The sequence below is a fragment of the Amblyraja radiata genome, chromosome 34 (assembly GCF_010909765.2).
Source record: "Amblyraja radiata isolate CabotCenter1 chromosome 34, sAmbRad1.1.pri, whole genome shotgun sequence".
Taxonomy (NCBI): domain Eukaryota; kingdom Metazoa; phylum Chordata; class Chondrichthyes; order Rajiformes; family Rajidae; genus Amblyraja; species Amblyraja radiata.
Window position 1 is genome coordinate 17,001,656 of NC_045989.1, and position 240,285 is coordinate 17,241,940.

At 43.4% G+C, this 240,285-nt stretch overlaps 3 protein-coding genes and 1 long non-coding RNA gene across 4 annotated transcripts; 3 read left to right on the forward strand and 1 right to left on the reverse strand.

Moving 5' to 3' along the window:
* The first annotated feature begins 7,360 nt into the window (after positions 1-7,360).
* On the forward strand, positions 7,361-51,213 carry aqp9 (aquaporin 9). The gene is made up of 6 exons (XM_033050248.1): positions 7,361-7,781; positions 10,138-10,264; positions 39,315-39,452; positions 39,526-39,644; positions 45,549-45,766; positions 50,427-51,213. Exons 1-6 carry the CDS (start codon positions 7,677-7,679, stop codon positions 50,617-50,619), a joined length of 900 nt encoding a protein of 299 aa, XP_032906139.1. The 5' UTR covers positions 7,361-7,676; the 3' UTR covers positions 50,620-51,213.
* A 2,442-nt stretch (positions 51,214-53,655) lies between these two features.
* Positions 53,656-55,504, forward strand: LOC116991610. The gene is made up of 2 exons (XR_004416839.1): positions 53,656-53,942; positions 54,982-55,504. It is a non-coding gene; the product is annotated as an uncharacterized LOC116991610 (long non-coding RNA).
* A 35,661-nt stretch (positions 55,505-91,165) lies between these two features.
* On the forward strand, positions 91,166-142,272 carry lipc (lipase C, hepatic type). Its single transcript, XM_033050639.1, has 9 exons — positions 91,166-91,533; positions 114,060-114,238; positions 118,744-118,923; positions 129,243-129,360; positions 134,935-135,168; positions 135,530-135,772; positions 136,460-136,580; positions 139,480-139,698; positions 140,890-142,272. The coding sequence occupies exons 1-9, from the start codon at positions 91,452-91,454 to the stop codon at positions 140,999-141,001; spliced, it is 1,488 nt and encodes a 495-aa protein (XP_032906530.1). The 5' UTR covers positions 91,166-91,451; the 3' UTR covers positions 141,002-142,272.
* A 1,968-nt stretch (positions 142,273-144,240) lies between these two features.
* adam10 (ADAM metallopeptidase domain 10) lies at positions 144,241-239,477 on the reverse strand. Its single transcript, XM_033050636.1, has 16 exons — positions 239,233-239,477; positions 224,252-224,402; positions 197,704-197,822; positions 190,997-191,155; positions 170,730-170,833; positions 166,798-166,959; positions 165,468-165,560; positions 164,183-164,366; positions 158,493-158,656; positions 154,567-154,750; positions 154,084-154,234; positions 152,946-153,129; positions 152,212-152,314; positions 150,975-151,195; positions 148,914-149,040; positions 144,241-146,158 (listed from the first exon to the last, which is right to left on the reverse strand). Exons 1-16 carry the CDS (start codon positions 239,297-239,299, stop codon positions 146,055-146,057), a joined length of 2,277 nt encoding a protein of 758 aa, XP_032906527.1. The 5' UTR covers positions 239,300-239,477; the 3' UTR covers positions 144,241-146,054.
* Positions 239,478-240,285: the final 808 nt, after the last annotated feature.

Here is a 240,285-nt window from a genome sequence, read left to right on the forward strand (position 1 = left end):
GATAAAACAAATGTTGATCCTTTTACATCCCAAACACAGTGCCAAATTTTGTCAGATAGGGGTATGGACCCGTTAACTAAAACTATTGATAACATTAATGCTGGCAACTCCCAGATGTACACTGGCACAGTAACATTTCCGAATGTCACATAATGGTTTATACACTCAACAAAACAGATTGTGTCTCTGGTCAATCTGGTCAATACATTAGTGCAAAAATCAACAACCCTTCTCCAACCAGTTGAGAATATTGTCATTCGGAACTCTCTTGAGTCCTGTTAACGCTTTTCCACACAATGCTAAGGATAGAATCTATTTCTACTGTAGAAGTTTTCTATTGGCTCAAAAACACCAAAATCCTCACGCGAATACCTCAATATTTTTTCAACTTCTGTAAATAGAAGATTGTCATTTAATTTCAGAGATCAGACTAGTTAACGGGCGCACACTCCTCAACTGATGTTTCTTCTGCAGTGTCTGTGGCCCATTTTCTTGTGCACTTAAAAAAAAAGAATTGCCATGGTAATGCATCATTCCACAGACATACTTGCAATTTATTTTAAGGTGCTGCATTCAGTTACACTTTCCACCTAAACATGCAATAGTTAGACTTCAAAATATAGAATTATATTCAACCTAACAGTAATATTTTTATTCGTGAAGTGAATGCATATGAGGGTGATCTTGTAGAGGTGTACAAAATCATGAGAGGAATAGATTTGGGTAAATGCGCAGTTGCCCAGTGTAGGGGAATTGAGAACCAGAGGACATAGGTTTAAGGTGAGGGGGGAAAGATTTAATGGGGAACAGAGGGGTAACTTTTTTTTACACAAAGGGTGGTGGGTGCATGGAACAAGCTGCCTGTGGAGATAGTTGAGGTAGGTACAATCACAATGTTTAAGAAACATTTAGACAGGTACATGGGTAGTGTAACCTTGTAATCTTAAGGCTTTGTGATCTTTCTGGAAACTTATCTTTCGGATGTAAAGTTAGTCTGATATAGAGAAAACTGTGGACAAAGATCAACCAAACTATGGCTCAGAGGCAAAGGTCTCCACTGAGAATCTTCCTGGGCATTGTGTAGTGCTCCACCTTCTCCCACCTTTGTGGAGAACAGGGAGTGAGATGGGAGAGGATTGCACCGTGAGGAGAGGTTTACTCAGAATGACCATCCCTTGGGGAGAAAGCATGGGATGCAGGGGTGGGTCAGAGAGCGATTCACAGGAGTGAGAAGGAGTCAGGTTTAGGCAGATGAAATACACATAGTTCCCCTTATACCTCTCCTTGCCCTTCACCTCTATTCCCGCAAGTGAACAGGCTCACTATTCCTGCTTGAGCAACAGTCAGCAGATCCAAACTAACAGGTTTTGACTTCCACACCCACACCCCATCGAAACCTGCCAACGTTTACAGGGAATAACGATCAACAATTCATCATGGAGCCGACAGCATTTCCACGCAACTTCTGGGCCAATGCTTTGTTTGTTCCTCATCATGCATCTTCAGTGTATTGACGATTCCAAGTCTTAGTCCTGGCAGAATATCACAGAACTGGGTTTATTTTAACAGAGTTTAAAGTAACGACAGAGCTTGAAAATGTGCACATAACCAGAAACATTTGCTACCATCATCTGTCAGAAGTGTGGAGAAGGTTATCCATCTTGGCCTCCTCCTGGAGCTCTGCTGCCACAGAAGCCTGCCTGCAGCCAACTCCGCTCACTCTGCAGGATGTTATGACATGACTGGGAGCATGAAACTGGAAAGGCTTGGAAATATTTCCAGTTGGGGCACTGAGGATAAGCTGTGACTCTAGCCAAATTGTATTAGTGCAACTTAAACAGTGACATCTTCCTAAACATTGGAAAATTATCCAGCTATCTCCTTGAGTTTGAGTTTAGTTTATTGTCACAAGTACAGTACAGTGAAAAGCTTTTGTTGCGTGCTAAACCAGTCAGCAGAAAGACAATTCATGATTACAATCAAGCCATCCACAGTGTATATTCTAGATACATGATAGATGCACAGAGTCTCTTGCCCAGAGTAGGTGAATCGAGGGCCAGAGGACATAGGTTTAAGGTGAAGGGGAAAAGATTTAATAGGAATCTGAGGGGTAACTTTTGGTGGGTGGGTGTGTGGAACAAGTTGCCAGAGGAGGCAGTTGAGGCAGGGACTATCCCAACATTTAAGAAACAGTTGGACAGGTACATGGATAGGACAGGTTTGGAGGGATATGGACCAAACACGGCAGGTGGTACTAATGTAGCTGGGATATGTTGGCCGGTGTGGGCAAGATGGGCTGAAGGGCCTGTTCCCACATTGTATCACTCTATGAATAATGTGAATAACTTTTAGTGCAAGATAAAGCCAGTGAAAAGCCAGGTGGGATGGTGATGATGAAATAGTGTTGTACTCCATGCACTAAAAGCAGGGCAAACCAAATCTGTCAGTGTGTAGGAAGGAACTACAAATGCTAGTTTATACCAAAGATAGACACAAAATGACAATAGACAATAGACATAGGTGCAGGAGTAGGACATTCGGCCCTTTGAGCCAGCACCGCCATTCAATGTGATCATGGCTGATCATCCCCAATCAGTATCCCGTTCCTTCCTTCTCCCCATATCCCCTGACTCCGATATTTTTAAGAGCCCTATCTAGCTCTCTCTTGAAAGCATCCAGAGAACCTGCCTCCACTGCTCTCTGAGGCAGAGAATTCCACAGATAAAATGCTGGAGTAACTCAACGGATCAGGCAGCATCTATGGACGAAAGGAATAGGTGACTCCTCTGGAGTCTGAAGAAGAGTTCCTACCCGAAACATTACCAATTCCTCATCGCCAGAGATGCTGCCTGATCCGCTGAGTTACTCCAGTACTTTGTGTCTATCTTCAGTATAAATCAGCATCTACAGTTCCTTTCTACACAATATGCTTAAGGAATCTGGCCCACTCCAAGTTGGAAGCCAGTGCTCCATTGCTTGGAATATTAAATCTATGCATTTGGATCCAAATGCCTCAGGCACAAATAATATGACAGAAGTGATTTTGGAACACATGCTGAAAGGAAGCCACCTTGAAGATGTGAAAAGCTGCAGACTTGTCCTCCTAGTTGTTCTTGCCTTGAAGTGGCCCATACCAGGGGTCCCCATGTTCCTCTAGTTTGTGTCGATCTTCTGCCTAATTACCGCCCCCAATCAACCTACCCTCAGTTATCAGCCAAGTGCTGGAATGTGTTGTCAACAAAGGCTATTCATGTCTTTTATAACAATAACCTGCTCACCAACGCTTGCTTGGATTCCACAAGCATCATGGTTTCTGATTGCAATACAGCCCGTTCCAAACAGGGACAAGCATCTAAGTCCCAGTGGAAAGCTGGGAATGGCTGCCTTTGAGACCCTTGTGAAATTGATTTCAACAAGAATTAGGGGGAATTTACCACTGACTGGAATAATCTCAGCCTCAGGATATCTCTGCAGGTGGCCTTGGTCGCAGGCCCAAGCCTCTCCAGCAATTCTCACAACTTCCTAGTGTGTGTATATTTGCTGATATCTGTTCATTGTTAGTTCTATTCACAACTCTTCAGGCGAATAAGCAATCTGTGCGTGTACGGAGCAAAACTTAGTAAATACACTTGCCTGGTGTGAGGTGAAAGAAATGCTTTAATGGTGATATGTATGTGTTGGACAATGACCATTTTCAGCAGCAGAGAGTCTAACCGTCATTCCATTGTCTATTGTCAGACAACCTGCATTAACATTCTGGAGCTGACCGATTACATTTACCATTGGGTCTTTATGTTGATCTATGTCCCTAAATCTAAATGTTGTTTAATCAAGATATGTACAGTACGTGTAGGTCATTCAGACGATCATTATTGCATTGTTTGCATCTAAATGCAGTTAAAACAAATTCTTGCTAATTTTGCTCAAAAATAACAACATTAGTATTGTTCATTTTAAGTGTTTTATGCAATAACATGTTCACATAATGTCTGTATTTACAGCAGTACACAACTCCCTCGGTTATGAATAACCTGATTTACAAAAAACAACTTACACAATTGCACAAATTCTTCCAGACATTTTTTAAAGTATTTCTCAAACTAGTAATAATAATAAAATGTTTCATGTTATTGATGAATTAGATACAGGCTATATGTTCCATGAGTTTAATTATGTTAGGGTGATTGTTCCTTGAAATTAAATAATTATAGCAAGTGTATCTAGGTCATGGTTTCATGGTCAGTGTATTGTCACATGTACCAATTAAGGTACGGTGAAATTCCACAGTAACCCATATCTAGAGCAATAAGAAAATGGATGTTTCTGACTTAAGGAGAAACCAGCCTGTGTGCAGTTGGCAAGAATGGAACCCAGACATAACCTGGAGTTACTCGTGCCTTGTTTCATATATTATAGACCCAACGCAGTAATTAACATAACAGTGGTTGCAATCTTCTAATTAAACTCGGGTTGAAATGTAGGATTTACAGTATGTCTGACCGATTTTACTTTGAGAAACGTACTGGTACATTAGTGACAATGTTAGGAGGTCTACACATGCAGAGCCATGTTCAATGAGTTTGAAGCTTTGCCGCTGAACATGGAGCATATGACAACTTCATGAATATCAGCAACGTGGAGCTGAGATCCTGATTGCTGCCAGAATGTCCCAAGGAACCAGATTGGAGATGGTTTCCTCATGTAACCAGGATGGGAGTGGAACTGGGTATCTTACAAGTCTCACTGATATCTGTGAATCAATGGTAGATAAAAATGCTGGTGAAACTCAGCGGGTGAGGCAGCATCTATGGAGCGAAGGAATAGGTGATGTTTTGGGTCTGTTTCCATGCAGGATTATGTACATCCTGAGGCATTGGAGTGTGCATGGCGATATGCGCCCCTTATACAGAGAGGAAGATAAATCAGGCTGCCCACACTAAAAGGGTGCTGTTCCCATGACATGGGACTTATTTCACACCTTGAAGCCTCTAGTAAGCGTCAGCTATCTCAGACTTCCAAGCTCAGAGGTTGCCCCCAAAAACAGTACCAGGTGAGGTGCCCTTGGATCCATCCTGCACTGGCACCAAGACTACATTGGCTACAAGAACCACACACATTTGTCTCAGCAGTTTTCCTCACAGTTATGGTGACACGAAAGTTGTTGAGAGCACAGACATTATTCTTGGCAAGATTTGGAAGATTCTCTCAACATTTGCCGAATGGGGTGTATTCGTCGCTGTCTGAAGATGCGAGTGTGCAGCTACGGAGGGGTAGTCATTTCATTATCAGTCTGATTTTTCCTGATCCGTTTCTTGCTCATCTATATATTTTCCAACAGAGGGTTTGCCAAGGAATATCCAATGGTGCAACAGCAAGAATGGCACCAGACTTGAAGAGAACTTAAATATGCCTCAACTACAAAAATCTAACTTGTAGAATTGAATTAGTTTAGGACTATGGATTAGGTTAACATTTTGATGAATGTTTCATCACATCGGGCCCTTTGCTCACTGGGGTTTAGAAGGATGTGGGGGGAACTCGTTGAAACTTAAAGAATAGTGAAAGGCTGGATAGAGTGGATGTGGAGAGGATGTTTCTACTAGTCGGAGACTCTTGGAGCAGAGGCCATAGCCTCAGAATAAAATGACATACCTTTAGAAAGGAGATAAAGAGGAATTTCTTTAGCCAGAGGGTAATGAATCTATTGAATTTATTGTCACAGAAGGCTGTGGTGGCCACGTCAATGGATATTTTTTAGGCAGAGATTAACATATTCTTGATTGGTAAGGGTGTCAGCAGTTATGGGGAGAAGACAGGAGAATGGGGTTGAGAGAAAAGATAGATCAGCTATGATTGAATGACGGAGTAGACTTGATGGGCCGAATGGGCTAAATCGGATCCTATATCTTATGGACATGATTAACATCTCTGAAAGCGAAAAGCTCAAGGGAACCAAGAAGAACGTATTTGATACTTTTCGATAAGATGAGTGATCAATACAATGAATGATACGTTGGGACTGTCCCGATTGAAATACCTATGTTTATGATACAGACCAAACCATGGCATGTCCTATAGAAGTGTGACCCCGCCAACCAACACAGCGCCAGGCTGCAGCCGCAACAAGTAACCCAGTCTGAAGAAGAGTCTCGACCCGAAACGCCACCTATTCCTTTTCTCCAGAGATGCTGTCTGACCCGCTGAGTTACTCCAGCTTTTTATTTTTGTCTATCTTCACCATAAGGACTCATCTTTGAATGGATGCAGACCGTAGATAAATAGACGTGTAGGAAGGAACTGCAGATATCGGTTTACACCGAAGATAGACACACAATGCTGGAGTAACTCAGCGGGTCAGTCAGCATCTCTGGAGAGAAGGAATAGGTGGCGTTTCCGGGCGAGACCCTTCCTCAGACTGAGGTTCAGGGTAAAGGGGAAACTAGATGTATCTAGTCTCTAAGTAAATTGGTATTTCTTCCTGTAGAAGGCATTATTTATTTTCTGACAGTTAATGAAGAGGAGTTCAGCATGACTACAGATCCCACCCGGCCACCCCCGGCCCTGGTTTCCATGGGAGCAACTGTCTGAGTGTGGAAAGTCCACGCTCACATCAGCCGCCAACTTTCCAAAGGCTCCAAGCCATCCATGTTACATTGGAATGGGATTGCACGCCTGGTTTCCCTGCTGTGTCACGGTTTGTACACGCAGTCTGAAACATTATATAAAATTATTATTATTTGGAATGAAACTTGGGAAATGTCAAGGTGGTCAGTGGGAGTCTTCCCCTCACCTAGACTTTCCTCGCAGTGGCTCCTTCTGACCAGGGCGGGCGACTGGTTTGCACAGAGGAGATCTACCTCACGGTTCACCCCTAGTTACAGCCCCTTACACAGTCTCTATGACAGGCAGCGGGGCGACCTGAGCTACTTTGGGGACAGATTGAGAATCAGCTGGTTGCAATGTAACGTTGAAATCCGTGGCTTCCAACCAGCCAGCTGAATAATTTTGTCAGCCAACCACACCAACTGCTGCAGTTGTGATCAAAACTTACTTTGGATAAAGTCGCCGTCTGTTTTGTGTCAAGGATAACTGTCTTCCACAACCCCCCAACACGATTACTTTCCCCACTCGCCAGAACTTCTTTCCCCATTCAAATCCACCCCCCACCCACTCCTCCCCAAATAAATATAGTGTCTTTGTAACATGTTCTCAACCTAGCGAGGTACATACTCTGAAAACCGTGCCGAATCTCTATTCTACCACTGGGACTCTGACTAACCTGGCGGGCTGGTTCATAATGGTTGCACTATGTGCCTTGCTAATCATTAACAGAGAGAGCTCTGATTTCAGGAATCGTGCAACCGTTTCTTTCCCTCCAATGTCATGACGTTTCTGAGTTATTGGGGAACGGGTTAGACGTTTTTTTTTTTGTGGAAATGCGGGGAGAAAAAGATCGAAGGGGGAGGGGGGCGAGGATTGCGGCCAAGCTGAGAGCGGGCCGAATGGTCCCCGCGTTGATCTGATCGCCATTCGCGGCGGGGCACCGTTATCAGTCGGCGGACAGCCAGACAGACAGACAGACCGACCGACCTGCACAGTCCGCAGTGACGAAGTTCAGAGCCTTGTGTTGAGAAACCAAACAGATCGCGGCTCCAGCACCAACTCGCCCACTAGCCATGGAAGCTCAGATCCAGAGGAAGACTTTGGTGGATAAATGCAAACTGAAGAACAGCTGGATCAAAGAAGGGCTCGCCGAATTTCTGGGGACATTTATTCTAATCGTGAGTTTTTGTTTTACACAACAGAACTCCTTCATTGTCACAATCCAGGAGGTTCAACTCCAATTTAATTGTCAGAATTACTAACATCAGCAGTCAAACCCCAATTGTGCCCAAAATGCTGGAGAAACTCAGCGGGTGCAGCAGCATCTATGGAGCGAAGGAAATAGGCAACGTTTCGGCCCGAAACGTTGCCTATTTCCTTCGTTCCATAGATGCTGCTGCACCCGCTGAGTTTCTCCAGCATTTTTGTGTACCTTCGATTTTCCAGCATCTGCAGTTCCTTCTTAAACACATCCAATTGTGCCCAAACGTTTTGTCCGAATGTAAACCCGTTAGTGTGATAGTTGCTCAGATAATCGAGTGAATCCCTTCCCAAACACTAGTGTGAATGGCCATAATGGTGAGTATTGGCGAGGATGCGTTTCCATGTAATGTCAGAAGTAATTGCGTCCGTTATCCGTTACCTCTCGACCTGGATTCCTTGCCCTGGTCCATTCCAGTATCTGTGGAGGGAATTGAGATGCGATGGTTCGAGACGGGACCCTTCTGTAGAAACACCCTCTGCCCATCTCCCTCCACGGGCGTTGCCTGACCCGCTGAGTTCCTCCAGCACTTTTGTGTTTTGCTCAAGATTCCAGCATCTGTTTTCCGGGCCGTTCTAAACAAACCATGTCTCCGTTTGCCTTTAAATGATCACACGGGCCCTACTCACTGGCAAATGCCGATGAATTTAAAATTGAAATGTCAAATTACGGCTCTTTTTTTGGGGGGGGGGGGGGGGGGGGGAGAGAGAATCGAAAAGGCAAAAGCAAAACAAAGGCAATCGGCAAACAAACTCTGTAAATATCACATCGTGTGTCCGGATGCTATAACATGAATTTCATCCATTCCATGTTATTCCCGAGTAAATGCATAGTAGTAATTATCCGTGGTAAAACTTCCCATGCGTTGGATCAACGGTACATTGATAGATTGTGAAATAAACTTTAAATGTATTGTAACCTGTCACAAGTAGTCCGAGACAGGGGACAACTTTCGGCTTGGTTCAGTTGGAGAGATAATTCTTCCTTATGTCTCTCATCTCCCATGGACGTCCTGGCCACCTCAGAGCTTCAGAAGTACCCCCTGAACCCTAGGGGAGTATTACTTACAGCTTAGTTAGACATCATTGGGCCCATTCCCCCAATGCTCGCTCTTTGAAAGAGCTAAAAAACACACAAAGTGTTGGAGTAACTAACGGGTCTGGCAGCATCTCTGGAGAACATGATTTTGGGTGGGGACCCTTCTGAAAGAGTTAAATCCTCACGTTCATAAGTTCATAAGTCATAGGAGCAGAATTAGGCCACTCGGCCCATCGAGTCTACTCTGCCATTCAATCATGGCTGATCCATCTCTCCCTCCCAACCCTATTCTCTTGCCTTCTCCCCATAACCCTTGACACCCTTACTAATCAAGAATCTGTCACTCTCCGCCATAAATACCCAATGACTTGGCCTCCCCAGCCGTCTGTGGCAATGAATCCCAACAAACCCTGTTCTCTTCACTCCATGCATTTTTCCACTTTTCAACAATAATCAACAATAACCATCTTCACACGGCCTTGAATAAAACAAACATGCATCTCCTCACTGCTGCATTTGTAGCCACATTTGGGGTCAGCAAGTTCCCACCAACATCCAAAGGTGGGAGGTCCCTGGAATGCATTGGTACATGTACATCAGCCCATCGGTACACGCGTGGTCAAAACTCCAATTAACCCTGAAGTTTCTGGTAAACCTGCTCTAGTTATAGCCACAGAAAGCCAGAAGTCCCAACAGAATGCCATTAGAGAGGTATATGAATATGACAGGTTTGGAGGGATATGAACCAAACGTAGGCAGGTGAGACTAGTGTAGCTGCGACATGTTGGCCGGTGTGGGCAAGTTGGGCCGAAGGGCCTGTTTCCACACTGTATCACCCAATGACTCTGTGAGAGCTGGTAGTGATGATTGTTGGGATAGAACATACCAACATGCAGGAGCACTGCAACAATCCTTCGGGATAAACACTTGGATTATCCTATTAACCACTGCATTTCCACAATGCAGCACTCCCTTCAGTAACTAACAAGCTTAAAATTTACAAGATTGAAACATATCCTGAGATCGGCATTATACCTAAGTAGGGTCTTTCTTTCTTGCACAATTGAGATGTGAACTCATTGACCAGAGGCATTAAAATTTGTAGCAAAGGCATATTCACATTAACATGTCCCGGTGATTATTGTTAAGCATTTCAAATTAAAGACGTGATGTTGAATGTGTTATATGTCTTTTGAAAGCACTGTACATATTGTTGAATTGTTTGTATTTTGCAGTTGTTTGGTTGCGGATCTATAGCTCAGTCAGTGCTGAGCAGAGGAACGAGTGGCAATATGTTGACCTCTTCTATTGGTTTTCCATTTGGAGTTACCATCGGTGCTTATGCGACAATAGGGGTGTCAGGTACGTGGAGATATGATTCTGAAAGTGGAAGATTTAAGAGATTTTAAATGTTGAACCAGAAAGTGAGTACCTGGTTTTAACTAACCCAAGTTTTCTATTACCTTATGGCTCTAATGCTTCTTGGACTGTTAACTTTAATAAAGGTAGCAGGGATGTTTCTTCACTATTTGGACCCAGCCTTGAGAACACAGAACTGCATAATCCTTCAACCGCAAGTAGATCCAGGAAACATATTGTCCCTGGCCAGTCATAGAAAATAGAAAATAGAAAATATAGAAACATAGAAAATAGGTGCAGGAGGAGGCCATTCGGCCCTTCGAGCCAGCCCCAGTGAGCCAGTCGACTCTTCATAGTTTTCAATGAATAAACAATGAGACTCAAACAATCTTTAATATTTTAATCATAAAATAAGATGTAAATCTCGATTAACTCTTTGGAATCTTTAAGTAATTCCAAATTGAATCTGCATTTGTAATATTAATTTTTAAACGTTTTATGCAATTTGAATGAAAAGTTGGAAAAAATTACAGATGTTCAAAGTCCAAAATCAGAAGAGAAAATGCAGGAAACAATTGGAAGTAGAGGCAGCGTCTGTGGAATGTTAACTGTTTCAGGTCAAAGATCTGATGCAGCAATTTGTAATTCATTTTCTGATCTAAGCGCCATTTTCATCATCATAGTTGCCCATGTGCTGCCCTGAAGAGTACTCTTATACTTTTTCGTGTGAGAGTTTGTTAAGTTGCAGTTATCAGGAGAGCGACACTATATTGTACTCTCTTCAAGACATCTTGTACCTCTGTACACTTGGTGTGTAATATTCGCTTCAAAGCAAAATGTAGCATGATAGTTTAATATTCATTCCATTCTCAACATATTCTAACAAGATAGACACAAAAAGCTGGAGTAACTCAGCGGGACAGGCAGCATCTCTGGAGAGAAGGAATGGAAGGCGTTTCGGGTTCCGACCCTTCTTCAGAAGAAGAGTCTCGACCCGAGATATCACCCATTCCTTCTTTCCAGAGACGCTGCCTAAGTTAGTCTAGCTTTTTGTGTCTATCTTTGGTTTAAACCAGCATCTGCAGTTCCTTCCTACACATATTCCATCCTAAACCTAATCCAACAAGCTGAGAGGTCTTGTTCTTTGCAACTATGTCCCTATCCATACAAACAAAATTCATAAAATAATTTATCATCTAAAATATACTTCATGGGCTGAGTACTGTGCTATATCAATTGTTTATTGCTTGAAGCATGGAGTAGCAATGATGTCTCCTATCTATTATAGTGTCCAGCAGTAAAGTCAAGAGAATGGCAGAGCAGGGAGTTAAGGGGTTTGGAGGGTGGGCTGGGAGCAGGTAGGGCGATGTTGGGGACATTGTTTTAATATTAGAGAAGGGGAGCCCAAGAATGGACACAAGTAGATCGACTCTCATTGCAGGACTTCAAAGTTGGTGCAATGGGATCAGATCATGTTGCCCTGGGAGTGCCCAACAGTGGATGAGCCCTGGGACAACATGGACCACGTTCCCCTGTAATGGAACAAATGGAGAATGATCCTGTGTGGCGTCAGCCTCGTTATGGTTACTCATGACAAAATATATTTGAACATATTTTCAGAGTGGTGTAAAACAACTCAGAAATATTCCATTCTGTATTTCACTCTTGAAGAAACCGATTTCCTAATTGTTAAACACTGAAGTAGATAGCTATATGCAATCAAATTACCAGAGAGTAATATTTCCTATCACAAACGCATCAGTTATAAATCTCAACACCTCCACACCCATCAGATAAGTTATACAACGTAAAACCCACTAAAATTATCACGAATGAGCCACCTATCATGTATATAAATACTCTTGCAGAGGCTGGATGCTGTAATAGCTTGGTTCTATGTTCAGTTACCTCTGGAATTTATATTCTACCTTTGAAGGTGGGATGAAAGTCTCTTCAGTCTATTGGTTGGCAGGTTCTTAAATGTTTACTGATCTTTATATATCCAAGTCGAAATAAGCAACAGATATCATCAGTCACCTGAGTCAAAAGTACATTTTATTGCCTAATAATTTAAAATAACAAACGCTCTGTGTTACCAGACTTTAGTTGATGCCTTTTCTATGTAAAATAATTTTTTCATAGCTTTTGTGTTACATGAATGTAGATCTTTGTTCTCTTGCTTTCCTTCAGCAGAGCAAGTTTACCATCGGTTTCTGACTTCGTCCCCTTGCCTGGGAATTAACTAGCCAAAAGATTAACTTATCTACCCGACTTGATCCCTTTAGAAATATTTTCAAACATTCCTCTTTCAGGAATCTTCAGTCTTTGCAGGATGAATGTTTAATGGGAGCTCCTGGGATGAGCGAACAATTCTGCTGTTGTTTCTGTCTATCCTGAGCAACAGCATTAAGGTACAGCCGCAATCTTATACATTCTGCAACTGCCTGGGGTTATGGACTTTTTTTAAAACCCGTGTAAGCTCTCTTTGTTCATGAAACCTAAAAATAAACGGTATTTCTCTTCCCAAATCCATTTGGTGTAAACATTTCCCTCTAGTTCCATGGGCTCTGAGGTGACTGTTGACAGCAATGCATGAACTGTAGTCTCGGGTAAGGTACGGTGCTTCAATGAGAGGGGGGTAGATCATTTGTGAGATTTTGTGTCTCTTCCACTATGTACACAGGACATCCCGGTGCTTCTAATGCATGGCTTCAAGGTTCTCAATAAGACCTTGGAAGCTCCTTTGCCATTTTTAAGCAGTCATGGACCAGGGAATGCCAGCAGTTAGCAGGGATGTCTTCAAGATGTCAAAGACACCATTCCTTCAGGGTGTCTTTGGGCACAACCTTGAGAAAAATCATATTGACAGCAACTTCAACATTGTTGTGCAGAAAATTAGAGATGAAGTTGCATGCATCAAAATATGGATCTCAATAGACGAGACAAACAATGCTATGGGGGATATATTGCCAATGTGGTCATTGGTACACTGGAGGCAGGCCAACTATCAAAGGAGTATTTGTTGACATCGGAGGTATTGGAGAAGTCAAACAGCTCAACTATTGCTCAGTTGTTAACATCTTCACTTGCTGTACTTTGACCAGAAGGTCTAAAACACGAGAATGTTCTTCTGTTTGTGACTGATGCAGATCCCTACATGAAAAAAGCTGTTCGTGCCCTTAAAGTTTTATTCTCCAAAATGTTGCATTTGACAAGCTTAGCTCAAGGACTTCATAGAATTGCCAAGCACATACATAGCTTGTTTCCAAATGTCAATCGCCTAGTTTTCAATGTCAAGAAAAGCTTCCTCAAAGCACCGTCACGTGTGCAGTTGTTCAAGGATGATGGAAGTCCGACGTCGGGACTGGAGGACATCCTCAGTGGCTTGGACATCCGAATTGGCCACCTCCTGCCGGAGTCCGCGGCTCCCGAAGTCCACAAGCTGGGCGGAGACTCAACGCTGGTGGCCCTCGGCAAAAGGCCCCAGGACTCCGCGATGTTGGTCCGTGCCGCACTGGGAGCTCTAAGAACCACAGCTCCATGATGTTGAAGCAACAGGCCCAGCACTCCGGAGCTTCAACGGCGATGTAGGGAAGGCATCGCCCGCTCTGAATGTATCCAGCGCTGCGTCAGAAGTTTCTCACAACTGAAGCATATTCTGTCTGACAGACGGCATAGTTTAACACCAGATAATTTGAAAATAATGCTCATAATTATGTGTGACCAGGCAACTTTGGTCATTTAATGTAGTATACCTTTATATTATCATTTTTAACCATATTTTGGTGGTGAAAATATGCCTTTTCTTGTCAATAAATGCCTTTTTCATGCCTTTTTTGTAATTTTATTATGCCTTTTTGCCTGCCTATTCCAAAGTTTCTTAGTGCCTAAATATCCTGGCTCAACTGATAAATGTCCTCTATAAAAAAGCACCTTCAGTGCATCATCCACTCTTGAGTGCAATGCAGCATAAACGGATGAACATATTAAGTAGAAATTATGGCAATGTATGGTCCTTAATCAGATTGATAATGATTCTGCAACATTACACTAGATATACACCTCCATTTAGCGGCTCAGTTCTGCACTTGGTGCGATGCATTCTAATTGTGTTGCATATAAACCTGAGTATTGCTTCTCCAAGAAAGAAAATGGATACCAGCCCAAAATTTACCAATGCAGCACCTGTTGTTTTGGCACTTTGGGTGTTGAATTAGTTCCAATACGATGGACAATGTCCATGGGCTTATTTGTACCATAAACACACCAGCTGCACAGGGAAGTAAGTGAGTGCATTCAGTGTTACTACCCGTCTCAGAAGCCTGGTGCAGACTGGACCTGTTTTCACTCAACGTGCAACTTTAAAGTGAAGCTGCACACTCAGTTTGAGTTCAATACTATGGCTAGATCATATGTTAGGGATGATCAAACATCAACCTCGGGAGATCAAATGTGAAACAAGGAGGTAGTTACTCCCTCAGTCCTGTTTAAATGGGTCACCATCACCTGCAAGTATGTTGCTGACTGCTATCTGTTGGCTGTTGCTTTGATTGATGGATGGTTTCCAGACTTGTCCAAAACTGCTGAAGTCTAAGGTTACCATTCATGGCTTTGACTTTCCAATAATTGGTTGGAAATAGGTGTATTATTAGGGAGGAGGGTGTGGCAGAGAGAACGATCAGATAATTCACCCGTGCAAGATAAGCAGCCAGATGAGACAGGGGAGAAAGCAGGGACAGGGTGCTCGGCACAACCCATGCCTCAACGTGAAACTCAAACCTTGAGGAGGAACATGAGTCAGTCACCTGTGCTTTGGGAAGGACATTCCACATGAAACATACTACAAGGGGCACACACCAGTGGTTGGCGTGGTTACTCTCCAAGCTGGGGGATTAGAGGTATCTGTAATATAGAACAAACCAGAGTATAGAAACAAGCCTTTTGGCCCACAATGTTCCTGCTGAACACAATGCCAAATTACATGAATCTCCTCTGCCTGCATGTGATCCATATCTCTCCATTCCTTGTGTATCCATGCGTATATCCAAAAGCTTCTTAAATGCCAGATCACAAAGAACACATCGCAGGCTATATTGCAGTGATCAGCAATGATCTCTATTCCCAGAGAACTGTATGCATTCCATCCAATTCTGTCTTGCCAATGTAGCAGGCAGAGCAAGCACACAAATTTGCAAAGAGTGTAGGCGTGACCATAATACAGGCATTTCTGACTGCACATCACTTGGTGGGCATCGTATGCCAACACCATGATGTATCGAAACTGGAAGGGGTTCCATCCCCTTGGTGCCCCCTCTTGTGAGAGCACAATTAGTGCCACATGCAGATCAGTGCTCAGTAACTGAACTTTGAAAACTACAGATTCTGAAAATCTGAAATAAAAAGACAAAAGCATTTGGAAGCACTCTGCACCTGATACGTGTTTCCAGCATTGTCTGTGTTTAGATCAGTCCCAGTGGCAGGGCAGCAGTCAAAGTGCTTCAGTTCTGCACTAATCAGCATTCCATACAAAACGTGCCTGCAATGGTCTTCACAGCAATGACCTGGCCCTCTCTCTAGTGTGTATCTTGCACACACATATGGGCAACCTACATACAAGGAGTGCCACCATGCCACCTGGAATTTGGTGCAACCCATTGTATTGTACATACGAATGTTCTGCTCAGATTACTCTGGAGCTGACCTCAGTATGCAAAAAAAACCTTGGTTTCAAGATGTTCTGACTATGTTGCCCAGCATTGCTTTGCTGGTTGGACACAGTGAGCAGCTCCAGAGACAGTGAGCAGCTCCAGAGACAGTGAGCAGCTCCAGAGGAGAAATTCAAGGCCTGGAGGCAACTTCGACAGTCTCTTGGAGACACAAGAGACTGCATGTGCTGGATTCTGGAGCAAAAGACTCAACGGGTCAGGCAGCATCTGTAGGGGGAAATAGATCAGTTGACCTTCCAGTTCGGGACCCTTCAACTGGACTGAAACATTCAAATGTCAAACATTAACCAGTTCATTCCTGACGCTGAGATGCCGGGTCTCAAGCCGAATCGTCGTCCCAACCCTTTAGCCACCACAGATGCTGCTCGGCCTACTGAATTCTCCCAAGAGTTTTTTTTACCAATGCATTCGCATAGATATTGTCATCTGGCTGCTTTGGCCTTTTTTGAGTGGAAAACAAAGTGCTGGAAGATTAGGCAGCATCTCCAGTGGGAAATATGCATTTGATGTTTCGGGTTGGGAACTTTTTGCAGAATGATGGAGAGGAGGGGTGGGGGGGAGGGGGGGGGGGGGTGGAGAGAGATGGTCAAACCCTTCTCCACCATGTCTTCCGAATGCCAATTAAAAAAAAAAAATGAAAAGCAAGTACATAAAAGCAGGAATGGAGAAATTGGCTTTGCACTGTTATTCTCTAACAACCAGAACACAACATTATGTCCCTCTCCTAAATTCTGTATGAGACCTTGTAATATTATATCAATTACAAAATCGCCAACAAATGATGAACTCTGAGCTTTTTAAAATGATTGCATATAATTCACAAGAGCATAAAGACTTTGCTTTATGGAGATCATCAGAGATTATCAAGTTGTACACCAATAAGCATTTGTTCTTCTAAAAAACATTTCTAAAAATAAAATCCATTTAATTCCAAGGTACATTAGTCCATGCCTCTGACTCTTTGTCATAGATCACATGGAGCCATCAATTGGCCATGAAACCAAGTGCCAGATTACTGAAATCCAGTTTATATTGTATTGAATAATGACTGAAGTATTCCCAATATGCTTAACTGTTGATCAATGTCTCTGGGATATTACCCTTCAACATCTGGAGTTGTATATTATGGGCAAGGGAGTTTCAGCAGGTGGTGGTCTTTAACCTGTGTGTGCGTGTGTCCGTGTGCGTGTGTCCGTGTGCGTGTGTCCGTGTGCGTGTGTCCGTGTGCGTGTGTGGTGATTTCCTGTAAGGGCTTTCATTATCCATTAGCAGGTGGTGGGACTAAATCAGATGTCCCATAACAACAGAAAATGGCAGGTGACGCACAATTAATTGGTGTCATTTAAACCACATGTAATCAGCACTCCAGTGCCATGTTGCCTACACCTTGCTGGTCCAGTGTCCTCAGAGCACCCACTACACCTGAGAGTGAGCATTTCATGTGTAGTCAGAAACGGTTCAAGTCAGAAGGTTTGCTGGTCGTACACCGTGGTTGAGCCAGCCAGCCCGCATGGCTTAATTTGACTTAAAGAGAAAGGATTTGGTTGCCTCCGCAGATAATGGAAGTTAGGGAGGACTGCAACGTGCAACGTGCCACCACCGGCCACTTACACTGCACCACACTGCCATTCTTCATCAACTAGCAGAAGGGTTGTTTCTAAGCCTTGATTCATTGCTTTTACCAAAATTCAGTACAATCCATTACTGTAAAGGTTTCTTACCTTCAAATTTATATACAAATTCACACGGGAGGGCTGGTCCCCCAACGCAATATTCCACCTCTCCACCAATTCCAATATTGCCGGCCAGTGGGGGGCCTTTCTGGAGCACTAGTATGGGTGTTGTAGGCCGAGGGGACTGGTTTCCAGACCACATAAGAGCACATAAAGCACATAAAGGGCACTCACAGTTCAGTAGACACTCAGTATTGTGTAGATTCTCAGCTCAGACTTAGAGTCGTGGCTTCTACCTCACCATCTTGCAGCAACTGAGCCATGTCCAGACTTCCAGGTTTTATAGTCCCTCCCCCCAGAAGGGGCGTGGCCTTCTTTGTGGTGATTGACAGGAGAACGAATCTTAATTTTTTTAAAAACACTAATAACTCTTTTATTTTTCATCGATGGGAAAAATCCTCGGGGCCTGATTATCGGAGGAGGACTCTGAGTAAGATGGCCAAAAAAATCACAGCCATATTTGGTAGCATTTTTTCTAAAATCAAACAACAACGCTAACAGGAAGTGGTCAAGATGAGACTTTTAATTATATAGATGTGGCAAATAAGCAAGTTCTGTGATATTTATCTCCTGATGACAGTCGATGTGTGGTTGTTTTTAACTATGACAAGTCTCATGAGGTTAAGATTTAACCCTGTATGTCACAGGTACATAAGTTCATAAGTTTTAAGAGCATAATTAGGCATTCAGCCCATCAAGCCTACTCTGCCATTCAATCATGGCTGTTCTATCTTTCCTTCTCAACATTCTCCTGCCTTCCCATAACCCCTGACACCCTTGCTAATCAAGGACCTGTCAATCTCTGCCTTAAAAATATTCACTGACTTGTCCTCCACAGCCGTCTGTAACTCCTTAGATTTCTGTTTATTTGATATGAGGTCAGCCACGTGCAAAGGCATACATGCTCTGGTTCATGTTACCCTGCATGTCCCCTTAGTCCATATGCTGCAATTTATAATTGCTCTACTATATTTAGGAGAAGGGCAAAAGAAGCCGCAGGGAACCGAGAGAAGAAACTGTGTGACTATCAACAGCCAAGGGGAGAAAGCCAATGACTTATATGTAGAAGTGTTTCACTGGATGTTCCCAGTGCCCATCCATGCACCTCAACATGCTTCTTCATTTAAGATTTTTGACTAGCTTTCTGCAAACAACAAACCTTAATCCTTTCATTTGAGATTATCGGTGACTGGGCAGAATATGTTTCTTAAATCCCAAGAAATTAAATTAATGTTCATTTATAAAATATTAAAATCCAAACTGATGTGTTCATCCAGATGGTCTCTAACATGAACAGAAGTCTAACGCCATAGACAGGTGGGCAGTAGGACATCAAAAACCATAGCCGTAAGCACTGGCTCGCCCCAAGGCTGTGTCCTAAGCCCCCTGCTGTTTAGTCTGCTTACACATGACTGTACTGCTAGACTCAACAACAACTTCATCAACAAGTTCGCTGATGACACAACAGTGGTGGGTCTCATCAGTGACAATGATGAGTCGGCGTACAGGATGGAGGTGGAGCTGCTCACAGGATGGTGCAAATCCCACAACCTCATTCTCAACGTGGGAAAAACTAAGGAGATGGTGGTTGACTTCAGGAGGGCGGGAAAACAACACCATACACCTCTGCACATCGATGGAGCTGATGTGGAAAGGGTCAGCAGCGTGAAGTTCCTAGGACTCCACCTGTCAGATGACCTGACGTCCACGACCAACACCACAGCACTGGCCAAGAGAGCCCAGCAGCGACTACACCCTCTCCGAAGACTGCGGAAAGCAGGTCTCCCCACTACACACCTACGAACTTTTTATAGGGGGACAATCGAGAGCACATTAACCTACGGCATCACTTCCTGGTTCGGGAGCTGCAAGGCGTACGAACGGCACCAACTAGACAGGATTGTGAAGACCGCCAGCAGGATTATTGGTGCTCCACTCCCTTTCCTGCTGGACATATACAGGAAGAGATGTATCAGCAGAGCCATCTCCATCATCAAAGACCCCTACCACCCATCGCATCACATATTCTCCATCCTGCCATCTGGGAAGAGGTACAGGAGCATTAGCTGCAAAACCAGCAGGATGCTCCTCAGCTTCTTCCCGCAGGCTATAAGACTGATAAACGGATTTTGCCCCCTGCCAAAGTATCGCGCACCAACCAGCAACCTGGACACACTGCAGCAGAGCCACTGTCGTGCCGCTGCCGATCGGAACGCCTGTTGATGTTTAGTAGAGAGTAGAGTGTTTAATTTGTTCATGATATATGTATTTTTATTTCTATTTCTTTTTTACTGCACACTGAATGGACACTGGTTGAGCAACGTTTTTTTGTTTCCTCTGGGTATGCGAGTACTCAGGAAAATGACAATAAAGATATATTATAACGCTATAACATAGATGATACTCACTTATCCTCTTCGCTGCAGTTATTTTGTACATTAGTAATTGGGTCTGATGTTTAGAAAATGTATTATGTGCTTTTGTAAGAATTCCTCAGTGAAGCAGCATCCATATGAGAGGAATCCATTACTAGCTACTATGCCCAGATGTTCAGTGATGTTCAGATCACTACCATATATCTATATGGCCTTCCAGACAGCGTGTATAACTCAGAGTACCCAGGCATGGAACTACTGAGATGCTGACTAGGACTTAGTTCAAATGTTATGGCCTTTCACAACTTGCTTTAATCTTTATTTTTGTTGTTGTAAAGTAATCTGTTTTGTTTTAAAGATTAAGTGCCATATTTTAGATTTTCTGGTGTGAGCCATTTGGATTTGGAGGACACTTAGTTGTGGCCATTGTCCTGCATGGCCACCCAGTCCATTAGCAGCATAAGATGGGACAATGGGAGAGGAGAGAATGGGCAATTTGGCAGTAGTCCTATTGCTGGAAACACGGCCACTCTTTGGCCTCCTCTGCCTGTATGCAAGACCATCTGCCTTCCAGACTTGTTACAGAAATTTACTAACGTCCTTTAATAAAGAAGCTTCGTTCGTGCCTTTCTTTTCCCCAACCCTTCTTTTCACTTACGTCCACATTCTGGGAATGCTTTTTCAAATTGATGTAAGACCATTATATATTTCCTGGGATCAACAATTCCATGTGGTTTTATTTACACCATATTGTAAAGGCATATAGTGGATTTGTCAAAACCATACACTTTGGCAAGGGGCTTTTTTCCATTTAATATGATTTTCAACAACGGGACAAGACTTATTTAATAAATTGTGCTCACTCACTACAGCATGTGGAGATTATTGTCTTGTTTCCACATATATAATGAAAATATTGGAATTGGTAACATTGTATTAGAAGATCTACATGATTTCCTCTGCCTGTATAAGATCATGTTAATCTGAATCCTGGTTTTAACCAGTATCAATTCTGTCCCTCAGAGAAATTTACCTTGTGATTGATGACCCTATGAATCCCAAGTCAGATTTCCAATTCAGATGTTGGCACTATAGAAAACATCTGATCATAACACAATTTACATCAATTGAAAATGAGCAAAACCCAATTTCCGATTCAATTTCTAATTTATCACTTGGTGGAGATAGAGCAAAGGTTTTCTAAAGACCAGGATTAAATCTTTTAACAATAATAGAAAATTGCACAGACGGTCGTCAGCAATCTAAAGTTCCACTATTCCACTAGATTTACATTGAGAGCATTGCTCATCTATTTCTCAGATATTTCCTTGGAGACTGTTTGGCCCATAAAGTCGATGCCAGGTCTCAAAACACACGCATCAGACCCATCCCCCACACGCATCAGACCCATCCCCCACACGCATCAGACCCATCCCCCATTCATTCCCTTGCAATCTTCTCTATCTCACCCATCCATCAGATTTGTGTATGAATGATACTATGTGCAATAGGCCTGCAGGTTTGATTCAAAGAACCACATAATGCAATGGTTGCATGTGCATGTACTGCAGCAATTGGCAGCTAATGGGAAGGGCTGCGATACTTATCCCAATACCAAATCTCACAATGCAAAGAATTCTGTAACTCCACCACCAGGAGACAAATTTAAATTGCCTCCAAAATGCATAATTCCCAGACAGACTGGCGAGATCTACCTGAATCTGTTTCTTCTGCCGAATGTGTCCCTCAGCGGAGGTATTTGCAGTTTGATTGCGTCTGATGCAGTATTATCAAAGTATCAGAAGCCATTTTACATCATTATCTGGATAAACTGGACAATGTTTGTAATATGTGCTTTTCTGACTGAATTAATTTTTAACAGAATGAAATGATTATGAAAAATGTAAAAACAAATGCAATGGTCTTTGGATTAGAACAAATTGTATTGTTCTTATTAGAGATCAACCATTCTGATGTTGCAACAGAAAAGTGACCTTTGCTGTATTTCAGAATGTTTGTTGATGAGGAGTTTTGTTTGTGGTTTGATCAAACTATCACTTGCATTGATCTGTTGACAATTGGTTGAGAGGACATGTTGCTGAAGGCCACTGTCCCTGTGGTTATTGACATTGAAACTCAGTAAAGAGGGGCTTCAGAGCAAAATAGGAAAGCTCAGTTGTCAGGTTGTAAAATATACCTCTCTGAAAAACACAAGGAGTGAACACTGCCATGCCAAGTACCTGATGTTTAGTTTAGTTTAGTTTAGAGAAACAGCGCGGAAACAGGACCTGTAGCCCACCGAGTCTGTGCCGGCCAGCGTTCTCCATACACTAGCACTGTCCTACACACACTAGGGACAATTTACATTTATACCAAGCCAATTAGCCTACAGACCTGTACATCTTTGGAGTGTAGGTGGAAACCGGAGCTACTGGAGAAAACCCACACGGTCACATGGAGAACGTACAAACTCTGTACAGACAGCACCTGTAGTCAGGATCAAACCCAGGTCTCTGGCGCTGTAAGGCAGCAACTTTACCGCTGTGCCACTGTGTCACCCATGATGTGGTCGCTGGAAAGCTGCAGTGGAGGCATCAGGTTGATAATATGCTTAAGGTGATATTTTGGGTCGGGACGTCGAGTCTGAAGAAGGGTCCTGACCCGAAACGTCACCCATCCTTTTTCGCCAGAGATGTTGACTGACCCGCTGAGTTACTCAAGCACTTTGTGTCTATCTTCAGTATAAACCAGCATCTGCAGTTCCTTTCTACACAGTATGCTTAAGGAATCTGGCATACTCCAAGTTGGAAGCCAGTGCTCCATTGCTTGGATTATTAAATCTATGCAATTGGATCCAAAGGCCATAGGCAAAATAAAATATGACAGAAGTGATTTTGGAACACATGCTGAAAGGAAGCCACCTTGAAGATGTGAAAAGCTGCAGACTTGTCCTCCTAGTTGTTCTCAACTTAATGTGGCCCATACAAGGGGTCCCCATGTATCTCTGCTCCAGCCCTAAGCCCAAACCAAAGAGTTGTGGGCAGTACGATGGTGCAGCGGTAGAGTTGCTATCTTACAGCGCCAGAGAGCCAGGGTTCGATGCTGACTATGGGTACTGTCTGTAGGGAGTTTAAGTACATGACCTGCGTGGGTTTTATCCGAGATCTTCAGTTTTCTCCCACACTCGATAGACGTGCAGGTTTGTAGGTTAATTTGGTTTGGATAAAAATTGCAAATTGTCCCTAATGGGTAGGATAATGCTAAAGTGCGGGGATCACCGGCCAGCATGGACTAGGTGGGCCAAAGGGCCTGTTTCTGCGCTGTATCTCTAAACTAAACTAAACGATCCCGGGTGCAGCAGACAGCCAGTAACTCCTCACTGCATGCTTTCACACAAATCACATGCTAGCTCGGGAGATGTTTATTCAGCAAAGCTCGAGATGAAAAACAGACATTGCCCCATTCTGTGGAAACCACAGTTGAAGTTGAGAGGCTAGTGCAAAGCATGACTTTTCATTAAATGCAAACCTTCATATCAGATACAGCATGGATTGTGATCTAACCAACAATCATTTCGTAGTGGAAGCTCGTGGCTTCATGAACTTTCCAAAGAGTTCAAGTAAAAACAAAGTCCGCACCTTGACCACTGAAACTCTTGAAAAGTACACAGCAGCTTACAGAATTGATTGAAATAAATTGTAAATGCAGAGGTGCTTATTTTAAAGGTGTCGTTTACAATGGTTTAAAAATAGTTTTCCATTCCTAGCAGCTTTAAATAAAAACTTTGTGTGAGCTATATATGTACTGGCTTATTGCCTTGATTAAGCATGATCCAAGCAACTAACATACTATTCACAAGGTGAAACTTAGCTAAAGGTGAGGGTCCATTCCGTAGCTCATACATTCATTCGTTGTTATCTTCTGGGTTTTTCTCCTAAACACTGATATATTTCCCTCGGGAATGTGCGCTGTATGTACTTCATTCATTGTACAAGCTTCCTGATTTCTCATTCCTGAACCCCTGATGCTACTAGAATAAAAATGACTCTTTGTTCTGCTTTAGTCTACAATTTCGCATGGCCAGAAGACTCCATTTCTCCTTTGATACTTTTAAAAAGGACGATCCCCTGTCGCATGGTTTTCACAATGCGTTAGTTATCTTCACCTCTTTTGCTGCATACTTTCAGGGATGATCTCTTTCCTGTCCACATCAGACCCAATCTGTTTGTCTACAAATGGCCATGGCTACTTGGCCATCCAGGAAATCTATGTGCTCTGCATTGTCTGCGCTGCACATCTTTAAACAACTTTATGGAATGTGGACATCACTGGCAAAGCCAGTATTTACTGCCCATCCCTAACGTCCCTTGAAAAACTGGTGGTGGCCATCATCTTGAACCAAGGCAGTTCTTCTGGTGAAGATGTTCCCAGCACACTGCTGAGTAGGAAGTCTCATGAATTAGACCCCGTGGAGATGAAGTGCTGTCACAAAAAAATGTTGTATTTGTTCTCTGTTGTGATGTTGTTAGTAATACTTTCTTCCAAAACAAAAGACGACACTTTTAGTTTAATTTAGTTTAATTTAGTTTAGAGATACAGCGTGGAAACAGGCCCACATCCCACCAAGCCCGCAACAACCAGCGATCCCCGTACATTAACGTTTTCCTACACGCACTAGGGACAATTTACACTTATTGTATACCAAGCCAATTAACTTACAAACCTGTACGTCTTTGGAGAGTGGGATGAAACCGAGGATCCCGGAGGAAACCCACGCGGTCACGGGGAGATTGTGCAAACTCTGTACAGACAGCACCCTTGCTCGGGATCGAACCCGGGTCTCGGGCCCTGCAACCGCTGTAAGGCAGCAACTCTACCCATGCGCCACTCTGCCGCCCTTCCTTGAAATGAAGTATTTACAAATTCTGCGGTAGAATTTCTACTTTGGCCCTCATCATAAAATATGCTGTTCTCTAATGTGAAGTTGCCGTTCAAGTTTCTTTTTAAGGTTATTGCATATCAACAGAGAATTGCTTCTGAAAATCAAAAAGAAAATTGCAGGTGCTGAAAATCCGAAATAAAATCAGAAAATTACAGCATCTGTAGAAAACAGAATAATATTTTAAGTTGAAGACCATTCATAGAAACAAGAGAAACCAGTCAGTTTTCAGTCACAGAGATTGTGGATGGATGGAACAAAGATAATATCTCTAATACAGTGATGCCAGGTTTATCTGGAGATGAAGTCATCTGGATCATTGGTTAATGAGGGAGGTAGAGATAGAGAACATGAATAAAGGAACAAATTAAAAAAAAACCCCATAAAGGAGCACACAAAAAAACGTAATATCTGTGAGAATGGAGAGCTATAGATAACCAGCAGGTTAGGTCATGCTAATGGAGAGAAAAATACTGAGCTAATATCACAAATGAATGAATAGGAAGGAAGTGCAGATACTGGTTTATACCGAAAAAAGACACAAATTGCTGGAGTAACTCAGCAGGTCAGGCAGCATCTCTGGAGAGAAGGAATTGGTGACGTTTCCAGTTGAGGCCCTTCTTCAGATGAATGATCTGTGGACAAACTCTGATGCATGTTGAGAAGGTGACATTGACAAGAAAGACAACCTGATCTCACAGAGCTCAGCACTGGTTCCAGAAGGTGCAGCAGCCCAAAAGAAAGATGAGGTAGACAAAAATGCTGGAGGAACTCAGCGGGTGCAGCAGCATCTATGGAGCGAAGGAAATAGGCAACGTTTCGGGCCGAAACCCCGAAGGAAATCGAAGGTACACAAAAATGCTGGAGAAACTCAGCGGGTGCAGCAGCATCTATGGAGCGAAGGAAATAGGCAACGTTTCAGGCCGAAACCCTTCGGCCTTCGATTTTCCAGCATCTGCAGTTCCTTCTTAAACAGAAAGATGAGGTGTTGTCCCTGAAGCTTACGTTGAACCTTGGTATAACAGTGCAGAAGGCCAACCATGGATAGGACAGAGGGAAGGCAGGATGGACAATTGAAGAATCTTTCCTGAACCAGTACAACCATTATAGATTGAATCATTCTATTGTATAACCATAATATAATGAGCACCTCTGCATTCGAAAATACTTGTCCCTAAAAATGGAACTAGCAGTCATATTAATGAAGTGAAAATGTATTTAGCACAAAATATGAACATACCGTTATGTTCGATGGTTGTTAGTGACTTTAAAAACGGAGTTGTTTGTCAGACCACACTAGGCAGTATTTCTCAGTATTTGATACATTTGTTAATATATATGAATATATATATATATGAATATATATATATATATGAATATATATATATATAAAGGAAATGGGTGGTGAATCTATGGAATTCATTGCCACAGAAGGCTGTGGAAGCCAAATCAATTAATATTTTTATGGCAGAGATAGATAGATTCTTGATTAGTATAGGTGTCAGGGGTTATGGGGTGAAGGCAGGAGAATGGGGTTAGGAGGGAGAGATAGATCAGCCATGATCGAATGACGGGGTAGACTTGATGGGCCGAATGGCCTAATTCTGCTCCTATCACTTATGAACTCCATTTTACAAATGTGCTAAGTAATATCCCATTGTCTACTATTTAGTATAATATTAATCCCCACTAATATCACAGCAAATGGGCAAACTCAGCAGTAGCTGTCCACACTCACCATTCTGTGCTGAGGTCAGTTTGTTGACACAGGTAGATTAAACCAGCGTTAAAGATTGTGTAAGATTGGTGTCATTTTGTTTACATTTCTGTGAATTTTGTGTAATTTTGTCTTGCTTTTGTGAAACCAGCATAAACTAGTGAAAACGTTTCATCGATGTGTTTGAGTTCAGCCTTCTGGTGATTGTAAATCCTAGAACATGTTAAACATCATCATTCAGTGCTAAAGTTCAATTCTCTTCACATAATGTGGGTTCTTTAGTTTAGTTTAGAGATATAGAGCGGAAACAGGCCCTTTGGCCCATCGAGTCCGCACCGACCAACGATCCCTGCACATTAACCTATCCTACGCACACTAGGGACAATTCATATTTACACCAAGCCAATCTGCCTACAAACCAGTACGTCTTTGGAGAGTGGGAGGAAACTGAAGATCTCGGAGAAAACCCACGCGGTCATGGGGAGAACGTACAAACTCCGTACACACAGCGCCCGTAGTCGGGATTGAACCCGGGTCTCTGACGTTATAAGCGCTGTAAGGCAGCAACTTTACCACTGTGCCACCATGTTGCCCACTGCTATCTGATCCAGATGTGAGTTCATTTCACAGCAGGTCACCGGACAATGTATTTACCATCTGCAACACATAGAAACATAGAAAATAGGTGCAGGAGTAGGCCATTCGGCCCTTCGAGCCTGCACCGTCATTCAATATGATCATGGCTGATCATCCAACTCAGTATCCTGTACCTGCCTTCTCTCCATACCCCCTGATCCCTTTAGCCACAAGGGCCACATCTAACTCCCTCTTAAATATAGCCAATGAACTGGCCTCAACTACCTTCTGTGGCAGAGAGTTCCAGAGATTCACCACATGCAAACTGTTTTCCTCATCTCGGTCCTAAAAGATTTCCCCCTTATCCTTAAACTGTGACCCCTTGTTCTGGACTTCCCAACATCGGGAACAATCTTCCTGCATCTTGCCTGTCCAACCCCTTAAGAATTTTGTAAGTTTCTATAAGATCCCCCCTCAATCTTCTAAATTCTAGCGAGTACAAACCGAGTCTATCCAGTCTTTCTTCATATGAAAGTCCTGACATCCCAGGAATCAGTCTGCTATCCAAGAACACTGAGCTTCTTGGATAGTCCCAGTTTAATTTGGTTGATTGAAGGAGAAACTAGCAATGAAATGGTACTTCTTAATGTGTTTCATGACCCTAGTTCCAGAACAATTCCCCCAGCTTGCTCAATGTGATCGCTCTTTGCAGTTTGCAGTAACCAATCATTCATTTCACATAAAAACATTGGGTGCAATGTTATTTGTTCACATCACTTAAAGTTAACCTGCACTGTTTAAAGTTCCCTTTCACCGCATTAAGCTACCGTGCACCTACTAAGTCAGAGGAAGGGTCTCGATCTGAAATGTCACCCATTCCCTCTGTCCGGAGATGCTGCCTGTTCCGCTGAGTTACTTCAGCATTTTGTGTCTAACTTAGTTTAGTTTAGTTTAGATTAGAGAGATACACTGTGGAAACAGGTTCTTTGGCCCACAATGTCCGTGGCGACCACGATCACCTGTACCTGTACACTAGTCCTATCTTACACACCAGGGCCAATTTACGCAAGACAATTAATCTTTGGCTTTGAGGAAGACCAAGAGGACAGTGCAGGTCGAAACGTATAATTACTTGACTTTGCTTCACAGCTATGAGCTCCGATACTGACGAGGCACAAACATAGTAAATACCGTAGAGGCACGATCCACACACAGTAAGAGACGCCGGAGCTGGAGTGGGGGAGCGTTGACTTTTGTTGCCCCTTATCAGAGGGTAAGGTTTGTGGTGCCACGCTGGACTTTGATGGGAAAGTCAGCGAGCCAGCTGACAGTGGCAAGTTGGCAGCTGAACACAACATAATGTAGACATCGAGGCTGCTGCTGCCAGAAACCTCACGCTCGCTGTCAAGCAGTACAGAGGAGGTCACTGCCAACTTGGCCCAGGGCTTTGCACAATGCTTGGAGCCCATCCTTTCCAGCCCGGCAGAGGTAGCCAACTCCATCAGCAACCCCCTCAATGGCCTGGTGTGAGAGCCAGTGCCTCAGCTTTCACCTCGGCAAAAGCAGGCACCGCTGAAAGACTGAGCGCTGGGCCGCAGGCTCAGACCCAGCCCTCTCTGGTCAAGGAAGGTCAGGTCAGAAGTGCGGACATTCAATAAATTATTGCACAGTTTTTGCATTTCCACAGCAATAACGCAGTGATGCATACCTGCGTGCTGCAACCCTGGACAATATCTAGGCATGAACCAATAAGTAGCAAGAATATTAGTGTAACAAGCCTGTCAGACAATGATCGTTTCCATCAAGCGAGAGTCGAACCATCAGCTTCCGACAATCATTGGCATTACCACCACCACCACCGATTCCTCCAGCATCAAGGTTCTGGTGGTCACCAAGGACCAGAGCCTCATTGGCATCAGCCACATAATCATTGTAGGCGCAAGGAAGGTGAGAGACTGGGTTTGTTGTGGTAAGTGACACACCTTCTAAACCCAATTCCTTGCCACCAATCTACAAGATATAACTCAGCAATATGACTGGTCTGAATGACAGCAGCACAGAAAACTCACGAGAAGGTCATCATCATCCAAGTTAAAAGAGCCTGCTGGTTGCCATCCCCTGCACTACCCTAAACGCTCATTCCCTCTGCTACCACTATGTTTGTAGAGGCCGCAGCCTGTCCTATCTACTAAATACACTGCAATTCCTTACCTGGGCTACTCTCAGCAATTGTTAAAGTTTTGATTTCTATTGGCAAGCATGCCAAGCAAGGGAACACAGCTCCTGCTGGATTCCCTCTAAGTCACGTGGCAGCCTGACTTGGAAGTATATCGTCCTTCAACTAAGGGTCTAAATCCTGGGACTTCCCACCCAACAGCACTGTGAAGCACCCTCAGCTGAAGGACCACTGTAGTTCAAGGAGGCATTCGCCACCACTCACCACCACTCACCACCACTCACCACCACCCTCACCACCACCACCACTCACCGCCACTCACCACCACTCACCACCACCCTCATCACCACTCACCACCACCCTCACCACCACTCACCACCACCCTCACCACCACTCACCACCACCTTCATCACTACTCACCACCACTCACCACCACCCTCACCACCACTCACCATCACCCTCACCACCACTCACCACCACTCACCACCACCCTCACCATCACTCACCACCACTCACCACCACTCACCACCACCCTCACCACCACTCACCACCACTCACCACCACCCTCACCACCACTCACCACCACCCTCACCACCACTCACCACCACTCACCACCACCCTCACCACCACTCACCACCACCCTCACCACCACTCACCACCACCCTCACCAAAAGCCAGCTGGGGAACAGATGATAAATAGCCTCAGATTAAATGAACATACCTCCAGAAAGGAGATGTGGAGGAATTTATTTAGTCAGAGGGTGGTGAATCTGTAGAATTCATTGCCATAGATGGTTGTGGAGGTCAATGGATATTTTTAAGGCAGAGATTCTTGATTAGTACGAGTGTCAGGGGTTATGGGGAGAAAGAAGGCAGGAGAATGGGATTGAGAGGGAAAGGTAGAGTGAACTTCATTGGCCCCAATGACCTAATTCTGCTCGTGGAATTTAAGAACCTATGAAATGCTGGAAATGCAAGCATCACCCAGATCCCAAAAGTGAATTTGAAAAGTTGCTAATAACTATGTTTAACCCTAACACAAGGGTTGAAATTACTTGTCAGCATTCATTCCCTTGATGATTTGGAAGCGATATTGGAGGATTGTTAGCGTCTACTGATGTGAAGAAAGAAATAAGCGTATGCATTAATATAAATATTTAGTGTGGAGTAACAGTGTGGCACTCCAGGGAACCTATCATTCAGTTGAGGTCTGGAGAGCAAATGTGAATAACCCTTACTATAGCTGAACCCATTTCACAAACCATGCTGCAACTTTGCTAAATTCAACATTCAATCTTTGTATCCACAAAGAGAATTGATCTACACTAGTGGCCAAGACCTACTGGGTCTCCCGGCTGCTAACCATTTAAACTCCCATTACCATTCCCATACTGACCTCTCTGTCCATGCCACCTCCATTGCCAGACTGAGGCCACACCCAAACTGGAGGAACAGCACCTCATATTCCACTTGGGTCATTTACAACCTAGCGATATAAACATTGAATTCTCCAATTTTAGGTAACCCCTACAAATTGCACCCCCCCTCTCCCCTCCCCCCCCTCCCTCCCTCCCTCCATCTCCCTCCCCTATGCCACACTTGGACTTGCACCTATTTCTCCATTCCCCCTCCCCCCACATTCCTTCCTCTGGCTTCACAATTCGCAATGCCTCAATCCTTTTGTCTCACACCTTCGGTTTTAATATCTGGCCTTTGTTTCAACCATATGCTTAACTAATCCCCCACCCCCTCCATCACCTGCGTCTACTTGCCATGCTTTGTCCTGTCTCTCCTCTCTCCCAGCTTTCCTTCCCCCACCCCCACCACAAACAAGCTTCACTTACCCAAGTTCTACAGAGATGGTGCCTGTGTTATTGCAGCACTTTGTGTCCTTTTTGTTGTAAACTGGCATCTGCAGTTCCTTGTTTCTACATAGATACATAGATACATAGAAAATAGGTGCAGGAGTAGGCCATTCGGCCCTTCGAGCCTGCACCGCCATTCAATATGATCATGGCTGATCATCCAACTCAGTATCCCGTACCTGCCTTCTCTCCATACCACCTGATCCCTTTAGCCACAAGGGCCACATCTAACTCCCTCTTAAATATAGCCAATGAACTGGCCTCAACTACCTTCTGTGGCAGAGAGTTCCAGAGATTCACCACTCTCTGTGTGAAAAATGTTTTTCTCATCTCGGTCTTAAAGGATTTCCCCTCTATCCTTAAGCTGTGACCCCTTGTCCTGGACTTCCCCAACATCGGGAACAATCTTCCTGCATCTAGCCTATCCAACCCCTTAAGAATTTTGTAAGTTTAATGTAAGTTGTGGGTCTACAACCCTGGCTTAACTGCTTGTGTTTGAAATGTGGTGCAGTTGTATTTGATCTGAATATCTCTATCTTCCAAAGAAATATTGATTTAAAATGCTGCGCTGGATGCACTGGGATGGGCTTATCCCTTGCTACATCTGGGCTCAAAGGGCAGCACACGGAAGAAGGTCAATTGGACTCAGGAACTCGGCTTCACTTGAAGCAAGAGCAAATCCTTTTACTTCTGCTTTCAACTTGAAAACAGATACGTTCAAGTGTAATGGCTTTCAGGGCACCAGCTACAGACTGCGACAGAAAGGTTTCAGCTGTGCATTAACTAGAGTTGCACATTAAGCATATATTTTACGAGCGGTTGATGGCCCAATAACATCCATTCACCTAAGTCCTCTATCAGAAGATCAGGCTGATAAGAGCATTTACAAGGCCATTTAAAAGGATTGATGTCAAGCCTTTGCTGAAGAATGTTTTTATAGTTCATTGTGAGATTTAAGATCAGTTGATCTTAGCTAATAATGCATAAAGAAGAAAATGTATTTATATTGTACGAAAGCAGTAAAAACAAAAGATCTGTAAACAGAATAGATCCTTCCAGCCAAAGCAGTAGCGTTTAGCTTTTAAGGGATGCCTTTAGTCTGATAACATGGCCAAAGACACTTCACAGGCGTACTACCATGCACACAGGCTTGAGGCTGGGCTAAAGGGGCAAGCATCAGGAGAGGTGAATTTGGTTTAAAAAATACAGTTTTAAACATCAACTTAAAAGAGTAAGAACAATGAAACTTGGAATGAGAATTCCAGAGATTGGTCCTCAATGTTAGGGGATGGAAGAGAGGTTAGAGATGGAGGAATTCAGAGGTCTAGGGGAGAATACATGGGGTTGTTGAGACCATCAAGGGATTCCAAAGTAAACATAAGAACTGAATATGGTGATATCGGTGAACAGAGACCCGAAGAAGCACAGATGTATGAGGTGAATGAGATAGTACACATTAGGACAGACAGCAGATGACTGGTTTGTGAACATTGGAAATGAAAGGCCAGTTTATTGCAAAGTTGCAACTTGAGGTTTCAGAAGCATGGATACACGACTCCACAGCTGATTTGAATGAGGTGGAGGGGGCGATAGAAACAGATATGAAAGCAGACAGTTTTTGCAAAGGAGAGCATTGCAATGAGGAGGCTATTGGGAACCAAAGCTGTGATCAGGCAACTGAACCATCTGACCAAAACTAGAGAACAGGCCTGAACTACTATCTACCCCAGTGGGAGACCCTTGGACTATCTTTGATCGGACTTTACTGGCTTTATCTTGCACTAAACATTATCCACATTATTCCCTTTATCATGTATCTGTACACAATCATGTATTTGTCTTTCCGCTGACTGGTTAGCACAGGACTAAAGCTTTTCACTGTACCTGAAAATTGTAAATGTAGACCTCCCAATTCAGGGACAGTGTCTTTTCAGCTATTGTTAGGCAACTGAACAGTCCTTTCACCAGCAAGAGTGTGATCCTGAGCTGCCATCTACCTCATTGGAGACCTACAAACTATCTTTAATCGGTAGTTAAAGAACTGGACTTTATCTTGCACTAAACATTAAACCCTTTATCCTGTATCCGTACACTGTGGACAGCTTGTTTGCAATCATGTATAGTCTTTCCACTGACTGGATAGCACGCAAAAAAAAAAGCTTTTCACTGTTCCTCAGCACTCATGACAATAATAAATTAAACTATGCTAAAATGTTTAATGCCAGAATGAGAACTGTGAGGAAGGGAAAGGGTCGAGCTAAAATTGACAAGGACATCTGTAAAAACAGAACCTGTTTATTACAAAGGAACAGGATTTGTGTAAAAAGTGTTGGAGGAACTCAGCGAGTCAGGCAGCATCTGCGGAAGGATGTCACACAGATGCGCGTCACCGACTCTGTCAAATGTGTGTGATGCAGCTCACTATAAATTGAGCACAACATGATACCTAGTCTTCCATGATTCAAAGTCTAGGCTGTATTTGTCTCTCAAGAAAAAAATTGACAGAATTCATCAGCGCCCTCAGCACTACTTTTGCTGGAATGACTGCAGCAAAAATCACATTTTGGGAATTTAGAATATCTTGTCCACACACCCTATGCATAAATAATAAAATAAACGGCTGAAGGGAGTTAACCTGGCATGCATCTCGAAAGATAAGGAATTGGAAGCATGTTGGACTAAAAATAGTAAGGACGATTGCACAACAAAGATGATATTACAAAGGAAGAAATGTGGGTGACTTTAAAAAGGCATCACCGAACTACATGGCAGCTTCGATAAAGTTACAGGTGTGGGTTTTCCAAAAGGTTGGCAAATCAGACCAGTTAGCTTGGCATCCGTAGTAGGGAAACACTGAAATCTGCTCCGAAAATAAGGATCGGTCAGACTCAACATGGATTTATGAGAGAGAAATTAGTTACGCAAATCTGATTGAGTTTTAATGATTTTGTAAGTATCTAAAGAGATAAGGTAAGTTGTAAAGCAAAATCAGAATGTACAGGATTGGGGGTGTAATTACTGATCGCAACTTATCTAAAAGATTCTTCTTCCACTGATTAAATTAAGTTCGCGCATAGTTTTCTCCTTTGCCAACTTGGTTTATAATCTGTCCCTTTTTAGGGCATTGAGTTTGTTTTCTCCTGTGACCACTTTCATCGCTGCGGCACTCTGAGATCCCCCATTCATGCTCTCTTATCTGTCTTTGATTTTCACGATGCCTTCATTGGTGGCTGAATTATTGCTTGCTGAGATCTAAGGCTTTGGACATTAACCTTTCACCGGCTTCTCCAGTTTCCCCAGTTCGAGAGTCAAGTCAAGAGTGAAAACTGCTTCATTGTCATACATACTGATAACGGAATAATGAATTTCTTACTTGCAGCAGCACAACAGGCCTGTAAACAAAATATTGCGTGCTAACATAAAATAATGCTTTAAAAATTAAATCAATTAATAGCCCCAATACTACTGCAAAAAGCCCCAAATCCTTAGACCAAAGTCCTTAGATCTGAAGAAGAGTTCTGACCCAAAACATCACCTATTCTTTCTCTCCAGAGGTAGCCTGGCCCCGCTGAGTTACTCCAGCATTTTGTGTCTATCACCTAAGTTCAAAGTTTAGTTAGTGTTGTGCAGTGTTGTTATGGTTGGGAAGAAGCCATTCTTAAAGCAGTTTGCAGACCCCTACACTTTCTTCCCAATGGTAGGAGTGAAATGAGAGCTTGGCCAGGGTAGTGTGGGTCTCTGATGATGCTGGCTACCTCGTTCGGGCAGCGCCACCTGTAGATCCGTTTGATGGCAGAAAGATCAGTACCTGTGATGGACCAGGTTGCGAACACCACTTTCTCATTCTTCCACTCCCGGGGGTTCAAGCTGTCAAAAACAGTTCCTTCTCCTTCCTTAAGCCCTTCGGAAGATCTACCTTTTAAAATTGTTCCATTGCTTGCACCCAAATCTTAGTCAGAATTGTGGAATCAAGGTTTGATCACTGGGTGACCATAGCAATATTGTCAAAGCAGGTTTTGGATGATATGATAAACAACCTCTCACATGCAGTCAACCCAAATAGTTTCCCCTAAATCTAGGTCATATTGATGCTTCTGGAAACGTGCAGCATGCAAATTGATGCTGTTTTTCCCACATTACAAGTATAATTATGCCCCTGTCCCACTTAAGAAACCTGAACGGAAACCTCTGGAGACTTTGCACCCCGCCCAAGGTTTCCGTGCGGTTCCCGGAGGTTTTTGTCAGTCTCCCTACCTGCTTCCACTACCTGCAACCTCCGGCAACCACCTGCAACCTCCGGGAACCGCACGGAAACCTTGGGTGGGGCGCAAAGTCTCCAGAGGTTTCCGTTTAGGTTTCCTAAGTGGGACAGGGGCATAACACTTCAAACTTCTCACCCGAGTTGCATAGCACTTTGAAACGATCTGAAGGGACATGATACATACATTTTTTTATTGGCTATGCTACAATCTCAGTTTCTGTTTTGGATTGGCTAACAGCGGGCAAAATCTCCCGAGTCTTGAGTGCCGGGGAATATGCCAGATCGGAAGGAATTCAGTTGTCACAGCAGAGTCAAGCAGGAGAGGCCGGGATCACACCAGCGACTGCCAGAGAGAGAGGGAATACGTGAAAGAGATTAAAGTGGAAACCTAAAGAGAATAAAGAAAAGAACTGATGGGTGTGGAGAGAAGAGATGGGTGGCCAAAAGAGAAAATATATTTCTCTCCTTGTAATTAATACCCCAGGAGGGCTGCTTCAGGCTTGTATGAACCTCTCTGAAAAGCCAGTAATGGATTCCATTGAATCTGAAGCACTAAATGATTTTGTTTCTATGGTTAAAATTCAGTCCTGGATTCCTTCAGACAACAGCATGCTGTTTAATTGCAGTATGACTACATTCAGTTCAACACCCCAACTCTTGTCTCTTTCAATAAGCAGCTTTCGCCATCATTCAGGTGCAGGCATTATTGGGGCTGTCAGAGCGGGGAACAGATGAGCAGAACCCAGTCGGAGGAGAGTCACTATCCTTGTTCCCACGATTCAAACCGTTTCAGTTAAGCATTTACCACCGCTCCACAGTCCCGTGGGTTCATTAACTTGACTTGCCAGAGATGCCGTATTCATCTTGTGTACGAGGCACTGTTTTCCAATCAAGACACTCAGTAAAATTTATAACCTGTGTGTTGCTACATCAGAAACAGGCATCGTGAACAATGAGCTGGATCCTCAGTGTTATGTGAAATGGCCCACATTGTTTTTATTTCCATCAATTATTTTTTTTTTGTTTCTTAAAGCCTTTGTTACTTCTTGCTTACAATGAAAATAAGTTAGATGGATCTAGTTAAATAAGTTAAAAGAGCGTTATTTAACATGGTCATTTAAAATCATTTACAACATAAATGTTTTACTATGAGGTCAGATCCTCAGACATTTAGTGTGGGTCTATGACAATATGTGGAAATATTGGCATTATATTCCTTGGTAAAAAATTAAAGTACGCTGTTCTCTCGGTGGAGCAACTCTGCGGGTCAGGCAGCATCTTGTTATTCAGAAGAAGGGTCTGAAGAAGGGTCTTGACCCGAAACGTCATCTATTCCTTTTCTCCAGAGATGCTGTCTGACCCGCTGAGTTACTCCAGCTTTTTGTGTCTATCTTCGGTTTAAACCAGCATCTGCAGTTCCTTCCCACGCATCTTGCTATCCATGTTCTCCGGAGCTTCGGTACTACAGTACTTTGTGTTCTTTCGCCAGAATGTTGCCTGGGATGGAGCAGTTCCGCTGTGAGGAGAGGCTGGACAAGCTGGGTCTGTTCTCCCTGGAGCGGAGGATGTTAAGAGGGGACATGATTGAGATATATACAATTACGATGGGTTTAGATAGGATATACCACGAGCAATGTTTCCCATTAACAGTAGATAAAACAAGAGGACGTAGATGTAGCAGAGATTAGGTCAAGAGATTCAGAAGGGATTTGAGGGGGGGTTTCCGCATCCAGAGAGTGGCGAGTACCCGGGATGCACTGCCGGCCGGAAACTGGTTGGAGTTGGGTCACTACAGCCTTTAAGAAGTGTTAAGACAAGCACTCAAATCACTGATGCACATAGGGATATGGAGCAAGTGCTGGGAGCAGGGAATGTGCCCTCTGGTTAATGTGGATGAGTTGGGAGGAATGGCCTGTTTCCCTGCTGTACCGAGTTTGGTTACCGCATGGGTTGTCTCAGATGGTCCGGTTTCCTCCCACATTCTAAAGGTGTGGATGTTTGTAGGTTAAATGGCTTCTGTAAATTGTCTCTAGTGCGTAGAATGAGAAAGTAGGATAACATAAAGGCAGTGTGAATGAGTGATTGTTGGTGGGCATGGACTCGGTGGGCCGAAGGGCCTGCTTTCCACGCTGTGTCTCTAAACCATACTAAACTAAACTAAGCTGGGCAGCACGGTGCATTAGAGTTGCTGCCTTAGAGCGCCAGAGAGACCCGTGTTCGATCCTGAGTACGGGTGCTGTCTGTACGGAGTTTGTACGTCCTCCTCGTGACCTGCATGGGTTTCCTCCGGTTTCCTCCCACAACGCAAAGGGGCGAGAGGGAAAACGGGGAATTATAGACCAGTTAGCCTGACATGGGTGGTGGGGAAGATGCTGGAGTCAATTAGTAAAGAAGTAATAACAGCGCATTTGGATAGCAGTAAAAGGATTGGTCCAAGTCAGCATGGATTTATGAAGGGGAAATCCTGCTTGACCAATCTTCTGGAATTTTTTGAGGATGTGACAAGTAAAATGGATGAAGGAGAGCCAGTGGATGTAGTGTATCTGGACTTTCAGAAAGCATTAGATAAGGTCCCACACAGGAGATTAATGGGCAAAATCAGAGCACATGGTATTGGGGGTAGGGTATTGACATGAATAGAGAATTGGTTGGCAGACAGGAAACAAAAAGTAGGAATAAAAGTCAGAATGGCAGGCAGTGACGAGTGCAGTGCCGCAAGGCTCGGTGCTGGGGCCGCAACTATTTACAATATATATTAATGATTTAGATGATGGAATTAAAAGTAACACTAGCAAATTTGCAGATGACACAAAGCTGGGTGGCAGTGTGAACTGCGAAGAGGATGCTAGGAGGTTGCAGGGTGTCTTGGATAGGTTGGGTGAGTGGGTAGATGCATGGCAGATGCAGTATAATGTAGGTAAATGTGAGGTTATCCACTTTGGCGACAAGAACAAGGAGGCAGATTATTATCTCAATTGTGTCAGATTAGGAAAAAGAGAAATGCAACGGACCTGGGTATCCTTGTACACCAGTCACTGAAAGTAAACTGCAGCTACAGCAGGGCTTGTATTCACTGGAATTTAGAAGGATGAGAGGGCTTCTTATAGAAACATATAAAATTATAAAAGGACTAGGCAAGCTAGTTGCAGGAAAAATGTTCCCAATAAGTCCACAACCAGGGGCCACAGTCTAAGAATAAAGGGGCCATTTAAAACTGAGATGAGAAAAAACCTTTTCACCCAGAGAGCTGTGAATTTGTGGAATTCTCTGCCACAGAAGGCAGTAGAGGCCAATTCATTGGATGTATTTCAAAGAGAGTTAGCTAGAGCTCTTAGGGCTAGCGGAATCAAGAGATATGTGGAGAAGGCAGGAACGGGGTAATGATTGTGGATGTTCAGCCATGATCACATTAAATGGCGGTGTTGGCTCGAAGGGCCAAATGGCCTCCTCCTGCACCTGTTTTCTATGTTTCTATGAACAGGTTTGTAGGTTAATTGGATTCGGTAAAATTGTAAATTGTCCCTAGCGTGTAGGATAGTGCTAGTGTCCAGGGATCGCCGGTCTAAACTAAACTAAACTAAACATGGCTAATTCATTAAGTGTAATAATGATCGCAGGAAAATGTTGCAGAGAATATTTCATTTTTTTCTCTCGCAATCTGACAGAATGTTTCTAACTGTTTCAGGGGCGCACCTGAATCCTGCAATTTCGCTGTCAATGTGTGTACTGGGCCGGCTTCAGTGGTTGAAACTTCCCATCTACTGCACTGCTCAGCTCATAGGAGCTTTTATTGGTTCCGCAGCAGTATTTGGCCTTTATTATGGTAAGGCTGTTGTTTTTATATTTGCATTGAAGTAATGAAAACTGCCGCTACTAAATTTCTGTATACTTTATAGATGCCTTCATGAGTTATGATGGCGGAAACTTGACAATCACCGGTCAAAATGCAACTGCACACATCTTCTCCTCTTATCCTGCTCCACATCTATCCTTTGCAAATGGATTTGCGGACCAGGTAAACATAAATGCTTCCAAACTCATTTTACAGCATGATTTTTCTCAACTGGTTTTGATATCTTGTGCCTGGAACACATTTTAATTATTGGCAACAAATCTGTTAAACCTCCTGAAATTGTTGTGGGATTTCATTTTTTCCCCTTGCGGTTAATGGTTTGCTCACAGTCTTCCTGTACTCTTGTGATCAGTCTTCAGAAGTTGCAGGTTCAGAAATTGCTACTTCCCCACAGCCATCAGGCTTTTGAACTCAACTCAAACAAAACTCTGAACATTAATAGCCCATTTTCAGTTTATTTGCACTTCATCTGTTTTATTTATTCATGTGTGTATATATTTATACAATGGTATATGGACACACACTGATATTCATGTTCTGTATTCATTCCTTTTAAATTCTGTTGTGCTGAAGCAAAGCAAGAATTTCATTGTCCTATCTGGGACACATGACAATAAACTCTCTTGAATCTTGAATCTAGCTCCCTAGGTGGATGCACCCTTCTCCAGGGAAACACTTCACCTTCATTGCCTTCTCTACAATGGCAAAGAGATGTGGAATTACTGCTGATTTGTGACTCGGTTCATTGAGACACCATCGCAGTGCACCCGCCTGTAATCTTTCCACTTGATCAATATTCTGCATTACAGATCTTCATCCTATCATTTTTTTAAAACCCAGGCTTTTGTTGCCATTTTGGTTTGAAATTAATCATCAAGTGTAGACTCGGCGACTGTTTCTCTGAACCCTTGTGCTCGGTCCACCAGGGCCTGCTACATCTCCTGTTTTAACTCCCCATCCCATTCACACACTGACCTCTCGGTCCTAGGCCTCCTCCATTGCCAGAGTAAGGCCACACGCAAACTGGAAGAACAGTACTTCATCTGCTGCTTGGGTAGCGTACAACCTACCGGTTTGAACATTGAATTCTCTAATTTTAGGTGACGAACCTACAAACACCCCCCCTTTCTTTTATCTTTTCATCTTCCCCCCTCTTCCCTGTGCCACACCTGTACATGTCCATTTTCCCCCCTGCCCCTCTCCTTCCACCTATATTCCTTCCTCTGGCTGTAAATTCACACCTCATGTATCCTTATCTCCCACTTTTTGTCTTATCATAATGTACGGCCTTTATCCATCCGTCTGCCTATCCAAAATCCCCCTCACCTGTATCCACCTATCACTCACCAAGCTATGTCCTGCCCAACCCTCTACTCGGTCGCTGGGTTGAATCCAATTCAGGGACTTGACACACTTCAGCATGGACTGAAGAGCCAGAGTCTCATCGGATGTCCTTTAAACTTTCCATCAATTGAATTAAAAAAAAGACGAGTTTGTAATCTGTTCCTGCCTGACAGTGAAGATAAAAAATTGCCCCATAATTATAAAGGTCTATCTGCCTGTTAAATAGAGTAAGAAAAATGATAACCTTGGCACCATTTGCAAGGTACCAAAAGATTCTCCCAAAAGGCTGACCAATGCTAATGTACATACAATGGATTAACTTATCATTTCTCTTGTGAGATCCCCGTAAATATAAATTAGCTGTCATATTTCCCACTCAGCAGTGACTCAACTCGAGTGCAACTCGTTATGAAATACTTTAGCACAGTCAGGACTGAGACACCGATATCTTCATCAGTGACAATGAACTGTAAAGGTTAACACCCCTGGCTGATTGAAAATTCCACTTGTGTAAAGGAACAGTCATCGAACGAGGAACCGTGCCAAGGAACAATGCATGGCAATTTTACTTAGAAAACATTAGTCTTTTAGTTTAGAAACACTTGCATGAAAGAAAGATCAAATTAAAATTAAATAATGATATTAGTAGATTGTCACATGGTGTGCATGGAGAAATGCTTGGACTGGTACGTGGATAGGAAAGATTTAGAGGAGCCAAATGAGAGCAAATGGGATATGTTTAAATGGAGCATCTTGGTCAACAAAGAAAAAAGGAAGCAGGCCATGGAAGTACGTTAGTTCTTCCCTCAACAATTCATCCTGATGTAAACAGCAACTCACATAGACTTGGAAGATCAGATGTTCCCTTATCTGTACTTCAAGATGGAAAGGATTGAATCATGGAAAGGACTCAAAGAGATGGAGTAACTCAGCAAGTCAGGAAGCATCTCTGGAGGACATGGATAGTTGAAGCATGGATGGATCATTGGAGAACCCGTCCATGTTCTCCAGAGATGCGGACCTGACCTGCTGAAAGGGAAACAAGAGATACAGACGGTGATGTAGAGAGATATAGAACAAAGAAAGGAGCAGAGGGGGAGCAGCAGGAGAGGATTTTGCAGAACTTTCGTCGGGGAGACGAGGAGAACTTCTTCAAACGAGACATACCTTGAGGAGATTACGCAGTGGAGCAAACAAAATGTACAGGCAGGAACTGCAGATGCTGGTTTAGACCAAAGATAGACACAAAAAAATGTTTGTGCATTCTGTGCATTGATTTATTCTATATCTCTCTATATCACCATCTATCTCTCGATTCCTTTTCCACTGACTCTCAGTCTCGACCCAAAACGTCACCCATTCCTTCTCTCCAGAGATGCTGCCTGTCCAGCTGAGTTACTCCAGCATTTTGTGTCTATCTTCTGATTTGTTTCTTAATTGGCATAAAACATTGTAATGTTCTCTTGAATCAAATACTCGGTCTGAAGAAGGGTTTCGTCCCGAAACGTTGCCTATTTCCTTCGCTCCATAGATGCTGCTGCACCCGCTGAGTTTCTCCTGCTTTTTTGTGTACACTCGGTTTTATTAGGTACACAGAAATGCTGGAGAAACTCAGCGGGTGCAGCAGCATCTATGGAGCGAAGGAAATAGGCAACGTTTCGGGACGAAACGTTGCCTATTTCCTTCGCTCCATAGATGCTGCTGCACCCGCTGAGTTTCTCCAGCATTTTTGTGTACCTTCGATTTTCCAGCATCTGCAGTTCCTTCTTAAACACTCAGTTTTATTACTTCATTATCATTTTGAATTGTAATTAGAGCGTTTTCATTCACAGTCTATAACATTTCTAGATGCATCACAATTCGGCACGGAGTAATTGACGAAATGGTTGGAATCAACGGTCCCATATGTTCTTACTTTTACTCAAGGTCCTGCTTTCACTTAGTAATGCGATATGTGGTTTGGATTGTATCATTTCACAAATACTTGTGTGCCATATCTATAAATTTTCACTGCAGTTTTCAATGACGCTTGTTCCTCTTTTCCTACATGCGGTCTCTTGGGTGGATTTTCTTCTGCAGGGGTAGAATGCAAAGCGATCGTTAGGACAGAAACACTTATCACAAAAATCAAACGCAAGCTGCTCCCAATTTGAGAGGGTGGAACATTTGGCCAATTTTGCACAGAGGGTTCCACCCCATCATGCCTTTGCATGGGTTCATTTAGTTCACCAGGGATCAGGCTGGGGACCAATCCCATCAGCTTGGCTCAGACACAGTTGTGGAGATGCACTCACCAACTGAATTTCCTTATTGGGGAAACATGGGAATGGGGAAATTTCTCCACATGTCTTGCACTGATGTTTGACCAAGACATAAAATGCATTTTGCCAACCGTGGATAATTAGATTTCAGGCTAAACGCATGAGTTGCCGTTGGTTGTCCGTACTTTAGTTTAGTTTAGTTTAGTTTAGTTTAGTTTAGAGATACAGCGCAGAAACAGGCCCTTCGGCCCTCTGCACAAACCAGCAATCCCCTTTTATTAACACTATCCTATCCACACTAGGGACAATTTACAATGATGCCAAGCCAATTAGCCTACAATCCTGTGTGTCTTTGGAGTGTGGAATGTAACCGGAGCTCCCCAGAGAATAGAAACATAGAAACATAGAAAATAGGTGCAAGAGTAGGCCATTCGGCCCTTCGAGCCTGCACCGCCATTCAATGTGATCATGGCTGATCATCCAACTCAGTATCCTGTACCTGCCTTCTCTCCATACCCCCTGATCCCTTTAGCCACAAGGGCCACATCTAACTCCCTCTTAAATATAGCCAATGAACTGGTCTCAACTACCTTCTGCGGGAGAGAATTCCACAGATTCACCACTCTCTGTGTGAAAAAAGTTTTCCTCATCTCGGTCCTAAAAGATTTCCCCTTTATCCTTAAACTGTGACCCTTTGTTCTGGACTTCCCCAACATCGGGAACAATCTTCCTGCATCTAGCCTGTCCAACCCCTTAAGAATTTTGTACGTTTCTATAAGATCCCCCCTCAATCTTCTAAATTCTAGCGAGTACAAACCGAGTCTATCCAGTCTTTCTTCATATGAAAGTCCTGACATCCCAGGAATCAGCCAGAATAAACCCACACAGGTCACGGAGAGAACGTACAAACTCCATACAGACAAACACCCATAGCCAGGATCGAACCCGGGTCTCTGGTTCTCCTAGTGAGACACGGAGCTTGCTTGTCCTCCTTAACTATTGTAACGGCTACATCTTTCAGCATTCTATTCATTATACCTCTACCAAGCAGATGGAGGCAAGCAGCCAACTCAGAATTCTGTAAGCCTACATTGAAGACAGTGAAATTGAGCTGAATGGCCATCAGGGAGAGATGCCAGCAAGTTTACTGGGGATTTCATTCAGTCCTCCTCAGAAGAAGTGGTGTGGACCCTGGGTTTCTGCTGCCTTGCTTCAGCTCTGTAAACCTTTCCAGGATCTCATCACTGCTACTGCAGCTCCTCCTGGTGTAGCCTTTGTACATGAGAGCCAAGTGCTGCCATTTCATATCTAGGAACTATCTACTAATGTGTGCTTCGCCCCAGTGAGGATCAGTGAAGGCTGGCTTACAGAGGGTAACAATATCCCAAGAGCTTTCACAGATTGACACAGGCTATCACACGCACGTTGTCACACTCAACTCTACACGAGCAAGCGGAAGCATTTCCTGTTGAGCTCTCCCCTGCGAGCTCAAAAAACAACAGGTAAACTGTTGGAGGAACACAGCGGGCCGGGCAGAAACTGTGGAGGAAAAGTAATAGACAACACTTTGGGTTGATACCCTGCTTCAAGAATGAGAGGTGAGGAGGGAAGCTAGCCAGTGTATAGAGGAAACATAGAAACATAGAGACATAGAAAATAGGTGCCGCTCGTAGGCCATTCGGCCCTTCGAGCCTGCACCGCCATTCAATATGATCATGGCTGATCATCCAACTCAGTATCCTGTACCTGCCTTCTCTCCATACCGCCTGATACCTTTAGCCACAAAGGCCACATCTAACTCCCTCTTAAATATAACCAATGAACTGGCCTCAACTACCTTCTGTGGCAGAGAATTCCAGAGATTCACCACTCTCTGTGTGAAAAAGGTTTTTCTCATCTCGGTCCTAAAGTGGGGTAGAAAGATACCTCTGGCCAACTCTGCTAAACTTGAGTTATATTTCCATTTTACGCCCTTCCTCCTTCAATTTTCAACAAATTTCTGTCCATTTAATGGGTGGCACATTGGCACAGCGATAGAGTCGGTGCCTTACAATGACAGAGACCAGGGTTCGATCCCGACTACAGGCGCTTGTCTGTATGGAGGTTGTACGTTTGTCCCTGGGACTGTGTGGGTTTCCTCTGGGTGCTCCGGTTTTCTCCCACATTCCAAAGGCATGCAGGTTTGTAAGTTATTTGGCTTCTGTAAATTGCCGCTAGTGTGCAGCATAAAACTGGTGTATGGGGATCACTGGCCGGCATGGACTCAATGGGCCGAAGGGCCTGTTCTACACTGTATTGTAATTCTGGGCCGAAGGGCCTGTATTCTGCACTGCATTGTAAATCACTTATTTTCGCACTGTAAACCACTCCCTCTCCCCCACCTATCTCCCATCTCCACCCCCCGCTGACTGGTGACGATGGACAACGGTAACAGTGAAACCGCTGTGCGCTTTGTACACAGATTGTGGGCACGGCCGCTCTACTTTTCTCCATTTTGGCCATTTTGGACTCCAAGAACGATCGTGTGCCCAAGGGTCTGGAGCCGGTGGTGATCGGTCTGATCCTCATGGTGATCGGACTATCGATGGGCTACAACTGCGGTGGTCCCATCAACCCAGCACGTGACCTGGGTCCTCGGCTCTTCACTGCTGTGGCCGGATGGGGATTTGAGGTTTTCAGGTATGTGACAGTGAACAATTTCAGCCCAATACCAGTATTATGCCTAAAATAACACATTTATTTTGATTGGCCTCCTCAATCGTGATTATATAGAGTAAAATGTACCAAAAACTCTTCATGGTTCTCATTATAATAGTTGGCACAATTGTTGCATTTAGCATGTGTATTATTTTAATTACAAATAACCTATTGAGAGAGGACTATGTAAGTGAATAGTGTACGAAACAAACGCTTTGGTTTTTTTTCTTTGAGCTTCCTAATTTTTTCTGTATTAAACCATGCATTCAGTCAATACGTCCCGTGACCTTGGTTTTGATGTGATGTTGTTGTCAAGTTTGTAGAAGGGGACAGTTTGAACTAAAATCGCTAAACTACTGAAGGGTGATATGTCAGGGTGCTTGACACAAGCCTATTCCTGAAAAGGTTCATAATCCAACTGGGTGAGTCTCCCCAACAAAACGGTTCCATCTGGCCCGCTTGGTGGTGTATCAACCCTGTAGCTGATGATGTTTTTCATTTAGAAGCAAATCACAATCACTGCATAGTTCATTTGAACCCTGGCAAATGATAAAGGCGTTCAGAGATTGCCCTAGCTATTGTCTAGGGAGCTTCCCACTTTGATTCTAGACTGCAAGACCAGATCTGATAAGCCACTGGCGCACATTGTGCTCTGAACCTGAAGAATTTAGCTACGTTTTCCACAATAATCCCCGTGGGATATATTTTCCACTGCTTTGCATGTTAATTCTAATTTTAAATGCTATTTAAACCTAGCAACTCTGACTTAATAAAAACGGTTGTTTTTTCCCTTTAGGTAGACAACTGAGCTAAATGACTGTGATATAACCCGCTCCACATAGAGTGATTAGAGTGATACAGCACAGAAACAGGCCACAGACCGCACTGACCTTCTGCCACCATTTACACTAATCCTACGTATATCATATGTTGTATTCTCCCCACTTCCTCCTCAACCCTCCCCCCCCCGGATGCTACCATTCACACAACGCCCAATTAACCTACCAATCAGCACATCTTTGGGATGTGGGAGGAATCCGGGGTACACGGGGGAAACCCACACGGTCACAGGGGAACGTGCAAACCCCACGCGAACAGCACCCGAGGTCAGGATCCAACCCGGGTCACTGGCACTGTGAGGCAGTAGCTCCATGGGCTCTGTCACTGTACCGCCCCTGAAGTATAAACTGCAGAACCAAACTTTGTCAGGTGCCCACACTAACCCGCCGGTCACCAGCCTTGACACTCCAAATCCTGATCTCAGAAACTGACTTTTGACTCAAAATATGAGATTCCACCAGTAAAACTGGAAAACAGATAAATTCCTGATTTTTTGTGATCCTCATCAAAGAAGGGATGAGAGCGAGTCATTAATTATACATTTAGTACAGAGTATGTTATTGACTGAAGGATACCAGATGGTGCCATCTGACTTGCGTTGGCACCAGCCTCCAGCGATAGCCTCGCCCGCCAGAGCCGAATGAGTGATGGGTATCAAAAACTGCTCTGTAGCCATAACTGACAGAAGCCCAGTTCTTTGGGTTGTTTGACCTGGCAGCACAAGCTCTGATTATGTCTATTCTTCGGTACTTGATGTGCTGCTAGATTAAAGAGAAAGCGTTCGTGGCAGCCTGTACTGAGTGCAGATTAGAATGATGCAGAATGTACTGTGACAAGTCTGCTGACTCTCAGGGGAAGCCAGGACACTCACTTGTGTCCTAAACCACATTGTCTAGCAGTACAGATGATGTGCTCTCATTGATACATCTCTATGTATGGCCATTCTACAGATTACTATCATAAAGATGTTATTATGGTGAACTGCAAACATGGTGCATGCACTGTACAATTTGTATTTTCACCGCAAAATGTTGTTTCTATAAAAAGAATAATAAATCTGGTCACTAATGTTATTGTGGAATGAAACACAAATGCACTGTAGATGCACCACTCTCAGAGAGTCATGTTTTGAATGAGACCATGAGCAAAGACTCCCTGTGTTCTTTTTTGGCGAACATGAAAATGGCAGGACATGACTAAAGGAAGCACAGTGCTTCAGGGACGGCACAGTGGCAGAGCTAATGGTGCTACTACCTCACAGCGCCAGAGACCCAGGTTCGATCCTGACCTTGGGTGCTGCTTATTTTGCAATAAAGGTCAAAGCAACTTTAAACTGTTACACCCTTAATACATAGTCATCCGAGCAGACTTTGAAACACTCCTGGAAGGACCAAGGAATTTGGGTGTTTGCACAGAGAGTTTATGGTCGTGAAGGTTCCTCCTGCAAAAAGTTATTGATAGAACTCACATACATAACCTAAAACATATGAGCAATAAAGTTACTGATGGGCTGTGACATTGTGTACCTTACTTCCTGTTTATGTCACATTTCTAGCTAAATTAGTGAGCTATTTTAATGTTGAGAAACTTTTTCTGATGTTGAGCAGAAAGCTTGGTGACAATGCTGAGACTATGGAAATCTAACGTGTGTAGAAGATAACAGACTCTGACCTCAAAGAATTTAACGCTGTTGTTGCTGAGTTTATGTTCTTCTCTCTAAATACTAAAGGGCGTTGCTTTGAGTCAAAGACTAGAGGGTATAGCCTTAAGGTGAAAGGGGCAAAGTGTAAAAGAGATGTGCGGGGCAGGTTTTTACACAGAGGGTGGTGGATGCCTGGAACACGTTGCCAGGGTTGGTGGTGGAAGCAGATGCGATAGTGGCATTTAAGAGGGTTATGGTTAGCCATATGGACATGCAGGGCATGGAGGTCCTGTGTGGGTTCTGTGTAGGCTGAAGAAATGAGTTGGGTTTGGCATCACATTAGGCGCAGACATTGTGGGGCAAAGGGACTGTTCCTTTTCTAAGTTCTATCTTAAATGAGCAAAAAGAAGAAATTGCAGCCTGTAACGAAAATAAGTTTATAAACAAGTTCGAGAAGCTACAGCAGGGGGATTAATCCAGGTCAGGAATATTAGTTGTCCAGATGTATCGTCTTTTAGTATAAGCAAGGTCTGGGCACTGGGAAGAAAGGTTTTACTGGGCTGGAGACGGAGACTCATGGACAGCAGAAATGAAAGAAACACTTTTAGATTTAATCTTTCAAATTTAACACAATATTTGCGGTGGGCTTGGAACTTATAAAGAGGTTGTTATGTGTTAGATTCTTCCAACACTTTCTAAAATTTTATATTTTTACTTATAAGCAATTTTATGAGAATACTTATGACATGATTTAATTTGTACTAGTGTTGAAGAAGAACAAGTGTGTTCTTTAATAAGTTTGCATCCAATACAGGTTCACAGATTAGTTTAGAGATACAGTGTGGAAAGAGGCCCTTGGGTCCACTGAGTCATCACCCGTACACTAGATCTATCCTACACACCAGGGATCATTTACTAAGTCCCATTAACCTACATTCTCTTGGAATGTGGGAGGAAACTGGAGCATCCAGAGGAAACCCACACGCTCACAGGAAGAACAAATTTACAAACTACATATAGACATCAACCAGAGTCAGGATGGAACCGTGAGGCAGCAACACTACCTCTGCACCTCTCTGCTGCCACAACGATGAGAGAGAATAAATTACCTTAATATTATTGCATAATATTTATCAAGAATATCCTTCTGGAATAATAATTGAAATTCTGGAAATTATTCAGCAGGTTAGGCATCTTATGAGAGTAATAGAGTTGACATGTCTATCAATGAGGAACATCCCTGAACCCAATACGTGTTGAAGTGAATTGTGAATAGAGTCGGTTGGATTCTAGTAGGCTGGGACATTGGGCGATATTAGCATTGCACTGAGTTAGTAACTCGTTAACTCTTCGCAGGGTGTGGATTTGCTAAGAGGGTCTGGAGAAAGATGCAGGGGGTCCTTGTCACTGTTCATCCCGAGCAGCAGTGTAACAAAAACTCTGATTTACGGGCTATTCCCAGGGACACATTCGGGGATGTCCCTAAGCAAATGTTGCCATTCCAGACTGCTGAGGGGCGCACTGAAGCTTGGTGCAGCCTACGTGATGGCTCTGTGGTGGAGGACCACAATCTAGGGGCCTACTGCTGTTGAACATTGAGAGGCAGAGTCCACTGGGGACACTCATCAAACTAGGGAAGGGATATCACCTCAAGGGACCACATGAGTGGTAGTGGTTTTTTAAGTGTAACGGAAGGGGGAGGTGCTAATACTATAGAAACATAGACATAGAAAATAGGTGCAGGTGTAGGCCATTCGGCCTTTCGAGCCTGCACCGCCATTCAATATGATCATGGCTGATCATCTAACTCAGTATCCTGTACCTGCCTTCCCTCCATACCCCCTGATCCCTTTAGCCACAAGGGCCACATCTAACTCCCTCTTAAATATAGCCAAACAACTGGCCTCAACTACCTTCTGTGGCAGAGAATTCCAGAGAATCACCACTCTATGTGTGAAAAATGTTTTCCTCATCTCGGTCCTAAAAGATTTCCCCCTTATCCTTAAACGGTGACCCCTTGTTCTGGACTTCTATTATTGAGTATACACATGAGCAACATTGAATGTAGAATGTATTAAGAGTTTTGCACATTTTTAACATATTTTTTATTGTGGATGAAATTTAGTTTTGATACTTAACAAAAACATTGCCTTTTCACAGAGCTGGTAATGGCTGGTGGTGGGTCCCTGTCATTGCGCCTTTCATCGGGGGAGTCCTGGGCACTGCCATTTACGTTCTGTTCATTGAACTACATCACAAAGAGACGGTCTTGGAGGAGGCCCGGTGCGTTAAAGAACAGCAGGCGGAGGGGAAAACAAAATATGAAATGATTGATATACAGTGTAACAAATAACGCAGAATATCAAATGAAGAGCCAAATACCAGAGTTGAATTCTGGGCCTGTGAAGAAAATGTAAATTAATTACAAAGGGTTTTTTTAAATTATTATTCTCCTGACAAATGACCTATAGGATGACGGTTATAATTTTATTGGTAGGGGATTGTTAACAATTATGCAAATAATTTTATATTGTGCAATTGAGAGGTTGTTTAATGTCTATATATAGAATTATGTGCAATATCTAATTTATTTTACAAGTGGGTAACTCATGATTAACAAAAGTCCTGAATAAGGTAGGAGCATACTTGCTGTGCGCAGGACTTTAGAACTCATTGATCTTAACAAGCTTAATTAGCTGCTTTGGAAGGGGAGATGGTCCATTACGTGACCTTGGTCTGTGTACTCTACTAATGTCACCCATACACATTTACTTATATATTTCAGTATACAGCTTGCACTTAGCCTGATGTCACAGGGATGATTAACATTATTCGGGAAGTCACACCACCGCACAAAGAGGTGGCGTGTCAATTGCGTTACTAATGAGTGTGTAACACGAAGGTACTTAAGGAAATACCATGTATTATAAAGATGAATTTACATTTGTCTTGCGTGTTAATGGACTCTTTTAATTGATTTTTCAAATTTCACTTAAACATTTCACTGGCCATTTTTTATGTCCACAAGCCAATGCCAAAATGTTTCTCCACACTTACTCCAAAGAATAACCAAAATATTCAGTGCAATGTGTTTTATATCAAAAAATAAACTTGAAATCATTGCAGGTTTCCACATAGGCATGCTTTTTGTTGCATTAACATATGAGAAATCAATTGTAATTGTTATCGGCTGTTGTACAAATTAGCAGGGAGATGTGGAAGATCATAGATGCATTACTGCCCAGGCTCTGTAACCTGCAAATTTACCCATGCAGCAGATGCCATAACTGGGCAATGCATGAGTGTAACACATGCAGCTGTGGGTGACTGCAGTTCTGAACAATCCAACATCACCAAACATACAGAAGATAGACACAAAGTGCTGGAGTAACTCAGCGGGTTAGGCAGCATCTCTAGAGAAAAAATCCAATCTGAAAAAGGGTCCCAACCTGAAACATCACCCAGAGTTGCTGCCTGCCCCACTGAGTTACAGGTGACACGCCACCTGTGTCTACCTTTGGTACAAACCAGCATCGGCAGTTCTTTCTTTCTCCCACCAAACATGTATTGTTTGTAGAACTTCCCATGCACAAAATGGTAGCATGTTTACCTGCTGCGAGCCTCAGTTGTTATTTCTGTTTAGGTTTTACTGACTAGGTGAAGGGGAGAGTGTGGGAGGGAGGGGAGAACACTGTTGCATGGAACAGGGAAGAGCTTTACCACCAATGCCAAGAGCAACATGTGGGCTTCTCGCTCACTGTCCCAAATCCCCCACAACGAGCAGTCTTGCATCTCAGCCCATCCTTGGACCCGCCCCACATCCCCATCACCGGATCCCCCTCTGCACCCTCTGACCCTCGCCCCACCTCTGCCTACATCTGACTTCCTGCAGTCATCAGCCTAGAGCCCGCTGCCCCCACTCCCTTCCCCAACACAATCTCTCCTCCATCAGCAACTGTTCCAGCCGGGGCAGAATGTTAAAGCCAAATTATCAAACAGATTGGATCTCAGGGTGGGGGGGCCTCTTTTGAAAATATTGCAGCACACACTATGTCAGAAATCCACAAGGAAACGCACACCTCCAGGTTACCTCTTCAGAACAGTCATGAAAATCGAGCCCCAGAATCTTCAGTCATACTGCATTCATTCAGCACTGGCTAACGCTGCATTTATTCAACACTGGCTCAGTATAGCCTAGCCCAGTGTGACCTATTCCAGTGTGACTCTGTGTGATCCAGTGTGGCCCAATCCAGTGTGAGCAGCTCAGTGTGACCCAGTGTTGACTCACAGCACTGGAGTAACTCAATGGGTCAGGCAGCGGCTCTGGAGAACATGGATAGGTGACGTTTCAGGTCAGGACCCTTCCTCAGACTGACTGTGGGGGGCGGGTGAGCAAGTTTGCAGCTAGGAGGGGCAGGACAAAGTGTGGCAGGTACCAGGTGGGCACAGGCGAGGTGGGTTCTTTGATAGGCAGATGTTGGAACTGCTCAAACTGCTCCACATCATGACCCAGTGAGGCCCAGTGTAACACAGTGTGGCCCAGGTCAGTGTGACCCAGATCGGTGTGGCCTTGTGTGAACCAGTGTGGCCCAGTTCAGTGTGACCCAGTGTAACACAGTGTGGCCCAGGTTAGTGTGGCCCAGATCAGTGTGGCCTTGTGTGAGCCAGTGTGGCCCAGGTCAGTGTGATCCAGTGTAACACAGTATGGCCCAGGTCAGTGTGATCCAGCTCCCCAAACCGAGCCCAGTTGAGCTCAACCATACCCAACAGATTCAGGTCAGGTAACAAATGATGTTGCCTCAGGTTCGAGCTGGAGTTCCTAGTTTGTACGTGGCCAGCTGGTTTGAATCAGGCCAAGTTTGGTGATTTGGTGATTTAATTTTAAACTCGCAATGCTCATCCAGAGTGGCAAACGCTGCCCCACAAACCGTCTCTGACGGAGGAGAGAAAGCTACTCATGAGGCCAGCTGTTCTTCCACATCTGGCTTTGGGGACATTTAAAAAAAAATTCAAAATATACTTTATTCAAGTAAATAAAATGTTACAAAACAGGAATCGTGAAAAAAAACTTCCTCCGACATTCTCGGGGGCTGTACAAACATTCAATATGTTTTACACAAATGACATGGGCTAGAGTTGAAGTGAGTGGGTCACGCAGACTTGTGAGCATCGCTGGGTGTTTGCTGCCCTTTATTGAAACAGTCTGGGATATCGCCAGCACTGCGAGCGAGCGTATCCCCGAGACTCTCCCCTTGGCAAGTTCCACTGCTGCTTTGTTTACTATCTCGCTGCCCTGGTAACATGGCATAAGCTGAGCTCCACCTACGAAGAAGACTGCAGCCAGCAGATACATGTTTACCACTCCGGACAATCGCATTAACCGCAGCCTAGCAACCAGCCAAATCGCTTTGACTTGGTTACAATTGTTCAACACACACTTACCTTTCATCTCACTGTGTTAGTCCCATGTTTTTTTTTGTCTTGAGCCTGTTCTGCTTGCGGCTCTGGGTGTTGCCGTGAGAACGCTGTGGGATAAATCAGTCACCGGGACCCAGCAAGTAACTTGGTCTGCTGGACCCTTTAACTAGGAATTAAAGTCAGGAGATTGCACCAGACCCAACGGTAGCTCTTGGATCTGACCTAAAGCAGCTCCAATCAATTTAAAAGGCTGAGCAGGTAAGAGAAAGTTTATTTGCTTGTTATTCTATCATCAATGCTCATCAAAAACTGGCATAGCTCTAAACACATGAAAATCCCTTCATTCATTCCTACCCACCCGATTCACCCCCTCCCCAGGTACTTTCCCTTGCAACCTCAGGAGATGCAACACCTGTCCCTATACCTCCTCCCTCGCCTTCATCCAGGGACCCCGACAGTCCCTCCATGCTGAGCCAGATTCACGTGACCCTCCTCTGAGCTCAGCTTTTGCACCCATGTTCTCAATGTGGCCTCCTGTGCATCAGTGAGACCAAGCATATACTCAGCGACCATTTCACCAAACACTTGTGCTCCGTCTGCCAAGGCCTACTGGATGTCCTAGTTGCTAACCATTTTAACCCCCCTTCTCATTCCCATCCTGACCTTTCTGTCCTGGGTCTACTCCATTGTCAGAGTGAGGCAACATGCGAACTGGAGGAACAGCACTTCATATTCCACTCGGGTTGCTTATAATCTAATGGTATAAACATTGAAAACTCCAATTTTAGATAACCTCCAACATCCCCCCTTCCCCCACCCCTTTCTGCTCCCACCCCTCTGCTTTTTCTCCCCCACCCCCCACCCCCCACCCCCAACTCCGACATTCCTTCCTCTGGCTTCACAATTTGCAACTCATAGTCATAGAGTGATACAAGTGTGGAAACAGACCCTTCGGCCCAACTTGCCCACACCGGCCAACATGTCCCAGCTGCACAACTCCTCCACATGTCTGGCTCACACCTTCTACTCTAATCTCTGTCCTCTCTTCCAGCTCTCTCCCCCACTCACCCCTCCACCATAATAACCTGAAAAGTCACCCTTCCACATTCTCCAGAGATGCTGCCTGACCTGCTGTTACTCCAGCACCTTGTGTCCTTTTGTGTATTAACCAATATCTGCAGTTATTTGTTTATTTATTACAGAGAGCCTTTCCAGGAAGACCCACACTGCTCCCAAAAAAAAGATAAAGACTTGAAATGAATTTAACAGTAGCTTGATTTTACATTTTATCTGTGAGAATGTCAAAACAAGCCTGGGGTACAATTACTCCTGCTCCCTTCCCCCTTGGGTACCAGAGGATACCAGTCCTGCAGATGCAACAGGCAGTGGAGCGACTGCACAGCGGCAGAGGGCCGAGAGCGCCACGCAGTGGCTACCCGCAGCATATCAGGCAGGTTGAAGCAGAGTTCGCCCGAAGACACAAGTCCCTGGGGCCAGACGGCCTGAAGCAGCTTTTAGAGCGGCTGACCGACAAAGCGGCAGAGAAAGCCAGCGATCAATGTCGAGTGCAACAGGGGAAGCTCGGAGATATCGGCATCCTCAATTCATATGCATGGAAAGGATGGAACTAAGATATGGTTTGCAGAAGGATTTATTACTTAAAAATCACAATCTATGAATTGCTTGAATCTATGAATTAAACGGCACATATCCCTACAGAGTGAAATAGGGAAATGTATAATTGCAATAAATTAGTCGAGCTATCAATATTCTGCACATTTTAAAGAAATGTGAAATGAATAAATGTAGGATTAACATTTGGATTTTGTCTTGACAACATCTGGCGATATTGGCGTTTGCCAAAATTACTGGGCAAATATAAAATTACTTCTGACATGTACATGTACACAGATAAAGATGAAATGTGTAATGGAGGTAGTTGCTATTCCACAGAGTGCTGCTGCTTTCATTTGCAAGAGGTGCTGTACAGAGTCACAACAAAAACATGAACATACCTGCAGAACATACTGTACCCACATTCGGGTATATTGAACATTTAGTGGGACCATCATTCCTATTGAACAACCTCTTTGAACAGTTCATAAGTAATTGAGTAGAATTAGGCCATTCGGCCCAACAAGTCTACTCCGCCATTCAATCATGGCTGATCTATCTCTCCCTCCTAAACCCATTCTCCTGCCTTTTTCCCCATAACCCCTGACACCCGTACTAACCAAGAATCTATCTATCTCTGCCATAAAAATATCCATTGGCTTGGTCTCCACAGCCACCTGTGGCATGAATTCCAAAGATTCACCACCTGTCAGTAACGTTTCCCCTCAACTCAAAATTAGTGATGCAGATTTTTTTTAAAGTTTGTATCATTTTTAATTTTTACTTTTGCTCTGTTTTATATCCATTTCTTAATCCTTAATATTACTTTGATATATTTATTTTACTGAAGATAGTCTGAAGGATCTCAGACCAAAACCACCTATCCAATTCCTCCAGAGATGCTGCCTTATGTTTAGAAGGATGAGGGGTCACCTCATTGAAACAGAATAGTGAAAGGCCCGGATAGAGTGGATGTGGAGAGGATGTTTTCACTATTAGGGGGTCACTTTGCAGGACACTTGCACTTTGTTCACTGGCTATCAGGAGCTCCCGGGTGACAGCCTTCCCTTTGCCACTTCCACATTGACCTATCTGGCCTCAGCCTCCTCCACTGCTGGGGTGAGGCCAAACATCTGAAAAAAGGTCCCCACCCGATACATCACCCATCCTTTTTCTCCAGAGATGCTGCCTGACCCACTAAGTTATTCCAGCACTTAGTGTCTATCTTTGGTATCAACCAGCATCTGCAGTTCCTTCTTTCTACTTCATATTCCACCTGCATTGACTACAACCTAATGGCATAGACATTGACTTCACCAATTTCAGGTAACCCGCATCCGCTCTGTCTCATTCTGTTCCTGACCTTGCCCCTGTCACCATGGTAACCATGAGCATGAAGCTTGTGGGTTCAATTCCCACCACAGACTGAGGGAGTGTAACACTATTGGAGGTGAGGAGCCATTAAGCTGCTGTCCCAGATTGACGATAGATATTTCATGGCACTTCTGCATGGAGCATGAAGGCTATTCCACAGCAACCTAGTCAGTATCCATCCCTCATTATAAGCAGAGAAGACCACTTTAACTTGGCACAATGTTCGGGACAGTCATTGTGGGCCAGAAGGAGTCTTCCTGTGTTGTTCTGTTCTATAAGTTCATAAGTTATAGGAGCAGAATTAGGCCATTTGGTCCATGAAGTCTACTCCGCCCATTCAATCATGGCTGAATTATCTTTCCCTCTCAACCCCGTTCTCCTGCCTTCTCCCCATAACCCCTGACACCTGTACGAATCAATAACCTATCTATCTCTGCCTTAAAAATATCCATTGGCTTGGCCTCCACAGCCTTTTGTCAATAATGTTTTCCCTCACCTCAAAATTAGTGATGCAGGTATTTTTTTTAAATTTGTATAATTTTTAACCTTTACTTTTGGTCTGTTTTTTTTTCCATTTCTTAATCCCATATTATTTCAATGTCTTTGTTTTACTTAAGACAGTCTGAAGGATCTCAGCCTGAAATATCGTCTGTCCAATTCCTCCAGAGATGCTGCCTTGTGTTTAGAAGGATGAGGGGGGGACCTCATTGAAATTCACCAAATAGGGAAAATAATTCAAGACATCCATTGACGTGGCCTCCACGGCTATCTGTGGCACTATGTTCACTTAATATCACTGTGAAAAAGATTATCTGGTCATTTTAACATAATTATTGGTGGGACTTTGCTTACCCTGTTTCCTATAATACTGCACTCCAAAACATCTCACCAGCCACAGAGCACTTGAAACCTTGAAAAATGCTCTGTAAATGCAAGTGCCTTGTTTTCCCACATTTTGTTTAAAGTGCCTGGCGCTACCTATCAGCCTGTGTTGGAACTGCTTAGTTAATTGTGGCCTGTGAACCCCCAAACTTAATTGCATTTCCCATTTAAAAAGTAGCTTTGGAAATGAATTTGAAGAGGCAGTGTAGCATGTTGCCTGGAACCGTGTGCAGTGCAACATGTGGTGTGAGGGAGGGTGATGCAGGGCAGTCAAGGGCAAGTAAGTGTCTGAATAAGGGATCACTTGCAAATGGGAGTCTAATTTATGACACGTAATTATACCATGGAAAATGTTTCCTGCCATGAATAATATTGTAAGGATAGAAATTACATTCCTACAGCCCTGTTATACGGTCAGTGATTGGTGGTGCTGGTGATTTTGCTTTGAATGATCATCTTCAGCAGAAGCGTTGTCAACTTTCTGCAGCCGTTACTAGAGGTGTGGTTCACAATGATCGTGCAGGGCTCATTGTAACCTCTGCAGACTAGGAAATTAAACAAAGGCAATGCCATTGGTGACGAAACATGGCTAAACACAACATGCAAAACTACCTATAATCTCGCAACTCCATGAGGAGGAAAAGTCAAATCCCAACCAGTGGCTGCCCCCAGAAATAAGCAGGGAAAGATAAATCAGGATTGAGACTAAGGGGCCTGTTCCACTTGGGCGTCATTTGCGCATCATTTACGCGACATAATTTACACGTCATGACGCACGAAGCGTGTGTTGTGACGCGCACGTGATGCGCGCAGGGTGCACATTACGCGCGCATTGTACGTGGTGACGTAGGCAGTGACGTGTGGTCGCGCGTGCCGCCCCAGGATCTTGGGATGTACAAAATCTTCGCACGCCACCTACATGACGAGCAAATGACGCCCAAATGGGACAGGCCCTTTAGTCTTCATTAGCTGAACGCATGAATAGAATGATGCTCTCTCTATCAGTATTCACTCAGCTTTCAATGATTAGACCACAAGACTGGAAGAGTTCCTTCTGCCAACAGCAGCATTTGCAAATGATTAACGTCAGGAAGAGATCTTTTGGATTTTTCCAAGTGAATGCGCAAGGAGCCTCCTACCTTCCAATACTCCGCTTCCAAAGCAGACAGTTACTCCTGATCCTAAAGTTAGATATGTCCCACACATGGACGGTGATTGGGAATGCCCCAAAATAAGGAGCCCCAATTGTTACCTTTCCTTACATTACCTGCTCTGATGGTAACTTCAGCCAGGTCCTTCCTGAACAGCCCCTCTACCCATTATCTTATTATCCATCCTGTTGGTCATGGAGTGAAACCGCTCTCGACCTGCATCCCCCACGCCTGTACCTGAAGAGGCACAGTTTAACCAAGGGCAATCAGTGCACATCTGTAAGACCCAGTTATCAGAATGGTTTGAGGAGATTTAGTTTAGTTTAGACATAGGCCCTATGGCCCACTGAGTCTGTGCTGACCAGCGATCACCCCCATATACGAAGACTGCCCAACACACTGGTGACAATTTACAATTTTTACCAAATTCAATAAACCTACACACCTGCATGTCTTTGGAATGTGGGAGGAAACCGGAGCATGCGGAGAAAACCCATACGGTCACAAGGAGAACGTACAAACACCGTACAGACAGCACCCACAGTTAAGATCGAACCCTGGTCTCTGTCGCTGTAAGGCAGCAACTCTACCGCTGCGCCACTCTGCCTCTCTATTTAGATCACAAGGTAGGATATATTTGAAATAGTCACTGTGGATTTTAGCAAAGGGTCCGAAAAAGTTCCACACTAGTAGATGGATGAGGAATGTAAACAGGCGGTGGGCTCCAAGGTAAACCAGCACATGGGGGTAAAAGTCCAGCTGAGATACTCCAGCGCACTGTGTACAATCAGTCTGAAGAAGGGTCCCAATTGGAAACGTCGCCTATCCATGTTCTCCATAGATGCTTCCTGATCCGCTGAGCTACTCTGTGTCTTCTTTCACGTTGGGTTAAAAGTTGGCGATAGACGGAGGTAAATTGACCACGAGTGCCGGTGAATGAAAGGCTGCAGGCAGTGGCATTCAACACTTGCAGAGTGCTTTGGATTTAATCTCATTGGTAGGGATCATGCTTCTGAAGTTTGTGGAATGGTGCCAAGGGTGATGGTGAAGAAGACAGTGGCAACAGTGCTGAACATTAACACGGGACAAGTCAGGGGAAGTCACAAAATGCTGGAGTAACTCAGCAGGTCGGGCAGTATCCCTGGAGAACATGAATAGGTGACATTTTGGGTCGGAACCCTTCTTCAGGGTCCACTTCAGGGATGTTTCCTGACCCACCAAGTTACTCCAGCAATTTGTGTCTTTCCCTGGTAAACGAGCATCCACAGTTCCTTGTTTCTACAAGTTAGGAGAAGTATGAGGGCAGGTGAGGCAGGGGTACATGTGATAGATAGGATACAATACAAGGAAGAGAGGGATTCCTGAGGTAAACATAGAAAATAGGTGCAGGAGTAGGCCATTCGACCCTTCGTGCCTGCACCTACATTAGGTACATGTACACTAATCCTTGAGCATAGTATGAGTGGACATGTTGGTTCAGAGAATATTTTATTGGCTGGGCCGTGGAACATAAGAGAAGAAAGATGAGGAGAATAGAGATCAGTAACAGGTAGGGGGGAGCTCAGGCTTCAGCTTCCTGAAGTCCAAGGATGTAATGAGGAGGTAGATCTAATGCACCCAGCTATGCATCAAATCATCTTCCTTGTTCAATAGTTAGATAATATATATCACTTCTGCAGTTGTCCAGTCTGGCGTTGCGCTGGTTTGATTTAGTTTAGTTTAGTTTACTGTCACGTGTACCGAGATCCAGTCAATATCTTTTTGTTGCGTGCTATCCAGTCAGCGGAAAGGCTATACATGATTACAATCGAGTCTTCCACAGGATAACGGGAATAACGTATAGTGCAAGATAAAGTATAATTAAAGATAGATTGAGGGTCTCCAATGAGGTAGATGGTAGCTCAGGACTGGTTTCCAGTTGTTGATAGGATGGTTCAGTTGCCTGATGACATCCGGGAAGAAACTGTCTGTGAATCTACAGCTCCGCATTTTCACACTTCTGATCCTCTTTTGCCTGATAAGAGGGGGGGGGAGATGAGGGAGTGACCGGGGTGAGACTTGCCCTTGTTTATGCAGGTGGCCTTGCCGAGGCATTGTAAAATGTAGATGGAGTCAATGGAAGGAAGGTTGGTATTTGCAAATGTCTGGGCTGTGTTTACAATTCCCCCGTCTCCCAGGAATAGCCAGCTACATGTATTTCCAGTGCTACTGAAGACCTGCACAGTGAACATGTTGTACATGAGGACAGCCCAGTTTCCAAATCCACCCCTTGGTTGTGAGGGTGACGCATGCAAGAAGTGCCTGTGCGAATGGACCAGGTGGAGCACAATGACCTTAGAATGGTAATCATTGTTGGGAACGTTTAATTCCAAACGCAGAGAGCTGGGAGGAACAGTTTTGTGTAAATTACATTTCCAGGCGATGGCGTTGGGCCAAGGACCAATTGTGTCTCTGTTGGTACTGACACCTTTCTCCAGAACCCAAGGAGAGAGTAGCAGTGTCAACGTTACTGGGGAAAGGCTGTGAATTGAGTCCATCTTACACCACAGGCGCTGCCTGGCCAGCTGGGTAACACTTGCAGTCTCTGATTTTATTTCATCCATCCGGCATCTGCACTTCTTTTATTTTTTGGACCACAACCCTGTTGAGCAAAGAGCAATTAGAACAGCCTCCTCATTACTAAGGGTCAGAGAGATAGCTGGCAAGTAGCACTGTGGGTGTGTATTTCCTCAGACCCGTAGCACCCTCTCCCCTCATCCTGCCCCTGAACTGAAGTCAGATCATTAATACCTGCCGTGCAGTTATCACTTTGTGCATTGACAACTTCTAGTTTTCATTAATATTCTGCAGCTTTAAGGTTTATTGTACTCATAAGACCACTGCTTTGTTACCTCTCTGGTTGCTAAGTAACAGGAGCTCGCTGGAGGCAGGGTTTTTGTCAGCTATTGTTTGCCACTATGGCACTAACTACATATTTTCTTTCAAAATCAATCCTTCAGGACCTCCCCACAGCAGTTGTTGTACTTTATTCCAGCACATGCTGATGAACAGAGGCATTGGACACATCCCTCCATACTCTACTCTATATTAACCAACAAATCACATCGTGGAGAACAATTGTTTTAAATAATGGAACAGTGGAATCACGTGCAGATGTTCCAGGGGTTTCCTGTCTCACAAAACTTACAGATGATTTTAAAATGGTTTTAAAACATGCAACAACATTTAAACACTTATCAGCTTGTATTTAATGGCACACAAAAATGCTGCAGAAACTCAGCGGGTGCAGCAGCATCTATGGAGCGAAGGAAATTTCCTTCGCTCCATAGATGCTGCTGCACCCGCTGAGTTTCTCCAGCATTTTTGTGTACCTTCGATTTTCCAGCATCTGCAGTTCCTTCTTAAACAGCTTATATTTAAAGTTTTTTTGCTGCATCCTATTGTCCCAAATGGCAACAAATGTTTATTTAATCAAGTTGGTTCAGGGAGCAAGGCAACATCTTTCCATTTCCAGAGTGGTTACACTAGTAGGTTGCATTAAGGCTAGAGGCATAATCCACTTACTCTACTTGTTTTGCATTAGATTGAGGTTATAGACCAGTCTGAAGAAGGGTCCCTGACCCAAAACATCGCCTGTCCATTCCCTCCACAGATGCTGCCTGACCTGTTGAGTTCCTCCAGTGCGTTGTGCGTTACATTAGTTTAAAGCTGCTGGGTTCTGAATAGAGACAACCAAACATTAGAAGCAGTCAAGTACACAAAGTGCTGGAGTAACTCAGTAGGTCAGGCTGCATGCCTGGAGAACATGGACAGGTGAGGTTTTGGGACCCTTCTTCAGGCTGATTATCAATTCAGATTTTCTTCCAATGTCCCTTGATGAGAACTCCACAGTCAGGCCATATGGATCACTCCATGGCTTTGTTAGTCAGTATCTATCACAATGGACACAGCAGCCAAAGGGTATAAAGGTAGGGCCTTTCCATGGACTTTGACTCCTTTTGGGTAAGCAGTTGCTTCTTTTGCCTACTTCATTTCAGTAGGAGGTGGGGTCTTTCCTTCCCTGGAAACCTCACACTAGACCTTGCAGATAGTCTAAAGAAAGGTCCCAATCCAAAACATAACCTGTCCATGTTCTCCAGAGATGCTGCCTGACCCACTGCGTTACTCCAGCACTTCGTGCCTTATCTTGTACGATGGGTCAAACTAAACTGTGAGGAAAAGATGTTCTGTCCCTCCGTCAGTGGACTGGCGTCGCACCAATGGGGCCTGGTCTTCAGACACTGGTTGGAATTAAGACTTTTGTGCTATGAACAATTGCCAAAGAGTGCAGAAGATTGTAAAGCACACGTTGTTCTTTGCAGATAAGTCTGGACTTACCACCCGTGGATCTCACAGAATCTCATTATGATAGAAATCAAGTTCAAGAGAGTTTATTGTCATGTGTCCCTGATAAGACAATGAAATTCTTGCTTTGCTTCAGCACACAGAACATAGTAGGTATTTACTACAAAACAGATCAATGTGTCCATATAGAAACATAGAAATTAGGTGCAGGAGTAGGCCATTCGGCCCTTCGAGCCTGCACCGCCATTCAATATGATCATGGCTGATCATCCAACTCAGTATCCCGTACCTGCCTTCTCTCCATACCCTCTGATCCCCTTAGCCACAAGGGCCACATCTAACTCCCTCTTAAATATAGCCAATGAACTGGCCTCGACTACCCTCTGTGGCAGAGAGTTCCAGAGATTCACCACTCTCTGTGTGAAAAAAGTTCTTCTCATCTCGGTTTTAAAGGATTTCCCCCTTATCCTTAAGCTGTGACCCCTTGTCCTGGACTTCCCCAACATCGGGAGCAATCTTCCTGCATCTAGCCTGTCCAACCCCTTAAGAATTTTGTACGTTTCTATAAGATCCCCTCTCAATCTCCTAAATTCTAGAGAGTATAAACCAAGTCTATCCAGTCTTTCTTCATAAGACAGTCCTGACATCCCAGGAATCAGTCTGGTGAACCTTCTCTGCACTCCCTCTATGGCAATAATGTCCTTCCTCAGATTTGGAGACCAAAACTGTACGCAATACTCCAGGTGTGGTCTCACCAAGACCCTGTACAACTGCAGTAGAACCTCCCTGCTCCTATACGCAAATCCTTTTGCTATGAAAGCTAACATACCATTCGCTTTCTTCACTGCCTGCTGCACCTGCATGCCTACTTTCAATGACTGGTGTACCATGACACCCAGGTCTCGCTGCATCTCCCCTTTTCCTAGTCGGCCACCATTTAGATAATAGTCTGCTTTCCTGTTTTTGCCACCAAAATGGATAACCTCACATTTATCCACATTATACTGCATCTGCCAAACATTTGCCCACTCACCCAGCCTATCCAAGTCACCTTGCAGTCTCCTAGCATCCTCCTCACAGCTAACACTGCCCCCCAGCTTAGTGTCATCCGCAAACTTGGAGATATTGCCTTCAATTCCCTCATCCAGATCATTAATATATATTGTAAATAGCTGGGGTCCCAGCACTGAGCCTAGCGGTACCCCACTAGTCACTGCCTGCCATTGTGAAAAGGACCCGTTTACTCCTACTCTTTGCTTCCTGTTTGCCAGCCAGTTCTCTATCCACATCAATACTGAACCCCCAATGCTGTGTGCTTTAAGTTTGTATACTAATCTCTTATACACACATGAATAAATAAAATGATGAAGTGCAAATAACAGATGATTGGTTATTAATAATCAAAGTTTTGTCCGAGCCAGGTTTAATAGCCTGATGGCTGTGGGAAGTAGCTATTCCTGAACCTGGTTGTTGCAGTCTTCAGGCTCCTGTACCTTCTACCTGAAGGTAGCAGGGAGATGAGTGTGTGGCCAGGATGGTGTGGGTCTTTGATGATACTGCCAGCCTTTTTGAGGCAGCGACTGCGATAAATCCCCTCGATGGAAGGGAGGTCAGAGCCGATGATGGACTGGGCAGTGTTTACTACTTTTTTGTAGTCTTTTCCTCTCCAGGGCACTCAAGTTGCCATACCAAGCCACGATGCCCAACTGGTCAGCATGCTCTCTACTGTGCACCTGTAGAAGTTAGAGAGAATCGTCCTTGACAAACCGACTCTCCGTAGTCTTCTCAGGAAGTAGAGGCGCTGAATGAATGGAAAGGAAAATGAATGGAAAGGAAGATTTACATTTCTATGGGACGAGCTTAAATGGGGCATCTTGGTCATTATGGACGTGTTGGGCCAAAGGGCCTGTTTGCGTGCCCTATGACTCAATGACTCAGGCAAAATTCGCCTGCACCTCTCCAGTATTAGCACAATGTTGTTCGTCTGAAAAGAGATGTGGAGCCATGCTCCTTCAGCACTAAACCCAAGTTCTTGAAGTGGGGTACACAAAAAAACTGGAGAAACTCAGCGGCTGCAGCAGCATCTATGGAGCGAAGGAAATAGGCAATGTTTCGGGCCGAAACCCTTCAGGGTTGCCTATTTCCTTCGCTCCATAGATGCTGCTGCACCTGCTGAGTTTCTCCAGCTTTTTTGTGTATCTTCGATTTTCCAGCATCTGCACAGTTCCTTCTTAAACATTCTTGAAGTGTGGACTCGGACCCCACAACCTGTTAGCTCAGAGGGAAGAAGGGTGCCACCAACTGTGCCAACACCAACACACACTAGACCAGGGACCGGTACCACTTGGCTGGTGCCTCTCTCTCCCAAAGTCCGAAGTTTGTGATTTCAGGTCACATTCCGGAGTTGTGACCTTACAATCCAGCCTGACACTTCAGTACAGCTCCGAGCAAGTGCCGCATATTGTCACTGGATCTTTTATCATCCGATGAAAATCTTTCAACAATAAATCCCTCCGTACTGCAATAGAATTTCTCAATTTAAATGGATTCAAACCAAGGATCAATAGAAGTACGTTTTAGAAAATGAAGTAATTTACAATGTTGTGTTGCAGATGATAGACTCTGGGTGAAGTCTCCAATTCTGTGTAATAGGAGTTTCTCACCATGATAGAGTCTGCCTGTAAGGGTTCAATTTTAAAGCAGGGCATCTTGTAATGTCCTATCACATGCACATTCTCAGCTAAAGTTTATGATTAATGTTTCTTTTATGTTTTCTTGGCAACCTCATGATGATTCATCTCTGTAAGGAAACACATTCTGAAAAGGAATTATAATACTAAGCATGAAAGGCAGCATCTGTGGAGAAAGATTTTTATACCAATACTTTTCATCGTCCAGCTAAACAATAAATCTGCTTCTATATCCATAAGCACTTAGTTTTTCTAGGATTTTCAATTCTGAAGGCATTGAATCTTAAAAGATATGGAACAGAACAGGCCCTTCAGCCCACCAAATCTGTGTCCACCAAACATAATCTCCACTCCTAAACTGGGTTGGCTACATTTTTGCGCCACGCTCCTGATATTATGGCACCCGGTACAGAGGGGGGGAGGTAGACAAAAATGCTGGAGAATCTCAGCAGGGTGAGGCAGCATCTACGGAGTGAAGGAAATAGGCAACGTTTCGAGCCGAAACCCTTCTTCAGCGTTTCGGCCCAAAACATTGCCTATTTCCTTCGCTCCATAGATGCTGCCTCACCCGTTGAGTTTCTCCAGCATTTTTGTCTACCTTCCAGCATCTTAAACAGAGGGGGGAGAGGGGAGTCTCCCTATCGGCCTGCTCCTGGGCCTGGCCAAGATGGCGGGTCCAGGCAGCTGGTAGTTGATGGCCACACCAGGGTCGACTGCCTGCCCCTTTACCGGGCCTATGTCCGTGTCCTGGAGAGGGAACACGCCGTATCCACGGGGACTTTGCAGGTCGCCACGGGAGGTCGAGTGTATTGTTGATAAAGTTGGCGATATATTAATGTGATGACCCTTTGTAAACTGTCAACATAGGCAGCCTCTGATTGTGTCAATAGTCTGTATGTTCATTTTTATTTTTTGAATAAAAGTATTTGTATAATAAAAAATAAAAATAAATTTAAACTAGGCTGAAGCTCCTGTGCCACACTGAGGGAGCGCAGTATCGTCAACCCCAACGTCATATTGTTTTAAACACAAGAGGATCCACTGCATTACTTGTGGAAGAACGAGGAGATTATCTTTGTGTTTTGTTAACCCCCCCCCCCCCCCCCTCCCATCCCACATAACATCAACCAAACAATATAAAAGGTTATTTTTTTCATTACTGTTTGCGAGAATTTGCAGCACCCAATCTGGTTGCCATCTTTGTCTACATTACTACAGGGTCGTCTGTTTATGAGTCAGCTCTCTGTTGTGAAGCTCTTTGGGATATCCAGAGGGTGTAAGGGCTCCAGATTAATCTTTCCTTCCTCTGTTGCTGCTTCCTGTAAGTGTCATGGAAGGTCCAGTCAGGGAATTAACTCAATTAGGCCGTCCAGATATAACTCCAAATAATCTGTCTGATCCCATGGTGAGGTGGCATTTTAGTAGGAGTGAATGAGAGTTGGTCCAGTTCTAATCATGGGCCACAGACCCCATTAAAGTGCTGCCCAAGATGGTGAATGACAGTAGCTCAGTCGGAACAAGAGGCTCCTTCTCTCCTCCACAGCACAGCTTCAGAAAGTTTACTGATAGTCGGCACGCTTGAATGAATTGATCACATCGCTGCAAGCGCTGGTACTGTGAGAGAATTCGTAGTGAGCATTCGCAGGTTATGTATTCCTTACACCCCTGTTCACTGTTCAGCAGAAGACCTCTTTGAACTTGGATTTGCCTCCTTGTGCAAGAGCCGACTGCACAGAGAATTGTAAGGCAGAGATTGCAGGGGGGGGGGGGAGCTGCACTGAGGTTTGCAGTGATTGAACCTCCGACACTCGAGAGCAAACTAGCAATACTTGTACATTCTGAATCTGATCAGGAGCTTGTCTTTGCTTTGATTTCTTTGCCAAGGGGCATAGATCCCAATCCTCTGATCCCTGACCCAGAAACTGTTTCTTCTTATTTGCTGTTTCTTTTTTCTACTTCTTGCTGTCAAGAGGCTTTTAGACATGCGGGGAATGGAGGGGTACGGATCACATGCTGACAGGGGCATCATGTTCGGCACAGACCTTGTGGGCAGTAGGGGATTGTTTTTGTGTTGTACTGTTCTATGTTCTATGTTTCATAATTTTGAATGCAGATTATTTTTATTCCCATAAAGATCTTTGGTCCAAGCAGAACGATTCTGACTTCAGATTTTTGACGTTAGACTTTAGAAATACAGCGTGGAAACAGGCCCTTCGGCCCACCAAGGCCACACCGATCAGCAATCACCCCGTACACTAGCACTATCCTACGCACTAGGGACAATTTACACCTTGCAGAAGCCTTTTAAGCTACAAACCTGTACATCTTTGGAGCATCTGGAGAAAAACCCACGCAGGTCCCAGGGACAACATACAAATTCCATACAGACAGTACCCATAGTCAGAATCAAACCAGAGTCTCTGGCGCTGTAAGGCAGCAACTCTACCGCTGCACCACTGTGCTAACTTCTCTATTCTCGCCATGTAACTGATGTCATTCATTTCTGATAAAATGCTGTCAATATCGTATCTGCACATCCTTCAGTGAAATTATGGGCTGCCATTGAGTCACGGAAACAGGCCCTTTGACCCAGTCACCCATGGCGACCAACATGCCCCATCCAAACCAGTCCACTTTGTCCACGTTTGGCCTTTGTCCCTCTCCTATCCATGTACCTATCCGAGACTCTTTTAAATGTTGCTATGGTACTTTGCCACAGCAACCTCCTCTGACAGCTCATTCTATATACCACCACCATCTGAGTGAAAACGTTGCCCCTCAGATTCATATTAATTCTTGCCTCTCTCACCTTAAACTTATGAGATCTGGTTTTTGATTGTGCTTTTCACACAGAGAGTGGTGAATCTCTGGAATTCTCGGCCACAGAAGGTAGTTGAGGCCAGTTCTTTGGCTATATTTTAGAGGGAGTTAGATGTGGCCCTTGTGGCTAAAGGGATCAGGGGGTATGGAGAGAAGGCAGGTACAGGATACTGAGTTGGATGATCAGCCATGATCATATTGAATGGCGGTGCAGGCTCGAAGGGCCGAATGGTCTACTCCTGCACCTAATTTCTATGTTTCTATGTTTCTATGTTTCACCCTATCCCCTCATAATTTTACACACCTTTTTATATCTTGATTGGAGTTAAAATCTAGTAATAAAATCTGTGAAGGTGAGAGTTCTCCTGGCAGGCAGCCCACCCAGTGTGGAAATCTACACACATTGAGCTGGCTTCCTTCCACACATAGACTTTGGTTTGCAAGCCCATTATTTCGCCGAAGCTGCTGTACTTTGAATAACCACAAGATGTCACTTCATCTTCAGGAGCAGGTCTTGAGGGACTGAGGAGTTAAGTCTCCCACCCTGTGTTTCTGCCACTAGGAGCAGGCAGTTCGATTAGAACGCGTCATTATTGTTATGAACTCTTGCTCTCCTACATCAGTGTTTCCTTTGATTCTAAACTACAGGGCGTTGACAAGTCCTGCCCTTTTTATTTTCCTATTTCCTATCTCGGAACAGTTCATCAATAACATTTCCATCAGATCTTTTTTTTTTTTTGCAGCTTCCTAATCAAATGACAGCACTTAGGTTAAACCTAATGATCTATTGAGCTCAGCTGAGAATCCATTGTCACAGACATCATTTATTTATTTTTTTAGTCGAAAGGCCACAAATGCCACAAATCCTTCCAAATTTAATGGAGAATGGGTGTGGGGAATAGTAAGCAGGGGGAGGGGGAGAAATGAAAAGCGAGCATCTAAACATCTTTCAGTGCCTCAGGAGATCCAAAGCACTCTAGCAGAAAAGCTAATTTACAGTTCTGTGCAAGAATGCAACCAAACCCCGCAGCGCTGTGTGCAGATGAGGATAGGAGATGAGAAGCATGGAATTAGCAGGTTTGTTCCCTGGGGAATGCTCTCGACTATAATCACACAAGTACTCAGTCACAGTGGCCCGTGCCCATGTCAGCTCAGTGTCACTGTGTGCAGGTCGTCATCCCTGGAATACAATGGATATGAAGGACCAGGAGTCGATGATGGCACAACCCCCTAATGCCGTCCATCTGCCAGGTTAAATGGGCTTTCACGGGCAGTCGGGACTTCCAGGCAGATATTAATCCATGTTCTCCAGGGATCCTGCCTGGTCCACTGAGTTACTCCAGTACTTTGTGTTCCATGTTTGTAAACCACATCTGCAGTTTCTTGTTTCTAGATAATACTCTTTGTTTCCTGTCTGACAACCAATTTTCTATCCATGTCAGTACCCTACCCCCAATACCATGTGTTCTAATTTTGCCCATTAATTTCCTATGAGGGACCTTATCAAAGGCTTTCTGAAAACCAAATCAGATAATACAATACTTCAATGCAATCAAGCCAATCTCAAGTACAATAGGTACTGCAAAAGGAAAGATACAGTGTCCAGAATATAGATCTCTCCATTGTAGCTCTCCAGCATGGAGCTAGATGCAGCGTGAGTTATAGTATATACATCCTTGAACATTTTATCTTTAGCTTGCAGTTTTGGTGTCTTTTTAGATCATGCCTCATTCATTAGATTTGTGCCTGGACTGGTGGATGCAGGACTGTGGTCAGAACAGTTGAGGGTGGAAGGATGGGCTGAGACAAATCAAGCTGGATTGGAAGATTATTTTCAGCATTGACTACTTAAAGTTATGCTTTGGCGCATCGTTGGGTAGACATGACCATATGTTCAACGATGGCCACACTGGCAGAGATGGGTGAAAACCTGCTGAACCAGAAATAAAGGAGTCAATTGAAAGCCCAACCCTGTCCTGCAGGGTCACGGTAAGAAAGAACTACATTTACTGCCGCAGAGAGGGGTGAGGGTGAGAATCAAACAAAGTGGGGCGGTGGTTCCTATGTGGGGTCATTTATCAGTACTGAACATACAAGAGGCGAGTTGAGAACTGTTTGTGCATTTCAACTGTACTATAAGCTTTTGTAGATATTAGTGTAGATCAAGTGATCCTTGCTGGAGATGAACCAAGTCTGGATGTTGAGCTGCTTAAGCACACACTGATCTGTTTTGTAGTAAATGCCTACTATGTTCTGTGTGCTGAAGCAAAGCAAGAATTTCATTGTCCTATCAGGGACACATGACAATAAACTCACTTGAACTTGAACTTGAACTAACACAAAGTGCTGGAGAAACTTAGCGGGTCAGGCAGCATCTGTTGGGGAAATAGACTACATTTCAGGACTTGAGACTGGTGGAATAGAGGGGGGGGGGGGGGGGGAGGGTGTAAAGAAAAATGGAAAAGAGAGCTGGAGGAAGGGCATTGTTTCTGCATGGTGGGTGCCCAGCATTAGGGAGGGGATGACCATTTTACAGCCCTTCCAGTACGATGAACAATGAAAACATCACAAAATATCATTTCCACTAGTGGGAGAGTCTAGGACCGGAGGCCATAGCCTCAGAATAATAGGACATAACCTTAGAAAAGAGATGAGGAGGAATAGTCAGAGGGTGGTGAATCTGTGGAATTCATGGCTACAGAAGGTTGTTGAGGCCAAATCAATGGATATTTTTAAGGTGGAGAATGACAAATTCTTGATCAGTACGGGTGTCAGGGGTTTTGGGGAGAAGGCAGGAGAATGGGGTTGAGATGGAAAGATAGATCAGCCATGATTGATTGGCGGAGTAGACTTGATGCTGGGCCGAATGGCATAAATTTTGTTCCTATAACTTATGAACTTATGAACAGGTGAAGAGCCAGAGCCCACTGCTAAATATGTGGAACTAGCCATTCTTACAACAGACTCCACGTTCGCATCAAGTTTCACAAAACAATGCTGCACCAATGTAAGGGGGAGGTGCCATTTTACAGGCAGAACCACACACGACTGCAGGTGATCTGCACCTTCCTTCCACAGGTAGGAGCCCTCTGATGACTGCAGGGTTCACTATCCAGGGTCCATGCAGTAGGGCTGCTGCAATTTGCCCTGTGCAGTGCATCAACAGAGTGCGGAGGGAACTGTAAACGTCACGCACCCTCCAGACACACACTGTTTCACTTCTGAAATACCTGCTGGATACAGACCATCAAACCCTTCACACAAGTTCACTGAGTTTTACTGAGCAAAATTCCATCATTTTGAACAAAAATAACATCTCACAAAGAAGGGTCTGGAGAAGGGCACCCGACCCAAAATATCACCTATCCATGTTCTCCAGAGATAGACACAAAGTGACACAAAGAGTAACACAATGGGTCAGGCAGCATCTCTGGAGAAAAAGGTGGCGTGATATTTTGGGTCAGGCTGGATGCTGCCTGACCTCCTGAGATACTCCAGCACTCTGTTGGGGGGTTTTTTTAAACCAGCATCTGCAGTTCCTTGCAGTTACAGTCCATCTCAATTGAATTGCAGATTTCTGGGGAAATCCTGAGATCCCGGAGCCTTTAGATCACAAGTATTTGACTACATTGGTCGCTGATATAAACCACACATTTGCCCTCTGGTTCCTGGCAGTCATTGATTGAGTGATTGTGAGTCACCAGAATCCCCCCCCCCCCCCCCCCCCCCCCCTCACCAGAGTTACACCCACTTTGTCACAGTGCAATCCCAATGGATGGGGTCGATCACAACTTCACATTCACGTTTTGAACGATTTCATGATCAATGTTGCCCTCTGGCTCGTGACTGTTAGTGTGTATTAACCTCATACATCTTCATGGGCAGAGACATTCACTTTATTGGACTTGTTCTGTCCAAGTTCCACGCACTCCCACTGATGCACGGAGATGACTTTAGCTTACAGGATTAGAGACTTCATTTTTGGATGCACGTACAAAATAAATATTTAATGATGGGCACTGCAACCACATTGGTATAAAGATATAGCTGAATATATTGAGATTATATTGGGACTACAATGTACAGTATACTGAGAATACATTTCCAGTCAGGAAAACTATAACGACACAGACAAGAAACTCTAATAGATGACAAAGTATTCATCAGGATTCTTAATCGCTGGCCTTTATCCATTAATCCTCTGCTTAAAGAGGATCCTGCAGCACATACGGGCCTGTTTAAGTGTTGCAGAAAGCTGCCAGCGTTTGGCCACTTATAATTCCTTCTCAAAGTCTGGCAGTTCAGTGAGATGTCCTCACCTTCCACTCATGGGCCAGTTGAGAGTAGAATACGCGATCGAGCTTTGAGGGCATTTCCGTCGCTCGACCACTCGGAAATGCTGAGCAACCCTGGAAATAAAACACTTGGCTCCGCTCACACTCTGCTGCTGGCTGTGACTCATTATGTAAATGTACCGCCAGAAGATGAAGGGAGAAATTGCTGCCCTCATCCGCTCTTTACTTTGCATTCAACTCAACAACTGTCCATACATATTTAAATTAGATTATAACCGCGATTGCTTTCAGCATTGCTCCCAATGCTATAAATTTCATGTAAATGTGTAAACCTTGTGAAACTGCGTCGCATCTTTCACTGGAAGCAGACTGTCTTGAACGTGATGTTTCCACTGTGTATGGGAAGCGGAATTCAAAGCAGGCCTGCACAAACCTGGAGACTCTTTGGGCTACTGACATCACACACTCGCAGTCTGTTACCAGGAAGAGTACACACAGCATGATGGCTACAACTTTGCCAAAGCTGACGTGGAAATCACACGGTCTACAAGATGCTTTCATTTCTACGCCATAAAAAGCAGAACTGTTGCAGAATTCAATCCCCTGAAATGGTTGCATTTTATTAACAGGGGCGCAGCGGTAGAGTTGCTGCCTCACAGCATCAGAGACCCGGGTTCGATCCTGACTACGTTCTCCCTGCGACCGTGTGGGTTTTCTCCAGGTGCTCTGGTTTCCTCCCACATCCCGAAGATGTGCGGGATTGCAGGTTAATTGGCTTCTGCAAATTGTGAATTGTCCCTAGTGTGAAGTATTATGTTAGTGTATGGGGTGACTGCAGGTTGGCATGGACTCGGTGGCCTGAAGGGTCTGCATCCACACTGTATATCTGAAGTTTAAATTTATATTAAGGCTATATTTAAGAGGGAGTTAGATGTGGCCCTTGTGGCTAAAGGGATCAGGAGGTATGGAGAGAACGCAGGTACAGGATACTGAGTTGGATGATCAGCCATGATCATATTGAATGGCGGTGCAGGCTCGAAGGGCCGAATGGCCTACTCCTGCACCTATTTTCTATATTTCTATGTTAAGCCTAAACAAGGAGAGGTTGGCTTCTGTCAGATCTTTGCCTCAATCTAATGACAATGAATGCACAATTTTAACACCACTGATTGCAAATGCGCTGTACTTTGTCGGCCATTTTGTCACCTCCCTGAACATGTGCTGCTTGACCTACTTTTATGTGACCTGTGTAACTAAGTGTAGCATGCGATACATTGCAACACACTATCAGTTACCATGACATCCCTCCCTTATCAAACAAACAAAAAGTGGACATGCTTCCAGGAGAAATCTCCCGATTGGTAAGATCAAGCAGGGAAGGGTGGCGCCTTGAAGTTCGAAAGCACATGTTCCAAAAACGTAATGACTGTGAAGAGAGGAATAATGTTTAACTTTGAACAAATATGACACTGTATTGATTGTCACGGAGCCCAAGGTTGCTTTACCACAGCCTTTATGTTTATAGAATTGATCCATGCTCCATTTCTGTCAGGTGACTATTAATTTATGCTGTAGATTCACATGTGTTGACTTTGTAAATCAACACTCTGATGATCATTTGCCTGTATTTGTCTATGACTACAGTAAACTCCATGTTATATAATTGTCATAGTCATGCAGCACCAAAACAGGCCCTTCAGCCCAACACTTCCATGCCAACCAAGATGCCCTATCCCAGCTAGTTCTCATTTGACAGCACCTGCCGATATATCTCTTTAAAGGCTGCACAATGGCGGAAAAGCAGATTTGCTGCCTCACACCCCAGAGAGCCGCATTCAAACCTGATCTCCAGTGTTGTCTGTGTGGAGTTTGCACGTTCTCCCAGTGACGGCATGGGTTTCCTCTGGGTGCTCCGGTGTCACAGTCTGCCCTCTCCTCATTCTCATCCACTTCACCTCCCAGTACTTTTCCACCGGTCCCTCCTTCTCCTCGCCTGCCACTCCCCTCTCATCAGTCCAACTCTCCTCACCTGTTGCACTCAGTTGCCTCTGATCACCAATTAACCCGGTATATAGACTCTCCTCACCATTCACACAGTGCCAGATTGTTCTCAGCATTCATGCAAGACTCTCCAGCAACTTCTCGACTTCCTGCCTGGCTTCGACTCTCCTTTCGTCTGTCCCTCGTTGGTTTGTTTGCATCGTGTGTTGGATCTCCTGGTTACCGGACTTTCCGCTACCCCGACTACGTCTCCTGCCTGCCCCTCTTCGGAACCCTCGCTCAATCCTGAGCCTCTGTGTGAGTACGGTGTACCCATTCCTGTGTTACTACTCTGTGTTACAGTTTCGTAATAAAGTTCATTACCAACTATACCTGCCTGATTCTGTGCTGCTATTGGGTCCAAGCTATACCCGTTACAGTACAATCTGGCCAACAATGGACTCAGCGCACACAACGTCTCTGTCAAACTGCTTCGAGAGGATTGAGCACACGCTCCTGCAGCACGAAGCTATGCTCACTGCCTCCAACTCCGAGGTTCGACAGGCTGTGTCAAACCAAGAGCAAGCATTGGTTGCACTAGCCACCCAGGTCCAACAGCTGACGACCACCCTCGCCCAGGCTACACCCCATGCTTCGCCTCCGGCTCCAACAGCACCAGCTCCCGGTCCGCCAGGACCATCACCTGAGCCCCGGGTGGGAACCCCGGAGCGCTATGCTGGAGACCCGGAGGGCTGCAACCCATTCATCACGAACTGTTCCATTCTCTTTGCCCTACAGCCCTACACCTTCGCCCAGGAAGCGGCGAGAGTGGCATTTACCATTAATCACCTGACTGGCAGAGCTCGGCTGTGGGGAACGGCTGAATGGGAGCAACGCACGCCGGCTTGCTCCTCTTTCCAGGCCTTCGCCGCAGAGCTTCGCAAGGTGTTCGGTGAGGTTTCAATGGGTCCGGACGCTGCGGGAGGTCTGCTGGGGTTGAGCCAGGGGAACCAGAGTGTCGCTGACTTCACCATCGACTTTCGCACCAGGGCTCGTCAGAGTGATTGGAACGCCCCGGCCCAGTGTGACGCTTTCTTGCTGGGCTTGAATGACTATATCAAGGATGAGTTGGTGTCCCACGACCTTCCTTCTTCTCTGGATGGGCTTATCGAGCTAACGACCCGTCTGGACCGACGCATCCTGGCGAGACGTCGGGGAGAGGCGACAGGGTCATTACATCTCCAAGTGTCCAGTAAAAGGCCAGACTCGCCAGTAGCGGAGGAATTACTGGTGAGTCGAACCTCTGAACTTTCCTCTGCCCGACGCCCTCTTTGTCATGCCCGTCTGCTGTTGTCTGATGGTTCTCACACCCTCGCCACCTTCATAGACTCTGGTTGTGACATTAATCTTATGGACAAGGAACTAGCCCGCCAGCTAGCCATCAGTTGTGTTCCCCTGCCTGAACCTGTTCCCGCCAACGCCCTCGACGGCCATCTCCTGGGGACTGTTTCTCACCAGACGGTCCCAGTGCGCATGCTCCTGTCTGGTAATCACCATGAGACCATCCAGTTCCACATCCTGCAGTCTCCCCGTCTTCCCCTCATCCTGGGTTACCCTGGCTTCGGCGACACAACCCCAACATCGACTGGAGGACGGGGGCCATCTTGGGTTGGAGCCCTTCCTGCCACCAAGTGTGCCTGAAGCAAGCCTCAGCTCCTCAACCGGCCACCTGCTCCAGATCTGACGGGGGTCCCAGCCGAGTACCATGACTTTGGGGAGGTTTTTAGCAAGTCTAGGGCCACCTCCCTTCCTCCTCATCGGCCCTATGACTGCGCCATAGACCTCCTGCCTGGTTCCGCTCCTCCTAGGGGTCGCCTTTACTCCCTGTCCGCCCCTGAGAGAGGCGCCATGGAGAAATACATAAACGACTCCTTGGCTGCTGGTCTCATCCGTCCCTCCTCGTCTCCTGCTGGGGCTGGGTTCTTCTTCGTGGAGAAGAAGGACAAATCTCTGCGTCCCTGCATAGATTACCGGGGGCTCAACGGCATCACGGTGAAGAATCGCTACCCTCTCCCACTCATCTCCTCTGCTTTCGAGCTCCTGGAGGGGGCCACCATCTTTTCGAAGTTGGATCTACGCAACGCCTACCACTTGGTCCGCATCAAAGAGGGAGATGAGTGGAAGACCGCCTTCAACATTCCCACGGGACATTATGAATACCTGGTGATGCCCTTTGGCCTCACCAACGCCCCGGCCGTCTTCCAGGCTTTGGTCAATGACGTTCTCAGGGACATGTTGAACAAGTACGTGTTCGTCTATCTTGATGACATCCTCATCTTTTCACGGACCAAGGAGGAACACGTACACCACGTCCAGGCAGTTCTACATCGGCTCCTGGAGAATTCGCTCTTCGTTAAAACTGAGAAGTGCGAGTTTCACTCCCCGTCAGTCTCCTTCCTAGGATACATCGTTGGCCAAGGGAACATCAAGATGGACCCCGCCAAGGTCTCTGCTGTCACCACCTGGCCTGTTCCTGACTCCCGCAAGCAGCTCCAAAGGTTCCTGGGGTTCGCCAATTTTTACCGACGGTTCATCCGTGGCTACAGTACTGTGGCCGCACCCCTCACGGCACTCACCTCCTCCAAGGCTCTGCCGCGGCCGACGAAGCTTTGCAGACACTCAAGACACGGTTTACATCGGCCCCCATCCTCCAAGTTCCGGACTCAGAGAGACAGTTCGTGGTGGAGGTGGATGCCTCCGACGTGGGGGTGGGAGCTGTTCTGTCCCAGCGGGATGCCGGGGACCAGAAGCTCCATCCATGCGCCTTCTTCTCCCGACGCCTAACCCCTGCTGAGAGGAATTATGACATTGGCAACCGAGAACTGTTGGCGGTTAAGTTGGCGTTGGAGGAATGGCGTCACTGGCTGGAGGGAACCGAGCAGCCTTTCTTGGTTTGGACTGACCACAAGAACCTTGAATACCTCCAGTCAGCCAAGAGGCTCAACTCTCGTCAGGCCCGCTGGTCTCTCTTCCTCACCCGCTTCAACTTCTCCCTCTCCTACCGACCTGGGTCCCGCAACGTGAAGCCCGATGCCCTCTCGACAGTTCTTGGCGAAGGAGGAGCCTGCCTCTGGCCCCAATACTATCCTCCCGTCCTCGCACAGGGTTGCCTCCCTCACCTGGGAAGTGGAGGAGAAGGTCAAGGCGGCCTTGGAGAACCAGCCGGGACCCAGCGCATGCCCTCCTGATCGCCTGTTTGTGGTTTCTGCCCTGTGGTCCGACGTCCTTCAGTGGGCCCACAGCTCTCGACTCGTCTGTCATCCCGGCATTCAGCGGACCAAGGAAATGGTGCTACGGAGGTTCTGGTGGGCATCGCTGGAGGAGGACACTCGGGAGTTTGCCAACGCCTGTCTCGTTTGCAACCAGCACAAGGTCTCACACCAAGCTCCTGCGGGTCATCTGCTTCCACTGCCTGTCCCCCATCGACCATGGTCCCACATCTCCCTGGACTTCGTTACCGGCCTGCCCCCATCCAGTGGTCACACCACCATCCCTTTGAGATCCAGAAGGTCATCAACCCATCGCGGGTCCATCCTACGTTCCACGTGTCCAGAGTAAAGCCAGTCCGGGAGAGCTCCCTGATCCCCGCAGTCCCTCCTCCTCGTCTCATCGGTGGAGGCCCCGCCTTTACGGTGCACCGCCTCCTGCGCTCCCGCCGTCGCGGGAGGGGTCTCCAATACCTGGTCGATTGGGAGGGTTACGGTCCTGGGTTCCTGCTCGACACATCCTGGACGCCTCCCTCATCAGGGAGTTTCACCGGCGTCATCCCGACCAGCCGTCCAAGTCCGCCACTCCTAGAGGGGTCGCCGCCCCTGAGACTCTGTCCCCTCTTCCGTCTGAGGCGCCCAGTGACGACGAGACGGAGCTTTCCTCTGATGCCATGGAGGAGGATGCGGACATGGATGTCTCGGACGAATATTAGCCCTCCTCCGGTCCCCCTCCTCCCACCCAACTCTGCGTGGGATTGGGTTTATTTTCTTTATTGTGTTTTTTGTTTTGTTTTTGGGACGTCAGGAGCCGTCCCTTGAGGGGGGGGGGGGGGTTCTGTCACAGTCTGCCCTCTCCTCATTCTCATCCACTTCACCTCTCAGTACTTTTCCACCGGTCCCTCGTTCTCCTCACCTGCCTACCTGCCACTCCCCTCTAATCAGCCCAGCTCTCCTCACCTGTTGCACTCAGTTGCCTCTGATCACCAATTAACCTGGTATATAGACTCTCCTCACCGTTCACACAGTGTCAGATTGTTCTCAGCATTCATGCAAGACTCTCCAGCGATTTCCCGACTTCCTGCCTGGCTTCGAATCTCCTTTCGTCTGTCCCTCGTTGGTTTGTTTGCATCGTGTGTTGGATTTCCTGGTTACCGGACCTTCCGCTACCCCGACTACGTCTCCTGCCTGCCCCTCTTCGGAACCCTTGCTCAATCCTGAGCCTCTGTGTGAGTACGGTGTACCCATTCCTGTGTTACTACTCTGTGTTACAGTATCGTAATAAAGTTCATTACCAACTATACCTGCCTGATTCTGTGCTGCTATTGGGTCCAAGCTATATCCGTTACATCCGGCTTCCTCCCACATCGCAAAGACCTGCAGATTTGTACAATAATTGGCCTCGGTGAAATTACCCCTAGTGTGTAGGTAGTCCATGAGAAAGTGGGATAACATCGAACTATTGTGAACAGGTGATCAATGGTCGGCATAGACTTAGTGGGCCAAAGGGCCTGTTTCCTTGCTGTATTTCTAAACTCTAAAACCTACAACTCAGTTTCCATGCTGTATGAAGCGATGACAATTTCTATAATGTGTAGTACTGTAGTCATGGACAAATATCTTTTCAAAATGTTGTTAAATTTGTTTGCCTATTTCAGAAAAAGCTGCCATCCCAAAGTTTGATTATGCCTTTACACTGCATACAGTGATGGTGAATTGGAGATCACGGTTCAACAGAGATATCTTCAGGAAGTTCATGTGTGGTGTAGAATGAAGCCATTTGGCCCATCAAGTCCACTCCGCCTTTCAATCATGGCTGATCAATCGTTCGCTCCTAACCCCATTCTCCTGCCTTCTCCCCATAACCCTTGACACCCGTAGGTACTAATCAAGAAGTTATCTAGGTTTCACACATCACAAGAGTACTCCAGCCAGCAGAAGCCAATGAAGAGGTTAATGTCAACACCAACAGCTCGTGCCCGAGGGAGGTCATGGATGCAAAGGGTTTCCTGGTTTTACAGCATTACAGAGCCATACTCAGCAACAGGGAGGGCACCAGTTACAGTAAGAAAGCAGGCCTTCCCAAGGCATCTTGCGAGAGAGGGGGGAAGAACATCTATGTGAGCGTGGCTGTACCTGGACGGATGCCAGGAAAGCTAATGGAGGGAAACTTTGTTTCATCCTGAGGATGCGGTCCTTGAGAAAAGCAGAAACCACATGGGCGAGGGAGCAGATCTGTGGGACACCTCACCAGAAGTGACTGCAATCATCTCACATTGCATGATTCACACAAAACGGGTCATACTCCAGCGCCCTCACAGACCATCCACCATCACTAAAATGGGTGAACTCAAGGGTGGAAAAGCTCAGAGACACAACTGCCAACAGCTTCACACCTGGACGTCAACAACCCCATCCACCACACTATTTTAGTTTAGTTTAGTTTAGAGATACAGCGCAGTAACAGCACGCCCACCGAGTCCGCACCGACCAGCGATCCCCGCACATTAACACTATCCTACACACACTCGGGACAATTTACATTTATACCAAAGCCAATTAACCTACAAACCTGTACGTCTTTGGAGTGTCGGAGAAAACCCACAGGGTCACGGGGAGAACGTACAAACTCCACACAGACAGCACCCAACGTCGAGATCGAACCTGGGTTTCTACCGCTGTAAGCACTGTGCGGCAACAACTCTACCGCTGCGCCACGGTGCCGCACTACTTAAGTTTAGTTAGTTATTGTCATGTGTACCGAGGTACAGTGAAAAGCTTTTGTTGCCGCTGTACTGTCAGTGAATAGATTGCAAATCCACATCTGAGACCAGCATGCAAAGAGTCGCCTGGCTTTGCCGCCATCTTGGCTCCATACTAGTGGAGACCTCCTGCAGTTTTGAGCGACTTTTTAAGGAAGAAAGACTGAGAAAAAGAACACGGTTCTTTTAATTAACGTGAGGGGGATGTAATGCTGTCATGCTACGTTGGGACATTACCTTTTTGCAGACAAGGTATATATTTTCTATTGAAGGTTGTGTATAGTTCAGGGCATGGCCAATTTCCTGGGTGGGCTAATAAAACCAGTAGCCATGCTTTGTGCGTTGTGCAGTGGTGAGTCTGTAGAAAGCTTACTGGGGACTGTTCAAAGTTCTCTAATAAGGGGGTCTGACAGCATCTACTCTGTTCTGTCTCAGGCACGTTAGTTAGAAGCTACCAGTTTTAAAGGCTGCATTGAAGACACCCCTATACAGTTTCAGTTTCTCACAGAGCCTCATTGAGTTTCTTACGACCACATCGTCAGTTAGCTCCAAAGTTTTACAACTTAAAGAAAGGATAATTTTAAAACATTACAATCTTTTAACAAAGTTCTTCTTCACTGGGCCATGTTGACATGGAAACAAATCACTCATAATCAGTGTGTGTTTGTCAGTGATTGGCACTGGATGTGAAATCTTACTGTGAGAATCTCAATGGCCAGATAGGTTAGCTCTTCGGCAAAATAAACCAGTGGTGCAGCGCTAGAGTTACTGCCTTACAGCACCAGAGATCCAGGTTCGATCCTGACTACGGGTGCTGCCTGTACAGAGTTTGTACATTCTTCCAGTGACCGCGTGGGTTTTCTCCAGGTGCTCAGGTTTCCTTCCACATTCAAAAGAAGTGCAGGCTTGTAGGTTAATTGTCTCCAGTAAATTGTCCCTGGTGTGTAGGATAGAATTAGTGTATGGGTGATCGTTGATCGGCTCGGAATCGGTGGGTTGAAGGGCCTGTTTCCACACTATCTCCAAACTGAACTAAACAAAAAGAGGATGTTAGCAAGCTCAACATCAATGCAAGGAGGCATGGCTTCTGATTTAACGATGCAATGAGTATGAGGTGAAGTTTCATTTATGTGAGTGTTATTACAATATTATAGTTCACCTTTACAAATTGAAATACAGTATTGTAAGTCCAAGTCTACTTTATGATACCAAAATGATTTGTTGAAATAATTAAAGCTTGGCCTCTCTTAGTGCAGAGAACAGAATGTTCTGTGACACAGCCATCCCATTGCCTGTAGCAGGTAGACGTTAATGGCTCTTCTCAAAGCTGCAGACTGCAGACATCGAGACCACACCGGGCTGCACGGTGGCGCAGCGGTAGAGTTTCTGCCAGCGCCAGAGGCCCGGGTTCGATCCTGACTACGGGTGGTGACTGCACAGAGTTTGTACGTTCTCCCCGTGACCTGTGTGGGTTTTCTCCAGGATCTCCGGTTTCCTACCACACTCCAAAGATGTACAGATTTGTAGGCTAATTGTAAATTGTCCCTAGTGTGTTTGGAATAGTGTTAGTGTGTAGGGGATCGCTGGTTGGAGTGGACTTGTTCTGTTTCTGTGCTGAATCTCTAAACTAAACTGAAAACCACCAGGTAGCTGAAGAAAGTTCAAAGCTCAATTCTGCCCTGTCCATGACCACATCAAGAACCCATCTACACTCCTCCTATGCTAACTCTGTCTTTATTTTATTTTATCTTGTTTCTTATTTTATTTTATAAAACTAAATGAAATAAAACAGGGTTAGTGTAGGATTAGTGTGGCTGAGTGCTTAATGGTCGGCACAGACTTGATGGGCCAAAGGGCATGTTTGCATGGTGGGTGATTCTAGGATGAAGTGCATAGTTGAAGCTGGTTGGGTCAGAGGAACTCGTGCGGTGATGTTACAGGGACTGTGAAGTTGCAATCAAAACCTCAACGTATGAAAAGAAAACCCTTTAATTCGTGATCTCCTGGGGAGTTGTACTCGGTTAGTTTTAGTTTTAGAGATACAGCACAGAAACAGGCACTTCGGCCCACCGAGTCTGCACTGACCACCAATCCCCGCACACTAACACTATCTTACTCACTCGGGACAATTTACAATATCACCAAAGTCAATTAACCTCCAAACCTGCAAGTCTTTAGAGTGTGGGATGAAACCGGAGCGCCCGGAGAAAAACCACGCAGGTCACGAGGAGAACATACAAACTCCGTACAGACAGCACCCATGGTCAGGATCGGGTCACTGGCGCTGTAAGGCAGCAACTCCACCACTGCGCCACTGTGCCGCCCATGCATTCAGTGCATTGTTCTCCTTGTTTATTTTGTGTACATCATATCACAGTCATTCCTCAACATGGGGGATGCAGCATCTGCATGACGAAGGGTTCCGACCCGAAACGTCACCTATTAATTTTCTCCAGGATGCTGCCTGACCCGCTGAGTTACTCCAGTGTCAGTGTTACTCCTAGATGCAGTGTCAGTCAGGTCAGAGGTGCCAACAGCGCGCTGCCCTCCCACACTCCCTGATGCTGCAAAGCTAGACGCACAAGAGCGTGTCCTCACCAGCTGTGTCTGCTTCCATATGCTAGGCGGCAATTTTACCCAGAAATGAATGCTAACATGATTCACCCTTGGCAAAATCGATTATGGACCACAGCGCTATAAAAAACAAGCAATGTGCAATCCAATTTCCATAATTGTTAACAAAATTAGCGCGAAGATCAATATCAAAATAGCTGGTTGGGAAGAAAGTCCATCTTGCGTGCTATAATACAGGTGGATGTCTTATATCATCATTGAAGGATTAAATGAACAATAACAATAAAACCTAACTACCTAAATAATGATCTAGCTCACTGCTGTCACAATCTCCACTATTAGTCTTCATTATACTCCACCGCCAATGTAATAATATGTAAATGACAAAGATTGCACTCAATAGGATAATGGATTCATGTTTAAAGATAAGCTGATGGTGGTGTACGTAATGTAATTTATTTTGATTTACTGCTGGAGATGTATATAGATGGCGAAAATGGGCTATGCAATGAATAAATGAAAGAATACATTCTAATCATCTTGTTGTCGAAATGGGAGTCGTTATTGCACTCCCTGAGAAGACAGTGCGTTCTGCATGAACAGACTTCCCCCATCCAGTAAGGCAGCCAGGCGTAATAACCACAAGTTTCTGAGCACCTGTTTACAGTCTCCAATTGATTTTCACACATTGACTGAGAATCACCAGGTGATTCAGTAACGGAAGGGTTATACCATGACGATGGGAAAGTGATTTCCTGTGCGCTCTAAATGCAAAAGAGATCCCGAGAGCCAATTCTAATTATTCCACAGGCTCCCACCTTCTTTTACGATGACCAGTTATTAACGCTGGGCGCGTGGCTCAGCATTTAAAGGACATCAGTCTCAAGTTCACTCAGAAGACAAACTGATCGTCAAATTGCAGCGCATAAGGCCATTTGTTCCATCAGTTCTGTCCTGGCCCTTTGAAAGAGTTACCGAACTAACCCTGCTCTTTCACAGTGCCTTGCATAATACTTGTTCACAAATAAATCTATGGAATAGAGACTGTTCTTTTGTCTGTTTAAAAGGAAGCAGAGCAACCTGAGAGAAGTTTATAAAATTATGAGAGGCATGGATAAGGTAGAGAGGGTCTTTTATTCTTAGGATGGAATTGTCACATCCTAGAAGATGTAGACTTTAAATGAAAAAGGAAAAGTTGAACGAGATTTGTGAGGCAAGTCTTCTTTTCCCACAGAACAATATATGTGACTGGAACGTGTGGCCAGGAGAGGTGATGGATGCAGATAGGTGGTAGAAGCAGGTGGAAGCAGCATTTAAGAAGCATTTGGACAATGAAATGAACAGGCAGGGAATGGAGGGATATGTACCACGTGCAGGCAGATGGGATTAGTTTAAATGGCATCATGGTCGAACAGGCATGGTGGGCTGAAGGGTGGGTTTCTATGCACTACTATACCATGTTCTAGACCTTGATAGTGACCATTAGGAACAACGTCTGTGCTTCCAGCGTGTTCATGTCTGAAACATACAACCCTCATTTGCAACACCGATGTTTAGTAAAATAGATATGATTCATATAATAATTTGCCAACCTTCTAATAAAAATATTTAAAAAAAAAAAAAAATTCTCAGGCCAAAAAAATAAATAATAATTTGCCAACCTGGGTGGGCTTGGCTAAGACTGAACAAAACTCCGATCAAAATGTTTAGATAAATTGGTAAATAGAAACTATTGGATAATCCCACCAGGTTTTCTAATTGGCTATTTACAGTTAAAAATTCTCCTATTATTTTTTTTGATACTGACTACACTTCTGTTCAGCTCTGCGTGTGCCATCTGGTCTGCAAGCCGTCCAGCCAGCACTGATGCCGTGGTTCGGAGTGGATTTCAGGAGAGTTCAATGAGGCCTTGCATCTCGTTGACATGCTCCCCCTGCCCACCACCAGCACCCACCTGCATCCGCACACTTGGGACTAAAGATTCCTTCACTACATACGTGAGGCACAGACTGGGAGTCCCGGAGTGGGTGGTTCTGACAGTTGAAGTGAAGACACAGGATGCTGTCAGGCACAGGGTGGTGTGCCAGGTCTGACTGATTCCTGGCGACCCTGCATAGCAACCGGAGAGAAGCATATGGCGTAACTTAGCAACAGAGCACCGAGGGTGCTGGGAATCTCAGGTAGAAACCTGAAGCGTTGGAAACACTCAGCAGGTCAGTCAGCATGTGTGGACAACGGAACATTCGGCCCATCTATTGCACCGTTATGGACTTCTTTCTTTTATTTATTTATGGAAAAGAGCGAAAAGTAGATATTGCTTCCTATGTGAAACATTCAAGTAGTTATTGGGTGCAGTTCATCAGTCTGAAAATCCACCCGTCCATTTTCCCACCACAGAAGCTGCCTGGCCCACTGAGTTCCTCCAGCAGTTAGCTTTCCGCACAAGGTTCGAGTGTCTGCAATCTCTTGTGACTACATCCTCCATGCTGTTCTTCATAGTTACATAGCTGTATAAAGGAAGAAAGTTTATAAAATTGAGAGACAGAATATGCTATCTCAATGCCAGACAGTACTTGTATGTGGTGTGGTCTATTCCTAAACAGTCACAAAGCCTTGCATCTATAAATAAGGACATCCTGAGATATGTTAGGCTCATACGACTCTTGCGCACATCCTGTGGCACATTAATGTGTATTTTCTGCAACTACAGAAATACCTCGGAAACCACGAGGAAATGATTATCATTCCCGGGAGAGTTTATGCCTAAACTAGAGGTGAGGAAACAGCTGGATGAACTTTATACTGTGTGTGTTTGCACTTTGTGTTAGTGTTTCTGATTTGATATGTTTGTGTGTGCAGGGAGGGTGTGGTGTGTATGCGTATATATGTGCGCTCATATATGCATATTCATGTTTGTATGTGTTCTGTGTATGTATGTGAGCATGTATGTGTGCATGTGTGTTTGTGGCAGTGTGTTCATGCTAATGTTTGAGTGGGTTAATGTTTGTGTATTCGTGTGTGTGTGTGTGTGTGTGTGTGTGTGTGCGTTTGTATATATGTGTGTATGTTCATGTGTGTGTTTGTATATATGTGTTCGTGTGTGTGTGTTCATGTGTGTTTGTGTGTATGTTCGTGTGTGTGTGTGTGTGTGTGCGTTTGTATATATGTGTTCGTGTGTGTGTGTGTGTAAGTTCGTGTGTGTGTGTGTGTGTGTGTGTGTGTGTGTGCAAACAATTCAGAAGTATTTCAAAGTGAGCTCGGACAGTGTGATTTAAAATACACAGTTAGCAAGTGCAGTGTAAATTTAAATGTTATATATTTCAAGAAATTATGATAACTGTACTCAGCACAACAAAAGTAAAGCAACAGTAACTTTGAAAAACTGAAGAAAGAAACATGAACAACAAAAACTCTACACTGAAGTTATCGTTAATTTGCAGTTTTGGGTTTCAAACCCATCGTTAGAGATGAAATGTGTTAAACCTTTTCTTTTCACAGACACTGAATGTCCACCTGAGCGTTAAGCAGGAATTCTCCACTGTTGTCGGATGTTTTGATGAAACAATACATCACTGACAGGTGGGTTTCAATGGGATATTTCATCATTCCTAACCTCTTTATCATCTCGTCATTCAAAAAAAAAAATTTGGATATGAAGAAAATATTCAGCTCCAATCACAACTTCATTCTGTCTTTCGATTCCAGGCTGTGAACTAAACGAACTTTGTGAATTGCAATTCTGGCAGTATTTTCTCATGGGTAATTAATCAATTAGGTAATGACCCTGCTCTTTTCCGATGAGATCAGTAAAATACTTTGCTTTGACAGGAACTTGAAACTGCAAAGTGTCTTTGAGAATTGTATTGTAGATGTGAGCAAGATTGAGGGGTGGGGGGGTGGGAGGCCAGTGGAGGGATGGGGTGAGGCAACTCAATAAGCCATCCACTGTCACTCCCAGAATGTGCAACAAAGGACATTCTAGTGCCCATGAGGCATGCAATCAGCAAAATTAATCAGGAGGACAAGTGTACCTCCATTCAGTCCACGTAGGCCTACGCGATCTCCTGATTGCTAAACACTTTAACTCCCCCTCCCATTCCCATACTGACCTTTCTGCCCTCGGCCTCCTCCACTGTCAGAGTGAGGCCAAATGCAAATTGGAGGAACAGCACCTCATATTTCACTTGGACAGCGATATGAATATTGAAGGTACACAAAAAAATGCTGGAGAAACTCAGCGGGTGCAGCAGCATCTATGGAGCAAAGGAAATTGGCAACGTTTCGGGCCGAAACCCTTCTTCAGATATGAATATTGATTTCTCTAACGTCAAGTAACCCTTGTTTTCCCTCTCTTTCGCCGTCCCTTCCCAGTTCTCCGTCTAGTTTCAATGTCCTGATTCATTTTGCTGATTGTTTGCCTCGTTGTCACCTTCCCCTCATCCAACAATGAACCATTCCACATTTCATTTGATCATCGTCTCCTTTGATCTGTCGTTTTCACACCTTACCCTTCCACATATCGCTAGCCTCCCTCTCCCACGACTCTCAGTCTGAAGAAGGGTCTCAACATCACCCATTCCTTCTTCGAGGTCGGACTTCCAAGCCCCGACGTCGGACTTACAACACCCCGGCGAGCGGTCCTGGACATCGGGCCGCCCGTAGCTGCAACTGCGGAGGGCTTGGGGAGGCCTTGACCACGAGGAACAATGGAGGAAGAGACTGACTTTGGTGCCTTCCCACACAGTGGGAAACTTTGATTCTGCTGTGTGGGGATGTTTTATGTTAAATTCTATAGTGTGTTGTGTTCTTTATTTTTATTGTATGGCTGTATGGGAATTTCATTTCACTGTCCCATCTGGCTCATGTGACAATTAAATGTATCTTGAATCTCCGGAGATGCTGCCTGTCCCATTACTCCAGCATTTTGTGTCTATCTCCGGTGTAAACCAGCATCTGCAGTTCCTTCCAACACATTTTAGTGCCCAATGGTCTTCAGAGTTCTCCAATTATAGACATAAACGCAAAAATGCCAGGAATTTCAATTGCAGCAGCAGGGACGAGAATCTGTAACAGGACCTAGCCACTGCAAAAAAATGTTTGCAAAATAAACCTGGATACACTGAGAAGGAAATCAAAGCACTATCTGCCTGTGGCAAGCCGGAAGCAATGAAAATCTAAAGTAACTTAGGAGGCTGCATACATAGATCATTAAAATGTTACAGACAAGCAGCAAATGAAACAGAATAATAGTCACAGCGTGGAAACAGACCCTTCGGTTCAACTTGCCCAATACTGACAAATATGCCCTAGCTACACGACCCAACTGCTCGTGTTTTGCCCATATCCCTCTAAACCTTTCCTATCCATGTACCTGTCCGAATGTCTTTTAAATGTTTTGTTATAGTACCTCCCTCAACCACCTTTTCTGGCGGTTCGTTCTATATACCCACCACTCTCTGTGTAAAATGTTGGAACAAAGACTGAAATGGTGGAAGAACTCAGGCAGTCAGGCAGCACCTGTGGAGAGAAAACAACTGGCATTTCAAGCCCCTTCATCAGAACTGAGAAAGAGAGAAAGCGAGTTAGTCTAGGAAGCAGAGAAGACGAGAGAGGGCAGTGGGTGGAAATGGGATATGTCAGTCATAGGATGAAATAATGAAGTGGCATTAGAGTCATACAGCACAGAAACAGGCCCTTCAGCCCAACTTGCCCCAAACTGGCCATGGTGCCCAATCTACACGAGTCCCACCTGCCTATATTTGACCCATATCCTATCCATGTACCTATCTGAATATCTTTTCAATATTGTTATTATAATAAAGGGCGGCACGGTGGCACAGCGGTAGAGTTGCTACCTCACAGCACCTACAGTGCCAGAGACCCAGGTTCGATCCTGACTACGGGTGCTGTCTGTACAGTTTGTACCTTCCCTCTGTGACCTACATGGGTTTTTTCCAAAATCTTCGGTTTCCTCCCACACTCCAAAGATGTACTTGTTTGGAGGTTAATTGGCTTGGTATAAAATGTAAAATTGTCCCTACTGTGTGTAAGGTTGTGTTAATGTGCGGGGACTGCTGGTTGGTGCCAACTCGGTGGGATAGAGAGCCTGTTTTTCCGCACTGTACCTCTACATTAAACTAAACTAATATTGAATAAAGTAGTTTAGCTGGACAGACAAAGGTGCCTAATTGTCCATTCAATGGGTCTACCCTCATGGCGGCCTGTTACCAACATTCCCTTTGCTCCACCCATGGCTCTCCACATCTTTTCTGCTACCTAGACTAACTTGCTTTCTCAAGTCCATTGGGTCTTTGACCTCAATTGTTAATTGGTTTCTCTTTCCAAAGATGCAGTTTGATTGACATTATATAAAACTGAGTTTCGTTTGGGTGCTGCATCCCTGAAACTCTCTGAGCCTGAGCCAAAAACCTTCTCACCCAGTTGTGAATTTGGGGAATTCGCTGCCTCAGAAGTCAGTGGAGGCCAATTCTCTGGATGCTTTCAAGAGAGAGTTAGATAGAGCTCTTAAACAGAGCGGATTCATGGGATATGGGGTGAAGGCAGGAATGGGGTACTGAATGTGAATGATCAGCCAATATCACAGTGAATGGCAGTGCTGGCTCGAAGGTCCGAATGGCCTACTCCTGCACCTATTGTCATTGGAGTGAGTTAAAGAGGAGGTAGATACTTTTTTGAGAGCTCGGGGAGTTGCGGGTAACAGGGTGGATCAGCCATGATGGTATTGATCGTAGAGCAGGCTTGAAGGCCAGTTGGCCTATCTCTCCTCCAGATTTCTCGTGTTTCTCGTGCTCTCGATGCTTCTGATCTGCAGGGGGTGAAGGTGGAAACATTTCTCCATGGTGATGTTCCTGGTGGATGTTTGAAGCTCTCCTCCGCATGCGACCATTGGTGCAATGACAATTGGCCAGTTTGAATGTGAGGGTGAAAGGCTCTGGTTTATTGCAAGCATTAATGGAGGAAAGGCCTGTGTGTGGAGTTAGGTCACTGATCAGGTGTGGCCCCGTTCAATGTTGGGCCAGGCTCGAAGGGTTAAACAACATTGTGCTATGCTGGTGTTGTGGTGTGGTGTGGGGCAGCTGACATGCAGCAAAATGGGAGGGGGGGGGGGGGTGGGGGGAGAAGACACCTAGTGCAATGGTATAGTCCAAGGTATAGTCGTGAGGCAAAGAAAGGCAAGTCATTTCTTCTAGAGACTTTTAGATTGCTGGGAGTTGGGTGCTATGCACCTTGAGACAGAGAAAGCCAAGTGGGTGTTGGGGATGGGGGCACTGGCATTGGGTTTTGGGAACGGGGTGAATGGGATGGGGGGTGGTAAAGGGTCAGGTGGGTGTGGGCATCAAAGAGGTCAGGTGCATTGGTGTGGGGTTTGGAGGATCTGTCGCGGGGGGAAGGTGAGAATTTGTTTGTGATTTAAGCTTTTCCTCCTACAATGGCCCACAGTTCAGTCCAAAGTCTCCGGCGCACCGAGTGATTTTTATGAACTGCCAAAGGACTCAGCTGGAATCTGGAGATTTTCTCAGTTATACAATGAGGATACACAAAGTCCGGCGTTGTACCACCCAAATTATATCATTTACATTTTCCAGCGATTCTCCCCGCTGTGAGCTTTGAAACCCTTTCAGATCAACTCTTTTACGCAACAACAAACACGATTTTCATTGACTTTCTTTGCTGAGAGCTGGTCAGTCTGTGGTCTGGCTCCCGTAATAGATAACTTTTGCAAACCTTTCACAATATGTTCCAGGTCTAACCGGAGCCAATCAGAGATTTCCGAGCAGTTTGTTCACGACCTTCATGGACAAGTATAAAACTCTCCGCCAGTATCACTGCCATCTTTTAAGGCCAGGGACAGGGATTGTGCAAACTATCGTAAGAGCTGCTTTCAAAACAGTGGGATTCATCAGGAAATTAAAGTTTAGTTTGTGTTTATTTTATTTTGTAGCCAGTGAAGGGGTGAGAAAGTCTGTAAAAGAGAAAAAAGCCAAGGGCTGAAAATGAACAAGTTGGCTAAAGTATCTCTCCTCCTCTTGATATGTGCCACCATTCATGTCCACGAGGCCCGGATCCAGAGAAAAGGTAAGAGCATGGAGCCAAGCAACCTCTCACAGTAATTAGTCCACAGCTGGATTACAAGAATGAGCACTGCAAGGATGGTTCTTGTTGGTGGAAGTTCTGTCAAGAAAGTAGAAATGTGCCTTTGTAATTTCTGAACACATTTTCTGATTGTAATATGTGAATTCCACCAAGAGTGGGTTGTGGCTGTGTGATTGGCGAAGCATTCTTTGCATTCTTTAACCCCACTGATTCTGATAAAGGGTTTTGCCTTAAGGTTTCCAAAGTATTTCAACACAATATAACGAGGCAGTTAAATCTAACTGTCTTCATAAATGTACAGTTTGCATTATTTAGTGACGTAACTTGATAACTGGGTGATATATACAGTCTAAAGCGAGATTTTGTGATATCGTCTATCTTTTGAAGTATGTTACTTGCTCTGTTTTATCTCCATCATTGTAATCCAAGAATTCTCAGTCTGTGACACTAATCCAAACTTTCTCTCTGTATCTGTGTATAAATGCACTCTTTCATTATTTTGTGAACTGAACGGACTCAGTTTTCACCTTCGACACTGATAATAACATCGTAGCTGGATTTTCTGCAGCTCAATATCTAGTAATTTATTGCCTATGTTAGAATAATGTGGTAAGACTTTAATAATTGAGTAATTGGAATAATTCCTCTTGAAATGATTACCGGGTCACAGTTATGTGGAAAGTCTTATACCCCAGGGAGATTCTTGTTGCTTACTCACTAAGTTGAAAGCCTCATAAAACTACCTGCAATTTATGCTTCAAATGCCATTGACATCTTTTGTAACAAAATTATGCATTTTGCTGTTGATATGAAATATTCAGGCAAGGCCGCAAAATAAGACAAAAAATGTTGGAGTAATTCAGCAGTCAGGCAGCATCTCCAGAAGACATGGATGGGCCACATTTCGGGCCGAGACCCTTCTTCAGACTGAGGGCCCAAACCTGCTCAGATTTAATCCGGAAGTGAACTTTGAATCCAGCCATTTTGAAACCCGTGCAACTAATTGTGTGACTAATTTTGGATGCACACTGTTGGGAAATGGGGAGGTTCGTTTGAGATGATGGCCAGCAGTCAACTAATGAGCAAGCAACAGCACATTTTCTACAGCTGACCAGGCACATCAATAGGATGCTGTTCGTCATGTGACACTCCATCACCCAACACCCAGCTGCAGTGCAAACAGGTCCAAGGTGGTACTTCACTTAAGTCCTGAGTAGGGTTTATGCCCAGAAGCATCTGTATCTGTTTAAGAGTCCTACCATTGAAACCACGGCAGAGATTGCAATGTCTGTGGCAACACTTGGCAAAACTCACCTGACTTCACCTACCTGGCTAAACCCTTCTGGTATCAGTCTGAAGAAGGGTTTCGGCCCGAAACGTTGCCTATTTCCTTCGCTCCATAGATGCTGCTGCACCCGCTGAGTTTCTCCAGCATTTTTGTGTACCTCCTGGTATCAATGCAGAAACGGAGAACTGCAGATGCTGGGTAATACACAAAATGACGCAAAGTGCTGGAGTAACTCAGCAGGTCAGGCAGCATCCCTGGAGAACATGGACAGGTGATGTTTCGGGTTGAGACAGAATCAGACAGAATCTGTCTGAAGAAGGGTCTCGACCCAAAATGTCCTGGTGAGTTACTCATGCACTAAGTGTCCCTTTGGCATCAATACAGAGCTTATATACAAATTGAATATAATTTAATGCTGCTATTGTTTGAGATGCAGAAAGAATAAAGCTAAGGTCCATGGCTCTGAGTCTAGATACATAATTGTTAGTTTCAAAAATAGGATCTCCTGCACTATTTTTATACAAAAGAGGAAGTCTTTGGAGGAACATCAAACATAAACACATTGTTTGTTCTTTCCTCTCTGATACCCACTGTTACTAAATGTTAGCTTCTACGATTAGCATTGAAATAGCTTTTCCATCTTGTTCATTAACTCAGTCAGCATTGGCAAGTATCACAGACATACTCAGAAGGCTAATTCTGTTGGCTCTCCCATGAAGTGATAATCAGCATGCGATGCTGTGTAGTCCACATTTAGTGCACAGTTAATATTTCCGATACCAAAGGAGTGAAGGTTTATGCAGCCAACAGGAGGCTTCATGGGCCTGTAATGTGAGGAGGACCTGGGTTTTCCCTGGGTGCTCCAATTTCCTCCCACACTCCAAAGACGTACAAGTTTGTAGATTAATTGGCTTCGGTAAAATTGTAAATTGTCCCGAATGTGTACGATAGTGCAAGTGTACGAGGTGATCGCTGGTCTGCGTGGTCTCGGTGGGCCGAAGGGCCTGTAAGTGGTTTAAATATCCGCACTGTATCTACATCTCTAATGTCTAATGGACAAGAACTGGGATTGTGTTGTTCATGTCTATCAACGACTCAACGCACATTAGTGTCCCAGGCTGAATAGGTATCCCTCTCGCCTTTGACTAAAAAGGCTGCATGCTCAAAGATTGGAGCACTTCAATCCAGATGGCAGGACTGAGGGGTTACTGCAGTATTATGGATGGAGCATTACACTAAGGGTTTGACGGCTCTGTCAGATGGACATCAAAGAACACATTGTGTCATCTCAAAAACAAACCTGAGGAGTTACTTGGCTGTTGCACTCAATAATATTATCAACATTATTAACCTGGAACCTCATACTCTGATGTCCATTGGACTTAGCTATGGATAAATTGGCTGCTGTTTCTACAATAGTGACTGTAAAGTGCGATGGGATATAAAGCTAAGCCTTTCCTTTTGAATATGACCAGTAAACGTTGTTAATTGCCTGTGTGATAAAATTGGAGGAGTTGGGATGTGTTCAATATGAAATGGCCACTGAGACAGGAGTATATAAAAAATAAAAAAATAAAAAAAATAAAAATAGCGAGAGTACAGAGGAGATTTACTAGAATGTTGCCTGGGTTTCAGCAACTAAGTTACAGAGAAAGTTTGAACAAGTTAGGTCTTTATTCTTTGGAGCGCAGAAGGTTAAGGGGGGACTTGATAGAGGTCTTTAAAATGATGAGAGGGATAGACAGAGTTGACGTGGATAAGCTTTTCCCATTGAGAGTAGGGAAGATTCAAACAAGAGGACATGACTTGAGAATTAAGGGACAGAAGTTTAGGGGTAACATGAGGGGTAACTTGTTTACTCAGAGAGTGGTAGCTGTGTGGAATGAGCTTCCAGTGGAAGTGGTGGAGGCAGGTTCGATGTTATCATTTAAAAATAAACTGGATAGGTATATGGACGGGAAAGGAATGGAGTGTTATGGTCTGAGTGCAGGTAGATGGGACTAGGGGAGGATAAGTGTCGGCACGGACTTGAAGGACCGAGATGGCCTGTTTTCCGTGCTGTAATTGTTATATGGTTATATGGTTATAAATGTTCGCAAGATGAGAGTGCACCATCATTCCCAACATAACAACATCATGAGGCTTATTGGTTTTCAGTCATGCTGAAATATTATTGGAAATCCACTTTAAAACTTTGTTTCCAATGCCTGCCAATCATCAGGATACTCTTCAACCAGTGATCCTGATACCCACAAGAAGAAGTGGTTTAAATATGTGTGATGGCTGGTATGTGAGCAGAACTATTTGTAAAGTGTGAGCTAATGTGCCCATCAATCCGATTCTTTATTGAACTAAACATTCATGTCAACTTGTCATGCTAACTTATCCCGCGGGGATTTAACTGTGTCTAGGTAAAATGAAGCATTAATCACAGTTGCAAAATCTTTTTTGCACATAATTACTTAACGGCCAACCATGACGTTGGTTTGCTGTTACTGGTCATTTTTCATTTAAAAAGCTTCAATTTTTTCATTAAGGAGATAAGAGTTCCTCATGAGTTAAAGCCTTTTCTCCTTCTTCTTCTTCTTCTGTTCTTTCTGCCTTCTGAGAGTGCAACTACATTCAACAAACTAAGAGGCAGTGTATGACCCCCTTCCCAGTTGTCAGGCCTGCAACAAAGCTGATGCCTTCTCTGGCCCTGATTAAAGTAAAAACAAAAGCTTGTGAAGAGAAAGGACTCTAAAGACGTCAGTGATTTGATCGGCGCATGGCGGTAGAGCTGTTGCCTTACAGCGTCAGAGACCCGGAATCGATCCTGACTATGGGTGCTGTCTGTACGGAGTTTGTACGTTCTTCCCGTGACATGCGTGGGTTTTCTCCGAGATCTTCGGTTTCCTCCCACACTCCAAAGACGGACATGCTTGTAGGTTAATTGGCTTGATTACAAATGTAAAATTGTCCCTAGTGTGTGTAGGGTAGTGTTAATGTGCGAGGATCGCTGGTCGGTGCTGGCCCGGTGGACCGAAGGGCCTGTTTCTGCGCTGTATCTCTAAACTAAACTAAACTAAATTTGTGTAAATCCAAATGGAACCGTGGCTAGGTGATATTGAGGAGTCTTGTGCCAACATTTTTTCCGATGCAGTTGAACCATCGCACATGTATCTTACATTTCACAACTGTACTGTGAGCATGAAGCCAAAACTATTTCATGCTGACGCACATCTAGTTGTTGGAATGCATGCAAGAAGGAAGAATGGGATGCCAAAGAGGGCCCATCAAAAGACTACAAGTGTACGTGAGCCTGCGAGTTTGCACATTAGACCTACCCTCAGCAGATCCTCATGTCTAACGATAATTAGTCTTGATAGAAGGCTCCACTGTGAAGTAATAGCATCCATCTCTGTGCAATTAGGCCTCCAGAAATTCTTGAGGGGAATGATTCATCTTCATTGATGTCTGCTGAGACCTCAGAGAAAGGACCATTGAGCTACTTTTTTCAGCAGGTTCTCAATAACACCCCAGGATTTTATCTAAAATGATGGGTGCTGGGAGTCTACATGTAATTTATTTAAACTAATAACGAGCATGTGAGTCTGGCTAATGTGATATATAGCGGATGAATTGAATAAAAATGTCTACCGGTTAATTTATGTTGGAGTGGGAAGATTTCTGCCTTTGTGTTTTCTAATAATATTTTAGCATCTGCTAAAAGAGAGTGCACAGCGAGAGAAAATCCATTGACTCTTCCTGTCTCCACTGCATGGAGATACCCGATCATTAGACAAGGTTTGATATATCAAGATCAAGTATGCCATCTACCCTTGTAATGAGACAGTTAAGATAATGTACAAGATTTCTCTCCCGCCACTATATTAATTTCCACTTTGTCAGCGTCTTGTATGTGGCGACTATTGCACGCCTTTTTAAAAAAAATCAAAAATATTTGTTCAAATATTCAAATAATATATGCAGTGCAGTAAAAAACAAAACCAAGCCCACCACCATAATACACGACAAAAATGATGAATTATTTTACAACTATCTTACACTCCTTGTCAAGGATGCATTCAACCCCCCGCGGTGCCCAGCGGTCCCGGAAATCCCCCAGGGCGCCCGTCAATAGCGCATAGTCCCTCTCTAACACCACCCGGGCACGGTTTGGGCCGTGTCAGTGGGAAGAGAAGCAGAGTTAACATTTCAGGCACAAGACCTCTCCACATAGACATTTGGACAGATATATGGACAGGAAAGGTTGAGAGGGATATGGGCCAAATGCGAGTAGGTGGGTCTAGTTTAATCTGGCATCTTGGTCGGCTTGGGTAAGTTGGGCTGAAGGGTCTGTTTCTGTGCTGTATGTGTCTATAAAACACCTCATTTTCTGACTAGACATGTCGCGGGGTGACGCTTGTTTGGTGGTGAGTAGTCACCCAAAGAGTCGTACCTTTTTCTGGTCGCCGCTGGATTTTCAACATGTTGAAAATGTTCGTCAACCTGCTGCGACTATGTCGTGTACCGTCAAGTCGCCGAAAAAAAATCGCATAAGTGGGACAGGCCCTTTAAGGAGAGTGAAACTCAAATGAAAATGCATGAAATAGTAATTGTCATACAGCACAGGAACAGGTCCTTCTGTCCACCAAGTCTGTGCTAACCACCAAGCACCCGTGTCTGAACATACTACTGAAGTTTCTTCAAACTGATCAGTCAATGAGCCCGACTATTTCTTAAATTGTTCCTCGGCCATGGAGCCTCTGCACAGGATCAGGCAGCTGGCAACAGTGAGAGGCAGCACAAAATCCAGTCAGATCGATGAGGCACTTGTCAACAAGATGAGCGTTTGGGCCTCCCGTTGCTTTGCATCATAGGCCTGGCCATGCCGCTGCGTTACGCTGCACTACCTCCGAAGCACGTGATCTGCTTTTTACACCTCATTCTGGTCTGATAGCTGTTTGAGGCATTTAATATTCATGCACTTGCAAAACCATGAAGGCTTTACTTTTTATTTCAAAATTTTATTCTCAGCAGATGGCACCATCAGGAAGTCTTTGGCATGGTGAGAAATGCCAAACTTCGCTGTCAGTGAAGCTGGCAATAATTCTTTGTGGATTTTATTACTTGCAAAGCCTCACTTGCAGAGTTATTTATCGTATCTCAAGTCTGTTCTTCCGTTTAGCACATTTTTCTCATTAGGGCATTTGGGAAGGTATGTGTGGGAACCCACGAGTCCTCCGGGTGATGGAATCCAATAAGTTTTGATTTATAAAAGCTATTACCAGTTCACATTAGCATCCGGTGAGACTAGCTGTTTGTAAGATATTGTAATGATTGTGCATGAGTACTAGATATTGCACTTTGGGGCTCAGATATCAATGGGGAGCGGCCTTTCATAGCTCCGACCTCAATGCTGTCACCACATCGCATCGGGGGGCTCACCCCCGAATCTACCCCTTCACCAAACCCCCTCCTGGTACTCATTCACACCTTAGATACACTGCACTATCTTCTAGCAGCCTACTGCAGGTATGCCAAGTGTATGTCTTTACTCTGCGATGTTCCCCTTTCTAAACGTCTGAGTAATGTATGCTGTAGAGAAGGCTTCTCCAGCACACATCCCTTTCAGAATACTGTTCCACCACTTCTTCTCTCTTGTCCACCCCCAATTTTGTTTGGCTTGAGCTCCTCAGGCCTAAATCTCTGGTATTCCTTCACGGCCCTTCTCCCTTTAAACCAACCTTCTTGACCATACATTGCTCACTCATCTAACACATCCTCACATTGGTCACTGTCAAAGCGTTTCTGATAAAGCTGCCAGACTAAACCTTGGCATATCTTACTATATTGTTCTAATTACCCTGTCACGAGGAGTGGATGCTGCTCGTCAGTATTCTGGCCTCTGTTGCTGATCTTTCATCAGCCAGCATGGCAGTCGTTGCGTGTTCAGGTTTGTGATGAATGGATACTGCCATACTAAGTGCACGGAAGACCATTTGATGGTTGGCAATGTCCTGCTGGCAGTTCCACCTTCTGCATCTTTGGACGCAGATTTACAACACCAATGAAAGAAGACAAGACGGAGAGTTGAGAGTCGGCGATAAGTATTGCAGCTCATTTACACACAGTCGGCACATGAGCGGTGTGAAGTTTACAACTTGCTCCTCTTGTGTTGACAGACCTTGCAGGCAATTTACAGTCGAGTTCTAACTGAGCATGAATTGTACAAAATTGGATTTTTGTTAATACCACGGTGGTGTTCAGTAAATCTTTCAGCTGTGTAAGAACGAATTGTAATCTAGTGACTAGGTGATAATGATACAACAAGCCAACACAATCAACTCCTCCCATGACAAAGTTTAGTTTAAAGATACAGCATGGAAGCAGGCCCTTCGGCACACCGAGTCCTTGCTGAACAATGATAACCCCTACACTAGTTCTATGTTATCCCCGTTTCACATCCTACACACTAGGGGCAATTTATAAAGCCATTAAACTACAAACCTGTACCTGTTTGGAATACAAGAGAAAACCGGAGCACCTGGAGAAAGCCCATTTGGTCCACAGGGAGAACATAGAAACTCCGTACAGACTGCACCCGTGGTTAGGATCGAACCTGCGTCCCTGGCGCTGTAAAGGGGCTGTCCCTCTTGGGCGACCTAATCCGCGAGTTAAGAAGAGTGTCTTCGACCTTCAAGCTCGAGGGTACTTGCCTGGAAAGCCTCGAGCTACAATCACCCACACCCACACCCACACCCACACCCACACCCCCACACCCACACCCACCCACACCCACACACACCCACACACACACACCCACCCACACCCACACCCACCCACACCCACACCCACACCCACACCCACACCCACACCCACACCCACACCCACACCCACACCCACACCCACACCCACACCCACCCACACCCACACCCACACCCACACACCCACACACCCACACACACACACACACACACACACACAGCAAAGGAGGGGGCCAGGGAAAGCAGGGGAGCGCTGTCTGAAATTCACACCCGCGATGAAGAGGAAGGTAAAAGGGCTGCACAGTAACGGTAACTCCTTTAGAGAGTGCGGGGGGGGGGGGGGCAGTTTAGTGGGCATTTTACCTACCGGTCGGATTTCCTTGGTCCAGAAAACTCCAATAAGCCAATTAAAATGCTCGGTCAATGAAGGAGATTGCCTATGGCTGCCCTGGACTGCCTGTAACTAAATAGCGACCCCACTCCTCTGCACTAGATTAGATTCCTTTATTTGTCATTCAGACCTTTCAAACGAGTCAAAAAGAACTATGACGACCAAATGTTACTCGCGGAAAATCTTTCAACACGCTGAAAAAATGTCCGCGACCTAGCTGAGGCCACGAGTATTCGCAAACTTCCCTCGAGCATGAAGGAGAGTTCCAGCGACCTCATAGGACCTCCTACGACCACGTGTCGACCATGCTGCGAGTTTGAAGGTCGAAGACACTCTTCTAAACTCGCAGATTAGGTCTCCCAAGTGGGACAGCCCCTTAAGTCGGCAACTATACCGCTGCACCACAGTGCCGCCCTAACTTGTTTAAGATCTAGGCTATGGACAAAAAATAGGTAGTCCTTCTCTTTAATTTAAACTGATTGCAAGTGACTTTCGTTGCAGATTTTTCATGTATAAAAACGTAATTGCAACAGGGGATGGGGAAAGTTACCAGCATCAAACAAGCAGTAGTTAAGTGAAGGAGGTCAGGCTACAATCGGTTTGATTTTGACTTTTTTTTTGTATTGAGTTTGGAGCACTTTGCATAAAAATCAGCCACTGGTCTTGGTGGCCTCCACTCAAGCACCAAGGTTAATGACCCGTCAAACAGCAAACATCAGTCACGCCACTTGGTTGCTACCCCCCGATCAATACATGTCCTTCACTTAGTTGTACTAAATTCCAGTTTGAATTCCACGGTAAATTAGGGATAATACATTCAGGGATCTGATTATTGACCCAGCAGATACATTTGAATGAAACATTTTAAAGCCACTACCTCACACAAACATCCTTGTAATCAAGTGATATTAACATGGCTTCTCATAATTTCAAATGGATTAACGCAGCAGGTAGAACTGCTACCTCACCACGCCAGAGACCCAGGTTCAATCCTGACCTCAGTGCCATCTGTGTGGAGATGTACTGGCTCCCTGGGACCGCGTGGATTTCCTCCAAGTTCTCTGGTTTCCTCCCACATCCCAAGGACACATGGAGTTGTAGATTAAATTGTCTTTTTTAATTACCCCTAGTGTGCAGGGAGTAGTTACTGTGTTAACATAAAACTAGTGAGAATGGGTGATCGATGGTCGGCGTGGCCTCGGTGGGCATAAGAGCTGTATTGGCAAAAAGATTTTAATGTGCTGCATTGGCAAAAAGAATTTCACTACATCTAGGTGTATGTGACAATAAATCAACCTTTGAACCTTTGAACCTTTGAGCTTGTTTCTATGCTGTACCTCTAAGCAAAACTAAATTATATTAAGCAAACTTCTACAGAAGAGGAAAAAATTCTCCAGCAAAACGTAACATGACTATTTATGATTATATCATAATATATGGATATAGACAGATTAGCACCTCCAGTCTTTGAACAATAACCTTCATGTAAAATAGCTTGGTAATCGATGTTCTATTTTTCCTCAGTATTATAAAGTATTTAATCTATTCAAAAGTATCCAAATTTAAATTGACTTTGAATTTCTAGAAATTGCTAAATGTTTTGCCCTCGTGAGAAGATTGCAGTGATAAACAATATCCAGATGGAACAAGATGGAACAATATCCTAGGGCTTGAATACCATTGGGCGACTTCAGTCTGAGTCAACCCAGTGTGACATATTCCTTTACCAAGAAGGCAGCTTCACTTCTCGTTGTGTCACATTTAGGCATCGGGTGGTGCAGGTGCGTCTGTGCACCTCATGCAATTCAATTTCAATTTTAGAAAATCAGCTGGAAAGGGACTAATTTCACTAAATAAATTCACTAAATCCATGGTGTTGAATCAGACGGATTGATAATAATAATAATAATAATAATAATAATATCTTTTATTGTCATTGCACATAAGCGCAACGAGATTTGGTATGCAGCTTCCAACCGATGTCATAACATAAATAACTAATAATATTTGGATTTAGATATTTAGATACCCCGAGAACATGGATTGTAAAAAGAACAGTAAAACAGTCAAAACAGTTCAACAGACTAAAGTGCAGATGTGTCTGCGCGACGTGACCATCCGAGGGAGACAGTCCATGGGGGGTGGGGGGCACTCAGCAGGGCCGGTATTATAACAAGGACTTTGTAGCGCCCCTTGGGCCTGCATTGTCTTTACTCTTTGTCCATACAAGCTCCTCTCATGTCTGAGCAGGTCCCGGTGCTGGAAGGCACCTTTGCACCTTTAACCAAAATGCTTCATTCTTTCAGTGGCTTTCCTGTGCGATTCTAATCCTCGCACGGGGACTTCACTGAAACCTACTGAATAATGAAAGGCCTGGTTAGAGTGGAAGTGGGGAGCATGTTTCCAGTCGTAGGAGAGTCTAGGACTAGAGGGCACAGCCTCAGAATAAAAGGACTTACCTTTACAATGGAGATGAGGAGCATGATTTTTTCAGCAAGAGGGTGGTGAATCTGTGGAATTTATTGCCACAGCAGCTGTGGTGGCCAAGTGGCCAAGTCATTGGGTATTTTTAAATCGGCGGTTCATCGGTCTTTGATCAGTAAGGGCGTCAAGGTTACAGGGGGAAGGCAGGAGAATGGGGTTGAGAGGGAACGATAGATCAGCCATGATGGAATGGCGGAGCAGACTTGATGGGCCAAACTGCTGCCAACATGCTTGTCCAACTCAAACATTTATCCCCTAGTGTTCCCACCAACTCTCGCCTGACCCTCACCAAACCAGCCCTGATGAAGAGTCTCAACCTGAAATGTTAACTGTTCATTTCCCTCCATAGATGTTGCCCGACCCGCAGAGTGCCTCCTATTGCCCGCAATAAACTGCCTGACCCAATCACCAGACCCATCTAAATCTTGATTGCAAGCCCCACTTCATCACATGTCCAGCAGTCGATCACAACTCTCTTCCGATGAACCACCTTGAACCTCACGATCCAAATCACACCTAACTGGTGGACCAGTCAACTCCCCTCTCCAACCTCTTTCCCCTTGACTTCACTTTCATTGTTTTCCATTCCCAGTGTCCTGACCTCTCTGCTTCCCTTGCACACTTTGCAACGGCACACAAAATGTGCAAGACCTGTTCTGTAGCCCACAACATGTAGAGCCTCATGGACTGCACAGTTTCTCACCCCTCATTTACTCTCTCACGCACCACACCATGTTTAGCTTAGTTTAGAGATACAGCGTAGAAACAGGCCCTTCAGCCCACCAAGTCTGTGCCGACCATCGATTTGTGTACATTAACACCATCCTATACTCTATGGACAAATTATAATTTTTACCAAAACCATTTAACCTACAAACCTGTACTTCTTTGGAATGTGGGAGGAAACTGGAACATAGAAACATAGAAACATAGACAATAGGTGCAGGGGTAGAGGCCATTCGGCCCTTCGAGCCTGCACCGCTATTCCTGGCCGCCAGGAAGCGGCCGTTCCAGTTGGCCCAGCCGCCGAAAGGACTCTCCCGACGCCGGGGCAAGACCACCCGGTGAGAACGGCCAGGGACATCGGGCCTCCGTAGAGGCAATTGCGGTGGCCTCAATAGGCCTGACTTTGGGGTGAACATGGGGTGGGGACTGGACATTGTGCCTTCCCCCACAGTGCTACCCACTGTGGGGGGATGATTTTTTTGTCTAATTGTAGTCCTGTAGGTCTGTGTCCAAGATGGCTGCCGTGAAGGGAGAGTGGACGCTGGCGCGCTTTGGCTGCCACTGCTCTCTTCACACTGTTTTTGATTTTCTGTTTTTGGATTGAATTCTGTTTTTAATTTGTGTCTCTGTGATGTCTTTATTACTTGTTATATTCCGATTATATGTTATTCCGATTACTATGTAAGGTGTCCTTGAGATGTCTGAAAGGCGCCCATTAAATAAAATTTATTATTATTATTATTATTCAATATGATCATGGCAGATCATCCAACTCAGTATCCTGTACCTGCTTTCTTTCCATACCCCCTGATCCCTTTAGCCACAAGGGCCACATCTAACTCCCTCTTAAATATAGCCAATGAACTGGCCTCATCTACCTTCTGTGGCAGAGAGTTCCAGAGAACACCTGTGGAAAACCCAAGTGGCCGTGGGGAGAACGTACAAATTCTGTACAGACAGCACCCTTTGTCAGGATTGAACCTGGATCTCTGGTGCTGCAAGGTAGAAAGTCTATCACCGCGCCTCTATGCCCCTTTTTAAACAATTTCATTGGGTTACCCCATAATTACAGATCAGAAAATGCAAAGACAAAGGTCCCAATCTTATTGCAGATCAGGTGATCAATGGTACTTGTATTCAGGAGATAACGCTAAATAAACACATTTCTATGTGAAGAACACATAAAACCAATTGCAGGTCAGTTGAGCCTGATCACCATTTACCCGGCAGCCTGCTGGCAGTTCCCCGAATCAGACACAAACAGCTGTTGGACCATGTCTGGACAGATAAATAAAGCACATCAAGTGCATAATCTGTGGACTTTGGGCAAAAAAACCCAACAAAATATTGCAAAATAAACGATGTTCTTTTCAAAAGCCGCTAAAGGTCAGAAATGAATTTTGAGACTTAATTGTGTAATTTTGTCGCTGAGGCAATCTGCACTTTGAAACAGCCGGTGAACAGAAAGGCTGAGATATGGCCCAACGCACACAGTGGTGCACTCAGAGGGGTTGCCCACACTCATACATCCACAGCAACCCCTTAGAGACAGCACTGTTTTATCTGGAGCAACAATTTGCTGGAGAAACACAACAAGTCAAGAAACACAACAAGTCAAGGGGGGGGGGGTGAAGGAATGGTCGATGTCTTGTGTCTCCATTATGCCTCTTGTGTCTCCATTATACCAGTCAACTGCAGAGTCCCTTAAAGACATACCTACTTTGATGAAGTTTTCTTCCTGTATTCTGTGAAGCCCTCTTTCACCGCTCCTCTCTCTGTGGTTAATTCCTCTCCCCCCCACAGATGCCATTTGACCGCTCCAGTTCCTCTGGCAGTTTGTTTATTTGCTCCACATTCCAGCATCTGCTATCTTTTGTGTCTGCACTGATATATCTGGACTGGGAGCTTGGAGTTAAATGAGCAGGCCTTCGTTTATTTCTCCATCGGGGTAAAGACAGTAGTTCTCAGTATAATGCTGACCATCTGCTTTGGATTTTTTTCACCCCACCTTATTTTGGTTTCTCTCCATTGCAGCTGTTAGGATTTTAGTTCAGCGATGAATGATCTTGTATAAGCATCCAGGACAACCAGTAACTGAGTTCTCTCAAAGTCTTTCAGAATTCAGTCACCTCTCTATCTGTTTCCTATCCTCTTACACCCTGGTCTATGTCACAGAGGGTGGTGGGTGTCTGGAACACATGGCCAGAAGTGGAATGGAATGCAATGGGATACTTTATTGTGGCGTGTGACAAGGCCCAGTGAAGTTCTTTGTTTGCATATACCCAAGACATGCAAATAGTCGCCACATAGTTACTCCCGCACTGACAAAGTTACTCCCCTTCCCTCCCCTCCCCCTCCCCCACTCCGGGTCCTCCATTGTTCACCCCCCCCCCCCCCCCCCCCTCTCCTGGTGGTCTCTCCATGTCAGATCCTCCGTTGTTCATTGTTCTTCCCCCTCCCTCATAGCGGTCCCCCTTTGTTCTCAGGCAGATACGATAGTGGTGCTAAAGAGGCTTTCGGATAGACAATAGACAATAGGTGCAGGAGTAGGCCATTCGGGGCCACAGGGATATGCAGGCAGTGGAGGGATATGGATCATGTGGAGGCAGAGATTAGTTAAATTTGGCACGGACATTGTGGGCTGAAGAGCCTGTTCCTATGTTCTATGTTCTATGTTTCATGTTTCCCTCCAGTCCAGCCCTCTTTATAACTTCTTCCTCTTAGTCTACTTCTGTTCCCTGTTGCAACATGATCCACTCAGTCATGCCCATTCTATTTGATTCAATCTATTTCTTATATTATATATCTTCTGGCTACTTTCCTCCCAGTTGTGTTTTCTCTCCCAGTCTGACCATCTCCAGCCACCACTGTCACTCTGACCCAATCTGCCTCCCACCTCTCCCTCAGCGTTTTTTTCAATGTCTGCCCGCTGTTTCAGCAAATGGTCAGGTTTTGATACACACCACGCTCTAATGATCCTCCAGTGTAATGAGGCTCGTCACAGATATTAACCTGCACCTGCACACGTTTTAAAAACAGAAGTGAGAAATGCTGTGGTAACCAACAAAGATATCTGTTGATACCAAAGCTGCCTACGTGGGCCCATAGAGTGATACAGTGTGGAAACAGGCCCTTCAGCCCAACTCGCCCACACCAGCCAACAATGTCCCAGCTACACTAGTTCCACTTGCTTGCACTTGGTCCATATCCCTCCAAACCTGTCCTATCCATGTACCTGTCTAATTGTTTCTTAAACGATGGGATAGTCCCAGCCTCAACTACCCCCTCTGGCAGCTTGTTCCATACACCCACCACTCTTTATGTGAAAAAGTGACCCCTCAGATTCCTATTAAATCTTTTCACCTTCACCTTAAACCTGTATCCTCTGATCCTCGATTCACCTACTCCCCCCCCCCTCCATAATCAGTCTGAAAAAGGACTCTGACCCAAAGTGTCACCTATCCCAGTTCTCCAGGGATGCTGTCTAACCCTCAGAGTCATTCCAGCACTTAATAACATAGTGGACCATCTAATCTTGTGGCATTACACCATTGTGGTTATAGTTATTCTTCATTATTTTTGGAAAACGTGGTGGTATTTGGTCCCATAAAAGATTTTGTTTACGTGCGTGAGTCTCAGGCTGTGTAATCCACCACAAGTGGTCATTAAAGTAAATGAGTCATGATGTCCCTTAGACCAAGATCATGTCCCGAGCATAATTCAAAAGGATGAGTTTTCATTTTACATCGGAGCGTCAGTCAACAAGCAATGTTGCCCTCATTGGGGAGAGTCACATCTGTTTGTGGGATACTGACAGCACGCATAGGTTCCTGGGTCATTGCGCTGACACCAGCTACCACAGCAGCGGCAGATCATTGAGACGAGGAGCAGGAAGATCACAGAGGAAGACAGAGAGGTCCCAGCAAGGCCCAAAGCAGCAACTAGCTGCCCAAGAGCAGCAGCTGCCCAAGAGAAAAACATTTTTCACACAGGGAGTGGTGAATCTCTGGAATTCTCTGCCACATAAGGTAGTTGAGGCCAGTTCATTGGCTATATTTAAGAGGGAGTTAGATGTGGCCCTTGTGGCTAAAGGGATCAGAGGGTATGGAGAGAAGGCAGGTACAGGATACTGAGTTGGATGATCAGCCATGATCATATTGAATGGCGGTGCAGGCTCGAAGGGCCGAATGGCATACTCCTGCACCTATTTTCTGTTTCTATGTCAGCTGGATGGAGCTGAGCCCAGAGCAGATCACTAATGTGTTGCTTGCACCATGGTTGTGGATGTAGCCCAATCCATCGCACAGACCAACCTCCCCACCATCATCACACGGCCTCGGGAAAGTAACCAAGGACTTTTCCCACTCCAATCATTCCATCTTCTCCTCGCATTCGTCGGGCAGAAAGCGGGTCTCGAAGAAGAAAAGTCTCAACCCGAAACGTCACCTATTCCTTCTCTCCAGAGATGCTGCCTGTCCAGCTGAGTTACTCCAACATTTTGTGTGTATCTTCAATGAGAACATCAATACAGTTCCAAGTCAGGATTGTGTGCGACCAGAAGGATGGCGAGAGATATTGGTATTTCCAAGTATCTGTTCCCTTGTGTTTGCTGGCAAAACTGGCGGGATTTAGTGGGCACTGTCAGAGTCATTTTGTTGAGTAAATACAACGCATTTTACTGGTGGTAGACCTTGTAACTCAGTAGCTGAAAAAGTGTCTCAACCCGAACCGTCACCCGTTCCTTCTCTCCAGAGATGCTGCCTGTCCCGCTGAGTTACTCCAGCATTTTGTGTCTATCTTCGGTTTAAACCAGCATCTGCAGTTCCTTCCTACACACATGATGTTCTCATTCACTGCTGTTGGAGTAAATCCTGCACTCCCTACCCAAGAATACTGTGCAGGTACTGTGCTGAGGTGATCTGCAGCATTTCAAGAAGCTTTACATGGGGAACCACAGGCGGGCGATCATTCATCACAATTTGTGTTCAGACATTTATGAGAATGGCATAGCACTCTGCAGAGGGGTCATATCCAGTTCCAATCTCGTTCAGATCATTTTGTATCATTGCATCCCCAGTATGCTGGTCAATTCAGCAACATCCTCACCTCAGAACAGATTATCCTGAAACGTGCTTGCATGAAATGTCCTTTGCTTTGCTGATGAGTAAGATGGTGAATAATTTATCAACGGCAGTTCACCAAATGGAAACAGAACGATGAAACTCCTTAGGTAGATAGAAAATGCTGGAGTAAATCAGCGGGACAAGCAGCATCTCTGGAGAGAAGGAATGGGTGGCGTTTTGGGTCGAGACCCTTCTTCAGACTGATAACAGGGGAATGGGCGGGATAGAGATAGAATGTAGTCGGAGACAGTGAGACTGGTGGGAGAACTGGGGAGGGGGAAGGGATGGAGAGAGAGGGAAAGCAAGGGCTATTTGAAGTTAGAGAAGTCAATATTCATACCGCTGGGGCTGAGGTCAATGGCCTTATTTAGCTTCACATCATCGAGAGAAAAAAATATTTTGATTTTGACTTAAAAATAACAATTGCTGGAGGAACTCAACGGGTGAGGCGGCATCTGACTGAAGAAGGGTCCCGACCAGAAACTTTGCCCGTCAATTTCTCTTCCGTGGATGCTGCCTGACCCGCTGAGTTCCTCCAGCACTTTGTTTCGTGTTCAAGATTCCAGCATCTGCAGTTTATCGTATTTGCATAATCTTGACGTTCTCCACCGTGTGCTATTTGCACATTGCTCGGTTATGCAATTTAGGTTTATTATTGTCATGTGTACCGAGGTACAGTGAAAAGCTTTGCTTTGTATACTATGCAATCAGATCAGATAACACTATATATAAAAATAATCCGCTCAAAGTCAAGTACAAAGGGGCAGATACAGAGTACAGAATATGTTCTGCCGAACTATCCGATCTTGCGGAGTCCAATATTGAATGACCAGATTAGTACATGTAGGCTCAAAGCTACATATGCGGCTAAAGAATATTTATGGTTTGTCAGGTACACAAAAATGCTGGAGAAACTCAGCGGGTGCAGCAGCATCTATGGAGCGAATGAAATAGGCAATGTTTTGGGCCAAAACCCTAGTACACAAAAATGCTGGAGAAACTCAGCGGGTGCAGCAGCATCTATGGAGCGAAGGAAATAGGCAAGGAAGGGTTTGGGCCCGAAACGTTGCCAATTTCCTTTGCTCCATAGATGCTGCTGCACCCGCTGAGTTTCTCCAGCATTTTTGTCTACCTTCGATTTTCCAGCATCTGCAGTTCCTTCTTAAACACTTTATGGTTTGTCACTTGCATCTCACTCACTCAACCAACAGAATTAAGAATATTTTATGCTTAAACCTTCTCCACTGCCTGGTTCTTCACAATGTGATGAAATTGCTGGTGATCAAAGTGTGATGTAAAGCTACTGGACATTATTTGGATATTTAAGTGCTGTTATCCCTGCCCTTAGCAGATTGTTCATATGTTACTAGTGTCATTGGTTTATAACTCTAACACCTTTATGCATCAAAGGCAGTACTTAGTGTTAGAGCAGTGGGAAGTCCAGAGATGTGTTCAGTGACATGAACTGAATTATAGATGATGGAACTGTGGAAAACACATCCTCTCTCACAGTTAACAGCTCTGATTTAATACAATTGATTTGCATAACCTGGGAATGGAGATTACCATTTACATATGGAGAGGCCTATTTTGTGCGGTTATACTGTAACAATGGACTCAGCAAGCTCCCTTCCACCGCCTCTGCTCAGTAATATTAGCTTAACTCTGATTGAAATGGTTAAGCAAGTTCAGTCAGTGCATCAACACGCGATGGACTCAAAACACCGGATCTTGGCAAACAGAATAGAAACGTAAATTAAAAAAGTACAAGTGATGTTTGAATTTCGAGATGCAGCAGCCGAGTTTGATTGCAATATGTCCAAGGTTATCTTGCTGAGTTAGTGTCCTGGATTACTTGACATCTGGGTTAAGGACAGAGTGTGACAATAACATGAGCTGCAGATGCTTTCCATTAGTTATAGAGCCATAGAGAGATACAGCATGGAAACAGGCCCTTCGGCCCAACTTGCCCACACTGACCAACATGTCCCAACCACACTAGTCCCACCTGCCCACGTTTGATCCATATCCCTCCAAACCTGTCCTGTTCATGTACTTGTCTAACTGTTTCTTAAATGTTGGGATGCTCCCTGCCTCAACTACCTCCTGTGGCAGCTTGTTCCATACACCCACCACTCTTTATGCAAAAAAGTTACCCCTCAGATTCCTATTAAATCTTTTCACCTTAGATTAGATTAGATTAGATTAGATTCCTTTATTTGTCATTCAGACCTTTCGGTCTGAACGAAATTTCGTTGCCTGCAGTCATACATATAATAATAAATAACAAAACACAAATTAACATCCACCACAATGAGTTCAACAGGCACCTCCTCACTGTGATGGAGGCAAAAGTCTTAAAGTCTCTGTCTCTTCCCTCCTTATTCTTCCTCTGCGCTGAGGTGATCCAGGCCTCCGATGTTGTTACCCCACCGGGCGATGGTAATTCAGTCCCGCGGCTCAACCGAGCTCCGCGATCGGGCCGGTTCAAGCTCCGTGGCCCGGGGTGGTCGAAGCTGCCGAAGATGCCGCCCTCCAGTCCAGCGGACGCAGCTGTTGCCGCGGGAGCTCCGTAAAAACAGGTCACCAACCTATGACCTGTGAGCTCCCGACGATGTCACCCACTGGCCCGCGTCCGAGCCCCAGATTCTGGTCGCCGCCGCCGGAACGCCGCCTCAGCCACCGGAACGCTGCCTCAGCCCCGAATCGGGCTGCCGCCACCGGAACGCCGGAGCACCGCCTCAGCCCCGAGTCGGGCCGCAGCCACCGAAACGCCAGAACGCCACCGCAGCCCGAAGACAGCCAGCCTCGAGGTCGGTCGCAGTTGGAGGCCGCCAGCTCCGCCATTAGGCCTCAGCGCAGACGGAGGCAGAGAAGGGGGATACGGCAAGAAAAGGTCGCATCCCCCCGAAGGAAGAGACAAAAATCATGTTTCACCCCTCCCCCCCCCACACATTCACAACCTAATAAACTAAAATTTAACTAAAACAGGACAAAAGAAAACAAAAAAAGTAAAAACAGACGGACTGCAGGCGAGCCGCAGCTGTCAACAGCGCTGCCACGATCTAATCTAATCTAATCTATCTAAAATAAACTACAGCAAGTTTTTCAATGGAATCATAAGTACAGCAAGATTGAAGCACACAGCATTAAAAGGAAGTTGATGTCACAGATATGAAGTTTACTAAGTAACAAGCAACAGATGGTTGTTTCTCAGAAATTTCACCTTAAACCTATGTCCTCTGATCCTCGATTCACCTACTCTGGGCAAGAGACTCTATGCATCTACCCGATCTATTCCTCTCATGATTTTACACACCTCAATAAGATCACCCCACATCCCCCTGCACTCCAAGGAATAGAGTCCCAGCCTGCTCAACCTCTTCCTATAGCTCAGTCACTCTAGCCCTGGCAACATCCTTGTAAATTTTCTCTGTACCCTTTCCAGCTTGATAACATCTTTCCTATAACATGGCGCTCAGAACTGAACACAATACTCTAAATGCAGCCTCACCAACACCTTATACAACTGCAACATGACCTCCAAACCTCTATACTCACTACTCTGACTGACGAAGGCCAATGTGCCAAATGCCTTTTTGCACACCCTATCTACCTGTGACTCCACCTTCAAGGAACCATGCACCTGCATCCCTAGATCCCTCTGCTCTACAACACTCCCCAGAGCCCCAACATTCACTGTGTAGGTTCTGCCCATGTTAGACTTCCCAAAATGCAACACCTCACATTTCTCTGTATTAAATTCCATCAACCATTCCTCAGCCCACCTGGCCAATCGATCAAGATCCTGCTGCAATTTTTCACAACCATCTTCATTATCTGCAAAGCCACCCGCTTGTGTCTCATGCCCAGAATGTGCAGTTCCCTTCACATTTGCTTGTAATTTTACAATCATCCATCTCATAAGTATCTCTGAATATTACTTGTATTTGCCGGCAACATTCGAAGTGGTTGTGTTGGTTTATCAGTGATGTTCAATGATCAGAGCATGCCTACAGCAGGTAGGCTCAGTGGCGTAGCGATAGAGTTGATGCCTACAACGCCAGAGACCTGGGTTTGATCCTGACTATGGGTGCTGTCTGTACGGTCTATGTACGTTTTCCCTATGACCGCGTGGGGATTTTCTGGGTGCTCTGGTTTCCTCCTATATTCCAAAGACGTGCACGTTTGTAGGTTAATTGGCCTCTGTAAATCACCCCTAGTGTGCAGGGAGCGGATGAGAAAATGGGATAACATAGAGCTAGAGTACGGGTGATCGATGGTCACTGTGGACTTGAGTGGGCCGAAGGGCCTGTTTCCATGCTGTAGTTCTCCAGAGTTTGCCCTGATTCGAACTCGGAGATTTACGGTAATGGCCGCTCACCGGTACTGGGGGCTCTCGTGGACATTTTTCAACATGTTGAAACATCTTCACGAGCCTTCCCGAGCTTACCTGCCGTTAGCGAGTCTTCCCGAGTACCTGCCGTTAGCGTTACGAGCCGCTAAGAGACGCTCCCGAGCTCCGGCGTACCCGCTACGTTCATTCTCCGTGCTTACCACGAGTTTGATTATTTTTTAAACTCGGGAGAGCTCTCGAATGAACTCGCATCGTGGGACAGGGCCATTAGACGGTTGCCTTGAGCTAATTTTCTAAACTTTGAAAAAGTTTACCTTTGTAGGTAGCAACTTAACAACAATTTATAATAAGCAACTTAATCAGTCTGAAAGGGCACAAAGAGCTGGAATAACTCAGCTGGTCAGACGGCATCCCTGGAGAACAGGGATAGGTGATGTTTCGGGTCGAGACACTTCATCAGACCTGACTCAACCAGTCTCCGCCTAAAACATCATCTATCCATGTGTTTAAGAAGGAACTGCAGATGCTGGAAAATCGAAGGTACACAAAAATGCTGGAGAAACTCAGCGGGTGCAGCAGCATCTATGGAGCGAAGGAAATAGGCAACTGCTGCACCCGCTGAGTTTCTCCAGCATTTTTGAGTAGCATCACCTATCCATGTTCTCCAGAGTGCTGCCTGGCCACCTGAGATTCACAAACGAACACAAAGTACTGGAGTATCAACCAGCACCTGCAGTTCTTTGTTTCTACACACAATCAGATTTATGAATGGTCGTAACCTGCAAAGTTAGATATCCATATTTTCCAGAGATACTGCCTGAACCCGTTGTGTTACTCCAGTGCTTTGTGACCTTTTATTGTAAACATGCATCTACAATGTCTTGTTTCTACAACTTAATAACCCAGCAGGCAGTCGGCGTTAGGTGTTCCATTACCTTCCCGAGTGTTCATCGCCAAAAGTGAAGGCAGATAATCCCCACTGACGGCTTGTGACAGAAGACTTCTCCACACGTCATTGTCAATTACTGAGCCATACACGTACATCCCAGAGTCAGCAGCAACACTTTCAACAGCTTAGCTCCTCAGTATTTTAATAAATTTAATCATTCCCCAGCAACTTAATTAAACTTGCATGAGCATACTTTGTGTTTAAAACATAATACTTGTAATTTTTTTACTTCCGCAAATGTATGAAGGAATAATAAGCAGAGAACTCATTCATCTTATGAAAGCCTTACGCTCAACTCTCTAGTTAAAGTACCAAACAAAATCTGCCTAGAAATGAAAATATTCAATCTTCTCTTTGAGATACATTTTTACCTGATGGGTTAAGATTCCCCACATTATTTTGAGATAATCCTGCAATAATCTTGGTGTGTTTTATCTGCAGCAGGAGGAACCCCTGTTGATAGAAGAAGAGCAGATATGATAATCACCAAATTTGGCCTTTACAAGGGACAGTCGTCGAACACCGAGACTTGCTTTATCACCCCTCACCGGGCAGAGACCCTGGACAACTGCGCCTTCAACTCTTCCCATTCTTTGGTGATGATCATTCACGGATGGACGGTAACACTGCTTCTTTCCTTTGGGGTAGAGGGAAGCATTTTGTTAAAGTGCGGGACTAATCTTTCCCATGGACTTTACAATGGAATGAGATTGTTTAGACACTTGGAATATTGGTTAATGCATCTGGAGTGGGAGAGTGGGCACAATGAGCAGGAACATAGGCTGTGTGTGTGTGTGTGTGTGTGTGTGTGTGTGTGTGTGTGTGTGTGTGTGTGTGTGTGTGTGTGTGTGTGTGTGTGTGTGTGTGTGTGTGTGTGTGTGTGATGAGATTTTGTGTATGTGTGTATGAATGAGAGATTATATATGTGTGTATATTATGAGTTTATATGTAGGAGAGTATGTGTGTCTGCATGTGAATATATACAGTAAATGTGCATTTATGTGTGTGACTATGTGTATATCAGTGTAAGTGTGTGTGTATACATGTGTGTGTGGGCATGTATATGTGTATGCGTGTTATAAGTATCTGTATGTGTACGTGTCACAGTTTGTGTACATTTGTTTATGCATATTTGTATTTAGGTGAGCATGCCTGTATATTGTGTGCAATTAGTATGTCTTCATGCGCAAGTATGCATGTTTATAAGTGAGTGCAATGTGTACGTGCATGCATATGTAGACATATTTGTGTATGTGTGTGTGGTGTATATCTGTTTGTGTGTGTACATAACATTCAAATTTAAATTCCTGTGAACAGCAGCATGAAGATATAATGTGATGCGCAGATGGGGGAGAGCTGGTGGATGGGTTTCCAGAGGGATTACACCGAGTTCCCACACGTGTTGCCGAGCAAGGTTGAGCACATGGAATTGGGTGTAACATACTAGCATGGACTGAGAGTTGGTTAACAGATAGTAAACAATGAATAGACACAGCAGCCCATTCACAGTTCATTCATCGTCCAACATGTTGACAGAATCGGTCGCCCGACGCGTCACATTGGTCGCCCCATCGTGTCGCCGTTTCCGGGGATCGCCACGAGGATGCTTCTGTCATGATCCCCATTCACAGAATGCCAGGCTATGCCAAGTGGTCGACACGGGGTGCAGTGCCCGCACCCCAGCCATGCATAATCTGTCCCAACAATGCGGCCGAGGGCACTAAATGTAACATTTCCAAGTCTGCAGAAGCTAAGTGGGACGATGCAGAGTCAAGAGAATATCCTCAAACCAAATGAGGCGGCAACAGCACAGTGGAATAACACAGACAAACGGATTATTTGGCAACAGCAAGTGGTTAAGAAATGTTGCTCAGTGGGTGAAGCAGTATCTATGGAGAGAAGGAATAGGCAACGTTTCAGATCGAGATCCTTCTTCAGACTGATGTCGGGGGGGGGGGGGGGAAGATGCGGAGACAGTGGGCTTGTGGGAGAGCTGGGAAGCGGAGGGAAAGGAAGGAGGACTTCGAAGAAGACCCATCAATGAAGGGTCCCAACTCAAAATGGCACATCCATAATCTCCAGAGATGCTGCCTGTCCTGTTAAATGACTCCAGCACTTTCTTTGGTTGGTCGATGTGTGGTGGAATCTAGGGGATGTTGATTCAATGTGGGGAGAATAAAAATTGTGGTTAGTTAGGATTAGTGTTAATGAAGGTCGGTGCGGACTCGGTGGGGCAAAGAGCCTGCTTCCCAGCTGTATCTTTAGATTATATGATGCAACAAGTCTTTTCTTATGTACACAAGATGCTCAAAAAGTCTAAAAATATTCAAACGGAAAATGCAATGCTAACCTCATTAAATGATCACTTAATATAAGATTAGTCAGTATATGAGAAGATACTAATAACGTTACGCCAAAAATTGACTTTGACAATTAAATTATTTCAATTTTACGTAAGATAAAACTCAAAGCTTGCTGTGACTTCCATTTCAGTTTGGTTCTTGTATCATTTCATGATTATTTTTAGCCATGTAAGTAACCTGATTAAATGCAGCTCATCATTCACGTTTGGCTCTATTGTTAATAATGAAGCATGCAGGCAATTGATGATAACATGAGAAAGGAAAGAATGGAAAGAGGGCTGTGAAGGGGCTGTCCCACTGCGGCAACCTAATTGGCGAGTTTAGAAGACTTTGAAAAAATGTCATGTTGAAGACCTCCTTCGACTATGTTGAAGTCTAGCTTTGACTAGCTTCGGGAAAATTGGACACTAAATAGTGGAGAGTGAAGACGACCTCCTTCGATCTCCTTCGACCACGTTGAAGATTATCTACAACTACCTTCAACTACCCTTGATTACTTACGACTAACATGCCGACCTACTACAACCTACTTCGACTAAACCTACGAGTAAAAAAAGTATCGATTTTTTCCATGGCTTTTTTTACTCGCGGGCATTTTTCAACATGTTGAAAAATACGGCGCGACCTAGCTGAGGCCTCGAGTACGCGGGGATTACTCTCGAGGATGAAGGAGAGTTACAAAGACCTCCTAGGACTTCGTGACAACCATGCTGCGAGTATGAGTCGAGGGCAAACTCGTCTGAACTCGCGGATTAGGTCGCCTCAGTGGGACAGCCCCTTGAGCGTTAGGAAAGATATGAAGGGGGTATCTCATGATTTTATATACTTCATTCAAGTCTCCCCGCAATCTCTGGCGTTCCAGAGAATACAATCCAAGTCTGACCCTGTAGTAATACCCCCCCTAACCAAGCAACATTGTGACAAAATCTCCCCCGCTCCCTTTCCAAAGCCTCGACATGCTTTAATGGGCCGACCAGAACTGCACACAAAACTGCAAATGCAGCCTAACCCAAGTCCTATAAAGACACATCATGACTTCCTGACTGTTATACGCAACATCCTGACCTATGAAAGCAAACATACCATGTGCCCTCGACCTAGCTGTGTTGCCACTTTCAGGGAGTTATGAAGTTGGACGTAAAGCCCTCTGTACGTCAATGTGGTTAAGGGTCTTGCCATCAATTGTATATTTTCCTCTTTCTTTCAACCTCCCAAAGTGCAACACTTCACGCTTGCTCAGATTATACTCCATCTGCCATTTCTCCACTCACTTCTGCAGCTATATCCCACTGCAGACTTTGACAGGCTTCCTCACAGCCCTTGCCTCTAGCAATCTTACTAACCAACCCGTATATGTTTATGTCCAAGTAATTTATGTATGTCACAAACAGCAGAGGTGCCAGCGCAGACCCATTCGGAACTCAACTGGTCGCAGATGTACAGCCAGATCAATGCCACAACCCTCTGTCGTCTATCCATAAACCAGTTCTGAACCATAGGACCAAGTGATTGTTAATCCCGTGGATTGTAATCTTCTTTATCAGCCTACAAAGGGGACTTTATCAATGCCTCAGTAAAATCCATATTGATACCATCCACCGCCCTACATTCACCTTGGTCACCGCCTCAAGAAACTCGATCAAGTTAGCAGGACACGACATACAAAGCCATGCTGACTACCCCTAATTAGCCCATTGGCTTCCAAATGGGAGTAAATCCTATCTCAAAATATCCTCTCCAATGGCTTCTCTACCACTGACGTGAGGCTCACCGGCATATACGTCCCTGGATTCCCTTCTTAAATAAAGGAACAACATTAGCTACTCCCCAGCCCTCTGGGACCCCAGCTGTGGCCTGAGAAGACACAAAGATCTTCACCAAGGCTTGCACAATCTCGGCCATTGCCTCTCTCAAGTAACATGGGATAAATCCCATAAGGCCCTGGGGATTTATCCACCTTATTGCTCTTTACTGCCCTTGTATATTAGTATTCTCCACATTAACCTCACTGTCCTCGATGTCCTTCTCCTTGGTGAAAACAGTTACTAATTATGCATTTACTACCTTGCCCATATCCCCAGACTCCACTCACACAATCCTTCATTTATCCTTGAGCGATTCTACCCTTTCTCTTGTTTTTAATGTAGGTCTAAAAAGCTTTGAGATATTCGTTAAAAAGCCATGTTGTGGCTCCTTTTAGCCCTTCATATGGCCCACGAGTTCTTTCTACCTTTCTTTCTATCCTTTAAAGTTCCAGACTGAATACTGACCGTCAGATTGTGGCTTATTTCTGCGCTGTAGATTCTGGGTAATTTCACCGCCTCGCTTGTCCTGCCCTTCCTTTCAACCATGTCTCAGTGGCAACTTTTTCTCACAGAGAGTGGTGAGTCTGTGGAATTCCCTGCCTCAGAGGGCGGTGGAGGCCGGTTCTCTGGATGCTTTCAAGAGAGAGCCAGATAGGGCTGTTAAAGTTAGCGGAGTCAGGGGATATGGGGAGAAGGCAGGAACGGGGTACTGATTGGGGATGATCAGCCATGATCACATTGAATGGCGGTGCTGGCTCGAAGGGCCGAATGGCCTACTCCTGCACCTATTGTCTATTGTCTATTATTGTCTATCATATTCCCAAGTGCTATTCCATGCTCTCAGTTCATCTGCTGATGACTGAAGACTTCTTCCTCCAGGTACAACTAACAGGTATATGATAAAAGCGACACTGAGTAGTGGATTTCCGCTCACCCTCACACCCTTGGTTTCTCCAGGTCGACGGAGTCCATGAAAACTGGATCTGGAAAATGGCGGCCGCACTGAAATTAAAGCTGAAAGACGTCAATGTGATTATAGTTGATTGGCTGATTCTGGCTCATCAACATTATCCAACAGCGGTAAAGAACACTCGGGTAGTGGGGCAGGACATAGCGGATCTATTAGACTGGCTAGAGGTAAGTTTATGAAACTCAGATCTTCAAATGGTTTCATTTCCCCCCAGTTATTGCTTGCTTTGGATGTGATGTTCTTCACGCTGCAGTTAAATCAATACACAAGGTCCTCACTGAGTGATTCGAAAACTCAGCAGTGGGAAGTAGAACCAATACATATTGTCCAATTAAAGACTAGAAAGTAGCGGCCCCAAAGTCCCTGAACAATTTATATGTTCAGAGGTTGGGGAAGCACAAAAAAAGAAATAGGCCCAACCATGGTCAAGTCAATGAATTCAATTACTGGTTATTCAGGAGCTTTTCAATTTGATGCTCACCACCATTTCAAAGCAGTGGAATCAGCCAGGCCACTGCTCAGATGAGGAAATCTGTCAGGCAATCAATAAAGACTTAAGGAAGGAGTTGACTTTATAGTGTCAATGGATCTTCAGTCCTGTGGGTTTCTGGTGGGATTCAAGCCTCCAGCTCATACAAATCATGGAGAGCTCTATTCACTGTGGGGCAGAGAGGAATACATTGATAACACAGGCCCCTAAGGAAAGTGAAGGATCACACACAAATTTTAAAAAGTGTACTGAAGATAGACACAAAAAGCTGGTGTAACTCAAAACAGTTCCAATTAAATGTTAATTGAAGCAGAAGATGCTTGAAGCTCTCAGTTGCTCAACTGATAGCTTTACAGAGAGACACAGAGTTAATGTTTCAGATTAATGAGCCTGCTGCCTGTTCCCTCTCCTCCCACCCTGCTTGAACCGCAGCACATTCACATCCCCATGATCTTCAAGTCTTACTGCACAGACTCTGGCCAACACACACTGGGCTAAATCAGCAGCAACGACAGGGTGGCACGGTGGCGCAGTGGTAGAGCTGCTGCCTTACAGTGCCGGGGAGACTCGGGTTCGATCCTGACTATGGGTGCTTGTCTGCACGGAGATTGTACGTTTCCCCCGTGATCTTGCGTGGGTTTTCTCCGAGATATTACGGCTTCCTCCCACACTCCAAAGACGTACACGTTTATGGGTAAATTGGCTTGGTATAAATGTAAAATTGTCCCAAGTATGTACAGGATAGCGTTAGGGTGTGGGGGGTCGCTGGTTGGTGTGGACTCAGTGGGCCGAAGGGCCTGTTTCCACACTGTATCTCTAAACTAGACTAAACTGATGGCTTCGTGCTGGTTCTTCCCTTGAACCCAATGGACAGAGGTTGCATGACTGGCAGGTGGAATGGAGAGCTGCGGGGGTGGGCAAGCGCCACTGATGGACCGAGGGTGTACTGCATCCTAACCAGCAACAGTGCTACCTCATTCACCTTGCAGCATTGCTAGTGAGGTTGGATGGTGACACACTGCTGGTGACTCCTTTACGAAGTGGGTGGCTGCTCATGCAACAGATTCTGATCTAGATTTTCCCATTGCCTCATATTGAACTCCTGAACCTACTGACCATGTACCTACACCTCTCTGTACATGTGCATGTGACAATAAACTCCATGTACCCCAGCAGTGTGGGATCCAGTTAAAAACCATTTGGGTGATACTGGTTAAAATCTGGAAAAACAAAGTCAAATCTGGTTAAAGTGCAGAACTAAATATATATTTTTTAAACTGAGAGAGGGAATCTGTAAATAGTCTAAATGCTAAACAAAATGACTCGACCAAAAAATGAATTTCCTGCCTGCAGCCAGGATTGTGCAGGGTCAAATCAGGATCGTCAGAGAGGATGTAGAGGGGATAGAACAGATCCTGCACCCTGGAGTGTAGGTTAATGGGTACCTTCCAGCCAAACACAGGTTCTTAACATAAAGCCTGCAGGGAATAGATAACTGGAGAGGCCAAGCCCTGTATCTTCTACTAATTTATTTAAAGTTCATTCTGCAGGCATGCTGATTTCAGATCTTTACAGAAATATTTAAAGCTTTTTTCCAGATTACTTTTACCTTATTTCTGGAAGCAGACCATCTGTGGCTCTGAAGGAAGGATTCACATTCTCACGTGCCTGTTTCACACACTCATAGTGGGAGCTGCAAAGGGGGGCAGCAGCATAGGTCCTTGTTCTTGGGTTCCTACCCTCCCACAGCCGACCCTGCAGCCTCTCACACATTGCCCATTGCATTAGCAATGATGAGCATTATAGGCAGAGTCCAGTCACCCTGGATCATTGATCTTACAACCTGCGGTCAAATTCCATCATTGCCACTGCGGCTTTAGACTTCAGACTTTGAAGATACAGTGTGCAAACAGGCACTTCGGCCGATCGAGTCCGTGCCGACCAGCGATCACCCCGTACACGAACACTATCCTACACACTAGGGACAATTTGCAGAAGCCAATTAACCTACAAGCCTGCACATCGTTGGAGTGTGGGAGGAAACCAGAGCAACCGGATAAAACCCACATGGTCACAGGGAGAACATGCAAACTCCCGACAGACAGAGCCCGTGGTCAGGATCGAACCTGGGTCCCTAACGCTGCAAGGCAGCAACTCTACCAGTGCATCTCTGGCTCTGTAGTTCGATCCTGACTACGGGTGCTGTCCGCATGGGTTTTCTCCGGGTGCTCTGGTTTCCTCCCAATTCCAAAGGTTTGTTGGTCAGTAGGCTTTGAGTAGATTGTCCCCCGTGTGTAGGATTGAACAAGTGTACGGGTGACTGCTGGGTGTGGACTCGATGGTCCACAGGATCTGTTTCCACGCTGTATCTCTAAACAAAACTAAAGAATATGGATCGATGAATGAGCAGAAGGTTAGAGATAACCAGGCTTTGAGCAAGTTGGGAGGTGAGGAAAGGGGAAAGGGTGGTGTGTGATGTCACAGAAAGCAGGAGATATTAGCTGCCTGAAGGGATGATGAAGGGACAAGTATGGGAGAAAAATAATGGGGAGAGAGGAGGTCAAATGGCAGGAGCTCAATCATTTTATGAAGTTACTAACTCAAGTGTTGAGTCTGGAATGTGCCTCCAGAAAAGGATAATTTCCCTGAGTTTACGAACCTACTTGAGAAGGTTAGAGTTGAAGTGGGTTTGAAAATTCAAGTGACAATTGACAGGCTTGGAGTCAGATTGAATGTAGTCAATGGTATCGTGGTGCAGAACAAGAGGAGACCACGTTGCCCTGGGTGACGCCATCTCCTTGTCAAATGCTCGCCGAAAATCTAAATATACTGTAGCACATTGATTGGTTTCCCCTTATATTCCACACATGTGTGTACTGACACAAAGTGATCTATTGTCTTACACTCTAGTACTAAGTAGGGTTGCGTCAAATGTGTACTAGGATTGTCACTCAACTGTACACAAAGAAAATGTCATTGTACATATATACACATGACAATAAAGTACCATCCTTCAAAGAACAACCACCTTGTCAAACAGGATTTCTCTTTCACTATTTGAGAATGACAGGAACTGCAGATGCTGGAAGCTTGAAATAAAACTGGAGTCACTCAGTGGGTCAGACAGCAGGTGAAGAGAGAGAAATAGAGTTAACCTTTCAGGTCCGACACCCTTCATGACCTGCTGATTTTTCAATACTTTCTGTTTAATTGCTTCTCACCGACTACACTCTAGAATTTAGAAGATTGAGGGGGGATCTTATAGAAACTTACAAAATTCTTAAGGGGTTGGACAGGCTAGATGCAGGAAGATTATTCCTGATGTTGGGGAAGTCCAGAACAAGGGGCCACAGTTTAAGGATAAGGGGGAAGTCTTTTAGGACCGAGATGAGAAAATCATTTTTTACACAGAGAGTGGTGAATCTGTGGAATTCTCTGCCACAGAAGGTAGTTGAGGCCAGTTCATTGGCTATATTTAAGAGGGAGTTAGATGTGGCCCTTGTGGCTAAAGGGATCAGGGGGTATGGAGAAGAGGCAGGGATGGGATACTGAGTTGGATGATCAGCCATAATCATATTGAATGGCGGTGCACCTATTTTCTGGTTCTATGTTTCTATGAACCACTCCATGCCACAGAGATGGATCAATTGGAAGAACTGGAAGCAGAGTGGGGGATGGGCTAGGGGGATGGGGAGCGGGGGGGGGGGTGGATATGTTGTCATAGTAGCTGTGACATGTAGCATGGTAGGTTCAAGGTTCAAGGTCTTTTATTGTGATGTGTACCAATTAAGGTTCAGTGATCTTATAGAAGGAAATAGGCAACGTTTCGGGCCGAAACCCTTCTTCAGACTCAAACCCGAAATGTTGCCTATTTCCTTCGCTCCATAGATGCTGCTGCACCCGCTGAGTTTCTCCAGCACTTTTGTCTACCTTCGATTTTCCAGCATCTGCAGTTCCTTCTCAAACACAAATGCAGAAAGTTCTTTCTTTCAGCCTGACTCAGACTCTCCCATGCCTCTCGTTCTACAATCCTGATGACATGTTGTCACATTTCTCGCTCACAACGGAATTGGAAATGCCATCAGTTTAGCTCACTCTTCCCCTCTCATGGTCTATCTCTGATCCTGTCCTTCTGCAACTTCCTTATCTCCACGTCCAGAGATTGGCCATAGAACAACATTCACTCACTGTCATACAAACATAGAAAATAGGTGCAGGAGTAGGCCATTCGGCCCTTCGGCCATTCAATATAACCATGGCTTATCATCCAAAATCAGTACCCCGTTCCTGCTTTCTCCCCATAATCCCTTGATTCCGTTAGCCCTAAGAGCCATATCTAATTATCTTGAAAACATCCAGTGAATTGGTCTCCACTGCCTTCTGTGGCAGAGAATTCCACAAATTCACAACTCTCTGGGTGAAAATGTTTTCCCTCATCTCAGTCCTAAATGGCCTATCCCTTATTCTTAAACTGTGAACCCTGGTTCAGGATTCCCCCAAACATCGGAAACATTTTTCCTACATCTTGCCTGTCCATTCCCTTAAGAATGTTACATGTTTCTATAAGATCACTGAACCTTAATTGGTACACATGACAATAAAAGACCTTGAACCTTGAACTTACCATGCTACATGTCACAGCTACTATGACAACATCTCCACCCCCCCCCACCCCCCCCCCCCCCCCCCCCACCCCCTCCCCGCTCCCCATCCCCCTAGCCCATCCCCCACTCTGCCTCCAGTTCTTCCAATTGATCCATCTCTGTGGCATGGAGTGGTTCATAGAAACATAGAAACAGAAAATAGGTGCACCGCCATTCAATATGATTATGGCTGATCATCCAACTCAGTATCCCATCCCTGCCTCTTCTCCATACCCCCTGATCCCTTTAGCCACAAGGGCCACATCTAACTCCCTCTTAAATATAGCCAATGAACTGGCCTCAACTACCTTCTGTGGCAGAGAATTCCACAGATTCACCACTCTCTGTGTAAAAAATGATTTTCTCATCTCGGTCCTAAAAGACTTCCCCCTTATCCTTAAACTGTGACCCCTAGTTCTGGACTTCCCCAACATCAGGAATAATCTTCCTGCATCTAGCCTGTCCAACCCCTTAAGAATTTTGTAAGCTTCTATAAGATTCCCCCTCAATCTTCTAAATTCTAGCGTGTAGTCGGTGAGAAGCAATTAAACAGAAAGTATTGAAAAATCAGCAGGTCATGAAGGGTGTCGGACCTGAAAGGTTAACTCTATTTCTCTCTCTTCACCTGCTGTCTGACCCACTGAGTGACTCCAGTTTTATTTCAAGCTTCCAGCATCTGCAGTTCCTGTCATTCTCAAATAGTGAAAGAGAAATCCTGTTTGACAAGGTGGTTGTTCTTTGAAGGATGGTACTTTATTGTCATGTGTATATATGTACAATGACATTTTCTTTGTGTACAGTTGAGTGACAATCCTAGTACACATTTGACACAACCCTACTTAGTACTAGAGTGTAAGACAATAGATCACTTTGTGTCAGTACACACACGTGTGGAATATAAGGGGAAACCAATCAATGTGCTACAGTATATTTAGATTTTCGGCGAGCATTTGACAAGGAGATGGCGTCACCCAGGGCAACGTGGTCTCCTCTTGTTCTGCACCACGATACCATTGACTACATTCAATCTGACTCCAAGCCTGTCAATTGTCACTTGAATTTTCAAACCCACTTCAACTCTAACCTTCTCAAGTAGGTTCGTAAACTCAGGGAAATTATCCTTTTCTGGAGGCACATTCCAGACTCAACACTTGAGTTAGTAACTTCATAAAATGATTGAGCTCCTGCCATTTGACCTCCTCTCTCCCCATTATTTTTCTCCCATACTTGTCCCTTCATCATCCCTTCAGGCAGCTAATATCTCCTGCTTTCTGTGACATCACACACCACCCTTTCCCCTTTCCTCACCTCCCAACTTGCTCAAAGCCTGGTTATCTCTAACCTTCTGCTCATTCATCGATCCATATTCTTTAGTTTTGTTTAGAGATACAGCGTGGAAACAGATCCTGTGGACCATCGAGTCCACACCCAGCAGTTACCCGTACACTTGTTCAACCCTACACACGGGGGACAATCTACTCAAAGCCAACTGACCAACAAACCTTTGGAATTGGGAGGAAACCAGAGCACCCGGAGAAAACCCATGCGGACAGCACCCATAGTCAGGATCGAACTACAGAGCCAGGGATGCACTGGTAGAGTTGCTGCCTTGCAGCGTTAGGGACCCAGGTTCGATCCTGACCACGGGCTCTGTCTGTCGGGAGTTTGCATGTTCTCCCTGTGACCATGTGGGTTTTATCCGGTTGCTCTGGTTTCCTCCCACACTCCAACGATGTGCAGGCTTGTAGGTTAATTGGCTTCTGCAAATTGTCCCTAGTGTGTAGGATAGTGTTCGTGTACGGGGTGATCGCTGGTCGGCACGGACTCGATCGGCCGAAGTGCCTGTTTGCACACTGTATCTTCAAAGTCTGAAGTCTAAAGCCGCAGTGGCAATGATGGAATTTGACCGCAGGGTGTAAGATCAATGATCCAGGGTGACTGGACTCTGCCTATAATGCTCATCATTGCTAATGCAATGGGCAATGTGTGAGAGGCTGCAGGGTCGGCTGTGGGAGGGTAGGAACCCAAGAACAAGGAACTGTCTGCATTTATTTCATGGACAGAGGCAAAACCAGGACCATCTGGTCCACTTTTGGGATTCATTCACAACATATTTGTTTCCTTAAATACCCATTGAATGCACAGAGTTGGGCAAAAACTTTCGGGGGAGTTTTCGGCATCCGATGGAGCAAACTGGGGTAACTAGCTTTGCCAACCTACTGGTATATGTTGGAACTACAGTCATCCTCAGATACCAGAATAATTCTCAACCTGTTCTTAGTCATAGAGTTGTACAGCATGGAAACAAGCCATTTGTCCCAACTCATACAATGGGCATCTTCCCATAATAGTCCCATCCCATCAGTGACTCTCAGGGAGCACATTCCAGATACTTACCCCACTCTCAGTGAAGAATAGTCCCTTTCCGAGCCCATCTAATTCTCTTTCCCTAAATCCACGCCCTCTGCTTTCATCTGGCTCCAGAACAGAGAACAGAACAGCACAGGAACAGGCCCTTCGGCCCACAATGTATGTGTCGAAAATGGCACACCAACTCTTACCTGCCTGGACATATTACACATCCCTCCATTCCCTGCATATCCATCTCCTTATCCAAAAGTCTCTTAAAAGCCACTAACATATCTGTCTCAACCATCACCACCGATAGCGCATTCCAGGCACTCGCCATCCTCTGTGTAAAAAAAAACATCACCTTTAAACTTTGCCCTCTCTCCTTAACGCTATGCACCCTAATAAATAATATTTCCATCCTGGGAAAAGCTGACTGTCTACCCCATCTACACCTCTCAACATTTTAATACCTCCATCATGTCCCATCTTAACCTCATCCATCCCAGCGAGAACAGACCTGGCTTCTCCAGAGTCTCCGAATAACTGATGTGCTCATTTCGACAACATCCTAGTCAATCTCCTCTGCATCCTTTCCAGAATGATCACCTCCTCCCACATCATGGTGTCCAGAACTGCACATGGTTATAAAGTCTTATTTCTGTACGATGTATTAACTAATGAAGGCCAGTATTATGTATGCTTCCCAAACACATTATCGACCTGCATTGCCATTTTCCAGATTCTATTGACTTGTATTCCAAGGCCCCTCTGCTACTCAATGCCTCCCAAGGCCCTATCATTCATGTCCTAGCATGACACATCACATTTGTCTGGATTAAATTCCATCCACCATTTTTCAGCCCGTTTCACCATCAATATAAGGTTGTAAGGTGATAAGTGATAGGAGTTGAATTAGGCCATTCGGCCCATCAAGTCTACTCCGCCATTCAATCATGGCTGATTTATCTCCCTCTCTCGCCTAACCCCATTCTCCTCCCTCTCCCCACAAACTCTGACACCTGTACTAATCAAAAATGTATCTATCTCTGCCTTAAAGATATCCACTGACTTGGCCTCCACAGCCTTCTGTGGCATAGAATTCCACAGATTCACCACCCTCTGACTAAAGACATTTCTCCTCATCTCCTTCCTAAAAGAACACCCTTTAATTCTGAGGCTATTACCTCTAGTCCGAGACTCTCCTACTAGTGGAAACATCCTCTCCACATCCACTCTATCCAAGCCTTTCACTATTCTGTATGTTTCAATGAGGTCCCCCCCCCCTCATTCTTCTAAACTCCAGCGAGTACAGGCCCAGTGCAGACTCATTCCTGGGATCAGGAATATCTCCCTGCAGCCTAAGGCTTCTCTCCACACTATCAACAACTCTGCCAATCTTCGCATCTTCTGCAAACTTTCTGATCTCATCTCCCACATCCACAACCAAGTCATTCATATATATATCACAGACAGCGAGTGGCCCAGCATCAATCCTTGTTGGAAAAGGAGTTTTAATGTGGGACATAGCATTCAATTCAGATAAACGTGAGGTGTTCAGTTTTGGTAGGACAAACCAGGGCAGGACTTACACAATAAATGGCAGGGCATTGGGAGTGTTGTAGAACAGAGAGTCCATGGGATGCTGGTACCCAGTTGCATGAAATTGACAATACGGGTAAACAGGGTGGCGAGGAAGGTGTTTGGCATGCTTGCTTCATTGGTCAAGGTATTGAGCACATGAGGTACAACTGTAGAAGACATTGATAAGACCACTATGTACACTTATGGTCACTCTGATAAATTTGAGTCCATGGAGGAATTTGCAAAAGAGAACTTGCAATGGAAAATGAGGGTCAGTGGAAGCAGAGGGAGAGGAGGGGGGGGGGGGGGGGGGGTGGAGAAAACCTGGCCTGGCAATGGAGTTTTGAGGAAAGTGTGCAGGGTGGGAACCACAAAGTGTTGGATGTGGAGTTGAACTGTAGATAATAGACCCTGCAGCTTGGAAGGGAGAAGCAAGACACAGGATAAGTAACTGAGCCCAAAACAGAAGTCAAAGAGGATAAATATCATGCAGGACAAAAGCCGGATTGTTGGCACAAGTTGAATGGCCCATTATCAGACTAGTGCACGATCCAAATTTACACTTTCTAGCAACTGGGCGTTATAGTCTTCAGGGTTGCATTGCATATTTTTACCAAAGCTGGGTCACTGAATTCGTAAGCTTTTTCGAACTTCAGTTGGAATTTGGTCAAGTAGATGATATAAATTTCGCAAAGCAAAATGGAGCAGGTCAGTGTAACAATGAGGGCAGGCTGTTGTTTCACCCAAGCACCACTTCAATTTAAATAGAAAAAATGTACACTACACTGTTCCAACACTTTCCTGATGTCTGGCACGTCTCGGCTCAGGAATATTAAGGCAGCAATCTATTGGAAAACTTTAGCAAGGGAAAATTCTCTGTACTGCTACCAAACTGAGCCAAAGATGTCTTGCATACTGCACCTGAGTCAATCAGCAACAGTGTTCACCCACAATAAATGATAAATCATTTTGCTTTGCAGATTTAATCATGTAAATAAATTGTTTTAGTCTGATCTAAAATGCATTCCAAAGATTAATTCAATTGGCACAATTAAAAAAAATTACATTTTTATTCCACTTTACGCAACCACAGGCCATCCTGAGGCAGTTTGTCTTTAAATTGCCCTGGGAGTGCAATTAACAGTTGTGATGTAGGAGACACCAGACATTTCATCCACAGCAGGTAATGATGAGATGTGTGTGGAACATCTGCTTAAATGATCATCGTGTTAATTTACAAATAGAGTATTTCATCTTTTGATCAAGGGCAACTAATCTGAGCTGAGACACATCTGCCTACTCACATTCCCCGAGTCGTTATTTACTGATGATTAGTGACAGTACAGAGCAGCGTTTGCGTGAGATGTTTGAAGATTGCAAGGATGCCTCTGCTCATGGCCCGAATCTTCCCCTTTCTCAGGAGTTTTTTCAGGTGCCAAAAGGAAAGGTTCATCTCATTGGATACAGTCTCGGAGCTCATGTTTCGGGATTTGCTGGAAGCTATATCACCGGGCCAACCAAAATTGGGAGAATAACAGGTAAGGTGGAAAATGCAAAGAATGGAAGAGGATTCATGAGATCTTCTTACGAGGGAAATACACATATTCAAAGTCAACACTCTTCAGATTGTTCATATACTAAACTCTGTTGATCAGACTTGCTAATGCTTTTAAAAGATTTTTAGATCAATGTATCTGAAATAAAGTAAATTCAACTGATGACCAAGACAAATCAGGTCAGTCCATTGTTAATTGTGTTTTTCCTGTGTACTTAATGGCTAAAATTCAGCTTATAGGATGATTTACCTGAAATGCTTAATGATAATGTACATGAGGTTGTCTTAGTTATTTCTAAGTCATATCTAAATGCATTCAGTGTTTAAGTTTGTCTTGTCACCATTTCTTCACCTATATATTGGGAGAAAATCTGCGCAATATGAATGTACAAGTAGTCCTTGGGTTATAAAGGTTCAGATCCTGAGTATGTTCCATAAACTGATTTTTCCCATGTCATGCAGGTCAGCAAATAGGGTGATTGGCGAGAGGGACTTTGGTGCATGTTGTGATGTGGACAGCAGTGTTTTGGTTTATCTTTGATCATAGAACAAAGCTATGTTTTATACTATATTTAATGATATAAAAAGTCCCTGGGTGTAGACAGCTACTGTCATTCTGTTCTTTATGCATTAACAAAAATACTTGTTACTAAAATTTTTATTTAAGGAAGAACTACAGATGCTGGATAAATCAAAGGTAGACAAAAATGCTGGAGAAACTCAGCGGGTGAGGCAGCATCTATGGAGTGAAGGAATAGGTGACGTTCTGGGCCGAGACCCTTCTTCAGACTGATGTGGGGGTGGGGGTGGGGGGGAAGAAGAAAGGGAAAGGCGGAGACTGGGCTGTGGGAGAGCTGGGAAGGGGAGGGGAAGGAGGGAGAAAGCAAGGACTACCTGAAATTGGAGAAGTCAATGATCATACCGCTGTGGTGTAAACTACCCAAGCAAAATATGAGATGCTGCTCCTCCAATTTGTGGTGGGACTCAATCTGGCCATGGAGGAGACCCAGGACCTGAACCTTTACATAACCCCCCACCCCCACTTCAGTCCGAAGAAGGGTCCCAACCTGAAACGTCACCTATTCCTTCGCTCCATAGATGCTGCCTCACCTGCTGAATTTCTCCAGCATTTTTGTCTACTGAAATTAATATTGTAGATTTCTACAAGCCCACCTAATGATTCACTAACCAAACCAGTTTCCATGAAAATTTCGCCAGATTAAATAGTATTGAGAAATGGAAACGATCAGAATAAAACTGCCCCATATTGCTGAATAATATTCATTTGTTAACTATATAGCTACCCATAACATATCACTCTGCATACGCTTCCTATAATTCCACTATTTAATCGAATGAAAGAATGAAGAAGGGTCTCGACCTGAAACATCATCCATTCCTTCTCTCCAGAGATGGTGCCTGTCCCGCTGAGTTGTTCCAGCTCTTTGTGTCTATCTTCGGTTTAAACCAGCATCTGCAGTTCCTTCTTACACATTTCATCGAATATCTCTTCTGCCGAGCATGACCAGATTCAGGCTCAGATCAGTTTACAGATGTGTAATGAAATTCCTTGATTGCATGAAGCTCATATAGTAAATAGTACACAGGAATTATAGATACAACAATAGATGCAAAGACAAATGCAAAACAGCAATGGAAACAATGTCAGCGTACAATGATGGAATAACCGATTGGGGTAGAGTAAAGAGTAAAAGTTGCTGGTCAAGAGGGTCAGAAGCCAGTTGCAGATGGAGGCCCTAAGTTGCAGAGTTTACTTGGAATTATGATGTTGAAGGGGGTGCTGTAGTCGATGAATCACATCCTGAATATGCCCTCTTGATGTCTTAACACATGTGAAGGTGAAGATGTCAGAATGTAAATGAGCAGAAATGTTTAGGTTTCATCTTTAACCAAATCTGACAGAAATGGCACAAGAGTTGCCCCATCCAGTCAGTGTTAGCCATTGTGGCCAATCAGACCACCTGGCAGAAAAAGAGCAAATCTGAAAGGAAAACTGAAAATGTTGACAGTGGTCAGAATGCTAATCAGATCTTTAATAAATAAAGTTAGTTCCACTTCATATGCGGAATCTGCATTAGACTCAAAAGAAAAAGGGGCGATCCACTCTACATTGTTAGGTCATTCATTCTGGGAAATATAAGGTTACAAGGAAAAGGCAGGAGAATGGGGTTGAGAATGGAAAATAGATTAGCCATGTTCGAATGGCGGAGCAGACGATGGGCCGAATGGCTTAATTCTTCAATTTCTTATGGTCTTACAAAGGGAGCAGGGTAATTTCTCCAGAATAAACAAAGAGTGAACGAAAGTAACGTGCACAAAATGAGTCTCAGGCAGTTACAGCAGAGAGATCCCCACGCTTGACTTACAGGGAAATTACCTGATCACCACCATTCTGCCTGACAACAGCACTTACTAAATCCTTCCCCTAAATCTGGTGCCTTTAATTCATTACTAAAGGCATTAGTACAATCACACCACCTCTATGCACAGAATGCACATTAAGGGCAAATGGTAGTTCACTTAAAGAATCCTAGGACACAGAGAAAGGCCATTCAGACATTACACCTATACTAGCTCTTTGAAAGTTCTAACCAATTAGTCCCAGTTGCATTCCTTCATGGTGGGTTTGCTATGTTGTTTTTCTCCTTCACTTATTTATCTTTGAAAGATATCATTGAATTGGCTTCTAACTTTGATTTCCTGAAATTCAGAAAACGATAGCCTTTCATTCAAAAATAAATTTCACCTCTGGAGTGATATGCAGAAGCGTAGATTGGAATCATGTAAAGAGCCATCTGTGGACAACCAGCAAATCTCGCTGCTTTATCACACACTGCTGCTGTTTTATGCATAACTGAACCCTTATATGCTGCATATTACATCAATCACGTCGCACTACATGTTGTGACTGAAAACAATCGCAATGAAAAATGTTCCCATAGTAACAGCAGTGTGACCTACGAAAAGAAACCTTAAACTAATTAAAATTCATACCCACGACAACAGTGACAGAAGCAATGATTTTGTTTGCTGCTGGTATCACCTGTTGTCGTTTTGTGTGCACATTCATTACACTTTCTGACCTGTTCAAGGCTTTCTTACATTTATTTTCTATAAACAGAAAACAGATGGGGAACCAACGGGATGGGTGCATATCCAATTACTAGATTTTGTATCCAAAGGCAGCCCTCGTTCGGTTTGTCAATGTTCATTCATATTTTAAGTGTCAAATCAAATAGCCCCACAATATGCACACTTTGTGCAGTTAAATCCGTTTTGTTAAACAGGAAATGCATCTTAATTCCTTTGGCTCTTCACCTCTTAACTCTTATCCATTTTTCTCTGCTTCACAAAAGGCTGCAAGGTAAAAGTGATGCAGGGTGGCGCAGCAGTAGATTTGCTGCCTTACAGCTGCCTCAGAGACCCGGGTTTGATTCTGACTACGGGTGCTATCTGTACAGCGTTCTCCCCGTGATTGTTAAGGGCTTGGACACGCTAGAGGCAGGAAACATGTTCCCAATGTTGGGGGAGTCCAGAACCAGGGGCCATAGTTTAAGAGTAAGGGGTATGCCATTTAGAACGAAGACGAGGAAACACTTTTTCTCACAGAGTGGTGAGTCTATGGAATTCTCTGCCTCAGAGGGCGGTGGAGGCAGGTTCTCTGGATGCTTTCAAGAGAGAGCTAGATAGGGCTCTGTAAAATAGCAGAGTCAGGAGATATGGGGAGAAGGCAGGAACGGGGTACTGATTGGGGATGATCAGCCATGATCACATTGAATGGCGGTGCTGGCTCGAAGGGCCAAATGGCCTATTCCTGCACCTATTGTCTATTGACTGCATGGGTTTTGTCCGGGAGCTCTGGGTTCCTCCCACATTCCAAAGAAATACAGGTTTGTAGGTTGATTGGCTTCAGTGAGAATTGTAAATTGTCCCTGGTGTGAAGGATAGTGTTAGTGTATGGGGGTCGCTGGCTGGCGTGGACGTCGAGCGCTGAAATGGCCTTATTCCATGCTGTATCTATAAACTAAACTATAAAAAGGAATGAAGACAGCATAAAGCACAAGAATTTTCCCTTCCCCCACCACCCCCAGCCACAACTAGATGAACAAGCCTTGATGTCAAAGATTCCAAATCCTTCAATTGCTCGGCTGCTTTTGCCCTGAATTGGAAAAGCAGACATTCGAAAAGAAGTGAGATTAAAAGGTAGATCTTTATTTGACCATCCAACACTCCAACCTCTAGGCTCTTGAGAAATTCCAAAGATGTCCAGTGTAGCAGTCTGGCCAACTAATGACAGTATTGTTACCTCAGCACCTCTAACCCGTCACACCAGTGCTACCATCTGATTCACAATAAGAACTGGTCTTCAGACTGTCTGAAGAAATGTTTCAACCTGAAACATCATCTGTTCCTTTTCTCCATAGATGCTGCCTGACCCATTGAGTTGCTCCAGCACTTTGTGTCTATCTAATGTACTACCAACCTGGCTCCATATCGTAGAGTCATTCAGCAGGGATACAGATGGATCAGCGCAACTTGTCCATGCTTGTCCAAGGTGTCCCATCCAAGTTAATCCCATTTGTTTACATTTGGCCCATATCCATCTAAACATTTCCTATCCATGTACCAGTCTTTTAAATGGTGGTCATAGTCCCCGCATCAACTAATTCCTCTGGCAGTTCATTCCATATATCCACCATCCTCTAAGTGAAGGAGTTGTCTTTCCAACTGGGAATTCCACAGAGTAGAAAATGCTGTGCATCCTACCACAGCCCATCTCAACCTTGTGCAAAGTATTAATACATTGTAACTAAACAATTAACAGTTACTAATGTGGATTTAGATATATTATGGCAAGCATTCTGAATTAGGATCATTAATCAAATGTATGCCTTTAAAGCTTTTTATTATAAAGTCTGAAGGAGGGTCTCGACCCGAAATGTCACCCATTCCTTCTCTCCAGAGATGTTGCCTGTCCCGCTGAGTTACTCCAGCTTTCTGTGCCTACCTTTTTTATTATAAAGTGTATAAATACAGTTTGGCTTCAATTTATTTAACAGTAAAAATAGTGAAAGCTATCTTAGGAAAACAATATCAAAATGTTTGGCTGATGCTTCAAAGTTTTAATGTGGGACACTTGTGACCAAGTACAAAGTCAAAACCATATTTAATTGTCCACGTACATACAATTACTGTACTGTTTTTTTTTGGCTCAAATCCCACACTGGAAATCGAGGCACAGAATTTACAGATACCTGTGTGCGGCATCAAGTGAAAGCTGCACTCTTATACCAAATATTTATTCTCAAATCAATACTTTGAATCTTATGATCATATCATCTACTTCGTGGCTGTATGAGACATCTTGATCTGAGATATTGTCTATTTCACAGTTGACGATGAATCTTGCTGTGGCCCATATCAACATGATCACATGGGGCCCATTAAGTGTTTTGGCCCATCTTGACGTCATGAAATTAGAGCATTACATTGTTTTTTGACTAAGAATATATTCCATTCATTGCTTACTCCACAGGCCTTGACCCTGCTGGACCCCTGTTTGAAGGCATGTCATCAACAGAACGTCTATCTCCTGACGATGCAAGCTTCGTTGATGCTCTCCACACCTTCACACAGGAGCACATGGGCCTGAGTGTTGGAATCAACCAACCTGTGGCCCACTATGACTTCTATCCGAACGGTGGCACCTTCCAACCTGGCTGCCACATCAAGCACGTGTACAGTCACATCGCAATGTACGGGATTCTAGGTAGGATTTACTCTGACCAAAGCTATATTCTTTCACAATGACAGCAAAATATTTATATTTACAGTCATCCTATTAATTTCAGGATTAAAGCCAACAGGCAGGAAAACTTTAATCAGATGCAATAGCAAGCACGTATTTCTTTATAATTACTCTGCATTCCTGCTAATTATGGGGGCCATTAGCTGCTTAAATAGCGTCTCGAGTTGGTCGATGATTGCTTCTGTTCCTGCATTGTCTGACTTCTCAGCTATTGTGGCATCATACATCATCTCCGCAGAAAAGATGACAATTACAATTGTACTAACTTCACAGTGTTCTGGAGATTATTATATCAATTGTTCATTCTTTCATGATCTCTTAGGTATCACTGAAACAGTGAAGTGTGCACATGAGCGATCAGTACACTTGTTCATTGATTCTTTGCTGAATGAAGACAAGCAAAGTATTGCATATTGGTGCAATGACCTGAGCACATTTAACAAAGGAATCTGTCTAAGCTGCAGGAAGAATCGATGCAACACAATGGGCTATAATATTAAAAAGGTCCGGACACAAAGAAGCAAAAAAATGTTTCTGAATACTCGTGCTAACATGCCATATAAAGGTGAGCTTTCTAATTGCTCCCATCGTTTATCTATTGGAAAAATATAAAATATTAAAATGGATACCGTTCAGAGTTAGTGACTATAATCTTATCTGGCGAGTAGTGAGGCTCTGCAATTACTCTCAGTTCATAAATTTAGTTTGGTTTAGAGATACAGTGTGGAACCAGGCCATTCAGCCCACAGGGTCCATGCCGACCCATGCACTGGTTCTATCCTATACACTACGGACAATTTACAGAAGCCAATTAACCTACAAACTTGCACATCTCTCGAACGTGGGAGGAAACCAGAGCACCTGGAGGAAACGCATGCAGTCACAGGTAAAACGTACAAACTCCATACAGATGGCACCCGTCGCGAGAATCGAACGCAGGTCTCTGGCTCTGCCATAGTAAAATGGGGCTGGGTTTCCCAATTATAACAGATCCCCTGTTATATCTGATAATAAGTTAAGTTTGGTGAAAACTTGTCCAACTTCCACTCAAGAACCGAGTGGAAGTGGGACAAGTCTGGCTTTATCTTGTGCTCTGTTGACAAGTCGTCCATTTAAATGAACCTTTGCAATAATTGACATCCTCAGGAAAGTGGAGAAGAAATTTGGAGATTAAAGAAATCACTGAGGTTATTAGCTTATTGAATTGTGTAACTTTATAATAAAATTATCAACTGACTATTTCATTCTGCAGTCTATCATTACCAATTCAAGATTCACTTCATCAACCAGATGGAACACCCTAACTTGGAACCATTTCTCAAGGTATCCTTATATGGAACAGAAGGTGACACTGAAAATTTACCTATCAAATTGTGAGTACTGTACATTTGTGACATAGAAGCAATGGAATACAATGTTTTCATTTTAATTAATTCTGCAAGGCACAATAGCATGGATCAAACTGGCAGCTGTATGGTTTCTAAAGGAGAAAGTCTCAAAACGTTACATATCGCAGCAGTTGGGATAAGGGTGGACAGGATCAAATAGGGTCATGTGTAGGAAGGAACTGCAGATGCTGGTTCAAACCGAAATGCTGGAGTAACTCAGCGGGACAGGCAACATCTCTGGAGAGAAGGAATCTGTGACGTTTCGGGTCTCTCCAGAGATACTGCCTGCGCCACTGAGTTACAGCAACATTTTGTGTCTATCTTCAAATTGGGTCTTGTAATTTTCTAAAAATAGAAAAGTATAAATAAGGTTTTGGGTGTGGACATTTATCTTGCACCGTTAAGTCACGCACTGCTCCCTTTCAATATCCGGAACATTTAGCAGTGTTCACCAAGAATACTGGCACGGTGGTAAGGGGAGAGATTAGGTCAACCAGTGATTAGGAGAAAGAACATCTCGTTGTGTGCACCTCTAATGTGTTGCTAATTTGTGCACAATCCCCTTTTAACTTTCTGAACACTGGAATCTGTTGACTTTTAAAGAGATGGTGGAAATACAATAGGATCCATTTGTCCGTTGACAGAAATGGGTGGAACAAAGGCAAGAATACATTTGGAATAAAATGCTACTTGTATTCTAGTAATATCTGCATTTTATTTCTGTTCCACTTACACTGTGGAATTGAATTTCTGGATCATCTGATGATTGAAATAAAAATAAATGCATTTTCAGTATTCCCCGTTGACAGAGGAATTGAGAGCTTCATTAAGAGCTGCACAAATATGATTGAAAGAGCAAAACATTCCTTAAATATATCTATCATATTCAATCTCATGACGAAGACCATGAAGAAGGGTCTCGACCCGAAATGTCACCCATTCCTTCGCTCCAGAGATGCCGCCTGTCCCACTGTGTTACTCCAGCATTTTGTGTCTACCTTTGATTTAAACCAGCATCTGCAGTTTTCTCTCACATGCTAAGAATATATGCCCGATCTTCCAGTCTACCTTGTTGCGGCCCATGCACAATTTCTTCAGCTGCACTTACTCTGCTGCTGTAACATTGTATTCTGCAGTTTCCTTTCTCCTTTTTGCACCACCTGTTTTGCTCATGCATAGTATGACCAGTCTGCATAGCACACAAAACAACGGTCTTCATTGTATCTTGGTACACAAGATAAGTGGAACCTAGATATATCACTGCTTTCCCCAACTGTATCACTACGTTCAGTCATTAGTACAATACAACCAAATGAGGTTCCAATAACAAACAAAAAAGTGCTTAGAAATTGTTTTAGTGATACTGGGTTGCATGTATACCACTGTGCCTGCCAAAACACCAAGCATTCTTGCATGTTTCTAGAAAAAAAAAAATTCATCTGAATGCCCATGGTTTAATGCCTCACATGTAATTACAGCTACTGCCTCCATCTGTAGTACAGTGTTGACCTTCCCAGATTACTTGCTCATTCCTCTGGACAATGGCTCACTGTGCCCAGCTTCCTGCATGATGTACATACAGAAACTAAGCTTTGAACTGTTGAAAAGAATTAAACCTGCCAGGGCTCACAAGTACACATGCTTAAAGGTTCAGGGTAGACACAAAATGCTGGAGTAACTCCGCGGGACAGGCAGCAGCATCTCTGGAGAGAAGGAATGGGCGATGTTTCAGGGCGAGACCCTTCTTCAGACTGAACTAAGTAATTGAACTGAACTTCATCCATTCTTTCTCTTTCTCTCCAGAGATGCTGCCTGACCCGCTGAGTTACTCCAGCATTTTGTGTTTACCTTCGATTTAAACCAGCATCTGCAGGTCTTTCCGACACTTAAAGGTTCAGGAATTGTTCACTGTCTTTAACTTGCAAGAAAAGGTTACTGAAGGTCTGTTCTTTTGCTGATAAATCCACCGCTCAAGGCATTCCCTTTAATGGTGGGAACCCACAAATTTAGGAACATTGTGGTATTCAAAGAGCCACTCAGACATACCCACTGTTACTGCAGTGAGGATGTCACACCTCAATACGGAGGTTTCCTCATGAGCGATTATCACAGGGCAACAGGCAAGAATCTTATCCAACTCAGAACACTCTCCAATTCTAGTTAACCTCTGACTCTCCCGCACCCCAACCTGGACTCGCACTATTTCTCTCCTTCCTCTGGCTTCACAATTCACAACTCTTCAATCATTTTGCCCCACATCTTCAGTTTCTGTTTCTCTGGCATTTTTTGTCCATCCATTTGCACATCATAAACCCCCTTGCCTGCACTCACTTATTATGTGTCATGCTTTGTCCTGCCCTCCTCTCTTCCAGCTTTCTTCCCATCCCCTACAATCAGTTTGAAGAGCCTCAACCCAAAATTTCACCTATCCATGTTCTCCAGTGATACTGCCTGACCCGCTGAGTTATTCAAGCACTGTGTGTGTTTTTTGTAAAACAGCATCTACAGTTCCTTGTTTCGACATCAGAACTTATCTTTGCTGGCCTATTGTATTGTGACAGAAGATGATCAAAGTACACTGCCGTGGCTTTAGGCATTTAGACAACCTGTAACTTTACCCTTGGGACTTACTGTATTTAAAAAAAAGGAGATCTATATTCTACATCCATTTAACCAATCCTCTTGCTTGCGAATCTTATAACCATGGCATACATTTCTCTATGTCCAGACAATAGTGGAAGTAAATGTAATAATCAACTGGATTACAAAAAATGAGTTACTTGTTCCTCGTTTTACAACAGATGGGGTAATAATTGCTTTATTAATTGAAGCTGCCCTAACCAGAAACTAAGACTACAATGTGGAAACTTTGGTTTTATTTCAGGTTTGAAAGCATCAAAACCAACAAAACCTACTCTTTCCTGATTCATACTGATGTTAACATTGGTGATTTAATGATGCTGAAGTTTAAGTGGGAAAACTCTGTTGCCTGGGCAAACCTGTTGAGGACTGTTCAAACATACTTCCCGTGGGGCCAGAATAATATCAATCCGGAGCTTATTGTCAGAAAAATACGAGTAAAATCTGGAGAAACACAACATAAGTAAGTTATGAAAAATAGCTTGCGTCCATTTGTCAGATTAATTTGATGTAATTTAATGAGTTTGAGTACAGTGAAATGCTTTTGTTGCATGCTAACCAGTTAGCGGAAAGATAATACACAATTACAATCAAGCCATCCGTCGTGCACAGATATATGTTGCTGTAGGAGTAGAGATTTAAAAGAGTGGAGCGATTGTAATGTGTGATTGCAGATCCATTTCTGTGACTAGTACATAAAGAGTGGCCTGGGTGAGGCGCCATCATGGATCTAATATGTAACCACATCATTCACTCAAATTCTTGAAATGACACAAATCCAAATTAGATCCAGCTATTTAAGTATAGTACCAAGAATAAAACGTGCTTCTTAGGACCAGTGGAAAACCTAACCATTTTTATTTGACAGAAGTAGACATTAATAAATGATTAGACTTTTCATTAATGTCCATTCGTATTTACATTCTATCTATGCATTTGGACATGGCCTGTACTCTACACTGGTTCATTGACAAAGGGATTTTTTTTTATTGACACAACTCATTATTCATAGACCTATTTCAACTTTAAAAGCTTAAGACAAAAGGGCCAATCAATTTTCTAAATATTTACGTTAAACATCATGAATAATTAACCGCAAATCAGAGCAAACCTGAACTGAATTTATATTGGTGTCTACATCGCCGTTTAAAATGTCATATTGCTAACCAGTGGTTTGGCATTTTTTGACACCTAACGAGATACAAACACTAAAAACGAGCCTACTGTTACTTGCTGAAAGCTTGTGAAAAATGGTGCCTGTAAGGCTTTGCGAAGTATGATTTAAGAATCTATTTCGAGGGAGTGAACGTGCAGATTAGCATCTTACTAATAAATGAATCATCTTGACACATTTAAATATTCTGCATGTAGGGTTAAACAATTTGTTTTTATCAGACTTTACTACTCTAATTTGCCGAACAGCTGTATCTTAACTATAAGTCAATTTTCCTGTAGGCTATATTTTTTTGATTAACAATGCAAGATTATTAGCACAATGGAGGGGGGCCTGGTCAGTTAGCCAATCGCATCAACCAAGTAGCTCGCATACTATTCAAAGTCAGGTTAAGATCACAACAACAAATCTCATTGTTTCATTGCCAGTGGGTGAGTGAAGATGAATACAATTAACTTCATTTTTAAAAATTATTTCCAGAGTAACATTCTGTTCCTTAAACACCATCAACATGCATTTTCAACCAGCCCAAGAGAAAACGTTTGTTAGATGTATAGGCAACACAAGACGGCGCCACAGAAGACTGAAATGAAAAACTCGCTAAGCCAAAATCAAACCAGGATCCACAGAATTCATTCAAAATGCAGAAACGTTCTGGCTGACACATACACTTTATCACCAAAAAAAGTGTAAATATATGAACTATCACTGCAATAAAGGAATTTAACACACGGATTAAAACTAATTATTTGGATCAGTAACTACAACGTGGAAATAGCTTGATGTGACGTTTATAGAAGGTGTACCAAGAAATAACATGAGTCTCATTGTCTGGAAGAGGTTTTATTATGAACAAATATACATCAACTATATTTCAATTAATGTGATATTTTGAAAGATTTTATTTCCAAAGAATGTGGAAGGGACAAATGTATTTCTAACTATTATGCAAGATTGTAAGTCCGGCTTATGAATGGTGAAACAAATTTAGTTTTGTTTTAAAGAACTGACACCAAGAACATGAAATGGTGACTGTGGTGCTCTTAGGCTCTTTGGTACTGTTGCTGCTTGAAGTAAATGAAAGATAGTGCTACCAACAGGTAGTGGTCATTAATGGCAGTAAATTCTCAACTCAGTAAGAGTCATGCCACAAAACAAAAAAAGATTGACATTATAAACTGTGGCAAAAATAAATATTTCTGGAATCAAGCATTTAAATGATTTTAATTAATTTTTAAAGTATTTTCAAATGCTTCACTTTGGGGAAAAAACAAAAGGAAAATGTGAACACCATCCCCCTCATTTCCACAATGAGTTATAAATCGCATGCCTTTAATTTCTAAATGGTTGAAAAGACATTTAGATGGGTACAAGGATAGGAAAGATTTAGAGCAAGAGGTCAAACGTGAGCAGGTGGGACTGGTGTAGTTGGGGCACCTTGGTCGGCATGGGAAAGTTGGGCCGAAGGGCCTGTTGCTGTATGACTGTGATTACATGTTACTGTTCACAACTGCTCCAGATTTATGGCGCAAAATAAAAATTTAAGTTTTCTATTTGGTATGCTCAAAGACTGGTACAGACTGGTAGTAATTGTTTTCTAAACTGTTACAAAGTAGATACAATAGAACTCAGCAGAATGAAACTCAGTGATAAATTCACTTTCATTGCCAATTGCTATGGATGAATCAAAAATTTGGTTAAAAGAACTCTTGTAAGATGTTCACACTTTTAAATCTTAGACAATTTATTGCATTACTCCAAAACGTCATATCCCGGACACCTACAGAATTAGAATCTGTTTCGGCTGAATGCTTAACTTTAACAGCTACCAATAAAGAGAACACCAGACTTAATGGAAAATTTGATTGCGTTTAATGTACATCCAAAATCATTTTTGCTCCAGGCAACACACTGGACGTTATCCTTTGTCTTGTTGTGACAGTAAGATTGATGGGATCACATTTCAACCACAGTAATAGCTTTTAAGTCTCTCACTGATGTCCCGTGACCCAGAACCACTCCAATGGCATCAATAACTAATATAGGACAGGATTAAAATGCAGCCAGTACTTCTCACTGAATTCCTTAATTAAAATCTGCTAAATGATAAGCCATTGCCTCTTGCTGATCCATTTTTCCTCTCCACGTATTTTCAGCAGATACATTTGTCCCAAGTTTCCATATTAATTTTCAGGGTGAAATGGCCATAGATTTGTCTTGGATAAATGTCAGCAGCTCTCTTTACAGTCTGAAAAAATTAAATGTGCCCATCAGAGTCCTGGTACAGACAGTTATTATCATTTAAAGCAGGTGAAGGAAATGCTAAAATTAAATGTTTCACATCCCACACGCTGGGTTTCAGTTCCCTGCATCTGTAAAGATAGAAACCACCGCCAATCTGGAGCAATGCAGGTTTCTTGCTTTTGTAGCACTTGAAGAGTCTGCAGTAACAGATGTCTCATTGCATTGATAATAGTCCAAGTGCTTTGTTCACACTGAAAATAATAGGTCAAAGGCAGACATCTGCCCAATTCCAATTTCCAGCAAATGATACAAATCCCATACTCCAAATCTAACCCAGTTGAGCACAACTCTGTTCCTAAGACAGGCTTCACGCAGAGAGAAAATCACATAGGAGTAAAATAGAAACTGCGATTATGTATATATTGCAACATAACGCGAGTGAAACACAGCAAAAGGGAATTTGAACACTTTACCGGAGGTTCACTCATCCTTCTGCTGTGGTGTAATGTAGATTGCAAGGACGTCTATCCACATCAGAAACACATATTGGTTGCAACAATTTCTACCTTAGGCTAAGTACCAATCTTAAGAAATTTATAATTGCAGTTACTGGTATTTCCAAACAGTTTAAGGGTAGAATTTAATCTCGTGCCCACAACAGTGTTGTTCCCCTCTATAATTGGGTCTTGTGTGATCCCGAATCAGCTGACATTGCCAGGTTAAAAACACTACAGCGATTTTCATGAAGGATCTACAAGAAAGTGTGGAAGCACACAGCGCAAAACTTGCTGATAATAAACAGACATTCACAATTCCCCAAAGATACACATTATGCTGGAGTAACTCAGCGGGTCAGGCAGCAATCTCTCGAGAAAAGGGGTAGGTGATATTTCGGGTCGAGACCCTTCTTCAGGCTGACATTCAGAGAGAGGGAAACTCTTAGTTTTTGTGTCTATCTTCGTTGTAAAACAGCACCTGCAGTTCCTTCCTATACAATTCCATCCCTCTAATGGTGTATACATCCCTCTAATGGTGGCGAGGGAGGAAGAAAAACCAAAAAGGATCCTGGTTTTGGTCACATGTCATTTAGTTGGCAATTTTCCAAGTCATTCAAATACACCTTTCATGCAAATCTACTGGAAGTTACAGCAGGAGAAAACATCAAATAATTAACTCCAATATTGTCTTTAGAGCCAGATTTTGTGAATATTAGAATGTTATCTGCTACTTCATTCAAAGGGAATGTTTTTGCACCATGAAATGTAGGTTGTCCACAGGATTATATTCAGGATAAAAGGAGCGCATTGAGTTAAATACTGTAATCAAAATGCCAAAGTGTACTAACAAGTAGCTCATGGTCATACTTTGTGACATCCAAGGCATTGCCATTTTTTATAATATTCTATTACCATTAACTGAAACATCAACTTAGTCAGAGATGAATAAGGAACTACTTCCTTCGCAGTATTTAAACACTAATAAAATCTTCATTAACACATTTTTTCAACACGTTAATGCTGTATTATATATCATGGGAAGACACTTACTTGGATTTTGCAATTAAGATTAACTTCAATAAGACATTCATTTGGTTGCTCGAGTCTATTCTTTATTAATGCATTTCAAGTACTTGAAAAACTTACATGTCTTTGCACAATACTTTCAGCAACTTTTAGTAAAAATTTGCTCAGTGAACAAAAAGATACTGTATAAAACACAGTGGGCAATAAAATATGACAGTAGTATTATTTATCGTTCAGGATTTGGAATTCCCATCAGGACCAATTTTGAAATGTATGCTCAGTGCTCATCTCCTGAAGGCTTTAAACCAAAGTAAAAAGGACTCGGCAGTTAACTCCTGCATATGTCCTACCACAGGGTAATAAACAAAAATTAATTACAATGAAATGTCTAATACTCTAGATTTTATTTAAATGTGCTTTTCGTAAGCCTCATCATTGTCTGAAACAACCCCACCTCCAGCCCACACAATGTAAAATGATGATTCCAAAGTAAAAAGAAACATTTCCAACTGTTAAGATCATTCAGGATTCAGCAGAATCGCACATTAATTGTTGGGTTTCCAATACAAAATTCTTTTCTAAATCATGTACAAAAAGTTGTATTTGAAAAATGTTCTTGACTACTGTACAAGTTTTTACTATTTAAAAGAAAATAGATCATGCTATTTTAGAGTTTGGCCTGCCTGCCAGACATCCAATTATTTTTGAATATGTCCAAGTAAACACTTTTTTTGAATTTATAATTTGCAGTTCAGCAGTTTCAATTCTTCGTAAATAGAAATATTTAAACTCCCTGTGAAGAGCTACTGCTCTTTGTAAAAGAGGAGCACCTGCTATTCAGTGGTTGCCCTTGTAATTATCAGAATTCACAGAAGTATGCATTTAAAAAAAATATAATCCCAAGTTTTAACACAAATTCCAAAATATAAAAATGATTTGTCACAATTCTTTCCACACTTCAATAAAGCAAAAGCTGAAAATGTTATTCAGGCAAATATGCACCAATTTTCAGCAAAATTCAGAACACTCTAGCTGATTTAGTCCCTAAAATTAAATCAAATATTGTCAAACATTTACACTAACTTAACCATAATTTATTAAACACACGAATTACGACTATTATATCCCCAATCCAGAGCATTCATTCTATACCTGGACATCAAGAGTTGTCCTTCCCTGGTATCAGATGACATAATGGAGGCAATATAGATTGTAAATTTAAAGCCAGATTTCATTATTTTTTACTGTCTCACAGCTGCTATCAAGAGAGTGGTCTTTTAGATTATTCATGTCCTACATTATCCTGAGTATGGCAATTAAACAGCAATTATTTGTTATTTTAAATAGCAGAAATGTATGCATTACAGCTAAGCTTATAACAAGTTTCTGGCATACATCTTCAGGAAGATGTATGTGTATGAGTAAGTAGTACAGGCCAATGTTTGGAAAAACGATCTGTTAATTTATCAAATAAGTTTTTTAAATTGCTGAGTTATTATACATAAAAGCTTGAAATTGGCCGCAATAATAGCAATTACCTATAACCGCAGGACTGTGCAATGAGAAAGATCACAAATGGCCAAGTGCAGAATAATCTTTTGCAACTTTGATGCCTCATCAACAAAATCTCTTTCCAAGCATGATTTAATAAAATCCAAAACATGATCTGATCATTAAGACTGGATTAGAAGGGACACTGAGGATTTAATTTTCTCCATTTTAAATTGGAGGCTGCATCCATCATAAGTAATCCAATTCCCTCTAATATTAGAACCTAAAAACTTTCTATCAGGTTTGAGACAATGACAGGAACAGGTTTTCTTTGGAGCGAAATTTCCTGCTGTAGGCACTAGGAAGATCCAAGGCAAATGCTTCAGTTTAGCGTCTCATTTGGCCCATCTGATAGTTCTCTCTGGGTCTCTGGCGTGACTGTTGCATTGCCTGCTGTTGTTGTTGCTGCTGCCGTCTTCGCTTTAATGTGCCTGCAGGAGACAAACATATTTCAGACATGCTACAGCATTGATAGCACTACTCAAGTACATTCAAGAGCTACAATAGAGAGTCTGAATCATACAGCACAGAAACGGCTCCTTCAGTACAAATCGTCCATGTTGACCAAGATGCTCCATCCAAGCTAGTTCTATTTGCCTGCATTTGGCCCATATCCCTCTCAATGATTCCTATCCATGTAGAAATATGGAACTGCAGATGCGGATTTTGCGTCCCAAAAGATACAATGTGCTGGGTCAGGCAGCGTCTCTGGAGAAAATGGATAAGTCAGTCTGAAGAAGGATCCTCACCCATTTTCACCTATCCACATTCTCCAGAGATGCTGTCCGACCTGCTGAGATACTCCAACACTCTGTGCCCTTTCATATCCATGCACCTGTCCAAGTGGCTTTTGAATACTTTTATAGATGCTGCCTCTACTACTTCCTCTGGCACTGCGTTCCATATTAAATCTTGCCTCTCTTACATACACTATTTGGAATATCTGGCTCTAAAAATGCCACAAGGCACATGGGCGCATGTTCCCAGAAGTGGAAACAAATAATTACAAACTTAATCATCCACACAATAATCATATAAATTAAATCAGGGAGTTAGATTAGAATATTTACAACAGTTGCACTCAGATATTTACAACATCAATGGGTTATGAACATTGAAACCTAGCCATCAAAAACAAAAACAAAAATCACACTTGGGTCTTCATATTATCCCTGCTCTAATTCCATAATGAAATACTAATGCATTGGATTCTCAACTACTTAAATTCTGAACACTAATTTTAATTTACACTTACTTTATCATTAATTAAGAATTTATTAATACTTGATGACTATCTTGTACTATATGGAATGCAAATAAAATGCTCCGTCTGGTGAAGGGATAGAGATAACAAACGAACACAATTTATGAGGAGGTATTACTAGTATCAATTTATTAATACTGTGCTGGTATAGAATTTATAAAATTAAGACAATTAATTTTATACCTTCAAATTACCAGCCCAACTTGAATCAATAGAATCTCCATCATGTGAGCACGATATAAATCTTTCCCGAATTTACACTTATGACAACACTGAAATTTTCAGATTTATGAAAAAATATATATTCTTTATAGCAAAGATGCCAAACATATTAGAAAGGGAAATTTAGCAATTAATTAAAATTAGAATTCAAGAACAATACCAATAGGAAACTTTCAATAACATGGTGTAGCACAATTTAGTTGGTCTTTGGCTTTGGGTGGCAAGGAGCACCACAGTGCCATGCTACCCAAAATGAAGCAGAAAAGGGTTTTTTATATATATATCACCATGAGACAGTAAGAGATGAAACCGGTGAAATAATCTAGAGAATTTTAAGAATCAGAAACTGAAGCTCACATCATTTATACTTCTCGTCATGGTTCCTAAGATTATGTAAGTCTCTTAAAATAATATTTGCAAAGCATTTATAGCAAAGGAAATACTTGCATAAAACTTTAGATTAAAAATATATTATATGCTAGCAAATTTTCTTTCGTTTTTAGTTCTTAAAGATACAGTGTGGAAACAGCCCCATCGGCCAACTGACGATTACCCCTACACTAGCTCTATATAATCTCAGTTTTGCATCCTACACACCAGGGGCATATTACAGAAGCCAATTAACCTACAAACCTGCACATCTTTGGAATGTGGGAGGAAATCGGAGCACAGAGAAAACCAATGCGGTTACAGGGGGGAACCCAAATCAGGATCGAACCTGGGTCTCTTGTGCTGCAAGGCAGCTACTCTACCTCTGTGTCACCATATAAATATAACATTTAAGTCGGTCAGAATTCACATCCTCATTTTGATGGATGTTTCAGGCCATTTTGTTCTCATGAAGAGATTTAAGCTTGCTCTCGAGAGAGTGAGATTTAGCTCTTAGGGCTAAAGGAATCAAGGGATATGGGGGAAAAAACAGGAACGGGTACCGATTTTAGATGATCAGCCATGATCATATTGAATGGCGGTGCTGGCTCGGAGGGCCGAATGGCCTAATCCTGCACCTATTTTTCTATGCTTCTATGTTTCTCAAGCCAGCCCTAGAATGAGCACTTAGGAGTAGCAGTTTGTTCCATCTTTGTTCTGATGGAAGACCCAGCAGGATCAATCCCGCCTTTACACAGAGGCTCAGCTTCTGTAGGCCATTTACATACCAGTGCGGAAAGCAGTCACGGAGAAGCTGGTGGGGATCTCATTGAGAAGCAGAATGAAAAGCATTGAACAAAAATAATAAAAATTAACAACAAATTCAACTCTAATTGCTCTAATTAGTGCATATAAATGTATAGCAGACTTGCTTAACGAGCACTTCAAAAGAGCTCAAGTTTATATTCTAAACAAATATGTTAGATGACTGAAGTATAAGATTATAAATTCCAACTCCAAATAGATTTGGTCTCAACAAAAATTGAATTAACTTCACCTAAAGCACATAACTGTCTATCAAGTTGGTGGAAGGGGATTTGTACGTCGTTTGTTATAGGTTAAATAATTAATAAGTGCAGGAAAATTAGAGATTTATCTTGGTCTAGCAATTATTGATGCAGATAATCTTTCAGTTAGGGCTCACGCCCTGTTGAATGGAAATATCAATGCAAGGCTGGTTTCAATTTGCTCTGCATTAAACACAAAATTTTGAAAACCATTCATCTAAACAAATCTACTCTTGCAAAACTATTAAAACTTGCTTTACTCACCTGGAAGTGGTTTGGGAGGAGGCAGCTTTGGATTACTGCTCGGAGTATGCACACTACAGATTTTAATAAATCCTGCCATCAGCATAATGAGAGCTATTCCCATGAGCAGTACTGCCCACCAATGAGCCTAGAATTAAAAAAAAACATCTGAATTTCTCCAGCACCAAAATCATTCAGCAGGGTGAAGTTATTTTATTAGCTAAAAGATGAGGGATCACATTATATTTTACAGATGGAAACAACAGAAAGGAGAAAATTACAGGCTAATGACAATAAAGCTGTACAAAATATGACCAAGCACTAAGAGTGAAAACGTGAATGATATAAAATGCTCCAGAACTTTAATGATTTGGTCTACACCACCACTCATCCCCTCCCCAGCTCCTGTAACAGTGTAACACTTTTCCAAGTACAGTCGTTGGATTTTTTTCCACTCAGCTTGGCACCAGAAATGAAAGTGGTGAACACTCCACCATTTCCATGCCTAGATTATGCTCAGTTTCATGTAATTTTTACTTGCAGTTGAGCAGATACCCAGAACTCATGGATTTTAAGGACGTTTCTAGAGCTGCAGATCATTGGGCCAAAGGGCAAGTTAATTTTAAGATTTATTTTAAACTGAAGCTTAATTATCACAATTTATTATTCCTAGATACTCAAATGATTTAATTAATTTTTTAGAAGCATATTTTTAATGAAAATGCACATTTTGATAAATAATTCCAGTGTTTAAGCCGATTTTCAAAGCTTGCATGGGGACTACCATTTTATTATAGGCAATACAGAGATAGGGAGCAGCATTTAAAAACAAATGACTATTTTATAATTGAGTAATTGATCCCAGAGCTTATGCAAGTCACCAGTGGCGGAAAGCAAACATTTAGCAATCAAGTGAAGATTTTGAAATAGAGGCAGATGGTAGAATATATGCAAAATAAGTCTGAGTCACTACTTTCAGCACATTACAAAACAAGCCAGAGATCAGCTGCCCAATGTTCTAGGTTTATATTAATGAGGACAAAAGGGTAAGCAAGAACCAATGGCAAAATATCTGACTAGATATAATTTATTTTCCCTTCATTTAGTTTCTTTATGAGTACATACAACAAAGTTATTCTTCAGTCCTTATCTTAAAATAATCTTTAGTTTAGTTTAGTTGATCTTTCCTCCAGCATTAAAATAGAATTAAATCTGTTATCATTTAGATAATCACAAAAAGCTGGAGTAACTCAGCGGGACAGGCAGCATCTCTGGAGAGAAGGAATGGGTGACGTTTCGGGTCGAGAACCTTTTTTAGACTGAAAGTCACGGGAAAGGGAAACGAGAGATATAGAAGATTTAGATAATCCAGGAGTTGTACCCTTTCCTCAGAAATCACTTTTTCCCTTCAACAGGAAGAGCCATCTACTCTACTGTAGGTTCAACCAAACAGGAGGAAAACTCACCTAAGTGCATTGTTCATCATGTTGCAATATACAATATATATTATATATAGAAACGAACACTAATGGGCCTGTCCCACTTACGCGACTTTTACGGCGACTGCCGGTACCCATCATTGGTCGTTGCAGGTTGCCGAAAAGTTTCAACATGTTGAAAATCCAGCGGCGACCAGAACAAGGTACAACTCTTTGGGCGACTACTCACGACCCTACAGGCTTCACCCCGCGACATGTCGCGGGGGTATCGCCTGTATGGTCGTGAGCAGTCTCCTCAAGAGTCGTAGCGTCTTTCTTCGCCACTGGATTTTCAACATGTTGAAATTTTTCGGCGACCTGCAACGACCAATGATGGGTGCTGGCAGTCGCTGAAAAGGTCGTGTAAGTGGGACAGGCCCATTACATTTCTTAAACTGGAACATGTAAAAAAAAAAAAAAAGCTAGGTTCTCTTCAACCAATATTTTTTTTTTTAAATCCCAATAATGTGATAGCTAATAATTTATGGACAGAAACACGTGCAGTTTTCTTTAATGTCAAGATCAATTCAGAGATAACATTGAGCCACAAAGTACAATTGCCAACTGTATTTCCTTGCTTCAAAAACAACCAAATTGTACTCACCACAATCCATTCAGCGATATTTTCATAAAGCTCTGGATTAAAGATTGCTTTCTTTAGCCTGGCCAATGGACCATCTGCATCAACAAGTCTACATCTATTAAAGACATCACAGTAGCCTTTGAAATCATTACAGGGTGAACCAGGCTGTAGCGAGATGGTGGTGTGATTAAAGTGTTTCTGCCATATCGGCGATCCAGTGCTTGCGCATGTTGGTGGATTGTCTGCAAAAAGGACATTAGGGTGAAACTTGGCAAGATATCTGAAACCATTCAAGCGGACATTCTACTTCCACAGTGTTGACCAATTACAGTACTTTGTATTCCCCTCCACAGGTCACAACTCAATGGTATGAACATTGAAGTCTCCAATTTTATGTAATGCCACCCCTAAATCCCCTTTCCCGTTCACCCGCCACCACCCATGTACAGACACTTTTCTCCCACCCCACAACACCCAGGAAGGATGTGCTGGCTTTGGAGAGGGCCCATAGGAGGTTTACGAGAATGATCCCGGGGATGATTGGGTTAACATACGAGGAACATTTGAAGGCTCCGAGCCTGTACTCGCTGGAGTTTAGAAGGATGAAGAAGTATTTTATTGAAACCTGCCGGAAAATGAGTGGAGGTGGAAAGGATGTTCCCAGTAATGGGAGAGTTTAGAACCAGAGGGCACAGCCACAGAATAGAGGACAAACCTACAAAATGGATATGAGGAGGTATTTCTTTAGCCAGAGGATGGTGAATCTGTGGAATTCATTGCCAAAGATGACTGTGGAGGCCAAGACATTGGTATTTTTAAGGCGGAGATTGATAGGTTCTCAATTAAGAGGGGCCTTAAAGATGACAGGGAGAAAGCAGGAGAATGAGGTTGAGAGGGAATAATGGATCAGGCATGATTGAATGGTGGAGTAGACGGGATGGGCTGAATGGCCTAATTATGGTCCTATACTGTAGATTTGGAACTCATACCACTGCCAACATGTCCTTTCACACACTTCACACAAGTTTCTTCTCTAGTGCGACAGCCTTGGTGGAGTAAAGGGCTCTCCGGGCTAGGAGGTTACACAGACCTTGCTTGTACACAAGTCTGCAGCCAAAGGCCAACATCACCTTTATGGTTGCCTTCCACGTCACTACCATGGAGGATGGGAGGAAACTGGAACACCCGAGGAAAAACCAAAAGGGTTACAGGGAGAACGTGAACATTTCTGCTGGGATCAATACCACACAGCACTTACGTTTCTCCATACAGCAAACATGGCACAACTCAGAGTCATCATCCTTGCTCGCACACGTACACTCCATAAGCTTATACTTCTCACAGATTGATCCAGAGCATTGCTTGTGGGGAAAAAACATATTAAACCTTCAGTGGGTTGAAATCTATGACAACAGCAATTCCGAAAATGGCAAATTGATCGAACCAGTGAAAAATAATTTGATTTAATATGCATTCTTTAAATTTTAGTATAGGAAGCAACTACAGAAGCAAATACAAAAAAGACATTTTATTACAACGGACCAATATACATTTATGGATCACATAATTTGAAAAATGTGTTTTATTTTTTGATATTAATCGGATATTTTTTTTAAGTGACGTCGAGCATTTTATTCCAAATAACACATGGACCAGGTAAGAAAAATGTAATTCATAATCTGAAGTAAAAGTACTCAAGAGTAGCATTTAGATATGGACATCAAGTGCCTGAAAATATTCAAATATACAAGTCATTTTGGATTCACTTAAGTTGCAAGCAGCTTAGAACACATGAGCAAATAATCATCATTCTGATTATGATTGAGTTTTTTTGTTTGTTTATACATATATATCCCTATATACATAAAACAAGATCATCTTTGTATTTGCTTACCGTGTCTAAATTAAATACTATAAAACAATAGTCTGAGCTCCACCTGCTCTCAGACAAAGAGAGATGAAGGTTTTGTATCCACAAGTGCAAACACTTACCCCATTGATGCATACTTGAGTTTTCATGTTACAGAGAGTAAAGTTGTCTTTGGGATCAGATGTTGGACATAAAGCAGTTCCACCATTACATTTCCCTTCCTTTGCACAATCTGACTCATTACGACATTTTTCAACAGCAGATTTGTAAAAGCACGTTTTGGTACAGCATGGTCCTTGACTTGGGCTGAAACAAAAAGGTCAGCAACAAAATCAATACTTGAACCTCATTTTTATTAACATCACCTTATGCATTATATGCAAGTATTAATGAATCTCAAAATTCTCATTGTTGCATGAGTCCTTACTTGTTTTGTGCCTCTCACGAAAACTAATTGAAGTCAAAACATTCATTGAATCATTGCAGCACAGGTGGCTGCCACTGGACTCTACCAATCTGTCTGTGTTAGCTCTACAAAGAGCAATCCAGTCAGTCCCATTCCCCACGCTCAGTCCCACAGCACTACAATTTATCTATCCTTCGGATATTTATCCAATTTCCTTTTTGGAAGCCACAATCTAATCTACATCCTCCAATATTTCCAAATCATAACTATTCATCGAGTTTAAAAATCAATTCTGGATATTTTGCTGATGCGGTCGACTTGTAACTTTTGACCCTTGATTCTCCGCTAATGGGAATAGCTTTTATTTATACAACTAAAAATGTCATAAACCCAAATTTGTTAATATTTCAAAACAAGAGTATATACACATACTCTCACTGTATGATTTAAAATTAATTCCACCAGATTATTTGAAGTTAGGACGAATACTGAAAAAGGACTTTTCTATTTCACATCATGTCAAACCTCTTCTGAATTAATAGGATCCAACATTGGAAGTCACACGCCATTAAGTCGAGTTACTTGGGCTATTTCAGTCTTACCCTGTCAAATCCCTATATTATGTAAAGATAAAAATTTGTCACCGAAACACTAACTCCCATTTCTAAAATTTTCCACATGTGGATCTGGTTCTTTGACTGACATGTAAATGTAGAATCTACAACAGTGCATTGAGATTACGTTCCGCGATCATCCATAAAACAGGATTATTGTCCCACTTTTCAATGCCGTCTTGACTGGGGAAAAAGTAAATGTAGTTTAACACACTCACACAGTCACTAGCACTTGCTCACCTGCACATTTTCATTGGCTTAAGCTTACATTTCTTGTCATCTCCTTCGTTCGCATTGTAGCAGCAATCGTCGTTGCATTGGTCACTATAACCACAATCACACTGCTCCCCATCTTCTACTAAACCATTGCCACAGATTGGTTTCCCAGATTCTTCAAAAAAAATTAAATTAATTTCCTCCATTAGTGTCATTATTCAGTCCTTGAATGCGAAGTTTGAACAATCGGGATGCGGAATTTAATTTCTATTTATTAAACCACAAATGAACAGAGGATCCTGTACTCTGTCACCCATTGTTGCACATGAAAATGCCAATGTTAATTAATTATAGGCTAAATTGCAAAAGCTCAAATGGAACAATTTATAGCTTTTTACAAACTGATCTGAAGCTAATTAATGCCTCGTTTTGTGCTACAGAATTACAGTAGTAAATGCCTTCAAGTATAATTTTCTAATTTTATAACGCTGTTGTTTTTATACTTACCAACAAAACAGACATTTTTCTTCTTGTCAAGGACTTGGCTGATGTTTTTAATACTACAGATAGAGAATTTATTGTTGTTCTGCTTATCACCAGATGTAGCTCGTGCATACATGATATAATTGCCTCTCTCTTTCAGCTCCCCGGACTTAGATTCTCCTGGGGTGCACTCACTGCCAGAGTCATGCTGGGAAAATAAATAGAATAGAATGCTGAATATTATTCACAGCTTGTAAAGTAATCACAAGTGTTGGTCTTGGTGTCACAAGGTACCCATGCACACCATGATAAATGTTACACATGGTCACGGTCCAATAGAAACCCATTGAGTACTGCGATGTATAACCCCAGGAGAAATTGAGTTTAAAAGCTCTCACGCATTTTCTCCTCAAGTATTTTTCCAGATAGTTTAACTTCGCAATGCTATGGAACAAACAACTAGTAAATAATTTGCACATTCAAGCTCTCAAATGGTCTCTCCTCCAGCTGCAGTGCCATCATAGAATCAGTCCTTGAATGTCTGTGAAAATCCTTCAACAACTCTTCTGATGGATGCAGAGGTTCATGCCAAACATTTGCAGATTCATACACCACACAGCCAGACACAGTAGAATGCTTAGGATGTGGTGTCTTTCATATTGATGTAGAAGTAATCACAACTTCATCCTGGGAGAGGGGTGTAACTTCTTACCATGATCATGGCCTGGCAAATATCTCCCTCTCAACTGGTCAGCAAACCCCTAATTACTGGCAGAACCTGATGCTGGTGTCTTAAGAGGCGGCACAGTGGTACAGCTGTAGAGTTGTTGCCTTATAGCGCCAGAGATGAGGTTCGATCCTGATTATTGGTGCTGTCTGTACAGAGCTTGTATGTTCTCCCCGAACACACCTGGGTTTTCTCCAGGTGCTCCGGTTTCCTCCCACATTCCAAAGACGTGTAAAAAAATTGTCCCTCGTGTGTTGGACGGATCTAGTGATCGCTTGTCAGCATGGACCGAAGGGCCTGTTTCCATGCTGTCTTTCCAAACCAAACCTGCTGCCCGTCAGTTACAGCATCGAATACAGGATTAGCATAGAGGAACCTGGATGACTGACTCACAAATAAAGAATGACTGTATGACTGACCTGGCCAGTGATATTCCTCGTATGTTGCAAAACATACTTGGCAAATAAAAAAATCTGATTCTAAAGAATTCTATTCCCATCACAGCAGCCAGGAAGCAACTGGATTGTCATAAAATGTAATCAGGTTCACAAATGTATTTGGGGGATTTTCAGCCTAGCCTTCAGACCCACTAAATGCAGCTGATTCTTAACTATTACACCCAAAGATCCTTGGCACTTATGTATGGACAATTAATTTCTGCTGTGCCTGTGATGGCCATCCCTCATGACTGAATACACACAAATGCTATGCAATACCACAAAAGTTGCTGAATACATTCGCAAGTTATTCTACCAGCTTCAATTCAATTTCGCTTAATAATATGTGACTCGCCACCTTTCTAAGACGGCTCTCAACATTTTTTTTAAATAATACACTAAACAGCATTTGAAAATGGAGAACCTGCTGAACTAAACCTTGTTTCTTCTTGATAAGATTTCCTAATAAACAAGTTGGCCTCAATAACAATACTTGTCCACACGCACACATTATATCTATTCCGACATTTGAAGCATTCCATCTTTTGAAGGCTTTTCTTCAACTTTCAACCTCCGTTAACAAATCAAACTTTTCCAGCAGCCACAGGATATTTCCACTAGTGGGAGAGTCTAGGACCAGGGGTCATAGCTACGGAATTAAAGGACGTCCCTTTACGGAGGAGATGAGGAGGAATTTCTTTAGTCAGAGGGTAGTGAATCTGTGGAATTCATTGCTACAGAAATGCTGTGGAGGCCAAGTCAATGGATATTTTTAAGGCAGAGATAGATAGATTCTTGATTAGTACGGGTGCCAGGGGTTATGGGAGAAGGCAGGAGAAAGGAGTTCAGGGGGAAATATATATGAGCCATGATTGAATGGCTGAGTAGACTTGATTGGCCAAATGGCCTAATTTTGCTCCTATCATTTATGAACATGATTAATTTTCTCCCTGTTCTACCTCTAAACCACATCTTTTTAATCTTTACAATGACTCATGCATATACCTAATCAGCATGTTTGATACCTCAGTGGAATGCAAAACGAGACACAATCACTCCTTACTGCCTCCAAGGGAAAGGAGTTCAAACTCCTTGCTGATTTATAAAACAAAACACAGACAACAAAAGCATCATAAGGCCCTCTCCTATATAGAAGCCTACACCCAAGTGATGGCACTGGATCTTCACATGTACTTTGGCATGGTGTGGCCGGAGCTCCTCTGCCAAGATTCTTCCTCTTTAGTCGTTACTTTGGAGATAAAACATGGAAATAGGCCCTTTGGCCCACTAAGTCTGCGCCGACTAGCGATCACCCCATAAACCAGCATTTTCTTACATACTAGGGACAATTCACATAAGCTAATTAACCTACAAATCTCTATATCTTTGCAGTGTGGGAGGAAACCGGAGCACCCGGAAAAAAGCCCACAAGCTCACAGGGATAGCATACAATCTCCACACAGACAACATCCATAATCAGGATCGAACCCAGGTCCCTAGCGCTGCGAAGTGGGAATTCTACAACTGCACCACCCTGTGGTATTTTCCCACATTTTTTCCACATTTATCCTAGTGATCTCTGCAAATGACCGGCCTCTCAATTTCCATGGAAAAAACTCATACCGATGACCAACAGCTATTGCCCTTTAGTTTTGGAGTCGTGGCATTACTTTGACTGAGGAAAGCAAGACTGGAAGTATTTGCTGCAATCATATTTGCAAGACCGAGCTCTGCCTTGTTCCCACTCCACATAATTGTGTAGGGCGTGGATATTTGATCTGGTTTCCCAGGAAGCCCCAGGCAGAAGTCCACCTAACAGAGAGGATCTCAGGAGAACCGGACAATTTTTACTAACTTTCCAGGAATACATGGTTGACCATGCAAGCGTGTGGATACACTACTGAATGTACTCTATACCAGCTGCAAAAATCGGCATTACTGTTGGTATCAGTAGCAGTTTATCTTAGTAAGCATACTTGTCACACAGTTGCAACCCGTACAACTAGCTTATTTCACAGCATCAAATGGACAAACAAAAGAACAGGATGCATGCTTTGCATACTGCAGTCACATGTACAAGCCACAAGTAAATTAGTCTTTCAAAGCCATTTTATTTTAAAATTTGGAGTAACCATGCGCCTTCTGCAGCAAAGGTTATCTGCATAACCGATCACGGGACGGAACTGCCTGACCCACTTGTTTTTTTTAATTTTTTTTAAAACAAGCCTCTCACCTTCATTTACCCTTTCCATTCAAATTCAAAATGTTTCTGTACCTTCGGTACAGGTCAGTTAGGTGCTGTCCCTTAATGCACTGGTGAGTCCAGGGACTGAGCTAGAGAACACATGCCCTGGCATCTAACCTCCAGTCCTTCCTAGAAATGGGAGCATGGAATATGCTGACCCTCAGAGAGCACTTTGCTGCTGGTTTGAGAGTGGGTTTCAGGCCCAGGTCATCAATGTTAATCATAAATTTCTCTCCATGTAAACTATACAGGCTGCAATGTATTGCCATGCATTTTTGTTTTTAGTCCGTATTACTAGTTTGATCTTGTTGTACTTGATGCACTATAATAGCGCATATATTCTTTATAAATTAAAATGCTAAGCAATATAAATGCAGTTTGCATCAATTTTCATAACTTCAACACAAATTCAATAACATAATTTATGAATTCATTTCCAAAGGTAATACACATTTGAAGTTGAAAATCCTATGGGAAATAAACTGCAGCAACATTTTAGGAATCATTTAGTAAGTTCATTTATGTTAGATATAATACTTACAGGAGAACCAAAGTTGTGGCCTATTTCATGAGCAAAGGTTATGTGGGAGACTTTGGGAGGGACATGAGAACCGTAGTTTTGGACAGTGATGATTCCAGTGTTGAGTGACTTCTTCTTGCCATCAGAATAAAGCTTATTTTTCTCACAAATCCCCCCAGAGTTCCCTATTTGGTGGAAACAGAATACAAATATTGGTTAAATGGGCAATATTAAAAATACATAAATTTTTATACAATATTAAAAATACAATTCATTTCTGAAGCTGAAAATTCCATTAAGTACAAGCACCCAACAATTTTCAGATTGCCATAGGAAAGAACTGTAGATGCTGGTCTATACCGAAGATTGACACAAAATGCTGGAGTGACTCAGAGAGTCAGGCAGCATCTCAGGAGAAAAGGAATAGGCGACATTTTGGGACGGAACCGTTCTTCAGGCCCTTCAGACTGAAGAAGGGTTCCGATCTGAAAGGTCACCTATTCCTTTATTCCGGAGATGCTGCCTGATGCGCTGTTACTTCAGCATTTTTGTCGAATTTTCAGATTGCTATTGTTCAAATGACAGAAACAAGTATACCTGCAGTACAAGGATTTGAACACTACAATTTGAAGGGATATATATCCATTACAAAAGTGCATGTATTGTGAGCAAGAATCTAATTACCTTGCAATACTTCTTTTTTTTTACTATTTCCAGATACTCTTATTAACCAATGTTGAAAGGAAATGGGTTGTACCTTTAAAATGCACATTTATATTAACCCTCTTGTTTAAAATCCCATTCCTTCAAGAAAATAATTGCCTCTAAATGTAAATTATTAAACAATAAAATGTATCAGAGGTATTACAGCTCGGGCAGTAGTTCAAAGAGTTGTCATATTTTGTCGTATAATTTTCCCTTATGTGCATGTGCATGGCTCATTTTAATGCGGCTATAAACATTCAGCTTTTACATAAAATTTTCATTTCACTACCACAGGTTTAATAAAACTTCAGTTCAATTGTCCAATTTCCACAGGTGGCCTTCCTCTTGGGTTCTTTTATGTTTCAGTAGCTTAGGTTTTCTCAGCTACATTTTCCAGGACACTGCTTTTGTTTCCTTGGTGGCTCTATTTCGTGCCAAGGTTATTCACTGCAATGGGGACCAACGTTTTGAACTGTACTCTATCTGGGCTGGCTACTGACGACATTGATTCTCTTTGGCTCATTAATAATGTGTTAAGCTCCTCTCCACAAATGTTGTTAAAAAAAAAAAAACCCCCCAACTGTTTCCTAGCAGGATTTAACAGCATTTACCTTCTGGGGAAAAAAATGAGTGGTTTCACTGTGAGAAGTGCACAACACAGTTGAGCATTAAATAAAAGTATTTTGTATTTACTAGGTATTAAAACAAGACCAAACTAAAACAGTTTAAACTTGAGAGCAGGCGGTTTAGGAAGAAAGAGGCCCTAATCCACCAAGCTCGCCCTCCATTAATGAAGCTCACTGCCTGCCTTTGTGAAATCAATTTGTATACTTCACTACAAAACCTTTACTCCCTTTGCATACGGTATCTAGTTCATCGTACTCCAGCATATTTAGACGTGTAAAAAAAGGTAGCTGTAACATGCTTTGTGTATTGGTCTTTGCTATTTTAAGTATCATGCAAAGTAATAATTTCGAACCGAGGGCAGAGTGATCATCAAGTAGGGTGACGTGCGTTATTCCACATCACATGCCCGATGCTGTGATAAGAGAAGCCTTTTCATTTTTTAGGCCATTGAAGTAATGCAAAGTACATCACAGGTCAGTTTAAGAGCATCGGTACCATGTCAGGGAAGGGCTTAGAAGACAGTGAAATTTCGCATTACTGTTTTGACTAAAAAAATGAGGAAGTCCTTTACACCATTTCCTCCTTTAGACCGTGATTGAGACGAAGGACCACTTCCTGTGCTGTACTCTTCTATGTTCTTCCTCCCCCTTCCTTTCTTCTATGTTCTTCCTCCCCCTTCCTCGGCCCATCCCCAAACCCCCTCCTGACTATCCAATTTGATTACCATGGTGCAGCACCAAAAGCTAATGCCGTCCTTAGCCAGTTTGCACTCTAAATTTGGCTGCTGGACATGGCCCTGAAGTTATCAACATGGTTTATAAACTAAACACTTCAAAATCACGTCAATAAATCAAAAGAGATAAAGCACCTAGAAATTTAAACAAACAGCAGCCTACAAGGTTCCATATCTTAACACAAAGTTATTCTAAAGAGGTGCCTCGAGGTTTACTGATGCAGTTGAGAACTTTTGATTACAACCTTTGAATCCCCTGTAAATTTTACAATACACATTCATTTTATTCATTTAGCTCAAAGGATTTCCTTTGCCTGCTGTGTGTCAGTTTTCCAATCTTGTTAAATGCGCTAAACAAATGGAACAATTTCGGATCATATATTTCACAGTGAGCAACAGAGTCAGAAGCACAAGTCCATTACTTCATTAAATCTTTGAAAGTGTTCACTCGATGCATTGCCACAATGCCTTTAATTGATATATAAAGTTAAAGGGCCTGAAAGAGAATAGTGGCGATAACTTTGAGGCAATGTGCACTAAGCAAATGGCACCTGCAGCAGCCAAATTCAGAGTACAAAGTGCTTTGTTTAACGGAGTAAGGAAGGCGTTTGTTTTTATGTAATTTGCACCACAGGAATCAAATTGTATGTATAGGAAGGAACTGCAGATGCTGGTTTACACCATAGAAAGACACGTAAAAGCTGGAGTAACTCAGCGTGTCAGACAGTATCTCTGGAGAAAACAAATAGGTGACGTTTCGGGCCTAGACCCTTCTTCAAACTGAGTCAGGGGAGATGGAAACAAGAGATATGAAAAGGTACATAGAATAAATGAATGAAAGATATACAAAAGGAGCAAGGGGAATCACAGAGGAGGTGCAGCGAGAGATGGTATTGCAGAACTTTCAGAGAGCGGTGGAGAACTTCTTCAAAGTAGGCATAACTGGAGATTTCGCAGTGGAGGACAAAATGTGTAATGTGTATGATCAGGAGGGGGGTTGGTTGGGGGAGTAGGGCATAGAACAATATAGCCCAAACAATATAGAACACAGGCCCTTCGTCCCATAATGTTTATGCCAAACATTATGCCGTGACCAACTCTTATTCTGCCTGTGCATAACCAATATCCCTCCATATCATGTGGCTATCTGAAGGCCTCTTAAAGCACCACTATTGTATCTGCCTCCATCACCATCCCCGGCTGCATGTTTGAGAAACTCACCACTGTGCAAAAACCCTGGCCCACACACCTACTTTAAACTTTTCCCCTCTCACCTTAAAGCTACGCCCACTCGTCAGGCATTTCCACCCTGGGAAAAGGATTCCAACTGCTTCCCCTGTACATGCCTCTCATAAGTTTAAGCACTTCTATCAGGTTTCACCTCAACCTCTTGCAGAGAAAACTGTCCAACCTCTCCTCGTAGCTAATACCCTCTAAACCAGGCATCAATCATCTACAACCCATTGGGATGACATTGATTTTTCCAACTTTAGGTGACTTCTACGAACATCTCTCGTCCCCATGACCTCCACTAAAAGTCCATAAACCAGCACCACAGTTTGTAACGATGTATCCCATTTGGGCTCACAACGCCTCCAGCCAAAAATCGGTCTATCAGAGAACCTCCTTGCCCGAGACTATCTGTTACCAGCCCCAATTTGTCCTGGTTCCCCCCCACCCCCACTGCTTCGAGTTCCTCCCCCCCCCCCCCCCCCCCCCCCCCCCAAATTAAGGTACAGTGAAACTCGAATTACCATGCAGCCATACAAAAAGAGACACACAACTACATAAAAGTTAACATAAACATCCACAGTGGATTCCTCACTGTATTGGAAGGCAATAAAGACCAATCTTCTTCCTCTTTATTCTCCCGTGGTCGATGCAGTCGAACCATCAGTAGTCTGGGCAATCGAAGCTCGCGCAGCCGGTGGTCAAAGCCCCTGCGTCGGGCGGTCGAAGCTCCTGCGGCTTGGAGCTCCCGATGTTGGTCTCTGACCAGGGACCCCAAGCTCCATGATATTAAAGTCCACAGGCTCCTGCAGTTGGAGCTATGAAGTCGATCCCCGACATGGACCGCCAGCTCCGCAATGTTAAGTCCGCAGTCTCCCGCAGTTGGAGCTCCCGAAGTCGGTCTCCAGCAGGGGCCGCCAACTCCTCGATGTTAGGCCGCAGTGGGAACGGAAATATGATACGAAAAAAAATCGCATCTCCTTCGTGGTAAGAGATTAAAAAAGTTTCCTCCAACCCCACCCCCGCCCCCACATAAAACAAGCTAAAGTACACTAAAACATATTTAACACTTACTAAAAAACAACAAAGAAAGAAGGGACAGACAGACAGATTGTTGGCGAGGCAACATTTTGGGTCCATCTTTGATATAAACCAGCATCTGCAGTTTATTTTTATTACATTATATCATTCTGTTAAACCACCTCTGCACGCTTTCCAAAGCCTCCACATCCTTCCTGTATTGAGGCGACCAGAACTGCATGCAATACTACAAATGTGGCCTAACCAAAGTCTGATAAAGCTGTAAGAGGAGGAACCAGTGGGGTTGTGCTATGAGTTCCTCAAATAGCTAATTGATGGTTGGTGATGGATGGTGGAAGAGCAGATGGAAGAGAGCCACAAGTCATAGCCATGGTGGTTGGATGGATAACGTCTTGGGCTTGAAAAGGAGGTGGGGCAGCACTATAGTAGAGCAGCACATTACTTAAAGGCCTATCTGAGGCAAATTGCCGATGATGGACTCCATGTCATGGGACCCACCAAGAAAAGCAGCATTTAGCAAAGCAAACACAAGGAAATGGTTTGAAATAGGCCATTGGTCAGGCAGTATTGATTGAGAAAAACAATATTCAAGTTTGGTGACCTTTCTTCAGTAAAGCGAAACATCAGTTCCCTTTTATCGCTCATGTGATATTGCCCATTGCAGTATTTTCCATTTTGCTTTTCCAGTAATCCACACTTTCGCTTAGGAATAAATACTGCAAACGTTTGTTTCAGCGCAAGGGACCTACTCTGCCCCTGGGGCAGGCACGCAGGATCCAAAATCCCACGGGACGTGGTCTGGTGTGTACAGCATGGAACTTGATGCAAGTGCATGCGTCAAAGCTCGTCGATCATTAGCAGGATAGTTGTAAGGAAAGCACAGAGGAAAACTCTTTTTTAGAACCCACGAGTCCATGGTTTCACTTTGAAAAGCATTCCATTGAAATTGAATCAAACAACATCCAAAAAACATGGTGCATTACAATCTAGCTTCTAGGCATATTAATATTATCAGCAGAACCATAATGAATATGGGCAGTACTGTTTCCAGTGGGTGCTCTACTTCAGCACAGATAAATGGTCATGCAAGCACTTCTTCAGGAAAGAATACCACTTACAATACGAGTAATATAATATATTTTAGTTCAACCATCATCAATGCAGGAGATACTCCCACAAGGTTCACAATAACATTAAAACAAAAAACATCAAAAAAAAACACAGAAATTATATTTTCCTCAAATAGAACCCATCATTCCAAAAGCATTATCAGCTATACTCAATTTTAAAGCAAGGGCTCGGAAGCAACCATTTAATTGGCATTTAATTAATGGAAACCAAGTCACTGTAACCAGCAATATCTTCAGATATTTACCTGCTGGGGCACCAACCCACGCCAATCCCAAAACGCCATCATCAAAATCACGATCTGTGAACACGTAGGCTAAGCAATAATCATCGTGATTCTGTTCCGAATTGAGTTCGAGAAATTTCTCCACCCCAATATTCGCAAACCTAAATGGGTTGCTTCTATCTTTTTCGTGGGTAGTGGTGTTGATCTGAAAAGCAGCATTATTTGTGTTAGATAACAAGCTGAAGGACAAAGGTTGCAACAAACATATTGTACATAAATAAAATGTGAGGAAATGCATTCTATTGTACAGTTAATCCAACATCCTTGGGACTCAAATTTATCAGCAAATCCGATGTGTCAAAAGGACCGAGGGAACCGGGCCTTCAGTGTGGCTAAGCAAGTGCAAAATCAGCAATCCGAGAACGACACAGAACCATCAGGATTTCCAAACTATTGGAGAATGGAAAGTCAGAGTTACACTGTACAAAGAGTTTGTCTCTCTGGCATTACTTATTGGTGACAAAAATAATTCACTTTTCTACAATGACTCCTCTGCTGCAAGGACTAATCCGCTACACACACACACACACACACACACACACTTCCAACTCGTACTTAACTCCAACATGAGCGCAAAATGCCAGAAATGTTTGTGATCTAGTCCCCTTAGGCTTCTTGTAGACACAAATTAGTATTATATGTAGGTGTCACAGGGGCAGCACAGTGGCGCAGCGGTAGAGCTGCTGCCTTACAGCACCAGGGACCAGGGTTCGGTATATGTAGGTAGTTGGTACGTTCTCCCTGTGACTTTTATCCGGATGCTCCAGTTTCTTCCCACACTTTGCAAAGATGTGCAGGTTTGTAGGCCAATTGGCTTGGTAAAACATGTAATTTGCCCCATAGGCTGTAGGATAGTGAAATGTGTGGAGATTTCTAACCAATTTAGAGATACAGCGCAGAAACAGGCCTTTTGGACCAGCGATCCCCGCACACTAATGCACTAGACTAAAAAAAGTACACCTGGATTTCAAAGACAATCTGCAGAGACAATTTCAAAGCCCATCCTAATGAAAGCCACTAAAAGATATGTAATAATAGGACCCATTCTCCCCAATATTTTTTGCTGCTTGATTAACAAATTCAATTCCAAAGAACACGAGGTCGACAGTCAGCAATAATGAGAGGGGATCGTGAAATATAATTTTCATGTTAACAGAATTCCAATGAAGTGAATACTGATTACCTAAAAAACAGTAAAAATAAAACCAACATTGAGGCACAATTTAAATCTTAAAATAATACTTACTCGCACTCTTTTCACCATAAAACTGATATTTCTGATTCCATAAAAATCAGTCGTCTGGTAAATTGTATCAATTGCTTTAACGTGACTGGAAATCTGGAATTGAAAACAAATGTTTTTAATTCTCAACCATAAATACAGATTAGGTCAATTCTTTTGCTCAGATACCCACAAGTAACAATCAGAAATGTAATTTTTCAATTTCCAAATGAAAAATCTTAAATACTTTCAAACACTAATTCAAAGTTTTCATGGAATGTTCTCAACAGGCGATGCCCCTGCATGTTTGTAGCCCAGTTCAAACAAACAATCTAAGATACTGCTACAACTATCAAAGCATAATTAGTGAAGGATCATTCATCCTGTGGGGAAAAAAAGGACACGCCTAACACATATTGCAATTTTCAAATAAAAGCTGTCCTGACTAAAGAAGTTTAAAGCTTTTCAAAGAGAAATGCAGCAACAGCTTAATTATCCATGACTTATCTAATGGGCACTGTTCAGTAACTGGCAGCACCAAGGGAATAGCCAGCCCACATCAAGAACAATGGATAGAACAGATGCAATCATTATTCAGTCTCGAGGATTCGTATTGCTTTGTGGTCAGATAATTGCATGCTGGAATCCTAAGTACTGATTCTAGACTTTTCTTTATGTTAGCTCTTGGGGAATAGATGGATGCAATGGGAAATATCCCAACCAGGATGTTCCCTAAATTAAATTAAGAAAACTACTGCAAATGCAATATTGTGTGTTGAATTTTCTTAATGTTTAAGAATAGATTTTGAATTTGGGTCCACTTTGTGTTTACACAAACAAAGGCTCCTTGGTAGTTTTCTCAACACATAGGTTGAAATAAATGACTGCCTTATTGGGTGAATACTCAGTACATCCATTATTTAAGTTTAACTCAGAACTTGTCAAATGTTCTTTCAAACCAACCCCATGGCATCGGGCTGTGTCAGGAATGTAAGTTGCATCTACAGAATTTCGTATAACAGATCACATTCACTGTAATTTTCTTCTCAAATCTAACAAAACATTGGTTGCTCTATCTTCCATTTCTTTCTTTCTCAAAAAACGAACAAAAGAAAACAGTCAGTTCAACTATTTGGAATTCAGATCAGCAAGCATCTAATGGCAAAGCAATATGAATGCTTGTCTGACCATCATACTGTGTAGCTCATCTCATTTATCCTTCACATGTGCATTGATTTTGCAGACTTATTAAATATCAATACATCCAATAAAACAAGTTTGATTTCATTGCATGCAAACATACAATTGATGGGCAAAGCACTATTAAACAGAACAATTTATTGCCTTTTCATACCTGAGCTATTACGGCCTCTCTTGAACCATAGTAGTTAAAGAACAGATGATCAGTTTGAATAAAGAGCTGACATGTGTTTTTCTCTTCTGGAGATGCCCGCCGTTTCCTCAAAATAATTGGTTCTTGATCGCCTTCGTGTTCATGTTCAAAGTTCACAGGCGCCTGTGCAGAGCAAACCACAAAGAGTTGATAACGTGGAACAATATTCAATGGTGCCACTGATTTCCAAGTGGTATGCCAGCCAGGCTATGTTGTAGGTTCTCTGGTTGGCGTCAGCCTCAAAGGAATAACCAAGACCATTTGTTTCTCTCAGAGTAGAGGAGAGGTTGTATTAACCACTTTTAAAACTGTCCAAATACGATTTGAAATGTTAAAAATAAGGAAAATAAACAGTAACCCATTTAATTTAATTGGGCAGTACTAGCTTCAAAGTCACTTGCATCGAACCGAAGCAGCCTACATCATTCATGGTGATCCTTTGAAGTATATCCTCAAATGCACATGGTAATATGACAACTACCTTAGTTAGCTGACTGGCAAGGATTAACCCCTAATCCTTTGAACGTCATGACCCAAAACATTACCCATCCATTGTCTCCAGAGATGCTGCCTGACCCGCTGAGAATTACTCCAGCATTCTGTTTCTACCCCTAATCCTTTGTACACTATGAAGAATTCCAAGTTCTAGTTATTTATTTTATAAAAATTAAAATCATAATACTAAACTCACTCGAGGATTAATTCTAAACAGAATGCTGGAGTTCTAAGCAACCTGGTCGCAGAAAATTGTAGATTCAAATTCTGTGAAAGTATTTCAAAGTAGAAATAAATAATGCACTCTCTGAATGCTGCGTTAAACCAAAGCTCCACCTGCTCCCTTGGGTGGACTTAAAAGATTGCATGGAGTCATTTTGAAGAGCAACAGAGACTCCACCAGCAATGGTTCTCCTTTGCTCACCATCGCAAAATGATGGCTTTATCACATAGCCTTTTGTGGACGCTTCCTGTGTGCAGATTGTTGGTGCAGTAATAAAAGCAATTGCACTTCAAATGTGCTTCACTGGTCGTTAAGTGTTTCAGGACATTCCCCCAGCTCGTGAATAGCACTATACAGAAAAGCAATTCAATTCCACAATAATAGGATTGGACACATTTCAGAACGTGTAGATGGAGATTTTACAGGAAAGACTGTCTTTACTGTAAAATTTACATTAGAACTTCATGTACACAAAACAAAAAATTCTGAAACGCTAAAAATAACACTCAGTAATTCAGTCAGGTTTCATTAGGTAATTTTACATTTTAGAAACATCTGTATGCTTGTACTGTGCACTGCTCTCTTCGTCCTATGTTTTAATTGCACACCCTTTAATGTCCTGCAGACTAAAAGTATCAATTCTATCGAGTTGATTTATTTCCCATTCTGCTATTGACCTAATCCTTCCACAAGCCTAGAACAGCCAATCTTTTCAATGTACTTTATCTTATCACCGACACTCTCCAACAATGAGCTTAGCATTTCATATAGGTTTCAGATGAACAGGATATGGTCTTTGAATAACAAATGTTAATTCTGTTACCCTGTAATCCAATTTTTTTTAAATCACAATGTGGAATTTTATCAAATACGAATGCTTAATTATCAAGCTTCAGATGTATTCTTTCTTGATGAATTAACAGATGATTATTCAAATTTTCTTCGGCTTACACATATCTTTTTGAAGCTTTGATTAAGGATTTGTAATGGCATGTAAATGTTAAAACAAGATCCCAAACAAATTTGTCCAGCAGTTTTCATACCCTCAAACTTACCAAAGTACTTCATTAAATATTTTTGATGTGCAAAGTCATACAGCATGGAAGCAGGCCCTTCAGCCCATATTGCCCATACAGACCAAGATGCCCCATCTACTCTAGTCCCACCTGCCTGTGTTAGGCCATTGTCCCTGTACTTGTCCAAATGTTGTTACAGTATATGCCTCAACTATCTAAATGGCATCGTTGGGAAAAGGGGAAGTACAACGGGATCTGGGGGTCCTTGTACATCAGTCTATTAAAGTAAGCATGCAGGTACAGCAGGCAGTGAAGAAAGCGAATGGCATGTTGGCCTTTATAACAAGAGGAATCGAATATAGGAGCAAAGAGGTCCTTCTGAAGTTGTACAGAGCCTGAGTGAGACCACACCTGGACTACTGTGTGCAGTTTTGGTCCCCTAATTTGAGGAATGACATTCTTGCTATTGAGGGAGTGCAGCGTAGGTTTACAAGGTTAATTCCCGGGATGGCGGGACTGTCATATACTGAGAGAATGGAGCAGCTGGGCTTGTACACTCTGGAGTTTAGAAGGATGAGAGGATATCTCATTGAAACATATAAGATTGTTAAGGGCTTGGACACGCTAGAGGCAGGAAACATGTTCCCGATGTTGGGGGAGTCCAGAACCAGGGGCCATAGTTTAAGAATAAGGTGTAAGCCATTTAGAACAGAGACGAGGAACCACTTTTTCTCACAGAGAGTGGTGAGTCTGTGGAATTCTCTGCCTCAGAGGGCGGTGGACGCAGGTTCTCTGGATGCTTTCAAGAGAGAGCTAGATAGGGCTCTTAAAGATAGCGGAGTCAGGGGTTATGGGGAGAAGACAGGAACGGGGTACTGATTGGAGATGATCCGCCATGATCACATTGAATGGCGGTGCTGGCTCGAAGGGCCAAATGGCCTACTCCTGCACCTATTGTCTATATTGTCTATTGTCTAACTACCTCCTCTGGCAGCTCCATACACCCACCACTCTGTGTGAAAAAGTTGCCCTCAAATTCCCATGGGGTTTTTCTGCTCTCAGCTTAAATTGTCCCCTGGTCCTTGATTCCCCAACTCTGGGTGAAATACTGTGCATTTACCCTATCTATTCTCCTCGTGATCTTATATATCTCTATAAGAACACCCCTCATCCTCCAGACCTCCAAGCAATTAAGTCCTAGCCTGCCCAACTATAGCTCCATCTATAGCTCAGGCCCTCAAGTCCTAGCAACATGCTCGTAAATCTTCTCTGCACTCTTTCCAGTTTAACGACACCTACAACAAGGTGACCCGAAGGAAAATGGAACACAAGACTTCAAATGCAGTCTTACCAATATCTTATACAACTGTAACATGACATCCCAACTTCTATACTCAATACCCCGAGTTTTAGTTTAGTTTAGAGATTCAGCGCGGAAACAGGCCCTTCCGCCCAACGGGTCCGCGCCGATCAGCGATCCCCGCACATTAACACTATCCAACACACACCAGGGACAATTTTTACATTTACCAAGCCAATTAACCTACAAACCTGTACGTCTTTGGAGTGTGGGAGGAAACCGAAGATCTCGGCGAAAACCCACGCATGTCACGGGGAGAAAGTCCAAATTCCGTACAGACAGCACCCGTAGTCGGAATTGAACCCGGGTCTCCGGCGCTGCATTCGCTGTAAGGCAGCAACTCTACCGCTGTGCAACCATCCTCTCTACCTGCAACACCACTTTCAAGAAACTATGTACCTGCACTCCTAGATCCCTCTGCACTCCGACACTACCCAGGTCCTTGCCAGTCAGAGTTGTTAGTATAAAGGGCCACCAATTCAAAGACCCACAATATAAAGGAGACAAATTCAATAATTTTGGTTGAGGCAGAAACATTGGGCAGGACATCTAATCTTCCCTGTTCTTCTGTGAATTATGTCATGGGACCTCCAATTAAGAGTTACAGGACGTCAGGATAACTTCTCAGTTGAAAAAAAATATTCCTGGCAGTGCGGAGCTCCATTATCAGCACTCAACATTCAAACTCCATTCTGCTGTAAACTTCTGATATGGGCTAATGTATTTTATCCATTCTGCACTCTCAGCCAAGTGATGCGTTACAATTGGAGTCCATATGTTAGAGATGTAAACTGCTTACCTGTGATGTTGGCTCTTCTACAGAAAGCATCTGGTACTTCTTCATTCTTTCAAACACCGAATGGTCTGCACATCCTCCTGCTGGTCCATATTTGTGCGGGTATTCTAAGGAGGATTAAAAATAATATTTCAGCATATCTGTAGTTACAACAAACACAAGAGTGCCTAACTATAGTTGCATTATTTTTTTTGTATGACTGAGGGAAAAATAATTTTGTTGTCTCTTAATTGAAGACAATAAATTAAATTAAATTAAATCATGAACATAAAACATTGAATGTACAACACAGGAATAGGCCCTTCAGCTCACAATGTTGGTGCTGAACATGATGCAATGTTATTTCCTCTGCCTGCATGCTATCCATATCTCTCCATTCCCAGCATATCCATGTGCCTATCTACAAGCCGCATAAATAACACTCGTTTAGTTCCAGAGATACAGCGCGGAAAAAGGCCCTTTGGCCCCACCTGGTCCACACGGAGCAGTCACCCGTTCACACTAGCTCTGTGTTATCACACTTTCTCATCCGCTCCCGACATGCCAGGTGCAGGGAGTTATGGAGGGAGCGGTCTCTGCGGAAAGCTGGAAGGGGAGGAGATGGGATGATGTGGCCAGTGGTGGGATCCCGTTGGAAGTGGCGAAAATGTCGGAGGATTATCTGTTGTATGTGACAGCCGGTAGGGTGGTAGGTGAGGACAAGGGGAACTGTCCTTGTTACGAGTGGGGGGAGGAGGGATGGGGAGTGAGAGCGGAGCTACGGGATATAGAGGAGATCCTGGTGGGAGCCTCATCTATAGTCGAAGAGGGGAACCCCCGTTCCCTTCTTCTTCTTCGAGTCCGTTGCAATCTCAGATGTCGTTCTGCCAGTATCTGGCGCAGGTCACAGCTGGTCGGGTCGGTTCAGCCAGGTCCTGGGGGCTGCACTGGGGGGGCGTCGTCACACTCCAGTAGGTGGGACATTGTCTGTACTGCTCCACAGCTGCATGTGTCTTCTGCCTGGTAGTTCCATGCTTTCATACGTGCTTTGCACCTCCCCTGCTCCACTCGTAATCTGTTGAGGGTCTTCCAGGTTGGCCATGGGAGGTCGTGCCCGCTGGCGAGGCATTCAGTCGGAGTGATTCCTCTCTCCATCCAGTCGTAGGCTTGTGTGTTGAGCTGGTTCCATTCATCTTTCCAGATGTTGGTCCTTGCTGTTTCTTTGGTTGTCTGGAGAGGTGGGACTGTCTGCAAGAAACTGGCTCTGGATTTCAGTCGAGGTGGAGGTGCTGTGTGTCCGTGCAGGGGGTGCCTGGTATCGATCTCCTGTGCTCTCCGCTCGTCTTGGGCGACGATGGATCGTCTGATATGGGGGGGGGGGGGCAATACCAGCTAGGGCGTAGAGGCACGGGACTGGCGTTGTCTTTATGCATCCCGTGATAATGCGGCAGGTGTCGTTGAGGGCTGTGTCAACCAGTTTGGTGTGGTGGGAGCGGCTCCAGCTTGAGCACGCGTATTCAGCTGTGGAGAAGCACAGGGCTAGGGCAGTTGCACGGATGGTTGGTGGATCAGCGCCCCACTTTGAGTTTACCAGTTTGCGCAGGATGTTGTTGCGAGTGTTGACCTTGGCTTTGGTGTTCTGAAGGTGGGTTTTGAAAGAGAGTGTCCTGTCGAGTGTGACTCCGAGGTACACGGGGTGGAAGTGGTTGGAGAGTTTGTGGCCATCCCATGAGACGCTCAGTTGTTTTCCTGCATCTCGATTTTTAAGATGGAAGCTGCATAGTTGGGTTTTTGATGGGTTGGGTTTCAGGTGGTTGTTATTGTAGTAGGTTGTCATCTCTTGGAGGGCGCTTTCCAGGACAGACTCGATCTTCTGGAAGTTCTCCTGTTGGGTGGTGATGCAGAGTTCATCAGCATAGATGAAGCGGCGGCATTGTGGGGGAAGTGGTTGGTCGTTGGTGTAGATGTTGAAGAGGAGGGGGGCCAGTACGCTGCCTTGTGGTAGGCCATTCTTTTGGGCTTTCCATTTGCTCTTCTTGTCGTTTAGTTGAACGAAGAAGCGCCTGTTGAGAAGGCTTTTGATGACTTGGCACAGGTCGAGGTCACCGGTCATGTCAAGAAGTTTCCTGATCATGGTGCGGTGCTGGACAGTGTCGTAGGCAGCGGTGAGGTCTATGAAAGCTGCTCCGGTGATGAGTTTGCACTCAAAACCGTCCTCAATGTGTTGGGTGAGGTTCAGTAGCTGCCCGGCACAGGAGTGGCCAGGGCGGAAGCCAGCTTGATCTTTAGTAAGCTTGGAGTCTATGTGGCATAAGGCGTTGGAGTAGTAGCCTCTCGTAGAGCTTGTAGGTGATGCAGAGGAGGGAAATGGGTCTGTAGCTCTTTGGGGATGATGGGTCCTTTCCAGGTTTGGGAATTGCGACAGTCTTGGCCTTTCTCAATACAGGTGGGGTTGTTTTCTGTGCCATGCACGAGTTCAGCATTGCTAGGAGCCAGGTCTTTGCTTTAGGTCCAAGGTGCTGTATCATTTCCGTCAGTACGTCGTCGATTCCTGCTGCTTTCCCAGGTTTCAGCATGCTCATTGCAGCTTCGAGTTCTTCTAGGTCGAAGGGCTTGGTGAGAGCGCTGGCTGGTTGTAGGCGGTCTGTTACCGCTGTCCGGCGGTATTCTCCTGTAGGTCTGCGCCGGTTTTGGCTACGACCGTTTGCCACCAGCTGTGCTGCAACTGAGTTTGCTGTGACTGTTGTGAGCGTGGGCGGTGTGGTATGGTCTTCACCGAGGCTGCGGATTGTGGCCCATGCCTTCCTGCTGTTATTGGTCATGTTGGTGTTTTCTATCAACTCCTTCCAGACTTGCCTTCGGTCCTCCCCGACTGTGTTCAACAGGATCTCTCCGAGTTCCGTGGTGGTGGAGGAGAATGGGTCCTCGTGGTATGCCCTGTGGTAGGCTTTCAGTAGATCGCTGGATGTTTTCGACAGCCCGGGGATGTACTCGGTCTGGCATCCTCTTGGTATATGTCGCCTGGCTGACCTTTTCAGCAGTTCTGTGAACATGGTATAGTTGTTGGGGTGTGATGGAATGCTGGGAACGGAGTCTTCGATCTCCTGTTGGAATGACAGCCAGTCGGCCTTCCGCAGATTGAACCTTCTGCGGAAGGGGACGGTTGTTGCTTGGAGAGCGGATCGGATGGTTATGGTGATCGGCCGGTGTTGCGTATGGGGGATAGGGTCCAGGACCTCTTTCACAGCTCTGGATGATAGTTCACTGCTCACACAAACAAGGTATACTTACCCAAGCAATCTACTAGATGACGATGCCGAAGCGCCACAGACACTCGCCCTCCTCGGGGCCTGCACTGTCAATCGCCTCAATCAATATTGAAGGCTTCTCCAGATGCAAGGCAGACATACTAGCGACAGCGGCCAAACGCTTCGACATAGTGTGCATGCAGGAAACCCACACCGGCCCTACACAACACCGACCAGCCATCCCTGGAATGAAGCTGGTGGCCGAGATCCGACAGACAGTATGGGTCAGCTATATTCAGCAGACCAAACCTCGCGATCGAAGAGGTCTGCACCCACACCACCGAAGGGCAAATGGAAACCATCACAGTTGCCCTCCCAAACATCTCTGTCACATCAGTGTATAAACCCCCCAAAGTCCGTTCCTCCACTCTGAACTGCCAGACAGATGCAAGAGGAAATACCACATTAGCATTGGGGACTTCAATGCCCATAGCTCATTGTGGGGCTATGAAGTGAACAATCAAGATGGAGATGAAGCCGAAACCTGGCTCGAGTCGAAACACCTGACCCTGATCCATGACGCCAAACTGCCAAAATCTTTCCACAGTGCCAGATGGAAACGAGGATATAACCCCTTTTCCCTAAAGTATGAGGATATCTCCAATGCCCTGGTTTGGAACACCCCATCCTGGGTGCAGATGCGGTGTAGACGGAGGAATTGGGAGTAGGGGATGGAGTCCTTACAGGAAGCAGGGTGGGAAGAAGTGAAGCACAGATAGCCATGGGAGTCAGTGGGTTTGTAGTAGATGTCGGTCAGTAGTCTCTCACTCCCCATACCCCCTCACTCGTAACAAGGACAGAGTCCCCCTTGTCCTCACCTTCCACCCTACCAGCCGTCACATACAACAGATAATCCTCTGACATTTTCGCTTCTCCAATTGACTTGGTAGTCCTTGCTTTCTCCCTCCTTCCCCTCCCTAGCTCTCCCACAGCCCGCTGTCTCCACCTCTTCTTTTCTTCTTCCCCCACCCCCTCATCAGTCTGAAGAAGGATCTCGACCCGAAACGTCACCTGTTCCTTCGCCCCATAGATGCTGCCTCACCCACTGAGACAAAAGAAGAAGTTAGTCTTTAAGGGTCCCAATCCAAAACACTGACTCCATTTCCTTCCACAGATGCTGCCTGACCCACTAAATTCATCCAGCATTTAGTTCTTTGCTCTGTTCCCTTTACAGTTTTGTACTAACGCTTGACTAATTCACAGTTAAAGTTACTGCCTTGATATGCAAATGTTATTTACACCAAAAGGAATGACTTCACAAATATGCTATTCAAAGAGATTTGTTGCAGATACAACCACAGCCAGCGTCGGGGCAACATCCAACCCTGCAATGCATACATGTCCATGATTTTCTGATATTATTCTACACCCCTCAAAAATAAATTAACCTCACTGTCCATGAAGCAATTGCCGTTGATAATTTACAATGATTTAATTGGAATATTATTCAAGAAAGTTATCCCTTGGACTCATCATCTAATTAAAAGTTTCAGGGACAGGGGCAGATTGATTAAAAAACAGACTCTGGGGAAAGCACGGTCAGCTTCCCTCACTGCTATGTAGAGCTACAGATAATTTTTACTTGATGACAGTTTAATCCATTATCAAACGTTTTCTTTAAGCCATTATTCAATCATGCCTTTTATTTTCCAAGTTTAGTGCTGCAGTCATGTTAATTGGAATGTAAATGTGGCATTAAAATGCAGCTTTACATTAATATTTGCCACATTCTGGTTCATGACACACTAATTCAAAGAAACCACATGTGTACTTGGATGGAGGAATAATTCCGCTTAATGCAAAACAGTTACTCCCACGCTTTACCCACAAAACACATGGCCTGTAACCTCTGCTATGTTTCTGAAAGAATAGTTGCAGGGCGTTGCTTTATTTTTAAGTTTACAGGGGTCCAGATGGAACTATCATCTAAATTTGCCAGTTTTGAGCTTAATCGTTTAAAAAACCCCAAAAAAACAGGACATATGAAGAACTGCAAGACATCTGCCTGCTCCATACAATATTGCTTCATATGATAGCCTCATTAGTGCTTTATCTGTCACATATGCAACTGCACAGTTAAATTATTTTTGCATATATAACACACGCGGGCGCCGCCATTTTAGGCGGCATTATTCAAAGTCCAAATTCCGGTCCATCCGCCCACTCAATGTACTGGAGAAGTTCCCGCAAACCGACGTCCCTCTCCTCACTCAGCCATCTTTGTGTCCTGGGAGTCCTTCCTGCAGCCTACCCTGAAGGTGCTGGAAGTATTATCCCAGTTCACCCTCCTACCGGTCAACTCCTAGCGCCCAATGTCCTTAATGGTTACGCTGTCTGCCAAGCTTTCTGTGGGTTCCCCGATTCCATCGACCTGGAGCCTTCATAAAATATTGCTTCATACGATAGCCTAGTGTCCGAACACAACATCAAGAAGCTATTCTTCAGCCAACCAAGTCTGTGTTTGCTTGATCTCTATTGTTGCCGAAATAAATTAGTTCCTTTTGTAGAACCAGCTACATGGAATCTGTCAATTACAAATCACCATAAAGTGGTTCATTACTTTTACAAGTTTTTATTAGGACACAAACTTTGCAATGAAGTAACATGTCCCTATTGTTATTCAAGCGGCCAATATTCAAACCATTACCATCACACATGCCATAAATTTCTGTGTTTTTTTTCTAGACAGGCAGAGATAAAGCCAGCATTTCACCAGAAATAGTTTTTACACATCACTGTTGAATCTTTGCTGAAATACTGATCCAATTCTGTAAATTAAGATCCCATAGGATAATAGTGCGGAGACGGAAGCCGGTTACGGAAACATCCTTGTAAAAATAAAAATTATTTGGTAAAAATCTTCTCCTCATTTTCAGAATTTTAATTTATTAACACAAACTGTTCCCCCGCAACGTTGATTACACTGCGAGTCGGGTCGGGTCCGGTTACGGAAATGGATTTAAAAAAAGGCCCACGTTCCGCTCCGTTGCGTACTACACGTCAGCCCATTGCATTTAGCAGGAGTGGTCTGTAGGATTTTTGCTATGGACCTTGAAAAGCATTCGAGCACCCTCCTCTGTAGAGCCACAAAAGCCAATACAGCACAGGAACAGATCCTTCAGCCCACCTACTTTGTGCTGATCATCAAGGACCATCAAGGTACTTTTAGATTAATCCTACCCTGCTCACTTTATTCTCCCTCTATTCCCTTCAATTCTCCCCACATTTTACCATTTGTCTGAATTCAATGGACAATTTGCAGTAACCAAATAACTTAATCAATCCATGCAGCAACAGGAAGATATACAAATTCCACACAGACAAGACTGAACTAGAGCTCCTGCAGCACTGTGCCCAACTGGGACACCCACTATCAGAATAGAGTCCCTTTATATGATAAAAAGCACAATAAAGTTCCACGATGTACTGCTAGATCCCCCCCCCCCCCACATACCTCCAAAACTGCATCATAATTATATTTCTGCTGAAATACTGGATTGTGTGGAATGGTTGATGCACAAATGTTATACGGTGCGCGCCTAATACAAGATCATCAGATACACTACCGAGACTAATGCAAGTACACAATCCTATTCCACATTTTGCACAAACCCATCAAGTAACAATCTCCAGCACAATCTACACTGATGAAAATCAAAATGGACTGCTTGGTGCCCAAACTAATCTTCAAACATATTGAATTTTGAAACTGCAAAGTGGAAAATAACAAAAAATTCAACTCAAAGAACATTTGCATGAAACCTTTAGCATTTTTGTGACGCCATTAGTCACTTTCACAACACTTCTTTAATCAGTATCTCGTGTAAAATACAAGGTTGAGAGCCATCTGGCTGGCTGTTTATTTGCTTGAATGGATTCTGAGAGCCCTCTCCTCTAATGCAGCTCAAAATCCAGACAGCACCTCATTAACTGTGCAGTTGTGACACCCAGGAGTATAATTTAGGGTTGATCACATACAAACCACAAGCTGTAATGTCGGGAGGAGTCACTCTTCTTTTATAAACTGCTTAAATTGTACTTTCATGCCCACATTCACCTCTTGCAATGGGTACTTTGGCAAGGGCATCAACTCCCATCTTCAACAAGTGTTTAGTTACTTCTATGTGCAAAATAAAGCACACAAAATACATGCATGGGTTCAAGCACATCTCTCAAGTCAACCATATAATATATTGCCATTATCTGACAAAATAGCTGCTCTCTATAGGGACAATAAAAACAGATACTTTTCTGCATACTGCCTCATTTCATTTGTGTGTCCAGTTGACATGACTTGATCAAAATACTTCCATCTCAATTCTTGCAGAAAATATTATGATCCATGCCAAATCATAATTTTTATCACCACCACATTACTGAATGTGAAGCACATTTTGCAGATTGACTTTCCTCCAGATTTTGTTATTTCTAGTCTTTATGGGTAAATCAAGCATAAATGTGGAAGGAAACAACTTTAATTCTAAATTGTGACTTTAGTCGTTTCTACATGGGGAGCATGGCACCATCTGCAAATGAAATCAATGCCAACATTCCAAAGTGCCATGAGCTTACAAAATAGCTACCTTGGCAGTTTGGCGCGTTTCAAATAGCCATAAGAGTAAAAAGCTGCAGTCGCAGCGAGAGACACCAAAGACAAAAATCAAGAGGCAAGGAACTTGGAATAGATCCAAAACAAAACCATCCAACCACTTTCAGAATTGCTGTCATCAATAGTCCAGCTGAAGACACAAGCAGCTCCAAAAATACTGCCTGTAGAAAGCAGAATTGACATTTTAGATAATAAGTTAACTTTCATAACAGTTTCTTTATGGATATCTGGTACTGCTTTGACATTCTTGGCAAACAAATCAACCCACAAAATGACTATATTATTAGCTACCATGAATGGAGGAGTATAATTTAGGTCTGCCATGCCAACCCTCTCCAAAACAGAAAAGATTGATTTGTTGGACCTTCCCCATTTTGTTAGCATTGCTGTATACAGATATTTTACCTTCAAATATAGTCATCTAAAACTCTTCTGCCCTAAAAGATTTCTCCATTTCTCCAAATTAAAACTCATTCAGATCGCAACTGAAGACGGCAGTAATGACTCTGCGCCCTTGTGATGCACATCATCTGTTTCACAGGAAGTCTTCACACTGGATACAGATAATTACTAGATATCATTCCAGAAACAGACTTCAGTCTGGTACATGCCATAAGTGAATCAACTGGAACTCCAACCACTCCTTTCAGCATGACAGCAAGACAATGTTCATTTGAATTCATTACGTTGAGTGTAGGACAAGATCACATAATACATGCAAAACTAGCCTTTTGCTTTTCAGGAATGATAGATGGGACATGATGGAAAAACAATGTGAACAGATCCATCGCTGGGATGTCAAAACTTCACTCACTTCAAAGATGTATTGCTTTAAAAAAACATTTGCTGTTTTAATCCTTTTAACTTCAATTTGAGTGAAGACTGACTTCTCAGAATCTCTGTTAACTTCTACAATGATATACAACAAATCAGGACAAAGGCTCTTTTAGCAACTCTTCCAACAGATGCAGCCCAACCTGCTGAATATTTCCAGCATTTTATTATGTTAGATTTTCAGAATCTATATTTTTATTTGATTATCACTTGATGATCCTCGTTTCTGCTTTAGCCATTTTCTCTGCATTTCATTCATTTTTGTGAACTTTAGTACATCGCAATTTTCCACTTTTACAACTTGGAAGAATTTAGAGACAGTGTCAAGCAGTTTCCATAATCGGATTTGGAAAACTGCTCTTTGTAGGCAACAGCCACTGTATCGAAGTAATGATTCTTCTGGACTGCCACTGTTTTGATGAGTGGTGCACCCTGTATGAAAGCAGACACGCTAAAACTAGAATAATTCAAGTGTTCGCGACTGTGACTATTGAATCCATCCACCAGGTATGTGTGGCGAAAGAAAAACACTCATTGGTGCTATTAACCAATCGAGATGGGACGAAATTTCAAAGAAGGAGAAGGAGAAGGCACAGCCATGATCAGCTAGTATTTTTAGTGCAGGAAGGAAGGAATATGTTGTCTTATCCGAATCCACGAAGTTTTACAGAGCTTACAGCACAACCTTTCGTTCTGCCATTGATTCTGTTGAAAAGGTCGAGGCCTGCATCAAATGCGAAAAAGTATTTGTTCTTCATCATGATTTTCAACATCTAGGGACAGAGAATGCCTTTTCAGTTGGTTCCCTAAACAATTAGTAAGCCTTTTCTTGTCTAGCTTGCCATCAGCTGAAATTGTACAATGCCAACAAACAATTCCATTCAACTAGATCACAAGCTGCTTTCTGCACATTAATTCTCCAATTACAGCCAAAATTCAAATATATAGTGGGTGCCAAGCCAAAGTACAGTTTTGTTGAATTAATCAGGTGCCACTGTACATTTTCACAGTTAAAAAATAAATCTTGCTGGACCAAATATCTCTTTGATCCTAGAAGAGCATTCAATGACATGCATTCTTTCCAAACTAAAAACGATCAAAGGCAAAAATGTATTTTTTGTTCAATTCATATATGCAGTATTCAAACATTGGTTCGATCCAGCAACCTCTGATCCAACGTCACAAATTCTTATTCACTTTGTAGAAGCATAACCATGATATAAGATGGTCAATTTCCACAATGTAGCTCGTGGACAGAAAGCTGGACAGAAAAGATTTCAAGCTTTCAATACAAACTTGTTTTTGCTTTATTACTCTGTACTGGAAAATAGTGTTTAGAGATCTCCCTCTACAAAAACTTCTTTATACTGACTACTGTTCATACATAACCAGTCTGACCTTTTGTCAAAAAAGGCAAAGAAGAATTCAGAAATTAAAGAAGCTCATGTGACAGTGACCAAATAGTTTAACCCCAAAACTGAAACACTTTCACATCGACATCTCCCCGTCGCCCAATACTCAGTAAAAGGCAGCTGTTATGCATGGTTTTCTGACTTCATTGCAAATGAAGACTGAACATATTCTTTTCACTGCAGACAACATAATCACATACTTGTTAGAATGTAGTCCTTGTTTCACAAGTGAAAGGCAGCACATTGCAATGCAAATCATCAGCAGTTGCCTTAGTGAGACTAATTGTAAGCTATAGCTTGAAAATGACGGTGGGTGTAAAGAATACGCCATAAATAAAAAGGTGCAAAGCTCCCTTTATCTGGCAATAGCAGCAGTCACACACCAAAGCACATGCAATCAAAGAACAATAAAATGTCCCTCAGAAACATCAAAATAAATTTATGGCAAGAACACTGGAGTAATACATTTTCAGTAATTGGAAATAAGGTACTTGAAGGAAATGGAAATGATTACACCCAAAAAAAAAGGGTTTATTCAACTTTTACCATTGACTTATCTGCAAACAGAAATGGGATTTGACCCCATTTTCTTTCTATAGACATGACCCGAATACTGTTTGTGATAATTTAAAAACAGGAGCAACATCAAAGAATGTTTTTTTGGCTTTATGGAACAAAACTGAAAGGGCTATTCTGCTGACTTCATGCCAAAATATAAACAGTGCTTTTTACATATCACCTTCATAGAGTCACAGAGTGATACAGTGCGGAAACAGGCCCTTCGGCCCAACTTGCCCACACCGGCCAACATGTCCCAGCTACCATGTCAATATGAAATAGACATTTGACTCTTGGGACGTGGTTTAAGGAACTGAAAATCTCCTCGGCTGCAACTATGTGTACCCAATTAAGTTGGGGTGTATAAACTGGAAGCCCATGGCACCAGAGGTGGTGTATTACATGGTATAGATTAAAAACATTGATGCATGATAACAATTGGAATAAATAGGTCCTTTTCAGTCTGGAAGGAGGTAACTAGTGGAGTACCTCTGGGATCAGTTTTTGGGATGCAATTGTACACTATTTACATTAACGACATGAAAGGATTAACACTGTTTCAAAATTTGTCAAAGATACAAAACATAGGTGGAAGGCATGCTGAAATAAGGATAGAGTGATTTGGCAACAAGATACTGATAGAATTAGTTAATGGACAAATAATAATAATAATAATAATGGTGGGGTTTATATAGCGCCTTTCTAGAATACTCAAGGCGCTTTACATCGCATTATTCATACACTCCTCAGTCACACTCGGTGGTGGTGGTGAGCTACTTCTGTAGCCACAGCTGCCCTGGGGCAGACTGACGGAAGCGTGGCTGCTAATCTGCGCCTACGGCCCCTCCGACCACCACCAATCACTCACACACATTCACACACAGGCAAAGGTGGGTGAAGAGTCTTGCCCAAGGACACAATGACAAAGCACTGGAAATGGGAGTTTAATGTGGAAAGTGCAAGGTCATGTACTTCAGTAAGATAAATAAAATGGCAGATTATCTAAATGGAGAGACTTGCAGTGAGTGAAGTACAAAGGATCTACGCGTTCCAGTACACAAATCATAAAAGCTAGCAGGCAAAGTTCATTGTAAATAAGAAGGCAATCAGTAGTTCATCCTTCATTGCAAAGAGATCGAGTTAAAAAAAAAGGTTTTGTTGCAGTCGAGTGTAGGCGAGGCCTCATCTGTAATACTATAGACAGTTTTAATCCCATTACCCCAAAAATATAATAGTAAGAGGGGGCAGTACAAAGAAGATTCACCAAGCTAATTCCCAGGATGAGACAATTGTCCATTAAAAGGGAATAAATGTTTTGGCTATGTATTTCATTGAGTTTAGAAGAATAAGGGGTGATCTTATTCATACATTCAAGATCATAAGGGGCATTTTTCAGGGTGGATGTCGAGATGTTTTCATCAGTGACAGGCTCAGACAAGGAGACAACCACTAAATAAAAGGAGGCCAATTATTTAAAACTAAAGTATGTAGAAATTACTTCACAAAAGGCGATGAATCACTCAAAAACATTGCCCCACGGCGAGTGGAAGCTGAAGTATTTAAAATGGAGAATAAATATTTGATAGATCAAGCAAGTGGGGTATGGAGAAATAGCATAGAAGATGAGTTGAGATTAGCAGAGATTAGCCAAATCATATTAAATGGTGTGGCAGTCTTGAAGAGCTACTCTGCTCCTGGTTTGTGCCCTTGCGATTCCGTATTGGCTACAAATAGTCACAATTGCCCCCAGCACATCACAGCAGGGGTTCCTCAGGGGAATGACTGGCCAGCTATTTTCAGCTGCTTTATCAAATAACTTCTTTCATCATTTGGTCAGAAAGGATGATGTTTATGCAGAATTCAGTTCCATTGCTAATTCCTCAACAAAGCAACGCATATCTTCATTTTTGAAGAAAAATAATTCATATTTCATATGAAGGAGCCTCAAGCAGACCTGAGCAAGAGAAAGTAAGCTGGTTTAGCAGTGAAGGTGGAAGAAGGTGATGGGTGGCAAGGCTACTTATTTTGGAGTGCAGGTCATGTGGCAGATGGGATATGGATACACCACATTAGTTGTGTAACTGTTTGCTGATGTATCTACTGAGTATTGAGTATAGAAGGTGCGGTGCTATGTTATAGATGAACAAAGTGTTGGTCAAGCTACATTTGGAGTATTGCGTTCAGTTTTGGTCATCCTGCTATAGGAAAGATATTGTTATGCTAGAAAGAGCCTAATGCAGGCAGGTGGGACTAGTGTAGATGGAGCATCTTGGTCAGCATGGGCAGGTTGTGCTAAAGGGCCTGATTCCATGCAGTACGACTCAATGACTATTGGACATGGGGCTGTAATGTTGAATATACCCACCATTAAACAAGTCCTCTCAGGTCCCCTTTCATTTTTTCCCCTCTCACTTTAAACCTATGCCATCTAGTTTTAGGCTCCCCTACCTGCGGGAAAAGACCATCTACCTTATCTATGCCCCTCATAATTTTGTAAGCCTTTGTAGAGGGCATCCCTCAACCTCCTCACTCCAGAACAAAAATAATTCCAGTCTCTTCTTACAATGCAAGCCCTCCAATCCCAGCAACATCCTTGTGAACATTTTCTGCACCCCCTTTAGTTTAAGTCCGAACAGAAACAATCTGCCAAAATGTTCACAAGGTCAGTGTTTTCTTCAAAAACTGCATCTTATTTAAATCTGTTGAAAAACAATATTCTGAGTAATACAACCATACCACATTGTTTCAAAGGAGTTGAAAAACAATGTTAAAGTCAAACTTCCTGTTTCAGGCTTCCTGTAGTCTTGGCTGGTTTCCTGTACATTAACATCTTGTTAGGTTTACCTGAATTACATGCAAACTGATCTATTTCACAGCCACTTGCTAATTGAAAATCAAGTGGCTGGTACATTCTTCTATCCCCAGCAGTGTGTGTAAGGTCAGCCCACCAAGTATTTCATATATTTTCACGTTGGCTCAGTCTTGCAGCATCTTACAAGTTTCAAATAGAAACGGAAAGCACAAACCATTAATGCAATTAGATATTCAAAAGAAGTCACAATCAATTAACAGGCGGAAAAGAGTCACGATACTTCAGAGGTTATTATTCAAATAGCTCATTTTAATTATGCCTCACTCACTAACCAAAACACTCTGCAACTTCACTGATTTTACTCTAGATTATATACGCTCAAGATTCATTTTGCTCCATGTAAATGACCAGAACGAGAATACATTTGACTAGTCTTTTATTGACTATCTGACACAATGTAACTCACTGAAGTCAAATAACAGCCTATGGTCAAAATCCAGATCTACACTTTCCTGAGTGGAAAACGTGAGAAAGTTGCCCAAAATACATATTCATGCTGCAAGTCAAACTGTAAAAGGGCACTTGTGAAAGAATTAGTGTATCAAATACAACCAGAGAAACAGGTTTTGCTACCACAAGGGCGTTCGTCATATTGTTTGAAAACTTAACATTTCATTCTTCACCAAAAAAAGTGCTGCATTAAAACCACTCTCAACATATCCAATCCTCAAGAAAATCTTTGCTATCAAGTTCAAGTAAGTTTATTATCATGTGTCCCTGTATAGGACAATGAAATTCTTGCTTTGCTTAAGCACACAGAAAATAGTAGGCATTTACTACAAAACAAATAAATGTGTCCATATACCATGATATAAATATATACACACATGAATAAATAAACTGGTAAAGTGCAAATAACAGAAAGTGGTTATTAATAATCAGAGTTTTGTCCGAGCCAGGTTTAATAGCCTGATGGCTGTGGGGAAGTAGCTATTCCTGAACCTGGTTGTTGCAGTCTTCAGGCTCCTGTACCTTCTACCTGAAGGTAGCAGGGAGATGAGTGTGTGGCCAGGATGGTGTGGGTCTTTGATGATACTGCCAGCCTTTTTGAGGCAGCGACTGCGATAAATCCCCTCGATGGAAGGAAGGTCAGAGCCGATGATGGACTGGGCAGTGTTTACTACTTTTTGTAGTCTTTTCCTCTCCAGGGCGCTCAAATTGCCGAACCATGCCACGATGCAACCGGTCAGTATGCTCTCGACTGTGCACCTGTAGAAGTTAGAGAGAGTCTTCCTTGACAATCCGACTCTTCGTAATCTTCTCAGGAAGTAGAGGCGCTGATGAGCTTTTTTGATAATTGCGTTAGTGTTCTCGGACCAGGAAAGATCTTCAGAGATGTGCACGCCCAGGAATTTGAAGTTCTTGACCCTTTCAACCATCGACCCGTTGATATAAATGGGGCTGTGGGTCCCCCTCCTACTCCTTCCAAAGTCCACAATCAGTTCCTTGGCTTTGCTGGTGTTGAGGGCCAGGTTATTGCGCTGGCACCATATGGACAGTTGCTCGATCTCTCTTCTGTATTCTGACTCATCCCCATCAGTGATACGTCCCACAATAGTGGTGTCGTCAGCGAACTTGATGGAGTTCGCACTGTGGTTCGCTATGCAGTCATGGGTATAGAGTGAGTACAGCAGGGGGCTGAGCATGCAGCCTTGAGGTGCTCCCGTGCTGATTGTTATCGAGGCTGACACATTTCTACCAATACGAACAGACTGCGGTCTGTGGATGAGGAAGTCGAGGATCCAGTTGCAGAGGGATGCGCAGAGACCCAGTTCTGCGAGTTTGGTAACCAGTTTGGAGGGGATGATTGTGTTAAATGCCGAGCTGTAATCAATGAATACAGCTCGGCATTCATGCTATGTCGCTGAAGTAAATAATCTTTCGCAATATTAGAGGCCTAGACTAATTGTTCAAAGACATTCATGTTTACCACCGCAACTGGGGAAATTAAATTGGTTACATAATTCTAGAATTTAAAAAGTGAGTGATTGTGACCACTGCTGCACCTTGCATACTACTGGTGTGTAAGGAGCAGCAGTGGCACAGCTGGTAGAGCAGCTGCCTCACAGTGCCAGAGACCTGGTTTGATCCCGACCTTGCGTGCCGTCTGTGTGGAGTTTGCATGTTCTCCTTGCGAACGCATGTTCCTTCGGGTGTTCCGGTTTCCTCCCACATCCCAAAGACATGCAGGTTTGTCTCAAGGTGCCTGTAAAATTGGCACCTGTAAAATTGTGTCCACTGTGGAGGCAGTGGAATAACATAGAACAAGTGTGAAGGGGTGAACGAAAGTCGGCAAGGAGCAGAGGGCTTGTTTCCATGCAGTATCTCTAAAACTAAAACTTTCTAAACTAATCAATCCTAAACAATCCCATCCAGTTAATCAGAATCTTTGAGTAAATCTAGTTTCATTACCCTTCTTCACCAATTTGCAACCATACCCTCCAACAGGGGTCGGCAACCTTGTTCTGCATAGAGGGTAGTACGCATTTCTGTGAGCGGATGGCGGGCCACATCCACCACATGTTCACATAGATCCCGCCCCTTCGAGGACGCCACCCGGAGCACTGGCCCCTAGTTACCGGCGCTCACAAACATGGCGCACCTACCATTGCCTTGGCTCTGTCCTGAAGGCGGTGGCTCCAATACTCACATTCACTGGTCCCCTGCCTATTGACAACCCAGACAGTGAAGCCCAGATACAGAAGGTGCGCGGCTTTGCGCAGGATGCGGTACAACCAGAGCTCGGCGCTCGGCCCCGCTCGGGCGCTTGGCGGCTCCAACGTGATCCCACCACCAGTTACACCTTCCTATCTCCACACCTTTTCGCCTTTCATAGAGACCGCTCCCTCTGCAACTGCTTTGTTTGCTCATCACTTCCCATTCAATCCAATCCCACCCCAGGTGCTTTCCACTGCAACCACATGAGAGATAACAAATGTCCATATACCTTCTCTCACCTCCATTCGGCGACCTACTCCCCCTTCTCCCCCACACTCTGCTCTCTTTCCCCCCCCCCCCCCCCCCCCCCTCCACCTCCCTGTGCCCCACCTTGACTCATCTCTCCGTTCCTCCTCCACCTACATTCCTTCCTTTGGATTCATAATTCACAATCTTCAATCCTTTTGTCTCACACCTTCGGTTTTAATCTCTGGCCTTTGTTCCAACCACATTGTCAGTTTTTAAAAACACTCTTGCCCGCTTCTACCCATCACCTACCATTGTTGTGCTTCTCCTCTCTCCCAGATTTCTTCCCCCCCCACCCTCCGCTACAATCTGACCTGAAATGTCACCTACTCATGTTCTCCAGAGATGCTGCCAGATCTGCTGAGTTACTCCAGTACTCTGTGTCCTTTTTCATTTCAAGAACAACTGGGGATAGGAAATAAATGGTGACCTTACTAATGATACCTACATCCTCTGAGCAGACATATGTAAACAAAAATATGTTGGCGGCGCCGGTTGGAGCTCCGACCCCGGCCAATCCCATTTGCATGCATTAAGCCTGTGCCCTTCTGCTCCCTTCCTATCTATTAAGATGCTTTTTAAACATTGTAATTGCATCGGCCTCTACCACTTCACTGGCAGCATGTTCCCGATAACCAGCACCTCCAAAAAGGTTAACTCTCAGATCTTCTTTCTCACTGTAAACCCTAGCCATGTAATTGATAAAAGCGTTTGACACACTTCCCCACTCACCCCTTCCCACACAAACCACCACCTCCCCGGGTACTTTCCCCTGCAAACGCAGGAGATGCAACACCTGTCCTTTTACCCCTTTCCTCGGCTCCATCCAGGAACCCCAGCAGTCCTTCCAGGTGAGACAGAGGTTCACGTGCACCTCCTCTAATCTCATCTACTGTATCGGGTGTTCCTGATGTGAGCTCCTGTACATCGGCAAGACCAAGCAGAGACTCGGCGATCGTTTTGCTGAACACTTGCTTACATTCCGCAAAGGCCTACTGAATCTTCCAGTTGCTAAACCACTGATTTCCTTGCCAATTCCCACTCCTGGGCCTCCATTGCCAGTACGAGGCCACGTGCAAATTGGAGGAACAGTACCTCGTATTTCACTTGGATAATTTACAGCTCATTTGAAATCAATTTTAGGAAACCTCTGCAAACACCTCCCATCCCTCTCCACCTCCAACACCTTCCTCCCCCTCCCCCCTTATTTTCCTCCACTGCCTCCCCCTGAACCTCTGCTGACCTTGCACAAGTTTCCTTCCCCCCCCTCCTCCACTAAATATTTGTTAACTGTTCACAGGGTGGAACAGTGGCACAATGGTAGAGTTGCTGCCTTACAGCACCTGAGACCACAGTTCGATTTTGCCTACGGATGCTGTCTGTACAGAGTTTATATGTTCTCCCTGTGACAGGGTGGGGTTTCTCTGCTCCGGTTTCTTCCCACACTCCAAAGATGTATACGTTTGTAGGTGAATTGGCTTTGGTTACAAATAAATTGTCCCCAGTGTGCAGGATAGTGCTCGTGTACGGGGTGATCGCTCGTTGGCACAGACTCGGTGGGACGAAGGGCCTGTTTCCACACTGTATCTCTAAAGTCTAAACTATGAATCCCTCTTGGGCTCACATCTATCCAACAATCTGTCTTTCACGGAACCTCCTCGCAAGAGGTCATCTGTAACCAGCCTGATCTGTCCTGCCTTTTATCACTTTGTATCTTTCACCTCTCTCCTTCAGTTTGAAGGGTCCAGACCTGAAAAGCCACCTATCCATTTTCTCCTGATATTCCCGCTGAGCTACTCCAGCATTTTGTGTCTATCTTCAATACTAATATCAATGCCATTTGAGTTCAAACAATATTCTTCTACAAGATTGATAGTACTTAAAGAGTTATGAAACCAGTTTCACAAATGCTTTCCTAGTGATGGTACTCTAAATGATTTACAGCACACAACAAATATGATTTGTAGCTGCCTGTTTATATCAGAAATGCTGCGATTGATACAAAATGCCACAATCCGTTCTATAAATTAACCATTTAATCAACCATACCAATTTTTTAACAGTATATTTAGGATACTACTTTTTTATGAAATATATATAAAGCCAGCAACAGGTTATAGTTACTACATTACACGAATTTGAACATTCATATTAGTTAACAGGATTTTCACTTTTCAATGTAATATTTTAGTTTTCTACCAGATTTTTCCCCTGGATATACCCCTGATTTTCTTTTAAGCACTATGCAGCAAAGGAAGGAGGGAAAGTATTTTGGATTTGCACTTTTATGATTACCTAGTATTCCTATTATCAATTTATATTATATATTTATGCACGTGTTAATGTATTAACAGGCTTGTTTAGCTGTAGCATATAAGAATTTCCGTAAGCATACATATAATTAAATACTCGTGACTTGTCTCTTGAAATAAAAACCTGTCACAACACCATAGTTTCATTTGAATTGTTGCTTGTCGCTCATGCAACAAAATCTGAAAATTTCCATCTTTTTCTTCACAGATACATGAAAGGAATCGTCAGTATACATGAAAACAAAGCACACGGTGGTGCAGCGGTAGAGTTGGTGCCTTACAGCACCAAAGACCCGGGTTCGATCCCGAATACGGGTGCTGAGTTTGTACATTCTCCCCATGACCGTATGGGGTTTTTTTCTGAGATCTTCGGTTTCCTCCCACACTCCAAAGACGTACAGGTTTGTAGGTTAATTGGCTTGGTAAATGTAAAAAGTCTCCAGTGGATGTAGGATGGTGTTAATGTGCGGGAATCGCCAGTCGGCGCGGACCCGGTGGGCGCTGTATCTCTAAAATAATATTCCGGTAGGGCAAGAAGAAATGGAACACTGACACTATTTTGAAAGTGAAATAGTCAATGCTCACTAATGTCATGGCCACCATTTCCTCAATCAACATCACTAAATGCATATTAGCTGGCCTTACCCAAAATGGACAACGATTTTCTATACTGCCACATTTTGAGAAGGTCTTCACAGACTACTAAACACTTAGGATGCTCTGGACAGAAAATGATAATACCATAAAAATGCAATTGGTTTATTTTCTTGCTTAACAAAACAATGACTCAATTTTGAAATGTTTCATAGTCCTAGCCTTCACACGTTTTGAGAGTTATAGGTTAATAAAGGCAACTGCCTGGCTCAAATTTTAAAGGGTAGAGACCCACATCATCCATTCCTTCTCTCCAGAGAAGCTGCCTGTCCTGCTGCGTTACTCCAGATTTTTGTGTCTATCTTCAGTTTAATCCAGCATCTGCAGTTTCTTCCTTCAAATGTTACAGCTGTCTCCTTGTTCTTCATTCACTCAAGAGGAAGCAGCTCGTTATTCTGTCGACACTTTTTAATCTGCAGTATCAATTACATCACTCCTTACGTGAGGAAATACTAGCTTCTAGCCAGTAGTATTAAAAAGTGATGTCAAATAATACTCTCTAGAACTTCCACAATTTGTCAAACCATATTCTTTTGTAATGAATTTCTAATATCAAGCATATTAATAACAATAACATTCCAATCAATTTCAACAAATTATTTGATATCAAATTCTTCTAGTTACATCCAAATTCAATTTAAATAATGCATTGTAAACATTTATAGGTATATCCACAAGCTGCCAAAATAATCCGGTCCTTTGAAGAAATTAAGGCAGATATTGTCCCTCAGCCAATTTCAATTATGCATAAAGGGAGAAAACACTTACTGATATCATCTTCATGGTAGATCACAGAATGGAAAGGTGGCTTTCGGTCTTTAATGTATCGTTCTGTTGGTTCAACATAGAAAGTACCCTGGTGGGTCTGGATGAAGCCTTCAAACCGACCATCTACTATAGAGCCATGGCTGAGAGATCCTTTCTCACCTTAAACAAGAAAAGTCATGACAATTAGTTTTGATTTCATTTTTTTGGCATACACTCTACCAGAAGCCTAGTGAGGTGAATTTCTTGATTAACATTTATGCTCACAATAAATGGAAAAAAAAATCTAAGTATAACTCATCATAACAGTGGTGACTATTGAGTAAAATATTTAATTTCCATCGTTATTACAATTTATGAGTATAATATACATGGTATTTTAATTTTAAAAACATTGCATTTTTGTGGTTATTGCAGGTACCAGATACATAGAGGTGCTTGGTTGACAGGTTATTAATATAGAAAAGTTGTGAGCAGGAGAAATTTGTTGGCTTGCAAATTAACAGATATTTTCTACCATTTTCAATTCTGTTAATTGACTGAGTTTACTAAATGTGCAAATAATGTATTCGGTGTGCCCAATGCAGCCTCTACCTCAGCGAGATGGAACGCAGACCAGTAATCGGTCTGCAGAAGACTGTTCTGTCAATAATGCCCATCTCAAGCTCCTGGCTGCATTCCATTTCAACTAGTCTACCCATTCCTAAACTGACCACTGCCCCTGCCCTAATCTGCTGCAAGGAAGAGGCCCAAGGCATAGAGGTACAATACATCGTATTCCATCTAAATAACTACAACCCCCTGGAATTTTCCAATTTTAGGTAACCCTTGCTTCTTTCGGTTTCTGCATTTCGCTCCCTCCTTCCAATCCATTGCCAGCACTCCCATTTGTATCCCCTTTCCCATGCACTCACCGCTCTGCCCCTCCCCGAATATACCATTATCCCATTTCCCCCTCCTGGTTCCATCAAGATGTTACCCACACATTTTTACCCACCAGAGTCCCATTCCCACTTTGTTCCCCAAAATGAGGCCCAATCTGCCCATCTCCTCTAATGCTCCCATTATCACTTTCCTTAAAAGAATCAAGGACTGGCAATCTTGTGTGTTCCCGTTATCTCCACTTTCACCCACCCTTCCTTACTCCATCTGCCCATCAGCCTTCACCGCTCCTCAGTCCAATTACCTCTCTCTCTCTCTTTTACAAGTGAGAGACATCCATTTTAAGTCTCAACCCAGTCCTTTGGTTTTAATTTAGTTTCGTGTCTCGTGTACCGAGGTACAGTGAAAAACGTTTGTTGTGTGCTAACCAGTCAGCGGAAAGACAGTACATGATCCCAATAAAGCCATTTACAGTGTATAGATACATGATAAGGAAATGACGTTCAGTGCAAGGCAAAGCCAGTAAAGTCCAATCAAAGATAGTCCAAGGGTAGCATATTTAAAGTAAGAAATGTTTCTGTAGGAGTAGAGATTTAACAGTGTAGAGCAATTGTAATATGTGATTGTAGATCAGCTTCTGTGGCTAGCATGCAAATAGTCACCTCGGTTGGGTGCCACCTTGGAAGCAACCCGATATAGGATTTCAACCCAAATCATCTTACCCCCACCCCACCTCCCCACCCCTCCCTAGGTGCTGCTCAACCTGCTGTGCTGTTGCTGCACGCTGCCTATGGGTAGGGTACATTGCAAAGTTGATGTCAAATGATTTGTCTAGAGTTGCAAATCTTGGAGTGTTTTTATCCTTTGTCGAATTAACGATGGTCTGGGAATAAGCTTCTGATGCAGGGCTTGGGAAAGCCCCAAACGAATTCAATTAAAAAGACATGTTTGTTACCACATCTTTCTTCAGGCTCCCAAGAACCAATGGCTATTTCCAAGGATGCAATGCAAGGACTGACCCATTAATGATATTCTGTAATCTAATATTAAACTTAGAGTGGACTTTATACCATTGGTCTCTTCCAAGTCCTTCACAATAACAAAGCAAAATGTACAGCACTCATGAAATAGTTTAGTTTAGAGGTGCAGCGTGGCAATAGGGCCTTCGTCCCACAGTGTCCATGCTGATTATTGATAACCCATCCACACTTAGTTCGAAGTTAACCCACATTCGCATCCACTCCCTACACATCAGGGGCAATTTACAGAGGCCCATAAACCTACAACCCCGATGTACTTGGGATGTGGGGGGGGGGGGGGGGAAACCCACGTGGTCACAGGGAGAACATGCAAACTCCACGCAGACAGCATCCAGGGTCCGGATCGAACCTGGGTCTCTGGCGCTGTGAGAAAGCAGCTCTACTCGCTGCGTTACCGTGCTTATTTTCAAACATCAATGCACAAGTAAAACATAGCATTGAGCCCACATGTCTAATTTTAAAAATACAGACGAGATTAATTTTTATTACGAGGTTTAGTACAGGATTAAGACCCAAGGCAGCCTCAGTTTAAATAGCTGTTTCACATATTATTCTTCAAGGAACTTCTGGGGTGCACTCGGGACTTAGCAAGTGGCTACTTGCTGCATTCAAGATGAAGACAGTTTTTTTTTTTTACGGCAACAGTTTTTGCCGTTAATCGGCAAGATTAAAGGCATTAAGAACTCTAACATGTATACCTCCCATTGGGTTAACAGCATCTATTAACTGTGGATAATTGAAGCCCTTAAAATTGTTCGTTTGACATCAAAAAGGCCATTAATGTTCAGCCAACACAACAAGTAATGAGGTTTCCCAGCAGCAAAATAGATAAAATAACAACCTGTGACATGTTAGATCCTCTGATAAGAGATAGGATCCACAATAGAGTCCCCAGTTGTGTTTAAATCTGCGCCCATTTCAAATTAATATTTTATCACGGTGTATCCTTTAAAAAGTCATAATCTATCACCTTTGAAACAACACTTTAGGACTAACTGGATAATGAGAAGAATTAAAGTGATGAATAAAATATAAACTTAAGAATTAATTTCACTTCACCAGGACAAGTCAAGTAAAGGAGTAACACGTCAAGTAGAGGCGATGGGATTGGAGCTTCAGACCTTTTTGAGCTTTCGGCCCATTGTTACTATCTTGGTGAAGTCATTAAACAAAAAACACTGCAGATGATTATTAAACAAAGACAGAAAATGCTGGAATCACCGAGGCCGTCAGGAAGCAACTGTTAACGTTTTATGCTTAAGACCATCAGAATTATGGAGGGAAAATTTGGTATGCCCAGAGGTATTCCCTTTGCCCAATCTATTCTTCTCCCACCCTCCCTGCAAGGGCCTCTGCAAGACACCACCTTCAATCCACAATCCAGTCAAAAGATATTTTCATGACTATTTTGCAATGTTTAGTTGAGAGATACAACAGAAATAGGCCCTTCGGCCCACCTAGTCTGCGCTGACCAGCAATCCCCGCACACTAACACTATCCCACACACACTAGGGACAATTTAAAATTATACTAAGCCAATTAACCAACAAACATGTACGTCTTTGGTATTGGAGGAAACCGGAGAAAACACACACGGGTCACGGGGAGAACGCACAAACTCCAGACAGAGCACCCGTAGTCAAGATCGAACCCAGATCTCTGGCTCTGCAAGGCAGCAACTCTACCGCTGTGCCACCGTGCCTACATGTTTAGCTCAATTAATTTTAATGCAGTTTATTGTGCTTATAAGATTTTAATTTGCTCATTTTGAAATTTTAATTATTTACTTCACTTTGAATAGTTTGCTAAGTTTTTGAGACATTTAATATAAAATCATGCACATTTTTCCCAGCTAGCAAAGCTTTAGCCCCAATTTGCTCAGAAAGGGCCTCTGCATGACACCACCTTCAGTCCAGTCAAAGCTGAGGCAATGCTGCTGGACCCCAGTCCAGTTATTTGAAGGGACTGTATCAGTAATTCCATACAGTCTGTCCCATCCAGGATGATCAGGTCGAGAGTCAGTCATACAGAAGGAAACGGGCCCTTTGGCCCAACTTGCTCATGCTAACCTTAATGCCCCATCCACATTAGCCCACCTGCCCACATCTGCCTCGTATCCCTCCAAGCATTTCGTACCTGTTCAAGTGTCTTTCAAATGTTGTTATAGTACGAGTCTCAACTACTTCCTAGGTGAAGCTCGTTCCATAGATCCACCATCTTTCATGTAAAAATGTTAAATCGTTCCCCTCTCACCTTAACCTTATGTCTTCTGGTTCCCGATTCCCCTACTCTGGGTTTAAAACTCTGTCCATTCACCCTATCTATTCCCCTCAAGACTTTATACACCTGTATAGGATCGCTCCTCGGCCTCCTATGCTCCAAGGAATAAAGTCCTAGCCTGCCGAACCTCTCTCTATACCTCAGGCCCTCATGTCCCGGCAACATCCTCAAATCCTCTCTGCGCTCTTTCCACCTTCACAACATCTTCTGAGAACAGGGTGGCCTAAACTGAAAAATACTCCAAATGCAGCCTCAACAACATCTTGTACAACTGTAACACAACATCCCAGATGGATTGCTTGTGTCCAGAGTTTAAAGTGGGAGTGGACTTAACCAAACCATGCAAGAATCTGAGGGGAAGTTGCCAAGGCAGATGTTGGGAAAACATTTCCCCTTGTCAGAGAATCCAGCACAAGGGGAACCATTTTCTCAAATCTTTTAAGACAGTTCAGGACAAATTATTTGAGCGTTAAAGTTTTGGAACTCTTAAAAATATTCCAAGATTTAGTTTTCATTATCTTTTTAAGGTTGAAGCAGAGATAAGGAAGGGGGTGAAAGGTTACTACCATGGATATAGAACAAACGTAGAACTGTGATTACAATCAGATCAGCCGTGAGCTTATTACACGGCAGAGCAGGCTTGAAGGGCCAGGTGGCCCACTCCTGTTCCTGACTCACATTTCATGAGGTATAATCCAATTAAATCTCATGGCTCACACTCATAACCCAAGTACCGATCCTCTCCAGGTTGTCAGTGCCTAGCTCTGTACATACAGATGAACACTGGGAGACCTGCAGGATGGATTTGCCAGCTGCTGCGGAGCTGCAGCCATCTTCTGCCATGTGCTACTACCCTATAAGTGGTAATGTCCGTATGGTTGAGTTAAATACCTGGTCGCCTTTTAATTGGCTTGTTTTAATTTAAATATATTGCTGACAAGCCTTTTTTTTTAATATATAAATTATGAACTTTAGGGATACAGCATGGAAACAGGCCCTTCATGAAACAAGTCCATGCCAACATTCGATCACTCATCAACACTAATTCTGTGTTATCCCATTGCCTACACATTACGGATAATATTACAGAGGCCCATTAACCTACAAACCCGCACGTCTTTGGGACGTGCGGGGAAACCAGAGCACCCAGAGGAAGGAGTCACTGGGAGAATGTGAAATCTCCGCAAAAACAGCGACGAGGTCAGGATCTAACCCGGGTCTCTGGCGCTGTGAGGGAGAGTCTGTACCACTCTTTTGGCATTAGTTCTTATCGCAAAATTCTTGCTTCCAACCAGTGTCTGAAGACCAGGCCCCATTGCTGCATTCCCAATCCAGTGATGGGGTGTGTGCAGGGACAGATTTTATTTCCTTCACGGTTGAGATCAACTTATCTTACAGAACATGACATAAATTGCTGGAGTAACTTTGCAGGTCAGGCAGCATCGCTGGAGAACATGGATGGGTGATGTTTGGGTTGGGATCCTTCTTCAGTTTATCTGCCTGGTGTGAGATTTCCAGGGGAAGGCAAATAACCCACTAGTGTCACCACCTTCCACTCAAAACAGGCAAAAAAAGCAACTGCTTTCCCGAAAGGAGCCGAAGTCCAGGTCTTATCATATGATGGGCGTGTAACAAATATCTTTAAGGTAGACATTTCCTCCCCATAAACGCACATTTTTCACTTTGATCTCACTGCTGTGTATGAAATACGCCAGTAGAATTTGAACTACTGTGACATAAAGCATTATTTAAATGTAACACAACTTTCCATTCCCAGGATAAGGAATTGTGAATGCAACTGAATGACCTTGATCCAGTCTTCACCTGATACATGGATATGCATATTCCGATAGCTATCAGATTATAATCACAGAGGTGTAATCATGGTTTACATAGTCCTTTGGAATGTATTCACAGTACCTGCTAACAGAGTACAAATTGGGAATTAAATGTGTGACCTTCCTAACCATTCATTTTTAATTAGCTGTGCAATTAGGTAACAACTATTTTTGTCCTAAGAATTAAATCTAATGATCTATGTTACCATTTTATTCAAGTCACTGATAAAAATGTATTTAAAATGAGATTAATGGTAATAGTTTAAGGTTAGAGAAAAACTAACTGCACCTGAAACCACAATTAATGCTTGGGTCTATTTTTAATGTATAGAACATGCAACTAAGTGCATTTGCAGAAAATTGTCCAACACAATAACAAAGATTTAATCATAAAATACATATTTATCCCATGGAAATAAATTTATTTAAGCAGTTATTGGGGAAGAATTGGATGATGTGACACTAAATTAGGACAGTGAGCACTTTTTTGCTTTCATAATATTCCCATTCATTTTCTTTTTGACAAAACCATTACTTTCACGACTAAAGGATGAAATTTTAGAAAGCAATAAATTGGATTTTGATCACTGAAACAGCTGCATCTATCTACACATAATCTGTGTAGCACACACACCGTACAATTATTCTGGTTTACAATTAACAATCTTACCATAGATTTCCCCAGTGTAGATGTGGGAGACATCGTAATTCAGCACTTCACCTGACACTTCCACTTTAAAATCGTCTGTGAATAAAGAGGTGTCTCGCTTCATTCTCAGGTTGAAATGCCTAATAAGAAAACAGCCAAAATGAGACAAGTTAGCCTCACAATATTGCCAGCTCCACAAAGTTGGCATTAAGAAACTTTCAGATGTTGAAATCTTTACATGCAAATAAATCAGCTTCTTTACTGCAGCACTGCAGAATGGCAAGAGTTTGTCAGCTAATTTCATTGTTAACTTTTCCAGTAAAGACATGTCTCAGGTGAGATATGCATATTGTGAAATATTCATCATGGGATTTTTAGTTAAGCAGCTTCATTTACATCAAGAAATAAAATTTATAGACAAATAAATCAAAAAAGAATATAGCAAAAGCACACATTCCTGCTGCCTAATTTAATTTTAAATCCTTTTTTCCCCCCAAACTTTCTTTCACATTGAGTTATGCAAACTCATACCAGTAAGCATAATACATGTCTTAACAAACTTATTATTGAAATCTTTTAAAACATTACCTTAAAAGGTAAGCTATACAAGTTTCATTTAAAATACAAAGGACAGCTATGTTATTCGAAACTTAAGACATGGAGTCATACAGCACCCTCAATATTCTTGTTCACTTCTTTAAAACACTTAAATCCGTGAGACAAACCAACCACACTCAAAACCTTGCTGACGATCCCCAATCAACCCCTGCCTGTACTAATGCACGTACATCTTATCCATCAGAATTCTCTCCAGTAACTTGCCTACCACAGATGTTTAGTTGTAGAAACAAGGAACTGAAGATGCTGGTTTACAAAAAAAAAAGAACACAACGTGCTAGAGTAACTCAGCGAGAGAGGCAGCATCTCAGGAGAACATGGATGGGTAACGTTTCAGGTCGGGTCTGAAGAAGGGTCCCGACCTGAATTGTCACTTATCCATGCTGCCTGCTCATTGAGTTACTCGTGTACTTTGTGTCCATGTTCGGCTTGCTGCTCTATAGATTTTCTTTGCAGCCCTTCTTAAACAAAGGCATAATATTAGGCACTATCCAGATAAAAATTAAACAATTACAAAATACAGCACAACGAATAAAAAAAATAAAAAAAATTGACACTGAAATGTCGATAACCCAGAACAGAATCTATTGTACTGATTTCCTTAAAGTCAACTTGAATTCAACAGTAGGGTAGGACAGTGGTGCAGCAGTCGAATTGCTGCTTTGCACCAAGTGCCTTCTGTTTGGAGTTTGTATGTTCTCCATGTTTTGAGCCTTGCACAAAACATTGTTCCCATATCATGTATCTATACACTGTAATGGCGCAATTGTCTTTCCGCTAACCGGATAGCACGCAACAAAAGCTTTTCACTGTACCTCGGTACCTTTGACAATAAATTAAACTGAACTGATCTAACGATCTGTCCTCTGCACTAGTGGGAGCGGAGAATTACAGACTTTCACCACCTATGAGAGATTTCTACATTTCCCACTTTCAAATGACTGGCCCTTATTTTGTGGTCATGTCCCTTTGATTGTGGCGCTTTAAACAAGTTTGACAGTTCTCTGGAGAAGACCGCAAAATGTCAGAGGAAAATCCACACCAGGGCTTCTTAAAAATGGCAAAATAGAACGACCATCGGTAAACCATAATCAATCTTTCATCCAAGTTACACTCCCATAACCTCTGCACGGTACAGTTTAACTACACCTCCAGTTTAAATTCCATTTGGAATATTTTGGAGGACCAAGAAACCAAGAACCAAGAACAGATCCATTACCATCTGTAGTCGGTCAGTGGCCTGCCAGCAGCGTGTTCGTTATTTTGACTTTTTTTGGTTTTTTTAGTGTGCCCAAATATTTGTTTTAGTGTCTCTTGGTCTGTCGTGTGTGGGGGGTGGTGGGAAGGGGAAAGGGGGGAAGGACGGAGAGGCGACTTTTTCCATGTCGCCTCCCACGCGGCCTAACACCATGGATTGGAGTGGCCTTTCCCTGAGTTGGCCCGGAGTTTCAGCAGCGAGCGCAGCGTGGACTTTTCCACCCCGGAGCGGGCGAACCGTTGCCGGGGGTCGCCAGAGAGTAGTGCTCTGATCGCTGGCCTCGTGACTTTGGCATCATGGTCTGCGGAGTTTCTAGCCACGGGCACGGCATGGACTTGCCATCCGGATCTAGGGATCCCCGGAGAAGAGCTCCGTCCACCAGCCTGTAATATCCTGAAGCCGCGGTCTGCAGAGCTTCTAGCCACGGGCGCAGCGTGGAGTCACCATCCGGAGCCTGGGATCCCTTGCCGGGGATCCTAAAACAAGCCTGCGGCCTACAACATCCTGAAGCCGCCGTCTCCGGTAAGAAATCGCCGATTCGGGCCCTCCAAGCCGCGGAGTGTGTTTGACCGTCCCGACGTCGGAGTTTCAATCATCCCGATGAGAGGGCCTATACATCGGGCTGTCCGTAGCGGCGACTACGGAGGGTTCATGGCCCCGACCACGGGTGAACAAGGAGGAGGACTGACTGAACTTTGTGCCTTCCAACAAAGTGAAGAATGCTGTGGTGGATGTTTGTGTTAAATCTTATTGTGTATTATGTGTTCTTTTTAATTGTTTCGCTGCTGGCAAATTCATTTCACTGCACCTTCGGGTGTATGTGACGAATAAAATAGACTTTAACTTTGTTGCTTAACGCGTTTTGTCAGAAAGCAAGCACCCGTTCTCCGGCACATTACAACATTTGGGACACATAATTCAACAATTTCAAATCACTAAACTTTACAGATTATATCAGAAACTACCTGCTGGGTACTGCCAGCATTCCACTATTGGCATGCAGTAACTGGAGTTGATGTTCCAGTGCTCTGACTTGTCTCTCCCACCCACATTTATTCCAATATTCTTCAGGTATATCAGAGATGATTAATAAACCTTCAGTTGGCACCACCTTGTGTCATTGTTTCTCTTACTTTCCACCCCATCTCAGACCATGGCTATCATGACCAAGAATTTCTGCCTTTTCATAGATTGATCCAATATCAACCTAATTTTTAAAGAATGACTTCATCTGCACAGAAGTTTGAAAGAGCATCACAGGATCTTTCACATTCATCTGGATGGTATACCAGGCAGTTTAATGACTCATCTGTCTAGTAAAGTACTACTTTCTCAGTACAGGTGCACAACCTTTTATCCAAAAGCCTTGGGACCAAACACTTCTCGGATTTCGGAATTTTTCGGATTTCCGAATGGAAGATTTTTAGCGTAGATTAGGTAGGTAGCGCGGGCGGCTTGAAAAGTCTGGAGCGGCTGCCTCCTCCCCGGAGACCGGGGAATCATTGTAAATCATTGCTTGAATGTTAGTCAGTTAGTTTGGAGGGATTTTATGTGGTGGGGGGGGGGGGGGGGGAAGGGGGAAACTTTAATTCATAGTCCCCTACCTGGTCGGAGAGGCGGGGAGCGGGCAATGCCTTACCGGGTCGCCGTGCAGTAAGCTCCGGAGCGCTGTGGCCACCGACTCCCAACATCGCGGAGCTGGGGGCTGCGGGCGTCCGGCTGCGGGCAGCGCCGGTTGGAGCTCCGACCCCGGCAACTCTACCCCTGGCTGCGCGGCGCTCCAAATTCAGCGCCGCCCGCGGCCGGACGCCCGCAGCCCCAGCTCCGCGATGTTGGGAGTCGGCAGCGTCGCAGCGCTGGGATACCAGCGGGGAGCGGGCAATGCCTTACCAGGTCGCCATGCGGTAAGCTCCGGAGCGCTGTGGCCACCGACACACAACATCGCGGTGCTGGGGCTGCGGGCGTCCGGCCGCGGGCCGCGCTGGATTTGGAGCGCCGCGCAGCCAGGGGTAGAGTTGCCGGGGTCGGAGCTACAACCGGCGCCGCCCGCGGCCGGACGCCCGCAGCCCCCAGCTCCGCGATGTTGGGAGTCGGCGGCCACAGCGCTCTGGAGCTTACTGCACGGCGACCCGGTAAGGCATTGCTCGCTCCCCGCCTCTCCGACCAGGTAGGGGACTAAGAATTAAAGTTTCCCCCTTCACCCCCCCCTTCACATAAAAGCCCTCCAAACTAACTGACTAACATTTAAGCAATGATTTACAGATGTTTAAGTGTCTCCCCGGTCTCCGGGGAGGAGGCAGCCGCTACAGTAGTACAGACCTGGGTTGACCGTGGGTCGTTTCGGGTCAAGTTTGGCGCCAAACGCGAGCTTTGGTGTGCAGACGACATCCTGGGAAAAATGTCCGGTGTTCGGAGCTTTTCGGTTTCCGGAACTCCGGATAAAAGGTTGTGCACCTGTAATGCCCTGGAGCATTTGCCTAGATTTCTTTCAAATCTAGGTTTGAATGTATAATCTTTTGATTCAGAGGAACCATTTCTACAAGGTTTAGGAAGATTAATTTTGAAGTGTACATTTACATATAGCAATTAATCCAAGTAGTTTCTAGTTTATTAAGGTGAAAATCATGCAACAACAGTTATTAACAGCTTCAAGATTGTACTCAAGGAAAACTTAAATAATTTGGTTGCAACTTGTCCAAAACACGTGAATATTTCTCTCTTACGTGGCTGCTGATGTGAGCATTTTTTCCTTGCCAACACTGGTTTAGGAGCTACATAATCACCAGGTTCCTAATTAGCACATTGAAAATGTGAAAGAAAATAAGTGTTGATTTAGTATCCCTTTTACCAACAGTAGTTCAGCATTAAAAAGACATTGTTTGAAAAGATTTGTTTTTAAATACAAAATTGTCAAAGGCAATGTAAATATATTTGACAAAAATTTGACTTCTTGCTATTTCTAAACAGCGATGCTTGAAGGCCTAATTGTTTGGATTGATCCCAGTACGAGTACACAATCTGGTGAAATGGTTCTTAGATCTGGTATCAGGTATTTGTGAAGGGTGAATACAGAGCCCTAGAACGTGAAGATCAAATGATATCACTAGTAGTTAAATAACAGCCCTCTATAGTTGGTTGAAACAAAGAACTGCAGATGCTAGCTAATACCAAAGATAGTGCTGGACTAACTTAGCAGGTTCGGCAACATCTCTGGAGCAAAAGGATATCCTTTATCTCCAGAGATGCTGCCTGACCTGCCGAGCTACTCCAGCATTTTGTATGTATCTCTATTATTGGTTGTCGGTTTAACAAAGACAACCAGACTTCTGTGGAAAAAGGCCAAACATCATTCATTCAAATTACAATATAACCCAAAGTACATCTTTTAACCAAAGTCAGATCACTCTTTGCCAATTTGCTTAAAAGTGTAAGAGATAATGTGTGCTAGTTCCAGTTCTAAATGAAACACAGCGGTTGGCTTGGCAAAGGACTGACACAATCCCATGTCGTCAACCAGCCAAACTGTGGATCAGATAAAGGCTCCAAGCAGTTGCATCATATCCCACAGCACCACTAAGAAATAAGAAGGGAGACCTGGCAGTGTAATGAAGATTATTTTATTTCTCCGCCCACAAGTTCTCATTACAATACACAAATCCTCACTAAGTAACTAATTGCATAATTGCTGGAAAAATTAATTATTGTTAACTAGCTACAGAGCATTTCAGGGTACTTACACCCACACTGAAGGGCCTCTACACGACAGACTTATTTCAGTGCAGTTTCCCATGAATCAGTCCCAAAATGCTGCACTAGAATTCACTCCCAATTGTTCTACCTCGTCCCTTATGCTGCAGGGTATCTCATGCAAAAAAACATCTGGCACATATACGTTGCTAAACATTCCTTTCACATTTCCCAAAGATACTAGCTCCAAATTCCTTTGTTTTGAGCTTTTTCCTGAGTGCTCGTTTACATTACTGGAGCCAGGGAGGAAACCAAATACACATTTCCTCAACTGTTCGTAAATAAGGAGGAACTTGCAAACTTTGTGTAGTCCCAAGAATAAATTCATTTGGATCTTGAATAGTCACACTAGTAACTGCTCCTCGCCAGATTTACCAGCAAAAAACACTGATGCTAATACTTTTAAAATCCATATGAAACAGAAAAGTGACGTTGAAAGATAACACATCAGTTCATTGATAAATAATACTGATAGGTCGGCTTTGAAACATGTAAAATTAAAGCTAGGCTGTGTTTTCAAATATCTATCTATCTATATATAATATTAAAACTCTGTGGCTGGCTGGCTGTGTGTGTTTCTGACTTGTGGCTGCCAGCCTTTGATTCGTTCCTACGCCAACGTCAGCCCAGAAACGTTTTTGGTAGAGATTTCACTTTTCATTCCAAGTATCCACTCCTCATTAAATTTTGTCGTGTTTATGTACACATTTTTAATAAAATCCTTCTCCCCCCCCCCCCACACTCATTTTGTCGCCTCCTGCTGGCGCCTGCATCTCGCCTCAAAGACGCCATTTAAAAACAGCCGCACTGCTGATTCCTGAGCCGCATGAGTCGGAGGACCACGTTTCCCGTGGGGGCTACGGGTAGGGAATGGCTGCGTTGAGGGAGCAGACCCAACGGGTCTGCACTTGGTCTAGTGTTATTCTATTTATAGGGTTACCTCATTCTAGACCAAGCTTCGAATGCTCATTTTAACTAGAAAAATTGTAGTAATATCTTCAACTTTCATTGGTCATTGTTTAATTAATTCTTAAATTTAATCAAATTAAACTTTTATCTGGACAGCTGTCTGAGTAAGCATTGTCCATAAAAAAAACATGTTTGAATTTCAAATAGCCAATATGCTAGCAATTAACTTTTAAAGTCTGTTCTTCAAAATTAAATGTGAAATTGGAAATCAGACTCATTAGATCATAGAGCCCCCGAGTAATGACTTGCCAAATATTTCAAGTCAAGTCAAGAGAGTTTATTGTCATGTGTCCCAGATAGGACAATGAAATTCTTGCTTGCTGCTGCACATCAGAATATTGTAGGCATAAATACAGATCAGAGTGTTCATATACCATAGAACATATATACATATACATATACATATATATATATATAAATATAAAGCTGGGTGTTGCAGATTTCAGGCTCCTGTACCTTCTACCTGATGGCAGCGGAGAGATGAGTGTGTGGCCAGGATGGTGTGGGTCCATGATGATGCTGGCAGCCTTTTTGAGGCAGCGACTGCGATAGATCCCCTCGATGGTAGGGAGGTCAGAGCTGATGATGGACTGGGCAGTGTTTACAACTTTTTGCAGCCTTTTCCGCTCCTGAACGCTCAGGTTGCCGTACCAAACCACGATGCAACCGGTCAGCATGCTCTCTACTGTGCACCTGTAGAAGTTCAAGAGAGTCCTCCTTGACATACCGACTCTCCGTAATCTTCTCAGGATGTAGAGGTGCTGATGTGCTTTCTTTATGATTGCATCAGTGTTCTGGGACCAGGAGAGATCTTCGGAAATATGCACGCCCAGGAATTTGAAGTTCTTAACCCTTTCCACCATAAATATATAAACAGGACTGTGGGTCCTTGTCCTACCCCTTCCAAAGTCCACAATCAGTTCCTTGGTTTTGCTGGTGTTGAGAGCCAGGTTATTGTGCTGGCACCATGTGGTCAATCGGTCGATCTCTCTTCTATACTCTGACTCGTCCCCAACAGTGATACGTCCCACAACAGCGGTGTCGTCGGCGAACTTGATGATGGAGTTCGCATTATGTCCGGCTACGCAGTCATGAGTATAGAGTGAGTACAGCAGGGGGCTGAGCACGCAGCCTTGAGGTGCTCCCGTGCTGATTGTTATCGAGGATGACACATTTCCACCAATACAGACGATTACTCAGATTGAAGATTACTCAGTATGTATCAAGCATTTTGAAAAGATCAGTCTTTTTGTTTTATTAAAGTAGAAACTGGTGATAGTCTTTTAAACATTTTCTCTCATCTTAAAGCTATTCCAATAAATTTGAGAACGAAAATAAACAGCCATAGGATCGATCACATTTTGTTTATGCACTATCCGCTCAACCTCGAACTACTCGAAGCAACATGCGAAACATCAGTAACCAAAAATAATTTGTACAACTACTCAAAACTTAGATCATTTATACTCATCACCGGTACTTTCTCCACAGTCCCTAATTTTGTGTCACATGCACAGAGGTACACTTTAAACTTTGGAAATACAGCGCAGAAACAGGCCTTACGGTCCACCGAGTCCGCGCTGACCAGCGATCATTCCCTACACTTTCATTAACCCCCCCACACACACACACACAATTTTTACCAAAGCCAATTAACCTACAAACCTGCACGTCTTTGGAATGTGGGAGGAAACCGCAGCACTGGGAGAAAATCCGGATGGTCACAGGGATAACGTACAAACTGTATAGACAGCACCTGTAGTCAGGATCTAATCCGGGTCACTGACGCTGTAAGGCAGCAACTCTACAGCTGCAGCACTGGGCCACCCAAAGTACAGTGTAAAGCATTTTTGTTGTGTGCTATCCAGTCAGCAGAAAGACCATACACAATTACAATCAAGGCGCCCACAGATGTACAGATACAGGAAAAACATTTAGTGCAAGATAAAGTCCAGTCCTCCCCCATCTTTCCACCCCAACTGTAATTTATAATTGAGTGAAACATTCATGATTGTCAAATTTAATTAAATTATATGATCATGAATGTGTTTTTAAATAAAACCTAAGATTTGAAAGAAACACAGTTAAGTTGCTGCTGGAGACTTGGCCACCTTTGGTATTTTTCATGTTCCTTTTCAATAGGTTTATGGAAGTTCTTCAGCCCTAGCCTACAATTCAAAACTTTTTCTGCCCACAAAACCTTTCCCATCCATGTACCTTCTGAATGTCAGGAATAAAGAGACATCAGAATTATATGGGTTAAAAGATTAACCTTGTAAGAATGAGTTGTTGGTGCTATAAAATGTAGGAGAAGCAAGAGCAGTTATGATCTGGAACTCAAAACTTCCAAAAGGTGGCAGATACACAGTCATTATTTTATTTCAGAAAGGGTGCTGTATATGTGGTCACGAAACACTACGATGAAAGTCCAATAGAAATATGGGTCTAATGGAATTGTTCCACTGGATGCCAGTAAAGACATGGTGGACTGAATGGCCTCCTCCTGTGTCAAAAGCAGGCTTGCTACAATATTAAACAATGGTACTCACCTACAGGGTCATTGTCAGGCTTGCAAGCCATCAAAAACAAGGCCCAGGAAAAATAAATAATTGTTCACAAGGGTGGAAATTGCTACCTGGTCTCCCCCAAATGCTCAGTTTGAAGGCACTGGGCCTGTACTCGCTGGAGTTTGGACGGGGGGGGGGGGGGGGGGGACCTCATTGAAACTTACCAAATCGTGAAAGGCCTGGATAGGGTGAATGTGGAGAGGATGTTTCCATTAGTGGGAGAGTCTATGACCAGAGGCCATAGCCTCAGAATAAAAGGACGTACTTTTAGAAAGATGAGGAGGAATTTATTTAATCAGAGGGTGGTGAATCTGTGGAATTCATTGTCACAGAGGGCTGTGAAGGTCAAGTCAATGGGGTTTGTGTACCTTTTTTAAGGCAGAGATTGACAGATTCTTGATTAGTAAGGGTGTCAGGGGTTGCAGGGAGAAGGCAGGAGAATGATGTTGAGAGGGAAAGATAGATCAGCCATGATTGAATAGTGGAGTAGACTTGATGGGCCAAATGACTTAATTCAGCTCCTTGAACATATTTCAAATGGAGGAATGAATACTAAAGAAAAATGGCAAGGAATCAATAAATTAATGACATTATTCTAATATTTGATGCAAAAGACGCTCAAAAACAAACTTTACTCTGGGTGAATAGGTGTGGCCACTGTCAAAGACAATGAAGAATATAAATTCAGAAATAATAACACATTCTCTGTTAGAATAAAAATCTAGGTAACAACAGTAACATACCCAAATATAATCAAGGACAAAGATAGCGGCTTCTGGAAGATAGCAGCTTCTGTTAAATGTACAGGCTTAATAATTTCAGGAAATATCTCCAGTTCCTATTGACAACTGTTAGTACATATCTTCGATACATTATTAAGAGGCAAGCAAGTATGACATCTGTGCAGATTTTGATTACCACTTTGAAGACGTACACAAAATAAAAATCCAAAAAGTCCAAATCAACATTTTATTCCACTTTCTGTAAATTTAACTAATCTTAATTCATATGAATAAAGTTGTTACCTTTCCAAATCACAGTTCAGTTTCCATAAACATAAAAAAGACTATCTCTTGCATTGCCATCTTTCCATTCACATGTCATTCTTAATTAAACTAGCCATGCCAAGTCGTGCCAGCATCATAAAATACAGTGGAAAATTGAGCAGATGCCCCACGATGAAATACTATAATTGGGTCTTATGCTTTAAGAAGCTCAAGCTTCTGCTGTTAACTTGGGCGACAGACTTGAAAGCAATGACGAGTGTTGGCTTTCAATGCTTTACCAAGATTTTACACAACCTCACAGCTGCCTCTGAACCAGTTTTTGAATCACTTTGATAATTTGGGATGTTTTTAGTTTAGTTTAGAGATACAGTGTGGAAACAGGCCCTTCGGCCCTCAGAATCCACACGGACCAGCGATCCCTGCATACTAACACCATCCTACACACTAGGAACAATTTTACATTGATACCAAGCCAACAAACCTGTACGTCGTTGGAGTGTGGGAGGAAACGGAAGATCTCAGAGAAAACCCACGCAGGTCACGGGGAGAACATACAAACCCCGTACAGACAGCGCCCGTCGTCAGGATCAAACCCGGGTCTCTGGCACTGTAAGGAAGTAGCTCTACTGCTACCCCACCGTGCCGCCCATGTATAAAATAAATATAGTGGGCACATAGATGGTGTGGGTTTGTTGCTGCCACCTTCCCAGGCCAACATACGGAAGTGGCGGCGCTGGTAAACGGCTGCGGCTCGCCTGCAGTCCGTTTGTCTTTACTTTTTTATGTTGTTTTTTTTCGTTTTGTCTAGTTAGTTTTTGTTTTTTAGGTTGTGTTTATGTGGGGTGGGGGGTTGAAACGGGGCTTGCCGTCTCTCTCTTCGGGGGAATACGACTTTTTTGTCGTATCCCACTTCTCTGCCTCCGTCTGCGCTGAGGCCTAATGGCGGAGCTGGCGACCTTGAGACTCCGGAGGCAGAGCCAGTCAGGACTTGCCCTGGGCTCGCTCCCGTGAGGGCGGCCCGGCTCGGGGCTGGAACGGTGCTTCCGTCGGAGTGGCCCAGCCCGAGGGAGGAACGGCACTCCCGTCGGAGTGGCCCAGCCCGAGGTGGAATGGCGCTCCCGTCGGAGTGGCCCAGCCCGAGGTGGAATGGCGCTCCCGTCGGAGTGGCCCAGCCCGAGGGTGGAATGGCGCTCCCGTCGGAGTGGCCCAGCCCGAGGGTGGAATGGCGCTCCCGTGAGGGCGGCCCGGCTCGGGGCTGGAACGGTGCTCCGGTGGCTGGGACGGCGTTCTGGCGGCTATGACCCGAGTCCGGGGTTGAGGCCAGCGGCTGCGTCCGTTGGACTGGAGGGCGGCAGCTTCGACCACCCCGGGCCGCGGTGTTTGAGCCGGCCCGTTGCGGGGTTCGGTGAGCCGCGGGACTGTTTGTACCATCGCCCGGTGGGGAATCGCCTCAGCGCAGACGAAGAAGAGGAGGGAAGAGACTGCAGCCCTAAGATTTTTGCCTCCACCACAGTGAGGTGCTTGGAGGACTCACTGTGGTGGTGTTAATTTGTGTTTATTGTTGTTATTATTGTATGATTGTATGTATGACTGCAGGCACGAAATTTTGTTCAGACCGTAAGGTCTGAATGACAATAAAGGCATTCAATTCAATTCAATACTGGACAAGCTCCAGGCCAGTGCACAGGAAACTGCACAGGACAGGAGCAGCAATTGATGAAAGACCCAAAATTATCAATCTATCATCTTTCCAGGTCCAGAGTTTAAATAAAACACAGCAAACAAGAGCTTCTGGTGGACAGATTACTCTCAACATGGGTAACAACTCAATCAACCCAAGCAGTTAGATGGAAATAAATTTCTACCACCATTTTGTTTCTTCCTTGGAAAAGGGTGGCTGAAAGATTCAAACCATCACTGAAATGTCCTCTCGCTCAATAAATTCATTGGTTTTAAGGAAATATTGCTGGAAATATCAAATGTTCGATTTTAAAAAACCCTCAGTCTTTCCTCTCCCAATGCATCATCCCCTGTCCAAGATTTTATCTCTGATTTCTAACCAAATGGAGGTATTGAGAAACAATGTTAAGGTGTTAAAGTTCATGTAAAAATGTGTTGATACATCCTAGTACAGTTTAACATTCACACATTTGTAATGACAGTACGTGTAAACGTTTGCACTTCAGCATCATTGAGGTAACTGCCAGCATGACGACTTTAAATGTCATGGCACAAATTTAATCTTCAAATCACTAAAACACATGACATTAAATGCATTTGATGTGAGACAGGAACAAGGATCCACCCTTCTTAAATCAACCACCATTGTAATAAGCAGGAAATATCAAGGCCCAATGAAAACAAGTGAAAGACTTTCCGACTGCAAGCCTGAATGGTGAGTGGCCAAGGCAAACAGGCCAGGCTGTGAGACCTGGTGGAAAATTAATGATGAAAAACAAATGCTATTTCCTTTTCACAAAAAGTGTTAGCCCTATCCATTCCATTATCAATCTGCACTTAGTCATCAGCAATAGTGTGTTGGAATATCTCCCTTAGGCAATGCAGCAAGTGGTACTCGAGCACTAATAACCCACCTGTCAATGGTTTGGGTTCCACCAGGGCACTTGGATTAAACAAAATGCGGACAAAATTGCTCTGGTTGCTAAGTGGAAATAAATGTTTATGGCACACATGCCGAGCAATTATAGCAGCTTAATGGAATTGGCTCAGTTGTTGCACACCTGTTCATCCAAGTCGATCAACATAACCTTCAATTCTTTTCTCCCTCATATTGGTCTAGGTTCCCCATTATTGCACCTGTGCTCTTGTTCACTGCCATTCCACATCGTTCATACCAAGTTCCACATTCTCGATGACTTGTTAGCTTTGCCTGAAAACACCCCTGCTTTATATTTTCTAAAAGCTTTTGTTTGATGCTTTAATACCTTACGTTTAATAGGACATGTTTCAGTTGGACCTTTTTAAGCCGCAGAGACCTTTCCTAATGGTTTCTAATGTGGTGAACCAAACTTAATATTACACACTAACATGTAATAACAAGGAACTATAGGTGCTGGTTTACCAAAGAACAAAACTGGAGTAACTCACCGGGTTAGGCAGCATCCCTGGAGTATATGGATAGGTGACATTTTTGGTCAGGAACCTTCTGCAGACTGATCGCAGGAAAGGGGGACGGGGGACAAGGGATGGGGAAGAAAGCGAAAAGAGAGGTGGGACAGTGCAGAGTATGGCCGGTAATAGGTGAACATGGGTGAGGGAGGGGGAGGGGGTTGACAGGCAGATTGTTGAACAAAGACCAAAGACAAGTGTGAGCCAAAAGGATAAAGAGTTGCGAATGTGAAGCAAGAGGATAGAAGAGTCACAAATTGTGAAGCTGTTGAAAGGATTGCAGGTGGAGGGCGACTGTGTGTGGATTAGTTATCTAAAATTGGAAAATTCAAATGTTCATACTACTGGATTGCAAGCTGCCAAGAGGAAATTAGCATTGCACTAATAACTAAGAGCAACGAGTGATAAACAAGTTGCTGTAGAAAACTCCAGGGTGCCCTTTATTGCCAATTTAATTTTGTCTGCAGAATCGATTTTCAGAAAGCAATATGAAATCGACCATTTCTTTTGCCAGTGAAGAAGGGTCTCGACCCGAAACGAGAATCTGAAGAAAGGTCTCGACCCCAAAAGTCACCCATTCCTTCTCTCGAGATGCTGCCTGCCCCGCTGAGTTACTCCAGCATTTTGTGTCCACTTTCTCTCTCTCTCTCTCTCTCTCTCTCTCTCTCTCTGTGTGGAATAACTGTAAAAGATCTGAACCTATCTTCATGGTCATTTGCTCTTGCACCAATGCTACAAATTATTTTTGGATTAATGATTGATATTCCAGTCCCGAACAATGAAAGCCATGGAGCTCTCTCTTGCCTTCCTTTTTCCAGATATTCAACGGAGTGCAAAACTGTCACTATGTGCCCCGTGTGTAAAACTGGAAGGAATTGAAGTTGCCTGTGATGGGAATATCTGTTGCCCCTTTTGTGGCTAATTTAGAGCCACATTCCAATTCCAACTCTAGCTTCTCCAGACTTTCCTCCCAAAACCATTTCAGTAAATCTCTTCCACATCCCCTCCAGCACCATCACACCCTTCCTGTAATGTGACCACAACTGCTTTTATTTGCTGTTCAAGTGTAATGTCTGCTTGTGTATTCCACGCCTTGGAAAATAAAGGGAAAGATCCTATTTACCTTCAGACATAGCTTATTGACCTATCCGGCTGCATTGCTGCTATACTATTTAATATTGTTCCATTTAGCGCATATTCCCCTATTTGTAACATCTCTCCAAAATGCATTACTGCTCATGAATGGATTACATGTTATTTGCCACACTGCTGCGGAAGCTGCCAGACCATTCATATCTTTCAACACTATGAAGTTTTCAGCCATGCCATGAAGCAAAGCCTACAAGGTGAAAACTCTTGGGCACATGGCACATTATGACCAGCATGTTCTCTCCAAATCGCACATCACACTGATATGGGGGTGGTGGAGAGAATATGGAGGTGCCCTTTATCATTGCTAGGTCTAAATCCTGGAATCACATCTCCATTGGCCTTGTGGGAGTACTTTGCCAGAACGACAACAATTGAAAAGGCAATTAAGGAGAGGTCATATGCACTGGCTGACGTCAGCAATGCCTTGATCCTGAAACACAACAACTAAATCATTTAATATTAAGCACAAAATGCAAGGGACCAAGCATCGACCCAGTGGAATCTTTCTTGTAATAGGCTTTCAATAAAACAAATACTTATTAACCATTACTTCGCCAAAATCCAGAGATATAATCAAATTGAGCTGCCATGTTACCTCCGCAAAGAATTAAAAACTGTTGCTGACTTGGGGCTTTAAATTATGCCAACTGTTTCTAACTGATTTGTGTCTTTCTAAATGTAGGTTCATATAGTCCTTTGAAATGAATGTCAGTAACTTGCCCATCATCAAAGTTTCACTGACAATTACTTGATTTATCCCTTTTTAAGCCGGGTGGCACCAGCAATGGCTGCCTCGCCAACAGTCTGTCTGTCATTTCCTTCTTTGTTGATTAATAGTATGTGTTAAATGTATATGTTAGTGTTCTTTAGCTTGTTTTACATGGGAGGTGGTGGAAACTTACTCTAATCTCCTACCTCGACGGAGATGCGATTTTTGTCCATATCGTATCTCCGTCCGCACTGCGGCCTAACATCGAGGAGTTGGCGGCCTCTGCTGGAGACCGACTTCGGGAGCTCCAACCGCGGGAGCCTGCGGACTTTAACATCGTGGAACCCGCGGTCCCTGGTTAGAGACCGACTTCGGGAGCTCCAAGCCGCAGGAGCTTCGATCGCCCTGACGGATGGTTCGACTGCCCCGACCATGGGAGAATAAAGAGGGAAGAAGATTAGACTTTATTGCCTTCTATCACAGTGAGGAATGTGGGGAATCAGCTGTGGTGGATGTTTATGTTAACTTATGTAGTTGTGTGTCTTGTTGCTTTTTTTTTAGTGCCTGTATGGTGATACGAATATCACTGTACCATAATTGGTCCACGTGACAATAAAGACCTTTGAAACCTTTGAACCAGCAGTATGTTACTAGTCCTCCAATCCTCTTACACAGGTGTTGGAGACCGAGGGGATTGAAAAACTGCAGGAAATGTCTTTGCAGTCTTCTTCCTTCGAGGAGCATTGGATGCACGTTATCTGGGGTTAGTGATTTATCCATTTTGCAAGATAACATCTCTTTTTATGTTTATCCCATCCAATATATTATACCTCGTCTATCTTAGTGCGACATTCACATATATCTTTGTAGGAAGGAAGGAGTCAAAGGGTTGTTGGGGAGGGTTGCTTTTCTATTTGGAGGGGTATGACCAGTGAAGTGCCACAGGGGTCAGTGCTGGGTTCACTGCTGTCGTTTAACATGGTTGGTAAATTTGCAGAAAACAACAGAATAAGTGTTATAGTACACAGCAAGTTGAGAAGATGGTCCAAGGAATGGCAAATAGAACTAGATTCTGACGAGTCTTTCATGCACATTCTCCCTGAGACCACGTGGGTTTCCTTCAGGTACTTTGGTTTCCTCCCACATTCCAAGATGTGCAGGCTTGTAGGTTAATTGGCCTGTAAATTGCCCCTAGTGTAATGGGAGTGGATGCAAAATTGGGATAACATAGAACTAGTGCGAATGGATGATCGATGGTCAGCATGAGCTCGGTGGGCCGAATAACCCATTTCCATGCTGTCTCTCCTAAACATGACATCTGAATTATTAGGTTTATCTACCATAAATTGAGATCGGACGCTTTGCCATTCCTAAAATTTGACAATACCCCAAATAGTCTTAGCTATGCGATGTCTGACATTTCAGACTCTTTCTAAACCCAGGAGAACACATTGACGAACCAGACCAGATAAAAATGCCACAAAACAGCACTCAAAAACTAAATTCCAAGTTTGAAACTTTAGTGAAAGTTACAAATCAAATATGAATTGATTCAATTGCATTATTGCAGCAGACAGTTTTGATAACCAATTATAGCAAACAATGTACAACAAAAATCTCCAAGCCTGGTCATGGCCTTAGACAATCAGTGGCCCACAAAGACTGCAGACAGTTCATTAACTGTGCAGCAGAATCTCATCCTCACCACACAAGTTGACAATATGAGGAATTTCTGAGATTTACACAGTTGACCGAATCCTGAACCAGGTTCTCGCCACGTCAATGGTACTGTAACTCCGCCACTACAATAACCCAGTGTCGCAGCGACCAGCTTCTAAAGTCCCCCAAGAAATTGGCAACTGCCTGCTGAACCTGTGTACAAGGTTCAATCTAGTGGGATTCATTGAATCCATTCAATGCAAGAGAAATAAATTACTGGGTGGTAGAAGGCAAACTTTGCAATTTTCTACAAGTTGATTATATCCAAAAACTTAAGCATTATCACATTTTCACTGTATTTTCCATTACTTCACATAAAGTTTTTGGTATCCTAAACTCCAGCCGTTTTAACAGCTAGCAAGTCTCGGCTGTGGACTAATTGCGTGGTAAAACATTCCAGGGAATGGGGCAGCATTACGACAGCAAGATCTACATTGTTCACGAACTGGCTTCGGTAACTTAAGGGCCTGTCCCACCAGCATGCGATAGCATGCATCTAGCGCGAGCAAACGTGGTCACTTGAAGCGTACGGCCTCGTGAGGCCGGTCCCACTTCGAACGGCGGAGGTGTATGGAGTTGTGCGGGGCTGGTCCCGACATCGCGCGGGGCTCCGAAAATCCTGCACTGTTCGAAAATCCTGCGCGAAAACGGCCTGTCGGCCTGTGGCGTTGCGCGATGACGTCACCACCCCCGGCGTGCCGTTGCATTATGACGTCACCGCCCGCCGCCGTGCGACGTCCAAATTCAATCGGCCCGCCTCCTGCCCAGCTGATTGGTGAGTTTGATGTCGGGACCAGCCCCACACAACTCCATACACCTACGTGGTTCAAATTAGGACCGGCCCAGCGCGGCCGTATGCCTCAAGCGGCCACGTTTGATCACGTTAGACGCATGCTATCGCATGCTGGTGGGACAGGCCCTTTACTTCAGCCAAGTGCGGGAGGGGAGCTTCAAGCCCAGGCAGCTCAGTGAACCAGAGCCACCAAAATTATTGGTACACAAAAAAGCTGGAGAAACTCAGCGGGCGCAGCAGCATCTATGGAGCGAAGGAAATAGGCAACGTTTCGGGCCGAAACCCTTCTTCAGACCACCAAAATTATTATTTTATAGTGGAAGTGCTGAAACCCATTTATTTTTAATGCCAGCTTTGTTTGACGGCAGAGTAATTGCATCCCATCCGTCGGTGCTGCAACTCCTCCCAAACCCCTGGCGTGCACACCTTTGTACAGAGGTGGTCTAAAAGGAAAGTACTGTGGATCACAAGTCAAGCAATAAACTTGCAAATATGTTGCAGTAACCAAAGCATTTACCCCAGCTATTGCTACCTGCAAAGCTACAATTTAGCCTACTGTGCAAACTCAATTAGGAAGCATGATACTTCTGCAAATAGCATTACAAGTCTATTAGCATGCAATTGAAACTGCAGCATATTTCATCCAGGATACAATGGTAGCAAGCCTGATGGAAAATGTTGCTCAAACCCATAGCTGCTAATATTTTATTTTGATAATCAATGACCGTGTTTCGTCTATTAAAAAAGGGCTATTTGTTCAGTTTCTATTATTTTCTGTAAATGGCTAGACCTTTAGTGTTCACTAGACCAAGTGGGACCCGTTGGAGCCCCATCCCTCAAACACGGTGGGGGGGGGGGGGGGGGAGCGGCGTCACACGGGAGGGCTGATCCCAGAACGCGGCGTCAGCGCTCGCCCCGGAGACAGGCGCCCCCCCGGAGCCAATCACCCCCATCACCTGTCCCCCCAAAGTAACCCTTTCGCCCAACGCAATATTCCACCACTCACCCATAGCCCCAACTGCGCAGGCGCGGCTCATTTCCCCTCATCCCCCAACACTCCCACCCCCTCTTCTCTCCCCTCCCTCTCCTTTCACCTACCCTCAGTCACTCCCTCCCACCAGACAGACAGGCAGACAAGACTTTTAATAGTATATAGATATAGAGGGATTTGGGGGTTCAAGTCCACAGGTCCGCAAGTGTGGCAACACCACATGCTTTTGTCAATTGAGGCCATGAGTTTAATAGCTGAGAACTCAGGAGGCAGCTGAATAAAACTTTGGTAGGGTCACGTGGAGTATTGTGTGCAATTCAGGTTGCTGTATTACAGAAATGCTTTGTTACAGGAGGCTTTGGAGAGGGGGTGGAAGAGGTTCACAAGAACAGCGCCTGCATTACCTGTAAAGAAGATATTAGACAAATTGAGATTGTTTACTCTGGAGCGGAGGTTGACTGGTGACCTGATGGATGTAGGCAAAATTATGAGGGGCATAGATAAGGTAGATAATCAGAATCTGTTTTCCCCCTCAGAAAGGAAATACCAAACATTAGAGGCCATAGGTTTAAAGGTGAGGTGGTGTGGGGTGGATTAAAAGGAGATTCAGAGGGCAAGTTTTTTTAAGTAATAGATGCCTGTATGACTCTTTGAGAGGAGTGGAAGTATATATGTGGGCATCGTTTGGCCAGGCAGACGAATAGACTAGCAATGGAGGGATATAGACCGTTTGCAGGCAGATGGGATTAGTTTAAATTGGCACCATGATTGGCACAGACGCTGTGTGCTGTGAGCTGTTTCATTTCCTGCTTTGAAAGAAAAGGTTCATTTTGAGCTCACACGAAGTGTTACAAAGGATTGATACAAAGAAACCTTTGCTATCATTTTTCTTCAGCAATGTACTTTCACAGGTATAGCCATTAACAGCGCCAGGATAGCATAAAACAGGCAATGAAGATGAAGGGCAATGCCAAGGATGCAGGCTATGATAGAAGCAATAAAAGTTTCAAAGCATGAAAGTGCTTGTAAAAGGCGGTTTCATGAAATGTGAAAATAGTATTAATGCAATGATTTATTTTGCTATTCCCTCCAAAGCCAAGAGGGATTACAAATATAAAATGCAATGTAAAAGGCCTAATAAAAAATAGGTTTAGATCCTTGCAATAGTTTAGGATTCAAAAATGGAATTGCATGATGCATTTTATTTTATCTGGGAATCATCTTGAAGCAGAGTAAAGACATGAATGAAATAAGACATCGTAATGATTTGATTGAATTTATGGAGGTGATGAAAGTGATTGATGAAGGTTTCAGTGAGTCATTTGATCAAGTCACTCACAGTAGGCTGATCCAAAAGATTACGATGCATGGGATCCACAGTGACTTGGTCATTCAGATTCAGAACTGGTTTAGCCAGAGCGTAGTAGTAGATGGGCACTATTCCATCTGGAGACGTGATGTGTACTGTCAAATGTGACATGTTGCATTTTAGGAGGTTCAATGTAAGAGATAAGCATGCAGTTAATGGCAAGACAACGCATTGATACACAGAGGAATTTTGGAGTCCAAGTTCATAGCTCCCTGAAAGTGGCAACACAAGCAGGCAGAATGGTAAGAGTGTATGATATGCTTCCTTCATCAGTTGGGGCATTGCAGATAAATGTCAGGAAGATAAATGTTGCAGCTTTGTTTAGGATGTATTTGGAGTACTGTCTGCAGTTCTGGTCACCCTATTACAAGAAGGATGTGAAGGCTTTGGAGATGGTGCAGGAGGTTATCAAAATGCATCCTGGATTAGAGGCTATCAGCTACAAAGAGAGGCTGAACAGACTTGTATTACTCTCTCTGGAACCCTAGAAGTTGATAGGGTACACAGTCTGAACCTTTTTCCCCAGAGGGGTAATGTCAAGGGCTACAGGACATAGTTTTCAAGTGTGAGGGGAAATGTTTAAAAGGTATAGGGCAAGTCCCTCCCCCCCCCCCCCCCCCCCCCCCCCCCCCCCTCCGCAAGATTGGTGGATGCCCAAAATGCATGGCTGGGGTAGTAGTGGAAGCAAATACAACAGTGACATTTAAGAGGCTTTGAGATAAGCACATGAATATGCAAAAAATGGAGGGATATCATGTGCAGTCAGAGATTAGTTTAACTTGGCATCGTGTTTGGCACTGATATTTGGGCCGGGTGGCATGTTACTGTGTTGCACTGTTCTATGGAAGTCAAGTGCAGCACAAAATAAACAGAAGAGGGCAATTAAGTGCACCAGAAAAACACAGGCTCCACATATCCCAACACGAACAAAAGCCAAAAGGGCGATCACGGTGGCACAGCGGTAGAGTTGCTGCCTTACAGCGAATGCAGCGCCAGAGACCCGGGTTCGATCCAGACTACGAGTGCTGTCTGTACGGAGTTTGTGCGTTCTACCTGTGACCTGCGCGGGTTTTCTCCAGGATCTTCGGTTTCCTCCCACACTCCAAATGCGTACAGGTTAATTGGCTTGGTAAATGTAAAAACTGTCCCTAGTGGGTGTAGGATAGTGTTAATGTGCAGGGATCGCTGGTCGGAGCGGACCCGGTGGGCTGAAGGGCCTGTTTTCGCGCTGTATCTCTAAACTAAGTAAGAGAGAGAATGATAGAAGCCACACAGGCATGATGAGGCCAGTGCAACATGAAACCTGAATATCTGATTTTTGTGCTTATGACAAGAAATAATGGTTTGTGTAATCAAAGAATTATTAGACTGAAATTTATGCCAACTGCAAGGAATAAAGGGAATGTATTGGGCTGTGGTTTTGTATATAAAACTAAACAAACAAAGCAATAAATACATTTATGCTTTTTTCACCCAAAGATCCAGTAAATTCAATGGAAGTGGCGAGGAGGGTAATTATGGCTATAATTCCATTCACTGAATCAAATTAATTTTCAAAAGTCACTTTTGTGCACCTGGAACTATCCAAACTATTTTCATTTACCAACAAGGAAGTTGACAGAAGAGTTGAATCCCATGAGCACAAATCTCACGGCTGATCATCAGTGCAATACCAAGGATCATTGGATTGATGAGAGACACCATGTTTAATCGATTGCAACAACCTGGAGCTCAATGCTCTTAAGACAGTGAAATTGATAGTAGACCTTTGGAGAGCTCCCCCTCCCCTCACCCCAGTCACATCTGTGGAGTCTTTTAAGTTCTTGGGAACCATCATCTCCAAGGAGCTTAAATGGGGGGCTACCATCGACTCCACAGTCAAAAAAGCACAACAGAGGATGGACTTCCTGCGGCAGCTGAGGAAGCACAATGATGGTCCAATTCTATATGGCCATCGTAGAGTCTGTCCTCGCCTTCTCCATCATGGTCTGGTTTGGCTCAGCCACCAAGCACAACATCCGGAGGCTGCAGAGAATCGTCCGATCAGCTGAGAAGGTTATTGGCATCAACCTTCCCTCCATTGACGAATTGTACACTGCAAGGGCCAGGAAGCGAGCGGGTAAGATCATCTCTGAACCCTCTCACCCTGGCCACAAACTCTTTGAATCACTTCCCTCTAGAAGGCGATTCCGAACTGTCAAAGCTGTCACAGGCAGACATAAAAACAGCTTTTTTTCCCCACGAGTAGTAGCTCTACTCAATAACCAAAAATCTGTAGCCTCCTTTTGCTCTGGTATTTTATTTACCTCACATATTTAATTGATAATGTTTTCTTATAAATGTTTAATGTTTTAGGTGTCATTCCTAACTGTCACTGTATGTCATGTTGTCACTTGCGGGCAGCGCACCAAGGCAAATTCCTTGTATGTGAATACTTGGCCAATAAACTTATTCATTCAAGTCGCTCAAGACAAGACATTTACCCAAGGACAAATCTGCACCACCGATGAAAAGTCAATTAAAAAAAAAAAAACAGGCCAATTATCCCTCAGTAAAGGAAAATATGTGACCATCAATCCAGAAAGGCAAATTATCTACTCATTACAATAATTCGGTTTGAGTGATCTGCTGTACACATTGGTTTCCATATTCATTACAAGAATGACAACACATCCAAGATATTTCATGAGCCATTGAAAACTGATGTGTTCTGATGACAGTAAAGGTACTATATTTCTATCATTCAGAATTTAATTGCAACAGAGGAAAAAACCCAAAAAATAACACATTATTCCCCATCATTCCCTAGTTTGAAAATAATCAATGCAGTAACTATTAATTTATGCTCAAGGCATAATGGATTAAATGGCCAAGCCATTTTGCGGAAGTGCCTGCATTTTTGTAGATTCAATTGTCACTGGTCACATCCTAAGCAAACAACACATTGCCTGTATTTAGTAGTCTTATTACCCAATACAAAGATGTACAGCAGTTTGCATTGTGACATCCAATGCCATGCTCATTTGGATCCACGCTTTGCATTTCTCCAAAGTGAGGAAGGCAGCCTACCACAAGATAATGAACTCGTTTTTTTACCTCAAATAATGTCAGTGCCATTCACTCAAAGCCACAAAACATTAGGAAAAAAAATGCGCACAATTAGATCCTGATAAAGCTTCCCTTGCAATCTAGTTTACAATTAAATGCATGGCTCAAAAATTGAGGCCAATTTTCTCTGCCTTTCTCACCGATTGCTCTTTCTATTCAAAACACATGTAGTCTGTATTCAACAAGCACAAACATTATAACCTCGCTATCTGAGGGCTCAGGATCAGCTAATTGAGCAGCTGATCAAATTTATAACAATTCTCAAGGGCAAAGATTCTCAGGCAGTTACCATCTGTTGAATTCAAATGAAAATTACACCATGCCAAATCCTTGTGAAGAACGATCAACAGAGTTCATTAATGGCTCCACGAGCAATGCCCTTCGTCTAGTCCCAACCATTGAGTTGAATTAACGTTCAGAGAAAGCTGGTGTGTGGCATGGATTTAACCATCATCCCCATCTCTACCGCCCACACCCCCAATCCCATTTAAACTTCGCCACAACACTTAGTGTCAATAAATCCAATACCATGTAGGCTAGTTGAAATCTTTAAAAACAGTATCTTGTGTTTGCATATTATATATTAAAATTATATTGAGACTGTGCCTTGCCAGGTAATATTTTTTATATTTTGCCATTATTTAGAGGGCAAAAAATATGCCAATACTCAGATTCGAATAGCCAACAACTTGCAAGTTTTCATCAGTGCTTTTGTTACCAATGCAATACAAGAACATGCCACTGGAATGTACCATCCATTTGGAAAACTCAAATTAATATCACAGATGGAGAATTTGAGCCGTGTGGCTATATAAATGTTTTTATTAAAACTAGTTTTTTTTATTAGAGATACAGCGCGGAAACATGCCCGAGTCAGCACCGACGAGCGATTCCCGCAAATTAATATTACCTTACACGCATACTAGGGACAATTTACACTTATACCAAGCCAATTAACCTACAAACCTGTATGTCTTTGGAGTGTGGGAGGAAACCGATGATCTCGGAGAAAACCCACGCGGTCACGGGAGAATGTACAAACTCCGTACAGACAGCACCTGTAGTCGGGATCGAACCCGGGTTTCTGGCGCTGCAAGCACTGTAACGCAGGAACTCTACCGCTGCGCCACTGTGCTGCCCGCGCCACAAAGACTGCCTCAATTGTTGGGCACCCCAAGCTCTAATGATTCGGCTTCAGTCTCTACAATAACTCAGACCTGCACTTCACAGCTTTCACTCGTCTTTTGTTTCCCTTATCAACATGCCCTCATTAATCTATCCACTAGACTGGCTTGTGAACATCATATCCTCCCAATAACTATAACCTCAATTTATCAGAAATATTCCCTTTGTTGTATCCCTCACCTTCTCTGCAACTTAAAATGAGTTTAACTTAAAACACTTTTCCAGTTTTGATGAAGGTTCCTCAACCAGAAATGTCACTGATTCTCTTTCCATGGCTGTTCTCTGAGGTGCTGAGTGTTTCTAATATTCACCATTTTAATATCATCCTGGAATTTTTTAAATTACAGATTATTGTCATATTCACTTAAATGCATTAAAAAAAGCCATAATAAGCACTTAACACCAATAGTTTCCACAGATGGTATCAAGTATTTATTTTTTGATCAAAGTCTCTTTCCAAGCATTCAGCCATAAATACTAATTGAATAGCCGTACATGTCTGGCATTTTGTTTTTTTAATTTCCTCATTTACTGTTTCTTAGCAATTGATTTAGAACAAATCAATGTTAATTTAGTATTAGTGCGACTATACATATTGAATGAATACCGTATCATTTGAAGGTTTACTCTAAAAACATTTAAAGAATTAGTACACTGAGGAAAAACCATCAGTATGGCTAATGAGTTGCACAGTATAGCTTAAAAATTGTTTGATTACTTTATCAATACCTCTGGGTTCAAGATTTCAATTTAAACATGGACACATATATCGTAGATTCTCAAGAGAAACAGATTTTCAATAATTTGTTGACTCCTGACATTTCTGCAACATTTGTAAGAAGTTTAGATTTGCAAAGGAGTGAAAAGATATTCTAGATTATCTAAATGTTACTAAAATTCTGTGTGTAGGCGTGAGTGCGTGACGTTTCAAAACTCCGCCAAAACGGTACACGATAGCGCTACAATTTTTGGCCCACCTCACTCACCATTATCCTGGGATGTAAAAGGGACAAGTTTCGTTCGGATTTATGTTTTATTTTAAAAGTTATTGACATTTTAAACTTTACAAAAGCCACTTTAACACTTTTCCACTTGTCCTTCCCGTCAGCTGCGTCATAACGACGTCACAGTGGGATCCCTGAATCTCATTTTACATTTTAAAAATCTTGATTTTAAAAAAAAATCCGTCTTAATCAAATCTTCCGTTTTCATTAACAGCTAAACATTGTGTTTAGGTTTTTTTTTTTTTTTTTTTAATTGCAATATTCACTGATAAATTGCGATTTTCATTGTGGGGGTGGGGGAGGGAGGGAGGGAGTGGGGGATAGTGCGAGAGGAGGTCAGTGGGGGAGGTGAGGAGGGAGAAGGGAGGGGAGAGGGGTTATGGAGGGAGGGAGTGACTGAGGGTAGGGGAAAGGAGAAGGAAGGAGGAGGGTGGAGGAGGAGGAGAGAGTGCTGGGGGATTAGGGGGAATAGAGGTAGGAAAAAGGATGGTGAGGTAATGGAGGAGGGGAGGGGGAAGAGAGAGAAGGGGGTGAGGGGAGGAAGCAGAGGAGGATTTGTGGAGGGAGAGGGAGGATAATAGAGGAGGGGAATAAGGGACTGAAGAGGGAGAGTGAGATGCGTTCACATTGATCTTACATTTTACAAGTTATTGCCATTTTAAACTTTAAAAACGTCAGCTGCGCCTGCGCATTTGGGGGCTTTGGGCGAGTGGTGGAATTTTGCATTGGGGAACGGGACCCAACGGGTCCGCACTTGGTCTAGTGTCTAATTTAAAAGACAACTGGAGCAAACTAACTTCTGATTAAAACTACTTTGTTGCTCAAGTATTAAAATTACCAGCATGATTGAACATTTAAAAATAGAGGCCAATACTTAGCACAAAATCTGTCCTTTTCCGCTGGACCTTCACTCCCAAAGATTAGTCTAAGCACTGCATGCTTCCAATGCAATAATGGATGCACTAGAGATCCGAATAATTCATTCAATTCTTCTCAGCAGTGATGAATCAAAACACTTTTGGTAAAACCAGACTCGATATAGGTTAAAATAGATACTAAAAAAAAAGACTAGAAATCTTCATCCTCCCTTCTACGCCCATAAATATATGCAATAACTTCAAAATCTAAATTAACTACATGGATTATATATATTTTTTTTTAAAATAAAGATATTATACCAAGTTCTGACAAGGTAATTGTTTTTAAAGAAAGACAAAATGAAATTGCTCGTGCTTGTTACATACCGGCCATGTGCATGGAAATCCAAATGCACAAACTTGTCTTCATGCAAAATTGATCTCTTGGCACGTTGATGTTTCTGATGCAGTACATCTGTGTCATACGATAAACCTTCATAATGTCTAATGTACTTATTCAACGGATTGCCCAACTGCCCTGTGGAACAAACAAACTATTAGTTGTGCAATCAAAACCAATAGCCATTAAACAGGGCAACTACCAAGTTCAGAGTGTCCCACAAGTACACAAGTAATTGATTGTAGTAACATAATAAACTGGACCAAACTAAAATATGCTGAAATTAGTACTCCAACCTAAATATGTATTATGCATTCAAGAACCAATTGGATGCTCAAAATATATTCCTGCTTTCCGATTATTGGAGTAGGTACTATATTGCACCAAATACATATTATTCATGTTCATCATGCCCCATGTCTAGTTTTCTGCTGGTGACAAGTTTTCACCTGAACAGAAGGCTCTGTTTAAGGAGTGATTATGTTGCCAGCATGACTTTGTCAGCCAGTTGAAGTCCCACCCGAAAGCTGTTGAAACAGTCACCGAAACCAAAATGTTCAAAGGATTTTTTTTTAAATGAATAAAGTTAATTAAAAAACTAATTCATATTAGTACAATTAAACTAAAAGATCAGTTAACATTTCCATACAAGATTCATGTCTCCTATTTACCAACAGACCACTGCATTTGTGCCAAATTACGCTGGTTACCTCGGCAAAAATGTGTTGATCTACAAGGGTGCATGACTTGTGGAGCATGGATTTCTGAAAGCCAGAACTGAACTGCAGTGGAAAGCTGTACTTGTGAATATTGATTCATTTGTATTAAAGTCAGCAGAAGAAAGAAATTTTCAATTTTCAAACAGTGTCTCTGTCAACTTGTTTTTTATTCCGTATAAAACTCATCTATAATAAAACAGTAAATGCCAGAAACACTTAACAGATCAGGCAGGCAGGCAGCATTTGTGGCGGGGAACATTTTTTTTTTTTAGCATTAGAGTTTCAAAGAACAAACTGCTGGAGGAACTCAGCTGGGCAGGCAGCATCTGTGGAGAGAAGTGGACAGATGATATTCCGGGTCAGGACCCATCATCGTACAAATTGTAGGGATGACAAGAAAGTGCTAAACAAAAAAACAAGATCAGAGGCTAAAGTATTATATGCAGGAGAGGAAATTGTCAAGGGGAAAGTGGATAAAAGGATAATTTCAAACTTAAGTAGCACTCAGTGGACATAGGAAATCCAAATCAATAATGCATTTTTCCTTTCTGAATAGTAAACAAGTTGTTATTGGCATTCATAGCCAATTGAATGTAACACAAAGTATCCCATTTTATTGTCTCTGCCTCGTTTCTTCATCTATATTCTTTTAAAAGTCAAGCTGTACTGTACCAGCAGTGCAGATGACTCTTTCTAAAACAAACAATTCACACGGTGACTGATCACAAGGGAATTTTGGGAGTACAGAAGCAGCAATAAATACTGTAATTTCATCTTATTACATCCGAACAGCCACTTAGGCCTCGATACAGCTGTCAGAAAGATATTTCATAAAAATGAATTTCTAACCACATATACATATATAGTTTTTTGAATTATGTAATATTTCTTAATCCAGGAAACCAAGTAGTCAAAACCAAAAGGTTGCATTTTTGTTTGCTTTGTCTTAAAACTATTGATATCTTTGACATTACAAGAAAAACATTAAGTTAATCATGTCAAGTTTGTCTTCAAGAATAAAAATTTAAGTAAAAATTCACTTGGCCATAAACAGTTTAGGAGCCTGAATGGGAAAGCACAAATTTGAAGAGGTAAGATGGGCTTGTTACATCTCTGATTCCATAATTGAAATGTTAGTCAGTAGTACATTGCCTACTAGAAACACCCATATTTTAAAATCCATAAACAATAGTTGTTCTAGTACGTCACGAGGAAGTGCATGCAATACACATCTTTTCCTGTTTTGCTTAGTAAATTACTCGATTTGTTGACTTGCATTAAATAGTAAAAATATTTGGGTTAAAATGTTGATTACATTGCTGGAATTGTTACCATTACAGGAGCTATTACAACAGCTTTGGGATAAGTGATCTACGATTGGACATACGTGTCAATGTTAATTCTATGTTCAAATGGGATTTAAAAGGGCGTTAGGCGATGTTGCTGATTACATACTATGTGTGTGGAGCGTTCTGTTGGTGGACATTAACAGAGCTCTCACAAAACAAACTGTTGGAGGAAATGTGGGTCATGCACCATCTGTGGAGGGAAATGGATGGTCAAGTTTGGGTCGAGACCCTGCCTCTGGAGTGCTGACATGAATTGCCCATTTGCCACCACAGATGCTGCCTCAGCTACTAAGTTGTTCCAGCAGTTCATTTTTTGCTCCAAATTCTAATATCAGACATCTCCTGCTTCCAAAGAGATTTCAAGTTCATAACCTTGGAAACAATGTAAGGTGTGGAATCATTCAGAGAAGCCAACTTTTCAACGTGGAAATAGTTAGTGGCATGTTCAGAGCATGCAAGTAATGAAAATAGCTGGAGAGTTCAGGAGTATTGGGAGAAATAAATCAATGTCTTTGAATTCAGCAGAAAACAGTCATTGAGTGTGTGCCAAATTTGAGGGCCTTTCATTATTGAGGCACTGCGAAATGTACAGCTATTGGAGAGCCAGAGTTATAGATGGGTGAAGCACAGAAAACTGCCCTTCAGCCCACCACATCCATGACAACCTTTATGCCCATCTATGTTAATCCCATTTGCCCATATTAGGTCAACATACTTTTAGGCCCTATAACAAGTGTCTGTCTAAATGCCCCTTAAACTCAGAGATCATTTCCGATTCTGCCACCTCCTGTGTCATTGCATTCCGATATTAACCACCAGGAGAAAAATAAAATTACACTCACACCCCCTTTAAAACTCCTTCCTCTAACATAAAACCCATGGCCTCATATTTTTGAAATTCTGATCATCCATGCCTCTCAACATCTTATATAGATCAATCAGGTCACCTCTCAGCCACTTTTGCTTCAGGGAAAACAAACCAGCCCATCCCATCTCTCCCCGCTAATGGAATCGTCCAATGTGAGGCAACTTGGAGTCTGGTAGAATGCCAAGAGATTGCAGGTGAATAAAGCTTTTAATCTTCAATGCAATCTAGGGCGGGGATAAATCAATCAATATCGCCAGCAATTAATCAGAATTCAAAGTAACTTGCAGCATTACTGGCATGGACTTCAAATAGGTTCTTGCTGATGGGATACAGTGCATCGTGTTAGCATACAGTGGCTACCCAGTCACATGCAATGCAGAAACTAGCTATTTTCTGTGAAGCTGCAAAATAAATACGTTTTCACAAGCTGTTATGCATTAATGCAATGGGATCACACCCTCCTCTATGCCGCAAGTCATGCTTTATCATGCTGGTATCATCACACCAACATGGCAGACTTTTCATGACTCATTAACTACTTATAATTTACTTTTCGATGTCCAACATTCATGACTACTGCAGGTTGACCTTTTAGATTGTTAAACAAGCTAAAGTATGATTATGAACAAAATTTCTTGCATATGAATATACAATGGAAGTGTTAAAACAGATAGCAAAAGGTTTTATGGCAAAATTATATCCAAATCTGACCTTTACCCAAGCCAACAATGATCTCTTTTCTTGCAGACTTAAAGCCCTGTCCCACTGTACGAGTTCATTCAAAGAGTTCGCCCGAGTTTGCCCTGATTCGAACTCGGAGATTTACGGTAATGGCCGCCCGTCGGTACTCGGGGCTCTCGTGGACATTTTTCAACAAGTTGAAAAATCTTCACGAGTCTTCCAGAACTTACCGCGTTTCCCGAGTACCTGCCGTTAGCATTGCGAGCCGCTAAGAGACGTCCCCGAGCTCTGACGTACCCGCTACGTTCATTCTCCATGCTTACCGCGTTTCCCGAGTACCTGCCGTTAGCGTTACGAGCCGCAAAGAGACGTCCCCGAGCTCCGACGTACCCGCTACGTTCATTCTCCGTGCTTACCACGAGTTTGATTTTTTTTTTAAACTAGGGAGAGCACTTGAATGAACTCGTACAGTGGGACAGGGCCATTAAAGTTCTTTTAGAACTATATACTGTGTCCTCCATAATGTTTGGGACAAAGACCCGCCATTTATTTATTTGCCTCTGTACTCCACAATTTGAGATTTGTAATAGAACAAATCACATGTGGTTAAAGTGCACATTGTCAGATTTTATTAAAGGGTATGTTTATACATTTTGGTTTCACCATGTACAAATTGTGACGTCTACTTTCATTTAATGAAATAAAAAGTGTGTATAAAAAAGAATCAAGTTAAGATTTCCAGAAACTTCAACATACATGCAAATTATAAAACTTTTTGTAGCAGTACAATGTTTTTTTCTAAGAGATACCAAGCTGTCAAATGGTATTTTATCCATTCCAACTAAATTAGACAATGTCTAACTCATGAGAAGGCTGGGCAAAACCAGTCTTATTGTGAGCCAGACATTGTCTAATTTAGCCATTCAAGATTGAGCCTGTTTATTGGCAACTGGTTAGGGCCAAGCCTCATTTCCACACTTTGAATAATCAAATAAACCAGACAAATTTTAGTTTTGCTCCCATGATGTATAAATAACGCATGCATCTCAGTTACATTACTTAAGTCAAATAACCAGTGCAATGTGAGGGGTTTGGAGTGAGATGGGGGGTGATGAAGAAAGAAAAATAGGGGAAATATCACAAAGAATAAAACTATATCACAAAGAATCTATCACTTGCACCTCCTCCAACCTCATCTACTGTATCCACTGTTTCAGGTGTCAACTTCTCTACATCAGCAAGACCAATCGCAGGCTCAGCGATCGTTTCGCTGAATACCTCCGCTCAGTCCGTCTTAACTTGCGTGATCTCCCGGTTGCTCAGCACTGCAACTCCCCCTCCCATTCCCAATCTGACTTTTCTATCCTGGGCCTCCTCCATTGTCAGAGTGAGGCCCAACGCAAATTGGAGGAACAGCACCTCATATTTTGCTTGGGTAGTTTACACCCCAGTAGTATGAACATTGACTTCTCTCACTTCAAATAGCCCTTGCTTTCCCTCTCTAACCCCTCCCCCTTCCCAGTTCTCCCATCAGTCTTACTGTCTCCGACTACATTCTATCTTTGTCCCGCCCACTCCCCGGACATCAGCCTGAAGAAGGGTCTCGACCCGAAACGTCACCCATTCCTTCTCTCCAGGGATGCTGCCTGTCCCGCTGAGTTCCCCCAGCATTTTGTGTCTACAAAGAATTAACTCTCTGACGTGATGAGTGGAAAAATTCAAGCTACAAATTCTAAAGGTCAATTATAATGTGTCAATCTATTCGAGACCACAATGCTAGGTCAGAAGCTGCTTTATTGCACTTGATTTCTGGCCTTTCAATCAAGTTCATGTTTTATCTAAAACAATTTGCAATGAGATACTAGATTTGCTCAGACTCATTCAAGATGAGCACAAGTGGCAGGAATTAGAAACTCCAACCATCCTGTATCTACAGCTGAGAAATTGAGATTGTTTAGCATCCGGCTCACTAGAACACCAGTCGCACATGTTCTTTAAATTCACCTGGTTTCATGGAAGATTTATTACGCAGCCATGTAACATCCAAAAATAGCCAAATTAAAAGCATTTTTGAGTATTAATAGGAGCAATATATATTGCCTTGTATCCCATGTAACTCATTTAACAATTTAACCAACAACATAGGCCAAAAAGCTGCATCAATCCATGTGGATTGACGATGAGATTTTTCTAAATCAATCTTGGTGATTTCTTTGTAATCCACAAATTTCTATGGCCTATATAAAGTTAGCTTCAATGCACGACAACAAATTTCTGCCATGATAATCTTTTTAAGACACAAGCTCCTACACAGTAGCAGTGACAGAACACAACAAAGCGTACGTACAGATTGAGATCTTAAACCGCCCGAACATGAATCAGCATGTGGGTTTCAACTGAATCATGTGTCATTTCCAGGAAATACTAACATTTTCCACTGCATGAAATTAGCAGATCTGTTTGTTATCAATGCTACATTGAAAAGGAAAAAAGTACTTGTCCATTGTGTCAGGAACTCATGCAAGCAGAAAGTGTTTCACTCTTATGAAGAATGGTCATTTGTCATCATGTTCAAGAAAGAGCATTTAAATGAATGTAGTAACAAGGAACTGCAGATGCTGGTTTACAAAAAAGGACAGAGTGCTGGAGTAACTCAGCGCGTTAGACAACATCTCTGGAAAATACAGACATGGTTTGGAAATGTTTAAAGGGATATGCGCCAAACGAGGGTAGGAAGGACTTGTAGACGGGGTATTATTGTTGGCGTGGGTATGATGGGCCAAAGGGCCCATTTCCACGCTGTATAACTCTATAACTCTCTGAGCACTATGCTACACAACTCCATGTCGCGCTGATTAAGAAATTACTTCAGGTCATGTTCTGACCTGAAACATCACCTATCCATGTTCTCCAGAGATGCTGCCTGGTCCACTGAGTTACTCCATCATGTTGTGTGCAATTAAATGATCATCCAGCTGGTTCACAGCCAATTCCCACAAATCACATGAATAATCAAATAACCTGTTTAGTTCCTGGTGATTGGAACATCAGCAGAACTCATTGTATCCAAATATTTACACCATTTGAACAAGCAGCCCACACCTCACTAATACTTCTGCAAACAGACAGCAACTTTGACAGAGATCTCACTCACACAGCAAAGTATTGATATGCCAGTCTTGATCAAGTATTCAAGCCGATAAATCAGTCTTGAACCTAGTCTTGTGTTTCAAATTACTAATAACAGACTCATGATGATACAAGAATGAAAAGCAATAACATAACGATTTCTACTGCTCTCATTCCCAATGACATCAATGGTAAGACAAACCACTTCAAGAACTCAATAAAATACTGCAAATGGTCCTGATGGCATGCGTGGATGCAGCTTGGCACAGCTGTGACATCGCATTGACACATTTTTTTTACAATTGTGCTTGACATCTTCGATGGAGGAAAAAACAAAAGAAAGACCAAAGCCCCCAGTGCAACCCATCCAGTTCATAGTCATCATGACAGGGCTTCAGGAACAGAGGCTATCCCCAATGAAGATTAAAAACTCAATGGTGAAGAGAGTTCAGTAACCACAATCTCATATCCTACAGAAGTGGAGAATATACTCAGGAACCTCACAAGCTGCAATTGTGAAAAATCCAACTGCAACAAAGACACAGGAGTGTCTCAGCAATGGGAATATAACCACCAGCTTCCTCCTTCCATGACCTGCTCCCTGAAATGAACTGCAAATTCCTTCCACCAAGACAATGGACAGGGCTTTCACCGCTGACAATTCCTTGAAAAATACAGGGAGCAGCACATCCTTTTTTTTTTTTTTTTTTAAACTCACTGAAGCCCATGTCTCCATCAATGAAGGACAGCCGAATTGAAACAGGATTGGAGACAGGCTTCAAACTAAATATGACAATGGGAGGGCTCTGAAAACTGGATATTTAATAAATCTAGAGGAAATGATTGAGTAGTGGCATAGCACGAAAAAGAAATTGGTAAGCCAAGTGTAACAGCGTAGAGTGAATATGCAAACAAAAGCATGCAGATCAGAACAAAGTAAAAGCCCTGAAAGTATTTATTTAAATGCATGAAGCATTTGCAGTAACATAGATGAGTTGACAGTACACAGCAACATACGAGTATGACCTGATTGTAGGGTGACCAGTACTGGCTGCTCCAGGTTATCTAAGGTTCCAGAAAAGAAGGCAGAAAAGATAAAAGGGACAGACTAGCGTCATTAATAGCAGGCAGAAGATTAGTATTGATCCTGATAGTGAAGACAGTGGGATAGTAATGTAGAATCAGGACTGGGATCGGAGGTGTTGAGAAAAAGATTACCAGGTAAGCAGAGAGAAAAAAAAAACTTTAATGACACACTCAAACCCTCTGTGAATGAAACAACACACCTATTGACCCGCGGTAATCCCCAACTTGCAACCACTCAAAACAGAGCAACAACATTAGGGGTGGTATTCAGGTCCATGGCATGGCTCAAGTCCATGCTTTCAGAACACCCAGAAGCCCTACATAAACAGGAGAAATACACTATAAACCACAAATCCACCTACTCCATGAAGCATCTCCTGCCCCATCTGTGTTCCCACACTAGCCTCGTCTGTCTTGCTGTTGAACACAGAAACAGAATGAACATGCATTATCTCGGATTCTAAGAGACAACCTCCAAAAAATGATTACCCCAATATCCAAAGCACTTGACTAGGCCTGTTAAGTTTTAGGCAATCCTTGGAGCAAACCTTAACAAATGCAGAAAGATTTTTTTTAATTTAGTTCTGGAACGGTTTTGAAGTGATATCACAATTTTTCATAAGACTCCAATAGTCATCTGTCTTATTATTATTATTATTATTATTATTATTATTATTCAGAAAACCTGGGGTTCAGCAACTGATTCATTATGTGATGGTTCAGAACTTCCTGTCTCTTAACATCTGAGCAATTATAAATGCAATTCCTAGAAGTTACATATTCAATGATCCAAAATATTTATTGTTGGACAGCTGAGAATGGAGTGCCAACTAGGCATGCCTATTATTTCTGATGGAAAAAAAAAATCAATCTTTATTTTTCGACACCTCCAGCGGGATCCCACCACTGGTCACATCTTCCCATCTCCTCCCCTTTTGGCTTTCCGCAGAGACCGCTCCCTCCATAACTCCCTGGTTAATTCGTCCCTTCCCACCCAAATCACCCCCTCTCCTGGTACTTTCCCTTGCAACTGCAGGAAATGCTACACTTGTCGCTTTACCTTCCCCCTCGACTCCATCCAAGGACACAAGCAGTCTTTCCAGGTGAGGCAGTGGTTCACCTGCACCTCCTTCAACCTCATCTATTGCATCCGCTGCTCTAGGTGTCAACTGCTCTACCTCGGTGAGACCAAGCGCAGGCTTGGCGATCGCTTCGCCCAACACCTCTGCACAGTTCACATTAACCAACCCAATCTCCCGGTGGCCCAGCACTTCAACTCCCCCTCCCATTCCGTATCCAACCTTTCTGTCCTGGGCCTCCTCCACGACCAAAGTAAGTCTCACCGCAAATTGGGGGAGCAGCACCTCATATTTTGCTTGGGTAGTTTACACCCCAGCGGTATGAACATTGACTTCTCCAATTTCAGATAATCCTTTCTTCTTCCCCCCCCCCCCCCCCCCCCCCCACATCAGTCTGAAGAAGGGTCCCGACCCGAAACGTCTCCAATTCCTTCGCTCCATAGATGCTGCCTCACCTGTTGAGTTTCTCCAGCATTTTTGTCTACCTTCGATTTTTCCAGCATCTGCTGTTCTTTCTTAAACAGTCTGTTTTTTTAATAACCATCTTAGACCAGTCAGAGAAATTTAACTTGCATGAATACATACATTTCTGTGCAAAATGTATTATTTCATGCAGTATAGATTTTATATTTGTCTGTAGATATTTGAAATGGAAAACCTAAATAAGCTTAAAATGTTACTTCAACGCCAAGTTACACATCTTGACAATTGCCTCTTATTATGGTATGGAGCGTTAAAACTCAGATTTACAAGCAGCCGTATCCTGCTATATTGGGTGACACCTCTTAAACTTGACAATACATGCTGCGAATCTCCAAGATGAGCGACAGCACATGAACAAAGACTCTGGAAAGGATGACTCTGTCATAATTCCACGCCGATTAGTTTGGCTTCAGTCTTCTGGAGGTCAAGTGGGTACAAGGGGCATTTCCCACCTTCGAAGGAAATGGCAATCTGCTAGGCAGTCTTATCTGCATTTGTCTTTAAGTCTGTTTGCAGCAGTTGGAAAGTGTGCTGGAAACAAGCCACTTTGCAGATCTCCTGTTCAGGAAACGGCTGGTGCCAAATTTGAAATCAGAATTAAAAACAAAATAGATGGAAAACTGCAAAAATATACATATTTTTAAAACAAACAGGTTTCATACAAGGAACAGGTAGCAAATTAACCCTTTGGTTGTAAGTCCAAGCCATAGGCGTGTGTTACCCCATTATTAGCCATTGATGTATGCTGAGGTAAGCTCCATTCATACTACATACACTCTACCTTTACTTGGCTGCTTTTCCTTCAACAGATCAATGCACGCTACTCCAAAATTATAACCACATTGAGCAAAACAATCATCCCCACATCACTGCCAAGAAAAAAAACTAATGTATAAATGAATATTGGCCCCAGCTAGTTTCAATGTAGGTGTGACATTGGTGACACTGACAGAAAACAACTGTGGGCACTCCAGGCAAAGCCACTTCCAGGAGAGGTTCAGTGTGTTCAATTACTCCAACATGTGCTTACTTAATGGGATTTCTGTTGACAGTACACCAAACATTAGAGCTTATCCGGGAAAGTATATGAAGCACCATACGGTATAAAACAGCACGGCAGGAGATGAAAAGGTCTGGAGCAAAGGTGAAGCAACTGCAAATTGAAAGATGTTTTTTGGGGAAAGTAGATACAAATATAAAAAAAGGGACAGGCATCAGCTTAGGATGCCATATTCCCCACTGCAGGTTTAATAGACAGCCAGAACACCATTTCTTCAGTGAAACCAGGGAACGGAAATTGCATTTTATTTGAATAGGGTTTTTTTTACTTAGGAAAACCAAAATAATCTTTCCATTGTAGCAATTCATTGGATGTAGAGCAAAGTTAAGTGACGTGTAAAGGGTCATTTCTTCCAACTTCTGTACATTCAAATATATCTTTCAATAAATAGATGCAGTTAAATGTTTAGTGGTGTCAATAAAGTGATGACGCATACTGCTGATAACCAAATGATAGAAGCCTTTTCAAAATGTCATTGCTTAATTACACTGAGGATTCAACTATAGTTTGTAAAATAAATTCATTTAAATTCACTAGAAAATGTGTTCCTAGAAATTTTGCAGAAGTGAGCTTGGCTGGGAATTCAGAACTCATTCCCCAGCCACTCTCTCATAAATAAAAGGAGACAGCCAATGGTGCAAGCCAGCAAAGGAATTAATTTCCCTTCGTACCAAACACAGTTTTTAAAAAAGCCTGAATACTAAAGAGAGCGATTATCAAGATAAAATTCTAACCGAGGTTAATAATTATTTCTCTAAACTCATCTGAATTCTATGCTGACAAGAGACTGCAGATGCTCGAATCCAAATCAGAATACTGGAGGAACTCAGCACACCAAGCAGCATCCGTGGGGGGAAAATAGGTGCAAACAGACATCGCAAGTCTGAAGAAGTTGACGCAAAACGTCACCCATTCCCTCTCCAGAGATGCTGCCTGACCCGCTGAGTTACTCCAGCATTTTGTGTCTATCTTCGATTTAAACCGACATCTGCAGTTCTTTCCTACACATCGCGAGTTAACACCTAGCATCAGGACTGAGATGGAACAGGAAACATTACCAGTATATAGCAGTAAGGGGAGGGGGGGGGGGGGGGGGGGGAGGGGGCAAAGAGAAACAGGGATTGGTAATAGATGTAATCAGTTGGGGAGGACATAAGGGGCAGATGGAAGTAGGTGGAAGGGTTGGGGGAGAAAGGATGATGGATAGATAGTTGGGTTGGGTGGGGTGAGGGTAAGAGATAACAAAGGGAGAAGAAAACTAGGTGAACAGAGGAGTGTGTGTGGGAGGAGAGCACTGGAATGCAGTTTGCCCAAAATCAGAAGATTCAACGTTCAGTTCTAGAGGTCGTAAGCAACCCAAGTAGAATAGCAGATGATCGTTCACATTGTTTAGGCCTGTCGTAGCAATTGACAAAGCAGAAGACAGACAGGTCAGTGTGAGATTGGGAAGGAAAGTTAAAATGATGTACAACTAACTGGAAGATTGAGGTGGTTGGTGCAGACAGCACACAGATGCTCTGCAAAATGGTCGCCTAGACTATATTTAGTTTCACCCTTGTAGAGATCTTCACAATAAGCCAGTTCGGTATTCCGACTGCGCATGCACAGGTCATAGGTCACTCGGGCTAAACACTCGCGGCGGCCGTGCCACTGCATGGGTGCAGACCTGCGTCTCAGCAACGGCTGGGCCGTCCCCGTCCCCTCCCGAGTGTCCCGTCGGGGAAGCGGCCCCGGGCCGGAGGGAGCGAGGAAGGGGTGGGGCGCCGGCTCCAGCTCGGCTCTGCCCGTCGCAGCGGCGGCCCAGGCAAGAAGCACCAAGTCCAGCTCAGGCAGAGTCAAGCTGGGGCCGGTGCCCCCCCTCCTAACTGGCTGTGGGCCTTGGCCGACACTCCCGTCCGTGGACCTCTGGATAGAAGACCTTCCTTCAGACTTCCTACACATTAGACTTTTGCGCCGTGGTTGGGATGGATGGGGGCAGGGATTTCGATGGGTGCAAGGAACAAATGACCTAAAGTTTGCATTGAGTGAACTGAGTGTTCTTAACGTCCTTGTCGTACACTGGCATTTTGTGAGAGTGATTGGATCCCAGCTTCAGCTCAACCAACGTTGGTCAAATTATTCACAGGCGGCGGGGGATCAGGAGCTGATGTGAGGCATCGGCGTTGCTCTGGAATCCTAGTCGGCCACCGCCGAGCAGCGGGATCGAGGAGACAGCGCCCGAACCTGGAGTAGAGGCGTCAGTTCATCCAGTGGCGAGCAGAGAGGCACCAGCTACTGCAGGCCACTCACCTGTCGGGCGCCGAATCCTCGATCCCGGGATCCAACCACTCTCACGAAACGCCCGGTGTACGGCGAGGACGGTAACAACACTCCGTTCACTCAAAGCAAACTTTAGGTCATTTGTTCCTTGCGCCCGCAGAAATCTCCAGTGCAGTCGAGACGAGGGGGTTCTGAAGTTGCATTCTCTCGATTGAGGACATTTTCTCGACTCTCCTAGAAGCAACGAGCCATGACTTTGCATTGTCTGTCTAACTGAAACCTCTCTTCCCCCACCTCTCACCATCTCTCCCACTCACATCTACCCCCCTCTCTCTCTCTCGCGCTATTACACCCTGCTCTCCCTACTATCATGCACCCTGTTCGCTTTTTAAAATTCTCAAATGACCTTTGAAAAATCCCACGATTCCATGCGTTTTTCGGAATACCGAACTGGCTTATTACAGAACTAAGAATCAAAAGTATTTCATTGTTATATGTACTGACAGTAGAACAATGAAATTGTTACTTGCAGCAGCATGTGTGGCCAATTATTAAATTACAAGTCAAATATCAAGTCATCTGCCTTGTAAAGATGTTTTTCAGGTGGAAAAACTTCAGCGAGGATAAACCATAACAGCAGTAAGGGAAGGCAAAATGAATCCTTGGGGAGTTTTATTTCCCTGCAATGAACAGAAAGCTAAGACATGGGTAAGAAATAGAGGGAACTACACATAACCCTCCAGTCCAACAACCACCTCAGAGCCAGAGGTGTGTACCACCATCATTCTTGTCTGCACTGCAAGATTTGTCTAGATACTATTCAAATGTTAGGTTGAATTTAGAAAAACACATACATCCACTTATCTCTTACACACAGCAGGAGGAAATGGACACAAAGAGGATCATTCACTTTCACAACACCCTGAACCGTTCACGTTGTTAAAGATTGATAGCTGTGAAACCTAGTGAATTGCGTAATGTTGCTTCTTTGAGCGAGGTAAGATGCCGACTTACATGTAAAACTTCTACATTTGCCCATTAAAACCTTTGGACACAGCCTGTCATCATTGCGGTTTTATTGCCTCTTCTGCACATTTATGATGATAACCCAAGTCAAAGAGCAAATCTCTTCATTTACCGAATAGATAACGGGACTGTGGCAACAAAACTATATATATATTACTGTACATGACAAGTGCAATAGAATATCCGCCATTAACATGTGCTCCTCCAACCTCAACGATGTCGGAGTGACAGACGGGAATAGTAAAAATCATTTTAAAATACATTGATACCTTCCCTAGGTAGGACAACATCTTACGGGTGAGCAAAACTAAAAGATAAATAGGTAATTGGCATGAATGTCGAGAAAGTCCGACATGTAAACACACGCAAGAATCGGTCCGTTTCCTGGAATTGCTTCGAACTGGATCTCATCACAGGGTGTGGACATGCACCAGCCGCTGAGATGACCTAAACCAATACTGCCCGGGGGAAATATTACTGTGCAAGAACCAAGCGCCGTGGAACAAGAGCCATCAGACTGGAGTTTACGACTAATGATTTGGTCACAGAAATTTAGTGCCACTTCTCACGTTCCTTTGTAAGCTGTGTACGGGGATATCTTCTTTCCCCATCAACTAACGTTACAAACCGATATGATCTTACACAATTATAATCGCGTTGAAAACCTCGATCATGGACATAAATAATGTATTTTTTTTAAATCACTCAATTGCCTGCTGTAGCCTAATGTTTACCCCCCCAGAATAAACACCTGTCTGGATCCTAAACAAACTGCAGTCTATCTTTGTTTACCAGCACAAGCCCTTTTACATTAATACACTAATTAAAATTTAAAATGCACACGGTGTGGATGAGCCGAGAGTGCTCCGCCAGAATGTCACGTTAAACCCCACACGTTGGAGCAAGTGATGGGGGGAAAGGGGGTGGAAGGCTGGCCGTGCAACAGGAGGGAGCTGGGGTAACGGGGGATCGGGCCGAAGAGCTGCGAGAGCCGGGTGCCGGTACTCCGGCTCAACCCGCTGCCAAGGGAACAACACGGCCTCCAACGTGGGTGAGAGGGCCGGGGTGGGGACACTCCAGCGCCCGGGCCAGGCGCCGTGCACCTCCCGCAGCCACGGCACGGAGAGCGCCGGGCTTTAGGCCAAGGCCTCGGAGTCCGGTGATTCCCTGGGCGGGAACCAAAAAAAAAGCATTGCATCACAAGCCCGCCGCTGGACAGCCTCTCTTACCCCGCAAACTCGATGGCCAGCACAGCAGCAGCGCGGCTCCGAACCACCGCATCGCTGGAGCCCGCATCCCGGGGCCTCCTGTCCGCCTGGCCTGGCCCGCCCTCCCGGCGGGATTTGATCGCCGACGCGCAGCCCGGCTGCCCAGCAGCGTCAGCGGCTCTCGGAACCCCTCGCCCTCGGTGCTAAGCGAGCGCCAGCTGCCGGTTCCTGCCTTCCTGAAAACGCCGCTCCCCGGCCCATCCCGCCCCCGCTGCCAGATAAGGAGCCCGCTAGCCCTTAAAGGCGCCGCGCCCAGCTCACAACTGCACTCGTTGTTGGACCTGCTCCAGTCGGAAAGCGCGTTGCCTCTGTCCTCGCCCTTTGTAAACACTGTACATGCAGAGAATGAGGTAAAACTGAATGAGAAATACAATCGCACAGCTCTCCCAGACTCACTGCGAACGTGAAATAGGAGCAGGTGGGCCATTCGGCCCGTCAATAGTGTTTAATTGTTATAACATCGAGATCTAAATAATGACGTTCTTGCTTTCTGCAGCCTTACAGGCACATTAATGCAACCAAGAAATGTACAATAGACAATAATACTATCGACTAAATAATCAGGTAACCCGACAATGGGTATACTAGGTAGTGGAGCTTATACAAAGTTTATAGTAGTTCGGTGCTGAGGTAGACTTGTGGTTAGTATTTTGTAGGTTGGTTCAAGGAACTGATGGTTGAACCTGTAGGTAATGGTTCCTAGGCCCCTGTACCTTCCCCCAGCGAGATGAGAGCATAGCCAGGGTGGTGTGATTGCTGATCTGCCGTTTATGACGGATCTTCACTCTCTTTCAAATTTCTTACGCTATCACTTTATTCTTTAGACACCCAGACATCTATTGATATCTGTTTTCGCTCCAGCAATGACTGAACCTCCATTGCCCACCAGTGCAGAGGATTCCAAGGACTCATCCACATTAGAATGAGGAACTTGCTCATCATCTGAGTCAAAAATGATACATCCCTTACTTTGAGACTGTGAACCCAGACGCCATAGCCAGGAGAACATTATTC

Coding starts and splice junctions, on each gene's coding strand:
- aqp9 (XM_033050248.1), top strand. CDS start 7,677: ATGGAAGCTCAGATCCAGAGGAAGACTTTGGTGGATAAATGCAAACTG. Junction 10,265..39,314: donor TGCGACAATAGGGGTGTCAG/GTACGTGGAGAT, acceptor TAACTGTTTCAG/GGGCGCACCTGAATCCTGCA. Junction 45,767..50,426: donor TGGGGATTTGAGGTTTTCAG/GTATGTGACAGT, acceptor GCCTTTTCACAG/AGCTGGTAATGGCTGGTGGT.
- lipc (XM_033050639.1), top strand. CDS start 91,452: ATGAACAAGTTGGCTAAAGTATCTCTCCTCCTCTTGATATGTGCCACC. Junction 118,924..129,242: donor ATCTATTAGACTGGCTAGAG/GTAAGTTTATGA, acceptor CCCCTTTCTCAG/GAGTTTTTTCAGGTGCCAAA. Junction 136,581..139,479: donor GAAAATTTACCTATCAAATT/GTGAGTACTGTA, acceptor GTTTTATTTCAG/GTTTGAAAGCATCAAAACCA.
- adam10 (XM_033050636.1), bottom strand. CDS start 239,299: ATGCGGGCTCCAGCGATGCGGTGGTTCGGAGCCGCGCTGCTGCTGTGC. Junction 170,834..190,996: donor CTACCATGAAGATGATATCA/GTAAGTGTTTTC, acceptor AATCCTCCTTAG/AATACCCGCACAAATATGGA. Junction 154,751..158,492: donor GCCACAACTTTGGTTCTCCT/GTAAGTATTATA, acceptor TTATTTTCCCAG/CATGACTCTGGCAGTGAGTG.